This window comes from Onychostoma macrolepis, chromosome 18, assembly GCF_012432095.1.
Source record: "Onychostoma macrolepis isolate SWU-2019 chromosome 18, ASM1243209v1, whole genome shotgun sequence".
In the NCBI taxonomy this organism is placed as follows: domain Eukaryota; kingdom Metazoa; phylum Chordata; class Actinopteri; order Cypriniformes; family Cyprinidae; genus Onychostoma; species Onychostoma macrolepis.
This window is the reverse complement of record NC_081172.1, coordinates 9,937,249-10,225,606: the sequence shown is the minus strand read 5'-3', so window position 1 is coordinate 10,225,606 and position 288,358 is coordinate 9,937,249. Positions and strand designations below refer to the sequence as shown.

The window sequence follows — 288,358 nt, the reverse complement described above, 5'->3', positions numbered from 1 at the left end:
CTCCAGCGCCGGCCAGCCCTTCAGATGCACTGACTGGAAAAAACAGCCTTTCTTGCTATGGGCCAGTCTTGGGGGATTGATTGTTTAAATGAAGTGCTCCCGGGGGTTGGGCCTTTGCAAAGTAGGGCTCATGGACCGATGGAGGACACAAATTTAGCCAACTGCTTAAGAACGGTTATTAACAACTGAATGCTCTGGAATACATCAATCAAACTGTAGTTTTACAGTAACCAGTGATAGTTAACCCTAAAATGAAAATTCTGTCATTTTCTCACCTTCATTTGCTTTTAAACCTGTATGACTTTCTTTATTCTGAGGAAAACAAAAGGAGATATTTTTATATGTCAGTGTTTTTTTGGACCCCTCTGACTTTCATTGTGATCAAAAACAGTTTAAATATTTTTCAAGATGTCTTATTTGTTCTGCAGAAGAAAGAAAGTCAAGCAGGTTTGGAACAAAATGAGGGTGAATAAGTGATGACAGTATATTCATTTTTGGGAAAATATCCCTTTAAAGATGATATTTTGTGGGAATAAATAAATCCCAGTAATAGTTATGTCTAGATAGGTTTGCTGGTCAGGAGTGATGAGTTTATTCAGATTTGGAGAGAAAATTGTATTTTAATTGGTTTTGAACAAAATATTAATATTTAATTTAGATTAAATGTACTTAGTTTTGCAGAAAGGTAAAAAAAAAAGGGCCCTCCAGAAAGTATTAGCTTGAGACTCCTTAGGGATTTTTAATGAGCTACCCAGACCACACTAAAACACGAAAGCCTATCAATCTATAAATTATATCAATTACAGCCTCAAAATTTGCATTTCAAAATCTGTTTTCAATAGCACATTTAAAATCTTCCTCAGATGTGCAAAGCAGCTGATGCTAATAGATTCTGAAGTATATCTAATTAAGATAATGAGAGCTTTGATGTCCCATGTCAGAAAGTACAACTCCACAGCTGAGCAACTATATACACAAAAAAGCGGCCGATCCATCTCCCCATGAAAACAAGTCCTTGTGCAGCTCATTTCCCCTATCGTCAACTAAGTTTCTTCAGGGAAAATGAGAAAGGTTTGTTTCAGAGAAAGAGGTCATGACTACAGCTCCTCTCCATATTCATTTGACCTCTCTTTCTTTAGATCCGACTAGAAGAGCGCTGATACTGTACAATGAATATGCAATAGCCCTCTCTCACACGCTGCACTGTCCTTCATGGATGATAAACAGACTGCAGACATTCATTTACATTTGTATTGACAAGAGATTTCTCCAATTTAATCACCTTATTTTCTCATTTGTAGCTTTCCTCAAAGTCAGCCTACTTTCCACTGATTTTTTTTCTTCCAAGCTGCCCCATTTCCATTTAAATTGAATAGGACACACGTCTTAATGTGACAGATATTTTTTTAAATGGCCGTGATGGCTTGAACAAATCTCAGCATCTTTGGGAGTTCACAAGAAATGCTGGCGCCACACTTTTTCTATTTGCTTTGTAATCCGGGCGGGTTAATGTGTTTTCAATGAGCTGAATTGAAATTTCTTGTCTATGTAATGACATATTTTCCTGAAAGTGTCTTGGAACTCAAGTGTGACAGTTTTGACTGTCATGTGCATCATTACTGTTAAAGTGTGTAATTTCTGAATCATTAGCATCACCAAATGACTGTTTTCAAGTAGGTTTCCCCTGAACACACACCCCCTTCTTCCATTGGTCAAACCAAACAGATAGCCCCGCCCCAAAAGCCACTGTTGCTATGTTGCCTGCAGTGTTTATGCTTTTTATGGTAAATGAATCTACAAATGGCTTATTTACAGTTATCTGCAACTGAAATGGCAGATAGTATTGTAATGCTGGAAGAGAATTACACACTTAGCTTTAACCGTGAAATTACTACATTTATAAACCGTTTAGAAAAAGATTACAAGCATTCTTTCACAGTACTCACAGTAGAAAACCTGGAATGCCTCACCCTTGATGTTTAATGCACTTTTCATGTTTTCCCACTAATATGTGACCCTGGACCACAAAACCAGTCATAGGGGTCAATTTTTTTGGAATTGAGGTTTATACATATTCTGAAAGCTGAATAAATAATATTTTTATTGATGTATGGTTTGTTAGGAAAGCACAATATTTGGCTGAGAGACCACTATTTGAAAATCTGGAATCTGAGGGTGCAAAAAATCTAAATATTGAGAAATTCGCCTTTTAATTTGTCCAAATGTACTCCTTAGCAATGCATATTACTAATCAAAAATTAAGTTTTGATATATTTACGGTAGGAAATTTACAAAATATCTTTATGGAACATGATCTTTACTTAATATCCTAATGATTTTTGGCATAAAAGAAAAATCAATAATTTTGACCCATACAATGTATTGTTGGCTATTGCTACAAATATCCAGGATCACATATATTAATACATAGGCTGACATATGCATGTTAGTTTTATCAGCCAAGCCATTACATAACTAATTTATTTTTTATACAATATAGTGAAATATTATTACAATTTAAAATTACTATTTTTTATATATATTATAATGTAATTTATTCCTGTCATGGCAAAGCTGAATTTTCAGCAGCCATTACTCCAGTCTTCAGTGTCAAATGATCCTTCAGAAATCATTCTAATATTTGAATATATACAAATATTCAAATATTAGAATGTTAAATAATTTTTTCTCTTTTAAAATATATTGACGTGAAGAAAAGGCAGCCATGACACCCTGTTCAAGATGTTCCATGTGTACATACACAAATAGTCAGCGTTCACTAGACTGGACCTCCAAGTATGACCGAGACCATCCGCATGTTTTTGAGGGTGACGGAGCTTTTATCGTTCCTAAATGTGCCAAAATTAGTCGGAGGGAGAAAAGGGAAGCTGCCTAGCTTTTGAAGAATTAATAAGGCTGTCTCATTTAAATGTGCACAGCGTCTGAGACAGCCTCTGAAAGTCCCAGTTTTACATTTTCTTGACAGTGCCTTTGATGAGCGCTGATAACGTACAGCAGCTCCCAGGGAGCCCACATCTTATAATAAAGAGTTTGGTGGCAGAGACGAACTCCGCTGATCCAAGCTATGCATTATTATGTGTCTTCCTAGCAGAAAAGCAGCTCCCATTTATGCCTCCCACTATTTTTACACTATTTTTGTTATTATTGCTTAACATTATCCGATTGTTCATATGCCAGCATATAAGCACATACTGCTTTTGTTCTGCAGAAATGGTTTATGTGAGTGACTGTATTTAATGCCTGTTTGGTATCTGGCTTTTACATTTAAGATTCACCATATTAGCACCATCTTCTGTGCAACCGTTTTACAAAAACATCCTAAGCATCTTTCCTAAAATCGAGTGTTGAGAGATGAGCAAAATCACCTCTTTTAAAGGGCTTTTCTGCCTTTCGTCATTGGCTTATCCTGCATCCTTTCCACTCAAATTGCAAACCAGCTCATGTATCAGATGGCTGCACATGGACTAGGTAGGTCTGTGACCCATTTTTGAAACACAGCCTTAGGCAACGCTATGCATAGATAACATGTATGTTCTCACCTAGGTTACTAAAAGCGTGACATTGATGAGGAGAGAGTGTGAGAATAGAGTAAAATTCCAAAGGCTGGTCATTCACAGCCAGGGGTCAGGAATTGGCTTAGTGCCTCTGCTGGTAGATGCCATAACTACGCTATCATGATTTGTCTGTTGACGACAGTTCAAAAATAACATTACTATGTATTTCATTATATTATAGTAGATGTTTTACCAGTATCTATCTATCTATCTATCTATCTATATGAAGTGAGTATACAAAATTTTATATATATATATATATATATATATATATTATTTAATAATATGTATTCTTAAATAAAGCTGTGCATTTCCCAGTTGCTTATAAGAATATTTTCAGACATAATTATATATTTTTATTGAGTTTTGCTTTTGGATATTTAAACATTATTAAAGACTGTTTCATTGTGGCTGCGTTGTACCCCAACAATTGCTCTGTATATTTGTCTTTTCTAAATTTCCCATTAATTTCCTATGGCACTCATTTCTGACCACAAATGTCTAAGATGTGAAAGATGTGACAATTCTTTTTTGTGTTCATATAGCAGGTGCAAGTAGACCTCCACAGGGTAAAGCGAGTCATGTTGTTCTTGGTTGTGTATTTCTGATGATCATGCATCAGTGAGCAGCTGCCTTTGAGATGAATGAAAAATCTTAGCTGATAGTTTTCTCTATGTATTTTTGACCTCCATGGTCACAGTGTCTTTTAAGGAGGCTGCAGCGGAGGCGATAGGGCAAGGAACCGCTCGCAGCTCAGTCAGCAGAACGCAATCAAGTGTATAACAGCAAGCACCACGTTAAATGTGCAAGCTGCCCATAGTGATCTATGTTAAATTACCCTGGACATGAAGAAAAGCCTTCCTTTTTACAGAATCTCAACTATCAGGCTGAAGTATTAGGCTGTTTGGATTATTAGGATAGGATATTTGTCCTCAACACTGGCTGGGGTAAGTGGAGGTAAATGATAAACGTAGCTATATCAGTGTTGTACAGGGGTAAACACATTCACAGAAATAGGTTTTCACCACTATTGGGGGTTGAAATGAATTTTCATTCAACGTTCTTATGCTTCCCAGGCAAAGAGCTAAAAATAAATGTGAGACTTTGTGGAGAGGGGGAGTTGGAAATGAATTTCAAATGCAGCAGTAGTGGGAAAGAGTGTATGTGTGTGTGTGGATCTCACATTTCTCTTTCAGACTGTGCTGTAGTCTATGAGCTTTGGATCCATCCACACAGTGTTCGGCTACAGACAGCTAGCATTTCATACAGTCTGCAATTTTCGGTCTTGCTAAGGTTGCTTCTTTCATTTGCCAACTTGTCTATTCCCCTCCATTTCTTATCTATACTGTTGCCGGGTTATATTTCATTGATGTTGTTTTCCTGAAGTCCTTGACAAACATTGGTTTATTTCCCAACAGGTGCTGCAGTTCATACCCCTTCCCCTTACCAAAGAATCATCATTTCTTCAACCTCCCTCCCAGGGCTTTTGAATTATAAAAACTGGCATTTAAAGCAAAAAATCTCTTGGACTACAGATATTGTACTGTACAGATGGCCATAACTCCAATTAGTATGCTAAATGCTTGCACAAACTGACAACTTCTCTCCACGCTAAGAGTGCCCAGTGTGGCATTCAATCTCCCCATGCAATCATCACAACTGCTCTTTGATGTAGCTAAAGGGATCAACAGTGTGACGCAAGGCCTCTTTTTGAACCAGCACTTCCCTGGAGTGCTAATGAAACAGCAGGTCTGCTCCACCCCGCCGAACCCTCTGTGGGGTCTCTTTTTGTACGGTTCTGGGGCTGTGGTGGAATCTAAACCGAAGTGACACTTATAGGCAGGGCCAAATGGAGAGATGGAGGAACGGGCTCTCACAGGGAGAGGAAACCTTTGAATAGGTAGATTGACAGGCAGTGATCTCTGCGGAGATGGAAAGTGCGTGTACTTCTTTTGTGGCGGCGAGGGTCAGGAGTAGAGCATTGCAGCGTCGGCAGAATGGCAGCGGTTAGAAGTGACACACTGTCAAGCATTTCGCTACACCTCTGTGGCGAGAGCAAACACAGCTGGCACCTCGTGCAGGATGCTAATTCCTGCAAGCGCGGGGCCTTTGTTCCCAATGTTTGTTTTTATTTGGATGGCATGTTTGACTTGAACACCAAATGGCAGGGTGAAATTGCAACCACTTTTACTACTGCATTCACAAACAGGCATTGCAGAAAACACATATGACTTCCTAAATTAATTTCATGTAGTTTGTCTTTCCTGTTACACAGTACCTTTTGAGCTCTGTAACTTTAAAAAAGACTTTGATAATGTTTGTGTTGTAACTGAAGGGAGTTTTAATATAAAAGGTTATATAAGACTTATTCAAATTTAGGCACTTTTTAATACCTCTTTAACTCTTTTTAAATATTAGATCAATCTTTAAAATTGCTAATAATTTCTTGTTATATGTAGGCTTTAACAAGACAAAATAACATAAGTCTATGAGGACATTTTCTGTATTGGTTTTTCACATGTTTTAGTGAATTATGTATTGCATTTTGATGTGTTGTTGTGCATTTTGAAATGTCTGTAAATGGAAAATGCACTGGTAAATTTCTGCAAGGATATTATCTGTTTTTCTACAGTGAGTACACAATTTCAATATGAGACAATTTTAGTACTGAACATCAGGATTTATGGCCACAACTTGAAAACAGGATTATTAGTTTAATTGTAATTTTGTTGATGAGAGAAGAATAATATGATTTTCATCTTTAAAAATGGTGTATATTAAGACGAGAACATAAAGTACTGCATGTCAGGAATCACTCCTATAGATTCTAGTTTTGCCTGAGGGAATGACCACAATTTTTAACTTGCATGTAATAAAAACATCATGCAGTTATTCATTTATCTAGGAAGCTTTATTTGTCCGGGACCCCAGCCAAAGCCATTAGGAATCATGAAAGCGTTGTTTCTTTCTCTTTTTTTTTCTTCCATTTCCACTCATTTAACATTTGGTTATTGATGCCCACAGAGCGGTGTTATATAAACCCATCACTTTATGCCACATAATCAGTTCTCCTCTGAGATTAATTACTGTGGATGTCCTGATTAATTAAGCATGGAAAGGAAGAATTGTTGTTTGGAAGCAACAATTCAAGGTCAATTATTTGAAATAATTGTGCTGAGAATGACCCAGTGATCGTTAAAGAAACTGGGGGGTAAAAAATGAGATATTGTTGGTACAACAATGATCCATGTGGATTTCTGTTCCTATAGCTCAACGGGTAAAGCACTGTGGTGTCAAAGCCACAGTTAGTAGTTAAATTCCCAGAGAAGGTACATACTGAGACAAAATATGTTTGGAAATGTATATACTGTTAGGCTAAACACACAAAAATGCATATATGCTGCACAAGACACTCTGAATATCTCTTAAAGTGAATACATACAGGGTACTTCTGAATGGTGAAACTCACATAATCTTTCTTGTTTCTTATTTGTTGGTCATTTTTTTTCCATATCAGTGGCCATGCCAGGACAGAGCAGTACTCAGAACTGAATTGTGAATGACTTAAATTCTTTTGAATATTGGTCGAGACAGAATTTCAACGTTGACAACGTTAACTTTTCTCAACCTAGGTAGAGAAACACTTTGTTTCCTAGAATGCCTTACTTGTATTGAATTTCTTTGAATTGCAGTTCAGTAAATCCCTTTCCTGTCATTCCAATTCAACTTCCTGTCAGCATGGCCACTGTAATTCAAATTCACACTCATGAACCAAAAATGGCGCTAGCTCAATTCTGAATTTTGCCCAAGCGTGGCTTATGCAATTTCCTCATCCCATTTTTGATGTTACACCCTAATGGCAGACGCAAATGCATTCATAAAATCCGGCACAGAAAGACAAGTCTGCCACAGTGAAGAATGAGTCATTTAGATTTACAAAGCATAGCTAAATACGATCACTGTTTGCAGCGAGCATGTGTACTCATGCGCTTCTGTGTATTGTCCCTGTGTGACAGACACTGTGTGAGAGGGCATGGACCTGTCAATGCTCAACACTGTTATCAGTCCAGCTGCCACCAAATAATATTTTCATTCAAATGACAAAATCCATTACCCGAACTCTGGGCTCTAGCGAGAACATTTAATGGCACAATTAAACTCCAACTGCCTAGTATCTATTGAGCAATTAACCTTTGATAAACCAATTAATGTTTAGCGTTTGATGACAGAAGTTGGGCCTGGAGGAGTCATATTGGAGTTTAATGGAACGACTCCCAGTCCGAGATTAGTTTAGCACGGCTATAAAATTGTCAGAATTCCTTGTTTTCTGCTATATTGATTCTTTTGTGCTGAGCCATCGCTCAGCTTTGCAGATGAAAAAGGGAAAATTACCAGAAAGCATGCGGGAGAACAGAGGAGCTGTCAGTTATTATAAAGCCGAGTTCGATGAATTATTGATAGCAGTGTGAACATGTCTCCAGACACTGCTTGATTATTTCCTACATGATGTGCAAATGCTAGTTTCCTTTGATGTTTGTTGCTTCATTGTCTCTGGCAACTTCCTCTCAAAGATGCTACTTTCAGGTCACTATGGAGACCGTCATCACACAAACATAGGCAGACCTCCTGAAATACTGGCTCTCCAGCTGCCATCCTTTAATGTGGTTGTTGTGGCTATAAAATAAGTATAAACATGTCAAGAGGATTTACCACCTGTCTGGAGGGCTGGTTAATGTGCGTTTTCTGAGATCCCAGGGGATCTCGATAGAGGTTTGATATCTGTTCTTGCTATCATGCCGCGGTTGAACATTGTCACGTTGTCATCTCAGGCCCACCGCAGGTCATCGTTGGCCTGTCATTTATCATCAGTAACGCGACTCAGACGAACCGGACAGTGCCTGATCCCATTCGCCATTAGCAAAGCTCCACGCGTGAATTTATCTTCTCTTAGTCTCCAGCAATATCATTTTCCCCAGCTTGACAGCCCTCAAGCCTCCCGAATGCAATAATAAAGAATTGATTATATTCTTTATGGAGCGCAGAGGGCTCAAATGTGTTTTGTGTTCCTTCTCCTATCAGCTGTAATGAAAAAGGAAAAAAAGACAGAGGTGAGTTGATGAATGTTTGGATTGCGAATAGTTTGCGAAAGCTTTACATTACCATCGAATACCATCAGTCTTCTTGCTGAAATATCCTCGGTGACAGACACCATGACACTAGGCTTGCGGACAGTGGATTTTGTCGCTTATCGATAAAAACAGAATAGGGAAAAACATACGGCAGTCTATGTTTTGCGCTGTAGCATGTAATGAATTGAGAGTCTGGCTGAAAACGTGTTATTGTTGAAGGCCTCTCACGTATTGATGTAGGTTTTAATTTCCTGCTCTCCCCACGTTTGCCATTAGCATCTGAGACGATACAAGCGTTTAATGAAAAACACCCCCCTCCCTCCTCCAGACTAAACTGTCACGGCAAAATAATGAAGCACACAAAGCACCAGGAAACTAATAAACCTCATATTTCTTTTGACATCAACATGAAATCATATGAAAATAATACTTGCGAAAAAAGACTCTCGCCGTAACACCACCTCCGTGTTGTATTTCAGAGCGAGATGTGGAAAGCGGAAACACCGATACGGTGAGGCAATCATTGGCCTGTATTATCCTTGAAATGAGCTTAATTCTACCCCGGTGTGGGACATTTTATCAGACCTAATGAACAAGGGCTGTCATGTGCGTCAGCCACCTCAGTGCTTTAAGATGACATATCATCACTTAAATCATTACGGGTGAGATTTGAGGAGGTGGTTTGAATTATGATATTTTGCCAGTTCGTCATAATCATTACACGCTAGAACATTTGTCATCAAAGCCCATCCCATGAAAATCCATGAACCGTTTTTATAATTTATGCCTGTTCATTTTTAATAATCCATCAGTCCTTGAGAACAAATTGAGAAACCTGATTTGGATTTAGTGAGGTGCGATAAATTCAGACAGACTGGGGGATGATATATGTTTTGAGATCTTGTTAATTTGAAGGTAGTTCTTCATGCAGAGCCGACGTTGTGTAGAATCAATAATCAGTGTATGTCAAGTTGTTGAGTGATGTGCATTTGAATGAATTCGATTATGGAACGATTCAGAGAGACAACAATGCAGTTTCACGTTGTCATAGCAAATAAAATGAACGAGCTTTCAATGGACGTCAACATGGCACGTTCTGTCAAATGATTACCTCACATTTACGTAAATATGACTAATGCTGCCAATTTGCATATTCAGTGTGAGAAAGCCGTAAGAGGGGGAATTAAATCAGCTACTATAAAAAAACTAAAAAAACATGAGTATAAGATGGATGTTGCTGTCAGCGCTATCTGATATTTACACAATTAGATTATGTTTTTGTGACAAAATGCAAATTCCTGGTGTGCCAACATGCAATGGCTAAGAGCTCCCACTCAACATCTTTGCAATCTGGCAGGCTGTCCTGCTTAGGGAACGCTTTTCTGAGCTGTTTAAATCTACCATGTCCTGTTTGGCCAGAAACTCATTATGGGCCACCATCTGCAAGTGATGAACAAAATCCAGATTCTCATCTCCTGGCACCCTCCTTTAGTCCTCTGGGATGGGGAAAGAGTTTAGGCATACCAAGCTGTGTCTTTTCAATGTGGCTCAGATCTTTTGTACCAAAGATATGGCATGTGTGCATTATGCATTCTGAAACCGGTAGCGGCTGACACCATAAATTACAAATTCTGCCCATGTAGGGTTTTTAAGAAGCTCTGGTGGAACAAGCTGGAAGCTGTGAAGTCGACACTGTTATGCATGCATCGTCATCTCATACAGTAACTTACTGAAGACTCAAATCCAAAGATAATTTCCAAAACATGTATTTTCATTGGTCAGTTTTGGCAACTGTGTGATATAACTGTATGCTTTTCGTCCCCTTGGATGGTTGCGCTTAGCTGGTGGAACTCGTGGGATTGGACTGCAGAGAGGGACTGGAGGGGAGGATTCCCCTCGGCAGATAAGCAGGATTTGTGTCTGGGAAACTGGAGATTGCAGGCCTGTCTCTCTGAGAATTACAACAGCCACTCAATGCAGCCCTTACTCAAACCTTTGTACGGATCTGAGGGACTCGCGGCGGTGACACATCCTAGAGCTCTTATCACAGGCATTGGCTTGGGTCAGCCGTGTTTTTCTTGTAGAAAGGACACAAGAGTCTATTTAGAATTTATCATTTGTAGAACTTATAATTTAAAAATATAATTTATTCAGAAATTCAGATAATAAAAGATTTATCAACGTAAAGAACATCAAAAAACAGTCCTCGTTGTGGAAAGCTAAGCTTCCTTCAAAAAATCGTGTACATTATAGAGTGTATTGATGCATACATAGTCTTCATGCTTTAATCATTTGATTATTATTTTTTTCCATGGTTTAGAGACCTCTTAGGATATTGCGTTATATGCAATAAATTATAGCAATGGCATATTCACAACTATGCTATGCTAGACAGATGTTATGCAGACAGTCCTGTAAGTCACACGCCTTTATCGCTCTCTCTCTCTATCTCTCGCTCTCTCTCTCTCTCTCTCTCTCTATATATATATATATATATATATATATATATATATGTATATGTAAATGTGTGCGCGTTTTTGTGACAAATCAGGACATAGATTTGTATAATGACAAGGGTATGACATAGGTATTACAAGGAGAAGGTGACTTTTCAGGACATTACCCCATGTCCCCATTTTTCAAAACGCTTATAAATCACACAGAATGGAGTGTATTGAAAATCTGAAATAGCACAAAGTTTCCTGTAAGGGGTAGGGTTAGGTGTAGGGTTGGTGTAGGGCAATAGCACATACAGTTTGTACAGTATAAAAACCATTAGGCCTATGGGATGTCCCCACTTTTCACAAAAACGAACATGTCTGTGTGTGTGTGTGTGTGTGTGTGTACTAAAACCATTGTTAAATTTGTTGATGTTTTTGATGTTCTTTTTTTCTCATATTTCTGAATTATTCCCTTGTTGACAAAAATATTAATAAATAAATAAACAAATAAACCCTTTGTCAACAGACATTTTCAGATGAGATTGCAACTGTTTGGAAACACACATGAATTGGCCACCGGTGCAATAGAGGGCCGGCATTCTCTTGATATCCTCTGAATGGGGTTTGCTGAGGGCCTTTTTTACATTGAGCAGAGTTGTCTTGAGGCAGAGAGGATGTGACAGGGTGCATTAACTTGATCTGTCTCTGTTCTGAAGGATTAAATGGCTATCCTTATACATTAGCCTTGAGCTAAATGGCCATCAGCCCTCTCACATATTGTTCAGTCCTCACTGTCAGCGTCACATGCGCGCATGAACTCTACGCCTGGTGACCGTTCATGGTTTGTTTCTCGACGGATTAAAAAAGAAACAGCTTTCCACACTGTAAATCGATCGCGCCGTGCGAGCGGTAAGACCCTCTCAGATGCTGAGGGGGGCAACCAGATCGATCCCTCTCCCTCCGCTCGACGAAAACAGGGAGACACAAATCTAAATTGAAGTCCCGGGTGATTTACAAAAGGGGGAAAGAAAATGAATCACTGCAGATGTCAGGGTGAACACAGAGATATAATTCAATTACCTAAGTGTGGAATGACATTTGATTTAATCTGAACTATTAATGCCAGGGAGGTCAAGCCAAAAGAAAGGGCACTTGTCTAGTTAGTCGCAATTAGAGTGTAAATCTCAAATGTCTGTAAGGCAGGGGAAAATGTCATTTGCGGAATAACTGGCTAATAACGTGGTTCCCCTCACCTTTGAGTAACCAGGCGGCGCGGAGTGAATCTAAATCATGCAAGACTAACAGTAGAGTCATTCGAGAAATTTGTCCGCCTTTTGTCATGGTTGGATAAGAATTAGTGGGAGCACTCGATGAGTCGGTACAGAGTGCCGAGCACCCACTAATCCTTGTGAACAAACACAGGGAATTAGGAATCTTGGCAAGAGCTTAGAGAGATGATGCTATATGCGCATTGTCATGTCGTTCCCTTTTCGCCTAATCATCCGTGTCACTTCAGGCATCTTAAAGTGGCAGATCGCTTATAACATCTCAGTTTAGATTAAGATTTATGTTCTGGATGATGCACTGCAGCTAAATTACACCGCCGTAGCATCCTGCAAAATTCCGGAGGATGTTTGGATAACTGTACATTAGATATGCGGTTCGATAGCTTATCGATTACGCAGCCGTATGTTCTGCAAAGCAGAACCCGTATTAGACGGCTTTTATCTGCAGGCATAAGGCTCCATCAGACACGCTTTTACTGCCATCTCAAAGGGGCCTCCATGCATGTTATTGTCTTCTATTTTAAGTGACTGCCCACTGGGTGGTGCAGAGAGTGAAATGAGAAGAAGTTTGGAGTCGTCAGGTTCCTGCAGCGCTGACAGTGCGGGTGTGACTGATATTGTGTATTATCTGTCTGTCCAGAAAAACTTTTCTCCCTCCTGCTCGCACACAAACACAGACTGACATACCCCCAAATGCCAGATCTGTCAGAAGTTATGGCAGTTCTCTCCACCGGAGTGAAATACCAAAGTAATCGGGTACAACTTCTTTCATGTTAGTTAGTTATAATTGGCTGTAAATGAACAGATCAGGGCTGTGTTTGTCTTATTTTTCTTAGCGTTTATACATTTCATGAATTATGCATGATCAGATTCTGGTTTTCTCATCTTCAGGCTTATAATTGCCATCTTCTCTACTGGTTTGTAAATGACTTCACCAAGTCGTCAGATAAGCACTTCAGCCAGTGTTGTGTTGAGTCTTTGTCAGTGGCTATTTTGTGTCTAATTTCTACATTTTGAATTAGTCACAGTTAATTCTGGGTTGTGTGTAGGAATTTTTAACAAATGATTCCAGTTCCCTGAATGATTTTTTTTAATTATTATTATTATTATTTTTGTTATATGTTACTATTAATCATAGGGAAGATAAATATACACAAAGTTTTAAATGTATTAAAGAATTATTTTAAACAACATACAAAAACGTTTTGGCATTGTGGGGATAAAATTTTGGGCCAAACAGCTTATAAATCATACTATTTTATTTTATTTTATTTGAGAATGTAAAAATGCAGATTTTTTTGTGTAAGGGTTAGGTTTAGAAGTAGAGTAAGGATTTTTAGGATACAATATAAAGTTTGTACAGTATAAAATCCTGTTAACCCCTAACACTTAGAAAACACAAAACCCCAATGTGTGTGTGTGTTAAAACAGAAGTTAGTTAAATCTAACAAAACCTCAAAAAACCTCCTTTTGGGGATGTTCCCTTTGTAAAAAAAATGGTATAAAAATAAAGTAATTTTTTTTTAAATGCAGAAAGTTTCCTGTTAGGGTTAAAGCTGGAATACATTAAATGAGTTTTAAAATCTGAACAGATTGGCATCATACACTTGCCAACTTTGTAAATAGATACAGAAAAACTGGGCACCATATACTGAATGACTGAGGATCACACTAACAGACCCTTAAAGTCATTCCGAACACAACAAATGACTGCAGAAACATGTGTCGCATTGCTAGGTGCCGTGTGACAAATGAAAACAATGTGTTCTAAAAGCAGCTCAAAATATCAAACATGTTTGATATCATCCGACTGGATGAAATCCCAATTTAAAGCTACAAAAATCTGACATTATGTGATTTTCTGTGAAATCTGTCTGCTTGGAGAGTAACTGCAAACTGGCTCTGACAATAATCTGGCAAAAGTGCCCAGTGTATTCCAGCCTTTAGGGTATAAACTAGGATTAGGTTATAGTCTTTATAACAAGCTATAGATAAGGGTAAGCTGTGTGTGTGTGTGTGTGTGTGTGTGTGTGTGTGTGTGTGTGTGTGTGTGTGTGTGTGTGTCCCAATTTTTGTACCAGTAATATCATAAAAAAAAATAAAAGTTTTGTAAATATTTTACAAAAACCTGCTAAAGGACAAAAATCCCATTAAACTTTTGGGGACAAGCTACAAATTTAACAAGTACTAATAAATTGTTTAATAAAGAAAGTTTACTGTCCTTCTTGTTAGACTGCAATGTTCCAGTTTGGAAGGCAAAGGAGGTCACTTTCTTTATTAAACAATTTATTAGTACTTGTTTATAGTTGATGTTTTTGTTATTTATTTATTATTCATATTACTGGTATTTTTATCTTTGTATATTTGTCATGTTGGAATCCTTTCTCCAACCTCATGGTGAAAGATGTTGTTGTAGTGATTTTATGCTGGGGATGGACCTTAACATCAGTTTGATGAATACAGGAACCTCCTTGAGGGTAAATAAAAGCTAATGTTTATGTTATAAACATGAACATTAAAAAACTGAACAGTCAGATTATTGGTCATGCGGTATGCCTGATTAAAAGATAATAAGAGATTAGTTTAGGAATCAGTCCTCCCTTAAGTACGGTGTTTGTTTTAAAATATAACGTCATCGCTTTGTACATTGTATGTAAATTTTTTAACCTATCTGAGACTATGGTGGTGTAATTATACTTTTTATATCTCCTCAGCCTAACGTCATTTGAATGTACATGACCACAATCCATGATATATGGAAGATAGAGAGGCCTATAGAAAATCCTCACAAAAATGGATGCGAATAACAATGGTTCCACTGCACTGCAAATCTCCAGTATCTTTTCTTTGATGTTCCTCTCTGTAAATCCCATCATTAGGCATTGATTCATGCCATGAATCATAGTGACAATACGCAGCCACATCCACCCTCTCTTAAGGCTGGGAGGCGTTATGACAGTGCATACAAAGGGAGAGATGGAGGTCATTCTCACTCATCCTGAACACAGCACAATACTCGCTGATGCGTTCACAATCTATTCCAGAAATAAAGCAACAAGACAAACTGAAAGCCACTGTTATGTGCCCCCTGTGAGGGCAAGTAGCAAAGCTGTCAGTCAGTGAGGCGGTTAGAGATTCAGCCTTATGGTTTCCACAGGGCTGGAAGGGGGCTTTATAGACAACACTGGGTAAGAAGAGCACCAGAAACTGTGAAAAGTGAAAAGTAATAGTACAATAACATCTGGCACTAATGCACAATTCATGTGAACATTTTTTTTTATTCAATTACAGAAGTACAGACCCGTAACTTGCACACATACTAATAATATATACTCATGTGCTTGCATAGTTTATTTTTTAATTTTTATTTAATGACAAACAATTCAGAATCATAATTCAAAAGTACAGACAAGTAATGTTTCACAATACATCTATCTTATTATGAAGTTTGAGAGAGAAAAAAATGATAGTCTGCACTAATCATCCATAAACATGAATAAACATGATCTGATTTGCATTAATGAAGTGTGAAGCATGAGTGTACTGAAGAAACCAAAAAAATAAATAACAACACATTGTTTAAAATTAATATTCAAGTAGTAATTTAGCCAAATTAAGTATGTGATAATAGATTACAATACGTCACTGCATTACTTAATATCATTTTTTTTTTTAATTCACCATTTATTGCAGAAACAGATGGGACTTGTTTCGAATGTCCGATTAAAGGAATAGCTTACCCCAAAATGAAAATTAATCAATGTCATTATTTACTCAGCCTTAGAAGCAGTGACATTTGACGAGATGTGCTGAACAGCGCCATAGTTGATTTGAAAGCTAGTGAATAATAACTTACAGACATTGCCACTTTTGGCATTTTATGAAAAAAAGGAGGTTCTACATAAAAATAACCGCAAATGGCTTTTGAAACGACATGAGATTGAATAAATAATGCCAAAATTTTCTCTTTTTTGGATGAACTATTCCTTTAATAGCACCAATCATAAGTCAATGCCTTCTATCAAAATCATTTTCCTCTCTATAAATGGAGGTTAAAGACTTCACTCCCAATGCATTCATGTTCATCAGTTTAAGCACGAGCGTTAAGCACTACATTGTGTGGGTCATAAAGGAAATAGGCTGGACTGGGCTTCACTAATGACTGGAGTTGTTTAGTCCATCTGTTCTGAATTCCTCTGGGTGGCTGTTGATTGTAGGGTGAACAAGAGCGTTGAAGAAAATGTGATGAAATAATGCCATGAGTGACGGCCTGATTGACTGTAATCATTCCCAGGCTGAGCCCTCCACCTCCTGTTGTCGTTGCCTCATGATCTCCTGTAGCTCTGTATCCCCACGACCCCTCTGAGAAAAAGAAAGACATTAAAACTCACTTTTGGACTGTATTTGAATGGTTAATCTACACAAATTCAGTAATATAGCTCTGTGACAGACCTCTATTTGAGCTTTCTGCACAGTGATCTGACTGAACACACGGGAACCCTCATCTCCACACACGGCTTTCAGCTCATCCTTACTGAGGGAAAATAGTTGAGCCCCGTTCAGAATACCAAGACATTCCACCACCCTGGAACGTGGAGAGAATATTACATCATATTTGGCTTCTTTTTTTTAAAGGAGTCATTTCATGAGGAATAAAATTTTATTTGATCATCTGAGATATACTGCTTCATATACTATGAAAATATGCTGTGGCAAATTCACTAAACAGGTGTGCAACTTTTTTGATACAGATTCTAGGCACTAAATGAGCTGAAATAATGGTGTGAATATTTAAATGAAGTCACTGCCATTCTTTTCAGCACAAACACGCATCCATTCTACCTTGTAAAAAACAAGGGTTATAAAACATTTTGAGTCTCCAAAAATAAATAAATAAATAAATGTTTTCATGAAATTACATTAAACCCATGTCAGACCTACAGAATTACCACAAATTTTGTCCCAATTCATTCAGAAGTTCATATTGCTGAAATGTTAAGGATTTGAGTTCACAGCATGCTTTGTAGCATGACAGCATGCCGTTTGCTGACTTCATTTAAACTTCTGTTGTTATTTTGTCATATTTGTTAGTTATTTGTTGTGTTGCGATGTAAAAAGCTCATCTTTTTACATTTGTTAGCCGTTTGTGTGTTAAGGCCTACAGTATGTTCAACCCTTCAAAAGGGTCATGAACTGCCTTTGTTTTTTTATTTTGTACTGGTCCACTTATAATGTTATCAAGATTTTTACATCAAACCATATCATAATTTAGAAGTAATAGGCTATTTCTGAACGCTCTGTTTGAATAGTTGTGGCGGATTGCAGACTCGGAAGTAAACGCCCACTGCTATGATTGGCTAACAGTTGTGTATGTTTGACAGTCTACATCCTTCACAGATGGACGCTGCTGTGATTTAGGTTAAAACGCATAAATAACTTAATACATATCAAAATATCTGTAATAACAGACAAAGCAGTAGTGATCACCTAATAAAAACAGTTACTCACACTTGTGTATCAGATCTAATATAGTTGGCACAGCATCGGCTTTTAGTTTCAATCTTTCTGAAAATCCTGTTTCGAATTGTGCCTTGTTTGTAAACGAATCCGCCGTAAAATGAAGTGAACAAAAGACCAAGTTCTTACTGACACGGCCTGGAACTTAATTCTTAACTGGAACTTCATTAATAATAAAGTTCATCAAATAAAGTTTATACCTGCGTGGTGGGCGGGGCTAAACAGGCAGTGATGTAGAATCGGTGGGCGGGGCTAAACAGGTGTTGATCTTCTTCTGCGTAGGCGGTGCTTATCCACACTATTACATCATAGAGTTGTACATTCCGCAAGCTGTCGTTTTGGCAGATTGGCTTCAATATAAGCTGTTTTTTAGACTGAGAAATTTTGAGTTCTGAAACGTACAGAATGATTTTATAGCACAATGACCTCTTATTTGTCAAAACATCAAGGGAATTTTGATTTCTCAGTTCATGACTCCTTTAAAACTAGATATCTTTGCTTTGTAGGATGGTTGTTCCTACACAAACAATGGTAGCATATTGAGTGAAATTAATTTATTAAAAATTAATTTATTCTGTTACTAAATGAAAATTAGTTTGACAAGAAATCTGCTGTTGTCTTGACGAATGTATTGGCTGAATTAGCACAATTTTAAATTGACAAATCATAATAGTGTTACTGAGTACAATTATTATAGTTGAGATGCATCAAGTTGCCTTGGATTTAACTTTTGGCAACAATTTATCTTTTACAATATGTGTAAATTAGGGCTCACTCTATTCATAGAATTATTTGCCAGCTGTAGTTTAGGTTAAAGTCAGTGGTAAGAGTTTATTTTTATTAAAAATAGATGTTTTCAAGATAATGTGACCCTTACAACATTCTTATACTGTACATATTATTATGTATGTTTACAGTACATCTTTATCATAGTCCCCCTGGAGCAACCTCGGGCTAAGTACCTTCCTCAAGGGTACAATGGTTTATCGCCTGAGGGGTTTGAACTTGAAACCTCAGCTAATAGCCTATATGTTTAACCACTAGGTTACACCACCCATATATATCAGTGAAAGTGTCACATGTCACAGCTCACGTGTCACTCACGGTCTAGAGAATCCCTTTGCGTTGAGCCAAGCGTGGACCTCAAAGGGCTGGGAGTCAAATGTGATGGGCATGGATGTAGTTGAGCGCTCCACCCGAAAGTTTCGAGCTGGTGGCTGGGCCTTATTGTCGGTTATCCTCTTCAGCAGTTCATCATTTACCTCCTTCTGTTGGTTGCGGTCTAGAGAAATAGACAGAAGTAGCGAGAGATAGAGAAACAAGCACTGGGACAGAGACACTGTGAATAAGATTGCCCAAGACAGAAGCAATGAGCTCTGGTGGGAATCTGCAATCTATGTACATAAGAGCACTCTCACACCAAATTCATTTCCCACTTCTCTGCATTTTTTCAGCAGACTCTTCCCGCTCTCCATCTCACAGCAAATACAGCGAGCAGATAAGAGGTACATACTATCTTTATCCCTGGAGGATTTATTCATCTCCAAAACCTCGGCGTGATTTACAGGGCCAGCGGAGGTACCTTTGTAAGGATTCACAGCCTGTAGAGATAGAACAAAAGCCACGGAAAAACAGAGGGGCAGAAAAAGAAAGAGTCAACGCCTGCCATATAGAGTGGGAGAATATATGTGTGCACTTTACATGAATAGGGTACAAAAAAATAATCTGAAAAAGTATTTTCTCCTTTTCCACAAGTGGTTAGTGAAAGAAAGTGCTTAACCTTCAGAAAATGGTCTGATATATTATATTAAAGTGCCCCTATTATGAGTTATGAAAGGTTCATATTTTGATTTTGAGAGTCCCCAACAACAGGTTGACATGCATGCAAGGTCAAAAAAACACTTTCATTTTCTTATAATATGCATTTATTTTTACTTTATTTGCTCAACGACTCCCAAACGATTCACTCAATGATACATTTTTCCAAACCCCTCCTTTGCTTGACGCTAATCCGCGGTGATTGGTCCGATTGGTCGATTTCATTGAAAGCAAAGAGCGGTGCTGCTTTGTGTACAGCCGTTACCGGGGAAACAGCAATTTTTAACGCTCCGAAAGTGGCAACAAGTTGGCCGGCAATATGCTAATGTTTCATGTTGACATCAACATGAAACGGCTTAAGATTCGTTTTAAAAACGACTCGTTTCAATGATTCCGAGTCTACTCTTTCTTTTGAGAGACAATAACTTTATACACGGTGCACTTTCAGATTTAAAACTTTGTAGGATGTTTTCATTCACTTAGAGCTGTGTTACACACTGCATGAAAGGTAATTTTCAAAAATCCATAATAGGGGCACTTTAACCTATTTCTATTCATTTTGCATGAGGTGTGCAATTTTTCTGCCCTGTAAGCAATACTGGGACCTTTCTAAATATACACCTTAACATTTCTATGTAATTTTTTAGCACTAACCATGTAAAAACATAAAACAAAATAAATAAATAAATAAATAAATAGAAAATAACTGCATAAAGTAGAAAAATTGAAAATAATAAATAATAAATAAATAGAATAAAATATTTAAAAAGACATTAAAAAAGAATAGGCCAAAATCACCTGATGTCAATTCACCTAACATATCTATTTCACTACATAAGACATTGTATTTGTACCACAAATGCTAAACTAAATGAGCTGAAATAGTGTTGGGGATAGAAATACAGTGCATTAATTGAACTGTACTGTTGTTTAACAGCATATCAAAACCTGAAGAAAAAAAAAAGACCTCCATAAAACAATTTTGACAGTTGTAAGTTGTGAAAATTGCATGATATATACAGTAGGACCTTTATACAGTGTGTGCCATTGTAAAGACTGTAAACATGTCCCTCACAGATTCATTTTCAGGTTAAATTCATGTTAAAGTGTCATGCTAATTTCAACATGGCATCTAACCTGACTAATCTCAATTTGCCAGTTGTAGTTTATGTTAAAGCCAGTGGTAAAATAAATTTAAAGTAAATTTTGCCGGATCCTATGACCCATAGCATTCCCAATTACTCTTAATGGAACTTTGTTTTATAATTTTTATGTAATTTTCTAGCATAAAACATGTATTGCTTAAATTAGAAGTAATAAGACGCTGAAGTGTACCATATTCATGAAATGCGCCTTGTAGAATGCAAATAATAAAACAGACTGTGTGATAAACAATGTCACTGTGAGGTTTTTTAGACTGCATGCTAACCTGGCTGTTGAAAAGAGCAGCACGGTTGTACTGCTGCTCTCCTGGTTTGACCTCTTCTAGCACATTACACGGCACGTAACCCGATTGACCGCTGCGGTTCCTCAGCAGCCACCACTGTTTATTGTTTTCCAAGACCTAGAAGCACATGAGATTCATGCCTACTATTAGTACTCTAAACTGCACGAGTGTGCATGGACCAGTATTTTTTTTCTGGGACAAGTCTATTCTTGGGATTTTTCCTTGTTGTCTAACTTTGTTGTCTAATTTTAACTAAAAGGTTTTGGTGCAGTGGTTGTGTCATACTGTGTCCCAATGATGCATCCCACCATTGGGATGCTAGAATGAAATCCCAGTGATACCAGGCTCAGGCCGGGCATGTCTAGAAACACGATTATCCATGTTTCCAGATGGATTAGCCAATCGGGGGTAATCCCTCTTGATCACTTCAGTAGTTCTCATGTAAATAGAGTGCCTCAGGGTTGGAGGCTGTTTTGAGAGAAATGGCAGACATCTGAAAGTGACAGGTTGAAAGGATGCCTTCCTACATGCTTGACTGCAGCTTTCTGAATTGTTGTGGGTATTGTGAATTTGCAAGGGCTTACACTCTTAGACATAAAGGCTCTTTAATGGCATTAATGGTTCCATGAATAACAATGTCTGTGGAACCCTTCCATTCTACAAAAAGGTTCTTTATAGTGGAAAAAATGTTCTTCACACTAAGGGAATTTGTTTTTTTTGTTGTTTTTTTTAGGAAATGTTCACTGAAAGGCTCTTGGGGGACCAAAAAATGGTTCTTCTGTGGCATTGCTCTTTTTTTGGAACCTTCATTTTCACCCTAAATAGTTCACCCAAAAATGAAAATTTGCTTAAAATGTACTGACCCTCAGGCCATCCAAGACGTAGCTGAGTCATTAAGTAATTGAAATGACTCCAGACCATCAATTAACATCTTTTGAAGTGAAAAGTAGCACATTAGGGTGTTACTATCACTTCTGGCCAAAATACTTATTGTATTTGTTATTATGGAGTCCATAATCCATAATAACGTTTCCTCCAGTGAAAAATCCCACCCCCTGTTAGACTGTATAAACAGTGCTTGACAGCAGAGCTGGGTAGATTACTTACAAATTGTAATCCGTTACTGATTCCAGATTACATGACAAAAATTGTAGTCAGTAACGTAATCCGTTACATTACACATTTTAGGTAATATAATCAGATTACTTTTGGATTACTTTTAGATTACTTTTGACAACTCGTTTATCACATTGATTTAAATGAGATTATCATAATGATGTAAAAAATGCAAAGGGTAAGAAAACTTGTTCCATTCATTGTAATTTACAACATGAAGTGTATTAAACATTATTACATTAAGGTTTCGCAAACTAGGGTTCGTAAAGGAACTGCAGGGGGATTATGAGTTTAATGAAAAGCTAACAATTAATTAATAATCATAAAAAAAATAAAATTTAAATAAATCATTTTAAAACAAAGTCCCTTTCAAGGAAAGTCTCTTCACTCGGCGGCCATATTTGCAATGCCTCCAGGCAGCTCATACAAGACGAATCCTGAAATCTCAAAAACTGCTAGCTGAACTAGCAATTAAATTACACATGTCAAATCAGCAACAAAAATCTAAAATTAATTGACCCATGAATGTTGTTTCTGATGTTCAAATAGCATTTAAAAAGCTTTTTTTTTTTAACATGCTTATAACTGTGCATGCTCATTGGCTGGTCTAACCTCAGATTTCTATGGGAACCGGAGCTTCTAACAGCCGCTGCAGTGAATGCCTGTATTACATGTAGCCTAAATAAAAAATAATGTGAATATATGCATTTTAATGAGTTTGAAAGACAAAAGTCTTCTAAAAGGCATAATAATACATGGTTAAAAAAAAACTACAGAGTGATAATTCAAATAAAAATGAATGTGTTCATCAGTAGTTGATGCAATGTTGAAACCCTTCTTAAACCGGAAATTATTTTTGTAAATCCAGTGGTCAAATGCTGTATCGCCACCTGACTAATTACTAGTCTATGTGTGAATGTCCACAAAACTGGACTTTCTGAATGTATATAATCGGTAGGCTATTTTAGAAAGGAAAATTTAAAAGATGAAAAAGAGAAATTAGGGAGAATCTGAATAATTTATTGCTATTGTGTGAATAATATGTAATCATGTAATCCATAAAAAAGTAACTGTAGTCTGATTACAGGTATTTTAAAATGTAACTTACTCTAATTACAAGTACTTAATTTTTGGAATCTGATTACATAATCCAGATTACATGTAATCAGTTACTACCCAGCTCTGTTGACAGTATACTATTTCTCTCCTGATTCAGACCGGACAACATTAGCAATATTATGGATATAGGATGCATATTATAGCCAGAAACAAAAATTTGAAATTAAAAGCAACTTAATGATGGATGGATTTGTTTCTTAATTGATGGACTGGAGTCGAGTCAATTACTTTGTGATGTTTTTAGCAGCTCAATTTTGATGGCACCCATTCACTGCAGAGGATCCATTGGTGAGCAAGTGATGAAATGATCAATTTCTGCAAATCTGTTCCAGTGAAGAACAAAGTCATCTATATGTTGGACTGGCTGAGTACATTTTCAGCAAATTTTCATTTTTGGGTGAACTATTCTTTTAAGAGCGTGCTAGTGTTATGATAATGTGCATCATTGAGGCATCATAAAGAAGACATAACTAGATTTATGTATTTTTATCATCTAGAAAAGTTTTGTTCAATCTAGTTTCCCTCAGGTTTCCCACAAACTTTAAACCGACAGGATTTTTTTAATCATTTATGTTCAACCATCGGCCTACAGAATCTTCTAGACCTTGAGCACTGCATGAGAGCTGTAGTCGTGTTTTCTCTTCTTCTGCCTCCCACATGGTGTACCACAGACCTGTTCTGCCCTGTTCCCCATCCTCCTCCACCTCCTCACTGAGGGTCATCCATACCTCCAGCACCTCACCCGGCTGCACGGAGAGCTCATTGGCATTACGTGCCACAAAATGATAGCGAATCCTAACATGTTGGAGGCCGCTGTTAGACCTGTGTGATAGAAATAGCAACACAGCACAATACTTTGAAGTTCATTCATAGGTGAGGCTATAGCTGACTTCAGTTACATAGCCAACACTTGACATTATTTTTAGAAGTTAGATATAGTATTTTTAGTCTTGTGGTCTCTGCACCTCATGCATATATGGTCATATGCTTATAATATGTGCTTTAAAAGTACTAATAAAAGGCAAATATATTAATGATAGTCATGCTAATAAGAAACTAGGTAATAGTGAGAATTGGTCCCCACATTAAAGTGTTACCTCTGCATCTGGATAAAAAGTAGAGATTTTATGCCAGAATGGAGTCAGGTTTGTGATAAATAGCTAAATAGCTACTTGGCTGTTTATTAATATTATCCAATAGTCATTTCAGGGGAAGATTTATTTCATTTTGAATTTATTTGGAAAACCGTGCACCGATGAATTGTTAAAAATGAGACAAGACCAAAGCGACAAGAAATTAAACAAGGTCACTTTTGATTTCATGTTGACTTTCGTGGAAATCCAGCAGACCAAACAACTTTGTCTAGAGGCCAGTCTATGAACAAACAACTCATTATAACTAACAAGCCGGGATAACAAGCTACTTAGAAAATCCTTGTGTTTCCTTTAAATCGGTTAGAAATAAACCAAACTTTCTGTTTTAATGATATGTTGACAAATCTGAATTCCTGCAGCTTTTTAAAGAAAGTTGCAAACTTTAAAGCAACATCTATGTGGACAGAACATACATCATAATAAACATCTATCAACAGGGTGTTTTGCTGTGTATTGTTCCTTGCCTTGTAAATCTACTTTATGACACAAACAAGCTATAAAACACTAAATAACTCTACGTGATAAACACAGGCATGCAGAACCAATTTATTATAATGGACAACTTACGACTCAAGCATCCTTTTTCAGAAGAGCCTGTGGTTGCTTTGCTGCAAGCGCGCCGTGAGCCGCTGCACCATCCGCCAAGGTGGAAAGTAACTTGACGTGCTGTAGCCTGCACATGCGGTGTAGCTCATGCATATTTCAGTGGGCCTGCACAGAGCATGGAGAACTTTAAACTGAACGTACTGGTCCCCATGCATCATTAATGTGCAGGCCTACCTCCCTCCTCCTCACCCAGTCATAGAGCGTTGAGGATAACCGCAGTGGCCCAGTGTCCAGCCTGTGCCAAGACCTTCTTTCTTGAAGCCCATAAATAAATAAACATGCTGATCGCTGGAAACTGGCATTCCACTACACAACAGGCAGATTTGTTTTCACCTGCAATCGCAGTTTGTTTTACACACTCCAGATAACTGACCATATATTTTAACAGTCTCATAATTGTAGCCATTCAGCATGTCACTCTTAATAAATTGCCACAGTAAAAATGTAATTATCAACTTTATATATTTATATACTTATAAAACAACAGTATAATAAACTATTATCTCTATATAAATTATTCAAGGCTGAAAAATAATTATTCATGGCAGCTTAGATGTAACATCACAGCCTGCATACTTAAAAATGCCTTTTAAAGTTTTGTCCATTCTAGTGTAAACCATCAGTTTAAATTATGATTTTTACAATTGTTGCATTGTCATTTCAACAAAGATGTAAAATTTGATTAAAAAAACATAACCAGAAAAGGATATTTAGCATTTTGTCTTCAACGCTCATACTGTTATATTGAAATATTGTCTATTTTAACATTTATAAATTGGTCCCATTTACTTCCACTGTAAATGCCTTACTGTAACCCAGATGTTTGCTTTTTTAAAGAAACGGAGGGACAAGTTGAAATTATTTTTTTCTTCCATAATTGTGCCACAAATGCTGTCAACTGTCTCAAAGAATAATTCACCCAAAAATGAAAATGTGCTGAAAGTGTACTCAAACTCATTTAACTGTTGGATGGCCTGAAGGTGATTCTTTAACAGATTTGGAGGAATATGGCATAACATCACCAATGGATCAAGATCTTTTTAGCTTCAAACCTTTGCTTCTGACTAAAATACGAGTCCTCCATTCATACTGTTATATTATCCATAATATTATAACTTATCTACATCTTGAATGGCTTGTGGGTGAGTAAATGTTGAGCAAATTTTCATTTTGTGGGAGAACTATTCTTTTAATCCGGAATCCGACTTCATACAGTACCTTTTGGCAATGTATGTTGACTGACAGCCTATCACCAAGACCTTATCAGTACATCGAGCATTCTGTAGCACAGAGCAATTCACATCACAGCCCGAAGAAACAGTAACCTTTCCGCAATCCTCAGTTGTCGACCCAGTCTGTGACCTGTAATAGTATAATAACGTTGGAAGATGTTATCATCCCAGAGACGGTCGTGGGAGGACCCTGTTTTCACCTACAATTGGATAACACAAACATGATGACACCATGCTTCTAGAACATGGACTGGTGTTTCTATTGGTGATGTGTTTGGTTTATTCCGCAGGCTCAGTGTAATCCTTTGCCAAAAGCGTCTACTCCCACAGTGCCATGTTCATATTGGTGTAAAGCATAGCCTGAATGCCAAACATGTGAATCCAATTTCACATTTAAAATGCATTTATATTTTTATTTACATTTGCTTTTGTTTTTCTGAATGCGTATCTCATCTGTTTGATAGTGTTGTACAGTCAAAATGTGTTGCTACCAGCAATTCGCCACATTTTGTGTGGGTTTTAGCATGTTGCAGTACTTTTCTAGAGGGTTTATTTAATATAAAAAAGTGATTGGTTACATTCCAGTAAACAAAATCTATTTACTTTTGCTCTTATGTCATCAAACAAATGAACAATGGTGTTTACCACCTTTGCTAAACTGTCTTTCTTGTACAACATACGCAGTTATTAAAATGGCATCTAATTAGAGGCATTGAGCAGGCGTTTTACATAAGATTAATTGCATTTTTGAGAGCACTTTTTCTTCATTATTATTCTGCCGTGCAAATGGATTCACTGCAACTGTAATGCATATTCATTTTCAGGAAGCTTGGAAATTGTGGGAAATTAGCCAAAGGTGGATCTGGGCTGCTGTGAGGGTACAAGCAGAATGTGTAATGCAGGAGCGCTGCTTTTGCTCCCTCAAGTCTGGGCCTCCTTAACTTCCATCCTGAACTATGGTGGGCTTTGCCTCAAGACAGAGCCTGTGCAGGTTGTTATTCTGGGATATTTAAAGGGGACACATCTTGAAAAAGAATATTTCCTTGCTCTTATGAAATAAAAGTTACAGTAGCGTGTGATCTCAATGCAAAGGTCTGAGTGTCTTCTCTGAGTATTTATGAAATATATCCTGTTTGTCATCCTCAGATGTGGTTGTTTCTTCATTGGAACAGATTTGGAGAAATTCAATCATTTTGGCCCAAATACAAGTCCATAATCCATAACAAAGCCTCCTTCAGTGTAAAAATCCATCCCCTTGTTGTTGTTTCATATCAAAATCCACTGTCAAATAGTTTTAGGCTGTTTTCACTTGTAAATGGTACTTGATCTCTGTATATTTCTCTCCTGATTCAGAGATAATATTACTGGAAGAAAAACTGAGACTCGTATTTTAGCCGGAGGCAATTCATTAAATGTTTTAATGATGGATTTGTTTCTTACAAACATTTTTCACTTCACAAGAAACATCTTGTGGAATTGATGGACTGGAATTGTGTGTATTACTTGTGGATTATTGTGATTCTTTGATCAGCTTTTTAGACTCTCATTCTGACGGCACCCATTCACTGCAGGGTATTCATTGGTGAGCAAGAGGTGTAATGCTATTTATTCAAATTTGTAATTTGGATGGCTTGAGGATGAGTACATTTTCAGCAAATTTGTGAATGAACTAGTCCTTTAATTCTAATAATCATGATTGAAAATGGTCACATAAAAATGAACTATTTGACTACAAAGAATATGGCAGCTTGAAAGATATGAACATGTATCTTTATACAAGGACAGTGCAATGAAAGCTAGAGAGGAAGAATCAAAAAAGAAAAGAATGTGTTTTGTGTGCATAAGAGTGCCTAAATACAACAAGGGGTTTATCTCCAATTTCTAAATCCTTTCTGTTATCATCAATAATTAAAGAACCTTGGCTTTTACAGCTATCTGATTCAATATTCTGTTGTGCTTGCAATAGAACAGGCCATTGTTCTTCTTTCCCACCATTAGTGTGGAAGAGCAGTTCTGAAACGCTGGAAGACTATGCACAAAATTGATTCTTAGAGCAACCAGGGAACATGTGCTGCGTGTGCTAAACATCAGAAAGATGCCAAGCGTGAGCTCTTCCTGTGGTTTGAAACTCCGCTGAAAGTTTACCTTTGTTAAGTAAGAAAAAAAGTTTGGCGTTTTATTTTACCTCAGGCTTGCTGGGAAACTTCAAAGCCGACAGAGAGACTGGAAGCCAAAAGAAGAGGCAGCTGCAGCAGCAGGTTTATTCTGAAATGTTTATTTATTCCTCTTTTTTATTTTCCAAAAGCTTGCAATGTGTTACGATTCACAAGAGAATCACTGACAATACATTCACTTCAACCTCTCCGCAATATATGCATATCAAAAATTTATTTCAATCAAAAAGCCCAATTTATACTTCTGCGTCGACGCCGTAGCCTACGCAGAGACGCACAGGCCTGCGCCGTAACCTACGCCGTACCTGACGTGCACCTCTCCAAAAATCTAACAGCGCGTCAATTCTACGCGGACCGCAAGCGCTGTGATTAGTCTGCTAGAACCCCTTCCTTTGTATGCACTTGAGTTTTGTGTGCATTTATGAGCACTTTAATATAGTTTAATGTCACACCTTATTTAAAATAAAACAAAGCAAAGAACAAGTGTCTTATCATTTATTATACTATAGAATTATACATCAGTAGTTGTCCGCGACAAACAATGTGGATCTGCCGTGGTACACGTCCTTGTGGAGATTGAAAGAATGCCATCTTCTCCTGTTCCGTTGTTGTCCCCTTTTTGTTGTTTTAAATAATGATTTCATGATTTGATATTTATTTGCCGCGTCACAGTTTTTCATGACCGTATATGAACCCTGAATGTGACGATCGGGTGCGGTTAAATCAGACAAAAATATAGGTGCGGGTGCTTGGCCATCTTTTCCAGGTACCGTTTTCTTGCGAACGGTAGAAGTTTGTCTCTGTATTGTACATTTTGTTCTTTTAATCGACTTTTCAACATTGTTTTTCGTGTGGTTGTTGTAAGTCTCGCCCGATGTGGCCTCACAATATGGCGGCGCCCTCTTGTTTACGTCCCAGAATGCACTGCGTAGTGACGTTGGTTGCCAAGCTCAACGAGCCACTTCTTCTTCGGCTTTTGCCGTGGTACTGTGGGTTACACCAGCAACATGCCCGTGGACACTGCAGACTAGCGGTCCGCACATGTACTGCACGTCGACGCGGACGACGACGCAGAAGTATAAATCAAAACCGATGCACAGTTTACGGCGTAGGTCCAATGCAGAAGTATAAATTGGGCTTTAGGAGGAGCAAATTTAAAGACAAAGCAGACAAAATCATGTTGTTTGGACTCTCATTCCGTTCACCAGAGAATCCATTGCTGAGCAAGGAGTGCAGTTTCTCCAAATCTTTTAAGGTATAGAAACAAACTGATCTAAATCTTGAATGACTTGAGTGTTATTAGATTTTCAGTTTTGGAAGAACTAACTCTTTATGACCAGACTAGCAATTAATGATTGTATTGGGTCTTAATGGCCGTGACTTTTCGTGTAAGGTTGTCATGTTCATTTTAAAAGTGTGAATGGGGAATTTAATTGTAAATGGCTGAACTGTTGTGTGGAAGTCAGAAAGTTATTCCACACAGCTACAAGCATAAATGTCAGTGAGCAGAGTTGTGCTCGTTAATTAAGGACTGATTGCGTTACAAATGGCTTAGAGCCTCATTTGACTCCATATGAACATCTCCCTAAGCAGGCATTACTGAAGGAGATAAGACTTATATTTCTACAGCAGTGGAAAAAATTATATTGCGGTTTGTTTCCTCCCAATTTTCCCAGTTAGTTTCGCTAAATGGCACAAATCAACAGTTTGTAAGTCATACTGCCTCACTTCTAATTACCTCATATTTCCATCACTCAGACAATTAAAATTAAATTACATGAAAAACAGTGTAGTTCATTTAAATAAGTAATAGAGAAAAATGTCATGTAAATAATGAAAAGTAATGGATTAGTATGAATAATTTTGGTAGGTCATAATTCAGATTTGTGGAGAATGAATACTTAATGAATGCCCACTGTGATGTGAAGATGTTTTCATTACCAGTTCAGTTGGTTCAACAGCTAAAAAAGCTTTCCAAGCTATTAAGAACTTTATATTTAAATAATAAAAGAAATCTGGACCTACCCGTTTCTGTCCAGATTTATGCTAATTTCATTCTAATTAGGTACTTTATGCTAATGACTTAAGACTTCAGAAACTTCAGATTTTACTTGCAAGCAACATAATACATAATGGTGGTTATACAATACAGAAAAAAACACACCTTTTTATACTAGAATCCAACTGTGTTCTTTACTGATTTATGATTAGCTGGATTGCATTCACACACAATTCGGTTATTTATGATAGTTTCACATTCTAAAACAGCAAAAATCCAGATAACTGATAAACTGCATTTTGTATTTCTGATAGCATACATGGATCGTCTTGCATCTCAGTTATTGATTGTATTGAAAATCTCCTTAGAGGACAGTAGTATTAATATTGCTATAATATTGTTATATTGCAGTGTTCATCTTGTTGCTAAACCGATTGTTTTCTACATTGTTAATAGACTATGTTTTTCTTAGTAGAAGATTTTTTCTGTAGCAATTATGACTGAAATCAGTATTTCTTGTTCACATATTTGTTTGGCAAGCTTGCTCTGCATCAGGGTTTATTTTGCAATAACTATATTAGCTGTACATTATTCACAATACAATTCCGTTTGATGTTTGCACAGTTTCATATTTTTTACTCTGGTGTTTATTGCATCTGTAAATGTCAGTTTTGTTTTCTTCACATTAATGTTTTTGTATGAGAATGTTGACTGCTTATTCAAGGCACAATTTTGCTGTTGACTTTTTATTGAAGGTTGTAAATTAAAATTTTCAAGTGGGTCTGCTTAGACCCGCCCTTTTGCAAATGAATTCTGCCAAAGCAGAAACAGCATTGTTGAGCCCCTTTAGAGCATTTCTCTTGACTTTGATGCACAGTATCTTTTGTTAGTAGATAAACAATGAACTGTCCATCATTTCAGAGAGAGAGACAGAGCAAGAAACAGTCTCTGTTGCGAATGCTACAGCATTGGATTTTCTTTCGCACAAAAATGTGCTGAGAGGAGATAGTGCTTTCTCATGTTATCTGCTACTGGACGCACACCCCACAGCCATTTTCCCATTTCTCACTTGTGACCCAGCGGTCACCTTGGCTTTTTACAGAGCTTTTAGGAAAGAGTGCTGTCCCACCATTCCTCTCTCATAAATGGAGAGGGAGGGAAGTTTTGCACAATGGTATGGCTTTCACAGTCATTCTCCCTATAGAGCCAAAGGATCAAGCACTCTGCGATGTCAAAATGTATCTGCCTGGAAAAAAAAAAGCTGAAAAGAAAGCATGTAATCATCTGAGGTTTGAATGATAACTTACGTTGGGATTTATTTGTATTTACCACGACCATCATCAGGATTGTTTTCTGAGGAGGCAATGAAGCAGTGACTCCTCAAAAAAAAAAAAAAAAAAGTTCAGAAATAAAAAGTGTTTGTTATAGTTTAATTAATTTTATAAATATTACAAATTATGAGATCATTGAATGTTGTTTGGCAGGTTTTCGGGTGAAATCCAGTCCATCTGTGATTTATAAGACTACACTAGTGACAATAGTGAATCTTTTTTGTCTGGGAAATTTTGCTAATGTGGGCTCACCTTAATATTGTCCATGATGTTTCAAAGAGCACTGGTGTGCTAAAGTGTGGCATGGATGTAATGTGGGTACATTCATGCGACAAATCAGCCTGCATGGATCAAAAAGGTGGAAATGGATAAATATCGCCACTTCAGTTCACATCTGAATTGAAATGAACTTGAAATGACTTGAAATGGTGATCTATGATTAAGCTGGCTTTTAGCAAGCACTCCGCGAAATTAAAGGTTCGTCTCTGTGTTTGCAGCCTTAATGAAACCTTTGGTGTTTCCTGAGGATTTGTTGTCCAATGGTACACAAGGAAGGTGACCTTTAATAATAATAGCCATGCAAACAGTGCATTGAAATTGGAACATGAATTTATACTGGACTAAAAAAATTCAAAACTTCTCATTTCAGAAATACCACACACATACTCTTTTTAGCGGCCTGGATCTTTTATATTTGAGGGAAAGGAAAAACCATACATGTGCAGTTTTGTTTGAGTGTGCTTGAGGAAAAAGGAAGCAAAGTGTGGAAAAGAAGACAAGGGAGAAAGTGAAAGCGAGTAAAAGAAAATTATAATATTGAACAAAAGAATGAGAAAGACTGTACGGTGTATTTGTGCTTTAGTGGAAACGGGGGAAGTCATATCACTGAGGTCCATCTCCAGAGCTCCCCTTTGAGGTTTGGGTTGGTGCTATAATCTGGGTCAAAGTGCTAACTGCTAAGAGGCGCCAGTGAGAGGTTCGCTCGCACATGAATCATTTCTCATGCCTCTCTTCCTCATTACACTCTCTGCTGATAGAATTTCAAAGGCCTCCGTGTCTCTGACTGACCTTAAAGGTAAAACTCTGCCTCACGGCAATGACAGAGACTCGCTCAACAGGCTAACCTTGTAAGATGCGCCACATAACTAAAGGCACAGAGAGGTAGAGATTTGAATAAGCATTAGTCACTCATATTAAGCAAGAAGCCATACTGTGATTTTAAAAATGTGTGAATGTCAGACAACGTAGACCAGAACGGTTTGCACATATTGTGAGGTCAGTGGCTCAGTTCCAAAAACTACAGCATCACAGATATGCTCACACGCAAAGGCTGTTGATTAAGCATAATTATGCTGCCATATTCACCTTATTTTTCAATGTGGAAGTAAGCTGTTTCCTGTGAATGTGCGAAACTTATGAATCATTAGCCACTATAGGTGAATAATTGTTTATGATTACAATAATACATTAAAATAATATAGCAAATACACACAAAATTCTCACCCTCGGGCCATCCAAGGTTTGTTTCTTTATCAGAACAGATTTGGAAAAATTTAGCATTACATCACTTGTTCACCAGTGGATCCTCTGCAGTGAATGGGTGCCGTCAGAATGAGAGTTCAAACAGCTGATAAAAGCATCACAATAATCTACAAGTAATCCACATGATGTAAATGATGCAATGCTATTTTTTGCCAAATCTGTTGAAGAAAGAAACTCATCAACATCTTGAATGTCCGAAGAGTGAGTGCATTTTCAAAAAATACAGTATGTTCATTTTTGGATACGCTATTCCTTTAATAATAAGAGGAATCAATATAAATGTATGATATATGAATAAAAACGATGCATTATAATAATATAGTGATAATTTTGCTTAATTAATTTTTATGTTTGAGTTGTTTTGGAGTTAATAATAGAAGTTAAATCGATAGCACTTTAGGGACCAATTCTCACTATATAGTTGCTTATTAGCATGCCAATTATTAACATATTGGCTGTTTAGTACTTATAAAGCACATATTCTGCATGACCATACTCTACATCCCTAATCATACCCAATACCTAAACTTAACAACTACCTTAGTAACTACTTATAAGCAGCAAATTAGGAGTTTATTGAGGCAAACGTCATAGTTAATGGTGTTAATAGTGAGAATTTGACCTTATAATAAAGTGTGACTGTTAAATCTTTAGAAATTGATTGATTGATTGATTGATTAATTCATACATTTATTTTTATTCTTTAAGGACCGAAAAGCTTAGAATGCAATGGAAATCAAAAAAATGAATTATACAATCTCTCCTATTTGCTCAGTACTGCAATTCTATTCAGTTCTTGCATGTTTGGCTCCCTTATCGTTACAATTAAAGAAACTGGCATGTGTAAACCATTATAGAATTTGCTTTGTATTCAACATCAATCCAGCTCTTCACACAGCTTCCAACCTGAAGCTAAGCCACCTGTGCAGCTGGTGCCTGCTGCAGCCTGGACTGCGCCCAAATCCAAGCGGGGTGCTGGATTTATTCATACATCAAAACAGAGAGACATTCGGCAGATCCTCACAGTAAAGCACCACCATGGCTTCTGTGCAGGAGAGTTGCTAAAAATAGGCTGCCACCAAGACTTGGGATGTGGATATAAACAAATATATTCTTTTATCTCACAGAAAGGTTTAAGTATGAATCTTCATGCAACACAGAGATGTCAGATGCTTTAGAGGAAAGTTTGAGACCTGGGTGTGAGGAAAGAGATCCTTCTTTGTGCTGCTATCAAGTTCTAGACAACAAGTGTCCGCACTGTTTACATATTGTCACTTGCGCAGAAACAGAAATTCTACCTCAGCTTTCCCAGCCTGCTGCAAAGGAACAAACAAGAATTATTTTGACTAAGCAGGGTTTAGTGAAAACTATGTCTTGATATTTCTTGTCTACTTGAAAGAAAAGGGGGAAATGTGCTTGTGGGTGGCTCTGTGTGTGTGTTTTGTGTCTGACAGTGTCAGCAATAGTTGAACAATGTTTTTCATGTGTTTTAGTGAAGATTCTGCAGTTACAAGCTTGCAAACTCTCCAGAGAACATCTTATGCCTTAAGAATGTGTTGATGAGCAAAACCGATGTCAGGAGGTGCCATTTCAGCAGACGCGTACAAACGCTGGCATACGCACAGATATTTACCGGCAGTCAGACTATTGAGAAACGAAGATGTGCTGTGTTATTGCTACATAATAAAAGTATGCTGGCATACTGCTAAATAAGATGGGAGTTTTTGTCTATCGGTCATTTAGGTTTTGTTAATTAACAAAATGTTTTGTTTTTTTGGGGGGGGGGGTTTAATTGCTTTTCTTTAACAGATGTTTTTCATTTCAAGCAAGCAGCTTGAACTAAAGTTTAGGTTGTATTCAGAGTTTGGTTTAAACTGCTTACGTAAAATCAATTTGCTTTTTAATTGAAAACATGATAAAATATTCAGAGTTTGGATTAAATTACTTAGTAGCAAGTTAGCAGAACTGTAAAATAGTGAGTATTAGTCCGTTTAAAATAGTTAAATGGGCAGAAAATCACTTTATTATAAAGTATTTTTGTCATTTTGGTAATATAGTTATTTGTATAACATTTATACATAATACATTTTATATAATATATTGTCATTATTAGATCAAATATATATTTTATATTATAATGATATGTTTTATATTTATATAAAATATTATTTTTTAAATTATTATATAATTTTATTATATTTAATTATATTATTTAAACAATATAGTTTTGTTCTAAATGGCACAGGAGAAGAAAACAAACTAGATTAATCATATGTAACCAAATCTTGGTCAGTTTATACATTTCTTAAAGTTGTATTTTGGGCTTGTAATGGTACACTATGCTCTGGATACATTTGTATGCAGTATTTAGTTATCTTTATTCTAATTTAGTAGTTTGTGGTAACAAGGGGTTAATAATAAGCTGTATAGAATCATAATTATAGCTTATAATTGCACTTCTTTTTGATCATTTACAACTGCTAATAATTAATGGCATTGTTTAGTCAGTACCCTGGGCAGTTGCAAATGATTAATCAATGCTTTCATATGAGCATAGTTAATTACATTAGTCATAAATCATAACCTTTTATTTTCTACCACCACGAACATGATGAACCAGACATTTTGTTTTTTTTCTCAAGGGTTTTGATTGCACATTTTCCACAGAGATCTACGATCCTTCACATAATTGTATTTTATTTTTTATTTATTTATTTAGTAAATAATCCTAAGGGCAAATTTCAGTAAACAAGGCTGCAATGCACACAAATTGATTAACACAAAGAAATTCATTTAATTAACAAAAGTTCATTCACAGAACTGAGGCCCACAGTGTTCATCTAGAGGCAGTGTTTCTTATCGTCTGAAGCCGGTACTCTTTTTCTGCTTTTCAGCCCTTTTGTTGAAGAGAAAAATCTATTTAAGTGGCTGAAGCTCTGACACAAAGCAAGAGCAGAAAGCTGTAGAATCTGCTGGCTTAATTGATTATTTGCGCAGAGCTGTATATCAGCGAGGTGCAGCATACCCTTGGGAAATAATGTAAAACAGATAACAAGATCAAATGTGGAAGAATTGCTTTCTACTGCCAGCTTTATTAATCTGTTTCTCTCTTAGTCAAAATGGCTTTTTTTCCCCCTCTCCTCTATGCAGGTTTTCGCATTAAGGCAAGGTACGCCTCTGCGTCCCAAGTAGCATAAAAGCTACAGCTGAGGGAGGTTTTATGAAGCTGTTTTGATGTGAAAGAATATGGGTGGCTCATGATTTCAACGTTAGCTTAGCATTCGAGTTGTGTGTGTGGCAGGGAAATTGAAAGGGTTTAGCTGCATTTTGGCTTGCTTTTTAAGAATTAGAATTGGAATTATGCAGTGACAAGATGCTTTAGAGACTTAATTTACTTTAGAACTGAGCTGTTAGGACATTAGCGGACTCAAACGTGCTTGTATTTTGGCCTTCACGGAAAATACACAACACTCGCTTGCAGATTTACACCAGTGAAACGGCCACTATACCCTCGTGTACATGGCCTTGTAGGTTCACTCTTTATAGTCGAGATGCTGTGAGTGTTTGTATTAAATCCAAATCAAACCAAGTGCTCTCTAATTCCACATTCTCTCATAGTGCATTTACATAATAAAAATTGCATAGCAGTCTCACAATCTACTAGACATCCTTCCTCAAACATCTCTCTAAGCCATTTCCAACTCTGTAAACTGATTTGTTTTTCTTATTCATGGGGTCTTGCGGCACATCAGACATGACTGTAATTGCCTTCCTCTCACCAGGGAGCGTCTTGTTTCTCATTCTGAAGTTTATTCTCTATTTCATGTCACCAAGGCAAAGCCAGAGACGGCACCCTGGGAGAAATGACACTCCCTTCGTCACCAAGAGGAGAGTGAAAAGATAAGAACGGTGGATAAACATCTGCAAATGCGCAGCTCGAAATGATGCCAGAACAATGCTCTCTCTTTAAAATGAATGGGTGTTTATAAGTACACTTCCTGTGAGTTTGGGAAAACTGTGGCAGTTCGCATTAGCGAACGCAGCGTAATGCACAAACAAGCTGATGTTAGTCAGAGGGACCATCTGGATTGCCTGTGTTTTTATGAAATCAACTCTTTGGATTACTCCACTTCGTTCTCTAATTGAGCTGCTTCATTTAGCACGCCGGTACCGCTCTAAATGGCCAGTTTATATTGACTGCTAAAAGGGCTGCTCGCCCCGGGAGGTGATGATCTACAGAGCAGCAGGAAGTGGGAATGAACTTCAGGTTATTTACGTCAGCACTCCCTCAGATGAGACCTCTGCAAAAGCGCGATCCTTGGCAGCTGTATGCAGCTCTGTGTCTGCCTGTAATTTCAACTCTTCCAGAATCAGACCCTGTCAGGTGTAATTACACAACAGATGAAGGTACCAGGCTGGTGGTTTTCCCTTTTACAAACGAAATCTGAGGCTTTAGTCTGGGAAGAAATGCAGTCATTATTAAATCTTTGTTTTTCTACCATTTTTGAGGAGTTTTAGGTTACAGAGCTCAGAATTGATTTTTTGTGTACGTCAACAAGCTCCGCTCTCTGCATCCATGAAAGGAGGAGGGATAATGTCAGCTCAGCTTAATACATTTCTAATGGATGTTTTATTTTCAGCCTGAGGGTGCGTCTGAAGTGTTTGGACACTTGGAGATTTGAGGGGGTGGAAGAATACCTGGAAAATGCAGCCAGTTTTGCAAACATTTATAATGTCATTTTAACTGTCTGCTTGGTTCAAGAAAACATTCTCATCAAATTTTCTTGCTTGCTTTTTATATGAGCTCACCTTTCTCATCCTCCAAGGCTTTAAATGGTTGTGCAAGGTATGCTAATGAAATTAGGGAAAATTCACCAAACGGGAAATTATTCCGTCATCATTTACCCTAATGTTGTTCTAAAATCTGTATGACTTTCTTTATTTTGTGGAACACAGAAGAAGATTTTGAATAAAGGCTGTTTTTTTGTTTTTGAATGAAAGTCAATGGGCTCTTCAGTTGTTTAGACCCAACATTCTTCAAAATATCTTCATTTGTGTTCTGCAGAAGAATAAAAAAAAGACATGAGGGTGAGTAAATGATGACGTCATTTTCTTTCTTTTTTGGGATGGGGTTGGGGGGGTCATCAACTATAAGTTTAATTCACCTCCAGCTGCTATTAGTTATTAACTCAGCCTCCCTATGTTTTAGCATTCATATCACCATCCATAACAAAAAAAAAACTTTAATTAAAATCAGAAATTTCTCATATGATCATATCAAGTCGTTTTGCAAGGTAAAGCTTTAGAATTAGGTACCATTTGATGTTATGCAAATCCATCAGTGGTCTGTTAGGGGTCTGCTCTGGTTCTCCTCACTTCACTGCCAGTGGAGGATGAAGCAGGTTTTCAGGCTGAATCAATCCAACATTGTTATTATGCTGCATTAACATTACATGAATCCACCTGCATGTATCAAAATGCAAAATGGTTTGAACTGGAAAATTTAAAAGCCAGCCACTTGTGTAATTAAATGCCCAAGAAAATAAAATGTGCAGTACAACTGCTACATTCTGTTGTTTTATAATCCATTGGTTTAAGAAGGGTTAAATGTTCTATTATAATCAGTGGATTGGTATACATGGTATTTGTACAACAAATACCAAGAATGCAGTGTGTCTTTGTGTACGAATGCATAGCATTTTCTTGTGCCTTGATTAAAAGTTTCTTTGACAAGAATGTCATTAGCCTACGAAATAGGTTTAAAAAATTCATTAAAAAAAGATATGTACACTAATATTCATTTTAAATTTTTTTAAATGAAATGTTTATGAAAGAAGTCTCTTGAGCTCACCAAAGCTGCATTTATTTATTTATTTGTCAAAATACAGTGCATTGTTTATTGTTAAATATTATTACAATTTAAAATAACTGTTTCTATTGGAATATATTTAAAAATGTATCCCTGTAATACAAAGCTGAATTTTCAGCAGTGATTACTCCACTCTTCAGTGTCACTTGATCCTTCAGAAATAATTATAATATGTGGATTTGCTGTTGAAAACAGTTGAGCAGTTGAGTCACTTTTGATCAATTTAATGCATTCTTGCTTATTTTTATTCTAAGTATTAATTTCGTTAAAAGCTTTAAATGCTAGTGTATAAAACCCCACATGTGTGGCCTCAGTGTGTTCACTGGTTTTTAAGTACAAGCAAGAGCTCACAGAATATTGGTTTGACAATCCCCAGTTGAAACAGGTTGGCAGTGGGCAGAATCGATGCGCATCTGGTCATGGAATCGGCTGTAAAGTTATTTTGTATTCCATTAGTGGTCTAAGGTGCTTAGCAGGAGCCATCAAAAAGGCTGATACACACAAGCCTTCCAAAACACTTGCGTCCTTCTTTCTATTCTTGGATTACTCTGTGTAATTTGAGGTCAGAAATAAAAGAACGCCTGGGGCCTGTTTTATGCACATAGCTGAAATGTTTTTTTCTTCTGTTTCAAAGACAGTCACTCCAACTATGTATCATCAGATGAAGAGAGCTGAAATTGAAATGCCATTTTGCAGTATAGCTTCTTAAGAACCATACTTTGTACTTGACGCACAAACCTCAAAAAGGGCAAAACAGAAGGACTTAAAGGCCCAGAGTACATACTTTGCTAATGCCTGGTGAGCAAGGTCGGGATATTAACCTCACAGCGTGTTCTTCAGCTGAAGTCTGTATTATACCTACATCGTTGTCGGGTTAATTACTGGGCTTAGAGGCACACAAGCCTACTGCTTATTTTTAGAGTGACCTTATAGTGAATGCCCTGTCTTATATACAAAAAGAAGTGCTTCTCTGATTGCTGCACAGCTAGAAATTGGTGGCAGTTCCTCCTGAATAATAAAGACATGATCATTTTAGTGAGCTGCACTTAATTTTTACTGTAGAGTTTTTACAGAAATATTTTTATTTAAAAATACTTATTTGATGTGGATTTAGCCTGGAAACTATACTTAAGAACTATACTTCGAACAGGTTTATGCAAATTCAGAATTGAAAAATTCTCAAATTCAGTTCAACCGTGAATTTGAATTGGCCACACACCACAGGAAGCTGAATTGAAATGACAGGAAGAGGAGTTTACTGAACTGCAAACCAGCACAGCATTCTGAGAAATGCCTGGTCTACAAAACATTAAATATGATAAGCTGTCAATCATCCAATCTGTCTGTCTGTCTGTCTTCAAGGCTTTTTAAAATCTTTTAAAACTTTCACAATTTATCAAGCCTGTACTTTGCATTTGACTTTGTTTTTCTATTAAAACAAACAAATAAATAAATTTGTTATATGAATTTTATTGAATGTGTTTATTTTAATGTTTCTTTTTGAATTTCTTCCTTCCTTCCTTCCTTCTATTGAAATTCAAATTTCATCCCTGAATTTCAGTTCATTTTAATGTTACTTCCTTAAATTCAAATTTAAATTTCATCTTTTCATCATGTTTCATACCTTAGCTCAAATTCAGTTAAAATTCAGGAATTTAACTGGAATTTCAAAAGCATTTTCAATTCAGTTTTGAATGGTGCACAGTCCTGATTTCACTATTTTTAACCCAGTGATTGATTGATTGATTGATTGATTGATTTTTTTCCTTTTGGTTTTGTTTTAGTTTATATGAGACGATTATGACTGTCAAGCTCCAAAAAGAACAAGCAAATGACTATATGTAGTCCGTGTTTCAGCTCTTGCCCTATATCTATCAAGTTTAGCATATTATTGATGCATCCTGATGTAGTATTTTCTCTTTGTTTTCTATCAGATCACACCGCCAGTGTTTCCATCATGAGACTGGTGTTGAAGTACCTGGACAAGATGAGGTGTTTCCGGAAACGTTCCACCATTCCTTTTCTGGTGGCTCTCATTACCTTCCTGCTCTTCATAAACCTCTACATCGAGGATGGCTATGTGCTGGTAAGTTTGTTTACCTGTTAAAATCCAGCAGGTAAATTACAGAGGTCAATTTATTTACAACATCAGTGGAGCAGATAACAAGACAATAGTGGGCTTCACAACAACTTGACTACTGTTGTTGCATGTGATTTAGCATTAATTATCTCTGTGCTGAAAAGTTATTTTGTTTATATGCTTTAATTACCAAATGTTGCGTGTAAGACTGCCGGTGCTGTGTTGTGCATCTATAATTATCAGAGCTCACGCTGCAGCCTATTTAAAATTTCATGATGTAGAGGCAGTCCAAATGCAAGAGACACATTTATTATTCATGAGGCCAACTTTATGATCAAAACTTTGTGATCATAACATGTCGTGTGTGTTTGTCTGTTGAATTATTCAAAAGTTGTACCCATTTTGACTAAGTCACTTTTCTAAATAACCCCCATTTAATTGAAATACAAACACCGTCACAGCCAGCAAAAAAATGTTTAAAGTGCGAACAGTTGATGTGTGGTAAAAGACATTGAAGTATAGCAATGATGCCATCATTTAATACAAGATCATTTATTTAAAAAGTTGAGTGAGTAATATTGTGTGTACAATTAATTATTCAAAGGCCATCATTTACATTTAATGAGATTATACAAGAGTGTGCAAGAATATTACCAAATCTAAAAATAATGACGTGCAGCGCTTACACTTAAAGATGCAAAAGGAGTCTTAGCATTTCATGTCCATATATTCTGGAGACTCTCTCTAGCTTTAGGAATGCTGTGACAAACTTTGACTTACTTTAGACTTGTGACAAGCTTGAAAATTGTCTGTCTTGGATGTCATGTGTTTCAGGAGGAAGACAAACGTCAGTTACGAGAAACCTCAATGCATCCGCTGAACTCAGAGCGATATGTTCATACCTTTAAAGATATCACCAATTTCTCTGGAACGATCAATGTGACTTATCGGTACCTCGCTGGAACACCTTTACCTCGAAAGAGTAAGACTGCTTTCCTTTGTACACATTAGTATTAGCAGTACACACATGGTTTAACAAATTCTAAACAAATAAGTAAAAAAAATTATGTACAATATGCAAAACTGCACAACGCTATTTATGATCTAGCATTTTGAGTTGCGCATTTATTTATTTATTTGCCTTCTTCTGTAAGTGTCTGTATAGGCACACACACACACATATATATATACCCCTATACATACAGAAGGAAAAAAAAAAAAGAGTAAATGCACAATTCGAAATGCTAGATCATGGGCCTCATTTTAAAAAATGTTGTGCAAAAACCATCCTAAATTTGATCTTACAGTCATCTCTCAAATATGCATACGTGTGATTCATAGAATAAACGTACGCACAGAAAACGCACATACGCCTCTCTTTCAGATGTGAAATCTATGAATCACAAATTATTTTGAACGCAACTGAATTGTTTCAGCTCTCTGCCTTGTAAACGACTCCTAATTAATGTCATTAACATAAAAGATCACCAGTCATCATCCAAATTCTTTCATTTAGAACAGCGAATTGCAAGAACAGCTCACATTTTCAAAAACCTGCAGTACTCTGACGAGAAAAGGTGTATACATCTGCTCAGACCCTGATGTGAAGCTAAGCACTTTTCCATGTCAAAGCCAGTTTTTACAAATATGAGCGTAGGCGTGGGTTTAAGCGTACACACTCTGAGATCAAATCTGAGCATACGCACGCTTTATAAATGAGGCCCCACATGTCTAGATTAAGTCTCTTTAAAAATGCTTTTCTTAATTGTCAAAAAAAAATTAAAAAGTAAAAATTATATAATTTAATATATTTAATTATATCCATAAAAACTAAATTTAATACTTTTATTAAATTAGCAAATAGCTTGTTCTTGCTTTAATAAGGTCTAGTGAGATTTATGTATAAATAAGAAGAAAAAAAAATTGCCAATGAGTTGAGACATTTTATCCAAAAACAACTTTTTATATTTTACGTAATTTTGCTTCAGTTATATGTATCTTGTTTTGGGGGCTTTTCACAGACTATTCTATAGTATTCACCGTGTAGACGAGGTGTCAGATCAGTTCAAGGCATACATTCTCTTACTCCATGATTTTTCATGTTCTTTTGCAGAGTATCTCACCATTGGATTGTCATCTGTGAAAAGAAAACGAGGAAACTACCTGCTGGAAACCATCAAGTCCATTTTTGATCAATCAAGCTACGAGGAGCTCAAAGAGATCGTTGTGGTTGTCCACTTGGCAGACTTTGACCTGGCATGGTGCGAGAGCCTAGTTCAGGAAATCTCAAGGAAGTTTGGCCACCATATCATTGCAGGACGGCTGCTAGTTATCCATGCACCTGAGGAGTACTACCCATCCCTGGATGGGCTGAAGAGAAATTACAATGATCCAGAGGACAGAGTACGCTTCCGCTCCAAACAGAATGTAGATTACGCGTTCCTTCTCAACTTCTGCACCAACCTGTCAGACTTCTACATGATGTTGGAGGATGATGTGCGCTGTTCTCGAAACTTCCTCACCGCCCTGAAGAAAGTGGTGGCATCTAGGGAGGGATCATATTGGGTGATGCTGGAATTCTCCAAACTGGGCTACATAGGGAAGCTGTACCACTCGCGAGACCTTCCCAGACTTGCCCATTTCCTGCTCATGTTCTATCAGGAGATGCCTTGTGATTGGCTTCTTATCCATTTCCGAGGCCTACTGGCCCAGAAGGATGCGATTCGCTTCAAGCCTTCCCTTTTCCAACACATGGGCTACTATTCCTCCTATAAGGGGGCAGAAAACAAACTTAAGGATGATGACTTTGAGGAAGACTCCCTTGATATCCCAGACAACCCACCTGCCAGTTTGTATACAAACATAAATGTATTTGAGAGCTATGATGCTGCCAAAGCTTACAGTAGCGTGGATGAGTACTTTTGGGGCAAGGCTCCATCCACTGGGGACTTTTATGTAATAGTGTTCAACAAGGCAACAAAAATCAGCAAAATCAAGATCATCACGGGAACGGATGATCGGCAGAATGATATTTTGCATCACGGAGCTCTGGAAGTGGGGGAGAAATTAGTAGGAACCAAAAAGGGAAGGCAGTGCTCCTCCTATATAACTTTAGGGGAGTTTAAAAACGGAAACATTGAGGTTCATGATGTGGACCACAAGATAGCGTTTGATATTGAGTGTGTTCGCATTGTGGTAACGGCAAGTCAGAAAGAATGGCTTATCATTAGAAGCATAAGCCTCTGGACTACACAAGGTGCCAGTCAATGAGAACTTTTTGAACCGTAGCTAAAGGCACAAGTATCTGTTTATTTATCTATTTATTTATTTCCGCAATTTCTAAATTATTTATTCACCTGAGAAATCTTTATTTATTCAAATTTATTCATTCATTCAGACTAATTTAAAGGCAGTACAAGATTTCACACATCTGAGGCATTTCAGCTAATTCTGACATCAACTATTCAGACAATAAAGATTTTTTTACTATATAAAGATATTTAGAGTACATATTTGTGTACCCTCTTTTTCCATTATTACTACATAATGTGTACTCCTCAGCAAAAAAAAAAAAACTCTGAGAAGCTACACTGTTTTGACTGTCCTTTGGCCAAGGTATTCACTGCAAAAAAAAATAAAATAATTATATTTCTTTTTTTCTTTTTGCCCCTTATATTCAACCCAGACCCATTTATGTGTGAAACATATATGTGTATATATATATATATATATATATATATATATATATATACACACACACACACACACACACACACTTTTATTAAAAGTTTTTCTTGCTTGAAGCAAAGGTCTGTTAGGTTTGTGCTTAAAAAGAAAAAAAAATATTTGCCAGTGAAGTAAGAAAAATAAACTTAAATCAAAAAGTTCCTGAAAAACAACATTAATATCTTGCATAATTTTGCTTTTAAGTAAATGTGTCCTGTTTTTAAAAATGTTTGTATATGTATTAAGAAAATATTTTTCACAGTGTAGCTGTTTTCCATATTTCAACAGACAGACATATTCTATTATAGTCATTGAAAAAGTTGCTTGAAGCTGAATTGTAAGCACTTCATTTCAGTTAAGTTCTTTTTTTGGTTTGTTTACTCTTTTCTTCTATACCTCTAAAATATTTGCTTATCCTGCTCTCCTTTCCGACAACACAGGGTCAATATTGCCTTGAATATACAATGTATTGTGGCATGAATCTACTCAGCAACATTTCATACTGTCTCCCCACTGAATGATAACAAAAAATGTTATTCAATCAACCTTGGGCCAAAAGGGTCTCTTTAGTGTAGTTCTGTTTTGTTTGTGCATTTCTTCAGAGGCATGGACTGGAACAGTGTGGCTATTCGCCCATCTTCTGAAGTGTTGTGATTGGACAGTACAGTGACAAATGAGGTAAACCTCCTTCCCCTTTTCAGTATTTTCCTCCTATCTTTTGCTCAGTGCAATTTTACCAGGGTAAATTGGATTTTGTTTGGCTCATTCCCCCATAAAATTACACCAGCAACAACCACCCTAGTGCAGACCATTCTCACAGCAAACCCCTGGCTGGAATTGTTGGCCGCTCCATCTAAATGCAGTTTTGTGTCTTTGTGTGAGTGTATGCACTATAGACCATATCTGTCACTATGAGTATTTGTTTACTCTTGGTTTACTGAAATGACTTTGTCACAAGATGTTTTGAGACATTAAAACTTGGTTTCGCAACCATCTAATTACTCCGTTAGACTGAACATGTCACATGAAAAATGCAATAATAAGACAACTGTTTACATGACTCTGTATTGTTGCAGAATGTGTTTATCTCCTGTTTTTCTTTCTTTATTTTAAGACAAGGCATTTTTCTTCCCCCATTTTCTTTGGTCTTCTTTGTGTTATTATCATACTGCAGTTTATATGTGTGTAGTAGTTCATATAGCATCATAAAAATAACCTGTACTTTGCATGATTTTTTCAGTTGTCTTTGCCAACACCCAAGATACAAAACTGACGTTGCATTAAGAGGTGCTTTGCACCAACATATGTCAAAAGTAAACTTAGTATAGCCATAACCATAGTTATCAAGAAGCCATTACTAGCACTATTTCTCAGGCTAGAAATGTGTTACATTGCTGTATACATTACTTTTCATCCCAGGTCAGAACTGCATTGTTTCCTTGTCAGTTTTTTTTTTTTTTTTTTTTTTTAAATTCAGTTTAATGGAAGTGAATACCGTTTGCCCAATTGTATTTGTGAATGGTCTTTTGGATGCATTTCAGACTTCTATGGCTATTTAATGTCACGGTATGTTTTCGATAGTTTTGTAATGCTTTCTTGTGAGCAAAGCACAGGTCCTTTTTTTAAACAGCCAGCTAAATTTTAGGGCTGGGTGTGTAATAAAATGTTACAAATTAAAATATTGGAAGGTTTTGTCTTCCTAATAAAACCACTGACTAAATAATTGTTCATGCATGAGCTAAGAAAGAATGCCACAGTGTTAGTACGCCTGTTGGTTTTAGGCTTTATGACTTGTTTTCAAGTGTCTACTCTGAACTTGACTGGCAATGTACTGTACTTGATTTGTAATTTTACTGTACTAATACTACATTTACAGCAATGGACATCTCACGTATTGTGCTGCATAGGTGAAGAGAATGTGTTATGATGTAGAGTTCTGTTGTATTTCTCCCACACTGTTTGTCACATGGTACTGTAACTATATTGTAAAATGACATATATTTTTTTACATTTATCATTAGAACTGTTTGCCTTGAATATTGTACCTAAATATACATTGACTCAAGTGCTGAGTTGACAAAAATGAATGCCATTTCATCATTGGAAATCCAGAGATTGTAAAGTAAAACACTTCTGGGAAAACAAAATACTTTTTAGTAGACGTCTAAATACATTTGTATGCAGATGCACACATCTCTCCTGCAGCAAACATGGCTGGACGCACAGTATTAGCCAGCATGGATCCACTTGAACATTCCCTGACTTATAAGTTCTTAGACCTGCTTTTGTGTGTTTACAGGTGAAAACAAGTTCAAATAAGCCACCCTATTCAGAAATTCCTCACTGCTGTGGAAATAAACATAAGTTTGTGTGATAAAGTATATAAAGTAATTTTAGAGTCTTGAAATGATCACAGATGTCAGTGGATTCTATCAAACTGTGGCCCAAAGCTGTAGCTGCCTCATGCATTATTTATTTGTTTATTCATATGCTTTGTGTCATGTTAATACATTCATAATGAATTTACAGTGCTTAGGCTATTTGGCTGGATTTTCTGTTTCTACTCCACAATATATTACTTCAGCTTAGAGTATTTAGAAACAAACAATATATGATTTTCTCTTAAAATGATTCTGTTTGTTCCACAAGTTAAAAAAGAAGGGCAAACATAATCATATATAAATTATACACACATTGCCACAGTATAACAAATATTTCCTCAAGGCTGTGCAATTGCTGTGTTTTCCCTCAGAGTAAATCTTGAAATGCTGCTCTTATGATGAGTGTCAAGGATTTTGCAACACGATTGCTGATAAATTTCAAATTGTGGTTGGCCGTGTTTTTGATGAAACCTTTAACTGGTGGATTGCAGGTCTGTTTGGGGGACAGTGAAAAAAAGCTATGATAAATGCAAATAATATAAAGCAACTAACAATATAATTGTGCATGGATAACCTGGCACATCTTCATAAAAGGGGGAAATATTTTCATATCTGCTTTTGACATCAAAAGTTAAACAAATTCAACAGATGCCAACATGTACTAGTTGCTTGACATTTTCAAGAACCATGAACAAACTACATAAGGTAGAAGAAAATACAGTACAGTTTGTGATATTAAAACTAGCCATTTTTCTTGTATTCAAAACTCACTTGAAGAACACAGACAAATCAGATATTGTCCTAATTTTGTAATCTATTTATTAGCTTAAATCCTTTCTGTTTCACCAGTCAGAACATCTCTGGCTTGTCAATGTCTGTCTGTATAAATGAAAACCGAGCCACTTTAATGTTATCTCTGAATTAAAAAAATGCTGCTATTCATATATTGGACTCAGAGTTAGAGGGCCAATGTCCGAAAATCTTCTTCGTTGGTCATGACAGCTCAAGAGCATCCTCTGGCTTTGTGGGTGAATGGACCATACCAATTGGTTAAAGTGTTTGACCAGATAGGCAAAACTTGTTAAGTATTATAAATGTTAATCCATTAACCCTTTAAAGTAAACAATTTGGACTAAAAGCCCTAATGGAGCTGGACAAATTCACCAGAGCTCGCGGGACTGACAGGTATGTGCTGGTTTATTAGCCTTTGTTATAAAATGCCTCAGTCCCGTTTTGATTGTGCATGTTTTTGATTTGTTTTTTCAACTTAATGTATTACTGTCAGTGGAAAATTTTGCAAAAAGTACATTTAACCTACTTTCTTACCCTATAGTGATATATATTTGTAAAAATGGATAGATTTTGACAGTTCAACATACAGTAAAGCAAAATGATACGACTGAAAACATTTAAATTTCTGACAGCTGAGACCATGAAAGTGTTGACAAACCAAAGTTTTGGTAAATTACACTTCTGGCATTGCTTATGTTACTACAAGGTGAATTATTAGACTACAGTATGTCTCCTGATTGTCCTTATTTAGCCTTTGCTAATTGCGTTGGATATTATTAGGTCTGTGCAGTTCATGGTAATATTGATTTAAGTATGTTTCCTAGTTATCCCCTGTTCTGCCTTTATTGTTGCATTTATTGTTGTTCAGCCTGTCAGGTTCATGGTTATATTGATACATTTATTTGTTTTAAATTGTATTAAATTGATTAATTTTTAAATTGATTGCATGACAGACCATTAGGATTTTATATTGAGTCTTGGGGCCCTATCATACACCCGGCGCAATGCGGCGCAAAGGCGTGGAGCAAGTGTTTTTGCTAGTTTCAGCCCGATGCAGTTCTCATTTCCCAGTCCTGCGCCGAGTTGTTTAAATAGCAAATGCATTTGCGCACATGGGCTTGCTGGTCTAAAAAAAAAAAAAAAAGGTGTATTGTTGGCGCGTTTTTGCTATTTTGAGGAACTGAAAATAGACTGCGCCATAGACCAACTCAAACCTGGTATAAAGTCAATGGCGCAATACTTTTTATTTATTTATTTTTGTTATTTAAAGAGCGCGTTGGTAGAAAATGCGCCTCTGGGCGGGTCCACAACGCGCGTTCACTTTGCTTATTACACACAGGGACGCGCAGCAGCACACAAACATGCTAAATATTAAAAATTAAAGGATTACAGTGTAAGAGAATATTATTGTGTAGGCTACATAAATGTAAAAATGTCATACATTTCATAATGGATCGTCACTGCGTGTATCAGAATTAGCCTACTTATTTGCTCGCGCATGAGCAGATCCGTTTGTTCTCTGGAGACGCGTTCAGTCTGTGCAAAATTCCTCCGTTTAAATAGCGAATCCGCCATGACGAGAACTCAACTCGCTCTTAAAGGAAATGGGAGATGAGACTCTGATTGGTTTATTGCACGTTATGCCCAAAAACACACCCATTACTCATTAAGAGAATAGGGACAACCCTTTTAGACCATGCGCCAGGCGCGCGCGCAGACAGTTTTTCCCGTCGTTATACTAGCTAAAGTGGATTCGGACACGCCCTAAGTGCACCTGCACCGTGCCATTCAGACCATGCCCTTAGATCGTTAATATAGGGCCCTTGATGTCCAATGTAAAGTTTGGTTCTTGGAACCAGTTATCAGTTTAGTGTACTTCATAGATAATGGTGGAAACTCGTTCTTCTGCAGTAATTCGTTCTTTTATTTTTCCTCTCCACAAAACATTTGAAATAAATTTAAGGATCTCTGAAAAAGCGTAGGCTCTGTAAAATGCCAATCACTCTAATAAAAGCTACTGTGAATCACCCTACCAGCAAAGCCAGCTCTCAATAAATAATGCACATTTCATAGAAATTTCACCAACGTTATTACTTTTCTCTCTCTCATTTTGATCAAGTACTACAATGTATTTTACACAAAGGTTTTTGAAAGAAAAAAACGAGAGCTAAACTGAAAGTAGTTTTTACAGCACTTAGCAAATTCCTTTCTTTTATAATAAAATAAATTTTACCATGATAAACGATGGGTACAGTAGAAGAGACTGCAGGCAACTGTAACACACTTAACTTCTTCAATCACAAATAAATCAGAGTGATGAAACTTATTCAGCAGATGATTTGCAAAATTCTGTTTCTGCCTGAAAAAGAAGTGTTTTGTTTTGATTTATGAGAATATCTGAGCAAAACATTGATGTATGAAAATATATTTGCTTAATAATTTTTTTCAGTGTCTGATATTTTTGGATGCTTGTGAATTGTAACTTTGATTTCTTGTAATACATTTCAAGTTATGAGCAAATCATTCCCTTTTTAAGCCTTTTGTACTGTTACAGTTACCTTTGGAACATACCAATGTTTCTTATACCAAAGGATGGCAGGTAAATTTGCAATAATCTGTGCTTTATGAAGGATAATATTACAATCGTCTTCCTTATCATTCATCTTTCCATACAGCAGAGCAAGAGTAATACTAAACCTTGCAATATTTCATACAGTCTATAGGCATTACAGTCGACGCATACTCATAGGTAACATTAACATGTACAGGAAGCACTAATAATAATTATGTATATCTCAAAAGATCATTACATTCATTAGGCAAACACACATATGCAGAGTGTACTAGAAAGACCTTTTTATTGCATACCCAGCAATTTCCGCATTTTCAGCACAGGTAGAGAAAAGCTGAGGCCACAGCAGCACTGCCCTTCAAAGTGGAGTGGAACTAATGCTGAGGTGAGTCCATATGGCAGGCGAGATATGTTGGAAACCGTAGCTAATGTGCATTTTAAAAGGTGTCAGAATGGTCCAGAAAAACCAATATGCCATAATAACTCCTGGCCCCGCGCAGAGCATCACCCAATCGATTCGAGGTTTCCATGGCAGCCGGTCTGCGTAAATAAGGTAGCAAACCATACAATCAGATGATGTGAATCTGAGGCGGAGAGGCTTCTCTTATCCTATTCCCAAATGATCCGCCGTGCTCAGGATCTCTCACACCGTCTGATTCCCAAGAAAAATCATTATGGATGTTAATACCTTCAGAGAGGCAGGCAGAAGATAATAGGCAGGGAGTGGGAACCAATCGATTGTTTTTTACTCAAAAAGTTCAGCTGAGTTTCATATGAAAGTAATTCCACTTCGATCTGTCTCAAACTGCAAGCTGATTAAGCCCCAGAGCACTACAGTGAAACTATAGATTTATCAGAACTTCAATATTACACCGTTAATGTGACAGCATGGGGGTTGAATTTGCAACAAAATGCGTCTCTCCGGCAGAACTTTAGCCTGAAAGATAAATATATATCGCTTTAAGATTGAAATATTACCACATTTGCCTCAGGGACGTCTAAGTAGAAGAGCTAATAAAAGCTTTAAATAGTTGACCCCTTTAGGGATTATAAAAGCATGTACGTCACATCACCTAAACATTTGTGATTGAGCTATAAGGAGGACAGTAACTTTGCAAGGTTGTCGGACATAACCAAACGTTCCTGTGAAATAAATGCATGGAAACATTACACAAGCCCTAAGTGTGTTACTGCAATTGCCTTAATACAAGTTTTAGATGGTTTTATGTAATATGCTACAAAATAAAAACATTATTGACAACAAAAAGAGTGTTAAACAGTTTTGCCACACTGAAAGCATTTCCAAGTAAAATGCCTGCAGTGCTTGAGGTTTATTCTTGGTTGCCAGCCAAGAATTTTTAAATATTACCCTTAGATAAAACTTTAAAAGTGTGGAGGAAAAAATATATGTTGAAACGTGTGAATTATGTGTTTTTATTGAATTTTATTGAACCCAACACCTCACATCTCTCCAGTGGCTTGGAGTACCACCAATCTGTGAATAGTTTAAGCTATTTATTAGAATGGCAGCTGCAGTAAATCAGAGCTTACATTACTAGCAATTAAATAAACTCTATAATATCCTAAAAATTAAATGTGCTAGCCATAAAGTTTTATATAACTTGTCTGTAAAATAATTCTCCACTTAACAGCTATTCTGCCCCTATAAGAGCAATCAAAGCATGATTTTAATTGTATTTGATCTGTTTTGTGGTGCAACATCTAAAAGCAACAAAGGAAGTTGCTGGCATGTATATGGGTTTTTGAATGGTTTAAGGGCCTAGTGATATGGATGTCAGAGAAAGACGTGATGAAGAGGATGGAAAAGAAAAGCATGAACAGATTGATGGGTAAACAAAGGGCCGTAAAAAGCTGTTCCCCAAGGAGCAGAGGAGCTCAAAACAGAGATGTGGGTGATGAATGGCTTGTAATAAGCCGGCGACTGTCTGACGGCCACTGATCTAAGGTCCCTTTGCGATTAGACGCTCTCACGCTCACGGGGAAGCTGCGATGACAAGGATGTGATCTGTGTGTTGATGTGTTTGGGGGCGGGTGTGTCATTGTGAAACAAACAGTTGCTGAGACAGAAGGGCCACGTTCCATCAAACCACCTCTGCACTCCTGTTTTAAAGAACAAACATGTGCTACATAAACTTGAAGGAATGATAATAATATCTGGGTCTTACAGCACAGTTAAAGTCGGCATGAAATTAAAATACACAAATGCATGTTATAGATGTTATTGTGAACAATTCATCCATGCATATGTTTAATTTTTAAAAAATGTTTTGATCTTGTAATGTTTAATCAAAATTGGACCCCTTCCTGGTTACACACGCAGGACGTCTCCAAACATTAATTCTGCTTAAACTTCACCCCTGCAAGTTTGAGTTCATCTTACTCCGCTTTTGAGTGCAATGTTCAAATCTCAAAACCTTGGTTCTGCATGGAATCAATTTCAAGTATACTTTTATTTATTTATTTATTTTTGATAATCCGTTACACTTGGATGCACGTCACAATAAGAAAATTCAGTGACTTCTGAATTCTGATGCAGAAAAACATCTCAAATGTGTGGCATACTAAAAGAAATGTTAAAGGAATAGTAGGCTCATCTAACCAGAACTTAAGACTGACAGCAGAAAGTCTGGACTTTATTGCAGCTTTCACTGGCCAAGGACCACCCAAGAGGCCATCTGACTGACCTTTAAAGCAGCCAATTATAGTTCTTTCTTCTGTGGAACACAAAAACATTTTTCCCCCAAAATACTGTATTTTCTTTTGTGTTTCACAAAGACAGTTTGGATTGACATGAGGGTAAATGACAGAATGTTCTTTTTTGGGGGGTGAACTATCCATTTAAGATGTAGCTGCAGCATTACATTTTTATTTATCACTGACCAAGCCCTGCAACAGAGCTGTGCCATTTTTACAGACAATCCTGAGTCAATTACAGCATGCATGCAAGTGGTTTAGATGAATCCGGGGAACAAGACCTGTAGTCCCTGTCCGATAAGAACAAAGGATCCATCTCATGGCAATCATTAGCTGGTTAGCACACTCCTTACGTGTGCTAAGCAGGTGTTTATCTGTGGGCCTAGAGACACAATGCCACAGGTGTTGGAATGGACCATTTCTGGCTATGCTTACTGTCCCCTGGGCCAAGGTGGTTTAATATCCCATCACTGCAATGCACCAAGGTAGAGACCCACATCTGGCTCTTCTCAGCTGCTGTCACATATCATGCTAGAGGCGCTGGAACCGGATCTACCCTCATCCAATAATTAGTCTCATTTATCCTGCTGGTCCCCTCGGAGTGTTGCTCTGGGCTCCTGCCTGCTCCTCTACGCAGCTTTCATCAGTAAACCATTAAAGTTTCATAAGTATTAACTACTGTCTGATGACACTCTCCCTCAATGGAGCAGCTTTATGAAACTGATGGTGCCCATCACTCTGCAGCAGTTGATAGATCCCTCTGCTGCCAGTGCCAAAGAGAGACACTCTGACACGAGACGGAGTGAAAAGATACGTGATCGTTGAACTGATTGCATATGGACACTTAAAAAAAAAGATATTCCTTGGTATCCATATATTGTATGTCCTAGTGTTTTATCTAAAACGCTACCATTGTAACATCAAAAACCTTGGTTGAACCTAAAATGACGCAAAGAACCTTTGTTTAAGTGTGGGGAGTCATTTAAATACATATGTTTTGAAGGTCAATTGACCTTTCAATGTCAAGTTTGGGAGTTAGAAGTGCCTGTGAAGTATGCTCATTTTGCTGATGCTCAGTACTGTGGATTCCATTTAAAATTGCCACTATCACAGCTAACCTTGGAAGTACGATTTGCGGTTTGATATTTTCATCTTTAATAGTGAATGCATTAATGTAATGTAAATACTGAAAAATGTATATTTACCATAGATGTCATGAATATAATTGCTATATTCATCATGCATTTAATCATGCATTTTTTACAAAAGACCTGGATTGTCCATTTAGTGAATTTCATATGGAAACTTTAATATGAATGTCTTTGAAGTAGAAACTTTGAGATTGCGTTTGTGTGGATATAAAGACAAATGACTTTGAAATTTATGTTGTTGCATCTGTTTCTGAGTGGGTCCATTGGAGGAGCATAACTGAATAATGTTATAATGTGTTTTGGTCGAAGTATGAGCATGTATACATAATTGTTATTTAGAATTATTGGGTATTTTAGCTCTACTTAATGTTTCTAATGTTATTTTGCTTTTAAAATGTATGATTAATGTCACTAATGATAGTGTTTCTTTTGGTCATGTTTCTTCCTTTTTTGGTGTTTTCAGGCTTTAAAGTTAGTCCAGTACTCAATAAGTGTTGCATTTTGTTTTTAGAAATGAATGTGTGTTAAGCTTAAAAGTTCCTGAGCCAAACATTTTGAGCTTTAAATTTTTCACTTTTTTTTTTTATAATTAATTTGATGAGTTAAAGTAATTGGAAAACATAAGTTGCTATGATATATATATATATATATATATATATATATATATATATATATATATATATATATATATAGATATAGATATATATATTTGTTTTTGTTTTTGTTTTTACAGAAAACACAGTTTTGTTAACCAAACTTGTAAACTTGTAATGCCAGCATTACAGCATTAGTTTGTTATTATGGAGTGTGTTAAATTTTCTTGCATTGTGCTTAATGAAAAAGCAACTTTAAGTTAATTCAACTAATTTGCCCTTTGTTGAGTAAACTCTGTGCAGCGAGTTGCCTCATAATTTAAGCTGAGGTATTTTTTTTATTTTTACAGTGTGGTTTAAATTGTGAATTTGTTGTGTTACATACAACTCTAAGCCAGGATAGAAAGTGTTAAGGTTAGGCAAGGAATTAGGCAAGGAATTAATCCATGTTCTTCCCGTGAGGGTGTAAACAATACAGCAAACACAGATTGCCCCCACTATCGTGGAAATATTATACATTCATTACAGATGCAACCTCATAATACATCAATATTTGGGAAAGTTCAATACGCTGTATAACAATAGTAGAATTATCCTGGCATTTGCTGAAGTGGCACGGGTCCTCTTCAAAGTCTGTTAGATGATGAGAGGACGTGTTTTTGATGATGGTTGAATGAGCTCATACTAATGTACTCATGGGCTGTCTGTCTCCTGTTGTTATAGCGGACCCCTTTGCTCTCTCTCTCCTATTACTGCAGTGTCCCTCTCCTTTGTAACAGCCTTAATTAAAGATTAATGGCAGGGTTTTCCCTGCATGTAGAGTGGAGATAACTCATATCCCTAGGCTCTTCTTTAAAAGCACCGCACTGCTGGGAGCGCTAAAAACGGGAGAGACTGCGGTGCTGCGGAGAACAAAGGCACTCTGGCCTATCCCCTCTCCCACTTTCCCATTGCAGGCCATGTAATAATCGAGCGGAGCCTGTGAAAATAGAGGTGCGACGTTGAGGGTAGTCATTTCAATTTTGGCAGCCAAAGAGATGCAATCAGCTCATTTAAAAGCCTGCGTAGTGGCTATCTTTCTTTCCTCCCGTGTGACAATTACTGCCGCCGTCTCCATCAGGCTCTTTAATGGCTCTGCTTGGAGCCTGTCGAAGACCATCAGGCTTCTTTCTTCCTTTTCTAGAGGGAGCTTTAAAAAGAGCCAGCACAGGAGAGGTACAAATTGGATAAGGTTGTTTTTTTGCTGTGGCAATGTTGCTTTTTCCTCTGCCATTCAGTGTCAATGGGTGTATTTAATGACATTTGTTTCTTTGCTTTTCAAGTGATATGGATTTTCTATTTCTTTGTAGAATATGTCATTACTTTAAAGTAAGAACCATGTGAAAGTTCCAGCCATCCCACACACAATCCAAACTCTTGAAAATACTTTTTCTTATCATGGCCAAGAACCACCTACTTAGTCAGGAAAAAGACTGTATGACCAAAGAAACGTGTAGACTTTGTAATAAGACTTTATTTCCGCTCAAAGGAAAAAATGCCTATTAAGAACCTTTAACACCAATGGAAGCTTTGTGGAAAAGGTTCTTCAGATTATTAAAATGTTCTTCACACTAAGAAAAAAATGCTTCTAAGAGCTGTTCACTGAAAGGTTGTTTGGGAAACCAAAAATGGATGTTCAGTAGGGGCTTCGCACCGCATAGTTCTAGGAACTTAGAGTATGTCTCAATCAGCTCCCTAGCTCCCGAGCTCGTGAATCAGATCGTGTACATGAATTTGGTCACTGGTAAGTTCCCTGACTCACTGCACGTTGGGACAGTGATCATTCGAATTCCAGTGACATGATTACGTGCAACCTCAACGGACAACACTGTACACTCTAAAAAATGCTGGGTTAAATACAACCCAGTGCTGGGTAAAATATGGACGAACCCAGCGGTTGGGTTACTGCTCAGAAGGTTGGGTTAAACATTTCAAACCAAACTGTTGGTTGAAAACTACCCATGTGTTCTGTCCAATATTTACCTAGCACTGGGTTGTATTTAGAGTGTAGAACGTCATCGCTAATTAATAAATAACAGACAGGACCAATCTCATTTTGATATAATTTTTTATTCTCTTTAAAGACATTGTTCTGTTACATGTTCTTACAACATTTTATCTGAATATTAATTATAAATGTTAATTAGATAATTGCCTGTGTAGCGATGTGTGTTTATGTTGAAATATACTAAGAAAACGGTTTGTCTTTTCAAATCTTTTATCGTGTGTCATTATATTTATCAAATTGGCTTGTGTGGTTTATGTTTTGCACTTCAGAAATGTGAAGTTATTTCCGGTAAGGGAGCATAGTGAGTGCCATACTCCCTAGAATTCGCGATGCATTGTGGGATTTTTCAGGGAGCGAACGTGTACGCTGATTGGACAAACGCATATGAAACACCGGCTACCCAGTATTTTTAAAAAGCAATATAAACATATTTTCTCCTCAAACATGGAAAACAGCAATGACAGGGGATTATGTGGTTAGTCAACTGCTACTCAACACCTAACGTAACACCTTATGATATTTCTAGATATGGCAACATGTAATTTTCACATGCCCTGTGTTGTTAAATGTCCAGGTGTCCTGTGTTTTATTAGGCCACCAATACATTAATTTTTAAGCAATAAGAGTAGCTCTGATGAGGATCTGACTTTGCTTTGGGGGAGGTCACTTCAGTTCAGTTCATTGCAAGAAGACGGTAAGTTCGATTAGTTCAGTTTCTCTTGTTAGAGGCTGTCACTTCTGAGCTGGGTAATACTGTCCATATGCAGGCCCTAATTATTTACTCTGCAGGCAGAGAACAAGGTCATGCTTGTTATACCATCATCCAATTCACACAATCAGATTCAATCCACACAATCAGATTTCTCACAAAGAGAACTAATCTCGTTCTTTCACAAGCAATTATCTTGATGTAACCGGCTGGTAGGAGATGCACCGCCCAGCCCAGATGAAGGCAATGACTTTCATTTTGCATCAGGCCCGGGATGCGGCAGAGATCCGTGGCTAAGTTAAACTGTCAATCTGTGCTTCTATTGGAAAATTTGAGCTAAATTAAAGAGAGCTCCAGCACTGGATTGTGGCCAAAACAATTAAGGAGCACTAGCATGGACACAACAGATGATGCTTAGGAGGACTGCATTTCCCCAGTGTCCATTCACAATCCATGACCATTTTCAAAGTGTTTTTTACATGAGTGAAGTCTTTGAGACAGTTTACTGAAACGGATAGCATGCATTTTTGTATGTAGTTTTAAAAAAAAAATAATATTTCAAAATATTACTGTATTTTAAAAATATATAGAATTAGAAAATGTATATATTTTTTTATTCATCAAAATTTTATATTGAGAAACATCACCTTTTTTTAAAATATATTTTGAGGACATGAAGAAAAGCACATCTGCTGCTTTGCTCAAATATCAAACACATTGCAGCATACCAACACAACCATCAAATAATCAGTGTTCTGTAAATACAGAGATATGTGGCTGTCTTCCTATCTGTATTGTGTGGGACCTTGTCGAAGGACACGGCTGTTTTTCCCTAGACTTCAACAGCAGGCAATAAAGTGAGTGACAAACAAGACAAGCAGCCATATGCGATCAATGCCTGCAGAAATAGTAAAAAAAAAAAAAAAAAAGAGAGAGCGAGAGAGAGAGAGAGAGAGAGAGAGAGAGAAAAGCACTCTCTAAACAGGACTGTACACATGTGCATCAATAAAAGCAAAGTCATGTGATGTCCTGTAACTGAAAATATTCACAGAAGTCTTACTATTAAACAATAATCTCAGTCATGTAGCAGCATACAGTAAGTAGTGCAAAGGTAACAAAACTTTGTCCTTTATCCTATTTAGAGCATTTAAGTTGAAAGAGACAACTTTATTTACTTTTCACAGAATGATAAATTGTTATCCCTCTCTGTAAATGGCACATTCATGTAAGCGCATAAGTGCTTTCAGCTTCAAGGATTGAAAGATTTATTTTGGCACTATACTGAATCATAGAACTGATAGTTATGGCTCCCAATGAATTACTCAAGTACACTGATATATAAAATATTACTTGTGTTTTTTGATATTAGAAATGTAATAGATGATAAAATATAAAAAAATAATGTTTATCACTTGAAAGATGGCACTTGCTGCCTTTTGAGGGCCTGTGTTGCATTAGACTGTACTGCCATCTGCTGGTGAACAGGCTCTGATTACTAACTGAACTATCTGTAAAATATTGCTGTTTATTTGTCATTTCTGTTGATATATAACTAGAATACCATGAATTTGGTGTTTGAATTGATTGATAATTGTATCAGGATCATTATGTCTGCAGCAGCCTACAGTCAGTGTCAAAAGGCCACCGGGAAATAATATATGTGGTCTATTTGAGTTGTTCAGCACTTTTCAAAGCTAATTACTTAGCTGCATTAGTATTTTTAATTAGCAGTGCCCAATTAGAGAAATGGAAACCAACAAGCTTTCTCTTTTCCATTTCATTAATGAAAGTGATGTGCATACAGCTAAGGGTTTGACAAATCATTGTGCATTCATCAGAGAGATACTGTTCTGTTACTCATGAAATAAGTCAAATGTCCTTTAGAGGAATTTTATTTTCTTAATGGAGAGTAATGAAATATATTTCCCTGTTATTTTTGTAATTGCTGTGACATCTCAGCAAGAGTCCAAAGGAGTGCTTAAATGGCATTGTACTAGATTACTTTTTAAACAGTATTTCTATTCCTGGTAGGCAGACTCACCAAAATATAGCTAGCTATCATCTTAAGGATGTTGCAATATGGAATTGCAAATGATATGTTTTTGGTCAACTTATATCAGTCTCAATCCAAATTTACCTGTAGGTGCTAAATAATTTCCTTAAAATGAAAGTCCAAGCACGATTAGTTTAAAGGGATACTCCACCCCAAAATGAAAATTTTGTCATTAATCACTTACCCCCATGTCGCTCCAAACCCGTAAAAGCTTTGTTCGTCCTCAGAACAGATATTTTGGATGAAAACTGGGAGGCTTGTGACTGTCCCATTGACTGCCAAGTAAATTACACCGTCAAGGCAGAGAAAAGTATAAAAAACATAGTCAAAATAGTCATCAGTACGCTGTTTCCATTCAGATCAAAGCGTAAATAAACGCACAATAGGTATCCATGCCTTACTGATGACAGAGAATAGCGTCCATCCATCGGATGCTCTCCAAAATGGCGCTACGCTGACAAAGAGACAGAGAGGAGACGAATTGTTGAATAAATGTCTTTATTTTTATTTTCTTTGTGTATAATAAAAAGTATTCTCGTCTCTTCATAAAATTCAGATTGAACCACTGATAGCAGATGGACTATTTTGACGATGTTTGTTTTCTGTTCCTTGACGGTGTAATTTACTTGGCAGTCAATGGGACAGTCACAAACCTCCCGGTTTTCATCCAAAATATTTTAAATTGTGTTCCGAAGACGAACGAAGCTTTTACGGGTTTGGAACGACATGGGGGTAAGTGATTAATGACAACATTTTCATTTTGGGGTGGAGTATCCCTTTAATTTGGTTCCCACTTTGCTTGTTTATGATTTTGAACAATCAGTGTAACCTTTGAGAGTCTTGTGATCCATTTTTTAAATTTATTTTCTTCTGTTATGTGATTGTTTAACATTTTTTTATGTAGAAATTTTGTTCTGTGACAAGAATTAGAATATTTTCTAAGTGTTTTTACAAGAAAACTTTCAGTTTATCTACTTCAAAATGTCATGGTTAATTCAATGTATTACTTGCCATTTCTTTATAATTATTTCTGAAATTTACTAGCATTTTTTTGAGTGAAAATTGTTTGTGCACCATTATTTTTCAGTATATATGTGTGTATGTATACTCTAAAAGTAACTCGTTTCTGTATTTGAGTTAAATATCCAAAATACTTGACAAATGTTCTTCTCATCATGGAAATGTGAAAAAGGCTTCCTTCTGTGAAATAACAATAATAATAGATGTTTCATAAAGAGTTTTAATAAGTATGATTTAATTACATTGGAAGAAAACTAAATATACATTAAATAAATAAATATAATAAACTCTTGAACTGACTGCTGTTTTATTTACATTGTCCATCCCATAATGAAGAAGAAGGGATTGACTTCTGAAGCACATAAATAAATAAAGGTTTAGCTAAAACAGAACATACAATTACTATATTACTACTTTAATACTACAACATTGAAAACAGACACATATTCACAAAATGTAAAAATGTCTTTCCGTCGGTGGGTCTTGGGCATCAGTAATACACACTTCTCTTCAGAATGTAAGGCCGTCTTGATTTATTGGTGCGCAGTTGCCTTTTAAGTATATACGGAGATTTCCTCTTCAGTGGATTGTCGCTGTTTTGGTCCAGCTCCAGATATTCTTGGTCGTCTTGAAGCTGAAATGAAAGACAAAATGTTTGAGCTGTTACCTCCAATGCCACTCAGGTTATTACAGGGCTGAAAATCACAGCAATTGGGTGGACAATACTGTCAATCAACTGCCATGTCGTGACTGATGCTTACTACATCGCCCGGCTCTTTCTAATCATTGCTCCTCAGAGCTACACTGAAGTGTGCTTGAATAAGATGTATAACTGATGAAGTCTACTTCTCAAAATGATAGGGCCGCACTTTAAAGGCAAGGGCAATTTTTGTGAATTTTAATGATCCGTGAGGCGACCCATGAACTGGAGATTTACCAAATTCCGCAGTTAATTTTGAAGAAAGGCAATTCACCCAGTTGTTTTCATATTTTTTTATTTATATAGAACTTTTTTACATTATACTTATTTTACTTCTGCTAGAAAATGTTTCTCATTTTCATTCTGTTTAACTTGATGTACTAAAATAACAAAAAAAATATAGATAAAAGAAATTACCAATGACAAAAACAAACAATTACTAAAATGAAAATAGAAAAATAAAAACTGATTCAAATGAATAAAATCAACAATAGTATACTAAATAGATACTAAAATAACACCGCCTGAAATTAGTGCTGTAGTGCTATTGAATAAAAATCATCAGCTAAATGACAAGCATTAGAATGTTCATAAACCATTTGGCCTCTTTATGTAAGCAATCATTTTTAGCTTGTGTTGTAATCAATTTGGCAGCATTTCTTTTGAATATGGCATTTCTTCCAAATGTTTAATTCATGCTGCATTATTTATGAACCACCCTATATATTTAAATATAAAAAGTCAGTCCTAATAAACTGTTAGGTGACTGAATAATAAATATAAACTGACTGCTAAGCAATTATTGACTTGTGTTAGAGCATGTCAATTGTTTATTGTCTCAATACCTGTGTGTGTCATCTCTCACCTCTCTAGGCTGCAGGACCCTGCAGAGGTTCTGAAGGTCATGCATTTCCTCAAGCATTTGGGCGAGGGAACCTGAAACCCTCTGGTCATAGTCAGCTTGAACCTCTGCATCCTCCTGCTGCTGCTCGCTGTCCCAGGCCTCCTGCCACGACTCCACGAGACGGTTCATCATCTTGCACACATCCTGGAGCGGCAGCTGCCACAGGGGGGCGATGTGCTTGCCCTGCTTTACCTGCACACATGGTGAGAGATCAAAAATGTTTACTTTCAATGACTCACTCTCAGATTTATTTCAGCTTATAAAAAAAGTCAAGCTGTCTCCAGCCATTACTATATTCTCAGTCCACTTACAGGGTGCCAATACTGGATAAGCACATTTTGAGTTTTCTCTAGTGTTTTTATTGGCCTTCACAGGATGAGTCTAACAAGATCAAGGCCTGGTGTGATATCTGGAAATCTGTTTTCAACCTGTTGGCTGTAAGTCTTATATTACACAATCACCTTTGAGTTCATATGTTTGATATTAAAAATAAGTGTAAATTCAAACATATCAAAATGAAAGTTTTTTTTTTTTATCATTATTAAATAACAGAGGAAAATGTCACCTGCATAAGACCTGCAGCTGTCTGCCATTAATGTAACTATTTCACTACATTTAATTACACTTGGCCAGCTGACATTTTAAAAGCATTAGCCTTAAAGACATCATATTTAATGTCAGTATTTAAAGTCATCATTTTTAATTAACTCTGCAGTAGAGAGCATGTCTGTATGGAAATGATAATGCAGTGCAGAATATTGATAAATATTGAAAGGCAGCTGAGCTTCATTTCAGGCAATGACACATCATTTGGTCCACCAATAGAGCGTAAAAGCTTCATCTGTTTTGCTTTTTTGAGTACACTGCTTCTGATTTGCTGCCTGATTGGAAGCATTTCTTTTTTAATCAATAGTTTACAAAAACGTGTAATTTCGTGTTACATTTAACATCAGTTAGTACCTACACTTGTGGACCGTTGAAGACAATAGAATTGTTGAATGACTGGAGCGCAAACCTAATTTTACTATAAATCCCTGTGCTATTCTGTTTCAGTGTGAAAGTGCCTCTCCAAATGCCTTAGTAAACAGATTTAATGCTTGTGATGGTAAAGTTAGCTGGTAAAGAATATTCTTTATTTTGTTTAATAAATCTGTTTTTCCCCTATACCATGCTGTATTCTCAAAACCAGAAACCATGAAATAACCATGTGTTTCATTTAAAATTCAGCTGCCCCATAGTCAAAGGGCATATCTATATTAAGGCCCCGTATAAGGCCAGTATTGCCTCTGTTGGCTTGCACTCAACAGGTGTTTTAAAAGCAAGAATGTACCTTTGAAGTGAGGAGACTTCTCAGTACCTCTTCCTCTATTGCCCTTTTTCCCTGGTCTATATCTATAAAGAGGGAGAAAACACACAATGTTGACATGTTTTAAGGGTAGGACTGAGCATATACACATCAAAGTACAGAGAAACCAGACGAGTTTCTTGTCTGCAGCAGTGAGTCTGTTTTAATTCAATGAGATCTAAAGAAAATGTGAAATGGGTCTGTATTTCATATTATTCATATATTCCAAGGTGGGTAGAAACATAAGATACATCACCTGCCCAGCATCATGTTTAAATGTATATGGTTAAAATGTCTAGAAGACATTTAGAGCATTAAGTGAGTGAAAATTGTGATCCTGCTATATACTGTATAAAAGCAGAAAATTGTTCTCCAGCAAATGTGACCAAAATCAGAGGACATCCATCAAATTTTTATTTTTATATGTCTATATATATATATGATTCCATCAATTTAAGGTATTTTGAAGTTTTATCTTTATTCAATTACTAATAAAATTATCTAGTTATTTTACTATCAGTTGGATCAAAATATAGCAGATCATTATAGTAAAACTAAGACCATAAAAGATACAATATGTGAATATTAGCTATCAAATATCATCATCATAAAATGTTTACCTTTCTTGGTCATTTTGAATGGTAATTAAAATATGCTTTTTTTATAGAAGTAAAATCAGTCTGTATAAATTGATAAAAGTGCACCTACCTGAACACAGTCCATTACACAATAAAAAAAGGAGGATAACGGAGGTCAGCTGCATCTGCATTTTCTTAGTAGTCCCACAGTTTCTACACATTCAAGCTGGGCCCAAGTCCATAGGGTTAAAGGTCATAAAATAGTATGAAAACAGATGGAATAATACGAGAGATAAGTTGTAAGAGCGTTACAGAGACAGAAAGAAAATTGCAGCGTGTCCTGCAGAAGTCACGATGCTGTCTTCTTGGTTTCTTATCCAACCTGTTCGCTGTGTCTTCTCTTGGCTTTCTCAGAAGTGAAGTGAGGAATGGCGGGCTCCATTCCACCCGGTATATAAGAGCCTCTATGATGTCAGAGGAGCGCACTATCATTCCTACCCCTCCCGTATCCATCTCCATATCCCTCTCTCTCCATCCCTCCCTCCCTCCCTCCATGCCCCCTTGTCCTGTGTCACGATGACGTCAGCAAACACCTCAGAAACCACTTTGATTGTTGACGTCAAAACTTTCATAAATGCTCATTTGATGTTCCCCTCGTCATTCTGGTGGAGGGAGGGGGAATGAAGAAGTGAATTTGTGATTAGTTCTTAGAAGCGTGATGATTAAAGTTGGAGAAGATGTGCAATGCCCTCATCTGAACTTATTGATATTGACTGTCTTCAAGAATTACCTATATTGTTCAATTGCACGTCAACCCAGTAATAACTCTTATTGTCCGTCATACTTTCCATTGTTATAGGTTGCTCATACTGTGCTGAGATAAAATGTAAACTGTTTTGAGAATGCAGTGTGTGATGTTTAACCTTGAAAGATTCACTCGGTACAGTTTGTAATGAAATGGTCTTGGCTTTTGATTGCTTCCAAATGATAGCTAAGGTCAAGGTTAAATTATTATGATGCATTATAATTTATCATTATACAGTATTAAAGACCAGGGAGTTTTGTAACACTGTCAGTTTAACCAATCACTATCACACATGACCACCAACCTCCTGAGGTGTGTTAGATTCTGTGTAAAAAATATAAAGAATTACAGGACAAATAGTATCCTGTTTGTAGAGTGTAAAAAAAATATATATAGCATGAATTTGATGCCACCAAATGTCATGAAATTGATTATTTTTAAATCAAACGTTTAAAATGAAAAGAGAGTGTGGTATTAATGGAGAATGGCATTGCCACAATTTAAAAAAATAATAATAATAATTAAGACTATCCGAATTTTTGTAGAATATTTGATGTTGGTGTTACAACCCATTAAAGTAGTGGTCTTGGGTTGTAACATCAACGCTCTTTAACAGTTTGTAACAGCATGATTTTTGATTGTTGTAGGAAGGCTAAAAAATAAAAAATAAAACAGAGTTACAGACGCTGAAACAAAATGTGTAACAACACTCCCCGTTCTCGAAAACCCGGCAGAGATGCTATCACAATCATCAGCTTCACACAGGTCTCCGACAGGCGAGTTTTGTCGCCTCCCTCCGTGTGAAGTGGGCCGGCCCTGCTTGAAACTCCTCTTACTTTGAAGTTCGCAAGTTGTTCAACTTTTTCCACGGCCAGCACTTCAGTGGCACTTTCTTGATTAGGTTTATGCGTTCAGTTCTGATACACGATGTCTTGGATCTGACCTGTGATCATACTGATGCGCGATGGCTCCTTTTGGAAAAAACTTTCTGAAGGCGCGTTTGAAGAACAGGTATGATTCACACCATCCATTTCATTTAAGATTGCGCAGTCTTACCACAGACATTTATGGGATAAATAAATATATGTTTATTTGAAAGGTCGAAATGCGCGTAAATCCAAGTTTTTTCCTTCAGAATCGTTCTTAATTAAACGCGTAAAGTTATTGTTATGGGCTGTAAACGCTCGTCGCTGTAACAACAGCACTTGCTCTCACTCGAGCGTTTCGCTGCATGGTCGCAGAGAGTCGAGTTACACTTAATGCTGTTGTTCTGCTTGCACTGGTGCCTCTCTTGGATGCTGGTAGCTGGCGTTAAGTAACGCAAAATGAGTGTCTCCAAAATTAGTCATTTTTCCTAAATATTCATTCCTGCATGACGACGGATGTGCGTGACGGTGCGTCCTGAGCATGATGAAACGAGCTGAAAAGGATTAATGTTGTTGTGTCGTATATTTGACCTATTTGTTTAGGTTTTTATTTATTATGTTTAGAGAATGTAATTTTTTAAAACTGTTTGAACAGACAAGTAGGCTAAAGGATTCTGTGTGTGAACTATAAGGATTGAATCCCCCAAGACGAGGTCTAAGAAAAAGTTTGAAGGTTTTAAAAGTCTGTTCTTTTTAATTGCAAGCATGTATTTCAAACAGTAACATAACAGTCTGTAAAAAAAAAAAATTTGCTAAATGTGTAAACTAAACTCGCAAACAGAAATTTGCGTAAGCAGGTAACCATAGCAACCGTAATTGCACGTTCGCTGTCAGTATAGACTGGACGGTACATAACAAAACATAAGTATATTGTCATTATTTATCGCAATGTTAGAGGTGTACACATAATAAATAGGCTATTATGACAAAAAGCGTTAATTTTTGTTTAGAAGATATTCACTATAGTTGACGAGTAGCTAGACTTAAGTGGCGTTAAATATTTTGTAGATGACGGACGGATAGCTACACCCTAGTGGCCTGAAAAAAAAAAAGGGTTGCGTGAGATGAACTTCATTTAAGCCTATAAATTACTGCCAAAATTCTTTTTAAAAGTTCTCACTCTTTAAGGTTCATGTCATCAACAGCATAATTGACTATGCAGTTTAAGTTCTCTGGTTTACTTTTGATGTCTCAGTGTTTCCACTTTGGCTTGTCTAAATGGTTAATTATTCAATAGTGTTTGTTGTGGGCTGATTAAAGAGGATTCTTTTTTGGATGGCTATGCCACAGTAGTTTGCATCAGGGTTTAGGTTATGTTTTTTCACCAGTTTATCTATTTATTCATGTTCTATGCAGACAATTTATTGCACAGAAAGGCATTTTAGTTGTCTTTACCAGTCTTTTTAAGCTTGAGACTCTCTGAGGGGACATTATAGTTTTACGATGCTGTAAAATCACCTTTAAAGCATAAGCCAACTGTAATTATCTCAAATGTTCAGAGTGAAATCTAATCAAAGGTAATTTAACTCCATGTCTGCTTTATTTAATGTGGTCCATGCAGAATATCATTTTAACTGTTGATTTATACATGCTTTAATTCATAGGCATGCTTTTTGCGAACATATAAAGGTGTGTGTTCTAACAATGACAGTTTAAACTGGAGGTGGTTGGTTATTACACTCAGCTGAACTACCTCAGCTGCCGTAATTGTATGGATATTTTAGTGCACCAAACATAATGTCACTTCTGTTGAGGCTTAAATAAGAACCTTCTAGAGCAGCATTACAATTTTTAAACTATACTTTGCTTTGCTCAAGCCATTGAGACAAACTGCTCCACCTAAACATGCAGTGGAGATGTTTTGTCTTCTCAGTGATGCTTATCAAATAGAGTTCTTTCTGAAAATCAGTTTTTTCATCAAAAATCTTTCGTGCTTTTTAAATGGGGTTCAGGAAGCACACTGTTTTTTATCACTGCCTCTATATTACTGTGGCTACACCAAAAAGAACAAAAGAAAAAACTGCTAGTAAATTCCACTATTAATTACAAAGAAAAGTAACCCATTGCATTAAGTACATTTTTGAAGTAGAAAGACTGAATTAGTATTTTCTTGCGAAACATGCTCCATTAATATATATTTTTTTGTCTTTGACAACTATATTTTTACAGTATACATAGTATGTTTTCCTTACATTATAAATAATGTGAACATTTCACTTATGAATTCCTCCCTTCACTTTTGCCTCGCTCCGGTTCTCATGTGCTCACTAAAATCTCTCAGATACCTGTTCACGAATCAGACGACACAGGCAATACCCATGTAATATGATTTCACATCTGCTCTTAATGGTCACAAAGTTTACATCTGCTGCAAAAAGATTTATGATTTAATCAATATCTACAACTTTGAGTTGGCTACATGTATTAATATAAAGATAATGAATAATGGTAATGAGATATAGCACTGAATGATCCGCGCATCTTTGTTAAATCAATGTTTAATTTCCCAAGCATAATTTTGTACAGCCTAATAAACCTTGATAGACTGAGTTCAGGAGATTGTGTTCCTTGTCCAGTCACTGTGTTGAGTCTGTAGAAGGATACATCGTGTTCTCTGTAATACAAGGCTCAAGTCTGGTGGTCACACGTGTGTTTGTGTTTGCTCTGTGAGTTGAGAAGCAGAGTGTTCTGTTCTTTTCACCTTCAGTGGTTCTCTGACAATGTCTCTGGTGTTGTGATTATTAGGGTACAACAGATACATCTAATCTACATTTCAAACCACGCTTGTACATGTTCCTTACTCCGTTCGTTTGCAATATATCCATGAAATGGAATTCAGAATGTTCCATTGCCTCACAATACATGAACTTGGTGGCAGGATGTATGTAACAGGATGCTGCTGGTCACCATTGATTTTCCCACAAGACAAACACAGGTGCTTCCATTCCCCCTCATTTGTTTCCTGTACTCATGACAATTTTGGAAAAGACTAAATAAAATAGAGTAGACCATTTTATGAAAACAATATTGAATTCCCAGTGTAGACAACATGCTCTTAAAATGGATCAAAATTGTATAGAAAGCCAAGAAAGCACATTGTTAACCAGCTGTGTGTACACGCTTGCATTGTATTGTAGCATATTGTCTGTTTCAGTGTAATGTGTCTGACATGTGTGGACAAGCTACTGTATACTTTTACTTGCTTATTATGTAAGTGCTAGGGCTGTACACTTCTGTTACGATGTCATGTTGATGATGTCATGCACAGGTGTGAATGTGGGATTAACTGTTAAAAATAGCATTGTTTACAGTAAGTTATGTCATGCAACATTTAACAAATATTAGTCTTGCATTTAGTTTGTATACTTTTCAGTCTAAGATAAAGGCCTGCATCCCTACAGAATACAGTATATTTAAGGATGGTTTGTCTTTTTATGTAACAGTGTATTGGGTGGTCTGCTATGTGAATAGCTCAACGATTTACTTTTTTGTAGAGTAGCAGCAAGGTCTTTAAATATTAACTAACCACCTGCATTCTTGCATATATATTGCATTCTTCTGAGGTCATTCATTAAGATAAAATACACCTCTTATATTTTTTGTCACCTTTTACAAGACATCAGCAATCAAACTATTTATTTATTGCTGAACATTACCTCGATATAACTTTACATTTAAATTTGCTTTTCGCTTTTAATAGCTTTTTAATCACCCTCTACAGTTCTGAACTAAGAGAGATAATTAGTCATACCTGAAAAATTATGAAACAATCATTTCAGATAATTGGGACTATGATACACTTGTCATGAAGCCTTCTGCTCATCTGAATAATGTCAGCCATTAGTGTGGCATTTAAAATTTGAGCTATGGATGTGAATCCGTCATCAGCGGTGCCAAGTACAGTTATAACTGTAAAATGACTCTTGGATCATATACAGTTTGTGAGCTTTATGTATTTCACCTCATTCCAGATTGTATGTAGTAATGAAGAAACAAGCCAGTCTGTCCATTACATTGTTATAGTGTGTTTTTAGGCACGAGTGGAATCACTATATTCTTACACTCCAATGTTACAGTATTGCTTTTATACTTATATAGTTTGTAACTGTTTTGTAATACTTAATTATTTGACGTTATTGTATAAAATGACCATATTAGTAGACATTTTAAGGGATATTAAACTTGTTGTTGTTGTTTATAATACACACTTATTATATTTCTTTATCAGGTCTAAGCCTGTGGAGGAAACACCAGGCAAGGAACTCCAGGTGCTTGTATGTCGAGAAGAAAAAGTAGTCTGTGGCGTTACCAAGCACACAACCTGCGCAGATGTAGTCAAGGCTTTATTGGAGGACCACCAGACTTTACCAGAGAGTAAAAGGCTACTACATGGGGAACCTAAAGACTTCTGCATCCTGGAACGGTGGAAGGGCTTTGAGAGAGCACTGCCACCTCTCACTCGAATTCTTCGGCTATGGAATGCTTGGGGCGATGAGAGACCTTTCATACAGTTTGTCCTCATGAAGATCAGTGATTTTGTGCCATCATCCAAAGGAGCCAAAAGAGGCTCGAAGTCTCGGGGAGTGAGGTCTAAAAGATGGGAGCAAGGACCTGCACAGTACGCCAAGGCTGTATCTGCGGAGAAGCAGAAGCGCATGGTGAAGAAGGCCTTCCGCAAATTGGAGAAGATCCAGAAATCAGAGACATCAGAGGGATCAGGAGAGATCAGTAAGCTAGTGCAGTTGATCATCTCACAGGATCAGACCATCCGGCAGCAGATTCACCAAATGCGGGAGATAGACTTGGAGATTGAACATGCAGAGGAACAGCTGAGCAACAGCCCCACACCTCGCTCCAGCATCACAGAAAGTGATGGTGGCCAGTCGTTGTCCCAATTTGACAACCAGCTTCAGGAGTACCTGTACACCAGTGATGGACTCGAGCAACTAGAACTACATGTTTGCAGGCACCAAGAACTCATTGATCAGCTCTCTCAAGATATTGACCTGGAGCTGAGGAACTGGACTTCAGATTTAGACGACTTGAAAGGAGCAGCAGCTGCAAGTCCAGAACTAGAGCTGGAACCTAACCTCTCACTGTCCTCCTCAGATCTCTTAGAGCTGGAAACTTTACGCAGTGAACTTGAGTCAAACATGAGAGCTGGGCTTTCCCTCCATGCCCAAACGCAGGAAATTGAGAAGGAAATACAGCGGAACAAAACAGCCATGCAGTCCCAGAACCAAGAATACCAGCATCTGGTTGCCCAACTCAATGCACTTGAGCTGGGGGCCTGTCCAGACCAGCCTAGCCCTCTATCTCTGAAGACCCAGATCAGGGCCACTGTCTCTCAGCAGACAGCAGGCAAGGTCAGGCTGACATGCTCCCCTACAGATGCGACAGACACGGACTCAGACACTGGAATAAGCTCTACTCACAGTCAGGACTCGCTGTCTCCCTGTGTGGACAGGTCACCTCCACTGGACACCGACGTTTAAGTTCAGGATTAACCAATTGTGTTTTTAAGACATTGTATTTAATGACTCCAACAAGGAAACACACAGTTGAAAGGGACATTCCACCCAAAAATTAAAATTTTGTCATCATTTACTCAGCGTCATGTCATTCCAAACAGAAGTTTACCATTAGCCCTTTCACAAAAATCTGAAATTACATCAGCGCAGGGTAAAGTTAGTTCCGTTACAGGTCTGCGCCTATTATATCTGTATGCCCTTTTCTCAAATAATTCTTCTTACCTTTTCTGTTTTGTCTGTTTTCCAAGTATGTTGTTATATAATCTATAAAGAAATAACATTTTACTTGTTTGTAACTTATATGGCCACTCAGACCGCTGACTCGTGAGTTAATCCACTTAACATAGCACCGCATGGTTTCTATTCTCCGTCTCCGGCAAAGTCCCTTTTTTAAGTAGTCTTTGATCTCCGGTACATTTGAGCGTATTACTCTCAATTCCCTCGAATCACCACTTCATGATAAATTACTTCAAAATGACAACATTTATGACCAGATGCACATTTTTCCAAAAATACATTAAACAATTCTCAGTCCAGTTGAAGCATATTAAACTCAATACAACAACGTAATCCCGATAGAATAGGAACAAAGCCATGAATCTGAGTATGGACAAAACACTGAGACATTTCTCAAAATATCTTCTTAGAAGAAAGAAATACATGTGGTTTTGGAACAATATGAGGGGGAGTAAATGATGGCAATTATTATTTTTTTGGCTGAAATACCCCTTTAAACTAATTTGTGCTGTTACGGTTATACTATATAGATATTGATGCAGAAATGAACTATGTGAATTCATGATTATCATCTTATGTTTTTTCTCTTTATTAGAATTCATACGTTCTTAAATTCTAAATTATGTAAAATAACTTTAAAAAGCTGAAAAATATAACATTTTTGGGTTTCATTCATCTTTAAAATTACCCCTCTGATTTTGTTTATTTTAAATCCTGCTGATATTTATTAAGCCCAAATTTGTGTTCACCTAAATACAAAGTTCAGCTATATATATTGTCAATACTGTTTTTAAAGAAAAAATATTTTGATGTAATCTGTAAATATCAATAGCACTATAAAAATGTTTATAACTAGATGAACAAGGTATGAATGAACGCAAAATTGTTTTATATTAAAACAAACTAGACTTTGCATATAAGCTTTACTTTTTAACCTGTTTCTGTTTTTTAAATATACAGTCTGAACAGGTGACTGCACAAATTGCAAAATACAGAGATAAAAGTTATCACATATGCATAAATTATTTTTTTCTTTAAAATGTTTTGAACTACATTCAAATTATTTTGCAGCTTGGAGCCTTTTCAGCATAGCAATTTCCCATCCCATGCTTTTGCGATGTAAGATGTGTTATCAACTATAGTTTGTAGACTGTGACTCATGTTCCCTTCACAGCTAAAGTGGGTTGAGACAGCACTCGGTGAAAGAATCCATTCTGACACTAATACAAACACAAGGAATATTTGAATTCTAATGGGAAAACCTTTGTACATTTCTTCAGTCACTGCCAGTAAAGAGACATTCGAGCCCTTTTGCTTCAAGTAATTGCCTCATCCTTTCTTTAAAACCAGCGAACAGCAGAGACTTAGCAGTCCTATTAGACTGCGGTCTCATTGCTTCATTGAATTAATGCAGGGTCTTTAATGCCAAGTTCCTGAAGGGTAACAACGTGTTACGCCGTTGTCATTCAGCGTGACTCATAACAAATGGGATTTTAAAGAAGGCTCCATTTTGTAATGCAAAACAAATGGGTTTTAAAAACTTGCATTATGCAGCAGGCCTTGATATTCAGAGGGTGTTAATGAAGCCTTGCTTCATTGGCTGCTTCAGAGTGCCGGCTTCGCACTGAGATAATAACCAAATTCCCCTTCATTGGCTCTGATCCCACACAGCACCCCCTGCAGGGTGTTGGCAATACAAAGTCCGAAGGCTCTTTAATGTCTCCACTGTCAGCGTCGTGACTTGTTTACCTCCACTGTCAGTTCAGGAGGATCCAGAGAGCTGCCAGGACTCTGTCGTGGCCGTAATTTCCTGTGTGAAAACGGCAATTACTGACTTTTATCTCTGCTGCAGTAGTATTTCCAGCACTAACAATTACACCGGCCAATTCTTGTAAACAGTCCTTTAAGATTGTGTCAGAACAGCTCCCCCATGTTGAACTTTCAATTACGAAGACTTGTGCATCCTCCCAGGCAGAAAATAGTGAAGTGGTATAAAAAGGGATGAGGAAGGGACTTTTGCATGGCCATCATGTAACAAGACACTTGTATTTTCCTTCACTAGATCAAGGAACCTGTCCTGACTAACTTTTTACATTTCATAAACACATTTTTTGTGTGTAGTTTTTGATCCAACAAGTGATTGAATCGTCTCAAGACAAAATAATCCTGTCGCCTGCATGCTGTAATCTTCAAAAACAACAGTCACATTATCTTGTCAGTTTGCCTTGAGTTTCCTGAATGGGCTTTTTTCCACTTTTGCCAGTGATTTGTATGTTAATGTGTCTCTCATACATACCAATAAGTTTTGAACTTGTACCAAAAAGCAAATAAACTAATTTTAGGATCTCTTTTAGACTGACTCGCTGTATTTTTTTTGGCATTGCTCAGAAGAAACTGTGTGGGTGAATGTTAACAGGATTACTGCAACCGCAGAATTGTTCGCTTGACAGCAACTCGTTGTTCTTTTGTTTTTAATCTCATAATTACATGTTGAAAGCTGTAATATAATGTATTAAAGGGTACCATTTCAGAATATGCTGTGCACAAACCCATCCTTATGTGAATGACTAGCTAATTTAAGTTGTTGTCTCAGTTAAAACAGAATCAAAATACTTTAAATGTGTCAAACAGAAACAAGTAGTGGTGTTTTACTTGGCATGTTCAAGTTAACTTTGCAATCTTAACATTAAGCAAACATGTTTCATAGAGTTTTTCAGCCTCATGGAAAGAATGCTGTATCCTTGTATGTACGTTCAAAGCGTTCAGGCGAAACTGTGTGCACTTGCAGAATCGTGTCAGGGAACAGGTTCATCTTTTTTTTATGAATCTCATAAAAATAACTGCATCTGAAAAGAGCTCAATGTGTCTCTACCTCACATAAACTCGGCATGTCTGAACTTCTTCCCAAGTTGAAGGCAATTGGTTGGATAAAAGCAGTTCAAAAAGGTGACACCATTTGACAGAACTCACTGAATTAAAATAAAATTAGTTTAAAAAGTACTCATAGCTTGCTTCAGTTTTGTAAAGTAGAATTTTTGATAAATTGATCTGATTGCTGATAATCGTAAATATCTTGGCACATATATATATACAGTAAACTGAGTTTTGTGGATAACACTAATAATGTTTTTTAAAAATGCATGCAACGTCTATTCCTAATTCGGAGAATCAGTAGGTTTGGAGTGAGTCAGAACATATTAGAGATTGCCTACAAATCATTGGTAGAGAGTGTGCTGACATATAATTTAACTTCATGGTATGGGCACCTTAATTGTAAGCAGAAAACTAATCTGGCAAGAGTCACTAATATAGCTAGTAAAATTATCGGCAGGCCACAGAATATGTTGGGTGAGGTTTACACCTCAAAGACCCAACTCATCCTCTGTGTGATCAGTTTGTTTTATTGCCCTCTGGGAGACGATTTTTAATGCCTAGAGCAAAGACAAATATTTATAAAAAATCCTTTGTACCTGCTGCGATCGGATTTATTAACCAAAAGTTGTGATTCAGTATGATGGTTTTTATGTGTTTTTGAAGTATGTGTTTGTATGTGTATTTGGTTTTCGTGGTGTGGTCAAAAACAAATTTCAACCATGGTTGACAATAAAGATGTATAGTATTGTATCCGTGGAACCTTTCAAATGCAGAAAAGGTTCTTTATAGTTGAAATAGCTTCTTTAGATTTTTAAAGTGCTCTTCAAAATGGTTCTTTTTGGAACTGTTCACAGAAAGGTTCTTTTGGGAACCAAAAATGGTTCTTCTATGGCATCACTGCAAAAACACCTTTTTGAAACCTTTATTTTTAAGAGTGTATCCATAATAATATGTGACCCTGGACCACAAAACCAGTCTTAAGTCACTGGGGTGCATTTGTAGCAATAGCCAAAAATACATTGTATGGGTCAAAATTATAAATTTCTCTTTTATGCCAAAAATCATTAGGATATTAAGTAAAGATCATGTTCCATGAAGATGTTTTGTAAATTTCTTACCGTAAATGTATAAAAGCTTCATTTTTTATTAGTAATATGCATTGCTAAGAACTTCATTTGGACAACTTTAAAGGCGATTTTCTCAATATTTAGATTTTTTTGCAACCTCAGATTCCAGATTTTCAAATAGTCGTATCTCAGCCAAATATTGTCCGATCCTAACAAACCATACATCAATGGAAAGCTTATTTATTTAGCTTTCAGGTGATGTATAAATCTCAATTTCGAAAAATTGACACTGGTTTTGTGGTCCAGGGTCACATATGTAAAATTATTTGGAATAGTCATTGTTTGCAAGTGGAATTAGGGGGAGGGACATTCTTATTCTAAAGGGCAGTCGGTTGGACAATAATCTATAATGCAACACGTCAACAGTATTTTTTGTCCATTTTTTATTCAAGAGAATTTCTGTAACTTTTAAATCATATACCGTGTAGATCTGATAAAAGGTTTATTTTGTCAACTTCCAGTTGCGTATTGATGGCTTCAGACCAAATAGACATGGACTAAAAGCCACAAAACTCCAATTCGAACTGTTGAAATGTAAGATGAATGTATAAAGTGCAGTGATTTTACTTGATCACTAAGCCAAGCCTTCAGGGTTGTCATACATTGGCAATCAATCTTCCTCCCCCAGAAATAGAAGCACAGCAGTGTTTTTACTGCAGTGCTGTAAATGAATTTATATGAATGCTTGCAGATGCCTCTGGTTTGAAACAATCGTCAAACACACACACAGACCTCTCTGGGGTGGTCTATTGTCTCCAGAGATCATTCCCAGAAGGTGATGGTGGGTCTGAAACACCTTTATGTCTACATTTTTCTCCGTCTTGCCTGGCTCAGACATTAATGTGCTCTTATTACGGCTGTTGTTTCTCAGAGCATTTGCTCTGCCACAGGTGTTCGCCAAGGCTCATCAGCAAACCTCTTATTATAGCGCCAAAGCTGAGAGAGAGGCATGAATGTTGAGATACAAAAGAGGAAGGAAATAGATTAGCACATTTACTAGATAGAAACAAGTGGCTCTGAGAGAACTTAACCTGACTTGGCAGAACAAGCGTTCTGACGTAAGTATTCAAAAATGCTGGGTAACTAGAAGGATTAACGTTGTTTGGATTGTTGCCGTGCGTTTATTAACAGGAATCTGGACTCTACTCTTTCCATATTGGTTGGTAAGAAGGACTTGATGTTTTTACATGGGTTTGCATAAAGGCGAGACATTTTCCTATTCCCCCTCCTCCATTCCACCAGCCCTCATAACCCTAGTGTGTCTCGCTGATTAGCTGCTTATATAAACATTGCTTTTGCCACCTCACCCTCTGTGCTTGAATCCTCCTCAAAGCCTGGTCCTCGTCTCCCAATCTCTTCCTCTGAGGTCCTCTCTGTGCGTGTATACGCTCTGATTGCCTACAGCATGGAGAGTTTATCCATTACAGCTAATCAGCTTAAAGCCATGACCCCATCTTGTTTCTGCTGATTCGTATGGGGCGGAGGAGACATTGGTGGTGCTCATCTACAATTGAAAATTGTAATGAACTGAAAACAATTTTAAATAAAATCAACGCTTCTCATGAATATTATTTGTGAGAGTGAATATATTAGCTTTCTTTCAGATTCCAGTTGAATTCAAGGCTAAATATTCTCATATTTGTGCGTTTTTCAGTCCCATTTGGTTTTAAAAGCCTTGACATCTCATCAAGGCGGTTTAATCAACCTCAATAGCAAATTCATATTATCCTCATCTTCCAGATGAGCATTTCTTCATTTGTTTTTAATCTTTTGATTCACCCGAGATCAAAACACGAGGGGATACGTCACTGAGTGAACGCACAAACACAGATGCCGCTGCCTTTGTGACACCAGGTATATTCAGAAGTGTCTGTGATGAAGACTTTGAACTGAGGCCTTCACTCTCACCACTTGTAGGGTTTGAAGTACCAATTACGGAGAACCCATCCTTGCCTGGTTGAGATCTTGTACGGCAGGCCTTTGATCACATGGATGCCCTGTCTCACTCTCTCCCGCTTCTCCTGGCTTCCTCTAGAATGTGCTGGGCACAACACTAATCTTGATTAACTTCATCTTCAGTTATTCTGTTCTCTCCTCCCCAGTTTGTTTATAAGCTTCAGAGAAGTTGATGTTCATTTCCTGAGAGCATGTCTGTAGCTCTCATCCTACAAACTGAAACACACACTTTATAAATCACTATGGCAACTAAGTGCTTTGCCTTGATAGTATCAAGGTTATACAAGGCAACATTGCTAGTTTGGTGGTTGTATGGACGGAATATACAGTGGGGTGTCATATATTAATGCTAATTAAAAAACATTTTAACGCCTTTGAAAATTAATTAGTGCTTACAAAGGCTGCATTTATTTTAAAAAGTAATATTTTGAAATAGTAGTATACTATTTAAATTTGAATATATTTTTTAAATGTAATTTATTCCTGTGATGCTGATCAAGATGAATTCTTAGCAGCCATTACTCCAGTCTTCAGTGTCACATGATCCTTCAGAAATCATTATAATATGCTGATTAGGTGCTCAACAAACATCTCTTTTTTTGTCAGTGTTGAATACAGTTAATATTTTGCTTAATATTTCTGTGGAAACTTTGATATAAGTTTTTTCTGAATTCTTTAAAAGTATTAATTTCTTTTTTTTTTTTAAAAAAAGACTCTTTTACAAAGAAGACTTTGCACTGGGGCAACAAATCAATGTCCCACCAGCTCTGTGAAGGTCTTCATATCTCTGAGATATACTGATAATATAGTGACGTTTGTGGGTCTCTTTCCTCTTGCTTTTGTACATTGTATGGGAGTGGTTTCCTCTGGAGTCAGTGGTCAACATTTCCTGTTGAAGTCCACAATCAGAGCTTAGGGAAACATTTCGCACAAATCTGAGCAGTTTAAAGTAAATTAAGTCCAGCATTTATTCAAATGTATTGCTCATTTGCCAATTTGGTGTAAAATGAAAAGTCATTAGCATGACTCTTTTGTGCTGTGGATTGTTCTTTTTGAGTAGAGTGCCAGTGCTGCTTTTTTAATAAACACTATATGGCCAAGCAGATGACACCAGAAGCCTTGCACAACCTTACAAATATTAACTGCGGTTTTACTACAAATAACAACCTACCAAAAAACCTTGGTTATATAGTTAAAGGTGCAATAGGTGATTGTCTTCAGAAACATTTTTTGTTATGCTGATTGAAAGTTTGAACCAAAATTATCCCTGAATAACGTTTCATTTGTCTGTTTTTATCTATTTTTCGTCATCATACAGTTGAATCAGAGTCAAAACATCTGAGCAGCATACATAAGTGTTTAATTCCTGCGTGAATCTGTGTTTTTGAACAAATCGATTCAGTTAAGTGATTCAATAATTCACTCAAACGATATTAATTTGTCACCACCAACAGACCAGCAGAGAGTCACTGAAACTCCTCAGCAGTGTTGCTGTCTTGTATCAGTATTCTGAAAAGTAGCTACATTGTACAGTATGTAGTGTCACAGGGAATGTGTAATGAAATTGGTGCCCTAGTGAATGGTTTCTGTAATTCTATTGCATCATTTGTCTCCCTGTGATTTTATCTCCGGCTATTACCGTAATTTTCACTTTTTACAAAACACCAAAGTAGATAAGTGGAAAACGCCCAAAAGACACTTAATTTTAAAATTGAAATCCAATTTGGTAACCATAGATTAATTTAATGCTTCCCACCCCTGACTGGCACAGTAAAAATGTTCCTGGAGGCGACCAGATCATATACTTTATATGACTGAACAAGATTATGAACCATAATTTCCTTTATACAATTGGACCACTATAAAGGAAATGAAACAATGCTTAATGACAATGTTCATGCACCATTTCCTGGGATATTGTGAGCAGGTCACAGGAGTAGACTGTCCCAAGAGTAAGACCAGGCTGGCCTCTGGAGCAGTGGCCCAGATTCCCCCTGTAAAAAGTGAATTGATGTAACCCCGAGGGACTGTGAAGATAGGATATCACTGGGAACAGAATGGAATGTGTATTGTAAGCACACTTGCAGAAGGGAAACATAACAAACTTGTAGGCTTAGACTGAGAGCATTATGTTGTGTTAACTGGCAATTTGAAATTAAATGGTTTATTTTTATTATTATAATTATTGAAATATAATTTTGTAAAACCAAACTTAAATTCTATTTCATTAACTCTATTAAATACATTTATACTTTAATTACATATAGAGATATATTATAATTCAATGTAATTGTATTTGTATAATTACATTTGTATATTATATTCTATTGTATTTGTATAGGCTGTATATTATATTATATTATATTATATTATATTATATTATATTATATTATATTATATTATATTATATTATATTATATTATATTATATTATATTATATTATATTATATAAACTAGGATACTTACAAATAAACTCCTAAAAACAAACCTAATTGCTATTCAGATCTGTGAAAATATTAATATAATTGTAATTAAATATGAGCAAATATACTTAATTACATTTATAAATATATATTTAAATTGTATTATATTCATTTAATTAAATTTGTATATTATATTCTATTATTTACATTTAATTAAATATAAACATAATTAAATATGAACAAATATATTTAATTACATTTATAAATATATATTTAAATAAAATATAATATCATTTAATATAAATAAATATAAACTTATAAACTAAAAATAAACCTAAATCTATTTAATTATACTAAAAATGAAATATGTTTAGGTAGAAAAGTTTATAAGACATTGTGCGTCTAGTAAATTGGTTGCCCGAGGAGGATTGTGGTAGTTGAAGTATGTCCTGTAAATAGTATTTTTGTATTCTGACCTTTCTTTCTCCTCCGCCTCTAGTTTTGCTTTTTTTGGCAGTGGATAGATTTGATGTGCCTTTGTGTTGTAGGGTGATGTCAGCTGGGTTATTGGGAACACCTGCTGAATTACGCACAATGCTTGCCACAAGAGGGAAAAAAGGTTGAGACCTATCCCTTCTGTGAGTGCATCCAAGTAGCATTGTATGTGTTCATGTGTACATGTGTGCAACCCTGGAAACAGACACCCGGCATGGGTTCCAACTTATTGTCAAAGAGGCAGCATGCTTCCTCTGCTTTCTAAACTCCCTCACCATCCTTGTTCCTCATTTCTCTTCCATCACCTTTAATGTCTCTAATCAGAGGGTTTGAACTAGAGAGTGAAAGCCTTCATTTTTATGAGGACAACACCCTTCATTGTGCCCTCCGTGGCCTGAACTTTATTAGTCGTAATACTCACACATGGTGATCAATCTTTGACTTAAAAGAAATAGTTCAGTCAAAAATGAAAATGTTGTTCCTGCATGACTTTCTTTCTTGGAACACAAAAGGATAAAAAGGGTAAATGTTGATAAGTGTACCTGCTACTCATTTCTAATGAAAGTAAATAGGGATCTGCAGACCATAACAAGAATAAAAAAGTAGTCATACAACCTTTTCTCATATATTCAGTTTCTTTTGAAGCCATAGACTATCTTTGAATGCGAAACTTGAAGCCTTTATTTATCGATAATATTTTCCTCTGCTGTGACAATTGATTTGGGAGGGTTTTTCTTTCATTTTGCACTTCAGCAGCCTAAATCCACAAGCTTTTTCATTATGCCCTAATTTTATGAAACGTATGGTGCTTTTTTGCTCATTTGACAGCTTGACAACCTCATTTTCATGATATTTAAAAGAGTGGCCAGGATATTCAACTTTCTCTTTTAATGTTCTAATGAAAAATGGTTTGGAAAAAATCTAATCAAAATGCTTCGAAAACAAGCGCACTTTTTAATACTGCCAGCCTGTTTCCACCACAGAATAAAATAAAATAAAAATAATAAAATACAATAAAAAAAATTAATACAGGTAATTGATTTTGAGGCTTATTTATTTATTTAGTGCAATTTTGAGAAGTCAGAATTACGAGATATAAAGTAAGAACTGTCATTTTTTCTTGCAAATCCTGTTTATACAGGTGCATCTCAATAAATTAGAATGTTGTGGAAAAGTTCATTTATTTCAGTAATTCAACTCAAATTGTGAAACTCGTGTATTAAATAAATTCAGTGCACACAGACTGAAGTAGTTTAAGTCTTTGGTTCTTTTAATTGTGATGATTTTGGCTCACATTTAACAAAAACCCACCAATTCACTATCTCAACAAATTAGAATATGGTGACATGCCAATCAGCTAATCAACTCAAAACACCTGCAAAGGTTTCCTGAGCCTTCAAAATAGTCTCTCAGTTTGGTTCACTAGGCTACACAATCATGGGGAAGACTGCTGATCTGACAGTTGTCCAGAAGACAATCATTGACACCCTTCACAAGGAGGGTAAGTCACAAACATTCATTGCCAAAGAAGCTGGCTGTTCACAGAGTGCTGTATCCAAGCATGTTAACAGAAAGTTTAGCGGAAGCAAAAAGTGTGGAAGAAAAAGATGCACAACCAACTGAGAGAACCGCAGCCTTATGAGGATTGTCAAGCAAAATCGATTCAAGAATTTGGGTGAACGTCACAAGGAATGGACTGAGGCTGGGTTCAAGGCATCAAGAGCCACCACACACAGACGTGTCAAGGAATTTGGCTACAGTTGTCGTATTCCTCTTGTTAAGCCACTCCTGAACCACAGACAACGTCAGAGGCGTTGTACCTGGGCTAAGGAGAAGAAGAACTGGACTGTTGCCCAGTGGTGCAAAGTCCTCTTTTCAGATGAGAGCAAGTTTTGTATTTAATTTGGAAACCAAGGTCCTAGAGTCTGGAGGAAGGGTGGAGAAGCTCATAGCTCAAGTTGCTTGAAGTCCAGTGTTAAGTTTCCACAGTCTGTGATGGTTTGGGCTGCAATGTCATCTGCTGTTGTTGGTCCATTGTGTTTTTTGAAAACCAAAGTCACTGCACCCGTTTACCAAAAATTTTTGGAGCACTTCATGCTTCCTTCTGCTGACCAGCTTTTTAAAGATGCTGATTTCATTTTCCAGCAGAATTTGGCACCTGCCCACACTGCCAAAAGCACCAAAAGTTGGTTAAATGACTATGGTGTTGGTGTGCTTGACTGGCCAGAAAACTCACCAGACCTTGTCAAGAGGAAAATGAGAAACAAGAGACCAAAAAATGCAGATGAGCTGAAGGCCACGGTCAAAGAAACCTGGGCTTCCATACCACCTCAGCAGTGCCACAAACTGATCACCTCCATGCCACGCCGAATTGAGGCAGTAATTAAAGCAAAAGGAGCCCCTACCAAGTATTGAGTGCATATACAGTAAATGAACATACTTTCCAGAAGGCCTAAAAATGTTTTTATTGGTCTTATGAAGTATTCTAATTTGCTGAGATAGTGAATTGGTGGGTTTTTGTTAAATGTGAGCCAAAATCATCACAATTAAAAGAACCAAAGACTTAAACTACTTCAGTCTGTGTGCACTGAATTTATTTAATACACGAGTTTCACAATTTGAGTTGAATTACTGAAATAAATGAACTTTTCCATGACATTCTAATTTATTGAGATGCACCTGTATGTTATTGTGTGTTTTGTTTTTGTTTTGAGCTGAACCAATGCATGTTTCTTTAATATGATATAACTGGTAAGTATGTTTTAGATTCTTGAAAGGGCACAGACAGTTTAAAAGCATGTCATATTAGCAAACTGCCAAATATAAATCAAATATAAAACCTAAAGGACATAATGTGACTTCTAATAAGCATTTAGCCCAGTCATGCCTCACATAAACCTCCTTGCAAAGATGGAGGATGTTTCTTCTTGGTTCCCTACCGACGAGTAAATGTTTTGTTTTTCCACCGTGGAATAAGATAATTTAAAAAATGTACATTTTAAAAAGGTAATTGCAAATTTCAGAATTGTGCGTTTGTATCTCACAATTCTGAGTTTATATTTCACGATTCTGAGATAAAAATCTGCAATTACCTTTTTTATTTTTAATCCAGTGGCAGAAACGGGCTTCCATAATTTACAGTTTTATTCAAAGACTGAATATTCAGACTTTTCCCCTTCATGCTTGCTTGCTTGACTTTTATTTATTTATTCATTCTTTCATTCATTTATTCATTTATCTATCATATGCAAACTGCACTGCATGATTAATTTACTAGTGTAAATATTTCTCAAGTGTAAATATTAGTGTTTGCTTGGGCTTTAAAGAGCAATTTACTACCAGAATATACTCCTTCACTTACACCAACATCTCCATTACCCTGCAGCCTGATCCAAAAACATGTTGGGTGCAAAAAACCATAACACTAAAGAGAAAAACAAAACGATTCAATGAATAGTTATGTCTAGAGTGTGTTCTAATTCCTCAGCCTCTTCAGACTGTATAGTCTCCCATGTAGCGTTCAAGGCGGGCAAGCCTGAGGGTGAAGTGGGAAGTCTTTGTTTTGACACTGTGGGAAAGCAAGCTTTGTTCTTACTTATCTTATTCCTCAGGGTTGCACTGTGTTCTCTCTCTCACCACCCTGAGCGCAGAGCTGCAGACATGCACTCAGAAGTGGAAGCTTTCATGTGGCTGTATCAGCACACATGCACAGATCCCCCATCTCCAGCTAAGACTTGGAGCAGTGGAGGCATTTTCAAAATAGTGTCTGGCTCTGTCTTAGTATAAGTTAGGAAAGTGTTGAATAATGGGTCTTTTCATGTGGCATATGTTACGATTGACCCACATACTATATACAAAAATACCTGTGAGAATAGTTAACAGTAAACACCGCATAGTTAACAGTAAATACTAAAACTAAAACAATGTTTGTTTGTTTGTTTATTTTGTATTTAAGTATTTTTGTTATGTATTATTGTTATTTATTTATTGATTTGTTTATTTATTTATATTGTTGTTGTTGTTGTTGGTGGTGGTGGTGTTTTTTTTTTGTTGTTGTTTGTTTTTTTTTATATAGGGGACACTATATAGTTGTCATGCATTTTACTCCAGTAAACTACTTTTACTGAGTGAACTACTTTAATAAATTACTGAAAAGTAAAAGTTTCACAAACAGATCTTTTTGTGGTGTTGGGGCATGTTGTCACAATGGAACCTGCTAATAAAACAGCCTATTATATGACTTTCAGCTACATTTTAAATGAAAAATGGCTAGGTTTTAATGTAAATTTAACTGAAAGTTTTTTAGCTGAATTAATTTTTCACTGTGAAGACAAAATTTATGAAACATATGTAAAATATATACTGTATCAAGCCACTGTTTTGACCAACAAAATATTGTAATTCTGAATTCTATAAAGATATGATGTATATTAATGTGACAAATTGAAATATATTTGGGGAGGTTTTGCATATAGTTTTTATATGTATATTTAGTTTTATATATTTATTTAGTTTTATTTAGTATGTTTTATTATTTAGTATATTACTATTTATTTATATATTATATTTATATATTTATATATTTATATAAATTATCTTTATGTTTATATATCTATTGAAACTATATTCACTTTTAGATTTGTTAAATATTTATGTTTATGCAAATTATATATATATTTTTTTGTTATTTCCTTAAGGTTGTTATTCCATGCATTTTGCCATGTGCATAGGCACATATTGTGTTCTGTGTGTGACGCCGGTTTCATTCTGTCCTGAGGCAAAATATAAGTCACATGTCCATAGCAAGGGAGACAACACTCCATAGGGAACGTTGTGACAAGTAACCCAGACCGGTTTTCATCTAATCCTATCGGATTTCTGAGAGAGGTGTGAAACATGAAGGGAGGGTAAAAAGAGGACAGTATAAGCTCAAGGCTATACAAAGAAGGGGTTAAAAACTGCCAGTCACATTCATAGGGCAATGCGTATTGTAAACCTCATGGATTTGGTATAAAACGAACAACCCCATTAAATTTTTCCTCTCCACTCCACCCCAAATTGAATGGACATCAGTGATATTTGCCACAAAGACACACCCACAACCTGCCACTGGCATTAGATGTTTTTCATATTTTGAGCATCACATGATCAAATTTTTCCTGAACATTTACTAATGTGCACCAATGTCTCTTCACATTAAATGGGAAGGTGTGCCACGACCTCCCTTGGGGTGCATTTCCCAATTACTTTTGCTCGCCAAGCCAAGATCATTTGTTAACAAATATAACATGCCCGACTGTAAAGTGCATAAACCTGATACGAAATTGTGTTTTAATGCATGACTGGAGTACTGAAATGGTTCCAGGGGCTTATTACTTACACCTTATTAGGAAAAAAAGCATTGAAGTTTTCAATGGGTAAAGTGATCTTGAGCGGAAAGATCAAGCTGCCTGCATTACAAGCAGCCAACGAAATGTTTTCTTACCTTTCTAAAGCAAAAAGGTCATACATGATCTCTCTTACAAGTGTTCTTAAGAGCTGCAGATGTCATCCACCCAAAAAGAGATTAAGATCTTTTTATGGATTACATTAAACGGAAAGGTTATGAGAAACATGTCTGTCTTTATTTCTGTGATGAATCATACTGTAGGATGACTTTGACCAATTGTTGAATCTGTGCTTGAATTACAGTCTCTTGTATAGTCATTTGTATAAAATTTGTCCATTGATTTTCTGTGAAAAAATGCATGCATGCATGCAAAAATGCTGTTTCTGTTATGGTCTAAATGCTCGAGATGTTGGTGGTTGAAAAGTCTATGACACCGTCGCTGTGTCTGTATGTTTCCCGAGGATAGACATTATGCTAATGCCCATAGGTTCCCAGTGCTCCTTGAGACGGCATTTCGGGAAAACATCAATGATAGGTTACGTAAAAATTATACAGCCTATTCTTAATATTCTAAATTAATTTATTAATTAATTTTTCATTCTTGTAAGGGGTAGTTTTAGGGTTGGGGTAGGTGTAGACACTGATAAAACACAATCTAATAGGTAGAAAATGAATTTCATTGTTCATTTCCGGTTGGAGCTGTATCCTTTCTAGCCACAACCCACCTAACCCCGTCCCTAAACATAACCTCCACAGAATCAGTCACCTTGTAAAATACGTACAAAATACAAAATCCATGTGAGGTCATACGAATTGGTACAAATTAGCCAACTCATAAAATACGTACGAATAGGTCATGACATTGCGTTGATATATCTTATGATAAATGAGATTGTACGAATTCAAATGAATTAACCACCAATTCACCAAAACATAAAATAAATAATAAAATGTTTAGTTTAAATTAAGATTGATAAAGCTGTGTTGAAGGCAGATTAAAGCAAGTAATCAAGCCAAATCTCAGATCTGTGCATTACATTCATTTCACTGTGATTTTGATTCTGTAAAATCTTTCTGTTGGTTCCAGTATGGCTCGATATGGAAAGACTGACCTGTCACATTTGAAGACAGGCCTGGGTTTTTGTGCCCCAGACATACTAATGGTCCAGACAAGAGGATGTGACATTACAGGATATTTCCATTGATTATTGTAATGTTGCTCTGTTCAGACCTGTTATTTTCAGAGGCCGATGAGCTGAACCAATGCATGTTTCTTTAATATGATATAACTGGTAAATATGTTTTAGATTCTTGAAAGGGCACAGACAGTTTAAAAGCATGTCATATTAGCAAACTGCCAAATATAAATCAAATATAAAACCTAAAGGACATAATGTGACTTCTAATAAGCATTTAGCCCAGTCATGCCTCACATAAACCTCCTTGCAAAGATGGAGGATGTTTCTTCTTGGTTCCCTACCGACGAGTAAATAAACATCGGCCTTTATGAAATTGTGGACATCTCTGGACAAGTACAGTATTAAAACTGGATTCATCATCATGGATTCTGGCATATCCCTCAAAGCTGAAGTGATTTCAACACCTGTTTCTTTTTTCCTTCAGAACCTCCTCTAAGTATTTCCAGCCTGAAACCTGGCAATAAAAACGTTTACTTGCAAGACACTGTCCATTTTAAGCAGAGAGCAGTGTTAGGATTTTAATAGCAATTAGTGAGTGTGCGGCTGAGGAAATTATGTTAATTAAACAGCACAGCTGTGCGCTATGAGGGACATTTTAACTAACTAATGCTAATATTGTCAGCATACAAAAGCGTGTGGAGTGAGGCACACAGCATGTTCACTGTAATTTTCTGGTATAGTGAAGAAGAAAATGATTTGCAATTTTGCAAATGCACAAAAGAGTCTTTTTATTGCTAAAGCAAACTGAAGAATGTTGACATCTGTTGAGTTTCCTTTTTAGTAGAGAGAAACCAGTGTATATCTGCTAGGGGGAATTGTGTACAGTGGATTACCTTACAGTTTTTCAATTATGATTCTAGAAGCAACAATACTCCCATCCATTGTTCAGCATGTAAACATATGTATTTATGGACTATTTGTTTAGTTTAACCAGTTGGTTTGCATGTTTCTTCTAGTTTTTTGGATCCTCGTGCCTTTATTTCTGCAGGCTTTGGAAGGAAAATCAATGTATGCAAGTGTGTGTTTGTGAGATTTTAAAATGCCATCACAATGTCTCAGTAATGAGGAAGGCCAGGAACGGTGCCAACAAAAAGAGCCGGCTTGTTTTATATTTCCCTTCATTATCAGCCTCAATAAGACCTGAGTGATTTCAAACAGGCCCATAAAAACACTCTATAAATCTGTCCAACTTTACCTTCAGCCGTTTCCCTCTGCCATTCTGGGGAAGGCATAAGCAATGCTTTTCTCTTTGATGCGCCGATTCAAATCACTTGCATCAACCTCTGTTTATTGCTTGGCATTAAAGCTGTCGCGGGCAGATATGTTCTGTATGGGTGAATGAGGCATGGGTTTGGAAAAAGGACTTAAAATGTGTCAAAATAAATGTGTTGGTCCCACACAAGGATATGACATTGTGTTACAGTAACTTTGTATTAAGTGTATATACAGTAGGGTATAAGTCTGAAACCACCAGTGAAATTCCAGTAGAAACTTATGTCAGCATAAGAACTGAAGTTTTAATTTAAGTCTATTATATAAGTCCTATTATATTAGATCTAAGTACTCATCGAGGCTGCATCTATTTAATCAGAAATATAGTAAAAACAGCAATATTGTAAAATATTTTTTAAATGTTTATTTTATTCTCCATTTTAATATCTTTTAATATGTAATTTTGAATTTCCAGTAACCATTACTTTAGTCTTTGGTGCGTCACATGATCCTTAAGAGTTCAAAACAAACCAAATGCTGATTTAGTCCTAGGGAAACATTATATTTGATGATGATGATGATGATGATGATGATCATCATCATATAACATATCACAAGCTACCAAGCAAAGGAAGTAGACAGAATGGGAAAAAAATAAAGATAACACATGGGAAATTGCACAAATGACAGCCAGCAACTCAATTCACCATCCTTGATACTTCGTTCCCTCCCCTCACACCACAAGTTCAAGTGGCTTTTATAACCATGTCTTCTTCTAATTCAGCTGCCAGTAATTGGTAGCAATAATTATATAGGCACTCACATTGGTATATGAGGCAGGGTGTGCCCAGGGCAACAATAGGATGATCAACTCCTTCATTACACATGGGAAACACTTACATCCCTCTCCAGCTTAGGAAAGCTCAGGCTAAGACAGCGGAAAAACAAAATAGCAGCCATGTAACAGATAGCAGATGCTCCATTTATGCTTCTCACTCCTTTTAGGAACCATTTCCTAATATTCTAAGAGCAATATTTTAGGTTTTAGTTTTATATCCATAAAGTAACATTCCACAAACGTTCTGGGAACCAAAAATTGTTAGCTGGATCTGCCCTGCTCCCCTAAAGGTAACGCTTTAAAGGCAGAGAAAGAGAGAGCTCTTCTGAAGTAATTGCAACTTTACGAAAGTGTGAAAGCGCTAGTCTGGCTTGCCACCTTTTATGAGGCTTAAGGGAAAAATGACAGTGTTGGAATGCACAATACAACACAACGACAGAGGTGACTGATGCAGTAGTCAGGAGTCCATTATATGCCTCACAGATAAGGTTAATGCCATGACAGCGTATAGGGACAGACTAGAGCCATGAATCTCCTCAAAAGGTCAATCATATTCAGCACTGCTTTTCATATTTTATTTATATAGCTCAATGTTTGATGGCTTGGTGGTCATGTGGCACTTGCTGAATCTTTTAACTTATTTTTTAATGCTATTTAAGACTGCCTAAGAGCCAAAGCTGTTCAACCCGGTCCAAGGATCATGAAGACAAAGCTTTGAAATACAGACGGCAGACAATTCAATGACTCAGTGTGCAAAACCCATTAAATCAACCAAGCTCAACATATATATCTCTGCGGGGAGATTCATAAGCTATTTTGAGCAGGAGCAATTATGTGAATAGCGTGCACTCTGACTCCCCTGTCTCACTGTTCTTAAATTGATTTGGTTCGTTATGGATCCTGCGTAAACGTCCAGCATATTCCGATGAAACAGCCTGCTAAGTGTTTAGTCACTCTTGGAGAGGTTATTATGTGGGGGATATTTGGAGAGGGGGATGCTGAGTCATCCACAGGTAAATTGCAGTGCTATTGGACAGGTTAGTTGAAAAAGTCAGTTCTTGTGAATTAAACATGAACAAACATCAGGCAAGAATTACCTTTTTCTTTCTAGATGGACTCAACGCTCCATTTCCCTTTAAAACAGTAAACACCTAGCACCAATAAATGGTTAATCATTAGCGAGAAGGGCTATCATTTAGGAAGTTGAGTAAATACTATAGGCTTGAAAGGCTTCCTGGAATGTGAGGAATGTTCAAGTTCCTGTACACAAAGAATTAAAGTGTGGAATTACAGCCTCTGGAATAAGCTATTATTGCATTGAAATAAAACATTACACAAAAGTTAGATCCGGGCATCGATTTTAATTGGCTGTTTTGTTTTGTTTTGTTTTTAACAGCTGCCCAGTTTACACTAGTGCGTTTTCGTTTTAAAACGTCGTTTTAGAATGAAAACGATCCTTGTCTATGTTATACCCCTGAAAAAGGGAAGATGATTAAGCACATTCACTCGACGATGTTTCTCCACCTCAAACTTTATGTGTAATCTCTTTTAAACAGTTAGCAATAAACACCTTTTCAAAACAGCAACATTGGCCTTTTCTTCACTGTATAAACATTCAATAATTGTGACATGGCTGTTAACGATGTATCTTTAGCTATTTTTCTCCTTTACAATCAATCATCCCAATTAATATGTAGACAGCGAGTTGTTTTATAAATATATGGAAATCACTTCTTAAGTCTTTTTAAACAGATACATAGATATAAACTAGAACACACAATTCTATACCACATGTAAATGCTCTCTTTTTAGAAATTCTTTCATCTGGAAGTACAAACTCACTTTGTTAATTCGATTTCCACAATTACATTTCTCAATATAGTCACATTTCTCCAGTAAATCAACAAATAGCATCAAATAAACAAAGTTGAACATTGATCGCTAGCGTGTATACTAAATATGTAATGGTAATCACTGAACATGTGGCCTCTCGCCATTATGTGGGCCTCGTGCCATTAATGCTCAAAATGGAGCTCAGAACTGACACATCTCTTAACTAATTGCACTTTTAAACATGTTAATCAGAATGCAATCGATATCGTCATGACATCTGCACACTCTTAAAACGTCATTTACCATCAACTCATACTATATTAACAAAGAAATAAAATGAATACCTGAAAAAGGGAAGATGATTAAGCACATTCACTCGACGATGTTTCTCCACCTCAAACTTTATGTGTAATGGAGAAATACCGCGAGCTCTCCCCCTAGTGTTCAACAAGGCCTGACTAATAGATTGCACACCTTATTGTGCCGAACTAATTGATCACCGATTAACTACAATTATTTAGATAACTTATCTGCATTTTATAAACATTTTTAAACACATTCAACATATCCTGACTATAGAACACTTCCCATATTTTACAGATTTATGAACTTTTGATCTACTTATTGAAATATAATTATACATATTTTTCACTCTGTCACACACTCCCCTACAAAAATAAATGTCGTCTCGACATTCTTTCTTTAACATTAGAGTCATGCAGTCCCTTTTGTGCTTCACACAAATTTTGTAGTGCCAGAGTTCAGCATTTTAACTGTCCATAGGTTGTACTGAACATAATAGTTACAGAGCAACAGTTTATGAAAAAGAAGAGTCCATAAGTGCCTCAAAGTGCAAAAATTGAAAAAGACATGAAACAAAAGTGCATATTTTCTTTGGATTTCAAGAGTGCAACAGCCTCTCGAGACTACAGTCCATAAGGCAAACAGTCCATATTATCCTCAAAATTTCTAAGTTCAAAGGCTTTTAAAGGAGATATTCCTCAGGAAAAAAACAGTTCATGTTCTGTTTCTCAGCCTTTAAAAGCTCAAGAAATGTCCAAAGCAACATTCCTAATACAAAACAGTCCATGAGTTCTCCAGATGTCAGACTGCAACAATGCAAAGAAACCTTGGGTTTCACTAAAGTTCACAGTCTCAGTGCAAATTTAATAGTTCATGGCCCTTGATTAGCGGGCTCCATACACAAAAGGCAATTGATAACAGTACTGCTGAACAGGCGGTAACCAGGTCGACAGTCCATGAGCAGGCACATAAGGTAAGCTCTGTTGCGGTGTCTGCAAGATTCCATTTAATTGTCCGACATTATAAGTAGGTATACCCAAAGTATCATAAGTAAGTACTCTTGGTGGGTGTCTTTCTCTCCTAGGCAGCTGGTACGTTTGTTCCCCTTGGTCACTTTCAGCAGATGGCGTGAAAGCAGGAAGGTGTTCATCAGCAGGTAAGTTGATCCCTTGTTCTTGGTCGCTTTCAGCAGATGGCGTGGAAACAGCAAGGTGTTCATCAGCAGGTGTGTTGATCTCTTGTTCTTGGACACTTTCAGCAGATGATAGTGAAACAGGAAGATGTTCATCAGCAGGTAAGTTGATCTCTTGTTCTTGGACACTTTCAGCAGATGATAGTGAAACAGGAACTTGTTCCAGGACCTCATTTGGATGCTCATCAGACTCTGTGGTAGGTAGTGGTTTAAGATGTTCAGATTCAATAACATGGTTTGCTCGAAGTACTTGTGGTGATACATAGTGGAAGTCTAGTTCATCTTCACTTTCCTCATCAGATTCAACATGGCTGATTTGAGGCTTTTTCAACTCTCGTTTCTGTCTGGTCTTTGAAGGCAGAGCAGCTTCAAAAGGTAAGTGGTCGCAAGGCATTAATAAGTTGCGATGGAGGACTCTGGATCGTCCCTTTCCCTTTTCTGGCTTTACTTCATAAATTGGAAGCTCACCACTCATCTGTCGCACAACTACATGGATGCTATCTTCCCAGAAATTGCGAATTTTACCAGGGCCTCCCCGTGGTGTTAGGTTCTTTACAAGAACACGATCACCTGGCTGCAATGTGGTGCTCCTCACCTTTTTGTCAAAGTTCTTTTTGCTCCTGTCAGCAGATTTTTGAGCACACTCTCTTGCGATTTTATATGCCTCCTCCATTCCGTGTTTCCATCTCTCCACATACTCTTTCTGATTACAGGTAGGAGCTTCTGAGTTCAGTCCAAACAACACGTCGACAGGCAGTCTTGGAGACCTTCCATATAACAGGTAAAAAGGAGAAAATCCTGTGACTTCTGAGCGGGTACAATTATAAGCATACAGCAACTTATTCAGAGAGTCTTTCCAGTTAGATTTTTGACTTTCTGTGAGCGTTCTGAGCATTTGTAACAGTGTCCTGTTAAAACGCTCGGCTTGGCCATTGCCTTGCGGGTGATATGGGGTCGTCCTGGAACCTGTGATGCCACAGTATCGTTGAAGCTGTTCAAACAGCTGATTCTCAAATTCTCCACCCTGATCGTGATGGATGCGGGAAGGGAAACCAAATTTCAAGGCAAAATCATTAAAGATGCGGTCTGCAGCTGTTTTACCTGACTTGGATGTAGTGGCATATGCTTGAGCGAATCGGGTAAAATTATCTACTACCACCAGTATATACTCAAAACCTCCTTTGCAGCGGTCTAGATGGAGAAAGTCAATAGAAATCAATTCAAAGGGCTGGGTCGAAACCATGTTTGTTAATGGGGCTCTTGTCTCATGACAAGGCTTTTTCTGCTTTAGGCATCTGCATGTTTTTGTGACATAATACTCAATGTCTGCCTGCATATGTGGCCAAAAGAAACGTTCACGGATGAGTGAGAGAGTCCGATCTGTACCTTGATGGCCCATTCCATCGTGAAGCTCTTGCAAGACTGTTCCTTTATATTTCTCTGGCAGGACCAACTGTGTGCGGGTGGAAGTGGTTCGGCAGAGGATACCATCCTGATTAATGGTAAGTTTTCCCCATTCACGAAACAGGCATTTTGTTTTTAGGCTGTGTGTTTTGAGTTGTCTCACTTTTGGTTTTGTTCCAGACAATTTGCATTCATACACAGGACTGATATCCTGGTCATTCATTTGAGCGTCTTTTATTACATTCACCGACAAAGGGGTTATTGTTGGGACTGCTGGACTGGTCTGAATAGATGAACAGTTGGTCGAGACTGACCATGGGATGCTGGGTCCTTCTTGAGCTTCTACAGCCTGAATAGTTGCACCTATTATGTCTGATGACAACTCCTCAGAGCACTCTTTCATCATAGTACCTATGTTGAGGGGCAATCGGGACAGCGTATCAGCGTCAATATTTTCACGACCTGGGCGATATCTGATTGTGAAGTGGAAATCTGCCAATTCAGCCACCCACCTGCAACCTGTAGCATTCAATTTGGCAGTTGACAGGACATATGTAAGGGGATTGTTGTCACTATATACAGTAAAAGTTGGAGCATAATACAAATAATCACGGAATTTCTCTGTGATTGACCACTTCAAAGCAAGAAATTCAAGCTTGCCTGAGTGTAGGTGGTAGTTTTTCTCAGCAGCAGATAGAGTACGGGACCCATAAGCAATCACACGAAGTTTCTCACTTTGTTTCTGGTATAATACTGCACCCAACCCTTGAGCTGACGCATCTGTATGCAGTATAAAAGGCTGTGAGAAGTCAGGGAAAGCTAATACAGGGGGCTGGAGCAAACAGTCAATTAGTTGTTCAAGAGTGCTCTGATGTTGTTCAGTCCAGGTAATTGGCTTACTTGATGGAACACCAGTTTTCATGCATTTTGTCTTTGATCGTCTCTGAGTATTTTTCAGGTGAGCATTATCTTCTGGAGTACTTTTTAACAGGTCATACAACGGGCTAGCTATGCAAGAGAAATCTTTAATGTACTGTCTGTAGTAGCTAAGCAGACCAAGAACTCTCCTCAGCTCACCTACATTCTTTGGTTGTTTGTCTTTCAGGGATCTGACAGCTTCTGTGTCTGCAGGATCAACTTTACTTCCCTCTGCAGAGACTATTCTACCCAGGTAGCGGACTTCAGGTTTGAAAAACTCACACTTACTTGGCTTAAGTTTGATGCCATGTTGCCTAAGCCGCTGCAGCACTTGCCTTACATCTTGGACGTGGTTCTCAAAGGTCTTACTAAACACCAAGGTGTCATCGAGGTATGGAATGCAGATCTCATCTCGCAAGCCTTCTAAGCACTCTTCCATACATCGCTGGAAGGCTGCAGGAGCATTCATCAACCCGAAGAATACGCACCACTCATACAGGCTCCAGGGTGTCACGAAGCCGTTAGGTGCTTACTTTCCTTAGACATGAACCCCTGGTGGTAGGCCTTCCCTTGATCTAATGAAGAAAACCAGGAATTACCACCAAGGCTATCCATAATGTCCTGCACCCTCGGAATTGGTTGTCTGTCTGGGTGAGTCTTTCTATTCAGGTCTCGATAATCTATACATAAACGGAGGCTGCCATCTTTCTTTCTTACACATACAATTGGAGATGCGTATGAGGAGTTGGATTTTTCAATCCAGCCCTGTGCTATGAGGTCGTGCAAGTATTCTTTCATCTCACGATACAGGGGCTTTGGCACAGACATGTAAGTGCGATTGACTGGCTCATCATCTTTAAGTGATATACTCAACTGCAAATTTCTGATACATCCAATGTCGTTGTCTGATTTAGAGAATGAATGGCACTCCTCTCTTAACATTTGCTGTACTACCTGTCTCTGATGTTTACTCAGGTGGCTGACATCGACTGGCGGGTCCCAATGATCAGTATTGGTGAGGTCGTGACAGTTCTCCGTAGCCTGGATGTGACATACCCCAACAGCAGTAGGGTTTGCTGGCACCTCAAACATACTAGCAGGGAAGACATTCTTGACAAGCTGTACTGTACCAATCGGAGTCTGACCCATCAGAGTGATATCATGATCAGTGTCATTGTATACCTCAATTGTGATATTTGTTGGAGCCCCTCTTTTCAGCCTTACTAAACTTTCTTTGAATTCAAGCCCATCTGCCCAGCAAGGATTCACATCAGGTTCAAAAATCAGTGTGCTGTCCTCCTTCACTGGCTGCATGTACACTCGGCATGAGACCTGCACAGTACTACATTTGGGAACATTAACATGCCCTTTCATGGTCTTTACCATGTATTCACATGAGTTCTCTGCACTCACAAGTTTGATGAATGTCTGGACTTTGCTCCTCTTTAGGCTGGGGAATGCAGCTTTCACGGTTCTCTCAAGCATGTTGTTGCTCACAGTACTTGGCTGGACTTGTTCAATGGAGTTCACAATTTGTTCTATCACATTAAAACCTATGATCGGGTGAGAGGTTTTGACCCCTTGCTACAGTATGGGAATGACAAGTTCGGTATGGTGAGATGTCTGTGGCGCTAGTCTGAAAGTCACTTCGACATATCCAACATAGGGCATATCAATACCGTTGGCAGCCACAAGGTTCAAAGTGTTTGGAGACTCAAGAATGTCTGAAACATCTCTCAGTGGGACTTCTGGTAAGTATTCCTGTTTCCACAATTCACCAATGACGCATACCTGTGAGCCAGTGTCCCACAGGGCTTGAATTTTATGGCCATGCAGGAAACATTCAACAAGACATTGCCTTCCAACTAGTGATGTCACAGAGGAATGCTGGTTAACTCGAGTACTGCAGGGAGCGTGGACACTCATCGTCAGGTAGGAATTTGAAACTGGTCTTGGTGGGGTGATACAAGTTCGCTTGTGTTCGGTCCAATGGTGAGTTTGACAGACCTTCGAACAATACAACATCTTTTTACATCGTGAACACTGCTTCATTTGCTTCTCTGTTTTTTCACAGGCTGCACATCTTTGGGACTGGTCAGTGGGTCTGGTTACTCCCTGTCCCGCGGAAGTAACCGCTCTCCATTTAAAGGACTCTCTCTTGAAGGCTTAATGCCACGGATTCTGCACCCTGCTTGGAAGTGCTCGCCACTGCCACATCGAAAACAGTGCATGCAACGGTCCTCTGTTCTTTGCTGCTGACAATTAAAACACTTTCTTGCTTGGGAATGAGTAGGGGGTGAGTAGTATTGTCGGGGTGGATACTGAGGTTGAAACTGAGTATTCACTCTCATTTGGTTGGTGCCCGGTGATGGCCAATATGGCTGCACTTGACACTGAATGATTTCTCTTTCAGGGACTCCCTGTGCAGGAACAGGACACTGTGGTGAGGGAAAAGCTGGTTGCTGCAATGATTCTCTGATGTGAGCTATTTCAGCACTGAGTGTTTTGAGTGAAGCTACTTCAGTTCTCAGTTCTTTCAGTTCTGACAGCACATTGGAAGAGGATTTTGGTGCACTTTGAGTCGCACTAGATTTCTGATCAGTGGTTTCCTCAGACTTAACTGCATGGACAACAGTCGTTGTGTGCTGCACATTGGTTTTCTTTTTCTTTTGTCTTTCCGCTTCATTAGCACAAGCAATGTTTAATTTTTCCAACAGAGCCTCATCTGTGGTTTTCGTGTCAAGAAGGAGGGGTTGCATATCTACTTTAATGCTGTCACTTTGGAGACCCGTAAGTACCGTATGTAAGAACATACTTTGAACTAGTGCTGGATCATACTTGAGGCCTGATTCTGCTTCTTGGGATGCAAACAAGATTTTTTGTCGCAGGTCAAGAACACGCATAAGGAAATTCTGTGGGGCCTCTTTGTTACCTTGGCATTCAGAGGTAAGTTGCTTATAAAGTTCAGTTGCACTCTTTTCTTGGAAGTGAGAGCGCAGAATTCGTCTGAGTGTAGATAGAGTCAGATTTGGCTTTCCTTCTAAATAGCTTCGTAACTGTAAGCCTGGAGAGATGGCACGAATTACTGCATCCACAATCTCACACTCTGGGTAGCCCCTGCTCAGACCGTTCTCAATCTGGTGTGCCAAACTTGAAAAACTTAATTTCTCTCTTTGGCCTGGGTCACCAATTTGTCCAGAAATTTTGAAATCTTTACGCCAAGGTGGACTTGAGTTTTGGGCATTCTCTGAATGTTGGGGGAGTGCAGCAATCGGTGGTTGAGGCTGGACACTGCTTTGTTTTGTGCTTTCTTCCACTTGTTGAATTTCACTTAGTTTTTGTTTCATTGCTCTTTTTAGCTCCTCTAACTCCCTTTGTAATTTATCCTTTTCAGTAGTTTCACTCTGGGCGGTTGTCTCATTTTCAGTGACTCTATTCAACTCTATAATTTGATCTCTCAATCTTAACAGTTCAGACATGCCACCATCTTCTAGCTCAGTGATGTCTTCGAGATGTTGGAGGACGTAAGAGATCAGGGACATGCGAGATTTAGATGCAATCTTCACTGGCTCTGCCACTTCAAGAAATTCACAAACACTTAGAAGCTTGTCTTTGGATAGGGAATTTAGCATGGTGATAACTTCAACTTGCATTTCCTCGAGCACTGTTGTCTCCATTTTGATACTAGAGTGGACCTTTTCACTGAGTAGTGGCTGAATTGAGACTGACGGAACTTGTTTCACCTGATGATCTCTGTGGCCTCAGGTCTACGGTTCTTTTGTCTCTTTTTTTCCTTTACTGCAGGAGCTCTTTCCACTTCACTGTTGGTTTGGGTTGTTTTAGGAGGGATGTACTACATCAGAAGCTGTCTGCCAGGTAAGTGACAACCGCCCTCTGAAGAGTAGATCCCAGCGGTGCCTCCAAATGTTATACCCCTGAAAAAGGGAAGATGATTAAGCACATTCACTCGACGATGTTTCTCCACCTCAAACTTTATGTGTAATCTCTTTTAAACAGTTAGCAATAAACAACTTTTCAAAACAGCAACATTGGCCTTTTCTTCACTGTATAAACATTCAATAATTGTGACATGGCTGTTAACGATGTATCTTTAGCTATTTTTCTCCTTTACAATCAATCATCCCAATTAATATGTAGACAGCGAGTTGTTTTATAAATATATGGAAATCACTTCTTAAGTCTTTTTAAACAGATACATAGATATAAACTAGAACACACAATTCTATACCACATGTAAATGCTCTCTTTTTAGAAATTCTTTCATCTGGAAGTACAAACTCACTTTGTTAATTCGATTTCCACAATTACATTTCTCAATATAGTCACATTTCTCCAGTAAATCAACAAATAGCATCAAATAAACAAAGTTGAACATTGATCGCTAGCGTGTATACTAAATATGTAATGGTAATCACTGAACATGTGGCCTCTCGCCATTATGTGGGCCTCGTGCCATTAATGCTCAAAATGGAGCTCAGAACTGACACATCTCTTAACTAATTGCACTTTTAAACATGTTAATCAGAATGCAATCGATATCGTCATGACATCTGCACACTCTTAAAACGTCATTTACCATCAACTCATACTATATTAACAAAGAAATAAAATGAATACCTGAAAAAGGGAAGATGATTAAGCACATTCACTCGACGATGTTTCTCCACCTCAAACTTTATGTGTAATGGAGAAATACCGCGAGCTCTCCCCCTAGTGTTCAACAAGGCCTGACTAATAGATTGCACACCTTATTGTGCCGAACTAATTGATCACCGATTAACTACAATTATTTAGATAACTTATCTGCATTTTATAAACATTTTTAAACACATTCAACATATCCTGACTATAGAACACTTCCCATATTTTACAGATTTATGAACTTTTTGATCTACTTATTGAAATATAATTATACATATTTTTCACTCTGTCACATCTACACTGGCGTTTCCGCTGCGTTTCAGAAACAATCTCCGTCTACACTACACAACCGAAAACGCAAGTCACATGACCATTCAGGTACAACCAGGTAGATTCACTATTATTTAGATGGCAGACGCGTTTGCGTGCTTGGAGCTAGGGATGGGGAGTCGACTCCAAAATAGTTGATTCCTCGACTCTGAATAGCTCTATAGCTCTATAGAGTCGGAGTCGACTCACTGGAATCGACTCTCGTTGTGAGTCGACTCCGAAATCGCAGATGTCTTCACTGATTCTCACATCTCTATATAGTGTCTGACAATTGAGTGCAGTAGCCTATATCAGCAAAGAGTGAACGAAATTAAGTGAGGATCCGTTTGCAGTGCAGTCCGTGAGCGGTGCAGAAGCAGCAGCACGGGCGCATTGTGCTTTCAATTTTTTTTTTTAAGACGCGTTTGAGTGCGATATGATTCGCGGCTGTTTGAAACGGGCCGTGCACGCGAGCGTCGGATAGCTGGAGTTGTCGCAGAAACGACTTTTCCCCATACTTTTATCCTACGTGAAGGTTACTTTCGAAATAAATAACAGCCATAGTAAATTTTGTTTGCAATTATACGTGCTTCTGTGACAGCTTTAGTTTAATCGATGCTTTATGCGATGTTATGTTTAATGCAATACAGTTTGGTTTTCCATGGTTAACCTAGGCTATTTGTGTTCAATCATTATCCTTAAATCATTAAAAACTCACATAATGAATAAAAATCAATAAGTTTGCATTCGTATGCATTTACTCGTTTACTAACTGCTTGTTTTCTTAAAAAAAAAAAAATACTAACACTAGCCTTTCTAATCTTGTTATAGCACTTGCATATAGGCTATTGCTCTTTTGTTGATTTTTACACCGAAACGCTACCCCGGAGTTTTCAAACTAAAACGAGGTCTGCAACGTTTTCAAAAGTCTCCGTTTTCGACCTCGAAAACGCAGGAGTAGTGTAAACAATAGGCGTAACCGTAGCAAAAGTTATGCGTTTTAAAACGAAAATACACTAGTGTAAATGGGGAATTGAGACTTTTCACTGTGTGTATCACTCCGCTTGTCCGTCAGTCTGTGTATCAGTTTAGACTCTTTATGAAGGTTACATCATTACGCCAGAAGGTGGCGACAAGGCTTTTATAAATGAGTCATTGAATCAATTCTTTCAACAGTGACTACGTTTACATGCGCACGAATATTGCGATTATTTCCAATATTCAGAGTAAGGACTTAACCGCATTTTGATGTTTACATGTCAAGAGCAAAGCTCTTACTCCCGTTTACATGCAATTTTCATTATTCTTATTATTCGCTAAGAATTGTGGTTAATTTTTTTATTGCCATTATTCACATACCCCACTGGACAGCACAAATGATGGACTCAGAAAGAGCAGTGTTCGTCGCTGTTTTAATTTATTTACGTCTAATGCATAATGATTTTGTATGGCTGATTCCACGCTTTTTCGGCGCCATAGAAATGTGATGGAGTTTGTTTGCCTACGCTGCCGTCGCGTTCTACTCGCCGTTTCTGGATGAGGGTAAGGAACAGAGACTGCTGGCAGCTTGTTGTGTTTTCCTCAGAATGCGATGCTTTCTTCCCCTCCATCGTTTCTAATCTCCGTATTATTACAGGTGCGTGTCACGCATAGGCGTAAATCCCGGGGACAGGACCCCCCATCTGAGGCTTGTCCCCCCTAAAAATATCATTACAAGCGACTCTGTGTATTGAAAATAATATAATGGACATATACTTACAATAATTGTGTGATTAGTAAAACAAAATAAACGAAAAAAAACGTTTTAAGTTCAGAAATGTTTTGATTCCCCCCTCCCTTGCCTCATAGTGGTTTGGTCCACTGCCTGCTTTCCTTCTTTACCGATACACGCACACGAGTCCGGTGAGAGAGAGCAAGTTAGTTATGTGTAAGTAGGCTGTCAAGGCTATTTTATTCTCTTTAAACATCGGGAGCCCATCACGGAATTTTCGGCGATTCCGTGATGCCACCACAGATTCGGGGTTAATTAAGTCCGTGAACATTACACGGAATTCTGTGAGATCAGGTTGTTCATCACAGAATCCTGAAAAAAAATTATCATAGTTTCCACAAAATAATTAAGAAGCACAGATGATTTTAAAATTGGTAATAATAAATATTCCATGAGCTACAAATCATTATATTTCATAGGTTTCTAAAGGATCACGTGACAAGGAGGACTGTATGACTACTGAAAATTCAGCTTTTCCATCACAGGAATACATTGCACATTAAAATTTAAAACATATATTGCAAATTGTAATAGTATTTTACAGCATTACTGTATTTTTGACCAAATAAATGCACCCTAAGTGAGCATTAGAGCTTCTTTCAGATACATTACAAATCTTAGACTTTTGAATGGTAGTATTTCTTCATAATTATAATTAATATACTTAAATGTATTGTATGTCAAGAAAAAGGGATTTTAGGTTGAGGCATTGCATATTAAAATATACTAAACTAATGAATGATATTATTATTCATTTATAGACTATAAATGCACGTATAGGCTTTGCCTTGACAGATTAAGATTGTCAGTGAAACCACATACACTGAGCTGATTGACCAGTATGGCGGATTGGCAGCTGAATACTGATGAACTGATATTTGAAAAACACAATCACCCCTGGGACCCCCCTCTCCACGCAAAGCAGAAGAGGTTGGCAGAGACCACAGAGCGTGGCCTCTCATTTCCAATCACTAGGGAGGCTTTAATGAGAGACAAACACCAGGCGCTCCCTCAGGACCATGAGGGATAAATTCATGCTCAGTGATTAAAATGGCAGACAGCACAGGTGCTGAGTTTGCTCATTGTCAGGGACATCACAACTTTCCTGTAATGAGTTGAAGGGTTTCATATGCAGTTTAGTTTTAAGTTCTTTATGTCTTCAGGCTAAACATGTGCTAGACTGCCATCTGCTGGTAGGAGCGCAATCAAAACTGCTTAGCCTGAATTTGTTTGTAGTCACAAATGAGAGACAGTCTGTGCAAGAACTATAAATACTTAATCATATTTTAGGTGTCTGTGTGCAGTGGTAGATATAAAAAGACAAGAAATGTTTGGGGATTTTAAAAATGACTCATCCTTTTTGTCTGTTTAGTGAACTTTGTATTTTATTTTTTGCCAGACGTGAATCAGAAGACTGCTCATTGATGGAGAACGAACAGAAATGATGAATCACCGCATGATGTATGTAACATAAAATTACACAGACAAACACACACCAATGAAATATGTTCACAGAATATGAACATCTTCACAACCATTCAATTTCAATTTGTCTTATCCAGGCATAAAAAAGACAAATGACAGAGAATGTGGTTATTACAGTGAAGCCGAAAAAACAAAAGCTTTGTTCATTATGGCAGAATTGATAATATTTCACTCCATTGACTTTCAGAGATCATCCAAGGATAGCGTTTATCTTTCTCACAGGGCTGCCTTTACTCTTTGGGTAGATATTTTTAACTTTGAAGGATAAAACCCAGCATGCAACATGGGTTGTGTATGCTTATATCATACCAAGCAGATAATAAGATATACACAAGTGTGAAACTGCAGTGTTGGTTTTAGCCAGTTTTCAGGTTAGCACCACACACACACAAAAGCACTCGTGTGTTTTTTTACATCCCACTGGTGATTCAATTCTCACACTTTTCTGCTCAGTGAATGAGTCTTTTTCTATTATAGCCACTTATTTGAAGAGGAGTGCATTTGATTCAGCCTTAGTTGTGCTGTCACTGCATCCTGAAGAGAAACAGTAATAGTACCTTGAACCTGGTTACCGTACAAGTGGGTGGTATTTCGAAGATTTCAAGTAGCTTTTCTAATCTAATTTCACTTTCCCTTCAAAGATGAAATTGTTTTTCATTTACCACCTCAATTCCCCTGCCTCTAAGAGCCGCGTCTTACCCTCACACTCGAGGCTGGATTTCTCAAAGGGTTTATTAAAATATATCATAAGATATTTTGCTCAAGAAAGTCGTGACAAGTGGGTAAAAAAATATGAATCCTCCTGCCACCCTCCATTCCCCTTCTTTTAGAGCTGCATATTTTAACCTATATTCAACAAGGCTGTTGTTTGATATTTAAAATAAAGAATATTTTGTAAACTTTATTTTGTAAAATTGTCCATTTTAGATAAGCTGTTTTTTTGTTTTGTTCATCATTATATGCTCATTTTAATGTCACATGTATGTAGAATAAGGAATATTTAAAAACTCCAATTAAGATAATATAATTATAGTTATATCACATAAGAAATATATAGTTATATCACATAAGAAATTTAGTAATGATGCACTAAACTAAACTACTAAAATGACAAAACACAGCAAAATTAAATGAAATTAAAATGAAAAAAGAAAATATAAAAATATTTCAAAATATTAATCAATATTAGTACCCCGATTATACTATAATAACAATGATTCAAATAATATATAATTTTTAAAATTCGTTTTTATATTATTTTAATGTCATATGTGTTGTACTTATCAGGGAATAATATAATTAATCTTTTTTTTTTTTTTGTCTTTGTAGTAAATTCCATTTAAATTCCATTAAAAAATTCCATTTCAACATCCTGCAGGTTGTGGCCAACTGAAACTCAATTCCTAAATGCGATTTCAGTATCCAAAGCTGATAAATTATATAGGGCTGTTCAGTCACGATATCAATTTGTAGGCTAACCAGGAAATCTAGTTATGCTATAGGGGAAAAAAAAATATATATATATATATATATATTCAAGTAATGTTAACTACAGACTTTATTTTACTCATAAACCAAACACCACCATTCTAAAAACTCATAGGAAATTGACTTGAATCTGACTTGAAAATGCAAAATCTCTTCCATTTTTAAGGATTTTTCAAATTTAATGCTATGCATTACCAATTCTGCACCAGCAGGTGGCAGGATTCAACACTTTTTTCAACACAGATTTGTTTTTTTTCAGTGGCTTTACCTATTTTGTTCATGAAATCCATCTGATAGAGCAGTTAGCCACTGCTTTATTTTTGTTGAAAAGTATCAAATTAGGCTTTTAGATTAAGTGCAACATGACCTTTAGTTTCCCAGAGAATAATCACAAAAAAACAGCACTACCACTAAGTCCATCAGACTCTTGATTCTGTGCACCCCATGGGGTGAAATCCCAAAGGGACTTCGGTGGGATTGGACTTTAGCTACTTAGCCCATCACCCTGGCCCAATAATGAGAGCCACAGGGGGGTGTTAAAGCTCTTTCCTCAGACCTGATTAAAAGAACTCATTGGTTATCAAAGAAGCAGAGCTGTGTTTACAGTACAGTGCTCCGGCAGGCTCTGTTACATAACCCCCTTCAGAGAAAATCTGTAAAATCAGCAGCGTCACCTGAGAGGGGTCTAGCTTGAGGCGAGAGCCCACTGTCAGTCGACAGGTGATTATGTTCCTCATTAGGGAACAAGGACAGTAAGGAGTTCTTATCACCTGCCACAGCAACCTTCACAAATAAACAACGGCATCATTTCCAAAACGTCCAGAAAGTTTAGAATAAACTTTCAAAAGCAGTCAAAAGCTTAGAATAAACCACTGACATCTACAAAAAAAAAAAAAAAAAAAAAACTATATTGTCGCCCAGCTCTTTAGTTGGATTTAAGTATGTCAAATTTTATCCATATACATACAGTATACCCATGTAGAGCAATATATATGTTTTTTTACAAACATGCAGCTTTTCACTTCACAAGACTGAACTCTCCTTCTGACGGCACCCATTCACTGCAGAGGATCTATTGGTGAACAAGAGATGTAATGCTAAATTTCTCCAAATCTGTTCGATAATAACAACAGACTCATTTACATCTTAGATGGCCTGAGGATGAAGTTGGAGTTGCTGGAAGATAAATACGTGGTTTACAAAGTCTTTATTGGTTAAAGGCAAGCCCAAGAATAATTATACATGTAGGATACTTTATGCTTTATGAAGTCGTATCTTTAATATTTCAGTGTTAAACTTTGAGGTGACTTGGCCCTGAGATTTTCCAGCTTGAGGAGAATGAACTTCAAAGCCAGTAGGAGAAGGGAAGAGCCGTGTGGGAGGACTTGGCTTGACATTGGAGATGTTGCTTCAGATGCCCACAGGGTCAGCAGATCACATCAATATACTTGATAAGAAATGAACATTTCTACCATTAGTTCATGAGATCGTGACAAGGTGATATGTCACTGTCTGCAATCTAGAGATTACTTTTGGAGTGGTTTGAGATCCATGTGTTTTATCATCAAAGGATGACTTACTTTCTCTTTCAAGACACCACGTTTATCTTTAAACTAAAGTCTGACTTTAAGAAGAAAAGCTTTTATATTTGGCTTCTGCCATTACTTTGAGTGACTGAGATGGATGTAGCCTATATTCAAAACATCACATGTATAGTAATTTATTTGATCAGTAAGCTGCATTCAAACTCCAATACCATGAATAACAGAAGTGAACAAGAAAGGTCATATAGAAGAGGGATGTATAACTAACCCGCATATTTTCACTTCACTCGCTATAGCTTCTTCAGATCTGATTGTTCCTGGGGTTTCATGTAGTGAAGCTGAGGGAATAGTGCTTGTCGTGATGTTTATGCAGATAGAGAGATGAGCCAGTGCAGATGATGGAGATTGAGGGTTTTAGATGGTTCTCTTCTCCTGCTGGGAACTCAGTGAGAGTCCCACTCCAGTCACTGGAGAAGAGACCACTTGTTTGTCATTTGATACGTGATTGTGGTTTCAGATCATTTGCTTTGCAGATCATTAACTAATTTGTGGTGTGTGCGTGTAACAAACTAAAAGCTACAAAAAATAAAATAAAATAATGTATATAAAATTGAAAACTAAAACTTAATAAAAAAATATAAATAAAAAGAAATTATTAAAATTATAAAAACAACAAAATGATTAAAAGTTAAGGAAAAAACGAAATATAAAAAATCTTATTCAAAATATTAATAAAAAATTCATAGTAGATCAATGATATTAAAATAACAATGCATGTGACGGGACAATTTGAATGTTAGGTAAAACATAAAATTAGATTAAAACTATTAGCAAGTCAGGGCTGCAGACTGCCACAAAAATAAAAATGTGTGACAGTAATGTAAAATCAAGAAAGCTTTGTATTCATCCATATGCAGTTTCAGTATGTACTGTATTAACTCTAGCATGTGCTAACATAACATGAGCCGTGATGTTCGATTTGCAAAAAAATGACTCTTATGAACCAGTTCTGTTTAATGAGTCAGTCAAATATGCTGACTGATGAATGAAAGTCATGGGTTTGGAATTGGCTTTATATTAAGTGTGCATTTAATGTGTAATAAACAGGTTTTATCTAAAACGTTATCATTTCATTTAAAATGAAATATTAATGTATGCAGTATTGTTTAATATACCGATGTAATTTAATGTTGAATATTCAAATCTAGACATCACAGGTAATTGGTCATGTATTGAGTTTGTTTGTCTCTGATGGTTAATTGCCCTGTTTTTCTTGGCAATGGCATTAGTAAACATTGTTATCTCAGCGGGGTGCCGCCACATCTGCCTATTCATGAGCGCGTTATACGTCAAACCTGACACGCTCACAATGACTCACCAGCCACAACAAATGAAGGTAAAGGCTTTCTGCCCACAGATTCAATGGACCAGCCTACCTTGCTGAACTTTTTTGTGTGCTCCTTACAAGACAAAATGACTGCTATTTATAGCTTAATCTGGTGTTAGAGTTTCAAATAAAACTCAACACTTTAAATATTCCAGTTGATATTTTTAGTAACGTTTCTCTCACCTGATCAGTCTTTCTGTCCTCTTTGTTTTTGGGTCTCAGGTACTAACATTACTATTTGTTAGCATTTACATCAATCATAGACGCCAGCGTTGCGGCTTCTCCTCCTGATCTATATGACTTTACGTTGCTCTCTGAAACAGCCCAGCTCTGTGTGAAAAGGTAATAAAAAAATCACTTCACACACAATAACTCACTGGGCTTCTTTTGCGCTGGAGACTCGGTTCGGGGAATGCTTTCATTAATCACGAAGCCCAGTATGGACTCTAGCACCGCTGCTCCTACTGAACATACATAACTGTCCTGGCAGGAAGAGCGATCGCTGGCCCCTCTCTCGGCATAGGGCTAAAAACATCATGACCCGCTGCATGCTGGGAGTTTTTGTGAATGATGGGACCCAGCTGAAATGTCTATCAGAGAATGTATGTGGCATTTGGATAGAAAGAAAACAAGAAGTGTGACTTACTTAAGCAAAGAGCGGTGTATTCTTGTCTGGCCGGTCTTCAGTTCGTAGCACACAAGCCATAAGTGCCCCAGAGGTCCTTAAATGTTGCATTATCCAATATTTCACAACAGGCCATGTTTTCTTTTGCATCTTGTAATGATTCATATTAAGTCCGAGAACATTCAGTATCATAAAGACAAGAGTTCTGCAGTGATCCATGCTTATGCTGTTCTTTGCTTTATGAGCTCATTGTTTGCATATTGTTTCTGACAATTGTTACTAGAGACAGGTCTATAGCGTTAATATATGTAAAATAATATTGTAACGTCATATGCAGAGAATATGAAGAAAAATTGTCATCATTTAACAATATAACAGACAAACCTTTTTCTCTCACTAACCCACACCCATTGTCTGTATTTTAGGGCTCTGAAATTACACTACTGTTCAAAAGCTCACCAAGCCTGCATTTATTTGATCAAAAATACAGTAATATTGTGAAATATTTTTAAAATGTAAAATAAATGTTTTCTATTTTAATATGTTTTAAAATGTAATTTATTCCTGCATTATTTTTGGACATTATTATTAACAATGTTGGAAATAGTTGTGGTGCTTTATATTTTTTTCATGATTTTTTGATGAATAGAAAGTTCAAAAGAACAGTATTTATTACACAATAAAACCACACTGGCATTCATTTTGGCAAAAGTCAGCTAAAATGTTCAGCTGTTCTCAGGTCCAGGGCAAGTGTTTTAATTTTTTATTTTTTTACACAGTTTATGCAATTACACTGTTTGTCAGTAAAAGCAACGTTGTTGTACATTACCTTTCACATTTCTGCGTTTTCATTTATTGCTTTGTGTTTCATAATTGTTTTACCATTAACATATAAGGAACTGTATCTCCTTTTTGTCCTTTTAAAGTTTTTATTAATTTATTTATTTTGTGAATTTGTCCACTTTCCAGTCATTGTACTCTATTGGACATCATGATTATTGCCCAGAGTGAGTGTAATGTAACGTGGGTGAATTATTGCACCGGATTGCAAAATTTGACCATTGGAATGTAATTGCCCCTGATACCTTCAAATCAAATATACAAATAAAAACAAAACAAGAATTACAGTCACACATTACCTCTGACCGTGACGCGACATGTCTGACGTGTGCTGTTTCCTTTGGTACAGCACCAGTTGGACGTGTGGGTTGAGAGGACTGAATAAGCCTTCCACGAGAAATACATACTAAATGTGTTTACTTGTGTGCTGTAATTATAAAGACCACATTGTGCTTGAATGTAGAGTAGGGCCAAGAATGTCCATCAAGGAATCGTCTGGAGAACAGTCATTCATAATCAGGGAATAAAATGTTGGACAAGAGGCATCGCATCAATTTCTACACAAAGTCCTGTGTGTTTTGTTTTTGTCGTTGCACTTGCCAGCTTATCTTAGAAATGTCTTTCACAAAATTCATACCTGCTGTGTGCAAGCCAGATTGTTTTTATTCGTTATGTGTACTTTATGACGGTTAGTGAGATCCTTTTATTTTACTAAACTACGAGCGCAAACGTAAAAACGACCAAATAATTTTTCAGTACTATCTAATCACAATAATAGCAATCTGTTTGTATTTTATTTTAAAGAAAGATCAAAGAGGAAATATTAAACGCATAGGTACATTTTTGTAATCAATGTCTTTAGTGCTTTAAAATTAGATTTTTTTTTTTTTCCCTCCCAACTGCAGGTCTGGAGTGTTGGGCAGCAGAGAGATCCGTCTCTTTCACGTGTCTCACTCCCCCGAGCGTGTGAGGGTCTTTATTAATGAGCGTGGCTCACCCCAGAGGGTCAAACCCATTCGGGCTGCTGATGGATCTCATCTGCAGCAGAGTGTGCTGGGATCTTCTGCCTCACATGTGCTGCACCATCAGTCTTACAGTGAAGATGTGGATCCAGAAAAATGATGGACCAGTGACCGAGAGATACAGAGATTACAATGCAAGTATAAATACACAAATATTAACAAAGGTTCATGTCACAACAGTCAATACAAAATACTAAGAATAAATAATACGTGAGCTTTTATCAAGTAAATCATAGAATAAAAAACACTTCAATGATTAGATGTTTTTAAACTCATTACATACTGTATATGTAAAACTCATATGATTACATTTCTTTTAGATTAAGATGTTCTTTTTAGAATATGCATCCCTGTGTTATTTTTTTTAAATAAATAAATACTGGTATTTACTGGGTTTATACAAATGAAGAGTTTACTGTTACTCCAGCAGTTGAGAAACTTGATAAAGTTGTGTTCATCTCAAAAGGAGAAATATGCAGGAAAGTGTCAGCAGAGGAGTGAATACTAAGGTCAATACTAATTCAGAATATTTTAAACACTATTTTATTTGTTTTATTTTTTCAATTTACTCAAAAACGTATACAGATATAAGATCATAACTTCATTTAAATAATTTTATTTTTTAAAAACTATTGCAAAGAACCTACACTACTGTTCAAAAGATCTTTTTTTTTTTTTGGAAAGAAGTGTAACATTTTTTACTATAAATAAATAAATAAATATATATATATATATATATATATTTTCTTTTTTTTTTTTTTATAAATACTGTTCTTTTAAACTTCCTCTTCATCAAAGAATGATCACGGGGGATCACAGTTTCAACAAAACTATTAAGCAGCACAACTGTTTTTACCATTGAAAATAATAGAAAAAAAGAAATGTTTCTTAAGCGCCAAATCAGCATATTAGAATAATTTCGGAAAGATCATGTGACACTCAAGGCTGAATGGCTGCAAAATTCAGCTTTGCCATCACAGGAATAAATTACATTTTAAAATATATATCAAAACAAAGGAACTAAGATAATGAAAAAATTTGAAACACATACAGTAAACTAATTTTAATGAAGTTTTATTACCATAAAATAAAAAATTGCTCCTTTGCATGTGGCACTACAGACTAGCCACAGCTAGAGAGCATTAAACAGCTTTGCTGCAAAGCAAACAGACATAGTGTTAGTATGTCGGCCATAACTCTGTCAAAGTCATGAGAGTATAATACTGTCGAGTTCCGTACCCTTCATATTCACAACAACAAGAGATGCTAAAACAAAATAAGAACAACTACCGTTTAATCAAGAGGTTTCTTAATTAAATTATTTTTGAAAGGACAGAAAACTTTTCCAGAATTTTTGAACAGTCTATAATTACGGCTGATATCTTTTGTTGTTCCAATAAAAAAATAAAATAAAATTAAACAAATTCATGAAAGTATAGGTGAAAACTGTTCAGATCAGCACTATTAGAATAGGTTCAGAGTTCACATGGTCCAAGATATGTTGGCTGTATGTTCCTTCGCCTTCATCCGCAGCACAGCAATGCTGGAGGACCGCCGTTCAAACTCAGGTTTGGTCTCAAACGCGGCATGACTGTTCGGTGAAGGAGCCAGAAGTGAATCGGCGAAGAAGTTATTGAGAGACATTCCAAACTGATTTTGCTGGTGGTTAGGGAATCCCACGTAACCGTGCTCACCGGCTCTCGGCGAGTGGGGGTAGGGAGACGTCACGCAGGAGGGAACCGCGCGGGATCATGCAGGACGAGACTACAGAGCTGCCTGGAGTGGGACCTGTCCATAAGTTGTTGGAAATCTGTGTGGAAGGAGGAATAAAGTAAAATCAAAATGCATTATGAAAAATCACAGCACTTTAGGGCTTCTCACCCTATAATAGTTAACCCTGCACTCTCAGAAAAAAGTACACCTTTGTTCCTTATTAAGGGTGAATATTAGTATCTTAAAGGTACATATTAGTAGGCTACCTAAGGTGTGCATATTAATGCCTTACAGTAGGCTACCTTTTGAAAGGGTACTGCCCCAGTGACAGCTTTTGTACTTTTTTTTGTAAGGTCATTCTAAAACCCAGGTAAACCTAATCTTGGGTTATCTTGCTTTTAAGTTTCACACTGCTCATACTTCACCAAGGGTTAACAATTAAAACTGATTGTTTATAAACTATGACGTTTCACACTGTACATTCCTGAACCCCGGTTTAACGTTCTTATTTCCATATGTTGGGTGACGTTGATTAAACGAATGCAGCACGTGATCTGTTTTCATAAATGCTGTTGACTGTACTAGCTTCCCTCAAACGCTGAACCACCGTTATTACAATGCGTGCTGTTTCCGTGACCGTTCAAGGTATGTGAATATGAGGAACACGATTGGCTATCTGGTAACATTTAACACAGCGTGGTTTCACACTGGACATGTCTGGCATGGCAATATGGGGTTAACAGTGCAAAAACGGTGCTAACCCTGCTCCGTTGAAGGGTTTCATAACCCCAGGTAAAAGCAGTGCTGACCAGCCTCTGTGTCACAAATGTGAAACGTTCCTTTACCCAGGGTTAAAAGTGAGGTCTAGAACGACCTGCGTGAAAACCCCTTTTAAGAAGCAAATGATTGAAAGACAATAACACTTTAGTTGGCTACATGTCTAGATTAAAAAGGAGATGAAAAACAACAACAACAGGCTTGAGCTGGAGCAGGAAGTCATGAAGCAAAAGAAATCCATAATCAAAATAAAGAAATCCAAATGTTTGGAAATTTATGATGCATAAACATGGATTGTGATTTGGAAAGTTAATTTAATTTGAAAATTTAAATCGATGCGTTTTAGTATGCCTGGGAAAATGCTTCATGATAAACCGCGATGACATCATATCAGATACACCCTCAATCTACATTAAAATACAGTGACAATTATGTCCAAGACTTTAAATAAATCCAGACCAGGCTTTTAAAAACAAACCCTGCATCCCGCAAAAATGCATTTGTGTTTACCACAAAAATCTGGGCATAAGACAAACACAAGGCTTAGCACCCTCCCACCTCTCCTTACAACATGCAACAAAGACCTGTCCTATAAAGGCACGGGCTTTTTTATGTGACTATCGAAAACACACGAGTGAGGAATCTACTCTCTGATGAAGGAAATTGAGGTCCCGTGGTGCCATCTAAATCTTCATCTCCTATCCTCCCAACAGCTTTTGTCAGTTAGCGTGAGACAGCTCTCTGCAGGCTGACTGACTGCCCACACCCGTCAAAACTGTTTAAAGCTTGAAAGGCCAGTTGTCGACAATTCATTCAGTGTGTTTGTGTCTGTAAGGACCCTATGCTATTCGCTGAAATTTGCTCAAATACTTTGTGACTTTACAGTCAAATTTTCTAATCAGATCAGAATAATTGTTGAACAAAATAGGTCATGAAACCTACTTACACAATGTATGATAAATGTGATTTTTAGACAAATATTACTATATATATATATAGAACGATAAAGCACAATAGCAATGATGGTTTGCTAAAAACACCAGGGAAAGCATTCTTTTGCATTCGAGTAGTGGTGACCTAATAGACCGCCATGCATTGGTTGATTTTATTTATTTTTTGCAAATATTTTTGTAAAAGCATGGTGCAGATAAATCAAGTGAATCACCTGTGAGTAGCTGTCTGTCCGGGGCAGCATTGATATATCATAGGTCGCCGCAAAGTGGCTTTTGGCCTGCTGGATCTGTCCATATCTTTCTCGCTTTCTCCACTTGGCTCTTCTGTTCTGGAACCATACCTAAAAAAGAAAAGTTATTTTTCCATGATGTAAAATTGATGATTAAATATTTTATATAAGCACAAATTTACAGAATTGCATTTATTTTTTATTTTATTATTTTGTCTTCGTTATGTAGTGTACTTTTTTTCTTTTTTTATTAAAATATGTTGGTGTAGTGTAAATGTGAATAATTATTCACAGGGCTGTGATATTGAGTTCATCAACTTTATCTGTTACAGATCCATAACAAAATAAAGGTACTAAATGTCAGGCATGTAAAACGTTTTCATCATAAAACATTTATATGCATCTATTTTATTGATCACATCATTATATTGACTTTGTTAATCGGTAATTTACTTTTGGAAAAGCGCAATAAAGTGCAGGTTGCACGGCAACTTTAGGACCACTTTCATTTTAACTTCAACATTTAAGGCAAAAATTAAAGTTGGGGTTTTTTTTTGTTTTGTTTTTTTCACGGTGAGGAATGCATGCATGAGGACTAAAAAAAAAGTTATTTGAATTTTTTAGTGACAACTAAAGCTTTTTAAACCTCAAATGTAATGGCGTTATTCTCAGTCAGGCCTGAGAGTTATGAAGTCTAAAAAGACATACAGGGAATTTCAGAGAATTATCACAAATGAAAGTGAGCAGTTACCTGAACCCTGGCCTCCGTGAGCTCTGTTCTCATGGCCAGCTGTTCTCTCACATACACATCTGGGTAATGGGTTTTCTGGAAGACTTTCTCTAGTTCCTCTAGCTGAGCGCTCGTGAAGGTCGTGCGATGGCGTCTCTTCTTGCTGCTCGACACGTTGCTGTCGCATTTTTCGCCGATGTCGTCCAGGTCTGTTTTGTCTGGTCCGGCTGTGGCCGGTGAGACTCTGATGCTGCAGCAGTTCTCCATCGCGTGCAGGCTGCTGTCTTCAGTTTTAGGGGCGCAGTAATTCACGCCTGATCATTATTAAAATATGGGTAATTAACATAAAATTACACAAATCTTCAGCAGCACCCTATATCTAAAACTACATCTAAAACTTTTTTTTTTTCCCAACACGGAATAATTTTCTCATAAAAACAACCGCATTGAGTAATTTTACATCGTATGATAATTTCAAAACTGATGAAAACCTTAAATATGACCATAAATATGCATATAGGCATAAAAAAATATGAAAATGCTCATGGACATTTATCAACGGCCACTGTAACTTTATAATGAAAGGAAAGTAGACTGAATATGTTTGCCCATTTAGTCCACGTACAATGAGGTAAAAATTGTTTAGGTTATTTATTTGAATATTCATCTTCAAATGTAAATAAATCACTTACTTGCAGCTTTACGTTTACGAATTACTTTTTAAAAAATTTTTAATGAAAAGTTACGAAACAATTAGCGGATATAAGATAACAATGTTTCTAAAATATATATATAGCCTATATATATTTTTGTTTTGTTTTGTTTTTTAAAGAGCAAAGTTTATTTAAAGTTATAAAGAATTAGACAAAGGCCACGTTCCGTGAAAATATGTTAAACATATTTTCAGCTTTTCTTTTTTTCTTTCTCAACTTTTAAAAAACGTCATCTTTTTTTAGTTGTTAGAAACAAATTGAGAAAAGAAAAAAAGAAATAAATATTGAAAATGTAAATCTTACATAGGCTATTGGTTAAACCTGCTATATGCACTTTTTACATTTAATTCATACAAGTTATTTCATCATAAACGTACTAATATGTAGCCTACAACAGCTAGTAGCCTAAATGGTAAAACATTTCTTGTCGGAAATGCAAAACTGGAAATAGCTTCTGTAACTGGAAATGCAATGTAATTTGGTTTTCTTGTTATTTTGTTAAAAATAAAAGTTATTAAAACGACTTTTATAGATTGGTGCCAGGAGAACATTCTGCCGTCCACATCGGTACTTTAAATAATCTAGACGACTCCAGTGCATTGACCTGAAGAAACTTTTAAAACTTCCCTAATATCTGGAGAACCATATAACATTCTTTACTGATCCAAGGTGTTGCAAAAACACCGAAGAATCTTTAAATATTATGCAAAATGTTTTTTTACATTTAACTTAACTTTGTGAGTGTGTGTTTTTTTTTTTTTTTTTAATCAGACTTACTGTTTTGGTTGTCACACGGAGACGATCTGTCCATGGAGGTGTGTTGATCATTGCTCTGCATCGAGAAGGCCTGGACGCATTTAGGTGATGTCTTGTTGTAGTACTGCACATTGTCTAAAGTCTCCATGACTTGGTCCATGTAGTAATCGCTGCCTTTAATCGCTTGACTTTTCAAGGAGAACTTGTCGCTCAAGTACTCCATCATGGTCCTCTGGCCTCGTCTCAAGCATGAAGCGCGTCAGTGGACACCATAAATGTTTTAGTGATGTCAAAAATGAAGCAATGCGGCCAATTATTTGTACAAGTCGTTAATTTGTCTTGTCTTAAAGAGACCGAGGGCTTCTCTTTATACGGCAAAGAGTGCGAGCTTCAAGCAGCCACCCAACTTCTGAATATGGAGAAGGTGAAACTCCACCCACGCGCATGCACAAGCACTAAATAAGATTTATGAAACTCTGAGATGACCCGAAATGAAACAATTACACTTGCTTTCGCTTTCAGTGTGTTTGGATATCGCTAATGATTATTTAGCTTAACTGATAAATCCGACTCAAGTAGACTATTGCGCGCTATTTAAAGTGTTAAACCGCGTAAACAGGCTATTTCAGTAAACAGAAAAGTTGGCGACTGTTTAAAGAACAGTTCTTTATGAAGAACAGTAGAGAGTAAATCTTTATAGGGTAAAACAGATTTTACTTTACTTTGTATAACTTAGGCTACTTGCAGTTATTTCATTTTGTTAATAGCCTAAATTTAACCTGATATCACGATGACTAGAAAAAAAACGAAAAAAAAAAAAAAATCAAAACATTATAGCCTACCGGGTAACGTTTGTAGGAAAAAAACGTATTTAAAACACTGCAAATAAGTATTTATTAGCCTATTTAACTTGGAAAATAGCATCTTTGTTCCAACGCGTAATTTAGTGTTATTTATTTTAACTACTTTTTTGTTCATAATGGGGAAATAACTTTAAAATACCCATTTTTATTTTTCCAGTTTATTGTATTTTATTCAATTAATTATTTTAATTTACGGTATAGGCTATATACAAAAAAGGTTAGCTGCGCTTTCCAGAAAAGCATTACGGGACGGCATTTGGGACGGTGACAAATACATTTTCTTTTCTGAAGGTTCATGTCATTGAATTACAAAATGTTTTTAAAATATTTTATTTGATCTATTATTAGAATGATTATATATCATCTATACGTTTTGCTTCAATAATCTTTAATATTTTGAATATTGCCTTGTTAGCCTACACATTCAATAAAATATTTTAAGACGTCTACACAAATATAAGTTTTCAGTGAACCAGTAAACAGGTATTCACTACAGCATTTTTTACATAATTACATATTGTAAACAATGTGTACCTAACAAACTATTAAACTTTTCTCACAATTTTAAAAATATAGTCATTAGCCTATTTATAAAGATTATGTTCCATATTAAGTGGAATGAATAGGCTATGCAGGCTATATTATTTCACCCAACATCCTTGGCACGACAAACCTGTGTTTGCGGGTCTCATGAAATGACAATATGAAGAAACGAATAATATAACGACGGTATTCAGCGCATATAGCCAAAGCACAGAAATCCTGTTACTATGACCTAAATAAAAATACATAAAAAAGTTATCACTTTGTCACACATATTTAAATGTGTTAAACATTTTCAAGTTACATAGATTTTTTTCTAGAGGAAAATATAGAACCTGTAAGAAAAACGATGGCATGATCATACACGCGTAAAATTAAAAAGGGCCTTTTATATAGCGTAATTTATTCTGCTACTTTTATCAATAGTTTTGCTCAGTTGACACGCTTGGCTTTATCCAAAAAAAAAAAAAAAATCCACTGATAAGGCAAACAACGCAGAGCTTTACACAGTCCGACAGCAACAGTGTAGACACAGAGTGAGCATGAGGCCGATTTTTGAATGCGAGACTATAAAACTCGGCACCAAAATGATTTTGCGACCACCTGAACGTGTGTATTTCAAACAGGAAGGGCGTCATCCGATACCACCCTCACTCTAAAGAGTTTGTAAGAGATCACACATAGAGAAGCCCTCTCCTTTCTGCCAGCAAAACCTTACCACCTGCCAGGCTAGCCATATCTAAGGGTCACTTACAATGCTTGGGGTTTGATGGTGCCACTCCAAGAAAAAATGAAAATAAATAGGGGTGCTCTTAAGTAGCAGGGGGGTTTCTTATTAAGGCTCTGAAATGACCTTCTATTTGGACCCCTTGCTGAGGGGAAAATGTGAGAAATTCTCTGTGGTTTGTTGAAATTTTGTCTGCGCATTAAAAATAAAGCACATCAAAGTGCAGAAGATGCTATGAGTTACAGCCTAATTTCACTCAGTTGAGTTCATAAGTATATCAAGAAATATTGCAAAATCAAATAAGTGAGCATTAAAGATATAAGATATTTGAAACATTTGATCTGCCATTTGTTCCTTTTAATAACAAAATAAAAAAGGGAAAAACTGTCACATTACAGAGTAAATATTCTCCAATTTGAGTCTTTTGTATCATTATTGTTTATTATTTTTGATTTTGCAGGCAGGTAGGCATTTGGACTGATGTTTTATATGTTTTAACAAACTTCAATTATTAATTAACATTTGCTAACGTAATATGTTTTATATCACATTAACAAATATTCATACTGCCACCTATAAATTGTATGTGATGATCCTTGCATGTCCTTGAAATGATCAAAAATATACAATAATATGTGTGTGTGTGTGTGTGTGTGTGTGTGTTATATAACAATTATATGACTCAAGGATCTCCTTAGTCTGAGCTTTGTCAAATTGGTACAGAGAGATGTTAGTGTTTTTCTTGATTATGAAGGTACATTCTTAAATCATATTAATGGTTTTGTACTGGCCACATGAGGCTTTCAGGCCACTGACATGTTTGCCATTGTTTATTACCTCTCTCTGTTTCGTTCCCTCTCTCGCTCTCTTATGTACTATAGACAGAATGAATCTCTAGTGAAAGTCAGAGGTCAGTGTGAGCGTGTCAGCTGGGTTTGTGTACATACGCCTTTGCAGTCACTTAAGTAATTAAAATGATAATAAACGGTTTGGCCACAGCCACTTCTTCCAGCTGCTGCGATTGAGCTGCTCAGGTCAGACCAGATGCATTGAGCTTGCAAAGTCAAATTTGGTTTGAAAGGCCTCTTCACTTTAGTGTGAAGGATTATTCAATGAGTATTTATTTTCCCTATAATGTGTTCCCGGGCAGTTAAATACAACGTAGTCTATTAGAAACTCAAACAAACCAATAGGTTTTATATGACTCTGAAGGGTTTTACTAACCTTATTCAGATCTGCTCTCGCTGGCACTTGAAAAGATTATCTCTCATGGTTTGCCTATGTTTTCTGTGGGTAACAACTGGCATGAATTACTCGCTGGCATCAGTCTGCGGATTCAGTCTGTTATTCTGAGATTCAGCAAAAGTGGAAACTTGGAAATGTACTGTCTTTGGAGTCCCACTATAACCTTTTTGCAGTCATAGTCTGTCTATCTATGTACTTTATCTAGTCTATGCTCTCAGAAAAAAGGTACAAAACTGTCACTGGGGTGGTATCCTTTCGAACCTTAACCTTTTGTACCTTTTTTTCTGAGAGTGTAAGTATAAAATATATACTGTATAAACACACACTCGTAGTTGCAAAGTTACTTATAGTCAGTAGAATATCTAAAGTGGACTATCAAAATAAAGTGTAACCTATATTTATATCTATTTACAATATTAAATGTATTTGTATTCAACAAGACAATACCACAGCAGTCAGCCAGTGTCTCTGGATTAAGTACGAGACCTATGGGCCGTCTGCCCAAACACAATGCCAAAACTCCCACTAATAAGGCATCCCTTTTCAAGATTTATTTTAGCATTTCTATAGGCATAAAAATGAGCCTTAAGCTGGTGCCTGAAAGCTCTTTTCCAACCACTGTTTGTGAACACTCAGCTTTTTGATATCCAAATTAAAATACACAAACAAGGATATCCTTATCTGACACTAACACTAAAGAAAACACTTTTAACTCTGATGTATGCATTTCTTTTTACTTATTTTTGGACTTGTTTGCCATAGATGCATTTTATGAGAGATTACAACATAAGTGTTTGAAGCAGAACTGTGTATAAAGCAAATAATTTATTGACAGTGATCTTTGATATATTACTTTCATTAAATGTGCATCCTCTTATTTTTAGCTTTAAGAACAACAAAAATTCCCAGTGTAAAAAAAAGAAAAAACCCTAAAGTAAATTAAAACAGGAACGAGCTGGTTTCTATTGCCTGTCATTGTCTGCATATTAAGCATGTCATTTGTAAATGGTTTCCACCCAGTCCATGGCTCGCAGTGCTCATGTTAAATGGAGTGATACTTGAAAGCAATACATATCCTGTGACCGCCTGCAGATATTTGGGCTATATCTCATCCATTGCTTCTAATTCATTTGCAGGAGAGGAAGCTGGATTTTAGTAAAAACAGCAGCTGCAAGGAATTTCAGCGGAGATCAAATGTGCATTGTAAGTCTTGTTAAGGGCTTACATCAACAAGACATCCATCACACTCTGAATATATACACAGCCACAAATACGAAGGGCGAAAACAAAAGAACAAACTGAATCAATATTATCTCAGTGCAACAAACACAAGCTGATGTAGTTATCTTTTTACTTGTTCAATTTGGCTCTCTTCTTTCCTCCACCCCAGCCTCCACTGTGTCGCACTGGGATGTCCCGGAACGAGATGCGTTCATTTTGGATCGGAGCTGAATTGACTCTTGTGGGTGAAGGCACTTCTGTTTCTGTGGAGACAAAGGCCATTTTTATAAAAAAAAAATTACACCTTCAATAATGCTAATACACCTGTCAAGACTTTTACTGACATTTATGGAGTTTCCAACAAGCACAGTTCTTTAAAACGCATAGAACAATGCAAGCTTTTTTCTGTAGCTGATGCGTTCCACGTGTAGAACCCATGGCTGCACTCAGCAAGAATTCATACACGGTAAAATGAAACGGCAAGGAAAACTTCATCAATTCGGGAGGCTACCGTGCACCACTTATCTTCCTGCACATAATTCTAAAACACAATATGTTTCTGAATTCAAAAAATTATCAATTATTTTTATTTCAAAGATTCAATGCCAAGCAATTCTTCTGGTCCCTGGATCTTAATAAATGTAATACATTTTACAAATGTAGTAATTGTTAAGCTAACACAAATTTTTGTTTTTACTACATTTGTCTTCATTTGTTCCCTGCCTTTGCCGATTAAAGTGAAAAAAAGTAGACATCTGCCCTCGACGGGTATTAATCGCACTTCAAACCCTGGACGTTTATATTCAAAGAGACACATGTTGTTGCCCATGTTCTGTGGGCTGATATTTAATAAAACGGCCACACACTCACTTAACCGCTGTGACCAAACAAATTGTTTTCAGCCATTTTGCTCCCATTACCTTTGAAAGAGGGCAAAAAATGAGGCACCGGGAGATTTCCTCTACACATAATGAAAACGTTTATGGCTCCCTAAACTGCTCTTTATGGCTCGGCCCCAGTAAGTAGAGGGTATCTTGTTGCATTAAACCTAAGTAGTATTTATAGAGTCCTTACTGTAATTGAACATCGTACTAAGCATGTCAAATTTGTGCTCATGACCTAATGACTCACGATGATTTAATTCAAATGACAAGAGGCCTATGAAGAGCTGGGAAAATTTGTTTTATGTTAGCTGATAAACAGACTAATTCATAATGGGAATAAAACTTTCTTTTTTCAGAAAATGAGTAGTGATATTTGTGGATTATAAAGGAATGGTTTTGCATGTAAACTGTAAAGTGAATTATTTATAAATAAATCTTTTCAGTTCTCTTTGATCTGTAGAATCAGCCTTCTCGCCAATAAATCACCTATAAATACCTCTATGTGAAAGGCTTGATTCAGTTTGTCATTCAGACAGCCAGTCAGTCATTCAGTCAGTCAGGCTGTCAGCATCCTCGTGGATTTCATTTTCAAATCATCATCAGAATCCAATTTAGCTTCATTAGGACAGACAGTGAAAAGCCTTCACAGTGCAACATGACTGTGTTAAAAACGCTGAGACCTGCTTGTGTCAGTCAGTGGGATCTTTGTCAGGGTAAGTCCTGTGTGTGACAGAGCTCGCATTTAATCAGCGAGCTGTCAGAGGTCTCTTGCTGTCCGTTTCCTGCTGAAAGAGAGATTACAACACCCCCCCCGGCCCCTCATCGACCCCGGCATCTGTCTGTAAAGCTGACACGCGCGCACATAGGCAATTATACACATACATATTCTCAAACATGCTTGCATTTACCAGAAGCATAAAAAAATTAAAAACATGTTTATCATGCATTCACTTTTCAATAAGGTGGAACAAAATTACAAAGCTGCATATTTATATACATGTATACATATATAACAAAAGTGCTTGTTGATGTCAAGTGGCTTTCGACTGTGTGAAATCGGATTTGTGTGAAGTTGTAATGGGTTATCAAGTGAGCCAGATGATGTGTACAGTCATGTCAGTTTCCATCGTGTGCTTCACGTCACACCCACTGCACTCTGTGTGCAATATTTGATTTGGCACCTGACCCACATGATTTAACTTCACATCATTGTGTGAAGTCTGCAGTGTTTTAAAATTCTTCCTTAATTAATCCCATCCCTTAACATTTCAGAAATTATTGCTGGGATAAATCATATGGAGATGATGCTCCAAATAGAACCCGAAAGCTGGCGCCGAAAAAGAGATATAGTAATAAAAAAAAAAAAAGTATCCAATGGTGTGCTGTATGTATTCATAACAGAAGTGGAGAAGGGAGTTTGACTGCTTTCAAAAAACATACTCTTTTGCTTGTATGATATTATCAACAATGCGGGAACAGATGTTTCTAATGTTAATGTGATGTTTGCATACCTTATAACTTTTATGTAAATGGAAAATATGGTCAAATTTTTGGAATAATTAAGATTTTTTAATGTTAGTGAGAAAAGTCCCTTGTGCTAATTTAATCAAAAATACAGTAAAACAGTAATGTTGTGAAAAATTATTATTACATTTTAAAACAACTGTTTATAGCAAAGCTGAATTTTCAGCTGCCATTACTCCGGTGTCAAATTATTCTTCATAAATATTCAACATTAAAAAAAAAAATTATTCCAAACTATATTGGAATAATTATTTTTTAATGTTGAATATTTGTAGTATTTGTATTTGTAGTATTTGTAGTACAGACTGGTAGTATAAAGAAGACTGGTAGTTTTTTTTTTTTTTTAGCTGTTATTCATTTTATGTTATGTTATTTTATTTTGATAGAATGCATTTTAAGTAAAAGACTCACTTGTGTTTTCAGCTGAGTATCTTCGAGGCTTGGTGTGCTTTTTAAGAGGTGGAGAGACACTAGTGGAGTCAGTCCAAAATCTTGCTCCTGAATCTCCACCGTCGCTGTCCCCTATGGCCTAAGAAAAAACACAGATACAAGTATAGGCATATTAACATATTAAAGTATAGGCAACCACTCACATACACGAACATGCATGAATTTACTCTCCTATAAACAAATATTTACAGGGCTGAAAATAGCAGCAATTGTTAGTAAAGCTTTCAAAGTATTTACTTTAAATTTAAATTTACAATTAATTAGCATAGAATCCAAAAGTACTTGTAAAAAAGTGAACGGTGGCATGTTAGTGTGCAGATTTAAGTATAATAAATGATAAAAAAATAATAGCTCTTACCACAAGCTGCACCCTCCCACCATTAAGAATATCCTGGCCAATATCAGGGAGGAAATGATCCCTAAAAAATTCAATGAATAGATTACCTCTAACACAATTTACACCATAGCACATTCACAACATGGGAGACCATTATAACTATTAATAACTTATCTTCCATATGTGTGTATATTTTTCAGAAGAATATAGTTCAGAGCAGTGTGTCTCACCGTCCCGTGCCTGCGGAGTCTGTGTTGGGATGGACTGCTTGTGTGTGGAGCCACTGGTAAGTTCTCTCCTTGTAAGATTGTTTTTCCTCTGCTTTCGGGAATTTGTGAACCTCATTCACTGCTTGGTGAACTGCATTTGACATGAAAACAAGAAGAAAAACACTTTTTTTTTTCTGACACATCCATTTAAATATTTACAGAAATAAACATTACATTTTGAAGGGGGGTTGTTTGCCAGACAACTCCTGATAAGCACCAAGTTAATCAAAAAAGCAATAATTTTGGACTATGACTAAGAAGCAGAAAAAACAGTCTGCGTGGTGGATAGCAAATGTAAATGACAGTTGTTTCGGGAACTTCTGTGGTGTATATTTACGCCTACTGAGCAAAAAAAGAAAACTAAATGAGTACGTAGGAAGTAGGAAGATTTATGGACAGTGTCAATACATGTCACCAAAAAGCCCTAATTCAAAATAAACATGTTCTTGGTGGAGACTAGCATGAATTGATAACGACTTCTGACGGCCAAGTGCTGGAACTAATAAGCCATTTATTTAAGTAATTTTCATGGTTTTGCCAAAAAGTAAAGCGCAGACAAGGTTTATGGGTTACAGTTGTCATGGGTTAATTGAAAATCCACTAAAAATGTCAAGTGATTAACTCCTCCCTAAGGGCTGAACAAGAAAACGGAAAAAAGGCAATCCACATTTATTGCTGATGAAAAGTCCAGAAGTGAAACAATTATTCAGCATTATCAGTATGTTTGCACTTATGTTTTACACTTTAGTAAATGCAATAAACAAATAAAAATAATATATTTAATACAACTATTTGGACCCAAAACATTTGGACACTTAAGTATGAACACATAAAATGTATGAATTATATTGCATTCTATAACAAAATATCCAACTAAGAGGACCCTGCAAACAAATCATGTCGTTTAGTCATTTTTTAACCAACTGGCCCTACGGTCATTTTTATTTGAACAGGGTGCTTGTGCAAATTTTCTTTCAAATAAATGCAAACTAGTTTGATGTTGTCAAATGCAATAATATTTATATATATATATATATATATATATATTAAAGTGCGACTGTGTCGAAATACCATTGTGGCCACTGTATGTAAAATAATTATTAAAATAGAATAGAATATGTTCATATAACATTATTTATATTAATAGTTAATTTATAGCATATATAGCACTTTATAGATTTAATATAATTCAGTGTCAACATTATTTGCTGAAAAGTTGCAAGAAAAACAGGGTTGAAGTTGAGTGTATATACAGTGAACACAGATTTAAGGGAAGGACCTCTAGAGTTAACCACAGACATTATATGATAGAAACACATGCAGCATCCAGTAGCTGTCAAACCCGCTTCCCCCCATCTATCCCACCCTCAGGACATTAGGGGGCCCAGGAGTCACGGCTGTTAGAAGGGCTCTTAAGTACATTAGGCTATGTGGTGCTGCTATGGCGGTGACAGGAGTTAGAGAATCAGCTCTTTCACGAGGGTCAGGATGATAGAACCGAACTGCTTGGGGTGAGCGGCTCAAAGTGATTTCCTTAAGGACACTGTGCAAGTATTTTCAGAAATCCTGCTCTTCCTTCATACCAATACTGTCAATATAGTCAATGACACAAGGTCAATCCTGACAAAACCAAGATAACAACTGCCCTTTCTCTCCTTTAAAAGAAGTATTTAAAATATAACAGATTAATTGACATAGATCATATTTTGATGCTTATATATATATATATATATATATATATATATATATATATATATATATCCCATCTCATGTTATGTCTATCAAAAATGCTTTTTTGTTATTTTTGGGTCTGACTTACTAAACTGGAATTTGGTCTCCAAAATGCCTAAATTGTTTCATTGCAATGAAGTCACTCCATGCACACACGCATAGGCTATGCTAAAGACACACTGTGCATGTGGGGGATTCTTGAGTGTGTGTGTGTTCGTGTGACTATGAGACATACCCATGGGGCTTTGATTGTTTGGGAGTTCTCTGAGCAGACTCAAAGAGGGAGGTCAGGTCTTTTATCGTGAGGTTCTGTCTCCCACTTTCCTTTACCCTGGGTCAAACCTTCACCTCCAGAGAGCAGACCACAGGCGGTCAACCAGCGGTCAACACACACACACATATACACAAACACACGCCACGGAAAGGTTTGTATGTATGCATGAAGCTTGTCAATCACATCAATCTGAAGCAATCAAAAAGTGCACCGAAATGGAATACATTTGATAAATCTTTGCGAAATGGAGGCAATCTGATAAATCTTAATATGAGATTTTGAGAAACTACAAATCCTTAGTTGCACTGGTGCAGAAAAGCAAAAAAACAAGGTTTATTTGAACTTTTTAAATTCAAGAACTGATGTTTTAAAAATCATCTCTGATTTTAATTTCCTTCAATACAGTGGAAAAAAAGGAATAATTAGGCATTTGTTGAGAAAATCTTTTTAATTTAAGAGCTGATGTTTTAAAAATCATCTGATTATTTTCATTTCTTTTACTAAAGTGCACAAACACACAAACACACAGAGAGAGAGAGAGAGAGAATAATTAATAATTTCTTGAGGAAATGGAAGGAATCTGATAAATCTTAATGTGAGATTTTGAGAACCTATAAATCCTTGGTTGCACTGGTGCAGAAAATAAAAGGTTTATTTGGAAGTTTTTAATTTTAAGAACTGATGTTTTACATCTCTGATTGTTTTAATTTCCTTTAATAAATTGGAAAAAATGAATAATTAGTCATTTGTTGAGAAAAATCTTAATGTGAGATTTTGAGATCCTGTAAATCCTTGGTTGCATAGGTGCAGGAAATTGCTTTATTTGAACTCTTTTTAAATTTAAGTGATAATTTAAAATTATCTCTGATTATTTTAATTTCTTTTACTAAAGTGCACAAAAAACACACAAAAAAATAGAATAATTATTAATTTGTTGAGGAGATGGAAACAATCCAATAAATCTTAATGTGAGATTTTGAGAACCTACTTGGTTACACTGGTGCAGAAATTAAATTAAAATAAAAAAAATAAATAAAGTAAAATCTGATTATTTTCATTTATTTTACTAAAGTGAAAAAACATTATTATTTAATTATTATTAAAATAATTATTAGTCATTTTTAAGGTGGATGACTATATATATATATATATATATATATAACCTAAGTAAGACATTGTATTTCAGTTAATCTCTTTCAACTAATCTAAAGTATTATTTTCCACAAAAATCTGACTCTCTTCTGTGATTTCCTCGCAAAGGAATCCACCCAAACCAAAAGCATCATCTGCTTGAGAAGTGATACTGTGCCAAGCCCAGCAGATACAGGAGACTGGAAATACATGACACATGGTGCAAATCAAACACAGGAGAGCAGCGAAAACCTGCAGGTTAATGGAAAGCAACTTTGCTGCATTTGACAAAAAAAGTGTCAAATGATTGCATTTCTTACGATTAAAAATGCTGAAACCAACATAAGCAGGGCATCGTGAAACTGTGTCCTGGCTTTGGGGTTGGCTAAGGCTACCTGCTCTTCCCCTCTGCTGACCTGCGGAAGGCACCAGCAATACAACCTCAACCCCAACCCCATCAGGGACGGCCCCAAGCCTCAGGCTACAGGCTGGCCGCCGCTCCCCTGCTCTCCCCCAGCAGGGGCTTACATTTCAGCCGAGCGCTCCAAGCCCCCTTCTGGAGGTGATTAGCCCCCTGAAGCCGTGACAGATTCTTTCCGAGATATCCGCCTCACTCGTGTTTATTTTATCCGAGCTCTCTTTTGTGGATGTGCTGGACATGAAGTAACCCACTTGAAAATGGGTATCAGCTTACATACGCCACGGGACTGGCGGAGGAGTCGGAACAACAACAAAAAAAGTAAAGAAAGAAAGCAACCGTTCACATGTAAAGAGGATATCTTTCCATTTATTTGCCCTGCTCTTTAACGTCACCCTTCATCTATGCCTTATCTCTTACACTCGACCCCCCTCGGTAGCATTGCGCTGAAAGCCCACCCCCCTCGGGTGGCACTAGGGCTGCAGACAGCACTCTCTCTCTCTCAGTCTGGAACCCCTAAGTGCCCTACCTCCTCTGTACTTAACTCAATTTCACACTTCAGGTCCGCTACAAAGTCTCCTGAAATACAATCATCTTGTTTATTCTCCACCATCCCAAACAACCTAATAGCTAGCTATTTACGATCCCATCATGTGCATTCAATTTGATCGGGCGATGTGTATGTTTTCGTGTATTACACGCAAGGTAGATCCAAGCGTGTCCCAAATGACTGGATGGATCCAGCCCATGGGGAATAATGAAAATGGATCGGTTCTCTTAAAATTCAGGAAATTATGCAAACTCCATCGATTGTTGACTTGTATATTATATAACAAAAACTTATTTACTATAATGAATCAATTGATTTATATGGAGAATCACTTTATTTATACAGAGAATAAATGTATTTGAATGGTGAATCATTTGATTAGTACTGTGTACTATTCAGCTGATTCAAATGGTGAATCATTTCATTCATATAATGAAAAATAGATTCATATGGTGAATAAATTGATTCATATAGTGCTGAAAAATACATTCATATTTCTAAAGTGAATCAATGGAGTCATATAATAATTCAAATGATTCATATAGTGAATCAATTCATTCATATAAATCATGGAACTAATCATGATACACTAATCCATGATACACTAATCATGGAATTCATCCTACAAAATGGCATTTAATATTATGTAAATTGGGAAACGGATATATTCTTTTAATTTATATAGTGACTTCAATTAATTCATACAGTACAGCGATTCAATTTATTCATATGCAGCAACAACAGATTCATAGGTGAATAAACTGATTTGTATAGCGATTCAACTGATTCACATAGTGAATCAATTAATTCATCTAAATATATATATTTTTAGATGTATATAGTAATTTTTTTATTTATTTATGGTGCATATATGCATGAATTCAGCCATACCTTTAAAGTTGTCCTTGAAAGTGGGACGTGTTCGCCTTTTAGTTTCTGTGGAAACATACTGGGCCAGACGTGGATTTGGGTCTAGAACACATAACACAGACAGGAACACAGCCACAAATGAGCTCATACGAACGCAGGATTCATCGAGCAGACAAGCGCAAACAGAAAACTGACAGAAACCAAAGCTTCATTTTCCATTACGAGACCAAAGCGCCCATGGAGCAGTGGCTCTGAGAGCTTGACACAGGCCCTCATTTCATGGGGCCATGATTGGATTTGTGGCATTAGAGTCACGCACTCCTGACCTTGATCAAAGCCGGCTTCGGGCCAACCCTGGAGGATCCAGACCAGGGCCAGCACTACCGTGTCTGGGATTCTTCTCAGACTCACGGCCCATTGAACTTACGAGCACTGATGTTTTCCTAGCTCCTAGTAATGAAGGTGGTTCTGGGCCCTTGGAGCTCAAAGCACGATGGAATATATGTAAGAATGTTTGCAGACGGGCCAATCGAACATGACAAGGCATGGAGCAGGGTGGAGCTGGTTGATGTTATGGCAGATTAAGCTTCTCATGGAATCACAAGTTCCATGCTAGTGTGGCATGACTGTTTACCAAAGACGAAGAGAGGGAAAAAATATAAAAAGGCCTCGAAGGCTGGCATAAAGTTTTAAGGAAATGGGCATTGTTTCATTAAATGGATAGTTCGCCCAAAAAATAAATTAAAAAACACTGTACACTACGAAAACACAGTGTTTTTTTATTTTTTTATAAACGTATTAAGAAACAGGCTTTTTTTTCTTAGAAGTCTCTTTTTTCAGTACAGACTGATTGATTGATTGATAGCAGCCTTTTTAGAGGTAATGCTTTTAACTTGACTAAATATTATATTAGTATTTTTCACTGTAGATTTACTGACAGGAATGTACTTACACTGTCTTTCAGATGCTAATACAGTATATTGTATCACGGACATTGGTTCTCACCCTTTTTGACTCCAAGACCGCCACTGTATACAATATTCACAATATTCAAAGGCCTTTTCCAGTTGTTTGTGATTTACTGGATAAGGATTAAGGATAACAGCTGTTAAGGGGGTGAATAAAAAAAAATTAAAAAAAGATCTATTGCATTCAGTTGTTTTAGGTGATTTTAATGCTTGTTTTTTTCTTGTTTTGAATCATTTAAGTTATCTTGAGGGCCCCTAAGAAGTTTGCTGAGGCCCCTAGTGGGCCCTGGCCCCCTGATTGAGTTTCACTGATCTAGGAACCAATAAAGGATCTAATGAATTAAAATGATTTAATGTATAACTCATAAGATGGATAAATTGATAGATAAATCTGCTTACCAAATAACCTCTTCTGCTTCTGTTTCTTGCCCTTCATTTTGTTGGCTCTCTTCAGCATGAGAAGGGCAGTGGACTCATTAGTGATTCCCCTGAAATAGAAGTTAACAAGAGTAACTACACTGGTTTATGAACCGTTTTTTTTTTTTAATGAGGAATTTAAAATGATTTTCTAATAAATTTGATTCAAATTGAGGCACTGAAGTGAAAGGACTGCACAAAGTAGCACAGAAACATACCATTCTTTGAGGATTTTTTCTGATTCCTCAGACAGGGTGTGGGTTTTGAGGATTGATCTGGAAATTTGTTTAGAAAACCATAGAAATTGCAAGAAATAATTGGCTTAAATGTTAATTTAAGTAATTAATTATCAGCACAAGACATGATGCCAATGATTACCTGCTACTAAGGTGAGGCGTCAAGCTTTGCTCCGAACAGGCTGCACCTTCATTATCTGACCAGGCATGTGTCGGCTGCAGTGGAAAAACAGATCGAGTCTTTGGAGACCCTTGAATTGGAAGAGGGAGTGGAGACTAAGAAACACAAAGAAAGTCAAAGAAAAAATAGCATCAGTATGCAGTTTCTAACACAAAGAGTTGCCTTTTTTATTTTTAAAGATAGATAATATTCATGCTGCTTGGTTGTAGAACATCGAAGTGCATTCAACAATCTCTACATTTCCACAGCAGCAGCTGGATTACATCACAGTGCCGCTACCGTGATAGAAAGGGCCAGCTCTCTCTAAAGAAAAGAAACCGCAGGAGAAAAAGCACCGTGCTGAAAAATGACATCTGCTGACGAGAAGGAAGTTTGAGGCGGCCTAGAAAGTAATTGTGTTTTTGGAGGCAATAAATTCGGCACTTAATCACCCAGAGAGACTCTGATTGTGCCGGCCCACAGACAGAAGGAGGGTCCGTAGGGCTGTTACCTTTGGCAATGGGAGCTGTTCCGAAAATGGCATCATCCTGGCCGGTAAGGAATCCAGGGTTATCCAGTCTTTCTCCAGCGCTTTCTATTCACAACAGGACACAAACAAAATCCAAGAGCTGAACATGGACTGCGCCTTTCCAAGATGCCACGTGATGGGATTTCTACAGCTGATAAAGTGCATCTTGATGTTTTCATTATTCCTTCAAAGCAAGTAGCAGATCACATTAAGCTAAAAGCACTGAACTGGTTTCCTGTGTGTGACAAACACTTGAGAACGTATCCACTTCAAAACAGATTTTTTTCCCCCGAAGTCGTGACAGGCAGAAATGGGAGAGCCAACACATGAAAAACTCCAGAATTTTTAGATGTCGACCAATAATACAGATCAATTTAACATGACATTGTAATACACTATAATGAATCGCCTAATATGCTACACAGATGAGCTCACTTAGCGTAATGCATAGGTTAAGCCAAAGTTATGTTGAGTAAACGTGATGCAAACGGGCAGAAAATAGCAGGTGACATAAGAAAAAGAAACAACGTTTTCCTTCCCCTCTTTCCCGCTCATTGACTGCTCTTTTTCAATACCTAATCACTGCTGACAGCTGACAGCCTCACGGTTCTGAGCGCTAGTTTAAGGACTGTCAGCACAACGGCCCAGGCTATCTGTCTGCCGACTTCACCGTAATGGCAGGAGCACCAAGCATCTGCTCATACCTCATCAAAAATGAATTCGTCCATGTCCACTTCTTCTAAGTCCTCATCGCTTTCTGTGATCTGAGCAGCAGCTAGAGCACGGGCCAGCTTTTTCCGCAGAACGCAGCCCCTCCATGCAGCCTGCAGGGGCAACACACACAGCCATGAATCACATGCAAGCATAAATATTGTGTGTTATCCCATTAGGAAGATAAAACATGTTAACCTCTGTTTAATTGCCCCGCGGTCTGCAGTTTGAACTTTCGGTGACTTTGGCTTTGTAAGACGAATGTAACACCGGGATGCCTTTAAATCTGCGTATTCCCCGCGGAAAAAAAAAGACTTAACGGATCAGAACCCTAGCGCTCCCACTCCAGCGACACGTTGGAATCTGATTAATCTTTTTTTTTCTTTCGGTTCGAGTCCTTGGAGACTCATTAAACACAAAGAGAGAGAGAAAATATCCCTTAGAAGTTACATGTGAAAGAAATAGCCTGTTTTCAAAAGCACTACCTACCGACTCAAAACAAGCCCTTGGCAGTAATAGGTGTAATGAAGATGATTTAATTTTATTCAAGTTATTTATTGCATTCATAAAAGAAGGCATGGAAAACACCTTTTCGGAGATATATCAAACAATCCTTGATCAAAACTACAGAGAACAGAGGAATTGTTTGTAAAAGGAGCTAAAAAGTGAGTCTCACCTGAATAACAACAGCAGCACATTCCCTCTCAGGCCCCCCAATGCAGGTATCTTCCAACTTATGAAGATGTGATTTTGTGTTAGTTTTTTCAATTAAGCCTGGGAGGCCCTCACGTCTCCGCAATACGCATCTCCTCCGCCAGCATCGCTGGATCGCCACAGCTGCCGCTCTGAGTGATAGCAAAGAAGAAAATTTTATCTGATGACTCACCAAGGTCATGAGAGACTAAATGAATGTCACTGAACTCAAGCCTCGGATGATTCATCTACGTTAAAACATCTGGAGAGAGACCCAGCAGGGGTGTAATGTCATCCGAATGATTTAGAGATGAGCTTTATTTTCATTACCTTTAGCTAAAATTAAATGTACATTCAAATCATGGAATGTATTTACTACAAACAGAAATTAAATGTGAAAGTAAGAAAATATTGTGTGTGAGAGTCATACATTTTAAGGTTCAGTGCCTGAACAGGTTCCTTCTCACTTTGTGTCTGCATGCAGTCAGCAGATCGTAGCTCAAGGTCAGCTTGAGAAAGTTGAGTCTTTTTGTGTTTCTGCCAATCTGCTGTATGCTGGAGTCGCATTTCTGGACTTTGTCCCTGTGATAAAGATGCTTCAGAATAACTACATGAACTACTGTTAGCAGCTGCCGCCAGTGTAGAATCTTCTGTGACACAGCTGTCGCCATATTCGTGGGCATAACGCTGGTCCACCGCCAATCTGAACAGGTCCGCTTGGTGGCCAATGGCAAGAAGCTGGGCGTCATGTTGTGAGGGTGCAGAACTGTGTAAAAAATGCAGGAAAAAAGTACAAAATGTCATATATTAGGAGCCGTTCACACAGAATGTGTTTTTGCATTCCATTCCACTGCTTGTAAACTTTCTATGTAAAACGCATCTGTAGAGCTTGAATTTTCTTTTTCATTCACTTTTAAAATGTAAAATTGCACATGTGTGAATGACTCAGAGTCTTGGTAACACTTTACAAAAAGGTCTCATTAGTATATAATACATTGATTAATGCATTAACTAAAAATAAGGGATACATTTGTTACACTGTTTATTAATAGTGTAAATTAATAAAAGTACTGTTCATTGGTAGTTCATGTTAGCTCGGTTCCATTAAATAATAACAGATTTTAATAATGTATTAGTAAATAATATATAATAATATATTAGTAAACCTTGTTGTAAAGTCTTATTGATGAGGATTTAAGCTAGCCTTTACCACAGAAGATGTAAAACTGGCTTATAATGAAGTTTTTCAGGAAGTCCCTACAAAAGTGTCTCAATCCCACTCTAATTACTCTATTAGCCGTGGCTAGTGCGGCCCCTCCTGCCCCTGACCCTTGAGCCCGTCTTTGCTGTCAACATCAGAAACCAGCTCTGTCACTATAGAGTCCCTGCTATTCTAATCCTCTGACACGGTTAAAGGGGCATCCGCACCCCTCCAACATACACTTTGTCCAGAATAAAGTCATAAAAAGAGCCTTGCAAGAGTCAAACGCAATGTACATTTGTACAGGGAAACAAAACTACTGTCGAAACATGTTGAAATTCAGTGCAAGGACAAAGATGTATAACAAAATGGCTAATTTGATTACCTCATTAAAACAAATTAATGTCAAATTGCATATACAGTCAGCAATGAACATTCCGAAAGCCAAACATTATTACAAGCTGTAAAAATCAAGCCAAGGCAAATAAATACAATCCTAGACCTTACACAGTTCCCCTACTTACTGACATCTGAAATTACCTCAGAGAAAAACCGGGAAAGAGTTTCTTTTTTTAGATAGCTTGAAGAACTAACACAGCTTTTGCAGTAACACAACATATTTATGATTTTGTGGCATAAATTCCATTTTATTGCCATGGTTTGATGACATTAAACGAATCCCTCTGTTCGGTCTGTCACTCTAATCAACACAGGCATTGGTTTACCATTGTATCGCGGTCAGACGGCAGAGTCTTCACCTTGCCAAAGCTGGGGACTGACACTGGGTCAGGTCAGATGTTAAACGGCTGCAGCGGTCCCCACGGGTGTGCAAAAGACCCTTTGTGCAGAATGCGCGGTGGAAGGGTTAGGGGGGTATCTCTAAAGTCCTCCAAGCCATAAGAGACCTCAGTTTGAACCACAGGACACACAGACTTCTGCCAATCATGTTTCATGAAACATGGCGAGTGTTCTGCTTTATTTGCTGGTGGTCTGCAGCAGTGTCTGAGGGGGCTTTTGTATTGAAAGAAGTGAATATATAATATTTGTTTGATATTCAGCATGAATAGGCTCAAAGAAGTAATTATAAATTTCTACACACCCCAAAATGTTAAAAATAATTAAACGCTCAGTTGAAATTTTCTCTGCCATACCACATATAAATGATTACAGTTATTTATTTATTAAATATTTATATTTTTTTAGGCCTGGATTTTTCAGATTCGCTACAAAGACCCTCTGCATAAATTATGATTTGTTTTCAGTTATGTACTATTAAAATAAGATTAAACTATAAGCTAAATATTACATGCATTTTGCATAATATACTACAGGATTTATATTTTCACTGATTGGATCTTTAGTAATACTTTTGAGAAAAACTGAAACTGCTTGTCTACCTGATGTCCATCTTTTGCTGCTGGAGAAGTGAATCTTGTCGCTCTTGCTGTGCTTGACAGAGGGCCTGGAAATTCCACTGCTGTTCTGGACATTTGCGGGGCACTGCGGCAGCAGCAGTCTGATCATTATTCAACTTAATCAAGCCAGGCACTGTCTCCAAAAGCAGGGACCTGAGGGAAAACAGGCATTTAAGAGATTTACCTGATGAAAATGTAAGGTGAAACGACCACACAATATGCTCAAAGCTCTTTGAAATGATTGCTTTAATTGTTAGTGACTGTTTATTTTATAATGTAGAACAAAGCTATAACAAAGTTTTAAAGCAAAGGTTTATAATTGCAAAAAAACGTTTAGTTTATGTATAAAAAGAATCTAGATTAAATATAAAGACGCAAAAAAAATTTTTTTTAATAATTTAAATAACTTCTTTTGCAAAACAATTAGCAGTTCAGAGCACTATGTAAGGTTACCGCATTGACTGTCCACTGCAATCATAAAAAAGTAATGGGTAAACTTTAGTTCCAGCCCCTCCCACTCTCTGTCTCCATGGGATTTCTATTGGAGAATATTTACATTGAGCAGATGAAATCACTTAGGAAACAGGGATAAAACGTTTAATGAGTTTGACATTCTGGACCCAAGAGAATCAACAGAGCGCCTGTGCATCGACTAAGAGGTTTAGTCAGAGTCTGCCTTTCTCAATGATGACACTCGGCTTGCATTAGAAGTGAAAAAGGGTTTGCTGGCCTCATTTCAGAGATGTGACAGCCATTCAAGTGAGCCCATGTTGTTGTTGTTTTTTGTCTGTGTTTTAATTTGCAAAAGCGTATGAGAAAACACAGGTGTAGCCTAGTTTTTGCTGAACATTGCTGAGAGAAGTAAAATTGAAGAACCAAGGGTTGATTAATGAGTGATATATTCAGTAATTTCTTAATTATTCCAGTCACTAATTTTATTTAATTAATTGTTTTTTTGGTCATTTATTATTATTTTTAAAATACATTTTAAATCTCTAAAATACAGTTTTTATCTCTTTGTTTTTATTATCATAATGAATACTTTTACTGATATAAAATATTTAAGAAAAATATATAACTTTTTTACTAAATTTTCTTTGTTATTAATTTTTACTTTAGCAATTTTTACTTTAGTAGACAGTATTTGTTCAAAAATAGTTTTTCAGTTGTAGTATATTAATATTCAGTTAATTGTAAAAGATACACTTGATAATTCTATCTATTTTTGTTCTATTATATTACCATAACTGAGGATCAAAGAGGTCATCTCTAAAAGCCAAAAACAGCTTCACATTTACAAAGCAGGCATGGTCATGTGACACACATTTTGGCCATGTTGTGTCCGGCCGCCTGAAAAACTGACTCTATTCATTACACATGAAAACTTCCCTGTAAACAAAGAAACTTACAGGAGTTTGATTAATCTAGCTCAAGTCTCCTCTCCCAGACTCTGAACGCTCGTGTGCTGTGTACTTCTTTGAAATATCCTTCGGTTCTTTAATTTAGGCTGTGTTATCACTGGACGGGGATGAAAGGGCCAGCGGAGAGCGAGAAAAACACTGGGTCTAATTCCGTTGCTGGCATTGAGGGTTAGACAAAGTTCAGCGGAATACTGAGCCTGACTCGAGTGAACTTCCTATCCGTCATTACAGAATAAAACAGATGTAAAGACAGCAGATATATTTCACCTCAAGACTTCTTTTTGGAAGCCACATGCAAAATGTGGAAAATAAAGTTTAAAAAATTACTATTAAAATAAACAGCTAAAAAATATCACACCACATTTAATTTTATAAGAAGTGAATTTAGTAAGATGTTTCTGTCAGGAAAATGAATGTGTTGCCAACATTAAACTTTTTAGGCCTTCTGAACTATAAACTCATGACAGTCAACAAATCTCTTTGGTATGTATGATGTTATTTTTTTCCATTTTGGCTGAATGAAATGGATTGCTTCTTGAGAAATTATTTCCAACATGGTTTTGTATTTTCCTGATCTTCCTATTCTGTCTCTCACACATTTTTTCTAGCACATAAGAACATACAATTTGCAAATTAAAAACTCTCAGCTAACTGCTGGTACTTTAGGAGCACATTTGCTTAAAAAATATTCTCCCACTGAGCAAATATTTTCAGAATTACGAGCACTTAAATCCACGTGCGTACAGATGTCACTGGGTAATCCAATAGTGGACACAGATACAATGGCTGGTGCAGTGATATGGGCCGGAAGCTCAGCGGTAAAGAGGAATGTTTATTCTACTTTAAACGCCTGGTGCACTTCCAGCCAATGTCCCCATTCACATTAGTTTCACATTCTCGGACAATTATGAAATGCTTAGTGACTTTTGCTGGAATGCACACATGACAGCTTCTGCCCAATCCAAGATAAATCTCTCCATTATAAAAGGAGGAACCACATTTCCTTTATATACTAATATTCACTCTCAACAACAAAAATACTCCAGAATTTAGCTTAGTGCCAGTGAGAAACTGAGACAGTGAGAACCTGAAAAATGAACTTAACTGTCAATGTAAAAGGCCCTAAACTGGGTCCTTGGGTCACACCTACCTCCATTTGCTTTCCTGCTGTAGTGGGTTACCAGTCAGGTTAAGTTCTTGAAGACTGGTGCATTCCCGAAGATTCAGACAAACGTTCTGCCAATCTAAAAGGGAGTCAGAACAGAGATACTTAGAGACACTTTGCAGGTTACTCTGCGAATGGTTATAATTCTAATGCTTTGGATGCAATCCAAATGTTAGCCATTCTGGGGTGCGTTTCCCAAAAGCAACTATGGTTGCAAGTTCCGTCATTACCAATGGAGTTCAATGGAACTAACGACCATAGTTAGCTAACAATGCTTTTGGGAAACGCACCCCTGGTCTTAACTGAAGACACTCAAATACTATGATTAAATATTTCGATAACGCTTTAGAATAGGGAATATTCACTATTAATTAAAAGTTTTCCCTTTATAAACTCCTAATTTGCTGCTTATTAATGGTTAGTAAGGTAGTTGTTAAGTTTAGAAGGGGGGTAGAATTAAGGGATCTATAGTCATGCAAAATAATAAGTATTAATAAATGGTCAGTATGCTTGTAATATGCATGATAATAAGCAGCTACAACAAAATGTTACCAATAGTTCTATGAATTAGTATACATAAAAAATTGTTATTCTCAATGGTACTCAATGGAACAGTTCACTAAAAAATTAAAATTATGTCATTATTGACATATGTCATCCAAAACTTTTATATTTATACTTGGATATTTTTTCAGTGGAACACAAAAATGGAATTTTGAAAAATATTTATTTTTTATTTAATATTATATTTATTTAAGATATTACATATCTTTGCAGCTCTATTCCATATAACAACAATAGTGTCCATTTAACTTGCACTTTAACTTCATCTTCTGAGGTCATCTGAAGTTTAATAATAGTTATGTGTGATGGACAGAAAATTTGATTGGAAAACAACATACCGGTAATACAGGGGAGCAAATTACAACATTTTTATTTTTGGGGTGAACTATCCCTTTAAGGATGAATGACATGAGGTATGGAGATATGAGAATAGAAGTCCTCTTTTAAAGAATTGTTCGTTTGTCACAACGATTGAAAGACCCTTTCAAGCAGGCGAAAACGAAAAAAGCATGGTCAAGTTGACCCTCCCCACTTCATAAGCTCACCTGACAGACAGTTGTGACTGGCATCCAGCATCCTCAGAGACACCAGGTCCAAGAGTGGAATTAAATGAGTTACACTGACGGGAAAAGTGAACCCTCATTTTAAACAATAAAATATCTTAGCACTGTATACTTGTAGGTTTTGATATTACATTTTACATAAGAAACGTACTGTATTTAAGCAACTTAAAGACTTTACCCTTAAGTAGAATTTAACTGTAAGACGGTGTTAAGTTCAAAAAACTAATTGGAAAAGACTCAAAACATTGTGAGCTGCTTACCTAGACATCACCTGCAGTACGATGCCCTAGGTAGGCAGCTCACTAGGTTTTGGAGACAGCTATTCTGCATTGAGGCCTACCTGTTATGGGCCAAGGAGAGGTTTTGGAGCAAAGGCAGCCAATAGGATTCCAGATCATCAACAGAAGATATAAGATTGTCATCCAGGTACAAGTCCCTCAGAAGAACGTGGTTCTGCAGGACAGGCAGCTATGCCACAGGCCCGAAAATAAAACAACAATAATTCCCTCTTGACCAGGTGATCACACAGAAAGTCATTCCTTCTGTTCCAACCATGAATGTCCCATGAGCTGAAATGGGTGGAAACTCATGCCTCATCATGAACATGACTAATATCAAAATGTTAAGCACAACAGATAGCGATAATTCAATTAAAGTGATGGCAGCCCAGGATTGCAGCCTAACAGATGAGCCTTTTTTTATTATTATTGGTATCATGTAATGAACACTGTCAAGTTACGCATTTTCTGGACACTGGGATTGAAATATGTTCCTAAATAAATAAAAAAGTGGTGAAAAGCCTATGATTTCAGTCGGGCTAATTAGAATAAGAACATAAACAGTTCTCAAATACTGACACAACATCAAAGAGATGGAAAATTGTGATTATTATAATATGATCTTGAGATTACTGCTGAAGACATGATAAGTCATGATCTCATCTTTCAACTTGTTTGTTTCTTTGGTTGTGCAAGATTTACCTCAGTCAGACTGTTTCCTCTGAGGTCCAGTGTGTTAAGCAGAGCACAATTCTCCAAACCCTCAACGTGGCTTAGGTGGTTGTATGAACAGTCCAGATGGAGAAGGGTATAAATTTCGTTCAAACCTCTCGTGCTGAGCAGCTGGTTATGGTCCACTGATAATCGCAGCAGCATTTTCAGGGGATCTAAACCACCTAAGAAAGCAAAGATATATCATTTAGTCAATGCTGGTGTAGAAGGAGTGTATGAGGATAATTCTAGGCCATGGTGACAATATCTAATACCAGCCAAAGGATAATCTAATATAAAAAGGCAGCACTGGCAGGACATCATCTAACACTGACAGCAAATACCTTTAAACTGCATTTATCCTTTTCTTTATGATACATTTATTCATATTTATTCAATATGAGGCCATTTTCTTAGAAATGAGACACATCAAGACATATTTTAAGAGCAGAGTGAGGGCAAAAGGCCATTTGAAGACACCAAACTGGAACAATGGTGCCCTCTTCTGGATAATGACAACATTGAGCGTTAGATACTAATTCTGTCACACGTGAGATCCAGATATCTTCAACTGACCAACAATCAGCATCTCTTTCTTGAGTGCTTTTAATGCAAAATACATAAAACATAGAGTTGAACACTTCTAGTGAAGATACTCACTTAAGCGAGAGATGCTGTTGTGTGAGAGCTGAAGAATTTGCAGGTTTTCAGCTCCATCAAGACCATGGATGTTCATCAGTTGGTTTCTGCCCAGAAGGAGGACCTGAAGATTGGCCAGACCTCCACAATCCACAAAGGTAATTGAGTTCTCCTTAATGTAAGAAACAATGGTACATACACTAACTACAGTTCAAACGTTTGGGGTAAGAATTTTCTTTAAGTAATTAATACTTTTATTTAACAAGGATGCATTCAAATTAGGGGTGTCAACGTTAACGCGTTAACGCATGCGATTAATCAAAAAATTTTAACGCGTTAATATTTTTTTAACGCAAATTAATCGCTTGATAAGGTTTGACAACAACTTCTTCCCGTCATCGCAGCGCGGAAGGTTATGTATCATTGTGTGACGAGGCCTGTACAGCGAACCAGTGTTGGCAGGGTAACGGCACAAGTGGGCTATTTTGAAAATACAGTCGCGGGAAAAATTACCGAGCCGTTTTGGGCTACTTTTTTAATGTACCGCGGCCGCCCAAAGTGTATATAGACAAATAAAAATTAAAAAGATCCTTTTACTAATGTGTATTATACTTGGAATGTATCCCTGGCAACTTAAGAACGGAGAGGCGGTAACATCACAAACAACGTGAGTTTCAGCAGAGCACATGTTAAGGCTTTTACACAGCAGAAATAAACATGACAACAGCCACTATAGATTATATAAGATAATAAACACGATTACGATAGGATATGGTCTGTATGTGATTTTTTTTTTTAGTTTAATGTGTACATCTGAAATGCTAATTTGTGCAGCGTTATAAAAGGCTATAAATAGCTTATTTTAACAACAGTAAACGACCAAATTCCACATATGATCGCAAAGGGAAGTTATAAAACTGTTTTCAACATTTATATTAAGAAGAAATGTTTCTTAAGCACAAAATCATTGTATAAGAATGATTTCTAATGTGACACTGAAGACTGGAATAAAAATGTAAAACAGATATTTCATTTGTAATAATATTTGTAATAATTTCACAATATTACTAATTTTCTTTGTTTTTGATCAAATAAATGCAGCCTAGGTGAGTATAAGAGACCTCTTTAATGGTAGTGTATACTGTATAGCATGCATAAGTGATCATCTTACTAGAAAGTTTGAAAATAATGCAGATTGTTCTTTCTTACTTGTACATCAATATATCTGATCTGAGCGCACTTGTTCAGTCCATCCAAGGAAGCGAGGCCACAGCGTCTAAGGGTCAAGGTCTGCAGTTTGTTACACTCTGACAGTGTGGACAGGCTACATCCTGGTAGGTCTTCCAGCGTCACTGTCGTAACCTGATTTTTTACAAGACAATTATAATAAAGCTAGCATGAACATGTCACAGACAAGAAATGGACTTTCAAGTTTAATTTCCACCTGTTTGAGAGAGCTCCAAGCTCCTGTTTTGAGAATAGTGTCCACAGACAGAGGGGGTAAACTGGGGACTCTTCTTTTTCTTGGGCCTCTTTTTTGGGACTGCTGTTGTGCAGAAGACCCCTTCCTTTTATTCTGCAATGATAGTTTGGACCAGGGAGTGCAGCTCATCATCCAGGCCATTCGCTTCTGCTCAGTGCTGTCAGGCAGACATACTGAAATTGATTCTTGGCTTTTTGGTTTATGGTCCTCAAGTTCAAAAGCTGTAGCATTTTGACGCCCCCTTGTGTCCATCTCAGGTGCTACAACAGCCAAATCAGAAGCCTGTACAGTCAAGTCTGTATTTCCTTTAACACTTAGATGATCTGCAACACTCGAGGAATCCACTGGACTAATACCAAGGTCACTGGAGAGACCTTCATGTACATTTATGTGTGACTCTGTAGTGGTTTTGGTAACTTTAAGGCTTTTTCTTGACTGTGAGAGATTTACCTGAAGCTCAAGCTCTCCACTGCTTTCAACTGTTTTTTCTTCATGGTTCTTTATTCTGTCTTTTTCACTCTTTGTTTGTGGTCTTGTATCATCTAATCTTTCGGTGTCTTTTGTGTTTATGCTTTTAGTTTTGTCCTGTTTTTTCAACATATTCCTGTCGTCGTCCAATGTGTTTTCCATTTTCTTCTCATGCCTGATTCTTTCATTATTAGCTTCTATTTTTCTCACATTTGCCTCATTTTCTTTGTTCTCCTGGCCCCCTCTTTCCTCCTCTCTTTTACATTCATCCTTCACCTGACTACTTCTTTCCACTTTTGTTCTTTCCTTTTCTTTATTCTTCTTGTCTACATCCTCATCCTGTCTTCTGTAATCATCTTTTACACTTGTAATGTTGTTCTGCTTTTCCTTCTTCTGCATTTTCTTCCTTTTCTCATCTTCCTCCTCTTTCCTCTTCTGTTGTTCAAGTTTTTGCTCCTTCTCCAGACGATGGTGCTCTTGTTCTTTAGATCTTTCATAATCTGCTCTGCGTCTCTCCATCTCCTCCCTCTGAGCACGTTCTTCTTCCTCAATCCTGTTTCTCTCCTGTTCTCTCTCCTTCTTCACCTTCTCCCATTCCCTCTTCTCCTCCTCAAGTCTCCTCTCCTCTTCTTTCTTTCTCCTGAGCTCTGTTTTGCTCCAGCGGCGCACTAATGTTCCTCTGAGAGCAGCTTGAATCTTTGTTGCTGCCATGCAATGAAGCTTTTGGGTTCTCATTCTCTCCTCCTCCTGAGCCTTCTCAAAAGCCTGTTTTTCCTCCTCCATCTGCTCCTCAAGTTTCCTTATTAACGTCTGAAATGAACCAAAAAACTTTGACTGAAACACTTACTTCAGTAGATATATATATATATATATATATATATTTACACATTGGGGGAAAAAATGGTGTAGAATTTACTTTACTGGTGTAGGGTAACAAATTTCACTCAGAAATTGCTAGTAAACTAATTACTGACTCAAGATTGAAATAGTATTTTTCTTTTAAATTGTACTCCAATAATTTTTGTTTCATTTACAGCTTTGAAAAAATATTTCTCACATTATACATTCAACAAATTGTCTCATTTTTGTAAGTTCCATTTTTTTTTTTTTACATAATACACCAACTCTGTTCATATATTTACAAATATTTATTTTTATACAAATATTTATTTTAAATTTTTATTTAGTCTTTATTTTTGTATGCTTGGACATCCTCAACAATATTAGGCATATTTAAGTAACCTGCTGTTTATCCAGGTCCAGCTGAAGATCTTCTGTGCGGTGAACTTCATTTTTCATTCCAACGTTCTGTTATGAAGTTTGATTTTGTTATTCAATCATCTTTACTCCTAATTTTAAAATATATATATTTTAAAGTGCTAAAGACAATCTTACCAGAGTGGCCTCCTCTATCTTTTTCAACTCCTCCTCAAACTTCATCAGTCCTCTTCTCCTCCTCTCTTCTTCTTCTCTTTCTGAGTTCAAACGTAGCTCTCTTTCTACCTCCTGTGCTGCTAATTTCTGCTCCTCTTCCTTTCTTAGTCTTTCCTCTAATTCTCTCCACTCAAGACTAATTTGCAGTTCACTCTCAGTGCATACATCATCTAAAAAGAGAGTAAAGGTATAATTCTGTGAATATAAAGAGGCTAATTTGCAATCTATGCAAAACCATTGCAGAATTAGTTTTTATATTTTTTGCACATTCAATGACAGCATAATCTATGTTTTTACTAATAAACTTAAAATACAGGCCCATCTAACCACATCATTACAGAAAATCCTTCCATGCCTGACATAATTGTAATCTCCCGCTGGGCATTCTGTGGCACAATGTCTTTTAGATGTCCAACTTGTTCCACTAATTCAGAGATAACCTGGCAAAAAAAATAATAATTTTTTTTATAATCATACACTAACAAAATGGGATATATGCAGTACACCATCTGAGGAGTATGCTGCATGTCTGAGGGTAAATAGGGGTAATTTGCAGCCTTTAATTTAAGGGAGAATTTAAATTCAAATTGACTGAACCGTGATGAACAAACTGAATTAAAGGTTACAAATTTAAAAGTTAAAAAGGTTAAAATAATAAAAGGACAAAACACAGACACTTCTCCTTTCCTCTGTTATGACTCAGATGGGATAATAATCCCATTTCCATTTAACCGCAAACAAATAACCATGACTCACTCGCTCTTTCCACTTTATGGGGTCGTCTATGAAATCTGAAGCTGGTTTATTTGTAGGATTATCATTGTGAGACAGGTTCTGGCTTGAGAAGTCTATAAGTAAACATAACAGGAGATAATATGCAATGCCTCTAATAAACGTTTTAGGTTATTTTATTTAAGACTTTCAATCAGTTCTATTTTAAAAATGCTTTCTTACCCTTTTCTTCAACATCTTCAAGGATTAATTGTTCAAAGGCATCCATTCGATTTCTTGAAGCTTCAACATATGTGAGTACAGAGTCAGGCAGCTCATCTTCTGCATTCAGCTTTTGTGAAAACAGAAGTGATTGTTAATCATAAACATACATATTTTTGGATGGACTACTTGAATTATCAGTTCATGTAATCGTAATGTCATAAAAGTGAGACAGATTATAATATTTAATTTAAATGATGTTATGTTTGTTTTAGCTCACAATACTTTTCTTCACTAGTAGGCCACACGTAAATTCAAGATTCAAGAAAATTTTGGTTTTACTTACTGTACAAACAAAGCTTTTTATAATAAAGTGGGCTGAAATACAATGTTGGAAAGCAGACTGAATTTAAAATAAGTAGCTGTTTAAGAAAGGAATAGCAAATAAATAAAAAAGCCACTTACATTTTCATCCAAAACAGTGAAGTTGTCATCGTCTGACTCTGAATCATTTTGAGAAGGATGTAACGTTAACGTTAGGTTTAATTTCTTCAGCTCCTCATCTATTGCCTGTTCGATGTCATCCATCATTATTAGTCCGGGATCAAGTCAACCAACTCCCTGGAAAAACGAAAGGTTTTTGAGAGCGAAGCAACAGTAGAGGTGCAAATTTGCAACTGAAGTAAACTATATCAACGGTATAAAAAAAATACTAATGACTCTGCTTTTATTAGATGCAAAGCACCTGCTTCTCTGTTTACCTCATGTTTGTACATTCGCGTCCACCGTAGTTGCTATGGAAACCAAATGTACAGAGTGGCGCGAGGGACAAACTTAACAAAGAACATAGACAAAGAACCCTTGTGCTGTGCCCACTGAACTATATATAATGACCATAGATCAGTGGCTGTGCCAGGTTAAGTATTTGCGGGATACACGTCTTTCAAATGTTTTAATCAATTTACGATTACATTTTGATATAGATAAGTAACTAAGTAAATAAATAAATGTACAGAACTAAATAAAAATCGTAAACAAAATTGCAAAATACACATTTTAACAACTGTTTTTAGAAAGCATTTATTTGGTTGTTTGTTTTTACTGAACCACATTTGTTTGAGTTATTAACTGTACAGTTATCTCCAGCACACATTATTTTTATATTAGTCGCCCCCTAGTGGCAACATAGTTAGTGGCGCATTAGTACACACAAATTGAAACAAGACCAGTCATTAAATTGAACAACTATCAGGCACAAACTGATTTCAAAAGGAGGCGGAGATTAATCATTTGATGTACTAGCATAATCATCTATCATCTCTCAACAACACACAGTAAGTATTCTGTCATTTATTTCAGGGCTAGACTGTAACCTTGATGTTTTGTAGATTTATTGATAAGGTCTACTGAGTCTGACCAGCTTCTCACTGCAATAAATCGTGACAGATTATGTTTTTTATTTACATTATTCATTTGGCATCCAGTCTTTCTTTATTCAAAGCATTCGACTACATATTTTATTCCCTGAATATGGGACAATTTTTGCTCCTCAGTTCCTCCGAGTGCCTGCTGGAGTCTGCTTTTGAAGTCAAATCAACTGTCCGTGTTTTATCAGATCCCGAAGAAGCATTCACCAAGTTCAATTGCCCAAAAAGGCCCCATCAGCAAGCCTTGTCCGCTTCAATTAGTGGAAAGTGGCATCGACCCCTTTGTTAGTGGGCAAGGTGTCCGGAGCTTTTGTCTGAGAGCATGGAACCCAGACAGAGACTAGACAGGCAGTGGCTGCTGATTTACACTGCAGATTAGGGCAGTCAAAGCCTGCTCAGCTCTGAACAGAGCTCAAGTTTGGATAGTGTCCCTGTGTTTATACTGTAAAGGGTTTTCTGTTACTGGTCTGTTGCTCTTCAAGCTGATTGTTTCCATTCATTCTTTCAGAGTGAGTGAGAGGGAGAGAAAGAACTTGTTGAATAAAAGGCTTCGGATCTGGGCTGCTATCTGTGATCGTGGATTCTTCCTCATGGGCTAGCTACTATTATAAACCACATGAAATTACCGGTGAAGAGTTAGAACTGTTAGAACAGCAGGATCTTAAAAAAGAGTAAAGTCCTTTTGTGCACATCACAGTAAAATGGGCAATAGCAGTAATATATGTGACCCTGGACCACAAAACCAGTCTTAAGTCGCTGGGGTATATTTGTAGCAATAGCCAAAAATACATTGTATGGGTCAAAATTAACGATTTTTCTTTTATGCCAAAAATCATTAGGATATTAAGTAAAGATCATGTTCCATGAAGATATTTTGTAAATTTCTTACCGTAAATATATAAAAACTTCATTTTTGATTAGTAATATGCATTGATAAGAACTTCATTTGGACAACTTTAAAGGCGATTTTCTCAATATTTAGATTTTTTTGCACCATCAGATTTTCATAATCTCAATTGCGAAAAATTGACACTTAAGACTGGTTTTGTGGTCCAGGGTCACATATGCCATTTGAATCCTTTGTCAGACACCTGTAGGTATTCGCACCAGAGAATACATATTTTTTCTTAAATATGTCTTTTAAACTCACATGCAACTGCAGTGACACATCAACTTGACTGTTACAATATCATATTAGCACTCAGAGGTTAGGAAAAATACTCGTAAGTTGTGTGAATCAGGGTTAACTAAAAATAAAACTTTCAAAATGTATAATGTATTAAATACCACATACTGTATATACTGTATACACACACACACAGTATATATACTATTATTATTATTATTATTATTAAAGGAATTTTAATCTGATGTAAAATGTTTCCCCTCCCTGCATGTAAGAACTGGACAAACTAAAAAATAACATTAAATGGAATTAACAAAATCACAAGTATTAAGTTGTGGCTAAACTCAATTAATTCTGCTTAATCTTAAAAAAAAATTAAAATACATGTAATAAATTTTTATTCACATTAACACCTTTAAATGACTAATATTCATGTTTAGGAGCTTCTAATTCTATGTTAACCAAAATTCCATTTCATATTTAAATGTTCCAGTTTTCAAAGTCAAACCTACTGATATAAAAATCTTTTTGTCTGTTGTATCTCTGTCTTTCCTTCCAGTTTCATTCTCAACCCTCTGATTATTCCATAACTAAATTGAACCCAAAGGCACAGGCCAATTTTTCTGAGAAAGAAGACTTTAGGACCACACTGAAATTAATCCCCTCATTGTCAAACATTTCCAAGAGCTTGTGAAGGCACCGCTGTCCACTCCAGTTCCCACATTAATTCCATTATCTTGGAACATGGACAGTTAAGATATGACAAAAAGGTAACGGACAGAGGGAGATAAAAAAGGGAGATAGAAAAAACAGATGGGAAAAGAGATTTATCCACCTTTTTTCATCAGGATAAAGGTAACTACAGCATGGGTGGGTTTCAGCAATGCTATGTGAAAAGTGTCAGACTACATTAAATACCAATTCACTCAAGGGTCTTGTGAAAAGCCTCCTATGTTCTGGACACTTATTCATTCCAGGACTCTTTTAAATTTTTATTTATTTATTATTATTCAGATGGATATTTAAAAATCTAGAGCTGAATACTATTAATTATCACAATGATACACAGATAATTAATTAAACTCTTTAACTCAAAATATTGTATTTTGATTTCTCCACAAGTAAGCCCACAAATTTACCATCTGGTATTGATGGGAGAAACAATAGAGCAAAACTGGTGAGAGCAGCAAAGCATTGTGTTACCTAATTCATGGCGTAGTTAGCACATTAACTATTTAACAGTTAGGTAGAACAACCTGCCATCTGTGACTGACTGGAGCGGTGTGTGTTTGTTATCATCACATGCTAAAAACGTTCTCAAAATAATGCCCTGGACAAGAGCCACTGGGAGATCAGATGTATAATGCATGATTCCGATGCAGTGATATTTCAATATTCTAGATTTAGTTCTAGTCCATTGAGATGTCTGTAGCCTAGTTAGCTTTATGTTTCATCTAATGATGTCATGGATTAAACCTTATCACCAGTGGAAACTTCTGCTGTGGCTACTCACAATGTGCTGAGTGCAATGCAACGTCACACTAAAGTTCCAGGAACATCTGACATTATGATCACCTCCAGCTATCAGCAGACGACAATCACATGTCACAAACAGCCATTAGCCTACTGGGAACAACAAAGCCCTTTATTACTTAAAAATTATTTACATGTTTTCCAATTAGCATACTACGTAGGCTATCAGAGTCACTTTCCAGAACTTTCACACTCACTGTTCCTCAATGGTGGGAGTGACTTAAAATCTTTAAGAAATGGACCTGCAAACACATTTTCTTTCTCTTTTTCCTCTTTTTTCCTTCTAATGTACAAGTTCTTAAAATTAAAAAAGGGCATTTCCCCACAAGGGAAAACTATGAAGCCTGCTCATTTTTTTCTTATAAATACTTAATTTGTTCCAAATGTTGTAAGACCAATAACTCCTGTTACTGAACATGTAATTGAGGTTGATGAAGATATTGAAAGTGATTATGCTACAACATATGAGTTAGAACCAGAAGAATCAACATTGTAATTCTTGAGTGTATGTTTTATTGATTAATACAGATCAGAGTTAATTACTAACTGTTGAATTTTATGTTAATAACAATTTGTTGATTATTTATGATGTAATGATTGTATGTATATGATTCTTAAATCTGCACAAGAGTGTTCCATAGGTAAGACATTATAGTGTCTTAAAGTGGCCACTGTTAGATTTCAGCAGAAACACTCTGTGCCCTTTTGCACAAATGATGTAATGATGCTTGCTGTTTGCTGTTTGGATATGATCTAAACTTAGACATAGTTCCATATTTAGATGATTTAGATGTCTGTACATGAAGTGACCTTGTGATATGGTGTAACTTCTCATTTCGTATATATACTCCCTGATGGCTTAATAAATGCTGAGCTTTGGTTAAACGGGACATTTGTGTCTTGTCTTTAATCACTGACTCCCGGGTACCCGAAAGGTTTTCTTCTTTGTGCATCCGAACAAACCAGACTGCAGATCTCGGTCTTGTTAAGAGTTATATTCTAACACAAGCCAAGCAAGTCATGGTGATCTATTTAATTTACAATGTAAATGTCACTGTTATAGCGCCACCTTTTTGCTAAACAGCAACAAACCTTGCAGGCTTCCACAAGTTCTTGCTTTAGCCTATATGGAGTTTTACATTTTTACTTTTTATTTTAGTTTTACATAAAAAATGCATGCATTCATTGGTCAACACGAGCCATGTTGATCTCAAACATGTTTTGACTTCTAGATCATTTCATTGAGTTCAGGTACAATCCTTGGATTAGTCTGCAAAATGTGTTTTTCAAAAATTCAAAATTTATGACCGAAAATAAATGGGGGTATGTGGTATTAGAACAAGAGGCAAGGAATGAAACACATAGGCTATTTCTATTACCAGTTGCCCATCAATTGTAACCAAGATGTCACAATTAAGTCTTTCTAGCCCCACCAATAGTGCAATACGCGCATTTGTTTCCTGAGTAGAGGCGCGCGTTTCAGACCTTTATTCCAAATTTTACATGTATACAATTCACAGTTTTATCTGTGTATCCAGTTTTAAGACAAAACAAAATGCATAATAAGATTCCAGACAAAACTGCAGCGTTCCCAGCACGTCGTTATTGGACACACATAAGCCTGTGTCATTATCTGAGATTTCAGCCATTATTGTAAGATGTAAGATTGCAAGCACGAGGTTACAATACCGGTACATCCCTAAAAACCAGATTGTGGGCGCTATAGTGGGATGTACCACTCTGTTTCATTTAATGGGGGGGGGGTTAGATTTAAAATAATTTTACAAACATAACGAACGCAATTTAAAGCAAAATGCGATGTAATACTGTCATATTATTTGATGTGTTAAAATATATTATATTAATAGCCTACACAAGACACGCCTAGTTCAGTTCTTCAGGGAACTCAAATCAGTTTCCTCTACAATCTCCTGTGGGTTGAACGACACGGATAGACTGAAGAGCATCTGCGCCTCCTGCATCATTTAGCCTACATCAGATTGTGTATGAGCTGTACTTATATGTACAAACCATCGAATATAAACCGCCTGCAAGACGAAACATTTTTCATCAACATCATTTCCTTTTGATTCGTTATAAGGTAAGCTGATTTTATTTTTATTTTTTCCCCCCCTATTCTATAGTGTTTATTTAACATACGGTATGATGAGAGAACGGCTGCGCAATCACATGCAGTGAATGATGAAACTCGCACATGGGTGACATAGTAAATTTGGGCGGAGGGACGGGGGGGTTGTCTAAAATTAAGTTCTTTACAAATGTGTATTATATTTCTTTCGTAAACAATAATTACCTTCCACATGAGCATAATTGCCTCTTTTAAGTCAGTATAATAAAACCGTCTAATTATTTTCCCTAAAATAAGCGGAATTTAAATAAGATATACACATATAGACACAATGGCTATGCTGATAACAAATTATTTACTTTAGCCTATATTCTTGACATCCTATGCGCATGTAGATTTCACGACATTCTTTTAAAAATGCCTTTTTTGAATGAGCTAATTTTAAAACAATTTATAGAATTTGTAGTTAAATTTAAGCGTAAATTCAATGACGAAGAGGCCAAAATGTGTTCCACTGGAGGCTGTATTAAAAAAAAGGTGCAGCCTTGAAAGAAATCTATTTATCACATGAGCTGCCACCGAGAGAGCGCGCCGCGCAGCATCATTCACATTTGTACACCCATGGTTCAGTATACAATGTACAAACCAGACCTTCAGAGCCACAAAGGATCGATTTAATAACGTTATTACTATAATATTATTTTTTGCTATCAATTTATTGCAAACCGGCAACCTGCTATTCTGGGGTGCTGCGGCCACGTGACTACAGAAGGCGCGCTCTTGTCTGTTTGGGTTCGTATGCAAATTAACCGACCTCGTGCTCCGAAGAGGGGCTAAATTATTTAGATGCGAAATATGATCGTGTTCCGAATGATCCAGTTGGCTTGAGTGACATTTAATGTCAAATGGAGTAAGCTGTGAATGCAAGTGATGGTTACTGACAGCCTCCTGCCACGGAAAACACTATATTGCGCCTTTGCGTTGTGCATTACATTAGCTGTGACTACAATAAAGGTGAAATAAAAATAAGTAGGGCCTACTGTATGCGGTTTTTTCGGTAACATTATGCATAAATTGTCCCAACTTCCTGAGATATTCTAGGAATTACACTTTTCTCAGCCAGATACAGTCGAGGGAGAAGGTGCGCTTATTTAGCCAATTAAAAAACAGCTGTGTTTGCCTGTCAGTCACTCTTAGCGTTGGGTTTCACTGATAAGCCTTTAAGTTGGAAGTTTTGAAAAAGTGAAATGGAGTCTAGTGAAAGTTATTTTAAAAATCATGCAATTTACTGACACATTGCATCATGTGAGGGGAATTAACCTGTCTAGTTTCTGTTTCGTTGTTTTTTTTTTATCTAACAGGAAACCTGTATTGTGAAAATGAGAAGATAAATATTTCATCAACCCACACTTTCCTCTATATATTTACTAAATCCCACTCTTTGATCTACTTTTGTACATTTGACCTCAACTTGCCCTGCCCAAACGGATTTCCTAGAATCTCTCCCTCCCCATTGCTAAAAAAGACATTTTCAAATGCCCAAAAACAGCAAAACCGTCAAGAGAGAGATTGACGATGACGAAGTTACGGAATCTGTCAAAGATTTGCTCTCCAATGAAGATAACTGTGAGGACTCTTTCAAGAAGAGCTCTCTAATGGTAGGAGATGTTCCACAGAATAAGGAGCGGGATGTTGAGGAGGGCTCAGAGGAGGAGGAGGAGGAAGAGGAAGAGGAAGAACGACCTGCCTGGAGCAGCAAGCTCCAGTACATCCTTGCACAAGTGGGCTTCTCAGTGGGCCTGGGCAACGTCTGGAGGTTCCCATATTTGTGCCAGAAAAATGGTGGCGGTAGGTTATGATGAATGAATGATATTAATTCAAAATGATCAAGTTAATATATTTGCATTATATTCATATATACAGTAAGTAATTCACCTTGATGAGTAGATCTCTATCTATCTAGATAACTAGATATATAAATGAAACTGAAACAACTCACAATTTCACTCTCAAATATTCTCCATTCATAGATGGATAGATAGATATGGAGAATATTTGAGAGTGAAACTGGGCACTGTTCACTGACACATGCTTAGACACAAAGGAAGTACATTTCTAGACTGACAACCTAAAGTCAGACATTCGCCTGAAACCTCATTTGCAAGTTCTCATTATGCATTTCCTCCTTCATTTCCTTCAAGTCTAGTGAGTGCATTTTCAGACCCAGAGGTCTTTCTTGAAAACACACACTATTAAGAGTAATTATTGGCATTTTGGGGTATCATAATTCATATTTTAACTAAGCAATGCATTTTTAGTCAACACAAACAAAGAAACACCATAATGAAGTGATGGTTTAGCACTATGTGTGGAAACTCCTCAGGCTAATCAGCTGTAATTTCTTTTGAAACCATAGAAAGTCATTGGAGTAAGAATAGTACCAAAATGACGATCAATAAATATATCGCTCAATAAAAACAAATTAGAATTAGATGAGACAGAAATCTAAGTTGCATGGCATTGAAATGAATGGTTTGGCATGTGCAGGATAATCACAGGCTATATTACACATCTCCGATTATACAAAGCTGTTTAATGTCAAGAGAAAGCAGATTACAGTTCCTTACCATGATAGCAATGACATACATTAGATATGATTACTCATGTCTTTCTCTTTGTTCTCCTTATTTCATTTGCAAAAAACACTTTCAAAGTGAGTGAATGACTTCTGTATCAGAAAGAAACACAGAAGAGAAGCAACCTATGTAATAGCTATCATTTAATAAGGAATGCCACTGTCTTACATTTGGGTTTCACATAGTAACTATTATGTTTGTATTGTATACAGTTGTATACCACAACTATGCCGTGTCTTACTTTCCAGGTTATAATAAGTGAGTGTGACCACCCTGCTGTGCAGATGAGTAATTAGATTAAATAGGTCACTGTGTGTGGGCCATGTCTGTCTCTGTCTCTGTCTTTGCCAGGGCAGAGCAACCACATCACTCCACCATCTGCGTGCCATCAATGACAGCACGTTTTGTCCTCAAAGAAACACCCCTACAATGTTTTGCTGCCCCAGTCTGCCAGATGTCATCTCACGCACAACCTGTAGAGTCACCAATTCTTCAACCAGCATCCCACAGTGCCCCAATCTGACCTACATTACAAACCTTAAACAAAATGCCAAAAAAACATTCTACTATTTGAAAGTTAATTGGGCACAAAATCTAAAGAACCATATTGCTGTCTACAATAAAGTTAAATAGATTAACTGTTAAAATGGTGAAATCATTGATGAAGCTTACCTTCTTCATTATGTAGCAAAGCCTGGGTTAGATGCAAGCTCCAGAAATTGGATTAAGCCTATATAACAGAGGAAATCAATGGTGAAAGACCTGAAATTGTTCATGACATCTCCCAAAGCCTGGACTATAAGGTTGGCACCCAACAAAAGAGTTACTATAGTTAGCTAAAACTAAAACAAAACAAATTTTGAAATAAAAGATGCGAGATGTCTTGAAATAAAATATACTAAAGTTTACAGAACATTTTGTAAATGACGCTTCAGTTTATGTTCCCAATTGAATGTCTCTAAATACAGTATTACAGATGGTGTTGTTTAAAATCATCACAATTTTCTGTGAATCTCAGTAGGTTTCTGTGTGTTAAAGCACATGACTTCAACATGTTGGAGGAGCAGCAGCCCTACAATACTCTCAAAGCAATGCCATTGTATTGAAGTTGTTCCCCATAAGGCACTGGGAAGGAATGTTCTATCCAGTGCCACTGGCAATGCTTGAACAGTTTTGAAATGTCAGTCTCGTCCTTCTTTGGCTCTCTGAAACAGAGTTTAATTCAAGAGAGAAAATATTTGCAAATAATTATAGTGGGTTACCTCATTCATTCATATTTTGTAAAATACTCTAAGATTAGACCAGTGTTGTTATTGTTAACTAAAAATAATATTAAAAATGTGTCATTAATTGAAATAAAGCTGAAATAAAATAGAATATAAATATTAGATGAATAAAATAAATTACTTAAAAAAAAAAGTAAAGTAAAAATGTTGCCTTGGCAATTTTGAAGTACTAAAACATTAAAAATTAAATTACAGTAAGTAAAGCTTAATAAAAAATAAAATGTAAATTGGAAATATAAATATATTCAAAATATTACAGTTTTTCTCAATCGATTTGACACATTTCTCCAAACTCAGGTCACTGTTCTCAAAATAGTTAACACAGTGAGCTGAACACTTTGTAATTGTCCTAAACAGATTGTATGTTTTCATTCATTTCATACAAATGACAAATTATGCAAATCATTTTCTCAAAACAACGTGCACAAAACTCTCAAATGTTTTCACAATAGTTAATACAACCAACCAATACTTTAAAATATCTGAAAAAAAAAAAGATTTTACACAAATCACAAACATTTATGTACCAATTGTCCAAACACAACAAACAAAACTCTAATTTGTCATTCTATCAAACGAACATGGTATATTTTTGATTGGCCCTAAACTGATAACTATTCAGTTAATTATACACAACACAGGAAATGCAGTTTTCCTAATCGTTTACATATTTATCACAATTGCTTTAGAGAAATAATAAAAGGGAAAGTATACAAAGAGCAAGAACGAATGGGAGAGTTGTCAAAACACTTATACAGTGTTGCATTATGATTGTTGACAGTACAGTTTTTAGTCCTCCTGGGACAACTTCTGTTATTTACTGTAAATGTCAAAACATTTTCCAGAATTTAAGTTTGAGAACATTCAGGTGGACAATCAAGATTATTTTGAATGGAACAGCAGCATTGTTGACATGGTGGTCCAGAACAACACCACCAATCACAAATGAAGAGGTCTGTGGAGATGTTGAGACAGGAGCTTGTCAAGCATAGATTTAACCTTACATTTCTTCTCCTATGATGCAAGCGCAGCTAATATGTAGTGTAGATAAAATGCAAAGAAATTCTCTTCCAGATGTAAATAAAAGGCAAGATCAATAATTCATGTATAAAGCAAACACACAAGTGTGTGAATACAGTGGTGGCCAAAATTATTAGAACACTAGTATTTTCTCTTGCTAAATTCCACCGTGCTGTAAAAGACTGATCTGTAGTTATCAGAAAAGTTTGTTTGCAGTTCTTGCTGCTAAAGGTGGCATAAACAGATTTTAAAGGGTTAGTTCACCCCAAAATGAAAATTCTGTCATTAATTACTCACCCTCATGTCGTTCCAAACCCGTAAGACCTTCGTTCATCTTCAGAACACAAATTAAGATGTTTTTGATTAAATCTGAGAGCTCTGTGACCCTTCCATAGACAGCAATGCAACTGAAATGTTACCAGGTCCGGAAACGTAGTAAATACATCGGAAAAACAGTCCATGTGACATCAGTGGCTCAACTTCAGTTTTGCGACGCTACGAGAATACTTTTTTTTTTTGCGCAAAGAAAACAAAAATAACTGTTTACTCAACCATTCTTCTCCCCCGAGTTACGTCGTTCGCCATTTTTGAGAGTATCACAATGCATACGCACGCTTTCCCCTAAGCGTAAACAACGCTTAATGCGCAGATTACGTTCATGCGCGTGCTTTCCCCCCCCGAACGTAAACAACGCTGATTAAGTCCAACCCGATCTCATGAAATTGCGTATAATAGTACGCCAAATAAAAACGAAAACTCGTGGTATTGATACGCAAAAAAGGACTTTGGCATGTCTATGCTACGTGATGGGTAGGATTAGGGTTGTTGTGTAGATGCGTATCATATGTAACGTTACGCGAAAACTGCGTATCATATGCACGGCAACAAATTTCGGATCATATGCACGCGAAAACTGTGTATTATATGCATGCCAAAAACGCGCGTAGCATAGACACGCCAAAGTCTGTTTTTGCGTATCAATACCACGAGTTTTAATTTTTTTTGGGGGCGTAATATTTATACGTATTTTCATGAGACCGGGCTGTTAAGTCAAATACGTTCTGAGGTACTCTCCAAAATGGCGGAAGACGTAACTCGGGGGAGAAGAATGGTTGAGTAAATTGTTATTTTTGTTTTCTTTGCGCAAAAAAAAAGTATTCTCGTAGCATCACAAAACTGAAGTTGAGCCACTGATGTCACATGGACTGTTTTACCGATGTATTTACTACATTTCTGGACCTGGGAACATTTCAGTTGTGTTGCTGTCTATGCAGGGTCAGAGAGCTCTCCGATTTCATCAAAAATAATCTTAATTTGTGTTCCGAAGATGAACGAAGGTCTCACGGGTTTGGAACGACATGAGGGTGAGTAATTAATGACAGAATTTTCATTTTGGGGTGAACTAACCCTTTAAGTTTAAAGGGGCAATTAGTTTTTTCTCATGGGTAGCAGGTGTTGGATAACAATTTTTATTTTGTTTAGATATACACAATATATCAACTCCCTATTGAAGAATTGCAATAAACATGTATTTTCATTAGCGTATTTGTGCATCTACAGCTGAATGTGTTTTATAATCATTAGAGAACACTGTTTGGTTAAGATAATTTTGTGTTTGGGTGGCTGTGCTAATTGTTTTGAGAACAAGTACACTGGGTTGAAGAAAAACTGTAATAACTATACAGGTGCTGGTCATATAATTAGAATATCATCAAAAAGTTGATTTATTTCACTAATTCAATTCAAAAAGTGAAACTTGTATATTATATTCATTCATTACACACAGACTGATATATTTCAAATGTTTATTTCTTTTAATTTTGATGATTAGAGCTTACAGCTCATGAAAGTCAAAAATCAGTATCTCAAAATATTAGAATATTTACATTTGAGTTTGAATAAATGACCATCCCTACAGTATAAATTCTGGGTATCTCTTGTTCTTTGAAACCACAATAATGGGGAAGACTGCTGACTTGGCAATGATCCAGAAGACGAACATCGACACCCTCCACAAAGAGGGTAAGTCACAGAAGGTCATTACTGAAAGGTGTGGCTGTTTACAGAGTGCTGTATCAAAGCATATTAAATGCAAAGTTGACTGGAAGGAAGAATTTGGGTAGGAAAAGGTGCACGAGCAACAGGGATGACCGCAAGCTTGAGAATACAGTCAAGCAAAGCCGATTCAAACACTTGGGAGAGCTTCACAAGGAGAGAACTGAAGCTGGAGTCAGTGCATCAAGAGTCACCACGCTCAGACGTCTTCAGGAAAAGGGCTACCAAGCCACTTCTGAACCAGAGACAACGTCAGAAGCATCTTACCTGGGCTGTGGAGAAAAAGAACTGGACTGTTGCTCAGTGGTCCAAAGTCCTCTTTTCAGATGAAAGTAAATTTTACATTTCATTTGGAAATCAAGGTCCCAGAGTCTGAAGGAAGAGTGGAGAGGCACAGAATCCATGTTCCTTGAAGTCCAGTGTGAAGTTTCCACAGTCAGTGATGATTTGGGCTGCCATGTCATCTGCTGGTGTTGGTCCACTGTGTTTTCTGATGTCCAGTCAACACAGCCATCTACCAGGAGATTTTAGAGCACTTCATGCTTCCTTCTGCTGACAAGCTTTATGGAGATGCTGATTTCATTTTCCAGCAGGACTTGGCACCTGCCCACACTGCCAAAGGTACCAAAAGCTGGTTCAATGACCATAGTGTTACTGTGCTTGATTGGCCCGCAAACTCACCAGACCTGAACCCCATAGAGAATCTATGGGGTATTGTCAAGAGGAAGATGAGAGACACCAGACCCAACAATGCAGATGAGCTGAAGGCCACTATCAGAGCAACCTGGGCTCTCATAACACCTGAGCAGTGCCACAGACTGATCGACTCCATGCCACGCCGCATTGCTGCAGTAATTCAGGCAAAAGCAGCCCCAACTAAGTATTGAGTGCTGTACATGCTCATACTTTTCATTTTCATACTTTTCAGTTGGCCAAGATTTCTAAAAATCCTTTCTTTGTATTGGTCTTAAGTAATATTCTAATATTTTGAGATACTGATTTTTGACTTTCATGAGCTCTAATCATCAAAATTAAAAGAAATAAACATTTGAAATATATCAGTCTGTGTGTAATGAATGAATATAATATACAAGTTTCACTTTTTGAATGGAATTAGTGAAATAAATAAACTTTTGATGATATTCTAATTATATGACCAGCACCTGTACTATATAATAATAATACTATATAAATAATACTAAAATAACATTTTATATGATTAGCATTATAAATAACCGTAAACAAAAAAAAAAAACATAACCAAAAATATTTAATGAAAGCTAAAATAATGAATTATTCAGAAAAAATATTTATAATGAATGAATAAGCATAAAACCAAGATAAAAGCAATTTTGTTTGTTTAGGTAAGATATATGACACCTTTAAAAATAATCAAATATTGACCATGAAGAATGTTTGATCATGATGAGTAATTGCTTTAATTGCATTTACATGCTGTTACTTGTAGCATGAATGTACTGTATCTGACATATTGTATATCTCAAGTCCTGTGCATACCAGTTTGAAAGTTTGGTTCCTAAATAAATAGGGCCATAACCATAATTTCTCCTTTTGTAGGAGCGTATCTGGTTCCCTACCTCATTCTGCTGGTGGTGATAGGGATTCCCCTCTTCTTCCTGGAACTAGCAGTGGGCCAGCGCATCCGAAGAGGAAGTATTGGGGTGTGGAACTACATCAGCCCACGTCTGGGTGGCATCGGCTTCGCCAGCTGTTTGGTAAAGATCAGTGCTTTTATAAGGACGTACCATACTTCAAGTGCACTATATAAAAATAGCCAAAGTCGGATACTGTCTTTGCTCAGGAGAAAGGCAACTAATTAAACCATTTAAAGAGTAGATGCTGTAGCCCATACATTTGACTGCATTCTCTGTTATTGCAGGTGTGCTTTTTTGTGGCTCTTTACTACAATGTCATCATCAGTTGGAGTCTCTTCTACTTCTCACAATCCTTCCAACAGCCTCTTCCTTGGCACGAGTGTCCCCTGGTCAAAAACAAAACTAATACATGTAAGACAACTTAAAGAAGAACTGGATTCATTTAAAAAATCCATTCATTTAGGCAGAAACTACATATTTTCATTTACTGAACAACTTTTCTGATCAATCTTATGATGCTGTACAAGATTGTAAGTTTCATGTTATTGTTTAGATGTCGAACCAGAGTGTGAGAAAAGTTCAGCCACTACATACTACTGGTATCGTGTGGCCTTGGACATCTCTGATTCCATCTCTGATGGTGGAGGACTTAACTGGAAGATGACTTTGTGCCTGTTGGCTGCTTGGACCATGGTGTGTCTTGCTATGATGAAGGGTATCCAGTCTTCTGGAAAGGTACGAAAAGTGTTTTGTATTTTGTTCTAAGAAAGTTTGCATTTGGCAGGCCATCTAAGAACAGAACAGATTTAGAGAAATTTAGCATTACATCACCAATGGATCCTCTGTAGTGAATGGGTGCCGTTAGAATGAGAGCCCAAATAGCTGATAAAAGCATCAAATTAATCCAAAAGTAATCCACACAACTTAAATCCATCACTTAACATCTTGTGAAATAAAAAGCTGTGAGTTTGTAAGAAACAAATCCATCTATGGTAATGCTAAATGTTAAATGCTACATTTCTACAAATCCTTCTTCCAATCTGTTCTGTTGAAGAAACAAACTCATTCACATCTTGGATGGCTGGAGGGTGAGAAAATTTTCAGCATATTTAAATTTTTGGGTGAACTATTCCTTTAAAAGGAAATTAAAACAACAGGTTGAGGGGGTTAATTTTTTAAAGCATCATTTTTTACAGTGGCCCAGTAGTGCACAACACAACAAAAACAAGCCGCAACACAACAAAATTAGCACAACACAATGGAAACAAGCCGCAACACAATGAAAACAAGCCACAACAAAACAGAAACAAGTCGCAACACAACAAAATTAGCACAACACAACGGAAACAAGCTGCAACACAATGGAAACAAGCCACAACACAACAAAATTAGCACAACACAATGGAAACGAGCCACAACACAATAAAATTACCAGCGGAAACAAGCCACAACAAAACGAAATTAGCAGCGGAAACAAGCCGCAACGAAATCAAATTAGCACAACACATTGGAAACGAGTAGCAACACAATGAAATTAGCACAACACAGTAGTAGCAAGCGGCAACACAACGAAATAAGCACAACACAATGAAAACAAGCTGCAACACAATGAAATTAGCACAACACATTGGAAACAAGCCATAATAACACAATAAAATTAGCACAACACAATGGAAACAACCCAGTCAACACGTGAGATCACGCGATGATCACAGTGACATCACACCATTCTCATACGGTGATCCTCACAGTGTGAGTAATATATGAGCTCATTGTGAACCCAAAATGTTGAGCAGGTTGAGAGGAGGCAGTTCAAATATCAGTCGCCGGGGGGACATTCTACTTCCTGTTTCTCAACACTATCACAGAGATATCACAGTGCTCTCACATGATGAGCTCACGAGTGCACGCCCAGCTAACAGCTTTCTGTTATAAGAACCTTCTCCAAACATACAACTGACTTCCAGACACAGCCTTCGATGAAATCAACTTAAATAAACAAATCCACAGCTTCACTCATTATTCACTCATGATGTTTTATTGTTTTGTTTGATGTTACCATCATAGTGATTAGTGTTTGCTTTAGTTGGGCTCTTGACCCTTTACTTTATAACATTATATTTTTTGGGGCTGCTGTAACTGTGTTTGTAAAGTACATTTGTTATGGCAAGGAAACCCAAAAAGAGACTGCAACCAGGTGATATTGGTTTGTTATTGATGATAACAACACAGTCATCACCTAGATTCCATATGCAGTCTTGGCAAGTTGTGGCCTAATGGTTAGAGAGTCAGGCTCATAATCCAAAGGTTGCGGGTTTGAGTCTTGGGCAGGCAAGGATTGTAGGTGGGGAGAGAGAATGTACAGCGCTCTCTCCACCCTCAATACTATGACTGAGGTGTCCTTGAGCAAGGTACAAAACCCCCAACTGCTCCCCGGGCACTGCAACATAAATGGCTGCCCACTGCTCTGGGTGTGTGCACTTTGGATGGGTTAATTGCAGAGCACAAATTCTGAGTCACGTCACTTTCATAATCATTTATGGAGAATTATAAAAGCATAAGACACAAACATTATTAACTACTCAGATTCTTGATGTTTCTCTTTGTGTTTAAATGACAGTGTATGAATCTCAACAATGGTGACAATCAAAAGCTTCATGCTGCAATGCATGCTGGGTACCTAGTCTCTGTGCAGTGAGTGCACTTTGACCTCACATTAGTATGAGCACACAGTGAGGGCGCTGTGAGGTTACACTTTTAGCTCACTGTTACCTCACATTGTGACCTCATCACGAGTATCCTGTGAGATCATGGTGACATCGCTGTGAGATCAAATTGTTGACTGGGAAGTCGCAACACAGCGGAAACAAGCCACAAGGCAAACAAAACTAGCACCACACAACAAAAACAAGCTGCAACACAATGAAATTAGCACAACATAATGAAAACAAGCTGCAACACAACAAAATTAGCACAACACAATGGAAAAAAGCCGCAGCACAACGAAACTGGTCCTATTCGTTGTGTTGTGGCAATTTCGTTGTCGTAAAGATTCAGTTGTGTTGTGCACTACTGGGCCACCGTACTTTTTACATATTTTTAAAGTGTATATGTTAAAAGAAAACATAAAACGGTTCAGCAACTACACAAAAATTACTTTAAATAGTACACTAAATTGATGTTTTCTCATGATAGATAATAAAGGTTTCTGATAAACATTTAATCTATTCCCAGCTAAAGGGATAGCAGATGGATTCCTACTGTTTAAGTGTGGCCCCCTCAGTCAGTAAGGATATTATAGCATAGGATATAGTATACTATACGCTGCAGGGGATAAGGACAGTCTTTGAAGCTTAATCTGGGATTTACCTCACAAAGGAATACCAATGTCTCATTCAACATTTCCAGAAAGCGTATTTCCCGAAGAAGAAAATATATATATATATATATATATCGCACAGTGCCATTCTTTTTTATTTTTTGTCATTTTGTGTGCACAAATAGCATGGCAATGCTGGTTGCCATGCTTTTATGTGCACCATCTCCATTCACAGTTCTGTGGCACAGCACCAAATAACCATACTCAGCTACAATTATTGGTGATTGAGGATACTGTACTGTAGAATTAGAGCTGTGTCTGCAGAAAGAGGGGTTGATTGATTTAATGGATCTTTGTAAAACCTTCATGATGCTTCATTTTTGGGAAGCCACAGAGAATGCGTGTCTTTTAATCTTCGAAGATGTGGGATAGTTAAACTTTAGGCTTTGTTCTTACTCTTTAAGACTGGTCCACCCTTGATGAATCAGAGATGAGTCAGTAGCATTTTCAGCATTATGGTCATACAGTAAAAGCAAGATCAAAGGAAGCCAATAATAATGTCAATCAACTATGTAATTCTTTCTGTTAACTTTAAAAAGTGTTTTTCAACTTAAATTTGTTGAACCTACGTTAATATGTGAATGTCACATAACATGCCAAAGTCATGGGTTCGATTCCCAGGGAATGCATAAACTGATCAAATGCAATGTAAATCACTTTAAATAAAAATGTCTGGCAAATGCATAAATGTGAGTGTAGAACAGTGTTTACTGTGTCATCGTAAACATGGTCTGTCCATTCTTGTAGAAGTTTTCATGATCAACTAAATTATGACTGTTTTAATGCAAAAACTTTAGTAAGTGGATCTCAGGGAAAACACCCCATAAAAAAAAAAACGAATAATATGAACCCATTTAAAATGTGTCCATAAAATAAATTATACATGGGCTTTAAGGATTAAGCTAGTTATTAAGTGCTGACACTATAATTCTGGTTAAGTAGAAAATTATGAAATTATGTTTGGCGTGTGACTGCATGACTTTAGTAAACTCTTAAAAAGAGAAGCAACCGTTCCCAGTAGCGCTGGATTCTCAGTCACACCAGGTTTATTGTAGTATATTTATTTATTTATTCATTTAGCAGAAGCTTTAATCCAAAGTGACTTTAGTATTATATATTTGTTATCGATATACTGTTATAGTATTTAATAATATTTTGAATTAGTTTTTATTTTTATATTTTCAGTTTTCATCTGAAATTTAGTTTTAGAAATTTTATTTTTGTCTTTAGTTTGTCTACTTCAATTTTTAAGTTAAACAAATGTATCTAATATTTATATTTTATTTTATTTTAGCTTTATTTCAATTTCTGAGAACTATTTTTAGTAGTTTTAGTTTTAATTGTAGTTAACTGTAACAACATAAGAGTAACAAATGATCTGGCAACAATGCAATAATTTAACAGCTCTATTTCTTTTGATGGATATGTTTAGAGAAAAAAAAGCTTTCGGTTACAACATTCCTTAAACCTCAATCAGCATTATCATAGTCATTCTGTAGATGACTAACCTTGTATTGTCAAGACAAGCACTAAACACTTTAAGTCTAGGCTTTGTTCGGACAGGCAGCAAAAATAATATATCTGACTCAAATGCATTTAGTTGCACTATGAAAAATAAAATATCACAAATTTTAGAAACCACGTCCATATGCAATAGTTTTGGAAATATGTTTCAGTCTGATCGGACTGGCCAGATCAGATTTCAGAAGTAGTTTTTTTCAGTCAAGTGGGATGTAACATGCATCATACACAAAGCACAGTAGTGTCGGCAGCTGTTTCTCAGTTTACTCATTTATAATCACATGTGGCATTCAGGCTAGATAGTCAGCTAATAGATGCCTTAACTACACCATTTGGCTCCAAAAAAGCATCTTTCTTCATTAAGAGTCATTCAAAATTAGCTGTGTATTGTGATAAAATGCATTTTTCATTACACTGTTTGAACAATTGATTTCAACAAACTGATTTCTTCACATTCAAAATGATGGACTGTCAAGGTATGAAAATGTAACAAATGTAAAGGTTTGAAAAACAATTGGATGCACTGTGCACTTGGATGCACACTTGGTCGACTCTCTCAGCAAAGTCAGCAAGTGAGGGCACTTTTCTGCCATCTATGTGTAGAAAATGATTTTACAGTTTAAGAAACAGTAGCATAGAGAAAAACATGCAAATAACTGTTCATAACATAAGTCACTAGCCTTCTTTGTGATACTGAGTGATATTGCAGACATTTTTTGATAATCTGTTTGGTTATGTCTAATTGCAGGTGATGTACTTCAGCTCTCTGTTCCCGTATGTTGTGCTTATTTGTTTCTTGGCCCGTGCTTTCCTGCTCAAGGGTTCTGTTGACGGCATCATCCACATGTTTACACCAAAGGTAAGAACCTAAAGAACATGATCTGTGTATGTGTGAGCCGATGACACATTACGACAATGGTTAGACCAATTTACTCTACATGCTCTGGTTCATACAGCAGCAATTAATCCACTTTATTGAGAATTATGGTAATCATCCATTACTAATTCCCATGTGTATCCGTCGTCTCAGTCCAGTGGAGACCAGTAGATGTATCTATGGAAACAATACCCCAGCCAGATTTCCCAGCATGCATTTGTGATGTGACTCAACAGAAGTGAATTAACTCTTCCATCAGCACAGACTGAAACGCAGCAGACTGTCTTGTTGTGCCAGCTATTTTACACAACACACATCCAACACAGACACAAGAAGTGGTCACATTTCTCCTCAGTGCAAGGGGCTATCAATGTGTCCCTTGTTGTGCTATGTGTCACTTCAGAGTCTTATCAGTGGGTGGTTTGTGTAACACACAAATAAATGATAGTATGTAGCCTTCTACTGCTTTAGAATAGTACTGCTACTGCGTTAAAAACAATGATAATTCGAACAGAGCCATTACAAAAGCTACACTGTAGCTGAAATGTGGGGAGAAAAGAGACCATAATTTGTTAATTAAATGTTTTTTATTGTTTTTAAATGTTTTATTATATTAAATCCCATATTTAAGAAGATTGTAGCGCTGATTCTACTTAACTTGTTATTAAGGATGCAACTCAGTATCTAAAAAAGCTGATAGTTGATAGTTATATTTAAAGAGATTTTGTATTTTGTTCCAAACCTGTGTGCATTTTTCAAAAATATCTTCTTTTATGTTCCATAAAGTCCATTAGTCATGGTGTTACATAGTATATACTATTTATTTTTATTTATTTAATTATCATATTGTCAATTTTCATTAAAATTTTTAAAAATCTTTAGGTCTAATTTATTTTTATTTAAGTTTTAGTTCAGTCTTGGTTTTTATTTCCAGTAATGTTAGTGCTTCAACTTAAATTTATTTCATTTAGTAGCAAAGGTAACATTTCTAATTTTCATTTAGTTTAAGTTCTCATATTAAGACATTTTTAATATGTTCATTCATATGTTCAAAAAATGTGGTGTAGCCCAATGTTTTAAGTAGCAATCAATCTATGTATTAGTCAGTATGATTAAAAAATTGTCCACTTTGAGATTACCAGCTTCAGACATTAATCATAGCCAGATTAATCCATTTTCATATGTTTTCAGATATTTAAAGTGAAAAGCATATCACTGCATCCAATTGAGCATGTGACAAATAATAAACTACGGTATCTTCTTACAGCTGGAAATCATGCTGGAACCCAAAGTGTGGCGTGAAGCTGCCACACAGGTCTTTTTTGCTCTGGGTCTTGGTTTCGGTGGTGTTATCGCCTTCTCCAGCTACAACAAGCGAGACAACAACTGCCATTTCGACGCTGTGCTGGTCTCCTTCATTAACTTCTTTACCTCAGTGTTGGCCACCCTGGTTGTGTTCGCTGTACTGGGCTTCAAAGCTAACATCATGAATGTCAAATGTGTGGAAATGTAAGTTCAAAACAATGTAAACCATGAGAAGCAGTTTAGTAGAATATATTCATAATAATAATAAAATACACATGCAGTTCATAAACCGCATACAGACCAAATGACCTGTAGTTGACTTTCTTGTTTTAATGTATCTTAGGAACACAAAGAAGATTGTTGGTTTCCTTGGAAAAGAAATCAATCCAAGCTTGATCCCACACCATATTAACTTCAGTAATGTTAGCCCTGAGGACTACCAGCAAATGACCAACATTATCCGGGGCGTGATGGAAAACGATTACCCACGCCTAGGTTTAGATAGCTGCGACATCAAAGAAGAGCTGAACAAGGTGAGTAGGAGCTTAAAGTGAACCGATACACCTCGGGGAAACCTAAGAGACAACTGATATACACAAACTTTCCATGGAATACAACCCCGGTAGCTACGCTCTCACTCCAGTCATTTGTTTTGAAAGTTAATACAACACAAAAGAGCACTATCCATCAAAATGTGTTTTTTAAAACTCATAATCCATAGTGGCTTGAATTCATTTCTTTTATGAACTCAAATTATTTTTGAATTTGAAAAGGTTTTCAAAAGGAATAACCCCAAGAAAATGTAAAATTAATGACATTTGTTAATAAATAAATAAATATGAAAATTATTTATACTACTGATCAGAAGTTTGGGGTCAGCACAATTAATACAAATTAATATTTTTATTAGGCAAGGATGCATTGAATTGATCAAAGGTGACAGTAAAGACTTCTATTTCAAATTAATGCTGTTCTTTTGAACTTTCTATTCATCAAATAATGCTTAAAAATAAAAATAAAATAAATACAAATATTAAGCATAACTACTGTTTTCAAAAATTATAATAAGAAGAAATGTTTCTTGAGCACAAAATCATCATATTAGAATGATTTTGAAGAATCATGTGACACTCAAGACTGGAGGTAAGGTGTGTGTATATACTGTATATATATATATATATATATATATATATATATATAGACAACATTGTAGAAAAAAAAAACACAAACAGATGTAAAATGTTTTTACAAATCAAGAGTTTCTGACCACAATAAAGTAAACTGCAGAGGAAGTAGTTTAGTGGCCAATAATGAAGGAGGCACAGTGGTTTTCTGCTGTGCTGTTATGGAAAGAGGTGTGTGGGTGATCAAGAGACAACGCATGATGAAACAAATGGAAATAAATGCGGTACATGTTGGCTGAGGTGATGCCATAATGAGATTAACCACATACACACTTACAAGATCCGTCACTAGTTGTAGTCTTCTAGAATTGACTCAAATCAATTTTTTTTCAGTTCCTGCTAGTTTCGAGGTAAACCCTTACACTAAAACTTGTTGAATAATTGATGCAGTGGTATCAAGCAAAATAAAGCATTTTACCAGTACAGAATCAACAGCTGTATGTACATCATTGCTGAATTAGCAATCTAATTTTAATGTTTTGGCATTTAAACATCACAATTTAAAAGGCCTCGGCTATATGATTAAGTAAATGTCACTTTTTCTGAATAAATATGTGATGTATGCCAGTGCAAAACAAGTCAAGCCTCGTCTTTGTACTCATCCAGCTTTTTACTAATCAGACATTATCTTTGTATTCATGTGTGCTTTTACATGTTTTTAAATACATGCTAAAATCCTACTTTTATCTTATCTTTCTCACAGGCTGTGCAGGGCACAGGCTTGGCCTTCATCGCCTTCACTGAAGCCATGACCCATTTCCCAGCCTCGCCCTTTTGGTCTGTCATGTTCTTCCTAATGTTGGTCAATCTGGGGCTGGGCAGCATGTTTGGCACTATCCAGGGCATCCTCACCCCCATTGTGGACACCTTCAAAGTACGAAAGGAATACCTCACAGGTCAGCCAAAAGTTCTTAAATCTGCTATATGGAGAGTATATGGCAGCATCCTTTAGTTCATATTTGCTCACATTTCAGAATATATTAGATCTTTGTTTGATCTATCTCTGAAGCCTATGCTAGATTTGCATGAATTTTAAAGTTTAACAGAACTATTCCTCAGGCCATGCTAGTGCTGGTAGGTACTTTCAATGACCTAATGACATACCTGTCAAGTATTCCGTTTTGGCCGGAAAAGTCCCGTATTTTACCCTTCTTTCCCGCCGTCCTCCCGTATTAGTATTTTCCCGTAAATCTCCCGTATTTTAACCTGCGTTATTAAAAAATAATAACACCGGAGTAAAAAAAAAAAAAAAACCTTTCCAATCTGAGCTGTCACTAGCCTCGCGATAACTGCCATCTGCAGTAGCCTACAGCATAGACATATAAATACCTAGACGCCTCATTGGCCGCTTCGGTCCGTTGCTGCGATACGTCAACACGTCCGCCATGTTTGTTAGGGCAAGACTGCCTTAAAAACAAATGGAGGTAAACGGGGCAGCTGCGGTTTTTTCGGGATAAAAACACGATAACGTTTACATTTATCAACCAATTTCAGTGGTTTGTGATCTACATGGAGTTAAAAATAACTCTGCCTCCAGTTATTCAGTTAGGCTTGGAAAATTAATCATTTTCTTAAGAAATTGTAAAAGCTCACACTCACACTCGTGTTGATTTGGCTGATTTTTTTTCGGTTAACAATTCTAATATTGATGTACAATGTGTATTTGACGTGCGGTCGAGCGGCCAATGAGGCGTCTAGGTATTTATTATGTCTATGGCCTAACGTACAGTACTGTAGGTGGCAGTTGTCGCGAGGTTAGTGTGGGAAAAAAACAAAACCGAGACGGATAATGGAGGTAACAACAGTGACGGAAGGCACTCCTGCCAAAAAACCAAAACCCTCGTGTAAATACCGCGATCAATGGGACAGCGAATTTAATTTTAGCATGGTACGAAAGATTGTTAAAGAGAATAGGATGACATTAGACAACAGAACTGTTTGCGTTTTACTCTCATGTAAAATGAACCACTCTGGCCCAGCCCACAAATACACTCCTTCCAAAACAGTCTTAAAGAATGCAAAGTCTGCAACAAATTTGTACAATAACTCACTAAAAGAGTAAAGAAAAGCAATATGAAATAAAAAGAATGTGGAATGAAAATAAAATGTAAAGACAAGCAATGTTAAATGAACAGAAAATATGCAAATAAGCCTTTAAATAAATGCTCTTCATATATACCCTTTTGTGTTTTAATTTGGGCTATAACACCTGTCTTAAAATGTAAGGGATACTGGAGCTTGGTTGGGGTGGTGGGACTGCTTGTTGGTGGGCGCCGAAAAATTTCCCTTATTTTCAAATCCAAAACTTGACAGGTATGCCAAATGAGTCTATTCAAAAATGAATAAATAATAACAATCAAATACTAATATTATGCGTAAGTCAAGACAAGAACATTCTCAAAGAAAGATTCCAATATAAAAGACTCTGTTTGCACGACCATTCAGAAGTTCGACTCTTGGTTTCTAATAATCCTCTGTATCACAAACATTATTTTTCTCTGCTTTCTTTACAGTTGGTTGCTGTGTACTTGCCTTCTTTATTGGTTTAATATTTGTCCAGCGATCTGGAAACTACTTTGTAGCCATGTTTGATGACTATTCTGCTACTCTGCCTCTCCTCATCGTTGTTCTCCTGGAGAACATTGCTGTGGCCTGGGTTTACGGCACCGACAAGTATGTTACGCACTCTTCCTCTATTAGAGAGCTTACAGCGCCCTCTGGTGACATGAGCGTCATATTGCTATGAAGATTATTCGTTTTCAACCGTAATTGAATTCAATTTATGATCGCATTCTAATTCTAGAAATTTTAATTAAATGATCATTTAAAAAAGAATTACAAAAACTCTATAGACTGCTTTACAACACAATTAATTGACACATCTCTGATTGAATCATCTTGATTGAAACTCAATGAAAAAGGCCAAAGTTTAATACATCTGAAAACAATATCATAAGATATAAAAAAAAATCTTTCGAGCTAAAAATAGAAACACATTCCATTCAGACATTATTTTGTAGATTATCTGTATTTTTTTTTTTACATTTAAAACTTATGACCCCGGTTTCACAAACAAGGCTCAAACGTAGTCCCAGATTAAAATGTAAAAAAACTTGCACTGATTGATCTTAAAATATATAAATGCCTTTGTTTTGTCTCAAGATGGACACCAGTAATGTTTTTTTCCAAAGCAAGTTCATAAAAATTACTTAAATGTCCTAATTGAACTATGGCCTAATCCTGGTTTAGTCTAAGCCCTGTCTGTGAAACCAGGCCATGAACTTTTAAATATATTATTAAAACGTTTAAAATTATTTAAGATAAGTAAAACTGAAGTTAAAAAAAAAAACAGTCATTGATGTAAGACATTTAAGATACTGAATAATGAACTTCATATTGATATGAAAAGTATTTTCTACACATAAAGTATATGTGTATATATATATATATATATATATATATGCATGTATGTATGTGTATATGTGTGTGTGTGTGTGTGTGTATATATATATATATATATATATATATATATATATATAATTAATCATAAAAATAAGTAATGACAAAAGTTAATAGATTGCTTTTACAAGCCAATTAAAAATTATATCATATATATAGTTATATTACAATAAATCACATATAAATCACAAATTGAAATAGTAATCACAATAATTATTTAGAAACTTAAAACAAACTTAGTTCATAATTAAGGTTTCTAATCTAATTTGCAGTGATTGTGGCATTGATGCATCTCTGTCTCCTGTGGGTTCATTCAGGTTCTTTGAGGATCTAAAGGACATGCTTGGTTTCACTCCATACCGCTATTATTACTATATGTGGAAGTTTATCACACCAGTGCTGCTGCTGGGTCTTCTGGCCGCAAGCATTATTCAGCTGGGACTGTCGCCACCAAGCTACAGCGCATGGAACCAGCAACTGGTGGGTAATCTCGAATGAAGCTCTGAGAAAAAAGGCCAATATGCAATTCAAAAACTTAATACTTTAGATACAGTATCTGAAACATGTTTTTCGCTCAAAACATGGCCATAATTTTCAGGTGTAGATTTTTGTAGATTATTTCACATAGGTGTTCTATTTTTTGTAAACATTAAACTATTTAACATTTAAAAGTCAGTTATTAATTAATTATTAATACATTTTGGGTGAATTATTCCTTTAAGCCCGGGTCAATTCTAAGGCATTCAATCCACAGGATTAAAGTGGAATTATTCCTTTGCCAGAATAATCCAATTGCACTGTCTGTTCTCAGGCTCAAGAACAGTCTCTCAGCTATCCGCCCTGGGGCCTGGCTGTCTGCATCTCACTGGTGGTTACCGCCATCCTCCCTGTGCCTGTGGTTTTTATTCTGCGCTGTCTGAACATCATTGACGAGAATGCAGGAGGGCTGTCTACTGTCTCCTATAAAAAAGGCCGCATTATAAAAGACACTGCTTGTAGGAACAGAGAAGACGATGAAGATGACGCAAGTCTTCTCAATGCGAAGACGCCGAGCGAAGCCCCGTCGCCCATGCCAGCCAATTACCGGAAGCAGAGCGGACCTGCTTCGGGCGCAGACGTCATGCTCAACGGTAGCTGCAGCACTGGATACGTAATGCCGAATATTACAGACATTCCGGACATGCCTGAATCTGATTTGTGAGGACCTGTTTAGCCTCACCTGTAACTGTGAGGACCAGTATCATTTCATTTGCCCTGTAAGAACCTCTTCGTCGAGTTCCAGACCTTGTCAATCACAATTCATTGAGTGGGAATGGAAACAGACAGCGTTCTCCTATAGACCTCTTCTAACAGCCATCTTCATTTCACACTGGTCCAGTTCACAAGTTTCAACATTTCTAATTGTATTATATGTGTAGCTAGCACTAACGCCCCCTACTCCCATCCCAACCCATTGCCCCAACTGTTGCACGCACTTACCCCCCCTCTGTGGGGGCATGTAGACCCCTGGTTTATGCTCTACTGTAGAATGGCTATTTGTACAAACAGATTATGTTGCAAGTCAGGGCAGTTAAGGTCCTTGCACACCGAGTCCGAAATTTTCATATGCGTTTTTCGTATTCGTCATCCTTTCCTATTAAAATGCGTGTTACGGATGCGAAAACACAGAAAATCAAACCTGATCCAAATTTTTTTATGATGGATGAAAGTTTCGGAGGCAGTGTGTAAATGTGATCGACACAATGTGAGGTCATATTTATTTTTTAACGTGCAAACAATTTAGACGAAAATTTTGGACTCGTTGTGCAATGATCTTTACTGTCCACAAAAATCGAGATTAGAAGCAGTTTAGCAGCTTTGGAAAAGTCTAGAATGTAAATGTATGCGTAAAAAGTGGAAAACATGCAATACTTTTTCTTTTGGATGTAGTTTAATCATTGTATATCGGTGTATGGATTGCATTTAATACAACCCTAACTCATTGTTCGCAAATGTGTGCCTAATTCATTCTAAAAATGTTAATAGAATACAAGGCGTGAATGTTGTACATTTAAGGTATTCTGTAAATATATTACGAATAAATTTATTCAAATATAGTTTGGAATACAGATCATGTTTTTGGTAAGAAGTGCTCAAAAATCCAGTACGCTGACTTTTTTGTTTGTTTGTTTGATTGTATGTTTGCTGATGTGTTATCATTGTAAGGAGTCTTGAGACTCTTCCCTCTTCCTGTAAATATTTTTTCATGAATTTGCTCAATGACGCAGTATTTCCTTTCTCAATATTGAGATTAAAAGATAAAAAGATTCAGACACGCTGTTTGGCTTTACTACTTTGTTGCGCTCCACTATAACCTGACCTAAAATAAAATGAGAATTAAAAAAGACAGTACATGGAAAAATATGCACCAATATAGGCACAGATATTAAAATTCTGGCTGATGTAAATTATATTAATTTTGTTATAACCGGCTGATTTTAAAAATTCTAAAATTAAACTAAACTATTTTGTCTAAAATCTTAAAAATAAAACCACACTACAAACAACTGCAGAAATGCTACAACAGAATTTAGGCATCACAACATTACAATGCATAGTCATGGCCAAAAATATCGGCACCCTTGGTAAATATGATCAAAGAAGGCTGTGAAAATTAATCTGCATTGTTAATCCTTTTGATCTTTTTTTAAAAACATTCACAAAAATATAACCTGTCATTGGATAATTTAAAATGGGGGGAAATATTATGAAATAAATGTTTTTCTCTAATTACCACAGTTAGCGGCACCCTTTTATTCAAGACTTTTTGAAACCTCCATTTGCCAGTTTAACAGCTCTAAATTTTCTCCTATAATGCCTGATAGATAGGTTAGAGAACACCTGACAAGAGATCAGAGACCATTCCTTCATCCAGAATCACTCCAGACCCTTTAGATTCACAGCTCCATGTTGGTGTTTCTTCTCTTCAGTTCACTCATTTTCTATAGGGTTCAGGTCAGAGAACTGGAATGGCCATAGCAGAAGCTTGGTTTTGTGCTCAGTGACCCATTTTCGTGTGGTTTTTGAGGTTTGTGTTTGGATTATTGTACGGTTGGAAGATCTAAACGTAGACCATTATAAGATTTCTAACGGAGTCAGTAACTTTTTGATTTTTTATCTGTTGGTATTTGATAGAATCCATGATGCCGTGTGTCTAAACAAGATGTCCAGGACCTCCAGCAGAAATATAGGCCCACAACATTAAAAATACAGCAGTATATTTCATTGTACAGATGGGGTACTTTTTATCCCTGTGTTCACCAAACCCATCTTGAGTGTTTGCTGCTAAAAAGCTCATTTTTTAGTTTCATCTGACCATAGAAGCCAGTCCCATTTGAAGTTCCAGTCGTGTCTGATAACTGAATATGCTGGAGTTTGTTTTTGGATGAGCTAGGAGATCGTTTCTTGAAACCCTCCCAAACAACATGTGGTGATGTAGGTGCGGTTCGATCTTTTTTTTTTTTTTTTAAGGTTTTCTGATGCCGAAACTCAACTATTTCCTGCAATTCTCCAGCTGTGGTCCTTGGAGAGTCTTTAGTCACCCAAACTCTCCTTCTCACCGTGCATTAGGACAATATAGACACACGTCCTCTTCCAGGCAGTTTCGTAACATTTTATGTTGATTGGAAATTCTGAATTTTTGCCCTGATGGTGGAAATTTTTTCTTAAAGCCACTTCACTATTTATATATTTCAGAGATATTTTACTCATAAGAATTTCTAGGGGTGCCAGTAATTGTGTCCAATGTGTACTTGAGAAAAACATTTCATAATGATACTTCCCCCCCCCCTCCCCCCATTTTAAATTCTTATTATCCAATGAAAGGTTAGATTTTTGTGAATTTTTTTTAATAAAACATCAAAAGGATTAACAATGCAGATTCATTTTCATTGCCGATATTTTTGTCCATGACTGTATACTGAATCATTTTGAAGATTTGTTAAAGAATATATTTAGCAATATGAATTTATTAGCACCTTTAAAGATGAATTTAAAGTGAGGGTTAGAGGATGGCAAAGGTTTTGGCCATTATCAAAAAACAATTAAATATAAAATATAAAAAAAATAGTTAAACTTTACCTAAATATTACCTAATCATGACTAATAAAGTACCAATATAGCATGCGTCCCTTTAAAAAAAAAAAATGGGTTTAACAACATAGGTGGGTTTAAAACCTTTATTGTCCATATTGTAAATTCTGATTTGTTCAGTCATTGGAAGGTCATTTTCAACAATAAAAATCTTAAAACAGGTAGTGTCTAAAATCAAATGACATGACAATTATAAAATAAATGTTAAAACCTTGTGTTGCAATCACATATTCAAATAAGCCTCTGCTAAAAAGCAAATGAGTGTAACTTGTCATCTTTTTGACTTTTCCCTGAATCATTTCATCTCCACATGCCTCTTTAAAACAAAAACATTTGAAAGCTAAAAAGCAGTGCAAACAACAATCATACCACTATCGTATCAAGTAGAGATGATGTTGACAGATTCCTAGATTTCCTAGTACTCTCATGACACATCTTAAGTGTTAAGGTCTACAGTTTATACTGACTTAGCAAAGCCCACTCGGTTATTCTCCCGATCAAACACAGTGTAGTACTGCCCAATGAACACATCACCCAGAATCCACAGGGGTCCAGCGGGGGGTGGGATATCCAGGCCCATGAATCCACTCAGACAGATATCCTTTCCTCCCTGGCTTTCCTGTAAACACATACAAACAAACAGAGAGAGATACCATCTTTAGGATGTTGTTGCGATTAGCAAAAATCCCTTTAGTGTTTTGCTTTCCCAATACTGACTAGCTGCATGTGATTTACAAGAAAATAAAATTCTACATGTTTTTTTTTATTTTTTATATTCTGACTCATGCATGACCTTTTCACAAACAACACCTCGATTTCACAGCTCTGCTGATGCAAAGTGCTGCATCAAAACAACAGCACACACTAGGACTGACCTTAAGTATGTACTGTTCTCCAGTCAGTGAGTAAGTCTTTCCACCCAGGATGAATGAGATGGTGGGGAGTGTGGGCACTTTCTTACAGTCCACCATATACTACAGAGAAAACATGTTTAATTAGAGAACATTATACATTTCAATAAATAAGTTGCCATTAATAACACACCGAGAACGCATACTTTGTTGACCAGTCTTGTAATAAATAAATAAAAAGTTCATTTTAAGGTCAGTAAGATAAAATAAATTATTTTATTCAGAAAGGTTGCATTACATTGAACAATGTGAGTAAATACAATTTTAATGTTACAAAAGATTTTTTTGAACTTTCAATTTAAAAAAAAAAACAAATTATCACTAATGAAAATAAGAAATAATTTGAATAATTTGCATTTGGTGATTTCTGAAGGATCACGTGACACTGAAAAGTATCGGCTGCTGAAATTTCAGTTGTGTCATCACATGAATATTAAAATAGAAAAAAAAAAAAAAGTTACTTTAAAATGAAATAATTCACAGCACTTCTGTCTTTACTATATTTTTGATCAAATAAATGCAGCCTTGGTGAGCATAAGTGACTTAAAAAAAAACATTTAAAAAAGGGACACCAAATGTTTAAATGGTAGTGTATATTTGTATTCAATTTAAAGAGATTATATAATATTTTATATTTTTATATTTCACATTGATGTCCATTTAAAGGGATAGTTCACCCAAAAATGAAAATTTGATGTTTATCTGCTTTCTACAAGGGCATCCAAGATGTAGGTGACTTTGTTTTTTCAGTAGAACACAAACGAAGATTTTTAACTCAAACTGTTGCAGTCTGTCAGTCATATAATGGCAGTCAATGGGACTCACAGCTTTGAGAGATAAAAAAATAAAAATACACAGACAAAACCAAATTAAACCCCGTGGCTCGTGACGATACATTAAGGTCTAAAGACACGAAACAATAGGTCTGTGCATCACGCGCCAGCTGTTGTGAACGCGCTCAGGCCAGTTGGACAGTACGGTGGATCAGAGGTAAAAAAACGATATAAATACTGTTCAGTTTCTTGCACAGACCAATCGTTTCGTGTCTTTAGACCTCAATGTATTGTCACGAGCCGCAGGGTTTAATTTGGTTTTGTCTGTGTATGTTTTTTTCTCTCTCAAAGCTGTGAGTCCCATTGACTGCCATTATATGATGACAGACTGCAACAGTTTGAGTTAAAAATCTTCGTTTGTGTTCTACTGAAAAAACAAAGTCACCTACATCTTGGATGCCCTTGTAGAAAGCAGATAAACATCAAATTTTCATTTTTGGATGAACTATCCCTTTAAGTCACAATGCTTCAGTGACAAAAAAAAATATATAAATATTTAAAGTTGCAGTACCTCTCCCTGGATCAGAGGGATTGCACCAATAGCCTTCTGCAGGGCTTTGACTTCAGCAGCTGGGCCGGTGATCAGAGACGTTCCAGTGTCCACGATGGCTTCACATCCTCCTTTACACAGTGTCAGCTCACTGCCGATGCTCATGCTACACACACAATCACAGAACACCGTCAACACTAGATTATTGTTACAGGGATCTTCTGCATTGGTGGTTCAGTGGTAAGATTCTTGCCTCTCACATGATAGACCAGCATATTAAATGAACATAAACAGTGTTTCAAAGGTACTGCAATTTTTGTTTGAAAAAATGTGTTGCCTTTACAAGCCGTTATATCTTAAAAGTTAGCATTTTCAAAACAGATACAGCTTTCATGTTATTCAAGTAAACAGAGCATCAAAAATGACAAAAAAAATAAATAAATAGGAGTTGTCACTTTTATGCATTTAAGTAAAATTGTATTGCATAATAGAAAAGCAGTTAATCATTTGAAATGAGATACTTTCTTGCCTAAAATTAACCCCGTGTCTCAGCTTTGATTTCTCAACATATTTGTATAAATAAATAAAGATGACCACTGCATTACACAGTACAAGGACACAAAAATCTCTCACCCATCCATGTGAATCTGCCAATAGGCCTGTCTGCTGATGGCTACGTAGTTAAAGTCTCCAGTGTAATATTTAGGGTCTGTGCCTCCAAGGAGCAACTCACCACCAGGTTGGGTGTCAGGGTTTCTGTCGCACAAATAAAACAGGGTCATCCACAACAATCAGGCCTGAAAGTTACAACTGCATGTTTGTGATAAACCGTCATGTAACTATTTATTTAATAAAATCCTGAGACAGATGAAGACGGCCTAAATAAATGTATGTACCTGTTCAGATAGAAAGAGAAAATATTTTTCTCCACTTTCTTCTGGCTCATCATCATGTCAAAAACAGGAGGAACCCCATCCACGGAGATGCGAGGATAAGCCATGCCGAGAATACCATCAAACTTGGCTGCGATGAAGGCCACTCCTGGCTGTTTGATAGCTTCTCCAAAGATCTGCTTCTCAACCACAATATCCCCAATCTAAAAGAGAAGTAACAGATCGGTTTCTTTCACCATTTGAGGTGACAAAAAAATAAATAAAAGATAAGACTTGTTACTTCCTACCGTGCATGTGTCCTGGCTGAGATAACCAGACAAGCTTCCGGAACCATACTGTATGGAAAATTCAGTCCCGTTCTTCACATATGTGCTTGACTTGCCCCCATTGTACTTGTGATGAAGCACTACAGGGTTTAAAAAAAATAAAAAATAAAAAATTAAAAGTATGTATCATGCTGATATAACTACTGTACGTAACATTCACAGAGACCAATTATTAACCTTATTTTACATGCCAGGGCCTTTATCCTCTAGCACAGGGTTCCTCAAATCTTTCCCTGGAGGGCCAATCTGCTGCAGAGTTTAGCTCCAACCTTGATCAAACTCACCTACCTGTGATTTTCTAATGATCTTGAAGACTCTGATTAGCACGCTCAGGTGTGTTTGATTAGGGTTACAGCTAAACTCTGCAGGAGTGGGCCAGATTTGAGGATGCCTGACTTAATTTAATAATGTTTTAAATCTAAATTTGTGTGTTTAAATGTTTTCAGTTATAGATTACGTTTAGGCACTCAGGCTGTTTTTTTTTTTTAATTTCTAAAGAGTGTTAGGTAGAAAGTATACATAGTACGTTACATATAAATGTGACTAAACATACAGAAATAACTAATTATTTACACCAAGTTAAGCACTTAGACATTGTCACTGAAGCAAGACTCTTTAACTGCAAGAGTTAAATGCAACTAACTAGTCTGACATGTTCTTGTTCAGATTACAGGAACAAACATGCTACACTACAGAGACAGTTGAGCAACATTTGGCCTTTCTTCATCTTGTTTTATGAAGAATTCATTTTCAAGTATTTTCATGAAGTTAATCATGGTCTAATGCCAATAAATGATCAAAATGTGTTTTTGTATTTTTGATTATTTGTTGGCACTAGACCATTTATATGACTAGACTTCATATAAATACTTCAAAACTAAATTGTGTGTGTGTGTATATACAGTTAATAATTCAAAAGATCTTAAAATGCCTTGTTTCTCTGTGGACTTACAGCAGGCAATGTCAGTCAGGGAACAGTGGACCGATGGCACCCACAGGTTGGAGGATCCTGTGTCAAACACCACAGTGAAGGTCTGGACAGGAGTGCCAAGACCAATCTCTCCATAGTACTGAGCCTGTAAACAAAAACCCTGGAATCATTCAAAATTCAGCACCATAACAGACTAGGGCTGCAACTAACGATTATTTTAATAATCGATTAATCTGTCGATTATTTTTTCGATTAATCGATGAATCGGATTTAAAAAAAAAAAAAAGCATTCATTTCCAACCCTTTATTCAAAAACAGAACTAAAATCTTTAGAAAGTGCACAAACATGTTGCTCCTTGAACATCCCTGAGCTGTTATAATAATAATAAAATAAAATAAAAATGGACTAACACAAAAAACATACACATGTATGCTTTACATCTGCCAAATATATAGACTTTTTTGGGGGGGAGTGCAAAAAATTAAATAATTTAACAACACTGCGTCGTTAGCGTTGGTATTGTATCAGACACCTGCACTTAACATTATATGAAAATCAAGCTCAAATGGAGTTAATAATGTTTTTGACCAGAGAATGACGGAGATGGAGTGTTTTGTCTGTCGTTAGAACGGCTGTTATGCAGTGCATAAGTGCATTAAGTGCATTATGCTTTCATCAACTTTTACAGGTTATATAACTTTGATTGTAGCTATATGGGCGCTTAGTTTTTTCTTGTTGTTTAATACACTTGGCCAAAATCTCAAATTAAGCGCTTATGCACATAATGCACAGGATATTTAAAACGTATATAGACAGCAAATAACTAATTCTTCTCCACTCTTCAAACACACAAAAACATTATCCTTTACTGACATAGTGTTTGAGTAAAGAAAACGCTGTACTATTCAAACACCAATTATTTATTCACCCTTGCATTGCGAAAAAGCAGAGATCTCATCTTCTCCAGGCTGTGCGCGCGTCAATCTGAACGGAGGCGGGTGAAGTTACGAGGTCTCGCTGAGAGCTCGATGATCCAATGGCGTTACGAAGTTTTACTGACAAGTTATTTTAATGCTTATAATTGGTTTACTATTTTTAAAACTCTCTGATTTAAAATAATAAAAACGAATTATAAGCGACTCAAGTTTGGATAATTTTTCACAGCACCTGACTGGGCTAGGGTATGGCAACTGCCATACTCTGCCATACGCAAACGCCGCCCCTGCTCCCACACCTTGGATGACTTGGGTCGCACGGATTTCTCTGCCTCCGCCATGTATCTTTCCTCTACCTCCGCTCGGTTTTTTTTTTTTTTTTTTTTTTTTTACTTTTGTTTTTATTTATGAGCCGCCAAACTCTGCTAGCATCCGTGCGCGAGAGAGACCGAGTGTGTTCACTCCGCTCCGCGCTCAACTAAAGTTTTTTTTTTTTTTTTTTAATAATCAAACGTCTCCGCGTCGCGCGACACAACGAATCGATTATGAAATTCGTTGCCAACGCTTTTAGTAATCGATTTTTATCGATTTAATCGATTCGTTGTTGCAGCCCTATAACAGACTGTCTAAAACGTTTTCTCACATTTTTAGAATTACTAGGTCTTCAGAAAATAAAAAAATAAAAAGCTTGTTTACAAAACTACAACTGGTAACATCAGCTGCTTATTGCCAAAGAGGATTGTTGTGGTCTGTTGTGGTAGAGGCATTGTTTCAGAAGCATGACAAACAATCTCATGACCAGCTGTCTGACACAATCAAAACCACCATCATGCTGTCCATTACAGCTTATGACAGGAAATGGACAAGCACCTTTTTTTTGCTGAATAACGACAGAACAGGTTTCAAGTTCACTTTTTCCCACTGTCAGTCACGTTTCAACTTGTCGACATAGTGGAATTTATTAATCGTATGACAAGATTAAGCAAAAAGATTGTAGGTTAATCTATAACAACTGCTTGTCCTCATTTTTGAAACTTCCTGGATGTACAGCTTTGTGTAACCTCAGCGGTCTAAAAGAGCACAGACATTCACATGCCTCTGACAGCAAATTATCTGATTTACTATACTACCATGCTCAAATTAGAGATCATCTGACAAAAAAAATAAAACTATCTGGCCAACCAGTGATGTTTGGTAAATGATTAGAGGCCATTTACTGTAATTCAATGTGCAAGATTAATGTGGATTACAAACCATAAACCACAGTCACCCTACACAGGAAATTACATTTACAACCAGTACTCACATCAAGGTAGTTCTTCAGGGTTTCTGGAGTAGGACCATTACTTGCTGGGAAGCCCAGGTTGTATTTCAAGGATGCAGAACTGGCCACAAGCTCCTCTACAGCTCTGCCAGAGTCACTCAGTGTCCGTCTGATGGAACGAAACTTATGTAGAGGAATCCTGGAAAGAAACAGACACAGAAACATCAACAGAGTGTGCACAGTTCAGTGATCTTGCAGGCATAACCAAACCACCTGCAACAAACTACAAACATTCTCATTCTAAAAGTGAGTCCAAGTTCATTTCCACCCACTTAATTGTGACAAACTCAAGTTATAGTTTGTATTTATAGACAATGCAACGTCATTTGATTTGAAATGTGTTGGGAAAAGGCTAAACAATGCAAGTTTGGTAAAAACTTTGCTCACTGTGGATACTTACAATTATACGGAGTTAAATAAGTTCATTAAATGAATTACTTGCATTAATTACACACTCTTTGCATGTATGTGATGCAGTAAAATCTGCTGTTTTTGGACTTTGATAGGGTGGTGGTGAGTCAAACTCAGTAAGTTATGCGTGTCAACTTCAAGACAGACCAATCAGGTCAGTTCATTCAACTGACATTTAAACATTTGTTTGATCATTCAAAACAAAAGCAAGGGCTTCCACAATAAGGACTAAAATCAAGTGATTAATGACCTTGTGTAACTGATATATACACATTATCCACGTGCCTTTGAGCCAGCTGGGGTGAGATCTATCAGCTTAAGTGCACTAAACTGGATTTCTATAACGTTAGGTTGAATTTTAAAGGGCCCTTCATACTGATCTATAAACAGCTTTTAGTTTCTGCTGAGTCACAAACGATCAGTCTCTTTATCTAGTGGGAGACCAACAACAACCTCTGGGTGCCTATAATCGTTCACAGAAGGGCTGTGTCTCAAAACCTGCTAAGCTGCCTACCTAGACAGCGTTTTCATACATTTAAAAATATATAACGGTAGAAAACGCACTAAGTTTTAAAAGACAACTATTGTTTGTTTAAATTACTGGATAAAATTATATTAAAACAGCCTAGATTTCAATATATAACCCACGTGAAAGAACAAAGACCACACTGCGTGGTTTAGCTGTAATGATCGGATTGGGTCGCTGTTGTTGTTATTAAGTTTGTTTGTTCGACCTTACCGTACAATCGCGTCGGACGTCCAGAAAAAGGCAGCAGCTAGCAGCAGACAGGCGATTCTCATGTTGGCGAGCCGTCAGGACCTGTTAACGCATCTGAGAAGTAGTATCGATATGTTGATAGTGTTGTTCTGTGAGCTGATATGTAGGACAAACGGCTGCAGTCAGCTGACTAGTGGTGCTGCCGAGCAACTTTTGCTCACGGTCATGTGATGTGCTTTAAAGAACGTCAAGGCTGCGCTGGTTTCTGCGCAATCAGAGGTTGAATAAAAGTTCTGAAGAAATTGTAATTAGATCAAGCCTGTCAAAAGATTAAATTATTGGTAATTAATCGAATTACTTTGTGTATGTAATAAATGTAATTAAATCAAATTAATCACATTTTTAAATTAAAAGAAATGTGAACTATATGTACTATAGCGTAAATATAGGAGCTAATTAAATATCTCAGTATAGGCCTATATTAATACACATTGCTAAATACATCTAAAATATTTATTTATATATATATATATATATATATATATATATATTAAAGATCCAGTTGGAATGAAATGGCGCTGACTTGGTTGACACTGGTCCTGATCATTTTAATTAACTTAACCTTAAATTTAGTTAGGCTGTACAATTTACATATTGCCTAGGCTAAAGCTATGGAGGACTAGAAGTGACACTTAAAATAAAAATGAAGGAATAAGTTATCAGTTTAGTAATTAAAAAAAGAAAAAAGAAAGGGAAATAAATGAATCACTTTAGATGGACAAATTAATAGACCTAGTTTATTTAATGTAATTTAATAGTTATTTAGTTTCTAAATTAAATTTAAAATTTACATCTTAAATTATTTATTATACTACTATTTGATTGTTTTTATTTAACTGCATTTAAAAACATTAAACAGTCGATTTTAAAGGTCAGTTTATTTTCCAATTTAAAGATGATGCATTGTTTTATTTAACTACATTTTATAACGTGAATTATTATTTTTTTTAAGTAAATGTCTATTAATTTGTCCATTTAAAAGTGATTGATTTCCATTTTATATTTGTATTATTCAATTGATAAATAACAATAAATATTGAAATAAAATCCACACAGACATAAACATTTACAGTTGAAAGATCTATTGAAAAAAAAGTCTAACTATTAACAAATCATAGGATTGAGGAACTTCTGCGCAGTTCACTAAAACGCTAAACCGAGAAATACTTGTGTGATTTATCAATGTTTCCCTTACAGTTACTTACTAAGGACAGCACATTTCCTACATCTTATTCATTCATTCATGCGTATTTGAAACTATAAGCTATAAATTACATGTGACTTCGCCGTTTTACCACTAGATGTCAGTGTGACCTCGATAATGTTCTCACTGCAGTCTGAGAACGTGTTGAGGGACTGTCCGGATAGCAGAATCTACAAATTTTCAAGAGTTTGTGTTCTTTAACTTGCACAGCATAACTGAATGCTGGAATATAAAACCTAATGCCCCCTTATCACTTTTCACGTCCCCAACATGGGTGTCCTGAAGTAACTATATAGCACTCTTTTCAGTTAATTGCTCCCACAATAACAACCCAGTCTATTGCATAAGACACACTGGTGTTAAATCTATAGGTAAATGTTTACATTAGCATTTAGTAGCAAGAGTCCTTGCTGTTGGGTTAAACTTGATTTCCTACAAGATACCTACTTTATGAGCAATCATGCTTATTTTACAAATAAGCATTCAGAATAATATCCAGGGACTCATATCATGTGAACTGTGTTAACGTTAGTTGTTTTTACATTCCAACATTATGAATCTCATGTCAGCTGATTTTCAAACTTATTTATTTGACGAAAAAACACCAACATCAAAACATAAACAAACTCATTAAATGTCTTTTTTTTTTTTTTTTGCCCTATCAAGTCTTAATTTTATTGTCATTTTGATTAATGACATTAAATAAATAATAAATCACCACAGTTTAATTAATCACAGGATACTTCTTATAAATATTTATTGATCCAAATGTTATGGATGACTCCTTGGAGTAACTGTTTTTTATTTTTCCTAGCTGCCTTTGTTAATAGTTCATTATGCATAAAACCTGTTTACATGTCAGCTGAAGGTAAGTGGTTGTTTCTGGGCGGTTCACACTGAAGATAACACTCTAATGGACTGAGTGTCACATGCGTACTTTGACCTGTAATGAAGTCAGAATGATTCTGTCAGTCTGTTCAAGTGTTTTACTGTGTACTGTATAACTATCATGTGCATTTGGGTGCTGAAATGAATGAGGGGGGTGATAGCATTTTGTTCACATGAGCTTATGTTTATTTGACAACTGAGCTGCATAATTTCAAACAGCAAATGTGTAAAGCATTAAGGAAATGTGCAGCAGTCGCTCAGTTTATCCTTTAAAAAAACCCATAGATTTCTTCTACAACATGAACATTAAACATACAGCATATTCACAAACTATATACATCCACATGCCACTTTTTAGGCAAATGACAGTTGAGGCAAAGACACTATAGGGCCTATGAAATGTGTTACAATACAGAAATAAATGGCAGCTGGTACATCACTATTCCTATGCATTCATAAACCCAGGTCTAAAAAATAAACACATTCAATAAAACCTCCATGACCTCCTTATTGTTAAGATCTATCCAATCTAAAAGGTCCGTTTACATGTTTATTCATGTCATGTTTTACAGTGCTCCACAACATTTGTACAATACACAGCATGACCCAAACGCATTTAGCTTTGAGGTCATGAATAGTGACAATATTTCAGAAAAGGCAAAACACTTTTGATATAATCACATCTCTTTAAAGGTTTTACCTTACATACTTTTCAACATCTGTCTCAGACTAAAATGAGCCAGCTCACATGTTTGAATATACCAGCTCAAGAGTATTATGATGTCATACATTTATAGATACATATATTCCAACACTTGCCTTGTATTTAAGAAGATTTCCTTAAGAAAAACATATCATAGTTTGAGTTCAAAGGGCATTGGCTTAAAAACGAAGAGTGAGGATTGTGTTATAGGAAACTGAGAAGGCAAGAAAAAGTGCACTTTACCTCTGGATTAAATAACTGCTTTTATCAGAATATATACAGTACAAACTTTTATATCTACCAAAAGAACACAGATTACATTCAATATCAAAGTTCCATAAGGTGCTATTATACCTTGTACATTTTTGCTAGAGGTGACACAGGACAATGATGTCAGATTGTTGGCAAAGCACTCTCAGTGATGATTGACAGGTGATTGTACCTGCCATTCTGATCTGGAGTGTTGATTTCCTTCACAAGAGATTCAGACTAATTGTTTGGGAGAGGGAGAGAGAGACGGGGACTGCTGTAATATTACATCAGAGGGTTGTCGCTTACACCAGTTGTCCAATTAAAAAATAGCTCGAAACATTTCGTCACCACCCCTACCAGAGGAGCATCTCTAAGAAATGAGTCCTGGCCCAAACACTATGGTATGTTGAGGTATGTAGGTAACTCTTTCAAGCACTGAACTTTGAAAAGAGCAAAATACAACTGAAATCCAGTCGTACTATAATAGAAAGTTATATATCTGACAAATACTGCAGCAGTCACACCAGCCTGCTTGAGGTCAATATCAAACATTACATCCAAGAGTCCAATATGCGACTTCCAAATCTTTGAAAGGAACGTTCCGCTAGGATAAGCGCCGTTCGTTAGCTTAAAGAAGATTAATACGTACTGCGCTAAACTAAGTTTCTTCAGCAAAAATGAAAAAAGACAACTACAACAACGAAAAAAAGCCCAGAGCAAAGTCTGAGATTTCACACATTTTCGGTCAATACTAATACACCATTGGATGGCGAGACAAAAAAAAACGTTGCCGTCAATTGGATTTTCATTCAAATATCTCAAGGAATCAGTGCAAAAGGCACTGGCTGTTACAATGTCCCCCAATCTCCCCTAAAAAAAGATAAACCAATTTGTTTTGAAATTTTGAGTCCTCATAATAATGCTAAAAAAACAAATAAATGAACAGCCTTTGCTTGGAAATCCATAGAAACACTATAGTAAATACTCAATAAGACAATTAAATTAAGATAAACAGATAAATAGCAATTTTACAAGCAAACTAGTGTGCACTCAAAGGGCAAAAGATCAGCTTTATGTACCATCATTTTCATTTCTTTGGGGCTGATGAATGGCATCGTTCTCTGAGCCATGATGATCCCCAGACAAAGGAGAGGCCAGGTCGGCCTCGTTGGACAGGTCACCATCAGGAGACGGCGGCTCGTCGTCTTTTAAGGATGCTGCATTAAATCCAGAGGTTTTATCGGTGGGCGCATTGGGGAAAGCGATGGCAGCGGCAGCCGCGGCTGCAGCGGAGGCGTGCGTGGGAATCCCGGGGTAAAGCCACGGGAACGGGGTGGTCAGCGCCGCCGCTGCTGCTGCTGGATACACCAACTTCTCCAAGTGACTTTTATCAAACAAAGGCATGTACGATGCTGCTGCAGACGGGTTTATGAAGTAAAACGGCATGCAAAAGGGAGTCTGTTGTCCACCAACACCCGCCATTCCCATTAAAGAGTTCATTAACGCCACGTCCGGCCGAGTATTGGTGGAATCTGACCCGCCGTTCGTGGACCAGTTCATTTTGGCTTTTTTGGTGACACGTTCATCTCCGAACTCCTGCTTGATCTTAACTCCTTTGGCCGTGTCACATACTTTCTCGCATTTGCCATCACCTTTCTCTGCCTCTCCTCCGTATCCGCTGTCGGTGTCCGTGTCGTTCTCGTTAAGCTCAAGGTTCTGAGTCCTCTGGATGACAGGGACGCAGTTAGCTTGAGTATCTCTCTGCGCATCCCGCTCTGGAGCGTCGTCGCCTGGCAACGGCCGCTGCAGGATCCCTGCGCCCGGCTGGAACTGCGCGGAAACTTTGTGTAAGTGGTTGATGAGTCGCGTGCACATCTGCTCACGCGCCGTCCAGTTCTCCACCTTGTTCAGATACTGCAGGACTTCTTTGGCACATGCATGAAAGCCTGAGTGGAACGCATCTAAGTCAGCCTGGAGGGAGGACTTCAACGACCGCTCCCCTGTCATGAAAGAGAGACAAAAGTCCTGTTATAAAAAAACAGAAAATTGACAGACAGACAGACAGGCAGATAGATAGATAGATAGATAGATAGATAGATAGATAGATAGATAGATAGATAGATAGATATTAAAAATAAATATAATCAACATATATATGGTCTAGATTTTTATAGATAGGATTATATAGAAAATAAATAAATAAATAAAACCAAGATAGATGAATAAACAGATAGGTAGACAGACAGACAGACAGACAGACAGATAGATAGATAGATAGATAGATAGATAGATAGATAATAAATCTAGACAGATATAAATATATTAATACATGCAACAAAAAAAGTGGTCTATAAAAACACTTTTATATCAATTATGCTTATCTATGTTAAAAGTACATACACAATTGCAGCTATATGTGCAGCTATTTTAGTTAAAGTGCTGTAATTTAAGCTCCATTTAACCTGCTGTTTTACTTGATGTGGTATTGATGTTTCTCTGATTGCATTGTGTGGGTTGCACATTATGTAATTTACCGTTCTGCAAAGCGATGATCTTCTGGTGCTGTTGCTCTGTGACAGCTGTCAAAGCGTTCAAATGCTTCAGCGTCAGCTCGAGAACTACCGCTTTTTCCAAGTGACCTAGCGTCTGTAAGACAATACGAACATTTATCGGATTTCTCTACTTTCTTGCTTTCCTTATGAGGGTGAGGTAAAATTACAAAACACATTTTAACAAGACCAAACAAAATTCAGTTGACTTAAATTACCGTAAGCTTCAGATGTTCCGGTAATAAATCTTTCAGCTGCCCAATACATTCATTTATTCGGTCCCTCCTCTTTTTCTCGATCAGTCTGTGTGGTAACTTATACGCGTCCTGCGAATAAAAAGTATTAGCCATTGCCAAAAGTTGTTAAAGTAATAATTATCACTCGGATTATTAAGACACAAAGTGTTACGTGAACTTGACGGACATCACGTTTCCATCACGGGTCCATAGTTTGCTTACCTTTCCTTCCTCTCTCTTCACTCCTCTTTTGGATTTGCACATGTAGAGAGACGAATATTCAACCCTAAAAAAAGAAAACCCCAATTTTAAAATGCGAATCTATTCATTTCGTCCTCAATCTCACACATTTAAAAAAACAAAAAAAATTTTAATAAAAAAAAAAAAACATAAAATTACCCCAAGAAATCCGCGTGATCCAGGAACTGTCTGCCCTGCATTCTCGGTATTCTTTCATCCATAACTTTGTCCCACTTTCTTGTGTGCTTCTTCTACAATCAGGTTTGTTAATCCAGTATCAGCGGAGCGGCAGTGCGTTGTGTCCGGTCTCGCGCAGCACCTCTGAATGATGATGTGTGTGCGCGCTCGCCTGAGCTGACACTCTCGCGCACTCACTCTGCGCGTGGAGACTACAGCGCAGGCGCGCCTTCACCAGGAACCGCGCGCTGACTCACGTGTAAACTGCACCAGCTCCAGAGTCTGGGAATTAAATGGGCTTGAAAGTTGTCTGTTTATTGCTGAAGAGACGCTGAAAAATAAAACCACAGCATATCGCTCAAACGCGTTAAAATAATTGTTTTTGAGCTCTCAAGGATAACATCTACACATCTAAATGTGAAATACAAGGATACTTATTATAGTATAGTATTTAATCTAAATGAGGATATATCTTATTGCTTTTACATAAACCAGCTAGAATTATTATTGTCTAAGCCAACTTTTTGGCATAAAAATAAAAACATTATTTTATGTTTTATTTTCTTTCCAATTTAGGACATCCCTAAAGGTCTGCAAACTAAATAAACATTTACAGACACATTTATTAACTTCGCTAAATGCATTTTCAAAATAATGCTTTCATATTATTTATCATGTTTACCAAATGTAATTATCACTATATGTCTAGGCTAGTAATTAATATATTTGGGGGAAAACTTATGCCATGTCAATGTGTTATTACTATTAATATGATACATTATTATTATTATTTTATAAATACTTTATTAGTATATTTGATTGTACATGCAAAGTGTTCACATTTCCTCAATATATTTTTTAAATGGGTTACATATTTTTAAAGATTTGCAAATAGTTTGCCTGCTATATTGTAACTGAAATTAACTGTATGTTTTTTTTTTTTTACATATATCAATTAACAAACTGCTAAGAAAATGATAAATGTGATAAATATTTTATGACAAATCATTTATTTGCAGCTTTATAATTAGATTTTTTCTGAAGTTCTGTGCAGCATGTTTAGCTTGAACTAACATCTCGATGTACTGAGATTGCTTTGCCTATACATGCCATCTGAAACGAGGTGTGACATAACACAAAAGCACATAGAATAAGCTCTCTATATAGTCTGTCTGAAAATAGACCACATTCCGTCAATATCCAGCCTTCAGAAGGCTTTAGCAGATGAAACCATTATAAGATTATAAATCAGAGTTTTTCCAGCATATAAAAAAATATGAATTGAGTTTTACAAAAGGTCTAGGTGAATACAGACATATTCATTATAAGAAGCATGCCCTGCATGTAGTTAATGACTCTCCATAATTAACACAAAGTGAAATGAACACGTAGCATATCTGCACTCTCTCATAATATTCATAAGAGATTAACTGTAACCCGCTCACATGCCCGCGGGTCACGTAACTTCATCAAAATCATGTGACTGACTCCAGGCTGTTATGAATAGATTGCACAGTGTGTTGCAGGAGGTTGGCAGGACTTGAGCACTCGCCCACATGTTTGCCAGAGACAAGAATTGTTTCTGCTCCGTAAGACCCCTCTTTCCTGTTTAGTTTTCAGGGAGACTAGTAGCTGTCGTGTGTTGGAGTCCCCCTTTATGTCTTCCCTCCCCTTTCCAACCCTCCCTCCTTTCCGTCTCCTCTTCTGTGCTCTATATGTGGCTCTTGTGGAATCTGCTCCAAATGTTTTCCATATTAGTTCAGTGTCCTTTCTGGTTCCGAATAGCAGGGATCGCGTAGGGAGAGAAGCCTCCAGTGAGGAGGGAGGGGAAGGGCAGGGCAAGGGAACAGTCCAGCTAAAGAGAGCAAAAGAAACGCCAGACGAGAAAGAAAAGGAAGGACAAACAGATAGAGGGCTAGTGCAAGAACGTCCAGTTGGCCTCAAAGGAAGATTAAGAATCTCAGCACGAGACGGGAGGAATTATGGGGACGAGTCCGATGGGGTCGGCTGGAGGAGGCATCGCAAACGCTGGCAAGGAGAAGAAGGGACAAGCAGAAACTGGAGGCCCAGTGCTGGAGGAAGCCCAAAAATGTTGTGGCTGCCGCTTTCCTTTGCTGGTCGCTCTGTTACAGCTTCTGCTGGGTGTCGCAGTAGCTGCTGTGGCCTTCCTCATGGTTACCATTAGCTCCTCTCTGCTGGCCAGGGAGACGCCCCATTGGGCCGGCATCATTGTAAGCTTCCTTTTGCTTCTCCCTCAACTCCCAGCATGCCTTGTTTACTCTTTTGGGGCCATGCATGAGGCCGTCTCATATCAGATCCATTGGCCACACTGCCATACTGTACATAAGCATACATAAACAATGTTACAGAGAGCATGCATGCATGTCCAAAAATAACATATTGTGAGAACAATGAATACATTTATAAAGAGACTTGTGAGTTTTAATGCTGTTATGAGAATCATCACTGAGGGTGTCATGTTGCAGAATACAAGCTCACATGCTAATCTCAGTGGATTTTGCTTGGTCAGCGGTGATTTACAAAGTTTTCGTGCAAAGTATCTAGTTTCAGAAGCCTGTAGCGAAAAATAGATTTAAAGTTTAAAAACAACACAGGTTCCTTAGATGAAAATACAGCTGTATGTTTGTTTGAGAATCACAGGAGAGTCAGATCAAACTGTACCTTTATAAATAGAAAATAAATCTTCAAAAGATTCAAACCCATCCCTCTGTGCAGACATGCATGTCCAGTCACGTAGGCCTTATGACAACAAAACAGGGCTGACACATGCATGATGATAACATTGCATGCATCTGTTTTTACAAATTACATTACTTAACGCTTGTTAATCCTAATTTGGCAAATTTTTACAAATTGCTTGTGCATCTCTCATTATGCTATATTATCACCAAATCTTGGATTCAATCTTTTTTTTCTCTCTCTCTCAAATTGGACAGGTTTTATATTTCTATTTGGAACTGTTCATAGGCCTCATTAATCTGAACTTAATATTGGCTTTCCTGTAGCTCAAATAGTAGAGCATGGCGCTAGCAACGCTGAGATCATGGGTTCAATTCCCAGGGAAAGCAAGAGCTGATAAAATGTAAAAACTGTAACTTGAATGCAATGTAAGTCGCTTTGGATAAAAGCGTCTGCTGAATGCATAAATGTAAATGTAATATGCACCTCGGCTTTGCAGTGAACATTGCCAAAATTTCAACAAATAATGTTTTTTGGTTTCAAAACATAATCATGCAGAAGCTCAGATCAATGAGGCCTATGGTCAATACTTACAAAAAGAAGAACAAATACCTGTGCTGATTAAAATTACACAAGCTGATGAAATGAAAAAGAGAATCTTTGTATAATATTGCTCAACAGTCTTGTCCGATATGGATAATACAATATTTTATCTATGTAATAACTTGTTCAAAACCTTTGAACAAGATTGTGTCAAGCAAACATTCAGGGTTTGTCTCGACAAACCTTTGCAGTAACACTTTACAATAAGGTTCCCATTTGTTAAGTTGTTGCATTAATTAATATCAAGCGATAAGCAATGCATATGGTACAGTATTTAATATTCTTTGCTAATGTTAGTTAATAAAAATACACCTGTTTTTTTGTTACTTCATGTTAGTTCAGGTCCATTAAATAATATTAAGAGAATATAATTAAAAATGTTAAAAATATTAACTATACATTATTAAATATTGAAATTAACACTAATGCTTCAGAAGTATTTTTATTGTTAGTTCATGGTAGCTAAATAATGTTAACAATATAACCTTTTTTTACAGTGTTAGAAAATTGGCTTTCTTTTTAACAATTACATTTGAATTTCTTTACATTTTTAATACAGATTGCAATTTTGAATCCTGTTTGCATTCAACAAAATCCGAAACATAGTCTCTGTTCAATTCTAAATGCCACACAAACCCAATATAGAACTGTGTAAAACATTAGCTATTGTGGCAATAAAACATAAAGTTTTATGAGATTGCTATGTTAGATACAGACATTTAAAATCATGGGCGCACATATTGGAGCGATAAGGCAGATCAGAGAACATCTATGTGTGCTCTGGTATCTCAAGTTCAGGCCTCACGAGACCAGTGCTGCTGTTCCTGGAGAAAAACGCTGAGGTCACCAAGACTTCTCTGCCTCAGATCCTGGGAAAAACAATCAAATTAGATACCACACGTTAGTCACAAGACTCCAATCACGCTGAGAAAAAGAGCGGGGAAAACACAGAAAGAGACAGAGAAGAAAAGTGTGAGATAAAATGCGTGAAAGATAAAGATATCTCGGAGGGTGGGGGGTCAAGCTATTCAATTTGCAATGGCAGTCAATATATTATCAGATGACAGCTCAATGCTGAGTTGCACAATGCTGATTACAATAAGGGTTATGGTTGGCTCATAACAAGCCTGGCAGACACAGAGAACTTAGGAGGTCTGCTGCACTGCAAATGAGATTAGAGCTACCCAGTACACTGGTATGTGTTCATGACAACAATGGCAACATTTTGCAACAACAGACTCTAAGATGCACATGATCATGATGATCACTCTCCAAACGGCCTATTAAAACTTGATTAGCATGTATGATTAGTTTATATATTGTACATTTAGGGTATAAAAGGTAACAGATCTATAGATTGCTGCAGGGACGCCATATTTTTTTAGGTCAAAACTTTAAAGTTAGCATTTTAGCACTTCTGGTTCCATGTCCTGAAGTTAAAGGGTTTTTAAAAAATGTTTTTTAGTTAAATGCCTGAAACAAGGTCTGTCCCTACTGAAAAAAACAGCATATGCTGGTTAGGTATGTTTGAAGCATGGCAGCTAGTTTGAGCTGGTTTAAGTTGGTCATGTGCTACTGCTCCTTATATGGTTCTAAGCAATTAGCTCCTGCTCAGGACCAGCTTAAATCAGCTCATGACCAACTAAGGACCAGCTTAAACCAGCTCATAACCAGCTTATAACCAACTAAGTACCAGCTTAAATCAACTCAAACCAGCTGCCATTTTTCAACATTTGGCTTTTTACTTCTTGCGATTGTATTTCTGCTTCAAACATTGCGTTCATTTGTGAAGGATATCATGATGAACAAAACGTGTGAGAATCATAAACGTTTGTCACAGAGCTCATTTTCTGCAATAATCCAAAAGCCAGTGCACAAATCCTATTGGGTTTTTGTCGAGGGAACCAGGGTGATGCTAATTTCCGTGTTGGACTACAAAAAAAATGTCATTACTGCAGCACTCTATAAAAATACTCTATGTTGTGTTTTGCAGATGATTGTGGTGTCTCTGCTGGGATTCATCCTCTTCTGCATCACCAGAGTGCCTGATGAGAGAGCGTCGGCTCAATTTATTGTAAAGGTAAAAATAAATGCAGTTTTTGGATGAACTGAGATTTATAATTGCACCTCATATGTAAATGCTTTTCAAATGCTTTTAAAACATGTAGAAGTGCAACTTAGCTCTGAGAGCATGGGACTTCTATGATAAAATTGTAGTACGGAGGTAGCAGCAACAGGCCTAGAATTATACAATTCTTTTGCATTTTAAAGAAATGATTCATCCAGAAATCAAAATTATGTCACCATATAATGATCATTCCAACCCACTGTTATTATATACGTGAAACACACAAGGATATGAATGTCCATGCAGCTCTTTTTTCCATTCATCAAAAGTGGAAAGTGACTTAAATGTCTCCAAAAAAGCATCATTATAGTATAATAAATGTAGTGCATATTACTCATAAATCTATATTACAAGTCTTCTGAATGAATTAGCGATGTTCTTTTGAGTCAGTTGTTTTCAATGAATCAGTTGAAGTGGTTCACACAATTGGTCTAACTGTTTTATCTCACAATTTGGTTGTGGTAGTTCTCCAGTCAACAACTCTCCTACTCACTGAACTGAGATGAGATGAGGTCCAAACCCAGATAGAAACACGTGCATCTGCAAGATGTCTGTTAAAGAGCGCTTCATCTTTAAAGCATCTGCTGTGTACAAACATCTGATGAATGTCTTTAAAATGACAGTTTTTCATACATTCTAAATCATAAACATCTTAAAGACATTTTCTAAATGTCTACTTAATGTCTGACAGGAAATGTCCTATAGACATTGCAGATGAGCAAGCATCAAATAGACGTCTCTGAGATGTACATGTGCTATCACAGAATGAGTGAGCTGATAATAAGAGTGAAATGGCGGATTGATTTTATGCTGACTTAGATTCCAAATAAAATTTTCTGGACACATGTTTACAACTTAAGCTGAATCATGACTTGAATCGAAAAAATGGCCAATTGGGACGGTTTAATTTAAGTATAGCTGTGTACGAAATCGTAATGCTCTCTGAGTAGGTATACTTATTTTGAAAGTACACTGTAAAAAATGGCCGTGATTTTAACGGTAAAAAACTGTGAAAATGCTACAGTAAAAACCTGTTAAATGGTTAACTGTAAGTTCCCCTAATATATATGGTGAAAAACTGTAATAGACATTTCAGACAATTTTACAGTAAAATACCATTTTTGGAAGTGAAAAAGAATGTAAAATTTACAGGGAAAAACCGTAAATTGACATTCCCAGAATTCCCTGCGTTGCATTTCAAATTTTGTTTGAATTTAATGTTTTTTCTTTGAAATAACTGTTTCTTCTTAGTTTTTTCTTATCAGTTATGTTTATTAGGGTTGTATGTTACATCTAATGTTGTTAAATTAATGTTTATTGCATATTTCATTTTAATGAGGTGTTTAGTGTTTGTGTGAATGACACTGTGCACCTTCTATATATTTTATTATTTAAAAGCTGCTTGTGATGGGCTTTGGTTAATCATGACTTTCTCATCACCACCTGCATTTGGTGGTTATCAGTGTATTTCAAAGGTACAAAACAGTACTTCAATAGGTTGGTATATTAACATTATATCAGTTAATGAAATTACGGTATTTAACTGTAAATTTAGGTTAAAACCGTAAAACCTAAAATGTTGCTACCGTATTTTTTACGGTAGAATTCTGGCAACCACAGCTGCCGTTTTTTTTACGTAAATTTTACGGAATTTTACGGAATCATGTGACCCACATGACAATGCGGCATTTCATTGCCATTCACAAAAACTCTCTTTTTGTCTTTTTTGGAGCTTTACGCTTAAAATCACTATCATTGTTATTGTATGGTGAATGTTCTGGCTATATCTCCTATTGTGTTTCACATAAAGTAAGTAATAATAGGTCTGTATGGTGTGACTGTGCTAATGACAAAATCAAAATTTTCAGCTCATCTGTTTCTGTAATTAGGCATATTTTTTAATATTTAATGGCCAATTGGCATTGGCAGTAACATTCCTGAGTCATCAAGTCAGAACATTGAGCTGGTTTTAAATGAACAAGATTAGTCTATTTAAATCTGATTTCCAGCACCTTGCCTTAATTATCACAAATGACTGTAACTGCTCTCTTACTTCTGCCCAGCTCCTGTACTTCTTCCTGTGCACGATGGGGCTGGTCATTTCCGCAGTGGTCATTGCCTTCCAGTGCTACCATTACGCCCTGACTAACAGCTACAGCTGCAAGGAAATGGGGGAGTATTGTATGTGCACCCTGGACCCTGAGGATCCCATCGCCCGCACTTTCTCCTACAGCGGTGTGACAGACTGCAGTGCCATCGTAAGCACTCTACCCATGTATTACCTTCTGCAGATGGTGCTGAACCTGGCTCAGGCTATCGTCTGCCTGGTTGGGGCCTTCCTCATATGGAAGCACAGGTACCAGGTGTTTTTCGCTGGGCTACAGACAGGATCTCCTTCTGTCCAGAATTGGCAGAAAGTTTAGGGCACTGAGAGATTTCTCTGGAGAAGTAAACGTGGAGTGTGGGAGTGTTTGAGCCTTTAGGGAAGAAACTGTTTGCTGCAATACCTGCCCAACTGGGAGTTTTATGCCATGTGACCTTTTATCAAAGAAGCTGAATGAGTCTGTGTTTGTATTGCCATATTATAATATTTTGGAAAGTTTTATGCAATCTTTAGAGTTATTGTATTTTTCTACATTGGCTGTTTAAAAATTTCGGCTTGTCGAGGTTAACTGTTTATTTTTACCACGGCCAAGGAGAGTATTTTTATCTATAGAACCAGTAAGTGACGCAAAACGAGACCTGATACTTTAGGAAAATGAGCGACACAATCTGTTGTTGTGGTTGTTACTGTTGTGGCAATGGCATGCCTAAAAATTCCTTTAATTGCCAGTATTAAATTTTGCTTAGTCAAAAAACCCAGAACACCTTAAAATGCAATTATTCACACATTGACCTTTTTCTAACTTCAGGTGCATTCATTGTTTCCGAGACAAAATTCCTGGTTGTTCAATTGCTGTTGGGATTATTAAAATATTTTAAATATTATGCAAAAAATATAACGTATTAAATTAGATTTCATATTTTCATATTTGCATTTTTTATTATGTGAATAAATATATATATATATATGCATAATTTTAAGAAATTAAAATATTATAGTAAAATATTGGTTTCTAACTGTTAGACTTACAAATCTGATTTTTTTTTATAACTTCTAGTCTATTAATAAGCCATATTAAACACTCGTGAGAATGCACACAGAAGCAACACTCTTTAACATTTCTTAGATGAAACATGATTTCTACAATATAACATATCAATTAATTGAATACAGCACTGCTTTACCTTAAGAACTGTCTAGAGCACTTAAAAAAACAAAAAGCACTCAGAAATAATAGATGTGTGCAGTGACGAGGCTGGACGGGCTTGTGGACTGAAGTCACAGTTCATACAGCCAGTGAACAGCAGTCAGTCAGGGATTGGGGGGATTCAAAGGGGTACTTTGACAAACAGCAAGTTACTGCCTCAAGATTCATGCAGTGCAAGGGCAAATGGCCTTTAACCTTTTTGTATTTTACATAGGTCTATTGCATATTTTGAATTTGTGGTGAGGTGAAAATTGAGCGAATGTAAAGCCTGACAATCAAACCAAAAAGCTCTGTTTGTCATCATGAAGTCCTTGTCAATGAAGCTTGTAAACCAAATTATACACTGCCAACAGGAAGAGAGCTGCCTGAGGTGTTAAAAGAGTCTGTTGCTTTAAAGAGACCTTCGGTCTGGTGTTTGGAAGAGATGCAACATGATGCTTCAGCACAGAAAAAAACACCCATAAATGTAAGCTTTGTATGAGTCATCTTTCTTTGAGCTGATTTCTAATAAAAGGCATTTACATAACCCTCTCTCCTTCATCATTCAATTGCATGTCTTTTAAAAATTATTAACTGAATTTCATACTTATGTGTTTCTTTCATGTTGTTGTCAAGCAAACAGAAATATGCCAACTTTGGATCCACAATGATGTGAATATAATCTAATAATAATAGTAATAATAATATACTAATAATAATCTTATACTATATTATTATTTTTTATTATTATTAAAAATAAATAAGGTTTGTTCATTTTTATAGTTTATTGTGTGTGAATAATACTGTACAGTACCGTTCAAAAGTTTGGATTTATCAAAAACAGTAAAAACAGTAATATTGTTAAATATTAATACAATTTCAAATAACGGTTCTCTATATATTTTAAAACGTAATTTATTCCTCTAAAAGCAAAGCTAAATTTTCAGCATCATTACTTCAGTCTTCAGTGTCAAATGATCCTTCAGAAATCATTCTAATATGCTGATTTAGTCTTATTATTATCAGTGTTAAAAATAGTTGCACTGAGCATGATTAATAAAATGTTCAGAAGAACAGCTTTTATTTGAAATAGAAATATTTCGAAACATTATCAAATCTTTACAGTCGCTTTTGATCAAATTAATGCATCACTGCTGAATAAAAGTATTAATTTCTTTAAACAAAAAAAAAATAAATAAATAAATAAAAAAATGAACGGTAGGTGTTTGTGAATCTGTAATGTGAATAGTGACCATGGGCTGAAGATAAAAAAAAAATTATCATAAAACTTTGTATTTGACAGATAAGGTCACCATTTTCTTTCACTGTATGGAAATGAGCAGCGTGAACATTTTGATAAACATCTTTTGCATTCCACAGAATAATGTCAAAGGGGTTTGGAATGACATCAGGATGCATAAATGGCACAATCAAAATTTTTGGGTGAAGTACTCCCGTAACAGAACCATATTCTTGCAGATCTCCCCAGTCTCTGCAGCAGAACTTCAGCGAGTCACTCCGTACACTATTAAATTAAGCAGGAACGCTGAGTCAAATGAAAAATCCCCCTTGAATTGCAGTGCTTTTAGGAAAGAGTGCAGCAGGGGCGATCTCTCGCCGCTCCGATACGAGCTCATGTGACAGATCTCATCTGCTCTCCGACCAACCAGCATGACAACAACACGCACAATCACATGCAGACCCATCACATGCAAAAAGAAGGAAGGGAGGGTGGTATATTTAGATAAATGAGTGTGTTTATGCAGGATGTTGTTCACTCTCTTGCGTTAATAACTGCACACCTGCATGACTGAACTGTGAGAAAGAGTGCACGTGAAGGAGGGATCAAATCTTATCATCATTAAATACAATTCAAATATTTTTTAAAGATTTATTTTTGCCATTTTTTGCGAAAGGGCAGTTCAATGACAGGAAGCGACGTGGAAGGTAGAAAGTGGGATTGGATCAGAAAAGGTCCGTACGCTGGGACCAGTGTTGCCATGTCTGCGTTTTTACCGCGGAATTGGGCTACTTTAACACTGTTGCCTCGGGTTGTTTTTCATGTCAGCTGGTTTAAGCGACCCCAATAACGTGATATTTAGCCCCTAAAATGCGAATTTTACCAGGGAAACCCTGCCAACAACTGTGTATTTTACCCCTGGAACGCATTTCTTTCCGGGAAACGCGATTGGGGTAGTTTTGGGCTAGATTTGTTGTGAAAACCTGGCAACCCTGGCTGGGACTCGAACTCTGGACGCGCGAAGCCCAAATGTCCATGCCAAACCAGTTCAAATATGGACATGCACGCTGAGGGAAAACTGAATTTATATGTATGACACGATAAACCATTGAATAACTGCTATATTTGACCTTATTCTCCAGCGAAACAAGCACTTCACCATCTTTAGAATATTGTCTTTGAACTTCCGTTTGTGCTGTAGCTCTGTATATTTCTATGGCATCGCTGTCTAAGAGTAATTTAGCTGGTGAAGTGGATTTATGTATTGTAGAGTTAAGTTATTGTGAGCAGTGTAAAGTTTAAAGCAAATGTCTTAACAAATGTCAGTAGACCAGTAAGATTTTAAAACCAGCGGTTCATTCATAAATCCGCGATATCACTGTGGAAATAGGCTACAAACAGAAGACAGAAAACAAACGAAGAGCTACAAAAGGGGCGGGGCTACATAAGGTCAATATCCATGACATTTATTTCTATTTAATTGTTCCTGTTTCATGTTGGAAAGACGTGCCTTCCGACAGATGAGCGATCAGTTAGTGAGAGTGGCAGTTATCCAACTAACTGTCTTCTCCTGCCTGATGGAGAATTCCAGACGTGCTGGACTTTCCCCTGCTTAGTGACAGCTGTGGGCTATAATGGAGCCGTCAGGGGCTAAGTTTAACTCGTGCCAGAGTGAAGGCACGAGCAGACGTGAATCTTTGCACTCTCAAGTAACTAGGCACAATCCGGTACCCGAAAAACACCAGAGTACCATAGGTTAAAGAAACAGTTCACAGTTTATTTGAAAATTTACACACCCTCAGGCCATTCAAGATGCAGATGAGTTTGTTTCTTCATCAGAACAGATTTGGAAAAATTTAGCATTACATCACTTGTTGACCAATGGATCCTCTGCAGTGAATGGGTGCCGTCAGAATGAGAGTCCCAACAGCTGACAAAAACATCACACGACTTCAGTACATCAATTAACGTCTTGTGAAATGAAAATCTGAGTGCTGGTCATCTCGTCTGAATCAGTTTAAATGCCTTAATGATGGCGAGCAAGTGACGTCACACTAAATTTGAAATGTATCTACATCTTGGATGGCCTCAGGGTGAGTACATTTTCATTTTTGGGTGAACTATTACCAGATATTTTATTTGATGGAAATAACTATCAACATCAAACACATTAGACTTGACTTCTTCAAACATTTCAGTTAAACTCAAGCTTATAGATTTATATATTTAGAATATAATTGTAGAATTAGAAAAAATAAAAGGAAAAATAAGACAATTTTATTATCTTTTATTGTAGATTTAATTGTGCCAATTTAAAGCTACAAATTAAACAACAAAAAAAACGCTATATTTGTTGTAATTATTGTTATACTTGTTATACTGCTATATTGTTTTAAAAATAAAAGAAGGAACTATAATCTAAAAATACTGTCACACGCTCAAGTTCAGGTTACTCTCCTGAACAGTGGTCTTCCACTGGTGGGCCACGACTCATAAATAGGTCATAGGTCTGTTGGATGGGCTCACAGATAATATTAGAAAAAAACACAATCTATTTTAAATAATTGCTGTTTGTATCCACAAAAATGTTAAGTAGCACAACTGTTTTCAACATTGATAATAACAAGAAAAGTTTCTTGAGCACCAGATCAGCATATTAGAATAATTTCTGAAGGATCATGTCACAATTCTGTAGTAGTTTTAATCAATATTACATTATAATGCTGGGTGTCTTATTTAAATGCTTTTTTTGTTTGTTAACTTTGTGTGCTAAACTGTTCTAGTACGGTCAAGTTGCCACGACCACTAAAATAGCATTTGAGATCCACTGCTGGTGTATAAATCTGAACTCTGTACACAGATCTGATAACAGGTGCCTCGTATCAGCAATCAGTGCAGACACAACAAATGCATATTCATCATTTATAAAATGATCTCAATCCTTGCATAGATGCCTAAATATCCCAAAAAGGATTGCTTCTATTGTTTCACATAGTTTAACCCTCTAAATCTCAGAGTTTCTAAATGGTTTAAAGAATAGAGAGTCACAGTAACCATTGTAATACCAAATATAAATTCTTTATTATTTTCTGTACAACTTTATATAAGGCAAGCACAAATATGCTAGACACATCTCCAACACAAAATACACAATAAAAATTATCATCATTTAAGAGTTAAGGCTAGCGTTTAGGTCTTTGTAGAAGGTGACACAAATGGATTCCAACAGTCACATGATTGTCTGATTATGAGATGACAGTTTCCAAGTCTTATATCTTTCATTAAAGTAATAGTGAATTTGAATTATAAAAAACTATTAAATTGTTTGAAGGCACTTTATCTCCAGTTATTCCAGCACAGACTAAAGTCCACATTGAATTACAGCAATACTCCAGTTATGAACAGGACATTTAAAATGTGAGGGAGTTAATACTTGACGCTTTAAAAAAAACAAAAAAAAAACAAACAAATTCAGACAGCCCTTCCAAAGACTGTCTGAGTCATCTGATGTGAGCCCTCATACGCACAGGGTTCATGATTTTCCAAACAAACACACTCTGTATATTTCCAAACGCCCTCCGTCTAGAAGATCTAAATGGGACAACACTTACAAACCAACGCTCAAGTCTGTAAGATCTAACTGGACAACTGTAATGTCATGATGTAAAGTGTGATATCACCATGAGTGTAGTGTTGTTCATGGTGTGAACATCAGCATCTGTGTGTGAGTGTGTGTGGAGAGGTGCGATGAGTCGTCCTCAGTGTCCAGGGGGGATTTGATGGTTCATCTGTGATGGTCCCAGGAAGCCTAGTCTCTGTTTATTCTTCCTTTGCTCTGTCATCTGTACATGTGCAGAAAAACACACATATTAAACAGGGAAGCCCATTCAGCTGCATCAAATTACAAAAACATTATCCCACAAGGCTATCAGCTCCAAAAAAATTTAATTAAAAAAAAAATACAAAAATAAATAATAATAATAATAATATATTATTATTAATTATATTATTTTTTATTGTACATCATATCAGCATGAACGGCTAGATTCATAGCGAAAGGCTGTATGTGAAGCAAAAAGCCAAGTGCTTTGAGCATTTTATATAATGCTACATATCTCCAAACCTATTCTGATAAAGAAACTCAACTACATTTTAGATTGGTAACAAGATTTAAAATAGTCTTAACAATAATAATTTAATGAGCTGTATACAATAATTTAACAATATTTTTCCAAACCAAAATATATATTTTTAAATAATTAAATGATTAAGATAATTATATACACAATCTTCCAATTTGATATTTGAAAAAAAAAGGAGAATTAAAAAAGATCATTAATGTAATTTCTGAGTAAAAAAATAGATTGATTGAATCATGTGGCTTTCTCTCCACCACCTGTTTGTAAGGTGGTTATCATTAGATTTTAAATCTTTTAACTGTAAATTTGGGATTTTAACAGTAAATTAACTAATTCAATCTGTAAATGCTCTCTTTTTTTTTTTTACAGTAAAATTCTAGTAACCAAAGCTGCCACTTTTTTTACTGTAAATTTCACAGATCCTCTAATAGTGTACTTTCTGAAGATGCATTTACATTTATGGTTGTGCAGTGAAATTATGTGAGCAATATCTAGTCAGTTTGTGAGTTTCTCATGCAAATTTTTCAAGAATTTGCCGTATTGACCGACAGAAAGCTGCTTGGTTCGAAAGTGACTTCTGAGCTACTCCTCTGACAATAGACAATGGACTTTTTTCACAGTGAAATTTTGCTAATGTGACAGCACAGACAATTATTCTGTTTCAAAACTTATCAAGTTGCCTCCATAATCACCATTTTAGAGTGTCATTTCTACACTCTCAACGTGAAGTCTGTTTAAAAGGATAGACAAACTGTTTGGTAACCAACATTCTTCAAAATATCTTATTGCTCCACAGATGGAAAAAAGTTTGGAACAACACGACAATGACAATTTTTCCTTTACAACATAGTCATTTGCACCAATGTCAAAACATGGGTCACTTTTTTACTTTCCCAAACACACTGGGTTTGAACCAACATGTATCTTTTTGACCTCATGGCCGTTCCAGACAAAGAGAAGGAACTTCCAAGTAAACAGCCCTAGCAAGAAAATGGAGGTGGAACACAGTGTGCTACACTGAATCAGAGAGAGCCTGTTTGTCTGCACACATGACAAGTTCGGATTTCGCCTACCGCATCTGAGCTGGATCTCAGCCTGGCTCGAGCTGAGAGGTGAGGAGGATCTGTTTAATTAGGCCTGGCTGTCGGAGAAGAAATCACTTTAATAAGTTATTTAACATCCAGCGCTGCCAGGAGAATTACAGTAAGCCCGCTCCTCGTGACCGCCAGGAATCAGAAGGACCGCTGGAGGATGTGAGCAGCACCACAGCGTGGTTAACAGTTCTGGTTCCACTGTTTCAGGCTCACTGGTTTGGATCAGTGCCGATTCCCAATGACTGTGCAGTTTCTGTGTGTTTACGTGCGAGTAAGGTCAAATGAACATGCAGACCTTAGTGAGAAACTTAAAAAAATGAGCCATGGGGCAGCAATTTCTTTCCAGCATCATCCCATTAGAACCCAAAGCTCTCCCTCTCCCTGTGTCATGTGAATTGGTTAAACTGTTTGTGTGGAATCACATGTGGGCCAGGCAGGTGATGGCAGTGATCCGACACAGCGGAGCACAGCCGGAACATCCATATGGCCCCGGGGCACCGCCCCACCCCTGCTCTGACGCACTTCCACAGCAGGGCCTAATAGTAAACACTTCAGAGGCCCCGTGAGGAAAAACACTGCTTTGCTCTGTGAAACCGGGCTGTCCCATTGGACGGCGTGCTGTATGTTACCTGTTCTTTAAGCTCAGACAGCTGGGAAGACAGCTGAACCACGAGACCGACGGTGGTGTCCAGCCTCTCCTGCAGCGATCGGATCTCGTTCTGTTCACTCTCTCCCTCAGAGCTCACCAAAGACATGGCCCTCATCCGTGGAAACCAGTCCAGATTCTTCTCCTGAAGGAAAGAGGCAGATGTGAACTTTACTTGGAAAACTTCCCAAACATCTTATAAATTAAATGGCATCTAACTATTTTGCGGTAGACATGGTTCAGACATACTGGATGTTACACATTTACATTATATCATTCAATTCAGTAAGCTTTTTATATTTTTTTAAATAAATTAATCCCTTTATTTAGCAAGGATGAAAGTTGATCAAAAGTGACAGTAGGCTTTTGCAATGTCACAAAAAATTACTTCAAATAAATGCTGTTCCTTTGAAGACTCCTGAAAAAATTATCGGTTTCCACTTCTACTTAAATCACAGTTAAAATATTAAGCAACAACTGTTATCAGCATTGATAGTAAGAAATGTTTCTTGAGTAGAAAATCAGCATATTAGAATGATTTCTGAAGGATCATGTGACGCTGCAGTAGCCTTCAAATTGCGCAAATTCGTCTAATGGAAACACGTAAATTTAGCAAAAACTCCCATATAATCACAAAAAAGGCAATTCGAAAAAATAATATATTCCGGCCACTCTAGTCAATGTTTGTGTTTATACCAGCTGCGCTGCGGCATGTTTCAGAAGCGTCCCAGAAGTGGCTCTCCGCACTGCTTCGCTAAAGTTACACGCCTACGTCTCCTTTAATTAAAGATAATAGCTAGCGTGGTGGCTACAATATACGTAAACCTATGAACATCCATCACCATGACTTATCACGAGTGGGAAAAAAATTACGTTTTAGTCATTTAACATCGGTTAATGGAAATTCGCAATAGGTTTTTATCAACATTTATAAAATATCGCAAAAGTTTTGCACAAATCTGTAATGGAAACCCGGCTAATAAAGACTGGAGTAATGGCTGCCGAATATTTAGTTTTTTTTTTTTTTTTTTTATTCATTGGAAAAAAAATTTCAGAACCAATAATGCTGAAAAAGTGAAATTTTTCCGTGATATATGGACTAATGGGTTAAGTGCACTCTTAACAGATATATTCAACAAATAATTACATTAAAAAACTACAAAACAAAAACAGTTCTCACAGAAAAACTCACAGATTATACAGTACATAATAACAGGAACCTCGCTCACAGCAGGTGACTTGAAGTATAAGGGTAATTGTCTTCAAAATCATTGCTGAATGTGATGAATGAGTTAAAAAAGTGGGTTTAATGGCTCTAGGATTTAACGACACTACTTACTGGAGGATGTTTTACCCTGCTGACAGTCTCACACTCTACAGTGCAAGTGAAGCAGCAGAGTTTTGTTGCATAACAGTTGCTGTTAAAGGCCTCAAAGACTGTAGCACACTAAAGCACAGCATGTTGCCACTAAGAAATGGTAGGCCTCAAAAATGGGTTACAAATCTGTTTTGATCAGGTTGCGGATAGAATCTTCACAGAAAGTTTACACTGCTGTTGAAGTTTAGGGTGTAAAAAGATTTTTTTATGTTTTTGAAAGAAGTCTGTCATGCTCACTTCGGATGCATTTATTTAAAAAAAAACAATAAAATAAAAAATGATTATTATATAATAAAATTATTATAATATATTTTTAAAATCCAATTCATTCCTTTGATTGAAAAGCTGAATCTATCCAAATTAGACACATATTAAAAGAAAATGAGACCCAGACTATTAAAATGTTAAATGGCTTTGTGCTGCGAATTATCACCTGACTAGACTAGAGCATGGACAACAAAGTTGATCATCATGACCCATATCTACTTGCAAAAGCAAGCTCATGAATATGAGCCAGCGTGTTGAAACTCCCTCAAGCTTTTTCCTTCAAAAGTTAAAGCATATAGAGGTAAATCTGGACACTTTAAACCCCTGGATGCAAAGATAGCTCTAGAAACAGGAAGTAGTCATGCAAATGAACCGCAGTCAGAGTTTTTTTTTTTTTTGTGTGTTTTAGATAATAACAGTGAGTCATTCTGTTTGTAAAGTGTGTGTGCCCACACAGTAGCTCACGTACAAAATATTTGTTTGCGTTCTACAATTTGCTGTGTGTGAGCGTGTGTGTGATTAGTGTGTATATATATGAGTTTATCTAGTCTGGGGTGTGTGAGATAAGGAGGGGGGTAACAGAGCGGTGGCTCATCACAGCAGTTATGTAAGGTGCTTTTCACAGTCAGCCTGACAGGAGTGCTGCAAGGTGCACAGAGAGTTCCAGGATATGTTTAGAGGTGGGAAAAGACTGCCTTCCCTTACACAATCATGAAACTCACGCTCACGAGGTGACACACCCGGGCACGCGCATCTTCTGATTCGAACACAGTGCTTTTCTCTGCTATACAATAGGAAATGAGTCTTTCCAAGAAAAACACACTGGATAAACACGCTGCTCTTCTAAGAAACAGACACATGAACAAGGTCAAGCACGCTTTCATATCAAATTGGGGCACAGCGACTATCTTGCTGGAAAAAGAGCAGTCCGTTTCAATCGAAGGTTTCCAGTTGAAGGTTTCAATCGAATCTTAAATAGGAAGAAAGGGAAAATTAGAATTAGGAATAAATTGCTGCTAATTGGTTCCAGGGAATGGTGCATTATGAATCTATGAAAAACATTAAAGGAAGTGGGCAAACATAGGTGAAGTGAGGACGGATGAACAGAGACTAGATTGTGAGGGGTTGAGTCTCATGAGCCACCCCATTTTTCACTTAGGATACAAAGGGGGCTAAAAAACAAACAAGAAAAACATCACTGTTATGACTGGCCAGCGGGGGGGGGGGGATAAAATAGAAAGCCAGAGTGGAGACATGAAACCTGGATACCATTGAGCTTATCATAAAATTATACATGATTAATAAACACTGAACGTTCAGTGATAAGGGCCTTCCTGTTGCCACATAAGGTCAAGGCAAGACAAATATTATATATATTGTTCATATATTGAATATGCACTACTGTTAAAAAGTTTGGGGTAAGAAAGATTTTAGATACATACTGTAAAACTAACAATGAACAATACTTCTACTATATTTCTTAATTTTACTTAAATGTCAATCTCAACATTTATTAATGCATTTTTAAGATCAAAAGTTGTATATTCACATTAGTTAATGTGCACTAACATTAAAATGAGCAACTAACATTAACGAAAGTTAATGAATGTTGTAAAATATATTGCTCATTGTTAGTTAATGCATTAACTAATGTTAACAAATTAGACTATCCTGTAAAGTGTTCCTACACTGTAAAAAAAAAACTTTCAAACTGAAAGTTGAGCCAACTTAAAATTAAGGCAACCAGCTTCAGCAGATTTTTGAGTTCTCAACTTGTCGTTTTAAGTTTATACAACAAAAATTTGAGAATCTCCCACAAAAATAAGTTGAGCAAACTCAAAAATCTGCTGAAGCTGGTTGCCTTAAAATTTTAAGTTGGCTCAGCTTTTTTTTACAGTGTAGATTTTGTGAAAGAAGTCTCGTCTGCTCAATAAGGCCGTGTTTATTTCATCAAAAATACAGTAAAAACATGAAATATTATTTATGTAATTGGTTAGAATAAACTGTGGTGAATAAATAATTACATTTTTGAATGAATTTAAAAGACTGAAATTATAAGTTAAATATCCATTATAGCACTGATTTTAAATAAATTCATACTTTATTTAGCAAATACACATTGATCACAACTGATCAAGAAGACATTTATAATGTTTACATAATATTCTTATTTCAAATAAATACTGTTCCTTTGAACTTTCAAAAATGCATAATATTAGGCAGCACAAGTGTTTTCAACATTCATACTAATAAGAAATCTTTTTTTGAGCACCAAATCAGGATATTAGAATGGTTTCTGAATGATCATGTGACACTAAAGACTGGAGTAATGGCTGCTGAAAATTAAGCTTTGCCATCACAGAAATAAATGACACTTTAAAATATATTAACATGAAAAACATTTAAACATTTTCTTGGAAACAATATTTCACAACATTACAATTTTTACTGTATTTTTTATCAAATAAATGCAGCCTTGGTGAGCATAAGAGACTTCTTTCAAAAACATTTAAAAAAATCTTATCAACCCTCAACCTTTGAACAGTAGTGTATGCAAACAACCAAATTAACCCGAAATTAACCTGCAACTAAGATTGACAAAAATATTTTAACATAAAAAAAAAAATACACTAATCACAAATAGCACCTTATAACGTAGCAGCTAACACCTCACAAACATACACACACACACACACACACACACACACACGCTTCAGCTCATTAACGCTGCTGCAGACTTGTGTGTGGGAAAGGTGTTTGAGCTATCATTAAAGTGCCATTAAACTTCTTTTCCCCTCTGACAGACAGCATAATCGTTCGATCACGTGTCCTCGGCTCTCATCACCATAAAGCTGCTGTTTTATAATGGAAGAGTGCTGCCATCAAACCGGCTCTGGAAATAGCAGCATGATTGCAATAATCAGTTTGATTAGCATGGCTGGCCGCTGCACACACACTCCTGCAGTCATTCGTTCACACACATACACACATCCCGAGACGCCCAGCTGGGAGAAGCGGATCCAACGGTGAATACGTGACCTTTGAACTCGCATTGATCGCAAGTCTAGAGGCCGAGGAGTTTTTTTATTCACGTTCCTGCCGACAGTGCATGACGATGGTGTTGCCAAGGAGACGCCTGACTCACTGTGTGATAATGAGCGGCGTAGCAGGTGTGTGTGTGTGTGTGTGTGTGTGTGGGACAGGAAAGCACGTGTGAGGATAGGCTGAGCTAATAGCAGGCCACTTGAGATGGGTTACATAACAATGCTGTGACTGCTGCAGTACCTGCTCACACTCTCTTCCCAGCAGCCTGTGAGTGATAATCACACACACACACACACACACACACCTGCTTTAATGTAAACTTGCAGTTGAAACTCTGTGCTGCACTTTTCTCTTTGAATATGAGCAGAGAAGCTAGGGTGAGCTGGTTTGCAGAGATTTGCATTAGTTGTGTTTTCAGGTGACTGGAGTCAACAAACACACACACACACACACACACACACACACACACACACACACACACACACACACTTCATTTAAAAGCCAGACTGTAGTATTTTACATTCAGTTACTGTTTCCCGCTGCCTGCTATACTACAAAAGCTGAAGATCTTTATACGAGGCAGAACAAAAACTGAGGAAACTAAATAAGTGTTATTTATGCGTCGCCCATGCCTCATCTCTCCCATCTCAGCTTTAATGAGGGCCCTTGTGTTTGCAGCAACTCACAGTAATTAGTTAATATAGTACTAATAGAACTCTGTGTGTCATCAGTAGAGCTTCACGGAATCTGGGCCTGCAGAATCCTGCAGAAAGCTCTGTAGATTTCCACAGAATACAAACACATGTCTACTAACATGCCGTTTTATTGGCCAGGCTGATAAAATGGGCAACCTTTGGCCCTTTTCAGCTTATCACCATCTGCCACTAACAGTGCACTTAGATTTTTATTCAGCAATGTATAACGTTATAAAGATTTTTAGATTGAAAAAATATCCTTTCTCCTTATTTATTCCTTCCCTTGCTAGCTTATACTTATTTAAACAATGCCTGAGACTTGGTGTTACAAGCACTTAGTTTGTCGGATTGCCTCTTCAAGATGAATCGCTTTATGTATTCCCCAAATTGTAAGTCGCTTTGGATAAAAGCGTCTGCAAAATGACTAAATGTAAATGTAAATGTAATAATGTTTCTTGAGCACCAAATCAGCAAATTAGAATGATTTCTGAAGGGTCATGTGACACTGAAGATTGAAGGAATGGCTGCTGAGAATTCAGCTTTGCCATCACAGGATTACATTTTAAATATATTAAAATTGTATTTCATTTGTTAGAATATTTCACAATTTTCACCTTTTTTAAATTAATATTTTAATTTAAATGCAGCCTTGGTGAGCAAAAGAGACTTAAAAAACATTAAAAGTTTGATATCAAACATTTGAACATTAGTATATATGCACTGCCAATCATATGTATGAAGTCATGGCCAATGAACTCATTCTTTTTTTACATTTTAGAATAACAGATAAATAGTTATACATTAATACATTAATAGTTAATACATTATCAAAACTTTAAAATAACACAAGTAAAAGTATGGCAATTATGTGTAGTTATATAACAAATCAACCATCATATTTTCTCTTCAATTCTTCATGCTTTTAAGCAGCTGCAAAATGTATGCATGTATGCATTTATGTAAATACAATTAGAATTGTGCAAAATCTATTTTGGCCTAGTCAATTAAATCAGTCTTTTTGTGCAACATTCGTTATTGCACAAAACATAAGTTTTCTACATGAAATCACATAGACTCCTGTTCTCTCTCCTCCACTGAACATTAGCCCCACTTGGCCCATTATCATAGAGAGGAAGCACTCTTAACAAGGGTTCTAATTACTACACTACTTTCAGTATGCTCTGTGATATACCAGCAGAAACAGAAGGTCACACACACATATATAAACAAACAAATGAGTGTGCACACACACACAGAAACTTTAGGAACTCCATCAATGGAGTCTCTCTCTTATTTTAAGGAAGTTCACTGTCTCCTTTCACTGAAGACACTCTGCTCAAAGTCAGAGACAGAGATATAAACACACACACAGTTTCCCAGCGAGTCCTTGGTTTGTCACTGCTAACAATGTAAAAAATGACAATGCAAACAAGAATCCAGTTATATTATATTCATTGTACCATTAAGTGTTTTAATATTTATAAACATATTCATGAATTAATGAGATTTAGGCTGCATTTACACTTGGCATTAACATGCGACCTGTATCCAGATGTTGTCCACATACACATTCAAAAGACAAGTGTAAACGCGCTTCTGATCGGAATGTTATCCGATCAGCGTGCCCTGGTGCAGAGGCAGTTGAGAACGCATTGTGATCAGATCTGTAATGTATCAGTAATGTAAATGCAATCCAGCCATCACGCAAAACGCCGCCCCCTCTCTCACGAACTGTCAGAAGAAAGACGGCGAACGCCCATGTGGAGCGCTAGTGAGACTCCTACACTTATCTTTGATTTGTAAAATGCCCCGCGACTGAAAATGCTTTTCAGAAGAAAACCCAGCACTTCAGGTTGACTTTGCACCGGGCAATTCTCTGCAGAGTTATTTAAACATTGCGTGACAAAGACAGATCCGATCAGTTATCCAGATAGAGAAGTCAGCTGATGTTGCCAAGTGTAAACGCGCCGTGTTCTGATTGACTTACAATCCGATTTGCTTGATCGGATCGCGGTGATCGCATGTTAATGCCAAGTGTAATAGTAAGTGTAATACTAAATGCCATAGTTGACACATTGTTAATTGTTGTAAAAACAAGACAGTCAAATAATGACATATTGGCACAGACATAACTGAATGAGACGAAACAAACAACATTCCTGAAAGGAAGTCAGCTGATTAACATACAGTGGACTCCAAAAAAGTATTTGGACATTTGAAATGTCTGGATTTCACTGCATTACATAAGAAAATTATGTAATTCAAATTATGCTTTTCTTATAACTACTTTTTTTTTTTTTTTTTAAGACTTTTTGTACATGAAAGCTTTTTTTCCACCACAGAATAAAAAAAGATAAAAAGGCAATTGTGACTTTTTCTCTCACAATTCTGACTTTCTGACTACATCTCACAACTCTGAGAATTGAGAGTTTAAGCTGAATTTACATTTTAAATTTACATCCCACAATTTTGACTATTCTGGCAATCAAATTGCAGTCTTAATTTGGACTTCTCCAAATTACAAATTTATCTCAGAATTGCGGTTCTAAGTTTATCTCACAGTTCTTACTTTTCTCACGAGGAGGAAACAAGCTTCCCTATTTACGTTTAACCAGAGTAGACACACATCACATTAACTATGAACATGATAACCAGAACGTGTCCAAATACATTTTAAGGGTCAATGTATCATGGCACCAAATATGGCGATGAACTAACCTTAATCATTTGGGCTACGTAGCTCTCAGGGCCCGTGTACTCGGTGGGGTCCTTTACCTTCACCAAGACCAGGAAGTACAAATAGTGCCACATGTTGTGCTCTGACTTGATGTGCTCCTCAAACGACACGGTCTTGTTATCAAACTTGTCTCTCTCAAGGCCTAAAGATAAAAAAATATTAAAGATAAAAAATATTAAAGATTCTTCAAAGAAAAGGCCAACTCGGTCTATAAAAATCAATTGTTTTATTCACGGTATTCCACTGTTTATAGTCACTATAAAACTTTCTCCCACATCAGTTATACTCTAACATAGACTTTATGTCCTTCTAAGTGGAGTAAATGTCACCATGATCATAGTTGAATCCATCAAATAAAAAGCCCTGTCACAGTCCTCATATACAAATTCAAAGGCAGTCAGAGTAACAGAATGTGACAGGGCATGACATCTGCTTAGAGCCGCCCCACTGGCTAGTTCCAAGCCATTCTAAGATGTTTGCCGCTGTGCAGATGTTGAAAAAAGCTATATTCTACTTTTCTTATTTTTTTTGCATTAAAAAAAACAATTTAGTTTTATTGGACAATTTTTTGCCCTCACTTTGTCCCTTATGAATAAGAGTTTTTGCTTCTGTAACTTTAAAGTAACTTCTGCATGTGGAATAGACTGAAATCTTATGCTTCATCATAGCACTGAACTTTTTCCAGGATCCCCAAAATGTTTGACCAATTTGACTTTTCAAATTGATATTGCAGTCATTTGTAATAACAGGATAATGATTTTTAAAAATTCACTGATTCACACCCATTTCCTAAAGAATCATACCAATTTAGGATTAGAAGATTAATTGATTCAGTGGAAAGATTCACAAAAAAAAAAAAAATTTATTTTGAGGATTTCAACAATCACGAACCTACTACTCATTTTGATTTATGCAGAAAAGAGCAGCTTAAACATTCTGATAAATATCTTTGTGTTTTACAGCAAGGACCGCTGTTATCTAATCCTGTTTCTCAAAATATGCCCCTTTCAAACAAGACATACCACAAATGAAGCATGTGGTCTTCAGAATTTCCTCCTTTCTCTGTTTCTCACTCCTCAGGTCAGCGAAAGTGTCAATGATCACACCAAAGATGAGGTTCAACACAATGATGATGACAATGAAGAAGAACAGGAGATCATACACGACACGTGCCGGGAACATGGGCTCCTGAGGAGCAACAATAAGGGAGTTATACATGAAGATATTATATATAAAAATAAATAAATAAATATATATATATATATACACACATACATACACATACATACACTGATACTACATATTCTTAATCTTTAAAAGCAATTTTTACAAAAAAAATACAGTTATCATCTATTATTGATCTGCAGTTTTCAATCATCCCTAAAATAGACCCTTTGAAGCTGGCGTGACTGATTTTGCAATGCTTCAAAGCATAAAGACAGATGCTCAGAGAGAGTATAACTGAATGCAGGGGTCTGTAAAAGCATGATGTACAGATGCCTGCAGATTCCACAGCTTTAAACATGGATTATACTGACAGTACAGACAGTGACGCTGGAAAGGATTTATTGGCGGATCTCATGTCTGAGTGTGCTGCGTTGATGATGTTCGGTTCACCTCTTTGGAGAGCTTGCGCAGAACATCTGCGATTCCTCCTCCGTTCCTCAGCCCGTGGTTCAGAACCGTAATGATGCACATCAGCAGGGTGTCACACACACGCTCTGTACCATCTTCATCCTGTTCTTCCACTGGAATGAACATACACACAAAAATTTACGAGCACTGATAAAATAACAGTTTCAAACGTTTGTGACTATATACATATACACACACATATACATATACAGGTGCTGGTCATATAATTAGAATATTATCAAAAAATGTATTTATTTCGCTAATTCCATTCAAAAAGTGAAACTTGTATATTATATTCATTCATTACACACAGACCGATATATTTCAATGTTTATTTCTTTTAATTTTGATGACTAGCGCTTACAGCTCATGAAAGTCAAAAATCAGTATCTCAAAATATTAGAATATTTACATTTGAGTTTGAATAAATGACTATCCCTACAGTATAAATTCTGGGTATCTCTTGTTCTTTGAAACCACAATAATGGGGAAGACTGCTGACTTGGCAATGATCCAGAAGACGAACATTGACACCCCCCACAAAGAGGGTAAGTCACAGAAGGTCATTACTGAAAGGTGTGGCTGTTTACAGAGTGCTGTATCAAAGCATATTAAATGCAAAGTTGACTGGAAGGAAAAATTTGGGTAGGAAAAGGTGCGCAAGCAACAGGGATGACCGCAAGCTTGAGAATACAGTCAAGCAAAGCCGATTCAAACACTTGGGAGAGCTTCACAAGGAGAGAACTGAAGCTGGAGTCAGTGCATCAAGAGTCACCACGCTCAGATGTCTTCAGGAAAAGGGCTACCAAGCCACTTCTGAACCAGAGACAACGTCAGAAGCGTCTTAACTGGGCTGTGGAGAAAAAGAACTGGACTGTTGCTCAGTGGTCAAAAGTCCTCTTTTCAGATGAAAGTACATTTTACATTTCATTTGGAAATCAAGGTCCCTGAGTCTGAAGGAAGAGTGGAGAGGCACAGAATCCATGTTGCTTGAAGTCCAGTGTGAAGTTTCCACAGTCAGTGATGATTTGGGCTGCCATGTCATCTGCTGGTGTTGGTCCACTGTGTTTTCTGATGTCCACAGTCAACACAGCCGTATACCAGGAAATTTTAGAGCACTTCATGCTTCCTTCTGTTGACAAGCTTTATGGAGATGCTGATTTCATTTTCCAGCAGGACTTGGCACCTGCCCACACTGCCAAAGGTACCAAAAGCTGGTTCAATGACCATAGTGTTACTGTGCTTGATTGGCCAGCAAACTCGCCTGACCTGAACCCCATAGAGAATCTATGGGGTATTGTCAAGAGGAAGATGAGAGACACCAGACCCAACAATGCAGATGAGCTGAAGGCCACTATCAGAGCAACCTGGGCTCTCATAACACCTGAAAAGTGCCACAGACTGATCGACTCCATGCCACGCCGCATTGCTGCAGTAATTCAGGCAAAAGGAGCCCCAACTAAGTATTGAGTGCTGTACATGCTCATACTTTTCATTTTCATACTTTTCAGTTGGCCAAGATTTCTAAAAATCCTTTCTTTGTATTGGTCTTAAGTAATATTCTAATATTTTGAGATACTGATTTTTGACTTTCATGAGCTGTAAGCTCTAATCATCAAAATTAAAAGAAATAAACATTTGAAATATATCAGTCTGTGTGTAATGAATGAATATAATATACAAGTTTAACTTTTTGAATGGAATTAGTGAAATAAATCAACTTTTTGATGATATTCTAATTATATGACCAGCACCTGTACATATATACATATACATTATATATATATATACACAGTATCTCACAAAAGTGAGTACATCCCTCATATTTCGGCAATCATTTTAGTATTTTCAAGGGACAATTCTATAGAAATGAAACTTGGATATATTTTATTTAGAGTAGTCAACGTGCAACTTGTATAACAGCACAGATTTACTGTCCTCTGAAAATAACTCTACATACAGCCATTATTGTCAAAATAGCTGGCAACAAAAGTACCATAACATAACAGCTATATGTCGTTTAACCATGCAAAGCCACATGTCCTATTCATCATGTTCATGTTTTTGTCTGCTTGACAGGACTATACCAATTTGTGTATCTTGTTTTAGAGCAGTAATAATTTGGTGCTTTGAATATAATTCTCTCATACTGACCGCTGGATGTTCAATATGGCAAATAACTCTGAGGATTTGAGAATTAGAATTGTTGCTCTCCACAAAGATGGCCGAGGCTATGAGAAGTTTGGTAACACCTGAAACTGAGTTACAGTACAGTGGCCAGTGTCATAAAGAGATTTTTCCAAGACGGGTTTCACTCGGAACAGGCCTCGCAAGGGTCAATCAAAGAAGTTAGGTCTTCATGCTGTGCGTCAGGTGCAGAAGCTGGCTTCAAAAAACAGACGCATGAGTGCTGCCAGCATTGCTTTAGAGGTTGCAGAAGTGGAAGGTCAGCTTGTCAGTGCTCAGACCATACGCCGCACACTGCAACAAGTCGGTTTGCATGGCTGTCGTCCCAGAAGGAAGCCTCTTCTGAAGCTGGCTCACAAAAAAAGCATGCAAACAGTTTGCTGAAGAGAACCTGCCCAAGAGCATGAGTTACTGGAACCATGTCCTGTGGTCTGATGAGTCTAAGGTAAACTTGTTTGGCTCAGATGGTGAGCATGTGTGGTGACACCCTGGTGAGTACCACCAAGGAGTACCAAGAAAATTGTATCTTGCCTACAGTCAAGCATGGTGGTGGTAGCATCATGGTCTGGGGCTGCATGAGTGCTGCTGGTACTGGGGAGCTGCGGTTCATTGAGGAAAACATGGATTCCAACATGTACTGTGACATTCTGAAGCAGAAGATGATGCCCTCCCTTCAGAATCTGGGCCGAATGGCAGTTTTCCAACATAATATGATATATATATATATTCAGGATGTTTAGTACTTATTTATTTAAACATGCATTTAATTTTATAATCATAACTATATAATTATGATTCTTACTCTCTCTCTCTATATATATATATAAAAATAAAAAAGTATATTATATATATATATATATATATATATATATATATATATATATATATATATATATATATATATATATATATATATATATATATATATATATATATATATATATATATATATATATATATATATATATATATATAATTAATTTCACATAATTCTTTACATATTTAGATATATAGTCTATTCAGAACTAACTATATATTCAGTATATTTAAACATGTTCAATATATTTAGATGTATAATTATCTATTCATATTATACATTTAGAATTTTTACTTCTACATTTATTTTGTAAATATTTATCTAAGCAGATTTGTATCTCTTCAAATTTATAACTACATATTCAAATCAAAATATTCAAATATTTAGATTTACAATAATCTATTCAGATCTAACACTATACATATAGAATTTACATTTTATTAATATATAAACAAGATGATACATTTGTTTGAGTCAATTGATCAATTCATCAATCATTCCATCCCTCTATTTCTATTAAATTCAAATTAGAGATTTTCACAAGTGGACTCCACTGTATATATACAGTACATATAAAGAAAAAACAGAGACTAAGAAAAGACACAAAGCAAGAAAGACAGGGAGCTCAAAGTAATGAGCATGGAAAGGTAAGTAAGGAATAAGTGAGGGACATAGAGAGAGACCGCAGAGGTCAAAAGAAAGAAAGAGGGTGAGTGTGAGAGAGAAAGAGAGCGCACGTGTTGATATCTAGAAGAACAGGTGATATTTAAAGACTCACAGGGCAAAGCAGAACAAAGAAGCACATGAGTCATCTCCTCAACACACATACAGCACTTTAACCTCTATAACAGATACTCAGGACCAGCCCTTTACAAACACACACTTAGGAAAACCATAAACACACATGCACATGCAAATCACACGACATGTCACCACTATTGCAGATTATGCAAGAACATTCAGCTGAAGGGTGAGACAGAGGTGAAATCAAAAGAGAAACTGCAGTGCTACACAGTAAATAGTACTGAATTATTCTTGATGTCCTTCACAATATGAAAAAAATCTATTAAAAACCAATTAAAGTACAAGATTTTACAGCCTAATGATACACAAGCACAGCTGTATGGAAATCACACTGCAGACTTCATGTTTCTCAAACCATTTCATGGTTTGGTTTATGAATCTATACTATATTGCCAAAAGTATTGGGTCACCCCCTTCTAATGAACAGGTTTGACTACTTTAGTAATTTCCATGAGTACAAATCTTAATGTTTAATCATATAATGATATTCTAGGGAATTGTGTGCTTCTAATTTTAAAGCAACAGTTTGGACAGGACCCTTTTCTATTCTAACATGACAATGCCTTTGTGTATAAGGCAAGGTTCAAAAAGAAATGATTGATTTAGTCAGTGTGGAAGAACTTGACTGGTCTGCAGAAAGCCAAGTCCTAATCCAAGCTGAACACGTCTGTGACTTTAAATGCAGATCTTGAGCCAAAAACTCTTTACCAAACACCAATGACTTGTACATATGGGTGCAGTCATTTAAGACACTTCCAAAACTGTTGCAACAGAGATGGAAATACAATTTTTAAATACATGAATTATGTTTACTTCTTTGTTGCCACAGTTTTGGAAGTGCCTTTTTCTGTTCTAAAGAAGGGGGTGTCCCAATACGTTTGTCCATATAGTGTATGTACAAGTCATTGGTGTTTTGGTAAATCATGGAAATTACTAAAGTAGTCAAACCTGTTCATTAGAAGGGGGCGACACAATACTTTTGGCAATATAGTGTATATGGTAAACTGTGGCCCTAAAAAGTATCACTTAAGTAACACCTAAATCACCAAAACATTAAGCAAAAATATATTAAACCAAGTGGCAACTGTGTAAAAAATAAAATGAAATAAAATAAAAATAAAATTCTCCTCAGAAAGTTGAAAACCATTGGGTGTCCAAATTTGGATAATAATGAATAATAATGAATTTTAATAATTATTATTGTAAATTTAATTAAAAAGCTTTTACAAGATTCTTTTTGTGATATGTTTCGCTATATTAAATTTTTTGTCTATTTCAAGGACATATACATTTTATGTATGGCCTAAGTGTTCAGAAATTGTTTAGGGCCACTGGAAAAATGGTGACTTACCGTGGTGAGAACTAAAAGGGGAGTTAGAACAGGTCTCACTCCGGCAGCTCACAGACTTCACATTCGTCTTCTCTAAAAGACAAACCAAACAAATATACATGAGTTATATACTTTTTTTTGGTAAAAATGTCAAAATCTACATTCAAAGCATGTGCTTAACCATTCAGAAGTCAAACGTTTCGTATTGCCACAACTGAAATGTTTTATTAAACTGTGTTGTATTCCAGTGCACGTGTGTATGTGTGTGCCATTTCTGTCCCCAGTGCTTGTACAGTGATGCAGTGCACAGAGGAAGTGATTACATAAGGGAGTGTGGCCACTGCTGGGTTATGCAACAAGTGCCATGTGCTAGCAGGTCCTCTCTCACCTCAACGCATCTACATGGCCATGTGTGTTCATATAAACACATACACACAAACACAAACATTCACTCTCACACGTTCATAATGCACATACTGAATACATCACAGATGTGGTAATCTCCCTAAAAGAGTCATTTTAGTGATACTCATACTAAGTTGTTTACACATATGATATGCAGGGTTGCATATTAGCACATGATATTGACTTCATTCATGCAGAACATTTGGGAAATATGAAACGAAAGACTAAAACCATAAGTTCTACATAATGTGCGGCTGGAAAGATAGGAGGCCACCACAGCAAAGAGCGTGACGGGGACACCATGTTCACTTCATGCTTACTTAAAGCAGGGAGGCGGTCGACTTCCATGAGGAAGTCATCTTTAAAGAAGAGGAAACCCACAATGGAGAAGAGGTAGACTAGGATGATAGCCAGAACAGCTGTGAGGAAGATGGAGCGGCCGTTTTTCGTCACGCTTCTCATCACGTTTAGGAGTGTTTCCTCTCTTCGCACAAGATCAAACAACTACAGGGAATAGAAGAGAGAAAGAAGAGGATATTATAAAAGACATGCTGATTATGAAATTAAATTACTATAAACAATTTATTTAAATTGTCACTGTTCTTAAGCCAAAAACAAATGATTTAGCATAAAATTTATCAAAAATGACAGTAAAGACTTTTACATTGCTACATTTTTTTTATTTCAAATAAATACTGTTCTTTTGAACTTTCCATTCCTCAAAGAAATGAAAAAACGTATAACATTTTCCAAAAAATTATTAGGCAGAACAACTGTTTTCAACATTAATAATAATAAGAATTTTTTCTTGAGCACCAAATCAGCATATAATGAAAATATCTGAAGAATTATGTGACACTGAAGATTTGAGAAATGGAAGCTAAACATTCAGCTCTGCCATCACAGGAATAAATTACATTTTAAAATAGATTACATTTTAAAAATCGGTGTTGGCGGTAACGCATTTACAAGTAACACGAGTTACGCAATCAGATTACTTTTTTCAAGTAACTAGGAAAGTAACGCTTTACATTACTTTTTTCCCATTTATTGACTGACAGTTCTCCTGTCCCCATGTTGGGAGATATCAGAAGTACAGAGGCGTTGTGTGCGCTGAGTGAACATGATGTTACTGTAGTTCTAGACTAAATGTGAATGTGCATTAATTCAGATTTAGCATTCATCAAAATGAATTAAAACAGTGAAATGTAAACTCGGAATATGATGCAACCTTGCAATAATTAAATATGTTAAACAACACAAATGTATCTAATCCCATTTTATTAACCAATGTCTTTGCTGCTGACATTTGATGATCCAGTTCAACCATACTAATAAGCAAAAATGACTTTAGATAAACTAATAATTGTGCTTCATTGTTTTTTTTATTGCTGAAGAGTCTTGAACCTTCTTCTCCTGCGTTCTACTGTACAGACATGAATTTACTTTTCCTTCAGCCTGAGGTTTATTCATTACAATTTTTGGTGCGAAAGGGCTTTTACATTTGCTATAAGTAGAACTTCTTATATTAAAAACAAATCAAGCCCTGCTCATATTTAAAAAGTAACGCAAAATTAACGTGTAACATTACTTTCCATAAAAAGTAACTAAGTAACATTAGTTACTTTTTTAGGGAGTAACGCGATATTGTAATGCATTACTTTTAATAGTAACTTTCCCCAATACAGTTTAAAATATATTAAAATAGAACAGTTATTTGAAATGTTTTACAATAGTACAGCTCTTTTTCTGTATTAAATAGATGCAGCCTTGGTGAACATAAGAGACTACTCATAGCATTAAAAAAAAAAACTTTTTAACAGTAGTGCATACACTTTTACAGTAATAAGAGTTTTTTATTTTACTGTTAAAAACTAAATACAGTCAATAAAATAAACTAGTTTTAATTAACCATGATTTTTGTCCAGTTTTTAGAAGCTGGAATGAAACAGTAAGTATTAGTAAAATAAAATTCAATAAATGTATAATTATTGTGTTAACTTTTTAATTCATATCCTAAGCTAACAATATAACTTTGACAGCCTTTAAAAATACACAAGCATCCCTGGACTACACATTTAGCCTCTGAATGGAATCATTACTTTCATTTATTACTAAACATTATACTGGAAAAGGTGCGAAGTCATACCAGGATACTGTAGAAGAACTCGTGTACGAACAGACCCAGCATGCAAACGATGACGTAACTGACATGCAGAAGGAAGAAGACATCCATGATAACTGCTTTGTACCCTCGTGTGAACGTGCCCTGGTTCCCCACAAAACTAACCAGGAACACGATTTTATTCAGCAGCTGTGAAAAGACATTAGAAGATAAATGCTATAGCATTAGCATCCTTACAGTCACATTAAAATGTTCAACAGCCTTCAATTAAAACACTCTTGCATGGAAGCCCTTTAAGTAATAACTTTTTAATCTTACAATTCAGACTCTCTTTCTTGCAACTGCTTGTTTACATTTTACAATTCAGACATTATATCTTGCATTTCTGACTTTTTTCTCTGAATTATGAGTTTACATCTCACAATTCTGTTTTCTTTGTTTCCAATAAGTTACAGAAAATGTTTGATTTGCGAGAAAAAAAAAGAAAAAGCCTTCAATACTTTTCAGTCATTTGTGACCCAGGACCACAAAACCAGTCACAAGGGTCAATTTTTGAAATTGAGATTTATACATCATCTGAAACCTGAATAAATAAGGCCGAGATACAACTATTTGGATATTTTGAATCTGAGGGTGCGAAAAAATCAAATATTGAGAAATTCACCTTTAAAGTTGTCCAAATGAAGTTCTTAGCAATGCATATTACTAATCAAAAATTAAGTTTTGATATATTTACAGTAGGAAATTTACAAAATACCTTCATGGAGCATGATATCCTTTACTTAATATCCTAATGATTTTTGGCATAAGAGAAAATCGATCATTTTTTACCCATACAATATATTGTTGGTTATTGCTACAAATATACCCGTGCAACTTATGACTGGTTTTGTGGTCCAGCCGCACGTCATATATAGGAATAAAAAAACCAAACAATGATAGCTGCACCTAATCATATAAAGCATGAATAGTTGGGAAAATAAATAAGGCTATAAATAAATAACTTCTAAATGAAAGAAAACTTTTCCATATCCTTTTTGGCTGACATCAAAGTAAGCACGTCTTGGTAGAAACTAGCCAGATTAGGCAGACACCAACATGACCAACATTGTGTGACATGCCCTCATCCTCAATACCATGAGCAAGCTAAAGGAAATATATACGAGTTCACTTGCAGTGAGGATAAACAGTTTGTGGTGATCACTAGAAGACGTGGTGAGTGGCGTGTAGTATAACAGATCCCAGACTCCTAGAATCTGTTTCAGCACATGTCTCTGTTGGTTCTTCATGTGGTGCCATAATGGCTGAGGAGACGCCAGCTTGAGCAGACGCAAACAGACTGACACAACAGAGGGACGTGTCAGCAGTTTGAAGACTGAAGCTCCAGTTGGCTGGGAGAGAGGCATGAAATCGCTCTAATTTTTTATCTGAACGCACATCAAGCACATCAGCCGCTTCTGTCATCGTAACTGACATTGATGCAAAATGGCAACACTAGTTCCTCTTCTGCCATCTTTCATATTTAACCAGATATCGAGCGGCTTCTCGTAATTAATCGGAATTAGCGATTAATCAACGAACATGAGGTGTTAGTGGCTGGTCTTCTCTAATAGGATTTCAGTTGGTTTATACATTCAAAATACACTGAGACATTTAATCAATTCACAGACGCAGAGCGTTGACGAGCTAAATGAAGCGTGAATGGTTGATAATGAATTTGCCTTACGTTGGCGGCCCCCAGAAGCAGCAGTGTGGGTCCTAAGCCCAGCGTGTAAATAGAACGGAAGATGACGGTGACCAGGAACACCAGGATACCTCCACGCGGGGGAAGAACAAACAACGTGAAGGTGCTCACGACCACTGCCACCCAAAGCAAGATGGACAAGAATGGTGGCAAAACACCTGAAAGACAAAGAACTGCATGAAAATTTTGGGGTGAACCACCCCTTTAAATAATGTCATTATGTAGGGCCCTATGAATTCAGCTTTATTCACCCCTTTATTCAGTTTAAATTATTCTGAATTCAGTTTTAATTGTTTAAATTTTATTAATAAAAAAAAGGATATCTTATCAAATTAATACATAAAATGTTAACAATTTTTATGAAAATTCTTGTTGTCTGTTTTAATTTTTCTGGATTCTGTTCTGATTTAATACAAATTTATTATAAAAAATGTGGTAATCAAATAAAAGAATAAACTTAAACCATTTAATTAAACTTTTAAAATGTAAATCAAATGAAATTTGAACAATTTCTTTCATTTTTTTGGTACACACAATGTGGCACAACAGGTTTTGAAGTTTACATTTAAACATGGATTAAAAAACATTCCTATAAATATAATATTTAAAAATGTATTATCATTACCTTAAGTACATTTTACTGTACAATATATACTTCTGTCATAATTTGTTCAAGTTAAACCAAACTTTGGTGGTTTGTAATGAAGAGCTTTGAGTTCCTCCAAATTTTTGAGTTACCTCAAATTTAAATAGCAGTCTTTTTGCAGTTTAATATTCACAGTCAATATCAAAATTTGACTATGTGCATAGCCCTACTTTTGATTTATTAATCCAAATTTGGCAAATGTTTTTGAAATTCCGTATTCTGTCCACATTTTCCACAGTGTGGAAACAATAGCCATAATTATGAAATATTTATATTTATATTTATATTTATATTTATATTTATATATATATATATATATATATATATATATATATATATATATATATAAAAGCCATACCTTCATCTCCATCATCTCCAAATGGGTAGAAAAGAGCGACAGCCAAGTTGATTAGCACAGCCAAGTTAAAGGAGATACTACCCCATAGAGATATATGTTTTGACACCCAGAAAAGTGGTGCATTATCTGCAAACACACACCAATACATCAGCATAATGACTCTGACACAGGCTCGCACTGGTGACAAATTGTTACTTGCACAAAGCAAAACAACCCACTTCTTATTTTCTTCTGCCACCTCATCTCATTGTAGAGGTCATCAAACTGCTGGAAGAAGTCGTTGACCTTGCTGCCCTGGTCGTCTCGCTCTGTTGTAGTGAACACTCGCACTTTTGATTCTTCTGTTAAATACTCACAGATGTTCGGTACAGGAAACACAATCTGCTCCATTGTGCGGTCATGGCGGACAATCTGAAATTTAAAAAAATGGGAAGATTAGCAATCAATCATGTTTAACTGATACATTTTGACTTATATTGACTGATAAAGGCAGCAATAAGTAAATGAGACTTCAAATTTGTCATATTAAAGCTACAGAAAAGCCAACAAAGGTGCAAATTAAATGAATGAAGGGAAACAACGTTATCTTCACAAGTTCTTAAACTGTCATACCTCTATCTGAGCGGTGTGGTTGGCGTAGTATAGGAGCGCTGCTTCTCCTTCGATGGTAGGATCTGGGCCAGGTTTCAAACTCTGCTGGAGGTTTTTTCTGTGGCGTGCCAACTGATCATCAAAAACACTTCAGTCAACATAACAGATTCAGAAACAGCAGCTCAATATCAGGGCATTTCTTCAACTACAGGCACTTTTGGCCCTGTGGACTCTCACTAGTTGATTTGTCTAATAATGATGTTCATCAGCGGACATGTACGCATTACAGGACAATTCTGTAATTTTTGCTCAAAACATGACCATTTGCTCCACGCTTGCATTAAATGAGATAAATTATTTAAAAAAAATTAATTTAGAGAGATTCAAAAAATCTTAACTAAAACTGAATTTAAAAAAAAAATAAGAAACATTTTTAGAAATGTCTGACTAAAAATGCATGATAAAAAAAATTTACAACATAACTGGAAATGATGCACTATGTAAAAATCTTTTTTTTCTTCTTTTTCTTTATATATCATGCTTCATCTCAAGCATGCTCTTTACTGACACTGTTGTCTACTTGGTAAACAAGTATACTAAATTTTGATAAAATTTTATTATCTAATAAAATGCAGAATTGCTTGTTGTGGATTGTCTGACATTCATAATTTGTGTAAACATTTATAGATATAAATTACAGATACTGTATAAGTCCTAAAAATAGATCTTAATTATTTGAACAAAATAAATATAGAAATGGTTTGTGTTTATCTTATTTTGTTAAGATCATCATAGCTTCTAACATGCAATAACTAAACTTTATAATGGATTTTATAGTTCAATACTTAAAATATGACTCTGGAACCATGGTACAACACTAAAATAAACATCTATACATTTGAAAAGTAGCAAAAATAAAAGGAGGGAGGCATTAAAAAAAAAGTTAACGTTAGCTTCACATACTTAAACGATAAAGTTATAAATGAATAAATATAGCTAAAAGTCAACCTCTGAGACTTTAAAGTGTTCGTAGTTGCAGGAACACCCATTAATCTATTAGTGACACATTGGTGACTTGGCTAACTCAAATCACATTAGCAATTTTGCGGTTTCATAATGCCAATGCAACCCCTGGATGAGTCAATTCATAAGGGGTCAGGACTGATCAATCTGCTTACTTCAAAATCAAAACATTTTAAGAGCTGCCCACGCAGAGGAACTCTGATGTTTATCTCAGTGACTGAATACCCACAGCGATGTGGCCAAGATGCATTAGTGAGACAACAGCATCCAGAGACAACCTAATCAAAAACAGCGCTCTGAAAATCATTTCCAACAGATGACGGATCAAAGGGCAACGAACGATCAATGATGCTCTGCAAGATCCAAGCAATTCATTTAAGTAAAGAGCCATCTCGCAGTTTATACATACAGAAGGCTGCTTAGTCTATTGAATCAAACTAGTTACCTTTCTATTAAGCAACAAGTCTGAGAGGAAGGCAGACACACTTTAACCTCCAAAAAGGACGCGTCCTTGAGGCAAATCATTCCACAGCCTCAGTGTCCCTTTATCACATAATGGCCTTAATGCAGTAAACGGGAGCGAGGGATTTACACGTTTTCTCACAGGCTGAAGGAGCACAAAAGATGTGCGCCACTTGACACACCAAGAAGGTGAAATCACTTTGTCTCCTTATTGACGTCTAAGCCACGTTTGGGCCAAAAATGTTCACAGTGTCCTTTTCATTTCAGATCACAGCTAACATCAGGAATCTGTTTATAAGAGCTGGAAGAGAGCAAGGCACGCAATCGAGAGCTAAACTGACACCAAATAATGTCATTTACTTTGTCATGTACCAAGTAAACACAGGAGGATCTTGTATTTGGCAGCTGTTTTTTTTAGCACTGGAGCTAACACAGTCTAAAGCAACCATGTCAACAGTGCTGAGCAAATAATAAGAAATTAAAACCACAAAGGAGAATAAGGATATGGGAATGTTCTATGTGAAAACCGCTTACAGTATCATCATTCAGTTTAACTTTCTGAGAGCCAAAGTAAACACACACATTTGTAAAGGACAATCAAAGATTGTTTACGGAGCTTTCTCGCAAAAACTCAAAATATGACTGGTTTTGGTATTACAGGGGAGGTTATCATCATGTTGCCATGAAGTTTCTAGAGTATTCTGGGAGGTTGCTTACTGGAATTCAGCAAATTCTAAGTAGGAACAATTGCAACAGTGACATTCCCTTAAGCAAACACTATTAATTAAAAATAAATGACAATAATTAATAATAACTGTTCGATCATGTTTAAGCATTTCTTAAATTCATTTCTGTTTATTTCTTTCTCACTGTTAGCAAGACAATAAGGACTTATTCTTTGGACTCCCTCTCCTTCTCTCTCTGTATGACTCTTATGTCTTCAGGCCCTACTTGTTTTCTACAAGTGAGAAACTACACAACAAAATGAGACTGACAAACATTCTCACAAACATTGCAGATGTTCCAAATGATGCAAAACCTCCCCAACCAGATCATACAGCCATAGGCCAAAGTTTCTAAAACCATAAAATAGCCAGAGGGTCTGAGTAAAAGTCTTGAATTTTGAACAAAAATCTCACCGAAAACTATGGTAAGAGTTTGCCATGAAATACATTATTCCAGGAAAGCTAACAGAGAGAGAACTACTGTATGCACACTTGCACTTTCTTTCAGTCTTCTGTGTGAGTGTGTTTGGAAAAACACAGATAGACGAACACCTGAAGTTATGTCATTATGAAAGCAGCCAGTTAGACAGAAATAAACTGTCTAGCAGATGGCTGAGCCTGTCAAGAAAGCGTGTGGAAGTGAAAGTGAAGGCTGAAACTGAGAAATGCACAACTGGCTTGAGGATTTCCTCACAAGAGTCCTTAAGAATTTTGGAATTTGTAAAAAATTAAATTGAATTGATATTATACTTATTATTATTATTAATATTATATTACACTGGATTGTCATTATTATTATTATTATTATGATTATTAAAGGCCTTTTTAAACAAAAACAATAGACACAGTTGAAGGAAAGCAAAGCCTCACAATGTAACATATGAGTGTAAAACCTGCATACATTTCAAACATACATTCATACATTATTTTGTTCTGTTTCCTTAAAAGGAATCGGAAACATTCATGTGATTAACAATGATTAGTTTTTCTAATCTATTATTTTTTTCAGCTTTATAGATTTAATCTCATATTATACTAGATATTTGATTTAGTTTACACTGCATTTTGGAATATCAAATCATAGCATATGTGACCCTGGACCACAAAACCAGTCGCTGGGTTATATTTGTAGCAACAGCCAAAAATACATTGTATGGGTCAAAATTATCGATTTTTCTTTTATGCCAAAAATCATTAGGATATTAAGTAAAGATCATGTTCCATGAAGATATTTTGTAAATATATCAAAACTTCATTTTTGATTAGTAATATGCATTCCTAAGAATTAATTTGGACAAATTTAAAAGGCGATTTTCTCAATATTTAGATTTTTTTGCACCCTCAGATTCCAGATATTCAAATAGTTGTATCTCAGCCAAATATTGTCCTATCCTAACAAACCATACATCAATGGAAGGCTTATTTATTCAGGTTTCAGGTGATGTATAAATCTCAATTTCGAAAAATTGACACTTAAGACTGGTTTTGTGGTCCAGGGTCACATATATCGTTGTTATTGCTAAAGGTACTTTAATAACAACGACACTTTTCACGAAGTAACATATTCTGCTATAGCTGGATTCGGATGGTAACTGTTTCTCAAGGGGACATAAGCTATTCTCAGCATTTACAGGAGTTTATCAGTAATTTTATTGCCCTCTGAATCCAGATTGTCTATGTTTTTATCTCACCAACTGTGCAAAAATCCCCGGCCGAATTACCTACTGTTTTTTTGTGTGGTAATTGAAATCCACATCTCTGAGTTTACAAGAAGAAATTGATTCAAAATGACCACTGCCAAACACCGTACGGTAACTGTAGCACTACACTGTAATTTGTATGCATATTTATTACTGGAACGCTACAAGAACAGTATTTCATAACTGCTCCACTACAGCGAAGAACAAAAAGAATAAAGAGAAGAAAAGCACGTAAACATTTGAAATGGGTCATTATTATGGCAGCGACAGATATGTAATACAAATTTTTAAATATGTATTATGTAGGCCTACAATTACATACGTAAAAATATCAACCGAGCAGCTTTATGTTTACCTTGTGCAAATAAGAGGTTGCATCAACTTATTTCTCCTAATCTCCACATTTTTAATGACATCTATCATTTTGAGAGATAAAATGCAAGACAGAAAACCATTTAAACTACAGCGCATCTATTTTCTGATTTTTAAACAGGAGATTAAAAAAAATCAAATAATAAACATATATATAAACATTATATATGAATTTATTCGTATTATTCCAAACATATGACATTTTATTTACAGTGGACAATCATGCAACTGCCCACAGTGTTTTGCAGTGAGCGTTTAAAACTTACCTGATGGGCCAGGATGTAGATGTTGTGGCCAACATCTTTAGGTCTGATCTGATCTGATGTCTCTTGATCAATCTCACTCTCTTCTCCTTGAACGTAAGCCTCCTTGATCACATCAACCTATAGATGTGACACCAGATCATCACTTTACTTTAATTATGGCAAAGAACAGGCATGTTTTGGCTAAGAGATGATCTAAACTATATTCATTAACTATATACATAACAGCAGTACTATTGTTTAATACTGATTAGATCACCAGTTCATTTGGTCTCATCTTGTACAGGATCTTCTCTGCATTCTCACTGTCATGACGACTTTCCATGATGGCCAGAAGTAGTTTAGATGCATTGTTCTGATTTTTCATGGTAAAGAAAAGAGCATTTTTAATGAATTCACTGTGAAGTAAAGAATATTCACATATTTTCCTCCTGGAGATAAATGCGCAGATGCTTTTACATGCCAAATCAAAAATTTGCAATGCTTCAGAACATTCTGTTATCTGTAAAATTGCATTATACATCAATTGCTTTATTATCCAAACTACGTGAGTGACTGCAACAAACAAGTACCTTCAGCTCCAGCACAAGGTCAAGTCGGTTCTTCCCCAGGGGATCAATTGGATTCACAATGAGAGCGATGATGATGTCAATGCCGTTTGACTCATGTCTGGCTATGCATGACTGCGGAGGATGAAATACACAATCTATGATTCCAAACAAAGTCTTAAGATATATAGAAAAGACTTCTTGTTGCATAACCATAAATAAAGCTAGAAATAAGTTCAGATATGATACCAAATCTAAAACTTTTTGTCCATATGAATGTTTGATGTTTCAATACCTGGTTACCATGGCCTGATCATTATAGTACTTTTTAAATATATTGAACAGCTTTTATTTTTATATTAAGTTTTCATTTTAAGTTTTAGCAGTTATTTATCTGCTTTTGTCATTTTTATTATTATTTTAAAAAAATATTTATTTTTATTTTTAATTCATATTTATATTTGTTTTAGTGTCAGCGAGTTTAGTACTACAGTTTAAACTTATTTTATTCTGGTTAGTTGCCAGGGCAACTTTTTTCTTTTAAATTTAAATTTCTTTTTAAGTTTTTCCATCAAATATTTATATTTTATTTCACTTTTATTTCTACAATTTTCAAAAATCTCAGACAAAATAACAGCACTGTATGGCATTAAACTATTAGATTAAAATGACTTATTATTACATAATCATTAATAATAAGTATGATGACGAGTTAAAGCATATACTATTCAAAAACTAACATTAACTATGACATAATATGAATTTATGTGAGAATAATGACCACCTTGGCTTTATGTTTGCAAGTTAATGTATTAATAAACACTTTGGGGTAAGTTTTCACACATGAATTCATATGACTCATGCCACAGTTAAGGTCCTTGATTAGTACATGCCTTAACTTATCATTACCTCATACTTAATTCAGGTATTGGTACATGATTATTCATGTACTGTTACTGTAAAGTGTTACCCTTGGATCCAGTTTTCCATGTGCAATAAGATTTGTCCCCATTTTCCAAAAAGGATGCCGTTTCAATACCTGGTTTTCATGGCAAGGACCCTGGCAGTACTCTGTGATGGTCTCTAGTGTCTGTTTGACCAGGTCCACATTCCTCTCATTAATGTAGAGCCCCAGCAGCCCCAGTCCTCCTGTCGTACTGCCACAGATACAGTCAAGAAACTGCAGCGTCTCACACACCAGGTTATAATTGGTTTTGTTGTTCTGATCTCTCAGAAAGTTCTGTATACAAGAGAACAGAAAGATTTGGACTAACAACATAAGTCAAGTCTTGAGTGGCAGTAATTGGTCTCTCTATTCAGACAGACTCGTCCATACTAGGTCGGGGGTCCCTTGAGATTTTGATCTGCACAGCAAAAAAGGTTTACTTTTCAAACATCAAGGTGCTTTTTCCTCTCACAATGGAAAAACACTTATTTAAAGCTCTCTGATTTGTTGACATGGTGAAGGCAGCGTCACTGGATTTGACTTCTAAGCACACCATGTACCGATTCACATTGCGGTGGTTAACACAAGTAATACGTTAAAACGATTCATAGCCAAAACAAACTACAGCTAAACAAAACCGGACCAATAAAAATGATTTGCATCACCTGCAATTCCCTGTTATGATTCTCACAGAGCAGCTGAAGGAAGCGTAGGATGGGTTTCATGATGGTGATGGCCTGGCTCATCTGAGTCTCCTCCACCACCTCTTCCATCCCGTCCACTCCCGATCCCATCGGCTCCATCTCGGGGTCCACTTCCCGGCGAAAGGTGCTGTAGGCTTTGGAGGTGACCGAGGAGGCGTCTTTAAGCTGACCCCGAATGTCTTCTCTGAGGTGCAATGAGTCTCGAACTTCATAAGACAAAAGAGAATTGAGATTATTAAACTGTTATTTATAGTTCTTACAGGATCAGTGTTATTTTAGTATTATTTACATACTATAATAATATTTATTAACATTTGGAATTAGCTTTTATATTAGCAATTTTAATTGTAGTAGTTTTTAAATTTTTAATTTTAGTGCTGTCAAACGATTAATTGCATCCAGAATAAAAGTTTTGTTTACATAATATATGCGTGTACTGTGAATATTTATGTTTATAAAAATACACACACATGTATATATTTTGAAAATATTTACATGTATTTACATGAATATATTTCTATTCACATATTATATATAAATATATTTAATATATGAACATACCATATTTTTCTTAAATATATACACATGCATGTACATAAACACACAGTATATACACATATATTATGTAAACAAAAACTTTTATTTTGGATGCGATTAATCGCAATTAATTGTCTGACAGCACTACATTTTTATATCTCTCTATTTAGATTTAATGTTTGTTTGTTTTTTTTCAGTTTTAGCTTTAGTAATTTTAGGACTAATATTTATGAAAGTTTGCCGTACATTATTCAAAATTCAACTAAAATTCTCAGTATGTTATCCATACTAGTTACTTTAGGTACTACTGATGGTAATATCACACAATTAAGAGCTGTGATTCAGTCATAAATATAATATTGATATTGCTTTTATACAATAGTCCAATAAACATGAGGTTAATATTTAATCATTTACTCTTTGGACACAACATTGCAAAAACGGCAACAGTTACAAACAAACCCACAGGAGAATTAAAGGTTGCAGGTCTCAAATCAATACACAGTAATAATATTCCTGAATGAATCAGTGTAACTGATTGACTTGTTTTGTTAAACTGTTCACTGTGGTTTGTCGCTGAACAATCAGTATCTTCGAACGAATCAGTTGAGCAAATGATTCACCAGGTGTGCTCCAGAATCACTGCTAATCACTCAAATGAATCGGTTGAGGGAATGAATCAATGATTCACTCAAAGACAGTCACTTGTTTCACAACTGATCGACTAACATCCTGAATATTTAAATATTAAACGTGTTCCCCTCAATGTTTATAGTAAGCAACTGCTACTATTATTTCCCTTCAAAAAAAAAAATCAGAAAGTTTTAGACAATATACAGATTGAGTTATCTACTACAGCATTAGAGAATTGATATATCTATTCAAAGTCATCCATAGCAAGTTGTAGGTACTGATATCGAGAGAATATATTATTTTTAGTTGTTTTTGGATGTATATTTAGGCACATTTGAAGCTTATTCAAAACTCAGCTGTCGACAATATTTCTCTTTATCAAACTATCATGTCTCGTGCACTACGCCGCTTGACACGGGGCGAACTTGAAATCTTTTCTCTCTTAATAAAAAGAACACTGCTTTTTAACAGCAGGCCTTTGATAAGGTGCCAGCGACCCCTCACATGACACAGCAGTTGAAATAGGGACAGATACTATTCATATGCCTCAGTCTCTTCATTTACACTGCCTCAAGCCAGAACTACACTCACATGAATAGCTATGCATTAAAGCACACTTGTTTGTGATAAATGGGCTATTCAGGGGACCAATGACATACTTCTAGTTCAGACGCAGCATGTCATTAGAGAGTCTAGGTCGGTTTTTTTAGGATTAAGCATGATAAGCAGAACACTGCAATTAGGACACGTCTCTATTTTCAGCAAGAGACTGAAAGAGTGATTTCTAAAGGTTTATTTTTAGACTTAAAGACATCACACCTGGTTTGTGGTCTTTTGGGGCCTTCCTTTGTTACAGATACATTTCCAAAAAGCACCAACATTTTTTTATTTTCCACCTATTTCACTTGTAGTCCAAAAAGATCATGATGTGCAAATGCAGCATCTTAATGGGTACATATAAAGCCTGTCCATAGTTGCCAGATTTATTATTATTATAATACTTCCAGTTCAGATTATACCAAATATGTTTCCATGGTAACTTCTCAATCAATCTTTTCATTCAGATCATTCATCAACCTTGTGTTCAAACACACACAAAAAAATCAGGTTTAAGTCACATCATTTTAGTATGACGGCGAACTTCTGAAAACATCTGGAGAAACATTTCCAGGTGATTTTCACCAAGGTCAAATTCCAAAATGAATATGGAGGGGAAAAAACAAGAAATCACATTGTGCAAAAATAAGCAATGGCATTTTTTTGTGGACCATTATGAGTTTTGTTGTGTATTCTCATTACTAAATTAAAAAAAAAAAAAAAAAAAAAAAAAAATAATAATACAAATAAAAAATATAATAAATTATTAAATATATTTTTTTTTATTGATATTAATATTAATTTATTGATTGATTTATTGATATTTATTTCTGGATTTATTTATTTAGAAGACTAATGACAGAAAAATTACATATATGTGACCCTGGACCACATTTTTCGAAATTGAGATTTATATGTCATCAGGACAATATTTGGCCGAGATACAACTATTTGAAAATCTGGAATCTGAGGGTGCAAAAAAATCTAAATTGCCCTTTACAATTTACAAATACTTGGGAACTTTTGGGATAATGCAAGTACAGAACTGCATGAAATATTTCACACTATGCAAGTGGTTTTTGGATATTTTATTACCAAAATCTTACATACTGTGCCTTTTAATTATTATTGTTTATATTGTTCTTTTGTTATTAGGGTGAAATACAATAAAACATTTCTTTACCGTTTTAATAATATTCACTATGCTTTTGTAAATCTTTTTCTCATGTTTAGATGGAAAGAACCTGACAGAAAGCGGATGTATACCTTTTTTATGTCTGATTCCAGAGCCCTCGCCCTCCTCCTCTCTCTTCCTGCAGCTGAGCTCAAACATGTTGACTGACACACTGGAGCGAATCTCTTTCTGTGCCAGCTCCATTCGATCATAGAAGACCTTGAAGAACTTCTCGGACTTCTTCTGCTTGTGTAGCTGATTGTAGAAAGAGTTCTGCAGGGAGACATACAGAAAATGACATCACCTGAATCTTATAGGTGTCCCGTTGTGAATGTGTGTCCTGTTTATACCTGAATCTGTGTATTTCCTCCTCTCAGGAGTGCAATGCCCAGTAAAATGCTCTCCTCAAAGACACGGTCATTCTTTGTGCTGACGATGAGGTCGATGACCAGCTCGGATGCTCCAACATTGTCAAGAGCACACTGGATGTCTACTACGCTAGTGCCTGGCTTATCAGAGTCCTGTCCTGGAGAACCACCTATGTACACACACAGAACACTATTGAGTCCGGTATGAGAGGAGCAGAATTTGGGCGAGAGGATGTATACGGTGAGCCAACAGTGCTTCTGCTGATGGTCATTTATGAGACGTACCTCCAGAGGAAGAGCTGTTCCCACCGCTGTATTCCAGGGCTTTGGTGTGGGGCCGATGGTTGCCAAAGTAGTGTGTAAGGAGACTCTTCCTCAGTGTGTTACCCTGAGGAAACCAGAGAGGAAGGCACTCGGTCATCCTTAAAATATGGAGCGTATCAGGTCTTTCGATTTTTCAGTCATGAAAATGTTTTTAAATATTCAAGAAACCCCAAACAGAAAGACATCATTCTATAACTTCACATATAATTGAAAAATTAGAAATGGCATGAAACTATATGTTTTGCATGTTTAAAAATAACAACTTGCAGGTGTCTATATAAGGTGCCTGATAAAAAATAAAGAAAAAAATTACATACATAAATATAATTTATTATATATATATATATATATATATATATATATATATATATATATATATATATATATATATATATATATATATATATATATATATATATATATATATATATATATATATATATATATATATATATATATATATATATATATATATATATATATATATATATACACACACACACAGACAGTTAAAAAAAAGTTTGGCATCAGTGCAATTAAAAAAAAAAGTTATTTATTCTTTTATTAAGCTAGGATGCATTAAATTGATCAAAAGTGACAGTAAAAGACATATATAAAAATTTTTTTAAATTAAATTAAATTAAAATCAATGCTGTTCTTTTGAACTTTCTATTCAAAGAATCCAGAAAATACAGTTTTCAAGGACATTTAAGACTCAAATAAATGGCTGCTGAAAATTCAGCTTTACCATCACAGGAATAAATTACATTTTAAAACATTTTACCTAATTTTAGATTGATTATATTAAAATTAAATATGCAATGTAATAAAATTTCCCAATAATACTGTTTTTACTGTATTTTGATCAAATAAATGTAGTCTTGGTGAGCATAAGAGACTTCCTTCTATAATATTAAAAAATATTACAAATCTAAAAAATGATTTGATATGCTATTGAGACCATCTTAGAAAATTAATATTTCATAAATTTACCACTGGCATTACAACCCTAGTTAGGAAATCTGATGAAGCAGAAAATGACCACTGAAAATAATAATCTTAAATAAATACAATAAAATATATACATTCCTTAAATTATTATTTTAATTTAAAAAAGCCATTTTTTGACAATCTAGTGCAAAGATTCATAGCCGACTGTGTGAAGTGGGGAGTACTTCATTTCCTGTCCATTTTGATTCTCTTCACACTTTTGAGTGTTTTCCACCCAACTGTGTTGGATAAAAACACACACTCACATGGGAGAACTTTTACATAACTAGTATAAACTGTAGTAATTGCTGTAATTATGCCAGAAGTGTAGCGAAACCTTGGGGAGGCAGAGGGTGAGACGGCGAGTGCTGAAGGTAGAGAGCAGACGGCTGCCTTGAAAATCTGTTTCCCAGTGGGAGAGAAACTGAACGTGTGAAAAAGAAAGAGGGTGGGGGGAGAGTGGCTGGCATAGAGACCGAGAGCGAGCGAGAGAGATAGATTAACACAGAGAGAGCGAGAGTTATGTAACACCTGGTGGCGGCTTGCTGAGAGATCACGAGGAAGACACGGTAGAAGGAGCGGGATGGTACAGATCGTCTCTCCCTTCTTCTGTCTCTTGGCTGAATGTTCTTTCTTTTCTTTGTATCCTTCCTTTCTGTCTCATTTTATTGTTTTTATACATCTGGCTAGGGATAGTTCCTGCTATTTTTGTGATTGAGAGAGAAAGACTGCATTCATGCAGTCAGTGTTTGGGATTGACAAATGTATTTACCAACAGGTGTGACTCTCCATTTGTCCTGTTCATTCGACAGCTAGCAAGAGTGGGTCAAACAGCATGTGTGAAAGAATAGCAAAGTCAAGCACCGAATAATAAACTAATAAAAATGAATAACTGATAATAATATTAATAATTAAAATAATATTAACTAAAAATATTATTTTATTTTATTATAGACAAACATTAAAAATAAAAACAATAAAAAGAAATGAACAAAAATTAAAAACAACAAACATAGAATAACAATAAAATAAAGTAAACTTAAAATAATATAAGTGTGACATAAAAATAAAATAAAAACAAAAGGAATATAAAATAAAAACCATAAGAAATAAAATGGTTCAAATAAAAATAAAAATAAATACAATCAAAATAAAATACAAATAAAGATGAATAACTGAACTATTAGTTTTATTTTATTGACAAACATTACAAATTTAAAAATTTAATTAAAAAAATTAATAAATCTTAAATAAAATACAACAATAAAATAAAATTAAAATATAATAGTGACATAAATAAAAACTAAAAAGTAATATAAAATAAAAACCATAAGTAATAAAATGGTTCAAATAAAATAAAAATAATAAAAACAATCAAAATAAAATAAAATAAAAAACAACACCTGCAACCGACTACTAAATAGCAAATAACTGTTCATGAATACCCTGTGGATGGCCAGGAAAGGAGTAAGGTGGTGGACAGACCATGACATTTTACTGACTTCACCCTTCCACGCTGTGTCACCCAGGAGTATAATGAAACCCAGGGTGGCCGTGTGACCATGCATGTGCCGACACAAGAGTGACAAACTGCCACAGAGAGAAGACACTTCTCTCTCTCACACTGACAAGCACGTGTTGTTGCTGTTCCCACTCTCTCAGTAAACACTCATCAGCAGTCAGCACAGACTGTGTCTGCTTCCACTGTCTGGACGAGCCGTCACACCAACACACACACACACACACACACACACACACAAAAAGCAGGTGAACATTCTCTATTAAAAAAAATGGCTCACTCAAAAATGAAAATCCTGTCATCATTTGCAACCCTCATGCTGGTTTCAAACCTGTATGACTTCCTTTCTTCTGCAGAACATGAAAGATAATATTTTGAAGAATGCTGGTAAACAAACCATTTTGGCAACCATCAACTTCCACTGTACAGTATATGGAAGAAAATAAATACTGAGACATTTTAAAAAAAATCAGCTTTTGTGTTCCACAGAAGAAAGTCACTCAGGTTTGGAACGACATGAGCATGACTAAATGATTTTAAATTTTTAGGTGAACTATGCCTTTAAGTTTCAGAAACCATCATAATTAACCATATTTGCCCATATTCAGGGCGTCATCATATCATTTTCTGCTCCTGTTCACTGTATTGGACATGCTTTCCTAGAAGCTGCTCTCTTTCCTACAAAACCAGCTGTAATGGGGGAGTTTAGTGTCTCCTGATGCTGCAGTCTTTCTTGCACTTCTGCGGAGGACTTGATGGGAAGACCGAGGAGGAAAGTGAGAGATGAAGGTAGCAGTGCCAGTCTGACTCATCCGTCTGCTGCTGCATGGCAGAGGAAAAAAAAAAACCCTGCGCAGGTGAAGTGAGGACAAAAGAGAGAGAGAGATAGAGACAGCAAAAAAAAAGACAGATAAGAGATAGAGAGAGAGAGAAGGGGGGTGAGGGAAAGATGGAGGGATAGATAGAGCAGTGGGGAGGAAAAAACAGACAGCCTGACTTTTTTTAAAATGTGCACGGGCACGCCACACTGCGGCTGGCCTGGCTAAGCCTGGGATGCTCCAGCAAGCTTCAAAAAAAGCCCTCCGCTGCTGTATGCAGGTACCTGAGAACTCAGGATGGAGGGATCTAGAGAATGAAAGAGAGACACAGCAAAAGGGAGGGGTGCTCTGCGCTGCTGGACTCATCAAGTCAGGTTCTGTCTTAGGCCTCAAGGCACAGCCCTGGGTCATATAGCCTCCCGTTACAACACATGGGGCTCCTCTCTAAGGTTACAGCTGCCAGGCTTTCTTCTCCAACTTTTGGATGTGTTAAAAAATTTCATAGAGACGGGAATAAATTGAGAAAACTAAATAAAAGTATAAGAAAGGTATATGCAAAATATGTGCTTTATGTCAGCGGCAATAGCCTCATGGTTAGTGTGCCGACATGCAGCGCAACTGCGCTCACACCGACCCGAGTTCCATTCCTGTCTTGCGGTCATTGCCGATCCTGGCCCCCTCTCTCTCCACCCAACGCTTTCCTGTCACCTCTCTACTCTCCTGTCCCAATAAATGCAGAAATCACCCATAAATATAACTTTAAAAAAAAGAATATGTGCTTTATAAGTGCTAATAGACAGCCAATATGTTAATAATAGGCATGCTAGTAAGCAACTAGTTAAGAGTGAGAATTGGTCCCTATAGTAAAGTGTTACCAAATATTATTATATATATATTAATTAAATTGATCAAAGGTGATAGTAAACACTTTTAAAGTACATCGTCACAAAATTATATTTTAAATAAATGCTGTTCTTTTGAAATTTTTATTGATCAAATAATCCTGAAAAAATGTATAATGATTTCCATAAAAATATTAAGCAGCACAACCGTTTTAAATAATAATAATAATAATAATTTAAAAGTATTTCTTGAATGCCAATTCAGCATATTAGTATGATTTCTAAAGGATCATGTGACACTGAAGACTAGAGCAACTGCTGCTGAAAATTCAGCTTTGCAATCACAGGAATAAATTATGCTTTAAAATATACTGAAATAGAAAGCAGTTATTTAAAATTTTGTCCAAAAAACAAACAAACAAACAAACATTTGCAGTATAATAATATAATATATTCAGAGGGTGATAAAATTATATTATTAAAGTCTGTGAAAGGTGCGGGGTATGACAACCAAACATTCCCTGCTGATTTAAGCCAGAGAACTAATTTTACATGCTTTATCCATTGAAGCGGTTGTGTAAACATCTCACACAGCACAGAAGGCCTTCAAAACAACTTCATTGGCACTTTAAAATTAATGTACTGAAACTTTTCTACGATGCACTTTTTAAGAGCAGAGGGAGGAGTATGACTTTGGGTGGAACAGATTTATGGAAGAGAAAGAGTGTGAGAGAAAAATCAATACACCTAAAATCTCGTCAGGCAGTCTAGACATGAACACCATGACCACATCTTCTCAGAGTCGAGATCTTGCATAACAGAAACCAGGGAAGATAGTGGAAAAAGAACGAGAGAAAGATACTAGTTAATTTATTAAAGGATAGCTCACTCAGAATTTATGAATAGTTCACCTTTATAGTGCTTTTGCATCGTTTTTGAAGCTTAAAAGCTTTCTAGGATGCAAAACCACAATGAAAAACTATTAAAACTGTTGCATAAATGTAAATGAAATGAAAATGAATGAAAAGCATTTATTATTTAGATCTGCTCACCTTGCATCAGAGTTGAGCACTGTATCCAATCACAAACATTTCTGTTGAGTTTATGAATGCAATGGCCAATCAGGGGAGTTTAGATTAGTCATTGCTGAAAATGCAGTTTTGTTAAGTGTACATGCTCACTGACTGAAATGTGAATCTGCACTCTGACAGGTTTTCTCATAAACAACAAAAGTGCAGATAAGATGCAAGTAAGAGATTCATTTTGCAGTGTGCTTAAGTTATTGTTTGCAGAACTCGTGCTAGACTGAAGTTATGGCGCACTTCAGTGATAGGGAACATTCTTGCTTGATTTCTGCAATGTATTTAAATTATTCCGTTTGTTTGTTTCTACTAAAATAACCTGACTTTCTGCAGGCTATAGTTTTGTAAATTGATAGAAGTAATTGTGTTTTATTTTATATGAAATACTTCAATTCAACCAACGTACATTTAGTAATTATAAAAATGTCCTTACAAAGCTTAAAAATGCCCCTGGAAGTCAATTAAGGGGGGCAAATATTGCCTCAATGTAAAAGTTAATTTTCCGATCCTGTATGAAAGTAACTTGCACTTTATACCAAGTCTTCTGAAGCCAAAATGTAAGTTATTATTCACTTAATAGCTCTCACTATTCATGCAAGTGGAACGAATCATTCTTTTGAGTTGGATCATTTAATTAAATCTGGTTTACAAAACTGATCTGAATGACTCATTCACATGTGAATTTCCTTATGCAATTCTAAACAGTCTTCAGAATACATTGTTTTACTTTAAGAAAATTTCAAGATCTTAATCATAAGCTACATTTGCATTGGTTCTGGCCTTGATACCTAACACTACTCTCCAGAATCAATCTCCCCTAGCATTTATCTTCTCATAGTCAGGAGGACAAGGGGGAGTCTCTAAGTCCGGGTTCCTGTAAGCATCCGCCCAGTCCAGTGGCCTGACCACTGTGCGATTGGTCCAGAGGTCCCTTGTGACCTGCTCTCAGAGGTAGCAGTGTTCAATGTGGCTCTCCTCATAAACAGTGCCACAAGCAGGAAAACAAATTAGCCTTGCATGTGAGAGCAATTGGAGAGATCGTTGATTTGCAGGCAAGGCCAAGACAAACAGCAGCAAGGACGTAAACAACCTTTCCTGAAGATGACTGACCCTGGTGTCGTTTGGAAGTGGGGCATGTGATCGCCTAACGTCCTTAGGGGCACAAGACGTGTTTGTGAGATTCACTGTCTGCCATCCGCGCCTGACCCGTGGATGCTTGGGCCTTGATTTCGGACAGACCTGAACACTCGGAGCCCACCGAAGTGAGCATTTACACACAAACAACACGACATTACACAAACAGTACTCAACACGCATTCACAGATGCTGAGTCTCATGCACGCACAATTAATCTTCATGATGAATCCACTTAAATCTGTCAAATATACAAGCAAAGGGCTGATAAACAGCCAATATTAATAACATCTGTTCCACAGCCTTCCACTGAGGCAGTTATAAAAGCATGTAGGAAAGAAATATCTCTATCTTTGTATGTATGGATTGTTGATTTACAGGCAAGGCCAAGACTTTCTCTCTTTAAATGACGTTGCATTCTAAATACACAGACATTAACATGCAGTTGGTCCCCTCTTTACGCCTATAACGGCTTCCACTCATCTGGAAAGGCATTCCAAAAGATTTTGGAGTGTTTCTGTGGGAATTTTTTAACATTTGTGAGGTCAGGCACTGATGTTGGACAAGAAGGCCTGGCTCACACACTGAGGTCAGGGCTCTGTGCAGCCCAGTCAAGTTCTTTCAGACCAAACTCATCCAACAATGTCTTTATGGACCTTGCTTTGTATACTGGGGCACAGCTAGATGGAATAGAAAAGCGCCTTCCCCAAACTGTACTCACAAAGTTGGAAGCATAGCCTTGTCCAAAATGTCTTGGCAATCCCTGAAAAACAGCCCTACAACATCTACACTTTGCACAATGCAGTCCGGCAGATAACATTCTCCTGGCATCTGCCAAACACAGACTCGGTCATCAGACTGCAAAAGTGTGATTTATCACTTAAACATGTTTCCACTGCTCCGGAGTCCAGTGGCAGCAAGCTTTACACCACTCTATCTGACGCTTGGAATTGTACTTCACTAAGCTCTTCAGACTGACCCATTGTTTCACAAATAGACCGCAAGTCTAGATTTTTAAAATATTTTTGAAAGATATTGCTCACGCTCAACAACGCTGTATTTTATTAATGTGAACTATTATTAAAATTTTAAATAAATAACTTTTCTAATTACACACACATATATACACACACACACACATACATATATATACATACATATATACATATATATATATATTTTAAATGAGCAATATCACATGAGTAGCAGTGCAATATGGCTGTATATCAGCACTGCTGTTATTCGGACGTAGGAAATCACAGCAGTGCTGATATACAGCCATATCACATGGCTACGAGTGTGATATTGCGTTTATACAACAGTTCGACGGCACGAGTGTGTAAATACATAAGAAACAAAAACGGAGTGCCTTTAAAAACCCTCTTCTGTGCAGAACTATCACCGATTCAAATGTCAGTTTGACAGTTTAACAGCTGAGCCCAAGCCTCTGTTTTAGAACTAGTAATGAAGGAACATTGAGTTGCTTCACTGAAAGCTTATTGTATTATATAATATTACATAAACAACAACAACAGCCATCATAAAAGTTACTAGGCAATTCAGCCAAAAGTACAAAGGCAGCGCCCTCAGCCAAAGCTATATGCTTCGGAATAAATAATAGATTAATGCATGGGGCCAAAGACTGCCCATTAGATTTACCCATAACAAATTAAATTATAGCAGAAAATTCCAGAAGATCTGGCTGAGGTAAGGTTGCTCTCGGTAGGTTCATGAGTGCTGAACAGCCTCTGACACCCTGGAGCTCACATCTCCAAAACGATGAAGCAAATTTTCAAATAGACATTATCTTTATTAACAAACTGCATATTTGAAGTCTAAACAAGTACATTCTCACCTAAAAATAATAACTCTCAAAACTACATTCCATGACACACAGACAGTATTATTTATAAAATTATAATGGATTTGGGCATCCACCATGACACTCGCTGTGAGAAATACCTCAAGCAGAGTGATGCAAACAGTTGGAATTCCGATATCACTAGAAAACTATTTTTTACAATATTGCTGTTTTCACTATTTTCGATCAAAAAAATGCAGCCTATATATTTAGCAGAGCTGTAATACTTTAGTAATGCCCTGTAAATAATAATGTGGCAAAGTTTCAGACACTGTACTAAGCTTGGATTTTCCATTTATTCTTTGAAGATTTTATTCTAAAAATATCCCTATGAAGTAACTATGGTGCTTTCCAATGGTGTGTATGCAGGACAAGCTGACCAGGATGAATATCAATAGAGAACATGATCTAAGCTGTTGAGAACATGCTGCTCCTAAAGTTAGTCTTCTCACTAAAGCTTACTCCTGCTGCGTACTCTGGACCTCCTGTGGATCATCTACAGGTGTGTTTTTCTGACTCTTAAAGGAAAAGGAGCAGTACAGGATGTTCTGGGCTCATTTCCATGGTGACCACACACCTCTTGCACCATGCTTGATGACTTATTTAAACAATGAGGGTGGGACGGGAAAAAAAAACAACACCCTTACAAATACACAAGCACACGGTTGAAAATTCTTCCTTCTCTTTGTAACTGTGTAAGAGATAATGCATTAAAGATCCATTAAAGATCCATTAAATCCGGGCCCTCTATCGACACCTGTGGCTAAAACATGAAATTGCAAGTGATATAGAGTCAAATGGAAGAACAGCTCTAAATATATATAAAAAAAAAACATTTCTTTCATAGATTTTATCCTAACTTCAAAACACTCCAATGAAATGGAACAAAGTCCCATAGCTATTTATAATTTTATATTATATATATATATATATATATATATATATATATATATATATATATATATAAATAAATTGTATATATAAAATTATAAAGTTTGTTTTTACAGTGGGGATAATAGTAAGCATTTTATTTTTCTAATTTTTTTAAATCAGATTTGAGTCCAAAGTTGAATAGAAAAAAAACAACATGAATTTCAGCAATGCAAAATTCAAGCAGTTTAAAAGTGCAGAATTAAAGTGCAGTTTAATTTTTTTATTATTTCATTTAATTTCATATTTTTTATTTTTTTATTTTATTTTTATAAGTAGCAAAAAATATATTGTGTATTTATATCAAAAATAAAAAAAGATTAAGAATTAAGATTAAGACTTAAGATATCTTACTCATTTTATTTTAAGGTTTCTTTAGTTAACATTTTTCAAAATCCTAAAATTTAGCTTGTATCCAAATTTTGAATCCCAGATGTTCAACGAGGTCGTAAACCTGTTTGTCCCCCACTGTACAGTAATTAAATGCATTGCGAATGTGTTTTGTATAGATTTCAAATGCTCAATGTAGCAGCAGGGACGCCACCTTTCGCTTTATTTCACTGCAGCAGTCATCATGAACAGGCATGTTGGCATGCGGCATTGGCGAGACCCCTGGATTAAACGTGTGTGTGTCCATGCAGGCTTTGGTCTAAGAGCTCTGGCGGGATTTGTGTGTGGGCTGAAACAGTTGTATTCCACCGCAGTCATCGGGGAGACCTGCTCACACAGAGCTGATGTATGTGAGTGAATTTTAGAGAGTGTACATGTCCTGTTCCCACCCCCGGCCCAGCATTGTGTGTGCAGTGATGTGTGTGTATCTGCATGTGTGTGAGGAGCTTAACCGTTTGTGGTTGGTAATCTGGAAAGCTGCTTTGCCTCCGGGCGGTAGTGTGAAACTTGGCTGGAGAGAAATACAGGGAGGATGAGAGCGAGAGAGAGAGAGAGAGGCATAGGCTGTTATGTAACAGGGCTTTTCTTTCCTTTGTCAACAAACAGGAGAGGCCTGTTTACACACACACACACACACACACACACACACAAAACTAGTCACCAAATACTGGTATGAGAGAGTTTACTTCAAGGGTACGCCCAACTCGTGAGACGCAAGGTATTACTCTAGCTAAACACACTCCAGAACAGGCCGCGGTTAATGTTTTGTAACAAGAGCTGGACCCAATGAACAGAAACATCTTGGAAAAGGGAGAAAGTACGCAAGGACCAGAAGTGGCCTGGCTGTCTTACAGAAGGGTTTCACACGTACACCGAGCCATGCTCACTCTCACTTTTATCACGTTCTGCAAAAACACAAAGCCTGTGCGGTGCATCTATTACCCCCTTTCCATGAAAATGCTGCTGGTGCTTGTGCCAGTATTGGAAATTTGGTAAGAGGGATTTATGAACAGACTTGCGTTTATTGACGTAGTTCACTATGTTAGAACACAACCTGCCCACGAACATAGTACAGCACATGACGGTCTGAAGTTTCAGAACTTTTTCTTTTAACGACCAGTCATTTTAATCTGTGCCTTTAAGCAGACATCAACAACAATTTGGCTTGATTTAATATACAGAATTTATTCAAATTTGTAATTAAAACTACTGTACTATTTTTTTAAGAAAATAAAAGGATGCATTCATTTTTATCAAAAGTGACAGTACCAATTTTTACATTGTTACAAAAAACAATATTTCAATCTATTAAAAAAAAAAAAAAAAAAATTTAATTAACAGTAATTTTGAATTGCAATAACTTTTCACAATATTACTTTATAATATTATTAATAAGAATAATATTATTATTAAATAAATGCAGCCTTGATGAGCATATCTGATTTCTTTAGAAAGTGTTAAAATTTATTTTTAATTTTGAGACCGATAAATAAAGTGACTTCACAGTAGTTAGCAAGGAATGTGGTCCCAATACTATTAGAAATTTAAAAACTAATTAGAAATGATAGAAAACTTTATTCTTAGTTTATTCTTATGACAATACGTCATGAAAATGTCTAAATTATTGCAAGGGCTAGAGGAAGTTAGTGTTTTTGATTAAAGATTACGACGGAACAATTTTTTTTTTTTTAAATGATGCATGAACAAATCATTTAAGTCAATAAATCAATTAAAATTAGAACAGTCAAAACCACACCCTCCCTGGAACCACAAGTCAAATGTTCCTAAACACAACTACACACACTTCTTCTATAGTGTCAAAAACTGAATAAACACACAGGAAAATACACGGATACTCTCGCCAGTTTGAAGCTTTGAGCTCAGCTTTCTCTGCTGTGACTGTTTGCCATTACCACATATCTAAAATTACAGTGGAACAACAGCACACGCTTGACATTTTAAACATTTTGTACATTGTGTGCAGACACACGCTCACGTTCAGCTCACCACGCTGACACAAGTGATCATTTGAGAGAGAGAGAGAGAGAGAGAGAGAGAGAGCGAGGCCAATTATATCTGCTCATGAGTCATGACCTGCTGCTCAGCAACCAAATCACCAAGTCACTGGCGAGAGAAAAAGAACGAAAAAATGAAAAAAAAAAAAAACAGAATGGCTTCAAGCTAGTACGAGAGAAATTCAACCCGAAAACAAAGACTTAAGAGAAAAAGCACTGAGATAAACAAGTGCTAAATGATGGGAGAGACCGAGCGAGTGAGCGAGAGCGAGAACATGATGAGCCACGTGAGGTTGGCTCAGACACTGCAGGCCGGTTACGTAAACACCCCCCGCTCCTTCGCCTCATGGACTCAGCAGACACCACGCCTCTCCAATCCCTCCGCCTGCTGCTGTGCCACGCTTTTTTCTCTTCCCTCACATGGCTTCTCACATGCTCGCTCGCTCCCTCCCCCCTCCTTCTTTCCCTCGCTCGCCCTCCTACTCTCTCTCTCCCCGGGGAGCCGGCGGTCTGTGCCGAGCAGGCCTGCATGAAACCGCAGCACCACTCTCAGGGTGGGAAGAACATGGCAAAAAAGCCAAACCCTGTGGAGAACGAGTGCTCCAAAAAAAACAAACACATACGGACGAGGAATTACGCAAACTAGCTTTTTTTCTGGTGGAGAGATGGAACAAATCTGAGTCACTTTTACACTTCTTTTACACTTAAAATGCATTTAAGACATTCCACCACTCACTGAGATGTCAATGACAATGATGCAACTTCATGGCAAACAGTCAAACCCAGTGGAGAACAAAAGCTCCTAAATAAACAAGCACATACAGATGTGGAATTGTGCAAACCTGCTTTTTTTTTTTTATTGGCGGAGAGTTGAAACAAATTCCTTTTAAGGTGTGGCCACATTTACCGTTGCTCGGCGAAATTTTGAGGGTGAATTCCAGCCATTTTAAAAGTTTCACGCAAGGAGGAAAAAAAAAAAAAAGTGATTTTACATTTTTATGATTTAATTACCGTAACTATTTGCTTTTCATTAAACTCACAAACCCCCTGCAGTTCCTTTACGAACCACAGTTTGGGAAACCTTAATAATGTAATGTAATGTTTAATGCACTTCATGTTGTCAATAACAACAAATGGAATATATTGTCATCTTTGCATTTTTATATCCATATTCTACAAGTTTATCCTACTTAAATCAAATTTAATAAACAAGTTAGGTCAAAAGTAATCTAAAAGTAATCTGATTATATTACCTAAACTGTGTAATGAAATGGATTACGTTACTAACTAGAGTTTGTCTCAAGTAATTTGGAATCCGTTACAAATGACAATTTGTAAGTAATCTACCCAGCTCTTGATGTCATAAACTTTATCATGCAAATGACACAGCAAATATAGCCAAACCTTATGGAGAATGAACGCGCCAAAATAAACACCAACAGATGTAAAAATTATGCAAACTGGTGGGGAAACACCACAAATCTGACTCGCTTTGAATGTGCGGTTACATCTACCATGGCAAAATTTCACAAGCGAATTTCTGATTCAACAAATTCAGATTGAACAAATGCGGATTCAACAAGTTCAACTGGCGAAAATAGGTTCCAACATTCCACAGAACAAACGCTCCAAAAACAAACAAACACATTCATTTTTGTGGTAGAGAGATGTAACAACTTATAAGGTTCAGAAACATCTACTGTTCCTCGACGTCGATTTCAGAAATCCATGTGATTGGGAGGGTGAAAAAGTTCCTTGCGTAGATTTTGCTCATTCACAAAATTTCGCCGTGCAAAACAAAAGAAAGCTGCTTGGTTTTAAAGCTGCACTTCATACTTGGCTATACTATTGGAAATGCCCCTTTTTTGTATGCGAAATTGTGCTGAAATCTCACTAATGGAACCGTGCCTTTATACTTTTAAACTTAATCACAAGTCTTGTATGTTACATTTAAGTCATTCCACCACTAATGACTATGTTGTCAATGTTTATGATGCAACAAATGCGACTTAATCTGCTACAGCTTTTCCTGTCCTTTATTCTTCCTTCTCTTTGTTTTTCTCTCACTCTCTCTCCATGTGCAAGGCCATAGTCAGCTCTCTGCAGTATTGATTTGTGGTGCTGGGTGATTTGGCTACTTGCTCCAACACTATGAGCGTGTCCTCATGTGCCTTTGCTTATGTAACAGCGCGGGACTGAATGCTGATTAACTGTCTGGAGCATTCAGGACTCCCAGCATTCACCCTGCTACAGATGCCAACGACACTGCAGAGGCCCAGGAGCTGAGCTGAGCTTCACACACCCGCATACACACACACATAAGCACTCTCAGCTCTACGGGTTGAGGGGAGGGGTCATCAGGTTCACACAGTCCTTGGTTTGGGCATTATCGCCCTCTTCTGGTGGTTACTGGCATGGCAACAACATTCCCTAAAGGCATTATGACATCACAGGTGGCAGGTGCATTTTTGATGTTCACTATAAAACCTGAGCTGATCTGCTATTTGTTAGTGCTCGTTAGTGGCAGGTTGTATAAGAAACACATTTTCTACACATTCTCATAATTACAGACTAAGACTAACAAAAAAAGGCCAGAATAAGGTTACGTAAAGTTCCCACCAAACTTACCTTATCCTCAAATATTTCTTTCCTATCCAGCATCTCTCGCAGGGTCTGCAGGATCTTAATACACAGCTTCTCCTCTTTCTCCATCAGTTTCTTGGTGTGTTTGATGAGCCTGAGAGAGAATATTGTATCATATTTCACACTAAACATGTAACATAATTTAAGGATATCAACTTGGCCAATCGACCAGTCACATCAACTAAAAATGTTTTGCAACTATGCATTTAACTAATATCAATACATACAATTACCGAGATATCAAAATACATTGTCATCCTAAAATACTTAGAATATAATTCTTTGCTTTTAGTGGAGTACTGGCTGAGATTGAAATCCTTGAGAACAACAGATTTATGCAGGTAACAGTTCCATTTACAGGCTAGACACATGACAAAACTGGATTTTATATGACAGTCAGATGTTATTAAAATATTTAAGGACTAAAAGTACACTACTGTTGAAAAGTTTGAGGTCAGTAAGATTTTTTAAATGTTTTTAAACAATCTCTTATGCTCACCAAGGCTGTTTATTTGATTAAAAATACAGTAAAAACAAGAATATCGTTAAAAATGATTACAATTTAAAATAACTGTTTTAATATTAAAACATAATTTATTCCTGTGATGGCAAAGCTGAATTTTCAGCATCATTACTCCAGTCTTCAGTGTCACATGATCCTTGATAAATCATTCTAATATGCTGATTTGATGCTCAAGAATTATTTCTTATCAATGTTAAAAACAGTTGTGCTGCTTAACATTTTGTGTGTATGTATGACAATATCACATACTATGGGGTTGGCAGTTTGAGACTGTTTTCAATTCAATAAGTATTTGAATTGTTTTTGCAACAATTTTCCATTAGCCATATTATTTTAATAAATGGAATGTCCAAAAATGTTGTGACAAATAAAACAGGAAATCTGTTTTATGCCCTAGTCGTGTAGACTTCTATAAATCACAGGCAGACGGTCTGTGATTTTAGAGGTATATCTTGCTCAGACTCAGATAATTGCTTATATAAGGCACTCAGAACCCCAGGCACATACACAACAAAAACATTTTATAGCTCGTATATGATTCTGCTGGTATACTAATCACAGCACAACCAGGTCCAACACATACATACAAACATGACCATATTTTCAATTCAATACAAATTGGCATTCACATGTTTTAAACCCATTTTTACAGAAAAACAGACAATTAGTTAAGGGTGTTGCTGACGTAAATGTTTGGAGCTATAGCAGAAATTCTCATGGATTTATGTCATACCTATACCTATGGCTATTTTTAACACTGCCACTGGACTTGTTTAATATATTCATCGCGTATGACGCATGGTTTTAATTAGTTTGACGTGGGTGCGTGTCTCACTTAGACATGAAGGCTCCATCCTCACTGCGGAGCTGTGCAGACTCAGGAAACAGCATCTCTGGGCTTTGCAGCACGTCTACTAATACAGAAAATTCTGCATGCACCTGTGGACTAAACTGCTCCTCCAGATACACAATGACTCCCTGAAACACATAACATCCAATCAAAAGCAGTAGTCAGCATCATAGACAAAAGACATTTAACATGCACAAATACTATTACTGTTATCTGATTAGCATTAGGTAATGATCGGATCAGTGACGATGTGCAATGTGGTATACTATTATTATAACCTTTTTTAAATAATAGCTTTCTGGAAGGCCGTATTTTCTGGAAAATAAGCTGCACAGGGTCAAAATTGAATTTTGCTGATGTTTGTTTTTTGTATATAATAAAAATCTTGAATAAATACACCTTGACATGAAAGAAAAAAACATTCACAGTCACGTTATTATTACATTAAGAAATAAATGTAAAAGTTTACACTTTACAATTTACATTATAAACAATAACGTATTTAAGCGCCCCTCACTTAAATCTTTTACATTTAATAGTATCCAGAAAAGAACAGGAATTAAACATTTAAGTATAAAACAAACATAGTGGCATTCATTACAAACAACATTAATTATAAATGGCAAACTTAAATTAATTTACTTAAATTGAAACTGAAAGTAAATAGTTGCAGCACACTTCAGATGATGCATGAAATTTATGTTCCAGAAAATATGGTACTTGATTCTGATTGGTCAGTTGCCTTTATAAAACTGTGAGGTTGTATAACTGTGACAGTTTTAGATTTGAAGGTGACGTTACCTGTAGTTTCTCAATGATCCTGTAATCATGGGCCCCAAAGGGCTCCTTACGGGGTCGGCCGCGGGTTGACAGCTTCCAGTCTTTCACTGCGCGCTGCACCATACTCGTGTGTGTCTTTAGCGACAGGGTATTGACCTGACCGTCCAGGTCCACTGGAATGGGGATTGCCCGGCTCTTAGCTGGACAGGGTTAGATGGAGATGCCTTTATAACATTTATGCATTTTCTTACATATAGCTTGTAAAACGTTAAACATATTAACATCCTCAAACACTAATGGCAAACATTCTTCTGTATTTTCCTTCTATATTCTGGGGACATTTTTATAGTATTTTTCAGCTTAAGGCGAGAGTAAACTTTTGTGACAGTTTCCACAGATATAACATCTATCATTCATACATTATTCATTTATTTATTTTACAGGTTGCATGATTTTTGTGTGCAGCACTTTTTGAATTAAATGTCAATAAATTTCATAAATACTGTATATAAATAAGAATGTTAAACCAGGTTTAAATACACACCACGTGAAATCCCGAGACCTATCCAGAACTAACAACTAACCGAACAGAATTAAACCATGGAACAAGATAATCCAAAATTTCTTAAAATAGGGTTTAAAATGGCAATTTCTAGTGTGAAATATTTCAAATATTTGACCTAATTATAATGCTGTCAAATGATTAATCGCAATTAAATCGCATCCAAATTCTTCACACTGGTTCATGCACACACCATGACAGTCAAAACTGTCATTCTGTATGATAATCCGACAATAAAAAAAACCAAAATTAACAACAACAATAATGCTCTTACCTTCGTGTCGCTCTATAATTTCACACAGAACTAATCTTTCGTGAAGTTCATATTGAACATAATATAGAACTTTGCACAGTCAAAACTAACAAGTCCAGTATCTTTAAAGGATATCCTACCAATCTGGACCGTTTAAAAGATAAAAGACAGGATTGTATAGAATTTTGATTAAATAATTTAACTGTGCTCTGATTTCGGAGTAGCAGTGATATAGCCTTCATGTCATCTCCCTCAACAGGTGTAATTCACGTTTTGAGAGTTGAAACACTCTCCACTCTTTACCATCAAACTTATATTTAGGCATTATGATCACTTACAGTTCAAAATCAGATCCGTTAGTCGCGCTAAAAACCAGTCACCCAGGAATCATCACGTCTGTCTGCTGATCCCTATAGTGACGTTATGATGACTGATTGGATGCATGCAGTATCTATATGCACACTTGGGCTTGTTTGTTAACCAATTAGCCTATAAAATTTATATGTTTTGAAAACCGCCCAAACTGACCAAAACCCGCCCCAAATTTTGTCCACCCACCCAAGCCAATATTTACCCGCACAATCAAATTCAAAACCGCCCAATCTGGCAACACTGGCAAGCTTTATCCCTTTGTATCACGCAAAAGTGACGATTCTAGTCAACCAATCAACGTTCTGTAGTGAGTTTAGCTCCACCCTTTTGGTACCCTTTGCTGATACCGATACTTTTTCCTTTTTAATAACATACATTCAAATGACCAATTACACTTTGAAAATTAACAATAACTTATGTTGATATGACTAAAATATTACATTCCTTAAAGCTATGTGGATATTATTTGCCTTTCTGAAAGGAATTTGCAAGCAGAGGAGCCCAGAATACGAAAGCAATGCGTAAAGTTTTGTGTTAAGCATTTTCCTCCCATAGAAAAGAGTTATAAAGAAAAAAAAAAAAACTTAACGTGGCCTAATGCATTAAGAAAGTAATATTGAAAGGCCAACTCAATATATTGATGATGCAAACTATATGCAGGCAAGCAGCCCATGATATGAACGCAAAGTGCATGCATGTTAAGTGTTTTCCTCTGATAGCAAACCTTTATAAAGAAAAAACAACGTGGCTTAATGGTTGAAGACAGTAATACTGTATAAAAAGGCCAAATTCAGTAAATTTAATGGGTCTGGCTTCCAGTCTCATCCGCTTCCAGCAATTTTTAACTGTACAAAACAGCTCGTTTTGCTGCTTGCTTGCTAGTGCAAACTGGTGTTTCTTACCATATTATTTTAATGAATTGTCTTAATTATAAACACACACGGTGGATAGCACAAACAATTTTACCGCTTATTGCACTGTTATTTTTCTCATGATTTCCCTACCGTGCCTAATGAAGTGGAAGTCTCGCACATTCAGTCTATGAAAAAAGCTTACTTCCACATTGAAAAAGATGAATAAGTTTGGTGCTGTTGCCACAGCAGCGAATTTCTACCGTTCCATCTCTCGCTGTAGCCAATATATCCGCTTGCACTTGGAGCCACTGAGTCATGTAATGGCATAACAAAACACTAAAGCAGGGAAGGAGCAGTAATGTTTGCATACGAGACGTGAAAAGAGCGGTATATAAACACACAAATATGTCTATTCTTTGTTGAATGTATTAAGCAATATATTAAGTGTAGAGGAGAGAAAATTAACCTAAAGTATCGATCTAATCACGCTAGTATCGATCTGATACCGATACCAATGTTGTTATCGATATTATCGATATTAGGATAGATCCGCCCACCCCTAGTGCTAGGTACCTCAACAGAAGGTAAAAAAAGTGGTACGGTACGGTTCGCTATTTTGGTACCATTCACAACTTCTGACAGTGGAAACGGAAATAATTGCGTACCATACCGTACTGTACTGAACCGTACCGCTCAGTGGAAACGAGCCATTAGTTGATACAGTATCAACTCCCCATCAGTAGTTCCATACTGCCACCTACTGGCGCAGTTGTGTAACTTAGAGAACAAGTTTTATGATGTTGAGTTTGTGAGAAAAATAAGTCGTGATAACTAGAAAACAACTTTTGTTATGTCGAGACCACGAGAAAACAAGGGAAAAAAATGCATGGATCTTCCATAGTAATAGAGAGCGCATCACCTGCCTCAAGATCTTTTACTGTTTGCACTCCAATTTCATTTGAGTTTTGGCAGGTTACATGTGTGACGCAGAGAAAGCGAAAAAGCAAATGTGGTAATTAATATTGCTATTTAAATATGACAGGCTCATAACTCGTAAGACATGGGAAATACAGTTGCAAATGGACTTTGCTTTTTCATTTGAAATGTGGCAGTCACTGTGCGTTCGCGAAAATGCAAACAGTAATGCAAGATTTGCAATTGCATTTGGATTATGTCCCAATTTATGCACCCACATGTGGAAAATGCAATTGAAAATACAATTTTCAATTGCTTTTGAAAATAGTCCGGAAAATCCTTCCGTATGTGTTTGTAACACACACATGATTTATACACATTTTTATTCATTTATTTATATATTTTTTTTTCATTATTTATGTATTTTTTATGATTATTATTTACTTGTTTATTCAATGGAATACAAAATTTACTAAATTCTAGAGGCTGAATATTTTAAATAGATTTTACATAAAATTGCTTGATTTTTTATTATTTCATTAGGTGCAAATTACAGGAATTTAGAAATCTGAAGGAGGATGGTCAATATTTAAAAACATGTCAGCATCGAATAATTAGCTGGAAGCATTTATTTTAGTCATGGTGAAGCTACCATATATGACTATGCATTAAAAAAAAAAAACATTTAATCCACAAACCAAATCCCTCTGTCACATGGAGGCGTTATATTTGGGTTAAGACACATCACTGCCAGATGTGAAACTTACCCACGTCAGCAAGGGTTTTGATGCAACCCTCAATGTTAGTCTTCTGCAGGGAGTTGAGCCAGGTGCAGTTGTAGAGTCTGCAGGCGGACTGCAGCAGCTTAATAAAAGTTGCTTGATGGGCCTTACAAAGAGATAGAAATATCTCAATGTCAACCAGCAGAAGTAAAGCAACATTAATATGACTGATTCATAGAGCATAGGGAAATACATCTCCTCTTCACGTCAGACTGAGATGAGATGGGGAGAGGAACTTGTGAATTGAACTTTCTCGCTCTACCTGCAGGTTCGAGTTGCTGACAGAGAACTGCGAGCCGAAGAAGCCCTTGACGATGGCCATGATGGTATCAGTGACGTATTTTTCGAGGCATGTATCAGCATGCTTCCTGTCTGTGGGGCCGTTAGACACCTACAACATCATCATCAGTTCAGGATACTTAGCACCCACATAGCAAGCACAAATCAGTCACAGATGATCTAAACAGCTCTTTAAGCCTGTATATTATGCCTCACAAATTGCGAGGGAGGGAAACCGAGAGAGAAAGAGTTAGCTGGTGTCAGTTAACTCACCCTAGCCATGTCTACAAGGAAATTGTCAAAGAGTTTCCAAATGTGATTGCTGGTGTAGATCTCCTTCATCTCCACCTCAGTGTCCACATAGCAGTGGTTCACGAAATTTACGTATGCTATTTTTACCTGCAAAAGATATAAAACAACACTCAAAAAGGCTTGCTGATGTCACTTACAAAAAAGTCTACAGTTTGGATTGTATTTTTTGGACATGGCACTACCATGTTTTCTTTTCTTTTTTTTTTTTTTGTAATGCTATAAAGTATCTTAGAGTACCTGGTAAATACCATGGTACTGTATATACTTTGTAATCATTCAGTACCTTGGTATACTGTGGCCTTAAAAAGGTATTTAAACATTTAAGCCAAACTTTCAAAAATAAATATTTATTTAAATTTAAAAACATTTCAAACTACCTAATTTTTGAAAATTATTGGATTGGTATGTTATTTTATCTAATGCACTGACATTAAAATGTTTTACCAAATATATATATATATATTCACTTTCAATACATTCAACATTCAAAAGTTTGTCATCTGAACATTATTTTTTATGTTTTTAAAAGAGGTCTCTTATTCTCACCAAGGCTGCATTTGTGGATAAAAATAAAATAAAATGTAGTAAAAACAGTAATATTGTGAAATGATAAAAAATTATAATAACAAGAACACCAATAACTGTTTTCTACTTTAATATATTTTAAAATGTAATTTTTCTTTAATGGTCACATTCAGAAATAATTCTAATATGCTGATTTGGTGCTCAAGAAATATTTCTTTGCATCACAGTTCACACAAAATACCAACAATTTGGTGCTCAAGAAACGTTTCTTATTATTATCAATGTTAAAAATGGTTGATATTTTGTCTGAACTGTAATACATTTTTTCAGGATTCTTTGATGAATAGAAAAAAGTTCAAAAGCACAGAATTAATTTGAGATAGAAATCTTTTGTTATATTCTTAATGTCTTTACTGTCAATTATGACCAATTTAACGTATTCTAGCTGAACAAAAGCATGAATTTCTTTAAAATAAAATGACTGACCCCCAAACTTTTGAATAGTACTGCATTTTGTCTACTGATTATCAAAGCACTGTGGTATTTCCATCAGTTTTCCATCCAAGGATCAATACTGTACATGTTCTTGAGAGTTTTTACTTTTAACTTGTGATGCACAGTAATAGCATGAGCAAACATTTTGTTCTCCATTATTAGACTAATGTCATTAGATAACTTATAAAAGGTTATAAAAAGCATCATTACAGCATAATCAACAGCTCTAGCACTTTTCAAATATGCCACGGTGAGCTTTTCAAGAGAACATTCAGGTAGGGTTAATGTTCCATCACCTCTGGAAGGCAGCCATCGTACGTGACCACTTTGACAATATCATCAAGCGGCAGAAGTGAGTTGCACTTGAGCTCTGTATCAACGTTCTTGCCCTCGGTGCAGGCTGCCAGCAGCTCCACCAGGGTGATGTGGTACGCCAGAGCATCATTCTCCTCCCGCGGAGCTGACATCATGTTTTGCAGCACCGGGAAAGAGGCACGGTCATTGTAGAAAACCAACACATCTTCTCCTCCGTTCACCAGCTACGGTCCAAAACAAGCACAAACAAAGAGATTTAGCTCTACAAACACATAAATTCACTTTTATCTGAAGGGAAGTCTATATGGACAATTAGTGGAGAGTGATGCAAAAATTAGTATTAAAATATTTTTGTAATTATTGATAACTATCATAAATTTTTTTTTAAACAATAGATATAAAAACATTATTTTTTAAAATATATTATTAATTATAATTACTTTAAAATATGTGCAAAAATATTATTTGAATATTTTGAGTGTTACAAACATGATACATATGTACATATCTCCATCACACATTAAATTCAAAGTCCTTCTCACCTCATTCATGACTTTGCATTGACATTCCTTCACATATTTGCCATCGGCTTTCACAATGGTTTGGAGGAAGCGCAGGTACTGCACATGACGGCCGTGGGTCTCAATGCAGTGCACGAAGTGATGCACCACACGGTCGCTGATCTCATTGCACAGGTGGTAGTTGTTCCTGAAGATGTAGCACATGGTTTTTGCCTCCAGAAGCTGAGAGAATCAAATGATATATCATCAGAATTCATTTTTAACACCGAATAATCTATTATTAATAGAAAGGACGTGTAATGCTCATTAACAGTACTCTCAGCTGAAATCAACTCAGTGGTGAAACGCACCCCAGGGGTGAGGAAGAGGTTGAGATGTTTGTGTAGCAGTGCCTGGTTCTGAGGATTATCTCTGCAGAAGTACTGAAGGAAAGTGTGGGCTAAAGACATGATCTCGTCCATCTTTTCGTCCCCCTGAAGATGGAGCAGCAAGATATTGGATCTCAATATGATAATCTCCAGGTCTAGATTTATTTTACAGCACCATATGATAATGTTATGATATATTATGGTTAAACCCCTTCTGAATTAATGAACAAAATTCATTAGTGCCTGGTTGGGGAATCTATAAAATATTGAACTGATCATATAAACACTGAAGGAACAATCACTCACCTTCTCATATGGGATCTGGAGGAGGTCTAGCACCACAGTGTGAGCTCCCATGTTCTTCAACAGCCTCTGCTGCTGCACACGAATCTTCTTACCAGGAGAGCAGAGTTTACTGAGACTCAGCAGGATCTACATCAGAAACAAAATCACAAGTTTTAAGTTTTAAAGTATTTTCTTCTGTCTCTGAGAAACTGAGGAACACTGTATAAAAAAAAGTTCCCACCTCTTTGACGATTTTGTAGTTGTTGGCTTTGTTGCTGTCTATTTGAGGTTTACTGTTCCCATCCTGCACTGGGCTCAAGATACCTGCTTCCTATAAACCAGAAATTAAGGTGTGAAATTAAGTGTCTCATAACAGATATCCATTTAACTATTTTATTTCTGCTTTAGTATGATTTTAGAATTATTTATATATTACTATTATATTATATATTACTATTATATTTTATATTTAAAATTTTTAATTAGCTTATTTTTACATTTTGTTTTTCAATTTAAATTAAGTTTTCATAATTTTATTGTGTAAAATATATAATTATGTATATTATATACACATACATACATAATGTGCTTTTGTCAAAGGTAGCATTTTTTATTTTTAGTAGTTTAGTAATTAAACTTGAAAGAATATTAAAAGTTTTGTCTTTGCAACTAATTGAAATAAGTTTAAGGTTTTTAAAAGTTGTTTATATACAGTATTTATATTTTATTTTATTTTCAGTTTCATTTCAATTAATGAAATGTTTTGATTTTTGACAACAATAACAAAACAATGTTAAAAATGATTACTAAACTACAAGGATAAAACTTAATGTGCATTATGATTATAATTATTACTAATATCAGTAGTATGAGTTTATCATAATTTACACATTATAATGTTGGTCGATCTCTAATTATTAGGACAAAATTATTAGTGAACTAATCTTATGAGGGTCACAAAATGAATACACATCAAACATTAACTGCTGTTTCAAAGTCATAGAAATTAAGATGGGAAATGTATTCTCTTTACTGTATTTGCAATGCACTGCAGAGAGGAAGCAAATCTGCTGCATTATAATTTAGCAATATGCTTGCAATGTTTTTCCAGTAGGTGCGCACCTCCAAATTCTGCTCTTTGTTTTGATTCTCAGCAATGTCTTCATTGCCGTAACCTCCACTCTTCTCAACCCAGAGCTCAGACTTCTCCACTGTCAGCCGCAGCTGGTCCAGGCTTGCCTTAATCTTCTTATAATTCTCCACATCCTCCTCAGAAACCAGCAACTGGACCTGCAAAACAAATTCCACCATTAACTGGCCATTAGCACCATTAAAACATGTGGTTCTTTCATTAAAACAGAATATTTAAAACCTGTGCTAGTCTCCATACACTGATAAGAAGAACTGACAAGACGTATGAGTGAGAGTGAGACCTGTTTAAATGCCTGCAGAACTTCGGCTCTCTGGCTGAAGTGTTTGAAGATGAGCTGAAGAGAGCCAGAGACCAGCGGAGGGTAGTCCTGCATGATGAGGTGAATAAGAACCCGCAGAAACGTCTGACCGCCTTCATCATCCAGGTCCACCGAGCTCCTCTCCTTAGCACTGTGAACACAACAACACAAGATCTGAATCAGTAATGAAGCCAATCCTAACATCAAGTGTTCACATAGAAGTCCTAAAGACACAGCAGCAAAAAATGGCTAATTTAATTGTAGGGTCTGAGAGGATGGGCAAAAATGCTCCTGAACGACAGCTATTTAAAATGTGGGCTGGTAAATTACTGAAATGTCATCTAGTAGAGAGTTTATCGTGTTATGATATCTTGGGCATTGTTTATAGCCACTTAATGGTGATTTGGTTTTATATTTAACAGTCATGTTTGTTCATATTGTTGTTTTTAATTCATTCAATCTGAGTAGCACACAGCACAGTGCTTTTTTTATTGCCAGAAAAATATTCCACAAAGTTTAAAATGCCTCTTAAAATCAATTTTAATAAAAGGGGGGGAAAGTTTATTTACGCTACCGATTAAAATTTAAGGTCAGTAACATTTTGATTTGCTTAAAAGAAAAAAAAAAAACTTTTATTAAGCAAAAATGCATTAAATTGATCAAAGGTGAAAACTTCAAAAACAAACAAAATCAAATAAATGCTGTTCTTTTGAACATTCTGTTTTTCAAATCCTGAAAAAGGCCTAATTTCCATAAAAAGATATTAAGCAGCACAACTGTTTTTAACACTGATAAAAAATAAGAAATGTTTATTGATCACAAAATCAACCATTTTTGAAGGACAATGATTTCTGAAGGATCAAAGTAATGTAATGACTGCTGAAAATTCAGCTTTGCCATCATATTAATAAATTGCATATTACAATACTGTATATTAAAACATAAAACCATTATTCCAAATTTTAACAATATTTCACAGTATTACTGTATTGACAGTATGACTTATATTCAATCCGTTTTTTAAAAAAAGGCAGTATCGGTGCTGATAATGATTCAGGAATTTTGTACACCAAACAGAAAAAACACATTGCAAGAAATCATTCCCTCACCTTCCCGAAAACATATTCTCTGCTTTCTCCGCAATCTCCTCAATGTTTGGCTCTGGAACATACCACAGTAATATTAAAACATACACACACATACCCTTGGAACCAAAAATAAACTAATCAACTGTATTGGTGTGGCAGGAAATGATTTTATATTACTGTATGTCATGAAACTCTCACCAGCCATGAGAGGAACTTCTGCCACTGAAGCAGAAGTGTCCAAAGTCTGGTCGCCAAACTCTTTTTTATAGATAGACAGCAGATAGGTGATGCGGTAATCAAGACGCACATTCAGAATGAACTATAAACAGAAAAGACGACATGAAAAAGGATGCCAACATTTAACAGAACCTCCTAAACTTTCTTCAACATGAACTTGAGTTTTGTGTTGTATAACTGATAAATTTAGTTCATTGAAATGCAACAGTCTACAAGGGCATCACCTGCAGAATCTCGATAATCCTGAGCTTGGTGTCCATCACCATGACGTTCTCGTTGTCAGGGAGACAGATTTGCTTTCCGTGGATTGGCTGAGCATCAGGGAGACAGTGGGGCATCATCAAGCCTCTGCTCAGAACCATCTGAGTCACCATCTCACCCACACCGTGGATGGTACGCATGACATTATTACCTACACAAACACAGCCTGAAGTGTTACACCGCCTCAAGGACAAGCAGCTATTATCTTGCAAAACAAACACGAAAGAAGCAAACACTGAAGACAGCTTTAAAATGGGGTCTCTCACCTCCCTCAGGGCTCTTGTTGAGTTTGAACATAAATGTGGAAGTGGGTTGGACAATGTCCAGGATGGCCAGCAGGGTGCGCGTGAGGCACAGTAACTCATTAAAGCTGTAGAAGCCAAAGTAGACCAGGTTACGTGCCAGGTGGACCACCTGTTAGAGGGACAGAGGAAAAGCCATTAAAATTCAAAATGCTAGAGACTGAATCATTAGTATTCTGGTAGAGCTAATGCAGCCAATCTGCTCTGCTCTGTCCTCTGGACACTTCACATAATACACTCAAGAAAAACATCAAACCTGGCTGGCACACAAATACAAAAAAACAGACACACAAGCATGAAGCACAACATCAGTGAGTTACAAGCTCCATGTGACTGATTCACTAAAAAGAACTGGCTCATAAGGACTACACTATTTGCGCTTTATGTTTTTATGGTTCTTGCACTACAAAGAACCGCTTCAATTGTTTGGAATCAGTTTGACTTGCCTAAAAATGGCTCATAAATGACATCCTTTTGGAATAGACTTGTGTGCTGTATTTTTTGATTCACTAAAAGAATCATTCACTCAGGAATTGGTTGGACTACAATAGTCACGTTTAAAAGATGGATATGATTCATTAAAAAGCAGCTAATCACAGTGATTGGTTCAAGAACTGGACTATACTTTTGGCGCTGCATGGTTTTGATTCACTACAAAGAACCAACTCATTTGAGTCAATTGTTCAGGAATTGGTTGTACTACACTGTTTGCACTGCATGAATAGATTTGATTAACTAAAAAAAAAAAAAAAAAAAACATTATAAGGGTTATTAATTTGGGGATTGGACTAATAAATAATTAATTTGATTAATTAAAAAACAGATTATACTCTAAGAATCATAGGTTTGGAAACTGAACTACACTGTTTGCTCTGTATGATTCTGATTCTCTACAAAGAACCATCTCTTTTGCTTGCAAAACAGTTGGACCATATGCTGTATGGATAGATTTGAATAATCAAATTTATTTGGCAATCAGACTACACTGGTTGTGCTGTGATTTGATTCATTAAATAGAACCTACTCCATTGTATCAATGGATTTGATTCACTAAAAAAGCAGCTTATGAAAGCCATTAGTTCAGGAGCTGGACTACAAAGTTTGTGCTGTAGGAATAAATTTGATTTACTAAAAAACCTAGCTCTTTAAATGTCATTATATGAATAAATCTGAAATCACTTTAAAATATATTTTTCAGGGTATTTATGGCACTCTGTCCACATTGATGGAAGATTGCATGTGTGAAGCGTTAATGGACTCAAACATCATCTCACCTCAAGGGTCAATTCATTCTTCTCTCTGTCTCCAAAGGGATCAGGCTGACTGACCACATCTTTGAGATATTCATCCACAAAATGCATAGTAGGGGCAAACTTTCTCTTCATCTCCTCTCTGGATGTGTCTCTGAATTCATAGTCATACCTGTGCACCACATTTACATTCAGACAAGCCAAACCACACAAAGCAGTCAAAATAAAGCCATATAATACTAGAAGCACCAGTGGCAAAGAGTAGTTCCCATCTTACTCATTGACAGAGATCTTGGAGGGTATCTCAGTCCAGAGACGCGCATAGCGAACAGGCACTACGGCCTCCTGAGGGTCGCGATCCACATGCATGTGCAACATTAGACGACAAAATGAGGCACGCAGGTTGTAAGGCAAGCAGTCATCAAACATGCAGCGGAGGATTAGATCTACTGGCAGCTGATTGGAAATCTGATTGATGGCCAGATACTGCCGGTCCAGGCACATTTTAGCGAAAAGATTGAGTTGACACCTGAGAATGGATAGACAATCGTATGTACTCCAATTTAAAATAATCAAAGAGCCTGCTTAGAAGATAAGATCAAATAAAATAAAATGTCTTCCAAACATGTGATTGAACTCTCACCTGTAGTAGGTAATGATGTCAACGTCTGATTTTTGTCCATCCTTGGCATCCTGGGCCAGGTGGCGGATGGACTTTCCATGAGGCTCTTTGTGGTTATCAATCCAGTATAGCCATACCTCTTCATCATCACCATCCTCCTGGATTAAAGATGACTCCAAAGAGGTATCTGTGTGTGGGAGCAGTCTAAGGAAAGACAAGCCCAGTCATATAGTATATCTTAACATACATGCAAAATGACCTTGTCACTATTAGAGTTATTAGAGTTTCATCCCATTATTCAGTGTCATTGTTAGATAGCTAATCTCAGCAGGCAGCACAGAGCAGATCTCACTTGGTCTGGATGAGGATGTCTGCGTTGGTGGGGTTCAGCATGAATTTGCAAATCAGCTCCTGAGTGACAGGAATGGCTGTTTTGTTGGAGACGCACAGGTCAGACAAATAATCCAGAAACCTGGGGGAAAATGCACAATAAAATATACAGTTTACTTTGAGACCACCTCTAACCAATGAGAAAACAGCACTTGCATCAAATGCAAGAGTCACAACTGAACATACGCTACTGTTCAGAAGTATCAGATTTCTCTCTTTTTTTAAAGAAATTAATATTTTTATTCAGCAAGAATGCATTACATTTATCAAGAATTTGACAATGTTACAAAAGATTTCTATTTAAAATACATTCGGTTTCTTTTAACCTTCTATTCATCACAGAATCCTGAGAAAAAAAATGTATCACTGTTTCCAAAAAAATATTATGCAGCACAACCGTTTTCAACACCGATAATAAAAATGTTTCTTGAGCATATATTAGAATGATTTATGAAGGATTGTGTGACACTGAAGACTGGAGTAATGATGCTGAAAATTCAGCTCTGCCATCACAGGAAGTAATTATATTTTAAAACATAAAAACAAAAATGTTATTTTAAATTGTAATATTTCATAATACAACTCATTTGGAATCTAAATAAAAATCTTATTGGGAAAAAAAAATATGATTGATTTTTGTTTATCCAGCAGAATATTACAGTATGTGTCTTAAAGAATTTTTAAAGATCACTTGTTTGATCCCAATAAATTGGTTCCAAATTACAAAATCCATTCATTTTCCTTAAAGATTTCATTAGTTCTTCTAGCATTTTCTGCCGGTACTGGTTAGTGCCAAACATTTGATTGGGTGTCTAAATCTCTGGGTCAGACCTGGGCTCTCGGTTCCTGCGCAGAAGTTTGACAAAGGTCTCAATCTCACGTGCAGTGATGTGTTTCTCTAACAGCTTGCGGTTGTTGTGCAGAAGAGCAGTGATTGTATCTTCGGCCAGGATCTCATAGCCGATTTGAGCCTGCATGACAGAAAAATTCTTGGCTATGTACTCCTGTGGGAAGAGGACACGTGGATTAGTCTAATGAACAACCCCAATAATTCAAACTGATAACTGAAGATGTTCCTTGCCTGATTCTTGCGGTAATCTTGTTGGGAATGGCGCAGAATTCTGTAACACAGTTGTAGCATGTATTTAAACGGAGCATTGCGCTGCTCCCCCATATCTTCCAGTTTCGGCATGGACGAGTCTTTAACCTCAGAGAAAGGGGCTTTAAGAATTCCAAAGATCTGCAAACATAAAAATTACAGTCAGAAATTTGCCGTGCAATCTACGATTCTTAAAGAATCAACTTGAGATTACTGGTCGGGCAAACCTGTGCCAGGATGTTTTGCTCTCTCATGAGTTTCTGCCTCTCTCTGTTGGGGTTCGAGGTGACCACAGACAGCACATCCTGTCCGTTGTTCGGCACATCGCACACAAAGATGATCAAATCCTCCAAAAGCTTAATAGTAAACCTAAACGTAAAAACGTAAGAGTAAGTATGTTTTTAAAACTATAAATGCATAATAGTGATCTTATTTTTCTTCCTTGGTTTGAAAGTGACTTCTATGTGATCTATGCTTCATACATTTCTATGCTATTGACAATGGACAATGCTAGTGTGCAAAAAAAAAGGTCCATTGTGACCACACCTTAAGAAAGTCTTCAGTAAATGTGACGTATACCTGCGTTCATTTGCTACTGCGAAATTGCTGATCCCCAAAATACGCACAAAAATCTCCAAGACCTTGTTGGCATCATTGGCAAAGTCCAAATCTCTGACTTCTGACATGGGGACAGAATTAATGGAGAACGCCTCCTTGTCCTCCTTCATGTGGCAGGTGCCAATCTGTTCAAATAAACAGAGAAATTACGTAAGCTTTCATTTGCAGGACAAATTTTTCTTCAAATAAAAATAAAGGAAATAGAAATACCTTGAGCATAACAGGTCGTTCCTCCTCAACATCAATAGGGATGTTAGTACTGGTCACCCAAGTGTTTGTGCACAAGTTCCTGAGTCTCACGTACGAGTTCCTTAAAAAAGGAAGGTACATATTTTCAAGGAATCAAACCCATGACCTTGTGATTGTTGGCGTCATACTGATTTTTCTGCTACAGGAAATGCCCAACAGTACATTTGGCATAGTGTGGAATCCTATCCCATCGACAGCACTTAATGGGGACTTGAATAAAAACTAATCTGGACAAATGGTTTCATAAGTATATTTTAAAATCTAAATGGTTGCTCTAAAAAGGCTTCGTGAGCACTTGAATACATTGGGAGCACTTGTTCTACAATCATTACTCCCTTTCAAACCCTTACTGCTGCTTTTTCACACCCACATCTCTTAGCTTGCACTTATAGCCAATTTTGGTGCTTATTTGGAGCTTGTCTCTTTAGGGTGGATTGCTTGTACCGTTCCTCCGAGTTTGTTAACCACATAAATTAAAATCTAAAATTTAAGTGTTTTTCATTGTAATTTCACGTTTTCATGATTGAAAGTCATTTTAGTGTACAGGAACTAACCTGGGAACTAGGCAGTCTGCCCGCTGTAAGGTGGTGGCGTCCAGTTCAAAAAGAGAGGCAATGTCATTGCCGTGGGGCACTGCAAGAAGGGTGTAGGGGATCTTGTCAGCCTGCCACTTCTTTTTAGAGTACAAAGTGTCTGTGTTGGTCTGAGGTTTGCACAGAGAGACAGAAGGTGGTCATATTGGTGAATAAAAAACACACATAACAACATGTACTGTACAATTATTACTGATTTTAAAATACCAATTTGCACTTATGGGTTACTGTATGTAATATGTTCCTGAATTTTTCTATTTTCTTTCATTATGTTTACATGAAAAATATTCATGGTGAAACCACAAACCAAGGTTATTATTGTTAACTAAAATTGAAATTATAACCTTAAAAAAAAAACATTAATTTTTAATTGAAATAAAATCAACATTAACGCTATTAAAATAGGAAAAATCTTACATTTACTATATTTTAGCCAGTTGCCAAGGAAATGTTTCTCATTTTCATTGATGTACTAAAATAACTAAAACTAAAATCAAATATTTATACAACAATATAGACATTAAAAAACAAAAACTAACAGAAATGACAAACACAACAAAATGACTGAATGGAATTAATTAAATTTAAAATGGAAAACATAAAATAAAATATTTATAGTAGTGCAGTTCCAATGGAGGTCTATGGAGCAGAGCATTTAAAAGCAAAAATAGGCAACTTTTATTTTTGTTAAAGCTCCTTGCTGGCAATGGCATTACAAAGTCATAACAGGATTCAAAGGTTGCATATGACAAGACAAGATTGCAAGCAATTTTACCCACACTAATCTCATGTTGAAATTTACAATGTTCATGTCTTGTGGCATTACTTCCATAAAAGAGTGTGTTTAAACATTGGTGGTGCACTACTGTAAAAACATTTTTGCTTGTTTTTAAAAACCTGGAAACTCTTAATCGACAGCATCGAACCTGCAATACCTAAAATGGCCACAGCTCCAAAAAAAAATCCAGAGAAAAACCCAGAGGTCATCTACAGTGAGGATATTATGCAGGACTGCATTTGTGGCACAGACTGTTTTCACCGGAGCTTTTTTGATGGAGGGCTATTTGGAGAGCAGCATTATAAATTCTCCTCTGCTCTGACTCTCTGCAGCTCCTCTGACTCACTCCTCCACTGAAGCAGACAGCACGTCTGCCTGACTCTCACGGGGCACCCCCAGATTCAGACATTATGTAAGGAGCCCCCTCTGCGAGTGTGCGTGCGCGTGTGCTTGTCTGCGAGGCTGCTGAAGCAGAATGCTAATACAGCGGAAAGGTGCAGTGAGAGATACAGGCGGAAGAAAAAAAAATCTCCGGAGAGTAGGAGGACGGCAGTTGTGCGAGTCTGTCTGTTGCAGCGTGAAGGAGGGGAGAGAAGCAGATTACGTAATAGCGAAGTTGTGCAGGAGAGTTGGGCTAAACCGCAATGCTGTGTAGACGAGACAGAACGGGTTCTGTTTACTTAAGCAGAGCGAGTCAGACGCAAAACTTCAAATACAGTTCAACACAATCAGCAAATGTGATTAATACTTCAAAAGATAGAGTCTGCAAACTTCTGTCACATTGTGTGGTGACTGTGTAGGGGGAAAATATGTGTGGATTCTGCAGAACGGGAAAAGGATCTTCTGTGGAATTCGGCAAGCCTAACATTAGTAATGACTCGCATGGGTTGGCATCCAAGTGAGGTCTAACTTACCTCATTCTTGGTGCTGATACTGTCGGTACGACCTTTGAAACCAGGATTCACCTGAAACAGAAGCAGAAGTGTTCATGAAGGCCTTATGGAATACATACAGACACAAAGGGGGGTCGTTTCAACACTTTTATCTTGGACAATAACCCCTCTGTCTGCCTTGTGCACAGTGGATGGCTGTGACTGATTCTACACCACTGTGACAATAACATTGAGAAGGCTGCCACCTGCAGCCCATCTTCTGCACTTTTAAAAGTATTAAAAAAAATAATGATACACTTCTCCAAAAGAACATTTTATTGTTCAGAGGTTGATCTTTTATAGTTTAGAAGACTTGACTATAAAAGTTTCATGTACTCTACTATTCAAAAGTTTGGGATTGTTAAGATTGTTTTTGAAAAAAAATGGCATTTATTTGATCAGGAATACAGTAAAAATAGCAATATTGTAAAATATTATTATAAATAAAATAAAAAATTACCATTTTTATTTGAATATATCTTAAAACAAAATCTATTCCTTTGATGTTAAAGCTGAATTTTCAACAGCCATTACTCCAGATTTCAGTGTCACATCATTTTAATGCAGATTGGTGTTCAAGAAACATTTCTTATAATTAATGATGGTAATAAAGCAGTTGTGCTACTTAATATTTTTGTCAAAACTTTGATGCATTTTTTTAAGATGTAAAGATTTACAGTGTAGAAGTACTGTCACTTCCGATCAATTTAATGTTTTTGCTGAATTAAAGTAACAAAAAAAGTATATTGAAATTAAATATGGCAAACACTACTGTTAAACAGTTTAAGTATTCATTTTGTCTCAGATGTTTCTCCAAAATTGAGACTACTGTTGACATTCAGTAGAAGTACAGAGCTTTGAACCTATTTCACAGTCTGTGATGACACATTTCCACAGTTATTAACATCACAAATCTAGCAAAGCATATATATATATATATATATATAAATAAAATTCTGTCATTAATTACTCACCCTCATGTCGTTTCAAACCTATAAGACCTTCGTTCATCTTCGGAACACAAATTAAGATATTTTGATGGAATCTGAGAGCTGTCTGACCCTACATAGACAGCAAAATAACTGAAATGTTCCCAAGTCCAGAAATGTAGCATCGGTAAAATAATCCATGTGACATCAGGGTTCAACCGTAATTTTACGAAGCTACAAGAATACTTTTTGCACAAAAGAAAAAAGACTTTATTCAACAATTTGACGAATTGTTGAATAAAGTTTTTTTTTTTTGCGCACAAAAAGAACATTTCAGTTATTTTGCTGTCTATGCAGGGTCAGACAGCTCTCAGATTCCATCAAAAATATCTTAATTTTTGTGCCGAAGATGAACAAAGGTCTTAAGGGTTTGAAACGACATGAGGGTGAGTAATTAATGACAGAATTTTCATTTTTGGGTGAACTAACCCTTTAACACTGCTGCTCTAAAACAATGGCTGAGGAAGTGACGGCAAATCTGACTTCTTTCTCTCTTCTGAGCAACATAATCTCTAAATTTTTGTTCCTCTTTCGGAAAGTCGTAGAAATGCTATCGTGGATTTTTTTTTTCATTTGCTATTGGGGCAAATGGGAACGTAAACATTATATTTGTTGTGATGACTTCCACTTCTGAGAACCCTGGAAATGGGAAGAGTGTCCATAAAATAATTTGGAATATTAAAGTTCAGATAATTTGGTGTTGGGAGAGTTTGATAAGAAATGTTTGAGTTGATATTAAGATCTCCTTAAATTCCTTGCCATCTACAAGAAACAATAGAGATTTCAGAAAGAACTGCTAATGCATTCTGACATTTTTCTAATATCAGCATTCAGATAATGTGATATTGATTTCAGGGTCAGTTGAGTAAATGCAGCTAAATCACCCAAGTGACGCACCAGTGAGTTTACTGCTCTAGGAAAAGCTTCATGCATGCAGCATGCAAATAGATGTAAACCACAGGCATTCACACAAACCACAACATGTCAAACCGTATAGTAAACAGCTCTTTAACCATGACTGAATTCAAAACAGGCAGATGCAAAACAGGCAGAAGAAAAAAACGGATGAGTTTCGAGGAAGGACTAAACAACGTAGACATGGAATGCACACCTCCGCCGCAAGGTAGTGTCCTGTGGCGAGGTGTTTGAAGCGAAACAGGCTGTTCCACTGGCCGGCTCCTCCTCTGCAGGGGTCATAGTGGACAACCTGAAGCACACGGGACAGGATGAGAGACTCCAGATTAATTCTGTACCTCATGATATTGTTCTAACTTCTGAATAAGAACATATAATCCATAAAATGTTATGATACATTTTCCTTCACTACATATAGATAAGAAAAACATATGTACCTCCACTTCCCATAGTGCTTTTGAACTGGTGGCGGAGGTTGCTGATTGGCGGAGAGTGGTTCTTAAGAAGACATACTGCTGCTTTTTGTACTCATCACAAGTAAGAAACTTTTCTTGCTCGGCATGAAACAACCTCACCACATCCCCCTGAGTGAATCAAAGAGAGAGACAAATGATTAGAGAGATATTATAAACCACATTCAATACAAAACAAACCTAAATCAATACATCACTCCCCAAATATCTAATAAACCACAACATAAGACTCACCCCTTTTAATACGTCATCTCTATATTCACTGAATTTCATGAACAGAGTGACCTTCCAACTGGTGTTGCAATTCAAAGCGTTAACCTGACAGACCGGAAATACAAAACAAACATCTTTATTTCCATTACTTTTTCATGACCTTTCTTTTTATTTCCATTTATTTGTGACGGATTCATTGAAAAGAACCAACTCAAAAAATCTCACAAATGAAACATTTCCACAGCTTCATTATAGAAACTTCCATGACTTGCTGAAGATTTATAACAACATTTGATCAACTTTCATGATTTTTCCAAGCCTAGAATCCCAAATTTCCCTCACGGAACCCGGTCATTAATACAATGCATCAGAAGCTGTGACTCATAATGCGATCTCATTAACAGTGCTGCGGAGAACACAGCTGGTGTCTGACCTCTTTGCAGCCACGGTTATCCAGGAGTTCGATGTTGCTGGCATGGAGAGGCTGCCCTGCGTTTACAGGCATTAGAACCACTTTATCTCCAACTACGACCTACAAACACATACACATATATACATATAACACTGCATTCAACCACAGAGGTTTCTGTTGTTTCTCCATTTCAACAATATAGAAACCAAATGACATCATCACATCCTGTGACATGCATAGTTTGGAAACTGGTGTTTTAGTCACATTTATACCTGACCCCATGAAAGCATGCCTTTTTTATGCTAGCATATTAAGTAAGGAGGAGTCAACTGTGTTAAAAGCGAATAAAAACATAATGCCACTGATCATCAATCATTTAATTCCATTAATTTTATAATAATTGATTAAATAAGCATTTGTATGTCAATAAAATTGTTCATACATTAACGATTTACATTTTAGATGCTGTCAATACGTCAATATCGCATGTTTTCATGACGTGTATGCAAACGTGAGTAAGAACCACATTTTTAAAACAAATACATAAAATACTGAAATAACATCATTAAAATACCTTAGCTAGGGTTAAGTTTAGGATATGAAGGATAACAACACAAAGAACTTAATTGAGTTAACTGAACAATGAAAATTTGCAAAATTACAGTGACAATGAATGAAGAACAAACTATTTAAACATCAGCTATTAATGTATTAATGTAGAGACTACAATTTATAAGCTATGAATTAACTATAGATTGATTTATACATACTTTATTACTGTATTCACAAAATAATGTTACCAACAAAATAAAGGCCATGGGATATTAAGAGAGAAACGTATATTGTCACATGGGAAAGAAAACTGCACTTGGCAAGCCATTTCATGGGGTCGTTAAATAGCAGATACTAATGGAAAATGACGGAGAACTCATTTATACACACAGACAGTGCTTAATTTGTAAATTTCGAGGTCCCGGAACAAAGCGGGGTGACGGATCTGGCATGTGATTAGAGGATGGAGAGGTAACGGAGCATTCAGCTGATCACATTGGTGGGCCGGCTTAAGTGATTAACAACGTGCATCAGTTGCTTTTATTAGGGTTCGTACATAAAAATAAAAAAACCCTGAAAAAGCCATGAAATTTTAAAACGGCAATTTCCAGGCCTGGGAAAAAAATAAAAAAATAAATTAAATAATAATGGAATTTTATTTCACAAATCTCTGTAATAGAGTTATAATCAATCCTGTCCAGAATTTCTTGGGGGATTGTGTATATCACATAGCCTAGTTTTACTCATCCCCGCAGCTTTCAAATTTATGATGGGGGAAATTCCTGCAAACATTTATTCAATATAGCAAGTAGGTTATACGAGTAAATAAATCCACACAAACTAGCAGATTAAATCAGTCATTTGAAAACAGTGTGAGTGATTCAACTGGACCGCGTCTTCTCTCTTTCACTCTCTCAAAGCGGCTTAATTCACATCAGTGCATCTTGTCTGCAATACAACGAGCTGCTGCACGCTGTGGCTGATCCAAGACTTTCGCTGGCATTTTGGGACAGTTGACAAAATTGTCACTTGCTTAATCGGGTCATTGTTGCATCGTCACAAAAATGCACATCTTTTTAAACTAATCGGTACTCGCGCACTCCAGAGACGGTCTCAAGGCTGAGCGCTTACAGTTACATCAAAAGCCGCCTAGCGAGTAATATCATATTGAGTTATTTTTCGTAGTTTGTTGTTGAGCCTAAGTGGCCAAATACACACAAAATTACGCAAAAATGGCCGTTCTGGTGAATATCCAGGTTTTTTCTTAAGTAAATGTGAACAGTTGAGAAAGAAATCGCATGTGTCGGCTATTGGATCCGTGCATGTCTTGTGAGAGCAGAGAAGTTCACGTCGCGTCTTTTGCATGCTCAGGTTCTTTATTTCAAATGTAGATGTGCCGCAAGCGCAGTCATTATAGAGAATTTTTCATATATGCACACTATAGGTCAGCACAAACGTCTTTTATATTGGTGTGTGAGGAGGGGGTTCTGACAAAATGAGGTGCCGGATCGGATTTCGGAGGTGCCGGATCTGGATCCGGCTTGTTCCGGCACAAATTAAGCCCTGCACACAGATATAATATCTATCTATTGCATGCTTAAAGAGCTAGTGTAAATGCACAGTTTGTGAAGAACATGTGAGTGAAGTGTTTCTCTATATATAAAACACACAACCAATCTCACTCAGAACTCAAGCCACTGATGTCAACAGTGAATCTGAACCCGTTTGGATGCTATTTAATAATTCTATTCTGATCTGGAAACTATTTGCATACTAGAACTGATTGTATTTGAATATATTTTAATAGTTCAGGCTTGAAAGAAAAAAGAAAAAAAGACTGTAACAGGCAGTCAGGGTTGCATGTCACATGCATGTTAGCATGCTGCATACTTCTCTGTGTAAACAGACACACACACACACACAGCATGCTCCAAATATTTTATATACCTTCACGATTCAGTTGCTGAGATGAAAACAAGAGGAGAGACCAGATGTGTTAACACAACAAAATGTTAATATAATGATGAGAGGTGATTAGCTTTTTAAAATGGTTAAATGACCCATTACCGATAATGCAGTAATTTCTTCACTGCATGTTTAAAAAAAGAAAAATATGATAAAAGTCAGAACCTAAACACAGTGATTGTTTCTGAAGTGTTTGTTGTGTTAGTGGAGTGAAGCCTACATTGTCTCCTTCGCTGCGTAGCTTCCAAAAAGGCTGGATGTAGAACCAGGAGCCCTCGTTTCCTGAAGGGTCCAGAGACACACGCATGGCATTCTTTTCCAGCAGGGCCGGAAGACGCTTATTCACTGTCAGGTACTTATTACTCTTAATATGGAGAAGCTGAAAATATAAGGACAGTTTACTGTACTAAAAATACTGTACCACATACATTACCATTCAAAAATTTGGGGTCTATAGGATTTTTTCTTTTTTTTGAGCAATGCATTAAACTGACCAAAAGTGACAGTAAAGACATTTATAATATTACCAAAAAAAATCTATTTCAAATTAATGTTGTTCTTTGAGATTTCTATTCATCAAATAATCCTGAAAAAAAAATGTATCACTGTTACCACAAAAATATTAATATTTCTTTAACACCAAATCAGAATGATTATAAGTAAAATAATCTGCAAATATGGACCAGTCGTAATTCGAAAGTGAAAAGTCTGGCTCTGCGAGACTATAATCTGATAACAAACTGAAAGTTTCAGTTTATTATCAGATGCTAGAGATACATAGCCAGACTTTTGAATTTCAAAACATGTCTTTGGAAGTAAAACACAAGGCCACACACACACACACACTCACACACACACGAATTTCAGTCAAGTCAGTAGCCTTGAAGGCAACTGCAAAACTCAAACGAAGAGGCCTGTTGGGTTAAATATGTTTGGCAAAATGTCGGCAACCATGGTTTTTGTGTAAGCCCATAGAAACACTTAGATTAAAGTGACCAATCAAACAGGCATTTCTTTCTATCAGTTCTGAAGCCGTATATCACCCACGCTGTCAAACGCCTCTTTGGCCCTTGAGCGGGGCACTGGCAGCCTTGGCAACAGTGTGAAAACAAACAGAACGTTCTTGATGTCCAACCAAAAGTGTAAAAAAAAAAAACATTTGTTGATAAGAAGAGGGAAGCTTGACTGTACCTGTATAACCCGACTATATTTGACAACCTCTCCCAACAATTTCTTGTTCTCAGTGTCATTTTGTTTCTGCTCCAGTTCCGCTGCATGCTGCAAAATGTATTAGAAAAGACAGAAAACTATAATTAGCAATCCCAAAAGTAGTAGTAGTAGAATTCTATTGCCTAATCAGTGATGTTAAAGAACTAAGATGCATATACTTTCAGCATGCAGTGTTATAAGGGCACCTGTAATTTCTTGAAGAGATCTCCCTGTGTGTTGTTCCCATGTTTCCCCTGTTTCGCCTTCCAGAACTGTCTCTGTGCAGAGTACCTATTCATAGGACACACCTTGAAGAGACAATCTAGACAACAAAAAGAAAAACAAACAAACAATCTATTAGGTGCTTTTATACATACATAAATATTATTTCTATATAATATTATTTTTGTGTGCATATACATTTTTCTAATTATATTACATTATTATATTATATTAACACACACACACACACACACACACACATACATACATATATATATATATATATATATATATAAAAAGGCATTGTAAGTTGGTTTCAGTGTCACTATGGAGTCTAAGCGACACAAGCCTGTCATTTTTACTCGCAAACCAAACTGATCTGGGATTTCTCCTTGATGTGAATGTACTGTGCACAAACAAAATAGTTTGAAGAAGACAAACTTAAATACACTTCCTCAAATGTCCCTTTTGGCAAAGTGACAACCGAGTAAATCCAACAGAGTCAGAGTTTATTTGCTAACTGAGCAAAGGACATATATTATAGAGCAAATAGTACATTTAGGAAGTCCTTCACGGAACCACTAAACTGTGTCTACACCAGTGTAAAGGTCTGATTAAAAAAGATTTTATACAGAATAAGATCTGAATTACTGCATAAAGGTGTGATCACATTTACCATTGTTCAGCAAATTTTTGCAGGCTACATCCAGTCAAAGGATTCCAAGTGATTGGGAATTTCACATTAAGGTGAATGATTTTCCCACAGATTTCAAAAAACGATTTGACGCGTTGACCAACAGAAAGATGCTTGGTTTGAAAGTGACTTGTGTGCTTTATATATATCGATACACTAAAATTGAACCTGCAAAATTTTGTTTATTATTTTATTTTACCATTATATTCATTTTCCAGTGAACTTTTACTTCGAAAAATCCCCAAGTACACAAAAAGCACAAGTTATCACATGGGTGTAGTTTTCAAAAGCACAGGAAGCTTGTATTGACTTGTAGTGAACATCCCTTTGGAGCTAGTGTTTCAACAAAGCCCTCCAGCACAAGAGGAAAATAAGAATTAACAGTTGGTGCTATTTCTGATTCTCCAAACTGCACTTGAGGAACAACACTGTTTATCCACCTCAGCTTACAATTGTAGTCATTAGGCAACAGCCAGGCACCCTACTGAGATCTCACTATAAAGCTGAAGACGTGGGGCTCTGACAGACTGCGTGGCCTTGGCAAGAGCAAAGATTCAGTGTGTAGGAGGCTGTTACTGCTCAAGGGCTGAGTAATTAATCAGTGGCTGAGCAGGTGTTAAGAAACACACACACACAGAAAACTACAGGTACATATTTACATTGCCTGGTGTTGTGATTTCTTTTGCTTGCCACTTTTTATCGGTACTACAATGCTGGGAAGTAACTAAGGAAAAGTAGCTACGCTAACTTAAATTTTCTTCAGCATGTTGCTCAAGTTTTTCAAAAGAGCATAACAAGCTACTTCTTCCATCAACTAGTGTAGTAGCTTGTAACACAGCTATAACTTGACTGTAGTCATCTACTTTAAATTATGAGTACGTTGTAGCTTAATAAGCTAATTTTAAATTAGCTCCCAACACTGTTATATCCATAACAACAGTCCATTGGCTAATAATGGTGCTAATACAGTATGTTAGCATTGGGTCATTTCATGTGATGAATGTTGTCAGACTGACTCACCTCTGAATTTTTTCGGTGGGTTTGTAAGATCCCCAGCCTCAGGCTGAACCACACATCTGTCATCCACCAATCTGAAGGGGCAAAACATGACGAAATATGAATTTATACATTAAAGGATTAGAAACAGAAAATGATTTTTTCAAATATATATTTAATTAGTCTTAGACAAGCAGCAAACATCAGATTTTTTAAAATACAATTATGGTTTGACCCTACCAAAGATAAGTTGTTTGGAAAATGCAAGCAATTATAATAAGAAATATTTTGTAAGCACCAAATCAGCATTTTACAATTTTTCTGAAACTCTGTCCAAATACACACATTTTTGCTCACTTTTTGCCTTAATAACCAACTATGAGATATTCACTGTTTGAATACAGTAAGCATTTGTTGGAAATAGTCTCAATTACTAATGTTTTCTGAGGCACCTTGTTCAGCATGGCATGTCATGGCTATGTTATACATGAGACAAAATTGATCAGACTCTGAACAAATGGATCAGATTATATAACTTGCAGACAGCCAGTCTTAAAGATCAGATTTGAAACCAAATTAAATTTGCTTTTAATCAGTGTGAACAAAGTCAATAATCAGTTTCCAAGCATGGCCTCTATTCAGTGGTGGATGTAAAGCAGAAAATTAGTCCAGCATCATTCACTGAAGTCCCGCTGTGGACACTGACTGGTCTAAAAGAGAATTTCAAAAATGTTTCAGTGCTTATTAGTGCCACTGCATTCTTTGATGCATGGCAGTGAAAGCTTGTTAGATACTCAGTGGATTCACAAGACTAAAGTGAACAAAGAACAGCATAGAAACAAAACGTGCGACTTGAGAATTTAAAAAACAGACAGAAAAGTCCTCTGATATTGATAATTTGCCAAAATGCTTCAGGTTTATTATGAAAAAGTCTTTCAAGACACAAGAAAAGAGACTTAGTTGGCTCAACGGAGTATATCAAAGCAAACAGTTTCCTCTCATGAAGGACTCAATTGAAAATGCTTATAATCCTAAATCAACAAACTATTCGACTCTCTTTCAATGCAGAGCATATTTGCCCAGTCTATGGTCAATGCAAACCCACACAGTTAAATTCAATTACACACCATCCTTATTCGCTGTGACCACAGACTAACAGAGTAAGGCTCCAGGAATAATGTTGAAACCTTTCAGAACACAATTTTTAAAATCATCTTACCCTCAGTCCATCCAAGATATAGTTTGTTTCATCATCAGAACAGATGAGAGGAAATTTAGCATTGTATTACTTGATTGTCAATGAATGGGTGCAGTCAGAATGAGAATCCAAACAGCTGATAAAAACATCACAATAATCCATATGATGCCAGTCCATCAAAAAATGTCTTGTAAAGTGAAAAACTGCATGTTTGTAATAAACAGTAAATCCATCATTTACATTTTTTCATTGTAAACAACTGCTTCTGACCAAAACGTGTCCAAAAAAGTCCATTCCCTGTTGTCCTCTCACACACAGCTTTTTGCTTCACGAAATATCAATCAATGGACTGGAGTCATGTGGATCACTGTAATTTTTTATCAGTTGTTTTAATTCTCATTCTGACGGCACCCATTCACTGCAGAGGATCCATTGGTGAGCAAGTGATGTAAATGCTAAATTTCTCCAAAACTCACCTAGATCTTGGATGGCCTGAGGGTGAGTAAATTTCCAGAAAATTTAAATTTATTTAGTAATTTATTAGTTATTTCTTCAATATTAATTAATCAACCAGAGATTTAAGAACCAATTTAACTGAAGTGCCTCTCTTTAAACATAAAGAGGCTTTTTGTGAAAGCCTGAACAAAGTTTAGATAAAGAAGGAAGCTGCAGTGCTCTTTGTAGGCCAGATAAACATACCAACATCAAGGCTTCCCCCACTGCTGTAGTTCAAACTAAAAATAGTCAATTACTTATCAAGGGCAGCTCATGGTTTTCTTAATGATAGCACTTGTCTCAGCTTGGCTATCTTGTGAACACAGTTGTCTGTAAATAAATACTTCAGCAATAAAATGTAGAAGTCCACACAACAGCGCTGAACTGACCGGAGGAATCTGGGCGTGCGTAGTCTCTTAAAGGTCGCCTACATGTTGCTGATAGTAAAATAGAGTTGTTTTTATTACATTCTTTGCTTAAACTGAATTCATGAATAATTCTTTCATGATGGAAATCAAACAATCACTCGATGTGTAGTATGACATCAAGCTAACCTTCATTCAATTATAGAAGACATAAAGGAATGAATGATGTAAGTTCACACTACATACACAACCACATTTAAAGGAAGTGCCACACAGCATATGACAGAAAGGCTGTTATCTAAACAGTAGCATTACTTTTTACCTGTTACCCAAGAGTTGGGCGGCAGCAGTGTTTCCCCAACCTTTTTTGTACCCCTTTGTACCTCAAATACCCTTTTGTCAACAACAAATAAGAAATGAGTTTCATTTAAAATGACTATATGTGGCAGCCCAGCATATTTGTAAAATATGGTTACATAAGACCGTAAAGTGTGGGGAAAATTTAATTTTTTGCAGGGTTATAAAGAGTTCAGTGTTCACAAGCATTTTAATGCAATTCAAACTATTATTAGTTATATGCTTTGAGACACTGTAACAGACAAATAGTTTCAAAGCACAATAAATAGCAATGAACTTTATACATTAGAATTTTGAAAAAGAAAGAAGTGCGAGTAAGGCGGGTAAAGAGTGCTGCTTCCTGAAATCTAATTCTGTCTTGTGCTGTTATAATCTATTGATGACCATAATATGTTAAAGTCACAAATACTGCTTTGTGGTTTAAAAAAGCAATATTTTTAAAATACCTTAGGTGGTATGCATAGACTTTTTTTTAGGTTATCATGTGTAGGCTATGGAATTCTGAGAATGCAATAAAAAGTAATTTCTCTTGAAGACAGACAAAGTTGCAAAGACCTGCCTTTCAGGTCTACAACATCAAGTTACAGCAAGTTTCCCTGTGATGTGTGTTTCTCCCAGAGTATTAAAGCTAGAAAAAAAGGGAATATGGGACATTTCATGCTATTTATCTTAAATGCTTCATTAAAGTCTGCCTATCCTCATATGAGTTTTCAGGCATGTCTGCGTTTAATAAGGCCAAATAATGAACAAATTATCAGTTAAAATCCAAACAAATGTCAAAACTTTTTTTTAATCAGCAACCACAGAGCTACCAAACCACCACAAAAAGACCCGCTCAAATGATGACTAAGCCAAGTAAGTGCTGCAAATGGATATTTTCATAGTGACAAATTGTTTTATTGCTTTAATTGACTATGCCAGCACACTTCCTCATCTTCCTGTGTATCTGTACAGGCATATTAAACAAAGACATTGAGTACATTAATAGGATGTATTTTAGATGAGGGAGTAGAAAGCAGGAAAGGTGCCAACAGCCCAGTTTTACACGCTCATAAATGAGTAACAGAGTTCTTCTAGTTTTTTTTAAACTCTTTGACAGCCAGCAGTCTTCAAAGACACAATGAAGTACACCAAGTTAAACATGAACCAAATGCAAGCCTGCTCGACAGTGTTCAAACATACTAATTATAGCTCCATTACTTGATGACATGAGGTGAAGGAGCTAGACCTTATCTAAAGCAAAATAATCGCCCCCAGCTTGCTACAAGTTAAGCATGTTAGAACAAATCCTATTCTTTCACTTAAACAAGATGTCATTTTGTATTTGACATGTAAGAAACTGAAAGTAAGCCTTCACAGCCATGCACTGAGGACTATATAGAATGAACTGTGTGACCACCTATATTATTGTCGTTTTAACCAATCTACTCTCAAATTATGGCCATAAATGTTTATTATGTTGAATTTCAACCAATCAAGCTTCTTATCAGTCTTTTTACTCTACTAGTGTTCTGCAGTACAACAAGTCCTTGGTACCTAAAAAAAGAAAACCCCATTCAACTTCCATTATATCTCTACAAACCCATGACAGCCTCTGGGAAATAATCCAAGAACGCCTTGTTTAGAATCAGAAGAAAAGCTCTGGCAATGTTCGGTATGGTGTGCAAGCATACTACTAAATACTGCACAGTATACACTGCATACTGCCTACTAAGTTTGCAAAATATTAAGAAATAGGCAATGTACAGTGCAACCATAAAAACTGTAGTTTGATTTATATGTGAAACATGTTTTTTGGCAATCTGATCATTTCATTCTTTAACTGGAAATACAGAGTTGAGTCAAGCACATTGCATTGTGGGAAGCAGTCCTCCCATAGAATGCAACAGTGCCCACACACTTTTTCAACAGCCTTGGTTTCAGTAGTATTTTTTTTTTTATAGGGATTTAGAAAAAGGACTGTGTTTAAGAATTATGAGCTATGAGGTGAATCGCAACATTACAAACTTTGATTTGAAGCTTCTTTTGGACTCAGCAGAAGAAAACTCGTACAGGTTTGAAACATCTTGAGGGTGAGTAAATGATGACAATTTTCATTTTTGCGTGAACTATGCCGTTAATGGTTTACAAGTTATAAATCCGATCTTCTATGGAGAAAATAATTGGAATTTTAACTTCTGAACTTGAATGTTGTAATCTATTGCAGTGTTCTTTACTGTACATTTCAGCGGATGCAGTTGGTCTATGCATAAAAACCTACTGTGCGCACAACTTTCTCAAAGAAAGGTATAAAGCTGTCACTGGAGTAGTACCTTTCTGAAAAGTACAGATATGTACCATTAAGGTACTAATATGCACACTTTAGGGAAATTTGTACCTTTTTAAAGGGTACCGCCTAAATGATAGCTTTTGTACCTTTGTTTCTGAGAGTGCAGTATAAACATAGGTGCTCTGCAGAGACAGTAAGAGTAGTACGTTAATATCCTATAATCAGCATACTCTGCCTGTCTGTCTCTACATATGGGACAATATATCTGGACAAATATACTGCAAGTGTAACAAAAGACCTAAAAAAAACTATGCACTACAACACTGCTACATGCAGCCTGACAGCTCCCTTTAACACAAAGTCTGCTCAAACAGAACACCACAATTTCCAATGCAAGTGCACATTGCTACAAATGTGTGTAAATTAGCCTGCATTATGCTCCAAGCAAAACCTCAGCGCTTACGTCTGAATCATAGTAAGAAAGTAAAAAGCCATACATTAAGCTTTACAAATGCTGAAACTCCAAAACAACTAAACAGCTGTCATGAATTGTGAAAAGTGACATAGAAATGACCACAGCTGCAATCCCTCTGATGCAATGCCACAAAAAACGTTTCAAGGTAAGACATTTAAGCAAAGAGATGCATATTGTGACCGCAGCATTCTGAATACCACAGAGCAGAATGCCACGGTGCACTGGAGCGTCATTTGTTCTGCACCTTAATTGCTTGATGAGTCATTGCACAACAATGCAAAAGTGATTCAACGCGACCTGAAATGGAGCTGGGCGTTTCACCTCCATGTGGTTAGATTCATAATCTTTCATAAGACTCTCAAGCAGATGTGTTCCTACATGACCATATAAGAAAATCTCATGAAAATGCTTGTGTTACACAGTGCAATATCAGAAACTGTATAATTAAATTAGATTTGACTTTAAAGATATAGTTCACCCAAAAATGAAAATTTGCTGAAAAATATATTCATCCACAGACCATCAAAGAGAGTACATGAGTTTGTTTCTTCATCAGAACAGATTTGGAAAAATTTGTATTACATCTCTTGCTCGCCAATGGATCTTCTGCAGTGAATGGGTGCCGTCAGAAGGAGAGTTCAAACAGGAGTTTTTTACAAACACACAGCTTTTCACATGACTCTGACTGACTGAAAGCATGGTTTACTTGTGGATTATTATGTTTTTACTCTCATTCTGATGGCAACCATTCACTGCAGAGGATCCATTGGTGAGCAAGTAATGTAATGCTAATTTCTCCAAATCTGTTCCAATAAAGAAATGAACTCATCTACATCTTGGATGGCCTGAGGGCGACTACATCTTCAACTATTTTTTTTTTTTGAGTATTCCTTTAATAATTAAAGGTGCACTCAGCTAATTTTTATCTGAGTTTAGCTGGATCTTTAGCTGAACCATACTATAGTTACCGCTTATCCACAGGGGCTGGTGCTGGTGCCGGAGCTGGAGCTCGGTCAAGAATGGCACTAGTTCAGAACCGGCTCACATTTCCACTTCCAAACTGCAGTCAGAGGTTCCCTTGTTCGAGACCAGCAAGGTTTCGGGGCCAGTTCGGGAACCAAGATCTGCGATCCAAGACTATTTTTTCCAGCCCCAGTGGAAAAGTGGTAAATGTTGACTAAGCCTCTGTGCCTGCAGCATGTATGCTATACTTTGTAATGACCAATGGCTGAAAGAGCTCTATAAAATGAACATATTATTCTTGCTGTGATTATTAGTAATTAATCAACCATTTGCATGACACATCAAGGTCACATGATATCAAAAATGGTGCCATCCATGAGGCAGTGACCCACTCCATGTAGATTAAATCAACTTGTTTTTTTAGAAGAATAACATATCTGGAGTCTTTATTTCATATGATGTAAATAACTGCAATGATATTTCTCTCAAATGTGCTGTTAATTTTTTTTATGTATAAAGCTTTTTAATTAGCAAACACTAATACATGCACCTTTAAATTGCGCCTACCTTGTTATATTAGCCTTACTGTGTAAACTAACAGAAAACTTTGCATTCCTGTTCAATGATTTGCATGCTTCTGGAGCAATGCTGTCACACTGTACCTCTGGCCTGCAGTATGTGCTCAAATCACTTCCTACTTCCACTCAACAAACCTCTTCTGACACGAGGAGGACATAATATACATGAAATAGTATTGCACGTTTAATATTATAATACTGCATTTTGGACTACATATTAACATCAGTGTAGACTATCTGAGCGAAATGTCTAACTGCCATGTTTACTTACGTTTAAGACTAATATAATGAGCAATGGGAGGCAATTTACCCTAAAGTGCTGATAAATCCATTGACAGTTCCCTCCGCATACAGAGACACGATATCCCCAATGTGAAGGAAACAGGACCTGTGTTCAGACATATCTAAATGTTTCAGTAGTTTTTCTGATACTTTAACCCCTCTGATCCAGCGCAATGTATCCAGTCGACTCAGTGTCTCAAGCCACTTGTTTCTTCGTTTTGACAGTAACACATTGTAATCCAGTCGTCCGGAGAAGAGATGTGCTAAGCCTGTGACTTTTGAGTTGTGATTCCTCTAACTGTCGCGTTTCTTCATGTTTTCAACTTCTTCCTGTGAGACAAACGAGGCTTTTTCTCACCAATATGCCACTCGAGTGGGAGGAGACTCGCTCTCCGTCCCGTGAAATCAAGGAAGTGATGCTGTCTGTCTTTAATGCTGTGGTATGCAACTCAAAAAGTGAGAATGCGACTTGTGTGTTTGCGCATTTGCGCAGTCGTGCTTGCGCTTGAGTCGGTGGTGCACAATTATTCCGGAAGTTTCTCGTCAAACTTTTTTTACATTTTATTTTATGAATGAGTTTAAACAATACTTTAATTATTTTTTTGTATAATGTAAAACCAGTATTTAATATTATTATTTAATATAATATCTGCACTTCAGTGAAGAGTCATCCAGCTATTGGTTTGATTGTTTGTTTAGCTTTTTTAATTATATATGTCCAATTCTACATACAGCAAAATAAATCAATCAATAAATAAAAATGCTACTTTAGAAACCATTCTGCTTTCGCCATTATATGAATTGCTTCAGTTCTAAATATTTAATATAGCAAATACCCTAAACAGCATAGTCATAAACGTTTGTAATTATTGAATATATTATCCTATATTTAAAAAATTTACCCTTCGTGTTCATTTGTCTGGTTGATGTTCATTTAATGCATTTTTTGTGCTATTTAAATCTGATAAAGCAAAAAATAAATAAAAATAAAATGTTGCTAACATTCTTCTGAATATTTTAAATGAGATAGCTACATAAAAGAGTCACTTGAAGGTTGTCAAAGTGTCTTTGAATAATTTACAGAGCGCCTTTGCATAATCACAGAAACAACTGTTTGCTTATCAGACATGAGCAAAATCTTGTAACTTCTCGTGTAGGCCTACCTAAGAATAATGACAGAAATTACTGATTTATTGTAGGCTATAATATTACTGATTAATGGATCTATTTAATATTTATTCAGGGGTAATTTGTTGAAGAAATATAATTAATAACACTGTTTAATCTGTACCACTTTGCGATTTTCACCTTATAATTCAGCTATATGTATTATATGTACGGCATATAATAGCTTCATATGCACATTATATACAGATCAGGGATCCAGGCAAATAATCTTACATAAAGATAAGACCCAAATACCATGGAAGGGAAATCAGGAACAAAAAACAAAACAAAAAAAAACAACACAGGTAGACCACTTGTTACACAAAATATCGACTGACCCAGCACAGAGAAACACAGGCTAATAAACGCAGGCTTTTTATTTATTTATTTTATATGCTTTATTGTCAACAAGTTGCATGTACAGTGCCATATTTTCTTAAAAAGAAAGAAAAGAAGAGAGGGTACATAAGCATCAAGTTTACAGACAAATATATGTTATACATATATTTACATTTCCATAGGACATTACAATGCAATTTAAATACAGAAAATATACTTTGCAGGTCAGCACCATTAATTTTATTTTTTATATTATGTGAAAATGTTAAAGGAGGAACATATATTAATCGTTTTAATTGCTTTACTATTTTTAGATTTTGACATCACATCTACATACATTTTAAACTCCTTTCAAGCACCATAAAAAGAGGTTTGCCTTTTGTAAACTTGCATTTATGAATGTGAAATTTATTGTATACTCTTTCTTAATCTCTTAATCTCAGGTTTTGTTAAACTCGCCTGCACTGCCATCTAGTGTCATGAGAATGAAATCGTCAAAATAAAATCACATGGTCACATGGTTGGTTTTGTTTCTCGATTTCAACTGAAATTTGGTAACAACTTAACAAATCCAACTTCACAGTTTATTAGTTTACAAAGAAAACCTATTGTTAAAATATAGAAATATTACTATATATTACTCATTTCACCATACTTTTCCCTGTGTCGTTCCATTTTATTACACACAACGTAATTTCTGAACTTATTTGTTTTGTTTTCTTTGTATGTATGGATTTTTATTTTCATCAGTAGGTGGTGTTGCTTTTAAGAAATTTTCCTGTATCTAGGTCTCACACACTGCACTTAAACATTTACTGTTTTTATATTTCTGCATTTAAATCGCCTTTATGTGTTTAAAGTCATCAGGTATCCAAGTTCTCCTCACTATAAGACCAGCAGCAAGCCTTTTTTTCAGAATTTCAGTGAATGAGTATGACTGCATTCATAGGGTTAGTCTACAGTTATTATAATGAATTAGCTTTACATAAAATCAATAGACATCTATGGTATGTCAGCATTTATTT

The 288,358-nt window shown here is 36.4% G+C and overlaps 10 protein-coding genes and 2 long non-coding RNA genes across 24 annotated transcripts in view; 5 read left to right on the top strand and 7 right to left on the bottom strand.

Annotated features, from left to right (window-relative positions):
- The window catches only part of mgat4c (mgat4 family member C), a 109,418-nt gene extending 64,305 nt beyond the window's left edge, over positions 1–45,113 (top strand). For 3 of the 4 annotated variants that reach the window (XM_058751621.1, XM_058751622.1, XM_058751623.1), the window contains 3 exons: positions 41,290–41,441; positions 42,270–42,417; positions 43,549–45,113. In XM_058751621.1, the coding sequence (XP_058607604.1) occupies positions 41,313–41,441; positions 42,270–42,417; positions 43,549–44,705 (1,434 nt within the window). In that variant the 5' untranslated portion in view covers positions 41,290–41,312 and the 3' untranslated portion in view covers positions 44,706–45,113. Of the gene's footprint in view, positions 1–29,713; positions 29,870–41,289; positions 41,442–42,269; positions 42,418–43,548 lie in introns of those variants that run through there. The other variant, XM_058751620.1, reaches the window with a different exon arrangement.
- A 16,323-nt stretch (positions 45,114–61,436) lies between these two features.
- nts (neurotensin) lies at positions 61,437–65,205 on the bottom strand. The gene is made up of 4 exons (XM_058751832.1): positions 64,852–65,205; positions 64,129–64,190; positions 62,760–62,990; positions 61,437–61,828 (listed from the first exon to the last, which is right to left on the bottom strand). The coding sequence occupies exons 1-4, from the start codon at positions 64,940–64,942 to the stop codon at positions 61,685–61,687; spliced, it is 528 nt and encodes a 175-aa protein (XP_058607815.1). The 5' UTR covers positions 64,943–65,205; the 3' UTR covers positions 61,437–61,684.
- An 87-nt stretch (positions 65,206–65,292) lies between these two features.
- On the top strand, positions 65,293–74,573 carry rassf9 (Ras association domain family member 9). 2 transcript variants are annotated; one of them, XM_058752361.1, is made up of 2 exons: positions 65,293–66,537; positions 70,681–74,573. In XM_058752361.1, exons 1-2 carry the CDS (start codon positions 66,491–66,493, stop codon positions 71,945–71,947), a joined length of 1,314 nt encoding a protein of 437 aa, XP_058608344.1. In that variant the 5' UTR covers positions 65,293–66,490; the 3' UTR covers positions 71,948–74,573. The 2 variants fall into 2 exon arrangements, with proteins under 2 accessions (XP_058608344.1, XP_058608343.1); XM_058752360.1 differs by lacking the exon at positions 65,293–66,537 and adding an exon at positions 67,821–69,387.
- Positions 74,574–101,586: 27,013 nt separating this feature from the next.
- Positions 101,587–110,649, top strand: LOC131523944 (uncharacterized). Its single transcript, XR_009266886.1, has 3 exons — positions 101,587–101,896; positions 103,525–103,586; positions 110,400–110,649. It is a non-coding gene; the product is annotated as an uncharacterized LOC131523944 (long non-coding RNA).
- On the bottom strand, positions 105,305–108,825 carry LOC131523945 (uncharacterized). Its single transcript, XR_009266887.1, has 3 exons — positions 108,213–108,825; positions 106,911–107,109; positions 105,305–106,545 (listed from the first exon to the last, which is right to left on the bottom strand). It is a non-coding gene; the product is annotated as an uncharacterized LOC131523945 (long non-coding RNA).
- A 937-nt stretch (positions 110,650–111,586) lies between the features above and the next one.
- On the bottom strand, positions 111,587–117,182 carry alx1 (ALX homeobox 1). The gene is given in 5 exon segments (XM_058750605.1): positions 111,587–112,251; positions 112,253–112,326; positions 114,172–114,300; positions 114,941–115,233; positions 116,410–117,182. Coding segments are annotated over 5 exon segments (954 nt in total). The 5' UTR covers positions 116,615–117,182; the 3' UTR covers positions 111,587–111,998.
- A 1,989-nt stretch (positions 117,183–119,171) lies between these two features.
- lrriq1 (leucine-rich repeats and IQ motif containing 1) lies at positions 119,172–160,315 on the bottom strand. Of its 8 annotated transcripts, XM_058751113.1 has the most exons (29): positions 160,185–160,315; positions 155,302–155,430; positions 154,898–154,955; positions 145,880–146,035; positions 145,436–145,544; positions 145,238–145,329; positions 144,837–144,921; positions 144,443–144,651; positions 144,290–144,355; positions 142,541–143,857; positions 142,306–142,458; positions 141,118–141,268; positions 140,449–140,642; positions 139,809–139,936; positions 139,451–139,524; positions 138,327–138,420; positions 135,738–135,908; positions 133,570–133,905; positions 133,123–133,291; positions 132,440–132,559; positions 131,718–131,801; positions 131,189–131,322; positions 131,029–131,085; positions 130,793–130,881; positions 129,447–129,527; positions 124,413–124,542; positions 124,204–124,264; positions 123,807–123,924; positions 119,174–121,250 (listed from the first exon to the last, which is right to left on the bottom strand). In XM_058751113.1, the coding sequence occupies exons 4-29, from the start codon at positions 146,003–146,005 to the stop codon at positions 121,117–121,119; spliced, it is 4,482 nt and encodes a 1,493-aa protein (XP_058607096.1). In that variant the 5' UTR covers positions 146,006–146,035; positions 154,898–154,955; positions 155,302–155,430; positions 160,185–160,315; the 3' UTR covers positions 119,174–121,116. The 8 variants fall into 8 exon arrangements, with proteins under 8 accessions (XP_058607099.1, XP_058607100.1, XP_058607102.1 ...); XM_058751112.1 differs by lacking the exon at positions 155,302–155,430; XM_058751116.1 differs by lacking the exons at positions 129,447–129,527; positions 155,302–155,430 and having other exon boundaries at positions 119,172–121,250.
- Positions 151,446–174,233, top strand: slc6a15 (solute carrier family 6 member 15). 2 transcript variants are annotated; one of them, XM_058751120.1, is made up of 12 exons: positions 151,446–151,601; positions 152,951–153,437; positions 160,165–160,322; positions 160,487–160,613; positions 160,756–160,937; positions 165,851–165,961; positions 167,247–167,488; positions 167,628–167,817; positions 169,172–169,364; positions 170,982–171,141; positions 172,245–172,407; positions 172,739–174,233. In XM_058751120.1, exons 2-12 carry the CDS (start codon positions 153,125–153,127, stop codon positions 173,126–173,128), a joined length of 2,229 nt encoding a protein of 742 aa, XP_058607103.1. In that variant the 5' UTR covers positions 151,446–151,601; positions 152,951–153,124; the 3' UTR covers positions 173,129–174,233. The 2 variants fall into 2 exon arrangements, with proteins under 2 accessions (XP_058607103.1, XP_058607105.1); XM_058751122.1 differs by having other exon boundaries at positions 151,511–151,601; positions 153,087–153,437.
- A 1,897-nt stretch (positions 174,234–176,130) lies between these two features.
- On the bottom strand, positions 176,131–184,046 carry ctsd (cathepsin D). The gene is made up of 9 exons (XM_058751909.1): positions 183,853–184,046; positions 182,685–182,841; positions 180,464–180,587; positions 179,473–179,591; positions 179,189–179,388; positions 178,926–179,048; positions 178,314–178,458; positions 176,934–177,032; positions 176,131–176,677 (listed from the first exon to the last, which is right to left on the bottom strand). Exons 1-9 carry the CDS (start codon positions 183,912–183,914, stop codon positions 176,516–176,518), a joined length of 1,191 nt encoding a protein of 396 aa, XP_058607892.1. The 5' UTR covers positions 183,915–184,046; the 3' UTR covers positions 176,131–176,515.
- Positions 184,047–185,740: 1,694 nt separating this feature from the next.
- bhlhe41 (basic helix-loop-helix family, member e41) lies at positions 185,741–190,321 on the bottom strand. Its single transcript, XM_058752050.1, has 5 exons — positions 190,123–190,321; positions 189,946–190,009; positions 189,706–189,813; positions 189,473–189,584; positions 185,741–188,938 (listed from the first exon to the last, which is right to left on the bottom strand). Exons 1-5 carry the CDS (start codon positions 190,182–190,184, stop codon positions 188,010–188,012), a joined length of 1,275 nt encoding a protein of 424 aa, XP_058608033.1. The 5' UTR covers positions 190,185–190,321; the 3' UTR covers positions 185,741–188,009.
- Positions 190,322–191,722: 1,401 nt separating this feature from the next.
- Positions 191,723–199,396, top strand: sspn (sarcospan (Kras oncogene-associated gene)). The gene is made up of 3 exons (XM_058752052.1): positions 191,723–192,371; positions 195,437–195,523; positions 197,635–199,396. The coding sequence occupies exons 1-3, from the start codon at positions 192,123–192,125 to the stop codon at positions 197,992–197,994; spliced, it is 696 nt and encodes a 231-aa protein (XP_058608035.1). The 5' UTR covers positions 191,723–192,122; the 3' UTR covers positions 197,995–199,396.
- Positions 199,397–203,168: 3,772 nt separating this feature from the next.
- Positions 203,169–286,277, bottom strand: itpr2 (inositol 1,4,5-trisphosphate receptor, type 2). The gene is made up of 57 exons (XM_058750887.1): positions 285,856–286,277; positions 278,870–278,940; positions 277,140–277,255; positions 276,916–277,002; positions 275,945–276,103; positions 273,229–273,327; positions 272,817–272,900; positions 272,547–272,693; positions 272,306–272,401; positions 270,188–270,238; positions 268,457–268,605; positions 267,864–267,963; positions 267,615–267,778; positions 267,263–267,404; positions 267,018–267,176; positions 266,768–266,940; positions 265,899–266,018; positions 265,568–265,750; positions 265,202–265,453; positions 264,949–265,096; positions 263,639–263,786; positions 263,336–263,523; positions 263,073–263,193; positions 262,896–262,947; positions 261,769–261,937; positions 261,458–261,625; positions 260,577–260,666; positions 260,357–260,482; positions 260,033–260,155; positions 259,704–259,904; positions 259,143–259,385; positions 257,788–257,913; positions 257,498–257,626; positions 257,221–257,341; positions 253,519–253,697; positions 252,703–252,845; positions 251,330–251,438; positions 237,082–237,184; positions 236,779–236,966; positions 236,521–236,701; positions 233,449–233,693; positions 232,877–233,077; positions 231,862–231,972; positions 231,549–231,644; positions 231,293–231,409; positions 226,766–226,876; positions 226,372–226,564; positions 226,154–226,279; positions 225,132–225,307; positions 223,430–223,594; positions 221,601–221,784; positions 220,897–220,968; positions 215,720–215,850; positions 215,125–215,290; positions 214,084–214,244; positions 205,964–206,125; positions 203,169–203,943 (listed from the first exon to the last, which is right to left on the bottom strand). The coding sequence occupies exons 1-57, from the start codon at positions 285,945–285,947 to the stop codon at positions 203,860–203,862; spliced, it is 8,001 nt and encodes a 2,666-aa protein (XP_058606870.1). The 5' UTR covers positions 285,948–286,277; the 3' UTR covers positions 203,169–203,859.
- Positions 286,278–288,358: the final 2,081 nt, after the last annotated feature.

What these genes read in the sequence shown, in the direction of transcription:
- slc6a15 (XM_058751120.1), top strand. Translation starts at nt 153,125, where the DNA reads ATGCCCAAAAACAGCAAAACCGTCAAGAGAGAGATTGACGATGACGAA. An exon ending in CAAAAACAAAACTAATACAT is followed by an intron (nt 160,614 to 160,755) that starts GTAAGACAACTT and finishes GTTATTGTTTAG; the next exon opens with ATGTCGAACCAGAGTGTGAG. An exon ending in TCAAAGAAGAGCTGAACAAG is followed by an intron (nt 167,818 to 169,171) that starts GTGAGTAGGAGC and finishes TCTTTCTCACAG; the next exon opens with GCTGTGCAGGGCACAGGCTT.
- rassf9 (XM_058752360.1), top strand. Translation starts at nt 69,281, where the DNA reads ATGGAATTCAGAATGTTCCATTGCCTCACAATACATGAACTTGGTGGC. An exon ending in TTCCCACAAGACAAACACAG is followed by an intron (nt 69,388 to 70,680) that starts GTGCTTCCATTC and finishes TTTCTTTATCAG; the next exon opens with GTCTAAGCCTGTGGAGGAAA.
- ctsd (XM_058751909.1), bottom strand. Translation starts at nt 183,914, where the DNA reads ATGAGAATCGCCTGTCTGCTGCTAGCTGCTGCCTTTTTCTGGACGTCC. An exon ending in CCTGACTGACATTGCCTGCT is followed by an intron (nt 179,592 to 180,463) that starts GTAAGTCCACAG and finishes TAAACCCTGTAG; the next exon opens with TGCTTCATCACAAGTACAAT. An exon ending in GAGAACAGTACATACTTAAG is followed by an intron (nt 176,678 to 176,933) that starts GTCAGTCCTAGT and finishes ATGTGTTTACAG; the next exon opens with GAAAGCCAGGGAGGAAAGGA.
- bhlhe41 (XM_058752050.1), bottom strand. Translation starts at nt 190,184, where the DNA reads ATGGATGAAAGAATACCGAGAATGCAGGGCAGACAGTTCCTGGATCAC. An exon ending in GATCACGCGGATTTCTTGGG is followed by an intron (nt 190,010 to 190,122) that starts GTAATTTTATGT and finishes TTCTTTTTTTAG; the next exon opens with GGTTGAATATTCGTCTCTCT. An exon ending in GATCATCGCTTTGCAGAACG is followed by an intron (nt 188,939 to 189,472) that starts GTAAATTACATA and finishes CTTTCATGACAG; the next exon opens with GGGAGCGGTCGTTGAAGTCC.
- itpr2 (XM_058750887.1), bottom strand. Translation starts at nt 285,947, where the DNA reads ATGTCTGAACACAGGTCCTGTTTCCTTCACATTGGGGATATCGTGTCT. An exon ending in AATATAGTCGGGTTATACAG is followed by an intron (nt 276,104 to 276,915) that starts GTACAGTCAAGC and finishes TTATATTTTCAG; the next exon opens with CTTCTCCATATTAAGAGTAA. An exon ending in AAGATTACCGCAAGAATCAG is followed by an intron (nt 266,941 to 267,017) that starts GCAAGGAACATC and finishes CTCTTCCCACAG; the next exon opens with GAGTACATAGCCAAGAATTT.
- nts (XM_058751832.1), bottom strand. Translation starts at nt 64,942, where the DNA reads ATGTGTAGAAACTGTGGGACTACTAAGAAAATGCAGATGCAGCTGACC. An exon ending in GAAGTCTCCTCACTTCAAAG is followed by an intron (nt 62,991 to 64,128) that starts GTACATTCTTGC and finishes CCATGTGTGCAG; the next exon opens with GTAAAGCAGGGCAAGCACAT. An exon ending in GGGTCCTGCAGCCTAGAGAG is followed by an intron (nt 61,829 to 62,759) that starts GTGAGAGATGAC and finishes CTTTCATTTCAG; the next exon opens with CTTCAAGACGACCAAGAATA.
- sspn (XM_058752052.1), top strand. Translation starts at nt 192,123, where the DNA reads ATGGGGACGAGTCCGATGGGGTCGGCTGGAGGAGGCATCGCAAACGCT. An exon ending in CCCATTGGGCCGGCATCATT is followed by an intron (nt 192,372 to 195,436) that starts GTAAGCTTCCTT and finishes TGTGTTTTGCAG; the next exon opens with ATGATTGTGGTGTCTCTGCT. An exon ending in CGGCTCAATTTATTGTAAAG is followed by an intron (nt 195,524 to 197,634) that starts GTAAAAATAAAT and finishes ACTTCTGCCCAG; the next exon opens with CTCCTGTACTTCTTCCTGTG.
- lrriq1 (XM_058751113.1), bottom strand. Translation starts at nt 146,005, where the DNA reads ATGATGGATGACATCGAACAGGCAATAGATGAGGAGCTGAAGAAATTA. An exon ending in TGGACCTGGATAAACAGCAG is followed by an intron (nt 143,858 to 144,289) that starts GTTACTTAAATA and finishes GGTTCATTTCAG; the next exon opens with ACGTTAATAAGGAAACTTGA. An exon ending in ATACTCAGCTGAAAACACAA is followed by an intron (nt 121,251 to 123,806) that starts GTGAGTCTTTTA and finishes TTGTCTCCACAG; the next exon opens with AAACAGAAGTGCCTTCACCC.